Source organism: Ursus arctos, unplaced genomic scaffold (genome assembly GCF_023065955.2).
Source record: "Ursus arctos isolate Adak ecotype North America unplaced genomic scaffold, UrsArc2.0 scaffold_9, whole genome shotgun sequence".
Classification (NCBI taxonomy): domain Eukaryota; kingdom Metazoa; phylum Chordata; class Mammalia; order Carnivora; family Ursidae; genus Ursus; species Ursus arctos.
In genome coordinates, this window is record NW_026623111.1 from 4,568,579 (window position 1) to 4,850,829 (window position 282,251).

At 55.4% G+C, this 282,251-nt stretch overlaps 4 protein-coding genes across 5 annotated transcripts in view; 2 read left to right on the forward strand and 2 right to left on the reverse strand.

Annotated features, from left to right (window-relative positions):
- The window catches only part of LOC113266691 (epididymis-specific alpha-mannosidase), a 39,412-nt gene extending 18,950 nt beyond the window's left edge, over nucleotides 1-20,462 (forward strand). Inside the window, exons 9-20 of the mRNA XM_057309864.1 lie at nucleotides 2,202-2,392; nucleotides 3,382-3,520; nucleotides 5,347-5,480; nucleotides 7,100-7,374; nucleotides 11,782-11,973; nucleotides 12,583-12,835; nucleotides 13,972-14,082; nucleotides 14,160-14,352; nucleotides 16,299-16,436; nucleotides 17,867-17,979; nucleotides 18,734-18,854; nucleotides 20,242-20,462. Coding sequence (XP_057165847.1) covers nucleotides 2,202-2,392; nucleotides 3,382-3,520; nucleotides 5,347-5,480; nucleotides 7,100-7,374; nucleotides 11,782-11,973; nucleotides 12,583-12,835; nucleotides 13,972-14,082; nucleotides 14,160-14,352; nucleotides 16,299-16,436; nucleotides 17,867-17,979; nucleotides 18,734-18,854; nucleotides 20,242-20,462 — 2,081 coding nt within the window. The remainder of the gene's footprint in view (nucleotides 1-2,201; nucleotides 2,393-3,381; nucleotides 3,521-5,346; nucleotides 5,481-7,099; nucleotides 7,375-11,781; nucleotides 11,974-12,582; nucleotides 12,836-13,971; nucleotides 14,083-14,159; nucleotides 14,353-16,298; nucleotides 16,437-17,866; nucleotides 17,980-18,733; nucleotides 18,855-20,241) is intronic.
- A 42,106-nt stretch (nucleotides 20,463-62,568) lies between these two features.
- Nucleotides 62,569-192,897, forward strand: PPP2R2C (protein phosphatase 2 regulatory subunit Bgamma). Of its 2 annotated transcripts, none has more exons than XM_044389728.3 (9): nucleotides 62,569-62,758; nucleotides 143,306-143,403; nucleotides 145,470-145,635; nucleotides 148,333-148,445; nucleotides 153,664-153,841; nucleotides 169,335-169,499; nucleotides 176,537-176,706; nucleotides 181,954-182,045; nucleotides 190,108-192,897. In XM_044389728.3, exons 1-9 carry the CDS (start codon nucleotides 62,689-62,691, stop codon nucleotides 190,397-190,399), a joined length of 1,344 nt encoding a protein of 447 aa, XP_044245663.1. In that variant the 5' UTR covers nucleotides 62,569-62,688; the 3' UTR covers nucleotides 190,400-192,897. The 2 variants fall into 2 exon arrangements, with proteins under 2 accessions (XP_044245663.1, XP_044245664.1); XM_044389729.3 differs by having other exon boundaries at nucleotides 62,751-62,835.
- A 10,193-nt stretch (nucleotides 192,898-203,090) lies between these two features.
- WFS1 (wolframin ER transmembrane glycoprotein) lies at nucleotides 203,091-234,256 on the reverse strand. The gene is made up of 8 exons (XM_026514367.4): nucleotides 234,095-234,256; nucleotides 226,944-227,176; nucleotides 217,549-217,631; nucleotides 216,876-217,020; nucleotides 214,858-215,028; nucleotides 213,272-213,352; nucleotides 210,234-210,379; nucleotides 203,091-205,658 (listed from the first exon to the last, which is right to left on the reverse strand). Exons 2-8 carry the CDS (start codon nucleotides 227,173-227,175, stop codon nucleotides 203,850-203,852), a joined length of 2,667 nt encoding a protein of 888 aa, XP_026370152.2. The 5' UTR covers nucleotide 227,176; nucleotides 234,095-234,256; the 3' UTR covers nucleotides 203,091-203,849.
- A 19,776-nt stretch (nucleotides 234,257-254,032) lies between these two features.
- LOC113266657 (SWI/SNF-related matrix-associated actin-dependent regulator of chromatin subfamily E member 1-like) lies at nucleotides 254,033-274,251 on the reverse strand. Its single transcript, XM_048211951.2, has 10 exons — nucleotides 274,180-274,251; nucleotides 273,677-273,756; nucleotides 272,749-272,872; nucleotides 270,011-270,137; nucleotides 267,761-267,822; nucleotides 264,577-264,685; nucleotides 259,727-259,930; nucleotides 258,789-258,880; nucleotides 256,273-256,402; nucleotides 254,033-254,197 (listed from the first exon to the last, which is right to left on the reverse strand). The coding sequence occupies exons 1-10, from the start codon at nucleotides 274,249-274,251 to the stop codon at nucleotides 254,193-254,195; spliced, it is 1,005 nt and encodes a 334-aa protein (XP_048067908.1). The 3' UTR covers nucleotides 254,033-254,192.
- Between the last annotated feature and the right edge of the window lie 8,000 nt (nucleotides 274,252-282,251).

Consider the following 282,251-nt stretch of genomic DNA (forward strand, 5'->3'; position numbering starts at 1 on the left):
TGGTCCTGCTCCACTCCTGCGCAGACGGAGAAGCCAAGGAGATGTGAGGTTGTGGTGGGGTAGAAAGGGGCCAGGACACCTTAGGGAGCCGAATGTAGCCTCTGCTCCCAGCCAGCATCACCCAGTAGTGGCTATCAGGCTATGCACACGCTATTCAGGGGCAGAGGTGGCTTAGAAAGGAAGAGAGGAGATGGGTGGCTATACCAATCAGACAGGTGGGAGACCAAGGCTTGGAGGGGTCCCCACTGGCTGAATGTTCATCACAAGGTCAAGTGTCTGGAGGGAGGCCTGGCCTCCACCACTGATCAGCAGCCAGAGTGTCTGAGGAGGGCCAGCCCAGACAGTGGTTCAGACCCATACCTGGGTTTGGATCAAGCCCCTTTCGTCAGACTGTGAGGCTTCAGGTAAGTGATGTTACCCTTCTGAGCCCTGGTTTTGTCATCAATGAAGTGGGTTCTAGAAATATTGAGGGGGGCATCCTTAGGAAGGCTCAGCAGTGACCACTGCCCCAACCTTCATGTCCCACCTGCATCCTAGGATTGGAGAGACACTTGTATAAGAGCTCCGTAGCTTCCATTTTCCCATCTCCCCATTTGCTTCCTTTCCAAAGAGATGCCAGTGTGGACCCCAATGCAGGCTGGATCTGGGCAGCACTGCCCTGGCTCGCCCATAAGTTGGGTTGGTCTGGTCCTTTATCACCTTGGTCTCTTGTCTGTGTGGTGAGAATGTGGAGCTACATTGTTCTGAGACACTACGATTCACACCCTGTGGTTGCAGCAGCTGGCTGATGGTAGACACGAGAGGAAATCCATCTATGTGGGTGTGGTCGCAGAGCAGGTGGGAGGGACTATGCGATGTGGGAGGAGTAACAGTCAAGGTGAAAGGGGATAGATTGAAGTGGGCAGGGTACAGGTAAGCTAGGAAGGGATATTTAGACTTGGGGGTTTAATTCAGTGTGGGGTGATACATGCAAGTGGGCGTCATTACTGCCACAGTGGCGTGGCTACCCCAAGGGGGAGAGGGGGACAATTGAGATGGAAGGCCACATCCAGGAGGCCTTGGCTGCCTTCATGTGGGAGGGCTCCAAGGGTGTGAGCTTGCTTACACCCCAGGTGGGAGGGGCAAATTGATGTGGGCGGGGTTACAGTTGTAGTTCAAGGGCTACATCCTTGTGGGTGTGGTTACAGCCCAGGTAGGGGTGGACACGTGGGTGTGGGCGGGGTTATGCTGAAGCGGACAGGCGGGGCTAGCGGAGGAGGGAGGAGGAAGGGCAATGTCCTGCAGGTGTTCTGAATTGGTTTGGCTTGGTGCAGCCTCCCAGCAGAGACAGTGTTTCTGTCTGGGCAGGTGCGGGAGTCCTGGTTCCTGCTCAGAGTCACTGGGGATTTAGAGCTTAGGCTGCAGAGTGCCCCCGCCTGACCAGGACACTCAGCCTGCTGGAGAAGTTGTGGTCAACATGGTCTCCTGACCACACAGCCTGTACCTTTACCCGGATCACGGGGCTACCCTTTCTGCTGTGCTCTGATCATGTGGGGGAAGGTCAGGGAATGGAGACACTGCCCAGCCAGCGCGGAACATGAGGCAAGAGCAGTAGGAACAGGCAACCACCTTGTGAGACCCTGGCACACCCCGGGAGGCACCAGCCCCCCCTCCTCCCACCTGAGCCTTGGTCTGGAGTCACCCTGTGTGTGCACGTCAGCGCAGCAGCACAGGATCCCTCAGCTCTCCCCCCATCCCGTCTCCCTGGGCTGCCAGGGGAACCGCTAAGAACCCAGGCTTGTCCCGGACTCCCCATTGCCTCTGAGCCACATGCAAAGCCTCTGACAGCACTCAGGACCTCATCAGCTGGGTGCTGCCCACCTGGCTCCCATCTGCCCCCATCTCCACCAAGGTCTCCCAGGCCCGTGGCTCACAGGCTGTTCCAGGTTTCCCAGGTCCACCCTAGGCTGTCTGATCCCCCATCCCAGGCCTGGTCTAGCCCAACCCGATCCTCACACCTACTCCTCACACCTACCCCAGCCCCTCCCTGGGCTCCCCGGGCAATTCCTGGCCTGGGTGGAGCAGGAGTCTATGGCTGCCTCCATAGGTGACCCAGGCAGAGCCAGACCCCAGGCCCCAGCTTCCACAGCTCTACTGGGACGTGGGCTCAGGAAGGCTCCAGGCCAGGGAGACTCACGCCAACTGCCAGCCCTTCTCTCCAGATCTATATCAGGCGTGGACCGGCTTCTATGCGTCCCGCAGTGGACTCAAGAGGCTGGCAAGGAGAGCCAGCGCTCTGTTGTACGCCGGGGAGTCCATGTTCACACGCTCCGTGTGGCCGGCCCCCCACCAGCACCTGGACCTGGGCCAGGCCCTGAAGCAGCTCCAGCAGCTGCGCTGGGCCGTCTCCGAGGTAACGGCACAGCTGTCAGCGACACCATCAGGTCGGAAACCTCCTGTGCAGTGCGATTCCCAGCCCCTGGTACCTACAGGTCCATGTTCCAGAAGAGACACCGAGGTGGCCTGTGGTCACATGGCAGGTGCATGTGGACACCGGGCCAAGGTTAGATGCAGCCTTCAGCTGGTGGCTTCAGTAGGCTTTAGAGCCAAATTTACCCAGAGGAGAGAGGGCAAAGTGGAGCGGCATTAATGTCCCGCAGTCCTGCGTGGATTCAGTCCCCCTCCGCTGTGTGGCCTCAGGCTCAGGACTTGCCTCTCTGAGCCCTAATTCCCTCCCTGGACAATGAGAAGCTCATGCCCACCCCAGGATGGTGGCAAGTGAATGTGAGAGTGTACGTGACCCGCCTGGCACAGTGGCTGCCCCATAGCAAGTCGTTCCCACTTTCCCGTCTCCACTCGTCCCCCACTGTACAGATGGGAACACTGAGACCCCAGAAATCCTGTAACTTGTCATCTCCCTGCCACAAAAGGGCCATGCTGGCCATGCCTTGGCACACTCGCCTGAAGGGCATTGCCCGCAGAATGTGTCACTGTGTTGGGGGTGAAATGGATACACTTTAGAGCCCATCAGAGTGAGCGGGACACGTGGCTTCGCCTGGTGGGGCCTCGGTTTCCCTTTGGGGAAGACAAGCTCATCCCACCCCCACTTTGGTACAGAGAATGGAGGGTGCCTGGAACAATCCAGCGGCACTCGCAGGAAGACTGCACAACAGAGATGAAGCTGGGACGGGTCCCTTGCAGAGGTCTGTTTTCTGGCCAAGCTAGGGGACTCAGTGGGTTTCCACAAGGTCATCAGTCTCTCTGCGCCTCAATTTCCTCTTCTGGAACGTGTTAGGGACCCTCACCTGCTCCAGAGCACCTGGGGAGAGGGAAGGAGAGCCAGCCCCTGGGGTTGGTCTGCAGAGGCAGGCCTGATCCCCTGCCTCTCTGGTCGGGACGCAGGTACAGCACCATGATGCCATCACCGGGACTGAGACCCCCAAGGTGAGCGACATGTACGTGAATAATCTGAGGTCAGGGATGCAGGCTGTGCAAGAACTGATGGCCTCCATCGTCCACGACGGGAACCCAGCCTTCTCGGGTGAGCGAGGCCCCTGTGGGATGTCCCTGCAGGTCTGGGAGGGGGCTCTGACCCTTTCTGAGCAGAGAGCCTGGGGGTCACGGAAAGGACCGGAACAATCTGAGCCTCAGACTCTGCAACCACATCTGCTTGTGCACCCCTGACCCTTGGCCTGAGCCTGGCATGAGCCCTGGCTGCTCGGAGCCTCCATGTTCTGTGTGTCGGGGAAAAGGGTGAGGTTACCGTTAGATCCCGTCATAATGGCCAACTCAGCTTGGCATTTGCTAGCTCTCAGCACAGTGATTACTGCAATGCGTGGAGAGCTGTAAGCTAGGGGGTGCTATTATCCTCACTGTGTAGCTGAGGACACACCAGAAACACGGAGGTTGTGGACATGCCCAGGGTCACCCAGCTAGCAAGGAGCAGAGCAGGGATTGAGCCCAGGGATGGCGCTGCAGGGTTGTGGAGGGTACAGGTGTCCTCAGCGACCTGAGCCCAGCAGGATCCCCCAACTCCCTCCTCAGTTCAGTTTGGGAGCTGATGCCCGGCCTCTTTGACGGTGAAGGGTTCACACGTACAGGGTAACTGATCATGCCAGCCTGAGGCTGAGGGATTTTGAACCAGAAAGTCCTAGGGGCTTGGGACACCTTGACCTCCCTCCCAGTGCCTGATGTCATGTGCACAAGACCTGCTACACCTTCCCCAGCTCCCCATCTCAGCCTGTGCTCTGTCATGGTGAACCCCTCACATCTGACCTCCCTGCTCAGCTGGCCTGCTCTCCCTCCCCTCTGTGTCTGTGTGCAATGCCATCTGACCTTCAGACCTGGGGAGGCCCCTGGGAACCACGCACTCAGCACACAGGGTCCCAGCCCGCAGATGCTGGGGTTGGCTGGGAGAGACAGCGGCAGCAGAGCTGGAACCAGGGTATGATTTCCCTGCCTGGTGGGGCTGTCCATTCCCATGACCTCACCAGGGAGGCTTGCCCAAGCAGTGAGCAGGTGGAGGTCAAGAAAGGTGTTCCAGGGGCGCCTGGGTGGCACAGCGGTTAGGCGTCTGCCTTCGGCTCAGGGCGTGATCCCGGCGTTGTGGGATCGAGCCCCACATCAGGCTACTCCTCTATGAGCCTGCTTCTTCCTCTCCCACTCCCCCTGCTTGTGTTCCCTCTTTCACTGGCTGTCTCTATCTCTGTTGAATAAATAAATAAAAAAAAAAATCTAAAAAAAAAAAAAAAAGAAAGAAAGGTGTTCCAGCCACAGGGAAGAGCCTGGGTGGAGGCAGGAGGCTGGAACGTGTGTGAAGTGTTCAGGGCTCCAGAAATCATCAGACATGGCCAGCGTTTACCTCGCTGGGGGTAAAGGATGGACAGAGAAGGAACCCAGGGCCACATTGCTGTGGCTCAAATGTTGGGCTCGGCAATTGACTGGACCCTCCAGCCTTCGGAGAATTCTCCAGTCCTTCCCAATGCCAAGCACTCAAACTTGGGAGACACAGCTTAGCAGTGGGTCAAGTTGTGCAGGTGACTGTGTTTCTCCGGGCCTCAGTTCCCTGTTTAGTCCCGTGGGGCTATCAGGGAGTGATGTGTCAGGAGCACGGGAACCCTCGCTGTCCAGAGGGACATAGGGTGTTCCCTTCTACCCTCCCCTGCCTGGGGACTGGAAAAGAGCCGTGAGCAGAGTATGGGGGCTGCTGAGTATAGGAGCACACGAGCCCACTGGTCCCCATACTCAGCTGCCCTGGCAGCTCTGCAGGGCCATGGGTCTCCTGCCTCAGTTTCCCATGTAGCCACGGCACCCAGGTGTGTTGGATGAGCCCGATGGCAGCAGGTAATGCCGGTTCTCTGTGTGTAGACCCGGAAGCTGAGGGACGCATGGCCGTGGTGTACAACCCCCTGGCCTGGACGGTCACCACCCTTGTTAACCTGACTGTGGGCTTCTCCCGGGTCAACATCACCGATGAGACTGGCCGGCCGGTGGCTGCACAGGTATGGCCATGACAGCGTGCACGGGACATGCTTGCTGTTGCCGACACCTGCTCCAGGAGGGCACTTCCAGAAACAGGAGCAGTTCACGTGAACATGTGACCCTGGGGGCCACACTTGGAGGCCATCGCCATGGGGACCCTTATCCATTAGGGTCTGTGGGATCCACCAGGAGACTGACACTGGGCGATGAGCAAATGACGTGCCCAGAAGTCCCGCCACTGTGCCTCCTTGCAGGGTGTCCTGGGTGGTCTGCACTGATTGGGAGGCTTCTCCTTCCCGCCCCCGCCATGGGGCATATTTACATTCTCAGGTAAACGTCCACGTTCTGTGGGAAGGCCACAGAAGTCTGCAGACGGGCGCTTTGTGGAGGGGCTGATGTTCCAGGCTGGCCCAGCGCCCTGTGTCTGCACACCCAGCCACCAGCATGTGCGCAATCGGTCCTCACTTCCTGCCGCTGCCTGGAGCCAGAGGGGGACCCCAGGGACCCTGCCTGTCCCCCAGCACCAGTGCATCCCTGCGGGGGCCAGGAGGTGCTGACATCAGCCACTCAGCAGACTCTCCCAGCGGCACGTTCTGGTCCAGCCGGGCTGAGTGCTGATCCCCTGGACAGCAGTGCCACTGTGGGGAGAGGGGGGTCAGACACTTAAGGGCATGTGTGGTGTGGAGTGATGACCCGGGAGCCAGGGTAGCAGACCTTGGTTGATGCAGAAGGAGGAGGAGTTCCTCTGACCTGGGCAGGGAGACGGGACGGTGTTGGTTTCAGCAGACCCAACCCCTAGCACCCCCTTCTTCACCCACAGGCAACACCACTCAGGGTAAATGCACTGCACAAATATTTTGGAGACCCACTGTGTGCCAGGCCCTGCCTAGGTGCGGGGATTCCTTAATAACCAAGCACATGAAGTCCCTGCCCGCAGGGGACTCATATTCTCGCCCTGGGTGACAGGCAGGAAACCAAATAAGAACGTGTGGAATGTGACAGATGGTGGTGGCTCTGATGAGGAATATCCCCAGAGCAGGATGGGGGCAGGGACAGGGCGTCTGCTGTCTGTCCCACAAGGCCTGGGTGGGGCAGTGTGTGCAGCCATCCTGAGGTTGGTAATAGGGCCCCCGAGGTTCCCACAGGGGCTTGGATGCTGCATGCTTCCCCTGGAGAGTGAGGGGCCAGCTGAGTGTGCCCAGTGTCCTCCAACATCCCTCCCAGTTCTGGCGACGGGGGTTGGGGAAGGCCAGGAGAGTGAACAGGAAAACGCTCCCTCGGGAAATTGGAGGATGTGAAATAAGGGCCTTCAGAGAGATCCCTTCCATGGAAGGGGAACAGCATGAGCAAAGGCTCAGAGGCAGGGAATAGCAGGGCTGCTGAGAAGGGAGGGCGGTTGCTGATGCTGGAGTCTGAGGAGTGAGGGAGGCCAGGGAGGGAGATGGGGCTGGGGCAGGATCCTGCTGAGCACAGAGGAGGCCTGCAGGGAACTCAACACAGTCCAATGATGGAAAGACCCTGCTGTCTGTGGGTAGTGAGCACCCCGCCCAGGGGGTAGGGAAGTCACAGTTGACTGAGGACACCGAGCATCTTCCAACCCTGATATCCACCATGTTGTTTCGTTCTGCCGACCTTCCAGGTCCAGGAATCAAAGGAGAAGCAACCTGGTTACGACTTGTATGTGCTGACTACGATCCCGGGCCTCAGTTACCGACATTACAGCATCAGGCGCACCCAGGGGACCCAAGAGGACACCAAGCAATTGGGTGCCAGTGTGGCTAGAACCTCCAACTTTGCCCGCAAGACAAAGAGCCCTGCTGGCCCAAGGGGCAGGCACCTGGTTCGTGTGGAGAATGACTGTTACACTGTGTTCCTGGACCGGGACACTAACCTGATGTACAGCATCTTAGAGAGGTGAGGCTCAGCCACTGCGGGCTCTGAGTTGGAGGCATGCATTGGGACCCAGTCAGGTCATTCCCCCGTCTGCCCGTGTCCTCACCTGCTAGGGGAATCACCTGAAGTTGGTGACACCAACACCCTCCTGTGTTACTGTCTTTATTTCTGCAGTTGTGAGAGTAGACCAATTGTGAGTACAAGAAAGCCCTTCATGAATCTTGTCATTCCAGGGCTGTCGATCCACAAAGTCGATGTTGAAGACCCACTCAGGGAGAATATATAATAGTCACTTTATCCACTTTCTTAAATTTAAAGAAACATAAACCCATCCATCTAGCCACTAGCCACTAAACCATCCATCCACCCATCTCCTTTTGTACCCATCCACCCATCCACTCCCCACTCACCCATCTATCCATCCATCCACCCAGTGAACTTGTTCATCCATCTGTCCAACCACCCACCAACCCATCCATCACCTCACCCTTCCATCTGTCCCTTCATCCATCCATCCTCTATCCTTCTTGTGCATCCATTTATTCAACCAACCAACCACCGATGCATCCAGTAACCCACAAACCATCATTTTCTATCCACACACCAAACCACCCATCTACCCACCCAGGTACCCTCCCACACGCCCTCCCATCCATCCATCCATCCATCCAGCCAGCCAGCCAGCCAGCCATCTATCCACCTATCCTTCTGTGGATCCACCGTCCTCCCACTCATCTATATATTCAACCACCCACAAAACCATCCATCCATCCACTCACTCACTCAAACATCCACCCATTCAACCACTTCCCTCCCATCGATCCATATAACCACCTACTTACCCACTCATTCATGCGCACAGCTATATATCTATCCACTTACCATTTGATCTATCCATTTCTGTTTATCTTTCCATCCATCCATCCATCCATCCATCCATCCATCCATCCATCTATCCTTCCATCCACTATTCTTGTTCATCCATTTATTCAACTAACCAACCACTCATCCATCCACTAACCCCCACAACCATCATTCTGTTTCCACAACCAAACCACCCATCCACCCATCAGCTACCCCTCTCACACACCCTCACACCCATCCATCCTCCATCCACCCATACATCCAATCACCCATCTTTCCATCCATCCACTATCCTCCAAGTTGTCTGTATATTCAACCAACCACACAACCATCCGTCCATCCACTCACGCACTGAACCCCCCATCCGTCCATTCACGCTTACATCCCATCCATCTATATATCTACCTACCTACATAGATAACCACACACTCACTCATTCATCCATCCACTTACCCTCACATCCATCCATATATCCACCTATTTACCCATTCACTCATGCCTACACACATACATCTATCCACTTACCATATGATCTATCCATGTATCTGTTGATCTTTCCATCCATCCATTCATCTACTCTTCCCACACACCATCACATCCATCCAACATCCAGCCATCCAGCCATCCAACCACCTATCCTTCCATCGATCCACTATCCTCCCAGTTGTCTATATGTTTGTTCATCCATCCATCCATCCATCCATCCATCCATCCATCCTTCCATCCAGTATCCTTCCTGTTCATTTATTCAACTAACCAACCACCCATTCATCCACTAACATCCACAACCATCATTTCATATCCACATACCAAACTACCCATCCACCCATCAGCTACCCCCTCACACGCCCTCACATCCATCCATTCTCCACCAATCCATATATCCAGCCACCCATCCTTCCATCCATCTACTATCCTCCCAGTGTCTGTATATTCATCCAAACATACAGCCATCCATCCACTCACTCACTGAACCATCTACTCATTCATTTACTCACCTCCCATCCATCCATACTTTTACCCACCTACATACCTAACCATACACTCACCCAGCCATCCACTTACCCTCCCACCGATCCATATATCCACCTACTTACCCACTCATTCATGCCTACATACATACATCTGTCCACTTACCATTAGATCTATCCATGTCTGTTTATCTTTCCATCCATCCATCCATCCATCCATCCATTTCCACATCCATTCATTCAGCAACTAATTGTTGACAGCAGAGAAAGCAGGTGACCCCCAGGAAAAAGCCTGCCAGGTGTTTTGGGCCAGCCCTGTCCATCCTCAGGCCACATCCCAGATAGTCCTCATTGCACTCTAGCTGCCTCTGCCAGAGCAGCCACTTCCATTTCCTGATGTGACCCCCCCACACTGGAAGTGGGGGAGGAACAGGAAGTCTGGAGGAGTAGCTGGCAGAAAGTCTGGGGAAGGAAAGAGAAGGGAGGGAGGAGCACGGGTGTGAGGTGACCGGTACCTGGAGCTCAGCCCCAAGGCCACTGTGCACAGCTCTGGAGCCTCAGCGCTAGGAAGGCCCCACAGAAGGGCCGCACCTGAGCCCTGTCCTTCATCATTCCGCAGATCCCCTTGAGAGAGGGCATGGCAGGTAGAAGGGGCTGACTGCAGCCAGCGTGGGTGGGGAGCGAGAGTGGGGAGAGCCGTGGAACCTGGGGAGGGCCAGGCAACTTCTGAGCCTCCCTGGTCAGAGCAGAGACCCCAGGCGGGCCTTAGGCTGCTTCTCCAGTCAGGCCCGACACCCCAACTAGACAGCCCTTGTGGGGCCAGCTCCACCTCACCTTCCCTGTGTGCATCCCATGAAGGCCTCATCCGCAGCCATGACGCCCAGCTGGCAGGTCCAGTTGCACAGCTCATGGCCTGCCGACCATCCCCCTCACCCCCATCCATCTCTGTTGCTTTTGGCTGGGGTGAGGACTGGGTATTTCTTGTGGATCCCTGCAATCCCCTCCGGGGTAAACTGCTAATCCAGCGCCTCAGCCCTGGTTGCAGAGACAAGGGGCTGTGAAAATGGAGGGCGGTGGGCTCAGAGCAGCCTTAGTGGGTGGGAGGCACTGGGAGCCAGGCCTGAGGACTGGACGGGCCAGAGAATCCGTGGGCACAGACGAGGGGACAACTGTTCCACGGAAGGAGCCTCCTGTGCAGAGGCCCGGGTTGGGGGGGGGGGCTTCACCCTTACAATCCAGCACTACGGAGCGAAATCGCAGACCCCGCAGATCAGCTCTGGAAATGGTCCCCATCTGTGGTGTTGGGACACTCACAGCCCATGTGGGCATCACCACAGTCACGCCCTCTGACCCTGCTCTGCCGGTCTGGATTCGTCTAAATTGGACTTTTCATACCAGGGGATCCAGTCCATGCAGCCCTGTGGGACTGGTGCCATCCCCCAGCATCGTGTGTCCAGGGTCTGTCCACGCTGCCATGGCCACCAGCGACTCGTCCCTCCTCTGGCTCAGTGTTATTCCCGCGACAGATGGAGCACGTTTCAGTCCTCCAGTCTCTAGCTGACGGCACCTGCGGGAGCTGATGAAGGGAGCGGGAAGCGGGCAGCCTGAGGCCAGAAGGGAAAGGGCTTGGGGCCGGACGAATGACCAGGATTCTTTCCTGGGCTCTTCAGAGGGGCCAAAGGGGCCCTTCTCAGATGCCTCCCCTGCTCCCTGTCCATGCCCACCGCAATAGCACAGAAGCCCCCAAATGGGTGTGGAAGGGATACTTCATGTTCTGTGCCCGGGAGCACCATGCCCCAAACCCAGTACATGGCAGTGCCTTTGCTTAGACCACACACAGAACTAGGATCCATACATGTGTCTACACCATCCATGTCTCTACAGGGCTCTGAGTCCCTGCCCACCCTTCCCCCATCCTCTGTCCCAACCCCAGTATCTGAACAGAATGGATTGAGCCCAGATCGAGCAGATGGAATGAAACCTGAGTCCTGGCTTGGGCTCTTCCCAGGCATGGGATCCTGTGCCGGGGATCAGGGTCCCCAGCCTCTTGGGCCTCGGGAGCAAAGTGGGTTCACGTTCCCTGCCCTCGGGAGTCAGGAGGAGGTGGTGAAGTGAGCGAAGGTGCTGGCTCTTGACATCTGGACACCGGGGGACCCATGACAACATCCTTGCTTGTGCTCCTTGGGGTCCCTCTGAAAGGTGTGGGGGGCTCTGCTGGCCGCCTGATGACCAGGCCCCAGCTCCAGGGGACGTTCCCCCTGGGGCAGCATGAGTGCCCTCTGCTTATGCTCTCGGGGGCCTTTATGCAGCCTCTGTCACCCTCCTGCTTGGGGGCCCTGCTGGCCCATGGAAGGATCTAAGGCCACGTTGGCTCAGGAGAGGGGTGTCTCACGGACTTCATCTGAACCACGTGCAGGTGTCACCGAGCGGCCTCGTGACCGTCACTGAGGTTCTGCTGAGGTGGCTTTTCTTGGCTTCTGGTGGAGGTGGGTGTCTGCATAGCAGGATGGTCACCAGCTTCCAGATGACGAGGACCACACTCGGGACACATGTGCACGAAGATGATACTGTTTTCCCTTTGCTGTCCCTGCAGAGAGAGTAACCGCACAGTGCAGGTGACCCAGGAGTTCATGGAGTACCGTGTCAACGGTAACTTGAAATATGGCCCTATTTCTGATAACTTTGTGTTTACACCCACCGAGACTGCGAAACAATCATGGGAAAGTGTGGAGCTGCAGATTGTGACGGGAAAGCTCATGACCGAGATCCGGCAGCTCTTCTACAGGTGCGCTCGGGCCCTCTTGTGCATGACGGTGGGCGTACGAGGGATTCAGGGTCCGGGTGTGCTCCTGATACCAGCTCGTTCTCGATGGGAGCTTGATGAAGACGTGATGGCTCTGACTGCGGCATCCTGGCTCGGCTGCACACGCTGTACCTCGTAGGGGGTGTCCACGTTCAGAGCTGGGGCAGGAACCCACAGGGACACTGACTTACATTAGAAGCCCGGTGACAGCACAGACCTAAGCCATCCAGCCTGAGCAGCCCAGTTCTGATCATCGGGGGACCAAGCTCTTCCCATTATATTGCCCAGGAAGACTCCGTGACCCCCTGCCCTGACTGCAGGAGGAGGGAAGAAGGGAAGGGGGCATGGAAAACAGGAAGGGTGAAGAAGGAAGTAAGGAAAGAAGGAAAGAAGAGAGGAAGAGAAAGTGAGAGGGAGGTAGGAAGGGAGGGAGAGAAGAGGTACGGAGGAAGCTAGGCTGGGAGTAAGCCAGGGAGGCAGGAGGTAGGAGGGAGGAAGGTGGGAGATAGGAAACGAGGGAGGGCGGAGGAGGAGGGAGGGGCATCCACAAGGCTCCCAGAACCGGACCCACGATTCCCAGTTCTCCTCCAGGGATGTGAGGGACAGCAGTCACACATATGCCATCTACTCCCGGCTCGCCCACGTGCCAGTCGGCCGTGGCGGGGAGCTGCTGTGCCGTCGCATCGAGCAGGAGTACCGGGTGGGCCCCATGGAGCTGAACTGCGAGGCCATCCTGAGGACCAGCACCAGCCTCCAGAACCAGCAGACCCTCTACTCGGACAGCAACGGCTACCAGATGCAGCGGAGACTCTTCCGGGAATACGCGAGCAACAGCATCGCTCGGGTGAGCCCTAGGGGGCCCGCTGGTCCTGCAACCACGGTGGGGGGCAGCCCGGAGGGCGCTCTTCCTGAAGGCCGGAGCAGGAAGCCCGGTCCAGCAGCAGCGTGCGGCCGCAGAGGCCTCTGGAGGGAACGCCGCGGAGCCCCCGGCCCACCTGTGCTGGGAGGGGTGGAGACCCAGGCTCAGGTCACCACTGGTGTCTGAAATCCGGAGCCCCCACAGGCCCTAGACCATCCCCATCTCTGTCTGTGCCTCGGTTTCCTCTTGTGTAAGAGGAGCGCCTCATCAGGGGGTCGCTCTGAGATTTCTGAGCAGATGCCTGTCAAAGGCTTAGCGGGCCTGACAACCCCCCCCCCCGCCCCAGGGCTTCAGCACAGAGGCCACCCGGTGGCTCCTTCCAAGTGGTGAGCGTGGCCCGAAGCCACACATCAGCTCCCACATCCTAGGCCTCCAGCCCTGTGACCCTGGGTAGCCCCCGACCTGATCGAGGGAATAACCTCGGCCCCCAGGACTGTGAGGGTCAGACGGAACAATCCAGATGAAGCCTGCCCTGGGGGCCTCCTGTGCCTCAGTAATCCTTACTTCTTGCTCCTCCTGGGGGTCCCAGGGGGGTGTGTCCCCACCCTGCTCTGCTGGTGAGTTCTTGTCCGTCGTCCCTACTGCTCGATGCCCCCGCTGTGCAGGGGCTCCTGACAGTCCCTGTGGGTCCGCCCGGGACAGTTGCTCCAGCAGAGCACAGAGCGTGGGGAGTGTGGCTGCTCCCCCAGACCATGCTCGGCCCTTTCTCTCTGTAGCAACCCTCGGCCCAGCACCCACATCAGGCTGGACCCCACACACCCCTCATCACTCCTGCAGGAATGTGCACAGCGGGTCCTTCGGCCCATTGTACGGGTGGGGAAACTGAGGCTCGAGTGGGCCAAGTCCCCAGTTCAGACGGTCAGGAAGCAGTGGAGCTGGATGTGAATGACAGTCTGTTGGTCTCCAACATCAGATCCTCTATCATAGTCTCCCTGCTGCACCCTGAGCTGTGGCTGTCCCCGTGTAGGGGGCTGAGAGCAGTGGCCAGAGGGGGACACTGACCAGCAGGCCTGGCCCGTCCTTCACCCTGACCGCCAGTGTGGCCATGTTTGTGTCCACAGAATTACTACCCCATGGTTCAGTCTGCCTTCATCGAGGATAGCCAAAGCCGGCTGGTGGTGCTGTCCCAGCAGGCACATGGCATCTCCAGCCAAGGAAACGGGCAGGTGGAGGTAGGAAGTGGGCCCTCCTGGGCACCCAGGGCACGAGCAGGTGGGAGGGGGCCCTGTCCCACAGCTCTTCCCTGCAGATCATGCTCCATCGCCGGCTGTGGAACAACTTTGATTGGGCTCTGGATTATGACCTCACACTGAATGACACCTCCGTTGTCCACCCTGTGCTCTGGCTCCTGCTGGGACCCCGGCCTCTCACCGCTCGCCTGCGCCAGAGGAGTGGGCTGGCGCTGCAGCACAGACCCGTTGTGCTGTTAAGAGAGCTGAATGGTAAGGGGGTGTGCATCCCAGAGAGCCCACCTGGCCGGGTAGACCTGGGGAGGGTTGTGGGCCTTCACTGATCTGGACAACGTTGAGCAGAGGGAGCTCAGGAGTCTCTGATAAAGTCCATTTAACGTGCGGGCAAACTCGGGCAAAGAGGTCCAGAGTTCACTGAAGCTCATATAGGTAGTGGGAACATTTCTGAGACTCACACCCATTCCACCTTGGACTTTTTCCCTGAGTATCATTCATTTTCTGCTCTGATATCTCTTTTTCTTTCTTTATGTGACATATATGGCTTCACACATGGAAGACCAACATTAAAAGTCTTTTTTTATTTGACTTCTGGGTACGCTGTCACCAGGTGAGGGTGATTCCAGCCCATGGTCTGATCTGCAGAGCTCATGCATTGCCTCCACTTACACCCCTGTTGGTGTACAACAGTCCATTTCTTTATGAGAATAATCAAACGTGAGATACAATAGGTAATGATCATGTTTAGAAATGGTAGTTCGGAGCAGCATGTGAAGAATGAAACAGCTAGATACAAGTTGGTGTTCATCTCACTCATCCTTGAACTGTGTGTGTTCTACTCACTTGCAGAGCTGTTGGAGAGAATGTGGTTATCCTCCTCCTTGCTTCAGTTTTAGCGCCAGCGCCCTCCCAGGTCTTTAGAACAGGCAGGGTGTATGAAGCACGTAGTGAGTGCCAGCTGTGTGCTGCACGCCAGGGATGGGTAAGGGCCCGGCCTCTCCTGAAGGATTTCTCCTGAGCTGTCCCCTGGGGAGCCATGCTCATACACATCCAGGCTTCAGGGAACACAGGGAGAGAGAGGTACTGAGGGAAGAGCCTGGGGCCTTGTGCTTTGGGGACCACAAGCCTGGAGGAGACCAGGGTCAACATGGGGGGTGTCCCTGAGTTCTCTTGTTTGCAAGTCACAGACCCTGAAGGGGCCGCTGGTTGGGCAGAGTGTGCTCCAGGATGAGTCAGTGGTTTCTTCCAGGAGGCCGGGAACCCTTTCCACAGAGGGGGACGTCCCCGTGTCTGAGGTGGGCCGGTGGCTAGGTCAGCACCTCCCACTGGCCCCACTCTGGTGTCTCTTGGTTGAAAGAGAGAGAAACTCCACGTGCCCTGGCTGAGCCACCAGGAGACTCTATCCTGAGGTGCAAGCACACGACTGCGGGAAGGGCTAGGGGTGCAACTGGCGCTCAGGGGGTGGAACCTTCTCGAGGCCATCCTTCTCCCTCATACTCTCAGCTGTGCTTCTCCCTGTCTGCAGACCTTCTTTACCCTCCCTACAGGGATGAGGCTGTGAACTCCTGAGCAGTGCATGCCCTCCCCCACCCTACCCTTGCAAAAGGACTGAGCTCAATCTTCCCATGCTGGGGGGCAGAAGTCCCAGGCAAAGCTTCTAACTGGTGCAGAGAGGAGCTCCTGGTCTAAGCTTGGACCAATCACTGTGGCCAGGGGACTGGGAGGAGGTGGTGCCCCAGCTGGAGCCCAGAGTTGCAAGGGTATTTCCTGGAAGGAGGAAGGGGCGGAGGTGTCTTCTGAGCAAGGCACCCAGACCTGAAATTGAAATCAGGGCTCTGCATGAACCTGCCCTGTGATCTGGAACAAACCCAGCACTTCTCTGGGTGGCAGTATTCCCATCTGTACTTTGAAATGGCTGGACTAGAGATCCAGGGTCCTGCCAGCTCTTAGACTCTGGGATTAGAGCCCCCGGACATATGGGCGAATGGGCATTCAGGTGGAATGATGTCCGTGGGCAAAGGCAGAAAGGGGATGCCCGAGGCGCTTGGACCAGCAGGTGCTTCAGGCTGTCCTCCCTGTGGGCCACACGTGGGCAGGAGCTGGGTCTCCTGACCGGGGGCACGGAGTGTGCAGAGCTCCCAATGTCAGGGGGAGCAGCTTGGCCCCAGCCCTTGTCCTGGCTCTGTGTGTCTGCCCCGCAGAGACTGCCCAGAATCTCCCAGGCCCCCCACAGCAAGAAGCCGTGATGCTGCCCCCGAGTCTTCACCTGCAGACCCTGAGCATCCCAGGCTGGAACTACAGCTCCAACCACACAGAGCACCTTTATAATCTCCAGAAAGGTGGGGCCGCCGTCCAAGGGAACCGGTCTCTCGGCTCCCTCCCCACGTCAAGCTGGCCCCACGCCCAGCACCAGACAATGTGGGCTCCTCTCAGTGTTGTCCTGCTTCTGCATGGTCCCCTGATCCCCTTCTCTGCCCAACAGGGAGACCCAGACCCACAGAGAGCCCGTGGGGCACCAGGGTCACTCAGCAAGCAGGGCACACGTTGGTCATGGACCCCAGCCCAGGACCTGTCCACACCCATTCTCCGATGGATCCCTGCCAGCCCCTCCACCAAACCCCATTCATCATCCACCTTCTGTCAGATCCTCACTTTTCAGTGCAGTCCTGCTTCCTCAGGGAGTCCTCCTGGAGCCCTGAACTGCCAGCCCCACTCGTCCTCTGAACTCAGGAAGCCTGACTGTCCAGAGCTTCTGTTCGTTCACTGAACAAATGTCTCTTGTGCCAGGCACTGGGTAATTAGCAGTACCCAAGGTAGGCAAGGACCCTGGACTCACAGAGCTCTCAGACTAGAGGGAGAAGCAGCCAAGTCACCCACCATGATGTTCACAATAAGCCCCCAGCAGGGCATGATGGAGGGCTACCTGGTGGAGGTGACACCTGCCATGAACTGACTGTTCCTGTTGCCAAAGCTCCAGCTGCACCTTATCTTCCCCTTTCCACTATGAGCAGCTCAAAGGCAGGGCTGGCTGCCCTTTAGACACCCTTTGTCCCCAGAGCCCCATCCAGGTCCTAGCAGGCACCAAAGACAACTCAGGAGGAATCCATAGTATTAAGAAAGAGGAAAAGAAAGAGGCAACATGCCAGATAACACTGTTATCTGATAAAGTAGATCTTGGGGACCGTGGCTCAAGCCTGAAGCCAAGTGGTTTTCTAACACTGAACCCCATCGTCAGGAATCCCCGCTGTCACAGAGGACGCAGGGCGGGGAACCTCCCCTACAAGGCACAGCGTTCCCTTCCCCCTTGCGTGCGTGGCCACAGGCAAGAGCCTGGGTCTCCTGCAGTCAGCTGGCCCCAAATAGGGGAAAGGGGCTGGCCTGGGGGTCCCCCCTCCCTGGAGAGCAGCGAGTGAGGGGCAGAGGGAGCCTCAGGGATGGAGTGAGACACCCTCCCTGCTCTCCCCGAGCTCAGGGCCACCTTATGAAGCAGGTGTGTCGTCCTGGACATCAGCATGTCCTCAGCCCCACCCCCACCCCCATCAGGAGACAGAGGACCTGCCTGACCCTCGGACTCAAATCCATAACCACACCCCCCGCCACGCTGGGACAGGTGGAAGAGATTTTACAAAGCCGGTGTGCGGCAGTAACATCAAGCAGGGACCACGTCAGCTGGCTCCCAGGGAGGCCGAGGCATGAAGTGAGGGCAGGTGTCGAGTGCTGGGCCCAGACTAGAGGACTGGGGCTGATGGGGGTCCTTCTGTCCCTGAAGGCCGTCGAGGGAAGGCCAAGCCGGACCTCCACCGTGTCCTGCTGCGGCTCCACCACCTGTATGAGGTGGGGGAGGACCCGGTCCTGTCTCAGCCCGTGACGGTGAACCTGGAAGTAAGTGCCCTCAGACCCCAGTGACAGGCCTCCCTGGCCATGGCCTGAAGCCCCAGCAGGCAGGCAAACCCCAGTGTGAAAATCCCCTCCGGCAGAGACCTCGGCAGAGAGATGCCTGCGGGTGCTCTCACTCCCCCTGAGGCGGGCGCTTTGGGGGCGCAGGGGCACCCCACCCTCCTGTCCCTGCGGGCTGGCTGCTTCTCCTTCTCTGGTCCCTTCCTGGGTCACTTTGTCCCGCAGCCGGCCTCGTCGGCGTGCTGGCTGCGTCTCTTCTGCTCATCCCCCGTGGTCACCAGCAGGCACAGGCCTCACAAGCAGATAGATCCGCAGAATGGCCCGGCCAGCAGATGGTCCCTTCCTTTTCCGGCCAGAGCGGGCCACCTGCTTCCCTCCGGCTGCAGGAGGCTGGGTCCCTGCTTACGTGGCACAGGGGATGGACAGCCACTCCTGGCCTCATCCCTGGGCCGCCCCCTGAGCCGTAGCCAGAAGAGGGGTGTGGGGGTTGGAGGCAGCTCCTGTGCCTGCCTCCCCCTGGGTCTGCTCATCCAGCACAGCACCTGGGGAAGCATGCTGGTGCTGGCCTCAGTGTCCTCATCTATAAGATGGGGACACAGTGCCCTCTGGGGATTTGCTGTGAGAATTCACGCGTGTGTGCTGTGTCCCAGGTGTGGGTGCCGCCCCTGTTCCTGCTTTGCCTCTGCTCTGACCTGGGGCCTCGGGGGTAGCTCACCCTCCCTGCGCTCCTGTCCCTCAGGTCGTGCTGCAGGGGCTGGGGTCCGTGGTGGCGGTGGAGGAGCGCTCGCTCACGGGGACCTGGGACGTGAGCACGCTGCACCGCTGGAGCTGGAGGACACAGGAGCATCCCCACCGCAGAGGTTGGGAGACCCTGGTTCAGGCTGAGCCTGAGAATCTCAGCCTGCCCCCAGCCTGGCTCAGGAGCTGGCCAGACCTTGTTTAGATCCCAGCTCTGCCCCTGTGGCCTGTGTGACCTTGAGCGGGCTACTGTGCTCCTCTGATTCTGTAGCGTCTCGAATCCACCTGAGGTCAGTGTGTGTGTGCATGCCTGTGTGTCTGCAGACCGCACCCCTGCCTCTGTCCTGGGTGAGTCCTGAAGTGGCAAGCACATCCCAGCGGGTTCTGACATCTGCCATGCTGTGCCTCACGCTGCACACACCACCATCAACTCCTGGGAACCACGGGCCACTTCATGCCTCCCAGTCTTTCCCGTGCTGTTCCCTCTGCCTGGATCACTCTTGTCCCCTTCCCTCTGGCCCACTCCCACTCAAGCTTCTTTGGAGTCCACGGCTTGATCAGTTTCCTCCTCTGTTCTCCTCTCCCTCTCTTTCCTCTTTCCCATGCATCTTCTCTGTCCACTGCATACAGCAGGGTGCCATCTATGTAGCTGGGCACTTAGGCATTTGGGAATAGATAGATGGATGATGGATGGATGGATGGATGGATGGATAGATGGGTGGATGATGGATGATGGATGGATGGATCTATGGAAGAGTGAGTACTTGAATGGGTGAAAGGAAGGATGGATTCATGGATGGACCAATGGATCACGATTGGATGGACAGATGGATAGTTCATGGATGATGAATTCATACATGGTCTCATAGATACATGATGAATGATGGATAGATGATAGATGAATGGATTGAATGGATGGGTACATGTGTAGATGTGTATTTCTCTCTGCAGGATGATGGATGGATGATGAATGAATAGATGGATCAATGAGTGGATGGATGGATTGGTGGATGATGGATTGATGAATGGATGGGTGGGTGGGTGGATGAATGGAGGGATGGATCTATGGAAGTATGAGTGTTCGAAAGGGTGAAATGGAAGGATGGATTCATGGATGGACGAATGGATCATGGATGGATGGATGGATGGATGGATGGATGGATGATTGAATGAAGAGGCTTCCCTCCCAAGGTTGAATTTAGTGGAACCAGTAATATAAAGAGCAGACCCCACCAGATGGCTTCAGTGAGAAAGCTCTAGGCATTCAGTGCTCCACCCCATGGGGAATGAGGCCATGTACGTCAGGACCACCTATATATTACCCTCACGGGGGGGCCAAAATGCAAGGGGCCATGGCCGTGGGAATCCTGGCAGGAGGAGGGCAGCCAAGGGCCTCCATCAAAGAGCCACAGTAGAGTGTGGGCGGGTGCGGTGTATGAGAGGGATGCTGGGTGGAAACACCCTGGGGAAGCAGGTGGCTCTCAGCACCGACCACTTCTGCTCCCTCAGGCAGCTCCCGCTCTCACTCGACACCCCTGCAAGGCACCAAGGTCACCATCTACCCGAAGGAAATCCGGACGTTCTTCATCCACTTTCGTAGCAGTGAGCCCTTGGCCGACTCCGTGGCTCCAGAGAGACCCCGGGGACCCCAGGAGAAGAACCAGGACCCAGGACATGGAAAAGCAGCATGGAGGGATGAGGGAGGGCCAGCTCCCCACCTGATAGGCTAAGGCAGAAAATGGTTGGATTGGGGATTTTGTTGTGTTTTAAATAAAAATTGCACTTCACAGACCCACATGTGCTCCTGGGGCACTAGAGCCGGCCTCTCCTATCCTCGCGCCTGGGTGACGTCTGCACGCACACTCACACTCCCCGTGCCTGTGCGGAGTCATCAGGAAGCTCCCATAAGACAGAGTGAAATACCCAGTGTGACAGCAAAGGCATCTGCCACGCAGGCCCCGCCCCCTCTCGTCCAGGCCAGCAGTGTGACATGTGGGCCTACTGTGTGCCTAATGATGGGGTACTGGGGGGCGCTGCTAGGACAAAGGTTCTTCAGATCCCACAGGTGGCATGGGGGCTTGGGGTCCATTCAGGAAGGCTGTGGAACGGTTACCCCGAGGCCAGGGTGGGAGTTGTGGGAAGAGCAGGTGCCCTGAGCCCTGAGCCCTGACGGGCTGGGTGCTGAGAAGGGGGCAGGATCTGCTGGGTGTGTCTTTCTGTTCTCACTTCAGGGCTCCTGGGTGGCCCTCCGTGGGCTGTGTCAGAAATGGTCCAGGTGTTGTGTGATGCTCTCCTAGGACGGGGACCTGGGGTGGGAGCAGGAGCTTGAAGGGGACTGCCAGCACCTTCCACTGGGATTGGGCTCCAAGCCCATGGGACCCACTGTGCAGTGGAATGGACTGTCCCTTGTCCTCAGAGGCACCTTTAGGGGCCCTTCCCATGTCCTCCCATTGCCGTTTCTGTATTTGCCAGGCTCTGTCCCGGGCACCTGACAGAAGTGATCTGGAGGCCTCCTACACGCTGCATGGTCTGGGTTCCTGACTCGGTCAGAGCGATCAGAGTCCTTCCCTGCTCCCTGCAAGCTCCATCGTGCACTCCAGCCTCGGGTCCCATCCTTCTCTGTGTCGGCCATACCAACCTTCTCATGGTCCCTCTGTCGCCCAAGCACAGTCCCACCCCAGGGCCTTGACACATGCCGTTCCCTCTGCCTGGAAACCCCTACCAGGTGGCCCGTACCGCTCCCTCCCTGACTCATTCAGGTCTCTGCTCCAGGTCACCTTCTCCTCTGACCACTCCATGGCAGGTGTTGCCAACACCGCCCTCCCCCTGCCATTCTCTCCATCCAGGCTTTCTCTTCCTTCTCTGCCCTTCCATCCGCCCTTGCTCATTATGGCTGGGATCGTCTGTCTCCTGCCACTGGATGTGTGCTTCACAGAGGAGGAAACTTCTGGCTTTCCCCCAATGTACCCCCAGGCTGGAAGCAGACGTGGGCACACGTGGCCCTCGATCAAAGTTTAATCCCTGAATCAAAGCTTCAGCAATGAAGGTTGTCTGTGGTTTCTGTTCAGAGAAGAATGAAGAGGGGAAGATGGGGTCACCCCGGCCCCATTGACCTTGTGCATCCAGGGCAGTTGGCCTGGGACTGACCATCTCCTGGAAGGGCCCATTCGCCCAGGGCCCTCACCCTGGCCCCCGCCTCCCCAGGAGGGGCCCCGAGTGCAGTGTCAAGGCTCTGGGTCACCAGGTTGGTCATCTGAAGTGAATCCCAGGGTGTGTTGGGGCCCCACCCTTCCCAACAGTAGCCCCAGGGCCCTGCATGGCCCACACCCTCCTGGCACCCAGGGTTGATGGTTCAAGAGCCATGACACGGGGACAAACTGCTCTGGCCCGAGGATCATCTGAGATCCTGCGGGGACCTGAGGGAGCTGGGGGCTCATGGTAATAAAAGCTGACATGGGAGGAACGGTCACATCAGCCGAGGGCGCCCCGAGGGTGTCACTCACCTGCTCGCGGCCCTCCGCAGCCCCAGCTGGCTGGTGACAGGGAGCACCAGGACCTTTACATCTGGGGGAGGAGTAAGAGTGATCCAAAGCTTCTCTTAAGCTGGAACAATGAGCCAGAAATCATTCAGTGATCTGGATGCTGTTTTCTGGCAAATGTGAGCCCCACTCTGCTGCCATTGCCCGGAGCCCATGATGCTGCTCTCGGATCCTGACGCATGAACCCAGCTGCTGCCATAACACGTACGCGGCTGGTTCTGGAACGGAGAGAAGCGGTTGCCCACTGGGCCTTTGAGCTGCAGGCCGGGAGCTGGAATCTGAGCCCGGTCCCGACAGGCACATGCCGAAGGACACCCTCAGGGTCACCAGGACCCGCTCTTGGGATGGGCAGTGGCAGGGCAGCTGGGTTCCCCCAGAGAATCACTGGAGCCCCTCCAGGAATCTCACGGGGTCATGGAGGTCAGCACGATGAACCTCATGACACTTTGATGCATTCATGCATTCAGTAGGTGGCTCTCCCCTGGCGCTGGGCTGACCTCCGGAGAGAGAGACCAATGGGGGAAAGAAATGTGGTCCTGGCCATCGTGAGGGAGGCCGCTCCTTGGCCCATTTCACAGATGAGGAAGCTGAGGCTTAGGGTGTCCCGGGGGCTGTGGAGTCGCTTCTCCTCTCCTTACTGGGTAAGGACAGAGGGGACCACGGTGTGTTTCCTCGTGAGAACAAGCACCGCTGGTGTAGCGCTTCCCAGTGCTGGAACGAGCGAGTCACAGGCAAGCTGAGCCTAAAACCGAAGCCCAGGGTGCCTTCTGCATGGAAGGGGGTCATCTGGGGACGCTGGTGAAGAGAAACGGCAAGTCTCTCTCTGAGCTGTGACCTGGGTCTCAAAAGTTGACATTATCCCCTTCATTTCAACGAGAGCCCAACATTTTACCTGTTTTCAAGAACTGAACGAAATCCAGAGGATGTATGTCTTAATGCAAAGAAGCAAAGTCCAAAAATAGTGTCCAGTACTGGTTTTGCAGGGAGAGGAGCACGTGTGGAGGCAGCGCGCACCTGCGCAGGGAGTAGCGCCCCCAGCGCCTTCCCCAGGTACCACACTCAGCATCTGGGCATCAAGCCACCAGAGCTTGGAGCTGTGTCTGTGAGCATCTGGGCTTTTTCTCGATTTCTTGTGTGTATCCATTAGTAAGATTTGTTGTAAGGTACCGGAAAGGCATAAAAGTGATTTTTTTGGGTTTGGGAATACTCCAAATTTTTTTCCATATAAATTAATGGTAATTGCTTCCTGGCTTTATTCCATTTGGCTCATGAAAGGTTTCATAAGAATGCCCTACTTTTGGAGAATGGGGGAAACCTGTAACTCAAGGTGCTGGCCTTAGGTGAAATGGGGACCTATCTCTGACCTCATCAGCTTTGGGCAGTTAGGGGTCTGGCACACGTGTCTTGCTGCTGTGGAGGTCTCACGGGGGAGCAGAACCACGTGCTGATGAAGAATAGATCATTTTTCTTTCTGAGCTAGCCTCCTGTGGGACGAGCTGTTCACCATGTGATGGAGCACTGGCTGCAGGTAGGACTCTGCCCTGAGAAGCCCAAGGTCATTTTCTCCAATCCTCTCCTAAACAAAGATAGCTGTTGAGGTCTTCAGGCATCCAGGGGAAGAGGGACAACACATTCTGAAACATGAAAACCATGAGTCCTGCAGCTGCTCTTGGCTTTGAACTTTAACCGACCTCTCCCGGTGGGAGACAAAGAGGGAGTAGAGAGAAAGACAGCCCTTCCCTCCTGACTCATCCCGTTGGTGCCCCAACATTTGGCCAGGAACAGAGGTAGTGGTCACCAGGGGCAACTTATCAAGTATCCGTAGACACATCTGGGCCACACATGCTCAAAGAAATTTGCAAACCCTATGTCATCCTCTTCACCCAGACAAACTGAAGTCCAAAAGGCTTAAGTCGTTTGCCCAATATATGAATGTGGGTGTTAAGAGTTCAGGTCTTGGATGTGAGTGTGTCCAAGCTCAAAAACTGCCCCATCACTTATGACCTGCCATGAATTTACCTCCCGAGCACTCATTTTCTTCCTATTGACATATGAGTCAATAAAAGTACCCGGGTCATCCGACTACTGAGGATTGAATGAGATAACCCACATGAAGTACTTAGCATAGGGGCTGGGACGTAGTAAGCACTCAGCAAATGTTGGCTGCTATTATTATGTGTTTCTGATCCCAAAGCTCTGATACTGTAACAGATGACTTTGGCGATTACTGCGACCATCTGTTGTATTGTCACAGCCGGCAGTGGACACAGGTATACCATTTACCTTCAGAGCAAACCTCAAAGTAGATGCAATATTCTTAAGATGCATGTGAGAACATCGCTCTTTATTAACCAGCTCAAAGTCACGCAGTTGGGAAGAGCAGAGCTGGGACGTCCATTCCCAAGGTAACATGGCACTAGCCTACCACGGATGGCCTGTCTCATCTAAGGCCTGTTAGGTCTTTATAGAGCCCTGAACCAGGGGCAAGTTCAGCAGTGTTCCAGGAGTCAGGCCATCTTGAGATCAAGCCACTTCTGCTGTTGATGGGCAAGTAATTCAGCACATTTCAACAGACAGTCCCCGACCTCTGGTGTGGGGGAGGTGCCAGACCCTGGAGATTTGAACTGAATTACCTCAAAGCAGTCTCTCCCATCCCGCATGCCCATTCGTCCTGTGGCTTTGTCACTCCTTCCAATGAGAGGTGGAGTCCGATTCCTCCCTACTAGAATCTGGGCCAGGCTGCAACTTGCCTTGACCAACAGAAAGAGGCAGAAGTGGCATTAGGTAAACTTAGAGATTTTAATTTGGCACTTCTGCAGCTCTGAGCCACCCCACAAAGAAGGTTGGCTCCCCTGCTGGACTCTCCATGTAGAAGGGAAAAGGCTCAGCCAGGCTCCAGTGGTTCTAAGCATCTGGCAGATGCATCTTGGACCATCTCGGCCCAGCCAGCATCTGAATGACTGTCAGGGTCACTGAGTAACCCAAGGTTAACCAGCAGAAGAACCACCCAGCTGAGCCTGGTCCAGATTGCAGAATCACAAGCAAATACACAACTGAATCAATCCATTCTTAGTTCATCACATTCAAGAGGTCTGTCTACCTCTGATCCAGTGAAGCACCCTTGGTAGGAGACCTCACCTACCCTGGTACCCACCTGCACAGGTGTGAGCAATGTCACCCTGCACCAACTTTTCCATCTTCTCTTCAATCTGGCTCCAGCACCTTCTAGTTGCCTGACCTTAGCTCTCTGTGACTTAGTTCTCTCCTTTGGTTTCCACGGTGCTAAGAGCAGTACCTACCCTTTCTCCCCTTCTATTCCAACAATGGACTTGAGTAGTGCCTGGCAGGGGTGAGGGTTCACTGTTATCGGTGGTCCTTAACCTCATTCCCTGTACCCCGCATGTCTAGCGGGGATCAGTTGTTCTTGTTGACTCCGTTTGCACAACAGATCTCAAATGCTTCTAACTTCCTCCGTATCCATGGCCACCGCTGCAGTCTGCACAGCCACCATCTCTAGGCATGATGACCCTAGGCACCTTCAGACTGTTGTCTCTATCTCCTTCCCTGCTCCCTCCAAACTATTCCCTGTGCAGCAGGCCGAATGGCCTTTTAATATGTGAGAAAGATCATGTCACCTATCTGTTTAAAACCTTTCCCTTCGTGCATAGAATAAGCCCAAACTCCAACCCACACCCACATGGCTGGGCCCTGCCCCATGTCCTCACCTTACCCCACCACTCTGTCCCCTGCTCAGGATGCTGGAAACTCACCAGCGTCTTTCTGCTCGTAGAACATGGCTGGGTTGTGGCTAGTGTGGGGGTTTGACACTTGTTGTCCCCTCCCCTTGGAACTACACCCCCAAATCTACCCCTTCCTGTTCTTCCAGTTTTGGTTCAAATGCCACTTCACTTATTTCAAATGTTCAATCTCATATATTCCCTGACCATCCAGTCTGAAGAGGCTCTGCCGCCTCACCTTGTGTCCCAACACTCTGCTTTAATTTTATCATAGCTTTATATCTCTCTGAAATTGTCTTCGTTCATTTATTTGTTTATTTCTTCATCGTCTGTGCCCCTGCCCCACGCACATGCACACACACATATGCTTACATTCAGGCATGCATGCATGCATATTTGCACACACATATGTGCATGCAAGCACAGTTACAACATGCAGGAATTGCATGCATGCACATGTGTGTACCCACACACATGCACATACTCTGGAATGTAAACCTCCTGCTCCTGTCTTGTGAGCTCTGTATCCCTCAACCCTGGAATGGTACCTGACTCATAGGAGTCCCTCTCAGAAATATTTGTCAAATGAATGAATGAGACCAAGTATCTGATTTGACCACCAGTTTTGACACTCACTAGCTGTGTATTTGAGAAAGTCCCTGAGTTTATTGTAGTCTCAGTTTTCTTATCTATAAAAATAGAGATAATAATAATAGTTTCATGGAGGTTATGTGAGGGTTAGCTGAGAAAAACATGTTAGATACTTAGACCAAGGCTTGAAGTGCAGTAAGTGCTCAATAACTGTTATTTTTTCTGGTGATGATCGTTAATGGTGGTGGCGATAGCAGTGGTGATGGTGGTGATGGTGGTGGTGATGGTGGTGGTGGTGGTGGTGGTGGTGATGGTGGTGGTGGTGATGCTGCTGATGGTGGTGATGGTGATGGTGATGGTGGTGGTGATGGTGGTGATGGTGGTGGTGATGGTGATGTTGGTGGTGATGGTGGTGATGGTGGTGGTGATGGTGATGTTGGTGGTGATGGTGGTGGTGATGGTGATGATGGTGGTGATGGCGGTGGTGGTGATGCTGTTGATGGTGGTGATGGTGTTGGTGGTGGTGATGGTGATGATGGTGGTGATGGTGATGGTGATGGTGGTGGTGATGGTGATGATGGTGCTAATGGTGGTGGTGGTGATGATGGCGGTGATGTTGGTGGTGGTGATGGTGGTGATGGTAATGGTGATGGTGGTGGTGGTGATGGTGGTGGTGGTGGTGGTGATGGCAGTGGTGATGGTGATGATGGTGGTGATGGTGGTGGTGGTGATGGTGGTGATGGCAGTGGTGATGGTGGTGATGGTGGTGGTGATGGTGATGATGGTGGTGGTGGTGATGGTGGTGATGGCAGTGGTGATGGTGGTGATGGTGGTGGTGATGGTGATGATGGTGGTGATGGTGGTGGTGGTGATGGTGGTGATGATAATGGTGATGGTGGTGGTGGTGATGGTGGTGGTGGTGGTGGTGATGGCGGTGGTGATGGTGGTGGTGATGGTGATGATGGTGGTGGTGGTGATGGTGATGGTGGTGGTGGTGATGGTGATGATGGTGATGGTGGTGGTGGTGATGGTGGTGGTGGTGGTGATGGTGGTGACGGTGGTGGTGGTGATGGTGATGGTGGTGGTGGTGGTGGTGGTGGTGATGGTGATGGTGATGGTGATGGTGGTGGCGGTGGTGGTGATGGTGATGGTGGTGGTGATTACTGATGCAGGAAAGATCGGCAATGAGGCATCGTTGGGCCCTGGCTCTGTACATAACATATATGAGTGCTTAGGGTGGTGCTGGACGAATGGTAAGTGCCTAGTAACTGTAGGTTCCAATTTGGCTCAGTTTAATTAAAAAGCAAATGTGTCATCTTATGATAAAACCCAGTGCAGCCAGATCCAATAAAAGCACACTATAAAATTCTGATTTAACAGCATTCGCTGGTCATATCAGGATTATAGAAAGGACTTCACTGTATTTTATTGCATCTTGGGGAATTTTGTAAATAATTAATTTTGCTCGAAATGTGAGGACTTTAAACAGACTTACTACAGTTACTATAATTTGATGACATCTTAGAGCTAGAAAATTTTCCAAAGAATACACGATTCAGTCATTCACTCACTCATTCATTAATTCACAAACATATACTAGGCATCTACTCAGTAAACCTGTTCATTTTTGAGAAACTCGGATCTTCCTGGAGGCTTCGTTTTTCAATTCAGTGTAACAAAGAAACCCTGGGATGAGAAGGAGTCTGTCCAAAGAGTGAGGACAGAGATGAGTGTTTTCAAGGAGCTGTGGTACAGGCATAGAGAGAGGAGGGACCTCACTGGATGGGAAAGAGGGCGAGGAGCAGGGGAAAGCAAAGTTTCCTCACAGGAACCTGGAGGGAGGGCGATGGCAGCCAGCCTGGCCTCACAGATGGCCACCTATTATGACTCCGTGCCACCCCACCAGGCTGGAGAGACTTCGTGTGAGCCAGGTGAGCGTGAAGGGGACAGGTGCAGGTGTGAGGATGGACAAGGCCAGACCAGTTCACAAAGGCCTCCAAACCAAGCCAAGGGGCAATGCGGACTCAGGGACATGTCGCACACAGGAAGACACCCTGGAAGGGGTGGGAAGGGAATACCTGGGCTGGAGAGGCCCCCTCCTCCCTGCTTTGCCGAGTGTTCTACTTTGGGGAGCACTCACTCTGCAGACACCGCCCATTCTCTCCCCTCATTAATGACCTGCAGTTCAGAATAACTTAGGAAAATATTTTGCAAATCTCTCGTGAAAATAAATCAAATCAACACCAATTTTGAGGCATTCTAAAAATGTTCAAATACAGATGGGATGGATAAATTGGTCTGCTTCTATTTAGGAAGCGGACCAACACAGAAACAGAACCCTGTTAGCGAGTGCCGAATTAATTTTATGTATGGAGAAAATAACTTTCCTCCCTTTGACTTTGTTTTTCTTTTTGGAAAGTACAAAACTTGGTATTCTTTTCTTGCATTATTTTTCTTTTCTTAGTAATCTAAATAGCAGGTGAAAACATTGTATAATGAATCTTTTCAATTTTGTGAGCCTCTGATACTAACAGAAATTCGACTTCATTTATGGGACGAGCCACCCAACTGGGAGATCTGATATTCTAGTCAGTTCAAGAAGAGTTGGTTGAAGAGCAGGTAGAATTGGGTACCTCCAGGTGTTGGTGGATCTGTCCCCACGTAATTGTCACACCTCTAAGGAGGCATGGTTATGGCCACTTTTATAAGAAGTTCTTGGAGATCAAAAATGTTACCTGGTTGGACCAAGTTCTCGACACCGTGAATCCACACTGGCTGACTCCAGAGCCCTTGATTTTTCGGGGACTGGGCCTCCCTGACCTGCATACACGGGGATGAAATGTACTGATTGACCTTGCTCTGAAGGGAGAATGTTCAAGGTGCCTGAACTATTAAATTGGGGAAGTTCAGATACGTGGGTTCAGAAAGTGCCGGAAGAAGGTGGAATGGGGATTAGAACAGGATGAGCCCAAGTCGGCTTCTGGCAAAGACTGGCGCGTGTTTGTTTTCCTCGGTTGCCATAGCAGAGCACCACCAACTGGGAGGCTGCAAACAGCAGAAATGGAATCTCTCACCGTTCCGGAGGCCAGAAGTCTGACATCAAGGTGTCAGCGGTGCCACACTCCCTCGGGGGGCCCTCAGGGAGAAGCTGTTCCAGGCCCCTCTCCCGCCATCCTTGGCTTATAAATGCATCACAATTATCTTGGTCTCCATCCTTACATGGCGTTTTTTTCCTGGTGAGTCTCTGTGCCTCCGCTTATGACACCAGTTATGTTGCTACAGGGCCCACCCTTTTAATGTGACCTCATCTTGACTTGATTCCATCTGCGAAGACCCTATTTCCAAATTAGGTCGTATCCACAGATACCGGAGTTAGGACTTCAACATATCTTTTTGGGAGAAGCAATTCAATCCACAACAGGATGCTCCTGTCGATGGGGGCTGGTCAGGGAGGGCGTCTTGGAGGAAGTGACAATTTTAAAGGTAGAATCAAACCACCTCTTATTCAGTAAATCTTGACCAGTCATGCGGAGGCTGTAGCTGACTGGGGTGGAAAAGTGACCCTTCTCTTGTTTGAGAACGGAGGACTCTCACAGAATCCCAGAACGTTGTCAGCACATCTGGGGAAAGGCAGTGACCAAGCATGAGGCAGTGAGCATTTATTGATCACCTACTGTGTGTTGGCCAACAGGCTGGGAGGCAGTATTGCGGTGCTACCCAGCAAGGGCTTTGGGGGTCCAGCTGCTTGGCTTTGCATCTTAGCTCAGCTGCTTGCATGACCCTGGGCAAGGGGCTCCTCGCTCTGAGTCTTGGTTTTCTCCTGTGTAGCGTAAGAACCGTAGCGGCACCTGCCTCAAAGGATTGTCCGGTGGACTAAATGAATGAATCCCCCTTAGATACTTACAAGAGTGCCCTGCGTACTGTAATCATACAGCTATTTTCAATCGTCAACAGATTCTACAGCCCGGTGCCTGCTGTACAGCAAGCACTCACTACGCATCATTCACTCGGCAAGCATTTATTAGGGTCCTACTGTGTGCCCACGCTGTGACAGGTATTTGTATCCGTTTTCCAGGGCTCTGTCACCAAGTACTGTAGAGAGGCTGCAAGTCTGAGATCAGGTGTTGGCGGGCCCAGGCAGCCTGCCGAGAGGACCCTGACAAGGACTTCTTGTATGGAAGCAAATGGCTATCCATCATTCTCACGCTATCTTCAGTGTCACGTAGAGGTGGGCGACACCAGCCCTATTTGCAGAGGAGCAAGCTGCATCTCAGAGAGGGGCTGCTTATCCTTTCAACCCAGTATCCACACACCCGAGCCCACCCATCTGCCCACCCTTCCCCAAGGAGGGGCAGTACCTCAAAGCCTCAGGCTCTGGGGCTCCCCTTCGCCAGGTCCTGTGGGCATGTGCTGTCCATCCCTGTTTTCATAAGATTCTGGAAGGATTAGAACAGCAAGAACACTGAAGATAGATTTCCATTAAAAAAGAATGTGTTTGGGCAGAAGGGAACATCAGCGTGAGGAAGCAAAGCAGGGGAAGGATCTGGCACACTGTGGCTGGCCTTGAAGATGGAGGGGACTATGCCTAAGAAACAGAGAGGCCTCCAGGAGCTGAGAATGACTCCTTTTCTCTTGCCAGCAAAGAAATGGGACCTCGGTCCTACAGCTGCAACTTGTCTGAGCTCCCAGGAGCCTCTAGATAAGAGCCCAACTCGGCTGACACCTTGCTTTTGGCCTCATTATACTCGGAGCATAGAACCCGGCTGAGCCCACCTGGATTTCTGATCTACGGAACTGTGGGGTAATAAGTGGGTATTGTTATAAGGAAAACAATATGTTCAATTTTCTGGCCTGCCCTTTATTCTGAGATTATGTGTTTTCCACTTTTTGGAGGCATTAACACAATACTTCTCTTATGACATGATGGTGATAAGTGCTTTCGGAAGCTCTTATGTGGCAAAATGAACAGCTGTGAACAACGCTGGCCCCGTGAGTTTCTGTGGGGAGATGCCCCTGGCTCATGAAATCCTGCCCTGGCTGACCCCGAACTCCCTTCCCCGGTACAATCCTTCAACAGCCGTGAGCAGTATGCAGGCAGGGCGCTAGCTACCTCATCCCCAGAGCGTCAGGAGCTCAGAGCGCGTCAGGCGGCTATTAATAGATAAGGCACAGTTTTCTTTAAAAAGCCCTGCGGCAGTGAGCTCCCCCAGCAGCCCCCACAAGGCCCAGAAATAACTCCGTGTGGCCTTCCCCTCTGCCAGCCCCTGGCGCCGGGAAAGACACGGATGCAGATACGCACTCTTGCCCCCAGGTGGCGCAGCTGGCAGAAGGTGGGCAGGGCCTGTAAGTCAGGCCTGCGCAGGACTGGCTACCCTCAGGGACCACTGCCTGGGACCTGCCCTGTGAGATCCCTCTGACCTCAGCCTAACACGGAGCCCTAGAGTCAGCCCTAGGGACCAAAGCCAGGCTGCACAACTTGGTATCTTGGGGAGCCCAGAAAATTTCCTTGGCCTCCCTGGACCTGGCTCTCTCTTCCGGGAAATGGCAGGAATGGGAGGGCCGAAGTTCCAGGGACAGTAAGAAGGTGCCGGGAGACACAAGCATCCCTCCGCGCTGGGTATACTGCTGTGATCAGTCTCTGAGTATAGGGCATCGTTGTCTTGCCAGTGGGGAGACGGAGGCTCTGAGAGGGCCTGTGGCTGGTCGACAGCACTGGGAAGTAGGAGAGAGAAGAAACGACCTCTCGGGCTATCCAGAAAGTCCTCCTACAGAAAAGCATCCCCTCCGGATACTCCTCCCTTCTTCCGTTCAAAGTTTCTGCACACATCTGCCCCGTGAGCATCCGCTGCGCTGAGCTTAGGCTTGGGCCTGGGGCAGGGACGGGGAACATGTGGGTTTGGAAGCCAGGGGGACAGGGTCCCACGCACAGCTCCCACGCTTCCAGGTGGCTGAGCCTCCACTCCTCCCTGCCCGTGCAGAGGCCGTCGATCATCAGGGCTGCCTGGGCTCAGGGTGAGTCTGGCAGATTCTGGGGCTCAGCCTGGGGTACCTCTCATCCTTTGACATAAGCCACACTCTCCACTTTCAGCTTTCTGGTAACAAGACTGATATTTTGATGTCCCTTCTGCCTCTCTTGTCTGTTAATTGGCCCCAAATCTGGGATGAGAGGTTACATACTGGCCTCCTCGTATTCTGCTCCCACCTAGCCCAAACCTGCATCCAATAGGCATTAGACAGGAACCTAGACTTAACCTATCCAGAACAGCAAACAGTCCCTCCCCAAACCTGGGCCTCTCAGACTCTTCCCTTCCCTGTCCTCGCAGAGGGCATCACCACTGCTCACCTCGCCAAGACCCTAGCATTCAGCCTCACCTCCTCTGTCCCCGCCCTGCACTAGACCCTTCACCTCTCTCTCAAGGTCTGCCCCAAGACCTCCCCCATTCCCAGCTCTGGTGCAGCGTCCCCCCGGGACCCCACCTCTTACCTGGAGCAGTTGGATGGAAGGGCAGTGGGAAGACCCTCATCAGACCAGCCCTTGCTCCTGATCTCAGAACTCCCCCCCCTTCCGCTTGGACTTCCCATCAGCCCTGGCTCCTGCGGGCTGGCCCTGCCACACCTAACTGTCCCTGGCTGGCCTTCTTCCGGGTGTCCTGCTGCACCTGCAGCCCTAGCTCAGAGCTGATAGCCCTAGAGACGCCCCTCGCAGCCCTTTCCTGAGGCTTGGGGTTGGTGGAAGGGACTGGGGTGCAAAAGGGACTGGTCTCCAAGGCTCTGAGGCTCAGGACACCTGCAGGACTTTAAGCCAGCTGGGAAGACTGGTGGCAGCTGTCAGAACCGGCAACAGACTGGACGGTGGCCTTCCGAAAAGACACGTCCATGCTTCACCCCTGAAACCTGCAAATGTGCCCTGTGTGCAGAGGGGTCTCTGAGAGGTAATGAGGGGAAGGACCTCGGTGGAGGTGATTAGAAGAGAAAGGAGTGGGGGAGTTCAGATGGGGCGGTTGGCTGTGTGAAGAGGGAGGCAGAGGTCAGGGAGGGTGTTGGGACGAGTCCCGGGAGGCCGAGAGTTGCCAGCAAAGCCGCAGCAGCTGGGCGAGAGGCCTGGGACAGTTTCCCCCACAGCCTCCAGACGGAACCAGCCCTGCCGACACCTGCATTTTGGGCTTCTGGCCCCGATGCTGCGAGACTTTGAAGTTCTGCTGTTTCCAGCCACCCAGACGGTGTGTCATTATGACGCCCACCGGAAGCAATGAAGTGCTCTTACCAGGGCCAGGAATACAAAGGAGGCATGAGTGCCCATTCCACAGATGAGATCACTGAGGCGAGAGTCCCTGGGGACCAGTGGGGTCCCAGCAACCCTCCGTCTACGGCTGGCATTCCTGTAGGGCCTGGCGTCCTGTCCATCCCAGCGGAAGAGCAGTTCTGTCCCCGAGCATCTCGCCATCCGCCCTCCTCTGGACAGGGTCCCTCGGGTGCTGTGCTGAGTAGAGCGGTTTCTGGCCCGCATCTGCGGCAGTCCCGCCAACACCATCAAGGTGAGAAGTACAGTCACACGCCGGGGAGGGGCTGCCGGAAACAGATCGTGACAGGGCTGTCCCAGAGGGCAAAGCACGACCCCATGGGTCTCTCTCTCCGGAGGCCAGCCCAGCGCCAGGGGAGAGCCACCTACTGAATGGATGAATGCATCAAAGTGTCATGAGGTTCATCGTGCTGACCTCCATGACCCCGTGAGATTCCTGGAGGGGCTCCAGTGATTCTCTGGGGGAACCCAGCTGCCCTGCCACTGCCCATCCCAAGAGCGGGTCCTGGTGACCCTGAGGGTGTCCTTCGGCATGTGCCTGTCGGGACCGGGCTCAGATTCCAGCTCCCGGCCTGCAGCTCAAAGGCCCAGTGGGCAACCGCTTCTCTCCGTTCCAGAACCAGCCGCGTACGTGTTATGGCAGCAGCTGGGTTCATGCGTCAGGATCCGAGAGCAGCATCATGGGCTCCGGGCAATGGCAGCAGAGTGGGGCTCACATTTGCCAGAAAACAGCATCCGGATCACTGAATGATTTCTGGCTCATTGTTCCAGCTTAAGAGAAGCTTTGGATCACTCTTACTCCTCCCCCAGATGTAAAGGTCCTGGTGCTCCCTGTCACCAGCCAGCTGGGGCTGCGGAGGGCCGCGAGCAGGTGAGTGACACCCTCGGGGCGCCCTCGGCTGATGTGACCGTTCCTCCCATGTCAGCTTTTATTACCATGAGCCCCCAGCTCCCTCAGGTCCCCGCAGGATCTCAGATGATCCTCGGGCCAGAGCAGTTTGTCCCCGTGTCATGGCTCTTGAACCATCAACCCTGGGTGCCAGGAGGGTGTGGGCCATGCAGGGCCCTGGGGCTACTGTTGGGAAGGGTGGGGCCCCAACACACCCTGGGATTCACTTCAGATGACCAACCTGGTGACCCAGAGCCTTGACACTGCACTCGGGGCCCCTCCTGGGGAGGCAGGGGCCAGGGTGGGGGCCCTGGGCGAATGGGCCCTTCCAGGAGATGGTCAGTCCCAGGCCAACTGCCCTGGATGCACAAGGTCAATGGGGCCGGGGTGACCCCATCTTCCCCTCTTCATTCTTCTCTGAACAGAAAACACAGAAAACCTTCATCGCTGAAGCTTTGATTCAGGGATTAAACTTTGATCGAGGGCCACGTGTGCCCACGTCTGCTTCCAGCCTGGGGATACAGTGGGGGAAAGCCAGAAGTTTCCTCCTCTGTGAAGCACACATCCAGTGGCAGGAGACAGACGATCCCAGCCATAATGAGCAAGGGCGGATGGAAGGGCAGAGAAGGAAGAGAAAGCCTGGATGGAGAGAATGGCAAGGGGAGGGCGGTGTTGGCAATACCTGCCATGGAGTGGTCAGAGGAGAAGGTGACCTGGAGCAGAGACCTGAATGAGTCAGGGAGGGAGCGGTACGGGCCACCTGGTAGGGGTTTCCAGGCAGAGGGAACGGCATGCGTCAAGGCCCTGGGGTGGGACTGTGCTTGGGCGTCAGAGGGACCATGAGAAGGTTGATGTGGCCGACACAGAGAAGGATGGGACCGGAGGCTGGAGTGCACGATGGAGCTTGCAGGGAGTGGGGCAGGACTCTGGATCATTCTATGTGGACTTCACACCTATTTCATTCCTTCAGTTATCCTGATTCAGGTGTTTTGGAGGATTTGGAAATGAACTAGTCCTTCCCCCAAGCAGGTCATGGCTGGGTTTCTTGTCTGTTTGTTGTTCCAGCCTCTCCACACAGGTCCTGGAGCTCTGGACAGCAGGGCTTCGGATCCTGCCGGGACTTGTGGGAGAGTCTGACAGGAGGAGTGACCCCTGTGTCCCCCTGTCCGTCACCCCCACCATCTGCACATGCTGCTTGCCATCCTGCCCGGGCATCTGGGTCGTCTCCTGTGCCCTCAACAGTAAGGGAGAGAGAGAGAGACAGAGACAGGGAGAGACAGAAGGAGACAGAGAGAGACAGAGGCAGAGAGACAGACAGAGTGAGATCATCATAGTTCTTTATTATCATCTAAGAGACCAGTCACATTACAGGATATAGATTTAGGGACATCGGGTCAATAGCAGCCCCACTAGGAAACATGCTGAGGTGATAAGGGTAAGCCAGAGAAGGCTCAGGGAAGAGAGTCTGTCCCTGCGGCTGGCTGTTTGAGCCACTCTGTGTCCCCACAGCACAGCCAGCGGCTCCTTGGGCTCAACAGGGGGTCTGCTGCCGGGAGGGTGGGGGGCGGTGAGCTGGCTGCTGAGGGTGGCTCACCGCGGCTTCTCTGCTCAGCTCCCCGGGCTCTGCAGGGTGTCGGCTCCCCCGCCTCCGGGTGTCACCTCTGGCGGTCCCCTTAGCCAACTGCCGTCCCTCGTTATTCCGCAGCACACCTGCTGAGGGCACTCCACCTCTCACTTCTTTGTCTTAATGCTTTTTCTAGATTTTAAATTATGAAATCCTTGATACACACGAAAGAATATAAGATAGAGGCTGTGCTGATTACAGAGCGTGGTAACGTCTGTGAACTCCACGCCAAGCCCCAGCGTGTTATTCTGGCCCTCTTCCTGTCGCACCCCAAACCCTCCGCTTCCCTGTCTGCAGAGTGACTGCTGAGCTGAGTGTTAGGCGTGTCGTGGCCTTGTTTCTCTTCAGCTTTATCACACAGCTGTAGCCCGGAACCGTCTAGCGCAGCGAGCACGGCGTTTGCACTTCGATAAATAGAACGTTCTCTGTGTGTTTTTCGAGGACCTGGCTTTTCTCAATCCACATGTGTGTCGACGCGTGTAGTCGGTCTGCATTCACTTTTACTGCTGTGCACGGTTGCCCGCCGTGGACGTGCCAGCGGTTACCCATCCTCTTGTGAGGGGACGTTTGGGTTGTCACCCTTCCTTTGTTCGTAGGACGATGAGCTATGGCCATGACCGCGTGCGTCTCCAAGGACGTGGCTGGAGGACTTTCTCCAGGCGTGTATTAGAAATCGCTGGGCTTGGGGTGTGTACAACACCAGCTATACTTCATCATGACAACTAGGGCTCTGACTCCTTGGTACTAGTTCACCATCCCTCAGCGGCTTGAGACCTCGGCGACTGTCCACATTCACACACTTTCCAGATTTTGCCAAGCTGGTTTCATGTGATTTTAATTCCTATTTCCCTGGTGATCTTCTCGCTTCTCACAAGCTCCTCTATGACATACGCGTGCTGGTTTTTGCAAACCCTTGTGTTGGGTTCTTTGGCCGCTTGTTGACAATTCAGAAGTTCTTTGCGCGTTTCCCGTATTAATCAACTGTTCACATCCTGGGTAGCCAACGTGTTCTCCTTGCGTGTGGCTCAGCTTTTCACTCTGTTTATGACGTCTTACGTTTGTGATTTACTGTAGTAAAATGTCTTCCTCCTTTTGACTTGTTTAAGAAATCCTATCCTACCCCAGGGTCATGAGGGTAGTCTATAATGTCTTATCCATGTTTTCAAGTTTCGCCTTTCCCACTCGAATCTCGAATTTACTCAGAATTGATTTTTGTGTAGGGTTTGAGGTAGGGGTCTAAATGAAGTTTGTTTCCAAACGGAGAACAACTCCTCCAGGACCACTTAGCGAAGGGTCTACCCCTTCTTGCTGGTCTAACCAAGACGTCCTCTCCACGTTACAGCAGTTACGTGTGTTCTGCTCCACTAACCGGTGTCATAGCGCCTGAAGTATTAGGGCTCTACCGTAGGTCTTGCTGTCTGATAGGGCAAGTTCCCCTCCCCCTCCAACACCCTCTCTTCCCAGGTCCATTCTCCTTCTAAAAATAAGTAACGAGCTACTATAGTTCCATTTCTGCAGACACACTCAGCTCTTTGTCATCTTCCCTTTGCCCCTGGAACTCTTTCATTTCTCTGGGGTGCCCTCTTCCCCCTTCACCTGGGTAAGTCCTGCTTGGTCGTAGACTCAGCTCAAGCACCACGGCCTTAAAAGCTTCTGGAGCCGTCCCACAAAGAAGAGCGAGGTGGTTGTTCTTTGGGTTCCATAATCCTCAGGTGCTGTGTTGCACTTGCTTGCTGCTTGCTTGTTCCCCCCACCCTGTCTCCAGCCCCCTAACCCCCCGCCTCGGCCCTGACTCCCTCCATCTCCACCTGCCCGGCATCCACCACCGGGCCTGATGCACAAAGGGCCTCAGGCAATGCCCATCCGAACAAACTGTATTTCCACCTCAGCTTGCCTTTTCTTCCACCTAAAATACTCCTTCCTACAGTCCTTCATCATGTATTTGTAAGTCATGAGTCTTCGCAGTGAAAATGAGAAGAAGAACGTTTAAGCAAAACCTTTCTTGTACCCATTTCAAAGATCTGTTCTCAGAGAATCCTATCCTCAGAGGCCCCGGCTGGCTGGTGACCGCCCAGGATTACTTTTGATCTAGTTCTTTTCAAGCTACAAATGTTTACAAAGTTAGAATTTTCTTTTCATGTGTAGTGGGTTGAATTTGGTTCCCCAGAAAGATATGTCCATTCCTAACCCCCAGTACCAGTGAATGTGAACTGATTCGGAAATTGGGTCTTTGCCGATGTCATTAGATTGAAGGATCTCAGGATGAGAGATTGTCCTGGACTTGGGGTGGGCCACAGATCCAATGACTGGTGCCTCATAAGAGAAGGGAGACTGGACAGATACAGAGAGGAGTCAGAAATGTGCCTACAAACCAAAGGGACGCCGAAGATCACCAGCAGCCACCAAAAGCCAGGACAGGCACAGAATGGCTTTTCCCCTAAAGCCTCCGGCAGGAACTAGCTTACTAACTCCTCCATGTTAGCCCCGTAAGACTCATTTCAGACTTCTGGCTTCTGGAACATGAGACAACACATTTCTGCGGTTTTAAGCCACCAAGCTGGTGGCCATTCGTTGCAGCAGCCCCAGGAACGTCATGCACCATGCAGAAGTCATCCAGCAGGAGACAGCTGGGGAAGCGAGCCTCCGACCCTGCCCTCCCTCCTGGACAGCACTGCTGTGTCAGCGTGAGCTGACGCTCACCACAGCCCTGGGACGAGGACTCAGGGAACTGTCAGCTCCATTTTCCAGGCAGAGAAGGTGTCCCCACCGCTCCCTCATCCCAACTCAACATTGCTTTCCTTCTGAGTCACTGCCAGAGCCTGCAGTGAGCTCAGACAAGACCCTGTGCCTGTCCCCTCCCTGGGGGAACTTGGGGGACAAGTAAGGACACCGCTCAGCACCCCAGGACCAGCTACCTCTCAGGCCCCCGGGGACCGACCACCTCTCAGCCCCCTCACCGCCCTGCCACATGTGCTGGAGCCCGGCTTGCTCACTGGTCGGGGTGGCATTTGCTGCACTGACACAGACTTGCTGACACTCATTGGGCTCGGGCGTGGCAGAGATGCCATTGGGAGGGCCCAGGTGGCGGGGTGGCCTGTCCAGAGCCTGCACTCAGACAGCGGCTCAGGCTGGCCAACACTGTGGCTCTCGCCTTGAGGCCCCCCTTCTGGCTGTGGGGGCCACTGGGCAGGGCGGGCGGGACAGCTGGAGCGTTAGGGCCCTGGGCCAGCAGGCAGCTGGTGGATTCGGACCCTCTTCTGCACCTGCTCCTCCTCTGTGGACAGCTCCTCCTGTCACGTGGGCAGCAGGCCCCTCTCTCCCTTCCTCCTCCTTCGACACCTCACTCTCTTGGCCCCTGAACCTGTTCGGCCCTTTCGGAGACACTCAGTGTCTCGTGCCTCCTCCATGAAGCACGGCCCGGGCCAGGCCACCGCCACCTTGGCCTGTGCCGTTGTACCAGCCTCCGGCATCACCTCCACGGCAGCCTCTGTCTACACAGCAGCCAGAGAGTGGTTTCTGAATCAGCTGGGCGCTCGGCGCTTTGGTTCATGTCTGTGCTGTGTGTTCAGCTCCCGGCTTCCAGCCACACTGGACGGTGGGCAGCCAGGGAGGGGCCAGGTGTACTGTGTGCCCCCGTTTCCTGTTCCTGGACCCCCAGCAGACCCCTTCCCCCTCCTTCAGACTCTGCGTGGGTGACACCTCCTCCGTGGAGGCCTGTCTGGAGGTGTGAGTATCCATGTGGCCCTTCTCTGGCCCGCCCTGCCCCTGCCCCTGCCCATGCACTTGCTGGCCACTGTGAGCTGGGAGCATCTTGAATTGGGATGGGGTTTGTCTTGTTGCCTCCTGTAGTCTGAGCGTCTGCATCGAGTCCGGCCTGGGCCCTGATCTGGGGAGTCCTGTTGCTTTCGTGTCACTGTTCCAGCGGCTTCTCCCCAGTGGAACAGAAACTCTTTGAGAGCAGGGCCCAGGCCTCACTCCTCTCTGCCCGTGGGGGCCAGGCACTGGGCCTGACAGGAAGGACGTGCTCAGTAACTGTTTGTTGAATGACTGAATGATTACACAGATGAGTGAGTGAATGCAGGACGGGCTCCAATGTCACAGTACCCAGGGGGGCCTTCATATCCTTATGGACCCACCCTTATTGACCCACTATGGTGGGTTATTGGGGAACCTGCAGGAAGGACTGGGGTTCCCTGTCCATCCAGACCCTCTGTAGGACCAACCCAGGTCCCCTGGATATAGGGCTGAAATGGAAGCCCTCAGGGTGGACGGCTAGGCCTGGGCCTGGGCCTGGGCCTGGGCCTGGGCACTGGCCAGAGTGTTGAAAAAGCACAAGAGATTCATGCCGAATCAGGCAGGCCGTGAGGGTAGCTTAAAAATGTACCAACGCAGGTGCTCTATGAAGCCAGGTGGCAGGAAGGCGGGTGCAGGTGGGGCCCGGGGGGCAAATGAACATGTTTGGATTGAAAAAGGCCAAAGCATCTAACAGCCAGGGAGGTTTGCTCTAACATTCCAGCATGTTCTGGTGATTTATGGCTGTTGCTAGGTAACGGTACACCGAGGCGGGTGTGATTTTAAAGCCAGGGCTCCCAACCAAAGAGTTGACAGAAAGGGAAAACGATTCATCGGGCTGGGGGGCCGGGGGAGGGTGTAAATGCAGCCCGGAGGACCAGATACTGTAAGACGCGATTAGAGCGAAGCCAAGGGTATCCACCCCTCCGTGTTTGCAATCCTTCACGGGGGTATTCAGCTGCAGGCGCAGGCGTGGGGAGCCCGCTGCTGACAGGGGCTTCTCCTTCAGAAAGGCACCGGCATGAATTTACCTTTGATTTTGCAATAAATCGATTTAGTACGTGTCGTAACATGGCGCTGCTAGTGTGCACACTGTATGAAGCGTGTAATCCTGATGGTCGCGATTAACTGTCCTCGTTTTACATCACAAATGGCCCCCTCCTCTCCACAGTACCATTCCTTTGGGAACACCTACTGATACCTACTGCATACCTGCTGGGGTTCAAGAATGAACAAGACCGAAGTCCCCCCCCCCCCAAAGCCCTGTCACCACCTTGTGAAGCTGACATTAGAATTTGGGGGCGGAGAGACATTAAGAATGGTCATGATTAACAAGCAAATTATATCTTATGTGAAAAACAAAAGGCAAAGCTGAGTAAACAGGAAGAGGAGTTGGGGTGTGTGGGGTGGGGGTAGGGTGGGGAGGGGGAGGGGCTGGTTGTGATTGTAAGTAGGGGGATCCTGGCTGGCCTCCCGGGGAGGTGACGTTTCAGTAAAGTCTTGAAGAAATGAGGGCCTGAGCCTTGGAGATATCCAAGGGAAGAACAATCCAGGTGGAGAGATGATCCAGCAGGTGCCAAAGTCCTGAGGCGGAAGAAACAGTAGGGAGGCTGGCCGGGTGGCTGGCTGGTGTGGAGTGAACTGGGGGAAGAGCGGGGGAAGGGAAGCAGGTGGTGTAGGATCCTCAGGTGACCCCCCGGGGAGCAGCACCAAAGGCTTGGTGGGGAGGGGGAGCCATGGTTCGCTGGGCCGCTCTGTACCCAGTGCTGTGCTGGGGGCGTTCTGCGCCTGAGAGGCGTGTGACTCATTTATCTGGTTCATGGGCAAGCAGGCTGAGAGGCACCTGTGCGTGTCCCCAGGTGCTATGAGGTGCACTCAGGCCGGCACCGGGTCCAATAGCTGATGAGCGACGGAGCCTGGTTTTGGATTGTCACTGGCCAGTTCCTTACCTGCCGGCTTCTCACCTGTCAACCGCACAGTCAGGGACACGTGAGGAGCAGAGGCGGATGGCAGGGGCTGGGCACCAGAGAAGAACAGCTCAGGTCAGATGCTGGCTCCTCTGTGAGCTTCCCTGTGTGACCTGGGAGGAGGGACTTCATCCGCCAGCCCCCCGTTCTCCTTCCCAAGCTATGGAACAGAGGCAGAGACAGCCACTTGGCAGAAATGACTGTGGTTTTTGAAGGAGGCTAGCTGGGCCGGCACTGAGCACGGAATAGACCCTTCTCCTCCCCATGAAGCCTGCCTCATTGAGCAAGTGCCTTCAGCTGGGTTTACAGACCGTGGAGGCGAGCCTAGGCTCCCACCGCCCTTCTGTGCTTCCATAGCCCCCTGTGCTGTTTTCACCTGCACAGACACGGCAAATACATAGGAACCTCTATGCGGGCGCCCATCTTGTCCCGCAGCCAGGGCAAGCATCACTGTTGAGCACCGATGGACTCAGCCCCAGGACTCTGCTTGGGCCAGCACTCCGGGCAGCCGGTGCCCATATCAGAGTTGACATGGGCAGACAGCTATTATCTTAAGGCTTCACAACCGGCTCCCTGATGCCCATCTGTCCTACTGGCTGGGAGCAGCTGGATAAAAGGGTGCGGTCTGGTGCCCCCCGGGTTCCCAGTGCCCGCATAGGAAGCGTGCTCGGAAAATGTGAGCAGGAGGGAAGGAGAGAAGCGGGAGGGGAGGTGGGAAGACAGGGAGCAGAGAGGGAGTGCGGAAAGAGATGCATGTGGGGGAGTGGTCTGTGCAGCCTTCTGGAAGAGCTGGGAGGAGAGCCGAGCTTGGTGTGTGTCATTCAGCGGGACGGTCCAAGGAGACCCTCTGTCCGAAGCGGGCTATTGACACATGACCTTCTCCTCTTCACCAGGACCCTCGGGTTCTTTGGGGAAGGGCATAGGGCACAGGCCCAGCCCCTGCCAGCCCCGCTTCATTCCTGGCTTTGAGACCGTTTCTCGTTTGTGAAATGGAGGCGACATTGCCCGCCAGGTGGGGCTGTGATCCGTTCACTGTCTACAGATATTCTGGAAGGTGCTTCATCAATGGCGCGGGCCCTTGTGACCCCTCCTTGCCTTGTATCTGCTCTTCCCTCCCCTCAAGGAGCCCCTTCCTGCCCTTTCCTCCCACAAACTCCTACTTATTCTTCAAGCTGGAGCTCAAATGTCCCCTCCCCCTGAAGCCTTTGCTGATCCCATGTGTACCTCTAGTGTTTGGAGCCCCCCTGTCTGCTGAACCCCTCTTCTGTAATAGCACTTCAGGCCCCTCTCTGGACTGAGGGGGTGAGGCCCAGCTGATTTACACCCTGACCCCAGAGCTCGCTCAGCAAGTGGCTGTTGAACAAATGAATGATGGGAGGGAAGGGGAGGAGGGAGGGGGTGCGTCCTGCGGGGTGCACAGGAGATGGGCTGGGAGGGGCACCCCACCACCCAGGCTGAGTGTCTCCCACCACGGACCTCGCCTCCTTCCAGGACACCGACTATGGCCCAGTACCTTTTCAGCTCATGATGGGTATATTCTAGACTAAGACGGAGAGTGGACAATAGACAAGCAGACAATAATATCGTGTCTACTACGCTATTCTCCACTACTACACAATCATGGAGTTGCCTTTTGGGATGCGGTCACATCAGGGAAGGCCTACTTAAAGGAGGGGATATTTGAGCTGAGGCCATGGGAAGAGAGGAAGCCAGCAGAAGAGCCAGGGGAGACTGAGACCCCAAACCAGCTCAGCCACACACGGTCGTCCAAACACTCTGCTTAACTGCCTGGCGGTTCTATGACATCCACCTGGGCAAGTGCCGGTGAAGGGCCTCACTCCATGCCCGACACACAGTAGGTGCTCGTCATGTGGCAGCAAGGACAGCTGCAGGGGCACCCAGTTCTGGGAGTGGGCACCCAACTTGTTCCCTGGGCCAGAGAGGCTCATCTAGGGCCTCAGGCTCTCTGTGACTGTTCAATGCCCCTTTCATGTCTGCCACCCACTCCTGGGTCAGAATCTTGACCCCGAGGTCCAGTTCCACACCTGGGGCCCGTGCCCTGCAGACAGGCCTCCCTGCCCCTTTCTGAATGACCCTCAGCTCGTGCCCAGACTCCAAAGGGCCCTCTCTGTGGTGTGGCTGGGTCTGGGTTCCTGGAAAGCAGAGCCTGAGAAGCACGTGGGTGCAGGGAGTTTATGCGGAAGGAGATCCCAGGGCATACCATCTGGTCTCTGCTATGAGAAATGGGGGCTCCGGTCCCCTGAGATGTATACAGAAGGTTCCAGAACTGATCCCTGAAAGGCAGGGACAGAGGCAGTTCCCCAGGGCTTCACCTTCTAAATTGGTGGAGTGTGCCTCAGGTGGTACTGATTTTGCACACTGCAGGCAGCATGTGCCCAAGACCCAGTGGCATTTTGAAGGCCTGGGCGGTAGAACGAAGCAGGACAACAGAGCGTGACATGAGGCCCGGCAGTTGGGTGAGCCGGAGCCCGGGCTGACGGTCCAGCACAGCTATGGCTAGAATCAGAGGGGGGCTGCAGCTCTCACGGCATCTTCCCAGCCCCGTTCTCATTCTTCAGCACCACAACCCTGGGCAGGCCAAAGACAGGACCACCCTGGCTGCAGGACTGGCCCAGGCGTGGGCAGGTGTCCCGGCTGATGTAACTGGAGAGCACCCTGGGGCTTGTAGCTGTAGCGGGTAGTGAGCGGCCCTTCTCCTGTTCCAGCTGAGATGCTATGACATGTAACCCCTAGCTGGCTGTGGCCTCCCCACACCCAGAGAAGTCAGCCTGCAGCAGGGGAGAAGGAGGCCACCCTGGGGAGCAACAAGGGGAGGGACAGACAGGATCCTATGGAGTTTAAACCCCAGCTTCCCCTTGTTCCCCAGGCTGTGGCCACCTTCAAAAGGCTTGGGTGTATGTGGCCTCTTGCTAAGCCAGTTGGGGCTGGCTTCCATCACTTGCAGCTCCAGAGTTCTGAGCAATGCTTGTTATCCAGAACACCACCAGGCCCTCAGGGACCATGGTTCTCAGGGCCTGCAGCAGGCCAGCGGATAGAGCCTGGCACCGCGCCCCCCTCCCCCCGCCAAGCCCTGCTCCACGATGCCCAGCTGCTCTCCTATTTGAGCCAATCACCACCTCCTTGGCTGTCCAAGGTCCTCTGGCTTTCAATGGTCCCACTGGACTTGCCTCTTGGGTTCCCCAGGGGTGCTTGGAAGGGTCCTACCTCCCTGCACGACTCCCTGGCTCAACTCCCCCAGCTGGCACTGCCCCATGTACCCATGGCACAGCCTGCACCAATCCCTGTGGGAGGCATCATGGGGGGAGGGGAGGGAGGAGGAGCTGACCACCTGAGCTACAGGTGGGATCCCTACTCCTCTATGCACTCACCAATTCACCCAACACATAATGAAGGAGCTCCTACCTCATGTCAGGCACTGGGGGTGCATACAGGGATGGCAAAATACCAAAATATCGCCCCCATGGGCTGACCTTCTAGTGGGGGAAACAAAGAAAACTAAGGTAAGTTGTTAAAATATATGATGTATTGGTGGTAAGTACTAATGAATAAATAAAGCAGAGCGGAGGTATGGAATACTGGGACTGAGGCTGAACTTTTAGATGGGGTGGTACCTCATTCTCAGTGCAGGGAAGGGTTGGGCTGCCTGGGTTCGGGTCTCCTCCTCTGCTCACGTGGGATCTAACGGAGGATGTTCAACCTCTTGGAGCTTCAGTTTTCCTATTTGTGCAAAGGAGATGCTAGTAGTCCCTACCCATGGGAGTTTGGGAGGTGGAGTGGAATGGCACATTTGGAGTGTTTGCACAGTGCATGACATGTGAGTGGCCCCAACCGTAGCTTCGCTCCACGGCTAATATTCCTTCTCAGGCCTGAGATGTACAGACTTCCCTAATGCTCTGTGCCCTGACATGCTCTCTTTCCCGGAACACCCAGCTTGGGAGATGCAGGGAGAGCAATCCTCATGTTTGAAGTTTAGTGCCAGTGCAGTCTGTGGATCAGCTGGATGGCTTCCTGTCCATCTGTCCATCGGCACTATGCTTTCCTTGAGGCTTTGTGGGCAGGAATGTGTATTGTTCATTGGTTTCTGCTCCCATGTCTACTATAGCCTGACACTTAATGAGTAATCAATACTTTCTAATTAAATCAATGAATGGTAAATAAGGACCTAGTGATGACTTCAAGCACCAAAGCAATCAAGGAAGACTCCATGGAAGAAGTGTTATGGGAGGAGGGCTTGGAACTGCCAGTGGGAAAGAAGAACACCATCTCACTGGCATCGGCTGGGTAGATTTCTATTCACTGCAGTCCCCCCTTTATAAAGAACACGTGTCCCCAGAGAGTCTGGCTCTGGTCTGCTACACTGGGGTCCCAAAGCCTACCCATGGGAAGCCTGGAGTCTTCTTTCCTTCACATGACCAGGTCCAGGTGGGAAGTGGGGATGAGAGGTGGGCCTTCAGGGCCCTCTTGAAAGGTCTAGGCCAGCTGGTCGAAAAATAGATAAATGGAGGGGGCACATTCAGCCAGCAGTGCTGTGAATTATTGATCACCAGAGAGCAATGTGTAGGCAAGGTCATTTCTCTCTTAGGCCGAACTGCTCAATCATGCTTAATTGTCTGTTTTCCAAATTTCCCTAGGGCTGGCCTAGGGGACAGATTTGCTCTGTGCCCATTTATTTTGCTTCAGTCCAGTTTTTTGGGGTAAAAAGGGATGACATCCATTTCTCTTTGGTATTAAGTTTTAAAACTGTGGATAGGATTAATTCAGGTGCTAAAGAGGGGTTTCTGTCCTACATGGCATTGTAAAGAGGTATTGCTCTGTGTGCTCCCATCACCCAAGATTTGGCTTACTTGTTTGAGTCATGGGCTGGAGAAATCTGAGAAATGCGGATCACTGTAAAGTCCCTGACACCTGTGATGTGCCAGGCTCTATGTATATTGTCTCCTTCCATTACCAGTGAGACATTCCAGTAAAATAAATAAAACACATCGAAGTGGGCAACCAAATGAAGAAACAGATTTCCAAAGAAAATTGTCCAAAGCTGGTTGCAAGGATTCTTCCACTCCTTACTGACAAAGAGGGTATGAAAGTGTAGGGTGGTGGGTAATGAAAAGGAGGCTGTGGGGAGTATGGTTTTGTGGACTGTATGTACTAGGAATCCTATCCCTGCTAAGCAGGAGGAAGAGGAGGTGCCTGCCCCTTCTCTAAAGGCAAGTGTGGATTGATGACTCAAAGCTTCAAATGTAGCTGCTGGGTTTCCAGCCAAGACGGAATAACAGAGACCAGATTTACCTTCCCACCAGAAATAACTAAAAAACAGGATAAAACATATGAAACAACATTTTTCTAAAGATTGAACATCAGGCAGTGAGGGACAGCAATCACTGGGAGATGAAAACAAGGTAAGCTCAAGGATTGTTCTAGCTTGAGAGTTTTCTGCCCATGTTGCAGGGAGAGGGTGTCCAAGCCAAGCTTGGTAGAATGCCCAAGCTGAGAAGACTGAGCTGAGGGTCTGGGGAAACCATGGTGGCTAGAGTTCACAGGGCAGAATCATGGAAAGAGAGCTGCAAAGAGAGAGCTCTGGGGATATGGAGAGATCCAACCCGAGTACTCAGCTGGGTACCAATCAGCACATGTGAGGAAATTACCCAAATTCAGGGAAAGAACCACCCGAGGGAACAGCACTTTGTGCACACATAGAGTCAGGATCCTGCCTGCTCTTACCAGCCAGATAAAAAATTCATCATTCATGGGGCATTGAGAGCTTCCTTAGGAAAGTCTTGCCTCACTAGTGGAGAATAGTTAGTCTTAGAGTGAGAACTGCTCCAAACATGCTTAGCAAATCACCAAAGCCAAGACTGTAAAGGATCAAGCTATTTCTAAGTGAGTTTACTACATCCTAGAACAAAGATCAAGAATATTTATAGGGGGGGTGCCTGGGTGGCGCAGTCGTTAAGCGTCTGCCTTCAGCTCAGGGCGTGATCCTGGCGTTATGGGATCGAGCCCCACATCAGGCTCCTCCGCTATGAGCCTGCTTCTTCCTCTCCCACTCCCCCTGCTTGTGTACCCTCTCTCGCTGGCTGTCTCTATCTCTGTCAAATAAATAAATAAAATCTTTAAAAAAAAAGAATATAGGAACACAAACATACCCAGTACCCACAAGGTAAAAGTCACAATGTCTAGAATCCAGTAAAAAAATTACCAGCCATCCAAAGAAGCAGGAAAACACAACCCATAATGAGGAGAAAAGTCAATCAATTGAAAACCGATCCAGAATGAACACAGATATTAAAAACTAGCTGACAAGGATACCAAACCAGTTATTATAACCATATTCCATATGTTCAAAAAATTAGAGGAAAAGGGGAGCATACAATGGACATGGAAGATGTAAGAAAGACCTAAATCAAACTCTGACAGATGAAAACTACAGTGTCTGAGATGAAAAACACACTGGGTGGGACGAACAGCAGAGCAGGTGTTGCAGAAGAGTAGATGAGTTACCTAGTAAACGGAAGTAGAGCTTTCCCGAAGAGAAACATAGAGTAGAAAGACAATTACGATAATAATTTAAAAGAGGGACAGAGCCGCGGTGAACTGTGAGGTAATGTCAAGAGGTCTAATACATGTGTAATTGGAATCTCTGAAAAAGAGGAGGAAGAGGAACAGGACAATATCTGAAGAAATGATGGCTGAAATTTTCCAAATTTGATGAAAACTATGCCCTCACAGATACAAAAATTTCAGGGAACCCCAGCACAACAAAAATGAAGACAACCACACTGAAGCATATTGTAATTTAATTGCTCAAAATCAGTAATAAAGACAAAAATCTTTTTTTAAAATATTTTTTTATTATATTATGTTAGTCACCATACAGTACATCCCTGGCTTTTGATGTAAAGTTCGATGATTCATTAGTTGCATATAACACCCAGCGCACCATGCAATACGTGCCCTCTCTACCACCCATCATCTTAAATTTAGCCAGAAGGGGGGTGGGGGAGGACACGCTACTACAGAGGAGAGGGATAAAGATTACTGCATATTTCATGTAAGACACAATGCAAGTGAAAAGGCAGTGGAGCAATGGCTTTAAAATATTGTATTGATTTGTTTTAACTATCAACTTAGAATTCATAACCAGAAGAAAAAAAATCTTTCAAAAGTAAAAGCAAAATGAAGACTTCTCAGACATATAAAAACTAAAAGAATTACCTCTAGAAAATCCTAAATATAAGAAAGGTTAAAGGGTGTCCTTCAAACAGAAGGAAAAATGATACTAGCTGGAAATATGGATCTCCACAAAGGAATGAAGAGCATTACCATCTGACATGGTAGTTGCACAGGTAAATATCTATTTTCTCTTATTATTTTAGTCTCTTTAAAATATAATTGGCTCTTGAAACAAAAATAATAGCCATGTAATAAGAGGTTTATGACATATGTAAAAATAAAACGTACGACAGCAATAGCAAAAATGCTGGGAGGGGAGAATGGAAGTACAGTGCTGTAGATAAATATAACTACATCAAACTACATGTGAGGTGGTATTGTATCACTTGAAGGTAGACTGTGATAACTTGAAGATGTATACTACAAGCCTTAAAGCAACTACTAAAATAATAAAACAAAAAGTTATAGCTAATAAGCCACAAAGTAGATCAAATGAAATCATTTAAAAATGTTCAATTAATCCCAAAGAAGGCAAAAAAAAAAAAAAAAAGAGGAAGAAGGGAACATAGAAAAGATGGAACAACTGGAAGACAAATATCAAGATGGTAGATTTAAACCTAACCACATCAATAATCACATTGAATGGCAGTGGTCTAAATATCCCAATGAAGAGGCAGAAATGATCAGATTGGATGAAAAAGTAAGACCTAAATATAGGCAAACCAATCTAAATATAAATAAAGAAATAGATTCAATGTAAAATAACGAAAAGCATGTACTGTACTGATCAAATGAAAGCCACAGTGGCTATGTTAATCTCAAAGTAGATTTGCAGTAAAAAATATTATAAGGTCAAAGAAAGTAATTTCATAATGATAAAGAGAATATGACAGTCTTAATATTTATGCATCTAATAACAGATCTTGAAAATACACAAAGCAAAAACTAATAGAACTACAAGAAGAAATAGATGGATCTATAATTACGGTTGGAGATTCAATAACCCTCTTTTAATAATTAATAAAAAGAGTAGAACAAAAATGTGTAAGGAAATAGAAGACACGAACAACATTGTCAACCAACAATAACACTTCACCTGATCAGGGCAGAACACATATTCTTTTCAAGTACACACCACAAAAAATTTACTGAAATAGACCATATCCTGGGCCACAAAACAAGTTTTAACAGCCATAAAGGGATTCAAGTTACAAAAAGTATGTTCTCTGCTACAGTGGAATTAAATTAGAAATCAATAACAGAAAGAGCTCAGGGAAATCCCCAAATATTTGGAAACTGTGTAGTATGCTTCTATATAATGCACACATCCAAGAAAAAATCAACAGGAAAATTAGAAAGAATTTAGTTTGGATGAAAATGAAATTACATTGTATCACAGTGTGTGAAATGTTGCTAAAATAATATTTAGAGGGAACCTCGTAGCACTAAACATCTATATTGGGAAAAAAATTTCTTCAGTCAATTATACTAGCTTACATCTTAAGAAACTAGAAAAAGAAAATCAAATTAAATCTAAAGTAAGCCAGAAAAAAGGAAATAATAAGGATCAGAACACAACCAAATACAGAACAAATAAAATAGAGAAAATCAATGAAGCCAAAAGCTGATTCTTTAAGCTTTTTATTAATAAAATTGATAACCTCTTCTCAGACTGACTAGGACAACAAGAGAGCAGACAAGATTACCAATATCAAGAATGATAGGGTGACATCACTACAGATCCTATAGATATTAAAATAATAATAATAATAATAATAATAATAATAATAATAATAATGGAATATTATGAATAACTCTTTGCTAATAAATTCAACAACTTAGATGGAGTGGGTAAATTCCTTGAAACACACAAACACAAACTACTAAACTGAAGAAGAAAGAGATACCCTGAGTAGTTCTATAACTATTAAAGAAATTGAATTTATAACTTAAAACCTTTCCACAAAAACAAAAACAAAAACAAAAACCCTTCAGGCCCAGATGGCTTCATTGATGACTTCTGTCAAATATTTAAGAAATAAATAATGTAAATTCTACACAAATTCTTCCAGTAAATTGAAGAGGAGGGAATATGTCCCAAATTATTTTGCATGGCAGCATTACCCTCATATCAAAACCAGATAAAGACCTTATGAGAAAAGGAAACCACAGGCCAATACCAATATCCCTCATGAACATCAATACAAAAATTCTTAAATCTAATCTAACAATTTAGAAAAAGGATGATACATCCTAACCAAGTGAGTATATCCCAGAAATGCAAGGTGGGTTTAACATTTGAAAATTGATCAACGTAATTCACTATATTTACAACCTAAAAAACAAACAACAAACTATATAATCATTCTAGTAGACATACAAAAGCATTTGATAAAACCTAACCTCTACTGATCAAATCTTTTAGCAAACTAGGAATAGAAGTGAACTTCCTCAACTTTTTGAAAAGTATCTGTGAAAAACCTATGGACTTACTGGTGAAAGACTGAATGCTTTCCCTCTAAGATTGGGGGCAAGGCAAGGATGGCCACTCTCACCATGCTTGTTCAACATTGTACTGGAGGGTAAAGCCTGGGCAATAAAGCTAGAAAGAGAAATGAAAGACACTCAGATCAGAAAGGAAGAAATAAAATCACCCTTATTCACAGACAACCTGATTGTCTATAAAGAAATCCAATGGAAACTACAAAAAAGCGGCCAGAAATAATAAATGAGTTTAGCAAGTTTGCAGGATGTAAGATCAATCAGAATCGAAAACCTTTAAATACCATTTAGAGTAGGAGATATAGGGGAATAAATTTGACAACAGATGTGAAAAATCTACAGACCATAAATTATAAATCACTGGTGAGAGAAATTAAAGAGCTAAATAAGCGGAGAGAGATACCATGTTCATGTATTGGAAGACCCAATATTGTTCAGGTGTCAGTTCTCCGCAAATTGATCTATAAATTCAACACAATCTATTTGAAATCTCAACGTTTTTTTTCTTCCTTCCTTTCTTCCCTTCTTTTTTTCTTCCTTTCTTCCCTTCTTTTTCCTTCCTTCCTTCCTTCCTTCCTTCCTTCCTTCCTTTCTTTCTTTCTTTCTTTCTTTCTTTCTTTCTTTCTTTCTTTCTTTCTTTCTTTCTTTCTTCTTTTCCTTTAGAAACTGACAAACTGATGCTAGAATTCATATGGAAATGCAAAGGTCCTAAGAGAAGAAGAAGAAAGCCAGAGGATGAATATGATCTGATTTCGAGACCTTGTTACAAAGCTTCATTAATTAATACAGGGGATATTGTTATCAAGATGGACAAGTAGATCTATGGAACAGAATGGAGAGTCCAGAGATAGATCCCCACATATATGGCAGCTGATACAGCTCATTTTCACCAAGGGTGAAAATGTGGTTCAGTGGAGAATATATCGGCAGTTGTTACAAAAACAATTTATGTGTGTGTGTGTGTTTAAAACTGAACTATACTTCCAAAAAAATGAACCACAGCTCTCACCATATATAAGAATTAGTTCAAAATGGATCATAGACCAAAATTTAAAACCTAATTCCAGAAAACTAAGGAGTTGATGAACTTTTTCTTAAAGGACCACACAGTACATATTTTGAGCTTGTGGACATTATAATCTCTGTTGCAACTACACAAGTCTGCCATTATGATGTGAAAGTGGTTGTAGAAAATACAGAAATGAATGGGTATGGCTGTGTTCCAATAAAACTTCATATATAAATGTAGGCAGCTGGTCTGTAGGCCATAGCTTGCTGACACCTGTTGTAGAGGAAGACATATAACAAAAATCTTCATGACCTTGAGTTAGTCAAAGACTTCTTAGATATGACATCAAAGCAGGATCTGCAGAGAAAAAAAATTCATAAATTGGGTTTCATCAAAATTAAAAATGTTTCCTCTTTGAAAGACACCATTAGGAGAATGAAAGACAAACCCTAGCCTTGGAGAAAATTTTTGCAAAACATATATCTGATAAATGACTTGTATCTAGAATATATTAAAAAATCCTCAAAACTCAATAGTAAAACAAACAATCTAAATAATAAATGGGGAAAATGTCTGAGGAGACACTTCACCAAAGATGATATACAGACAACAAACACATGAACAGATGCACAACATGAGTCACTGGGGTAATGCAAATTTAAAAACCACAGTGAGATAACACTATGTACCTATTAGAATGGCTAACATAATGAAGGCTGACTATACCAAACTTTGGTGATGATGTGGAGGAACCGGAATGCTCATACACTGCTGATAGGAATGCCAAATAGTATAACCACTGGAAACAGTTTGGAATATTATTTCTATCATATACAAACTATTTCATAAAAACATAAAAAAGGGAAAGATATATATATATCTTATGACTATGTAGGGTCCACAGTAGGACTACGAGAATGGTTTGTAGATAAAATTGTTAATGTAAATGACTCTATGACCAGATTAAAGGCAAAAAATTTTTAAATCATATCAATAGATACAACAAAGCAAAGTGATGAGCCAAACAAAAAACACTCACATTGGATAAATTTCAGCACTTGTTCTTAATAAACTCCCAGAAAACTAGAAAGGATGAGAAAGGGTATCTATGAGAACCCAACAGCAAAAATTATTCATGGTGAAGCTTTAAAAACTTAGGTAGACCCACAACAAAGACACCTACTATCACCACTTCTACTCAACCCCACCTGGTATTGGAACCAACTGGACCAGAGAACAAATGGGTGAAGAACGGCAAGAAAAAACCAAAACTGTCTTTAATTGAGATATGACTGTCTACCTAGAAAATCCAAGAGAATCTGCTTTCAAAGTATTAGAACCATATGACAGTTCAACAAAACTGCTAGGTACAAGACAACCTACTAAAACCAATAGCACTCCTCTTGAACAGCAATACCAATGCTACGTTGTTTACCAGCAAACCCTATTCACAAAGGCAGTAAAATCTATAAGGTACTTAAGATTAGGGGCACATGGGTGACTCGGTTGGTTAAGTGTCCAACTCTTGGTTTCAGCTTAGGTCGTGATCTCAGGGTTGTGAGATCAAGCCCTACACGGGGCTCTGCACTGGGTGTGACGTCTACTTGAGATTCTCTCTCTCCCTCTCCCTATGCCCCTCCCTCCCTGCTCTCTCTCACTCAAAAGAAAAAGGTACCTAAGATTAAATCTTAGGAAAGATGTACAAGCCCTTTATGGAGGTAGTATAGCAGAGTGGTTCAGAGCAAGTCCTCCAACACAAAATGCCTGGTTTCATATGCAGTCCTACTGTTTACTGGCTTGGGTAAATTACCTGGTCACTCCATGCCTCAGTTTCCTTATTTGTGAAAGTGAGATAATTATAGCTACCTCATAGGGAAGTCGGAAAGGTTAACTGAGTCAAATATAAAGTGTTTATGACGGTAGTTGCACAAACAATACATATAAATGTTTGCTACTATTGTTATGAAGAAAACTACAAAATTTGATTGAAGGACATGTAAAAACATCTGAATAAATCTGGAGATAGACCATGTCCATGGATGGGACACTCCAGCATCAGAAGGCTATAAATTTTCTCCGGGTTAACTATTGAGTTCTTTATATTTGCAATGAAAATGACAACAGAATTTTTAAATGAGATCTGAAAAAGTGAAAATTTATGTAGGAAAGCAAAGGTGCATGATGATTTTGAAGAAAAGACTGTGACATTTGATTTATTTGATATTGATTCATTATAAAACAATTATAAAACATTATAAAACAATCTAAGGCAGGGTATTATTGGCACATGGGTCAGATAAAGACCAATGGAGAGAACAGAGTCCAGAAACAGACCTCCATGTATATGGGAATAGAAAGGAAGAGGCATTATAAATCACTGCATGAAAGATGGGCTATTCAAAAAATGATTCAGATATATTCTTTCATAGGGAAAAAGTATATAATTCAGCCTCTACCCTACCCCAAACAGAACAGCATGTTCCAGATGGGCTAAAACATAAATGTAAAAGGACATTCTGTAGCACACTGATATAACTCAAGAGGTAGAGAAGTGTTTCTCAAATAGGACACAAAAGGCCAAATACTTAAAAGAAAATATTGATACATTTCACCACATCACACTGAGCTACCTCTGCAGGAAAGGAGTGCCGTAAACAAAGTTAGGAGAAAAGCAACAAATTATAAGCGAATATTTGAAACACACACAGACAGAGGTTAGGTAGTAAAATTATACGAGGCTGCAGGAAATCAGTAAGAAAAAATTCAAGTAAACCAATGGAGAAATGGGCGGAGAAAAAACAGGTAATTCACAGAAGAGTTTCACAAAGGCTACACAGAAAGATTCTCAACCTTACTAGTAATCAAGAAATGCAAATTAATCAGTCATCATAGATCGGCTCCCTCATCAACTCGACATGCATGCAAGTCAATTCTGAGTGTTACAGGGAATGTGATATGTTGCTGTAGGACCATAAATTGTTTCTTGATTTGGCAACACGTAGGAGGTCACAAATGTACAGATTCCACATCCCAGTGGTGCCTGTCTCCAGGTGTCCATCTGGGAAACCCTCACACGTGGGCATGAGGATGTAAGTACAGTGATGTCACTGCAGCATTGTTTAAAATTCTGAAAGGTTGGAAACAACCTAAATACCCATTAACGTGGGTGGATTGGGGAGGGAGAAATAATGAATGAATTGTGATCACCGGTATGCTGGTAAATGTTTAACAACATTTAACAGCAATGTCTAGGGAAAAAAGCCTTAAATTGTAGCATTTGTCGATTTCTGGGATATGAATGCTCCCACCATGGCTGATTTCTAGCTATTACCATGACATCGCTGAACGCAGAGTTGGGAAGAGACACACACAATCAGCCCCTGGTGAAGGTCTTCGGGGTAGGCTCCAAGACACCATTGACTGTTTTCTTCCAGCATCTGAGATCAATGAAGGAACTAGGTAGAGCCAAAAAAAATAATGCTGAGAAAAAAAGCAATTTGCAATATGGTATAATCAATAGGATCGTGTTTACATAAATTTTAAAATTACACAAAATGATATAATACATGTATATGTGTTAAAGACTAGGACACGGATGGGAAGAAAAAAATTAGGGGATAGTGTTTGCCTTTGGAAAGAGAAGAATACCAGAAGGGACGCAAAGAACTTCAGTGTATCTCCATGGTTTTATTTCTTAAATTAAAAGAGCTGAAGCAAATATGTCAGAATCTTAATATTGATTCCTTTTGAATCAATATTCAAAAGGGGAGGGATTGTTATAACATACTTCAGTCTCTATTTATTCAAAGTATCTCATTAACATAAATACAATGAAAAAAAAAAAAGGATGATCACGATATGTAAAAACAGAACTCCCCCTGAAAGACCCTGGAAAGCCATCGAAGGGGGTTTTAGTCATTGTGCTTGGATTCCGGACCATTGCTTTTCTATTGTCCTTTATTTCCACATTTTCTCTCCTGAGTGTGAAATCCACAGTGGCAGGAAGCCCCCGAGCTCGTGAGGGTTGGGCCGGGTGACGTGCGTGCTGGCATCTCTATCTGATGGTTTTAGCACGTGTCAGAATTCTCAGCCAGCCTCCATCTGGGGCGCTGTGACTAGACTGGGGGTTTGGGGGGTGGGTATTTGTTTGGCATTTTGCTGTGAGAAGATCCACCCTGGCACCGTTCCAGGAAGCCTCTGCAGGGTGAAACAGAGGTGGGAAGCCCCAAGAGACCACTTCGAGGTGCCAGCCTGGGATCTGGGTGGTCACAGAGGGAAAGGGGGCAAGAAGGAGCTGCAATAGTAGCAGCTAGCATGGGTCGACTACACAAGCTTTGGGTTCACAAGACCTGGCTAAGGCTCTGCCACGGACTAGCGAGGTGACTTGGGAAAAGTGACTTGGTGCCTGTTGTTGGTTTTGTTTCTGTTTTCATTTATAAAATGAGTGCTGTAGTAAACCGTATTATTGTGCAAAGTATTTGCAACCCTTCCTTGGGGGAGAAGGGTTGTCTTATGTGCTGCACTGAGGTCATGTGGCGATGTGACCTACCATGTCCCTCCTCGCCCTGTTGAACTCATGAGTGGTGGTTATGGGACTTACTTGGGGCAATGAAGCTGCAAGAGCGAACTCACGGCCCCCATCTTTCCTTTGCCTCCTCCAGGAGCCCAGCTCGCCCAGCTTTGGGGCTGCTCCATCAGCCAGGTCCCCAGAGGAGCAGAGGGGCTGCCAAGTTGGGATGCACATGGAGCCTGAGGGACACACTCTGTTAGCCGCTGCTTGTGGAAGGTCATCCGTTACCGCAATACCACCTAGACTGTTCTGGCTGAGACAGGGTGCTCATGACCTATGGGAAGTGCATAGGCACCGTGTGGATGGGTGACGGATAGAAGAAGTCACGCACAGCTGTAACCAACCCACAAATCTTGGTGACCAAACACATTGCATGTTTATTTCTCATGCACCCTACACGTCTTATACGGGTCCCTGCCCTTCATAGTCATTCAGGAACCCCAGCTGGTGGCAGTCTATCTTGATGGGTGCTTTTTTCAAGACCCTGAGTCAAGAGGGAAAAAAAAGAATCTGGCAAACCACACCCAGGCTCGTAAAGCTCCAACTCAGGAGAGATGCAGGCCAGCTCTATCTCACTGCCCACAGCAGCTCTCACGACTATGCCTGATTTAAAAAGGGACAGGAGTACAAATCCACCCCACGCACAGCAGGTGGAAGTGGGGTACGTGAGGTCAGCACTGAGACCTCCCTGGGGCCATCTGGGGAATGGTGGCTGATGCTGGCATTCCTGTTCATCTGACCTTTAGGCTGACTCCAAATGGGGAAAAGCGGCATGTGGCACCACATTCTAGGCAGGGGACCAGCATGCATAAATGCAGAGTCTGGAAGGTGCCCGCTTGCTGGGGACTCTGCAGGTGTTCAGGGAAGAGCATGGTGCACACAGGGAATTGGCCCGAGATACAGTTTGGAGCTGTTCTGTGAAGGGCTCTGGATGTAGACATTAGCATGTGGCAGCTGGGAGCCTGGAAACATGGTAAGCAGGAAAGTGAACAGGCCCACGTGAGGGAGGGGTGAGTCCCTGAGTTCTGGGGGGGACGGTGAGGCTAGTGGGAGAAGGGGGGTTTGTGAGCTCTGAGGGTGAGTCAGCAGGACTGGAAGATCGACAGGACGTGATGGCTCGAGGGTGACAGCTGGAGGAGGATGTCTCCAGTCCATCCTCAGTGGGGACGAGGAGGGGGGCCAGTCTCGGCTGCCAGAGGGGAAGTGAGTGCCGTGTTGGAGGTGGTGAACCGCTAAAGTCACAGACAACGACGACACTTTGTTTCAGGAGGTTTGAGAGCAACAGGAAGTTGACATCAGCTACCAGAGCTCAGCGCGCACGGACCCCGTCGCCTGCAACCCCCCGCCAAGTACACGCACCCCGCAGAAGTGAGCACAGGTGCACGCTGGGACCTGACTGAATTCGTAACAACCTCCACACCAACAGCAAGCAAAGTCCCCGTCCACAGGAGGAGATACCGCAGTGCATTTCCATGAACAAGGAAAAACGAGTAAATTAGAACCACAAATATGTCATGATGAGTGAGCCTCAGAAACAGAATGTTGGAAAAAACCAGATCCCCAAATACTCATGCTCTCTGATTCTTTTTGCAGAAAGCCCCCCAGACAACAAAGTCACAGTGTTAGAAGTCAAGATAGGGCTTTCTGTGAGGTGAACAGAGTGGGTCATGAGGAGGCCTCTGGAGGACGGTGGGGTTTTCTTTTCCTGACCGGGGTGGTCATTAAACAAGTGTTTCCTCCGTGACAGTTCAGTGAGCTGCACGTCTAACTTTTGTACGCTTTTCTGTACATAAACTAAACATGAGTCGAGACGAGCAGACTGAGACACGACATTTCAGGGACCACCAGAAGGGACATAACTTGGCAAGCAGCTGAGAGGCAGAAGAAGGCGGGGTCCATGAGGCAGAGGGAAGGAGTGGTGGGGTGGATGCAGGGTGGAGGCTGCTGAAAGGTCAGCTAAGGGAGGAGGCCAGTGACCCGTCCACTGGCTCCAAGAACAGGACAGTCATTATTAACCCTGCTGAGACCTTGTCTTTGGGAAGGCGGGGTGAGATGGTGAGAAGAGGCCAGGTTGGTGGAGGACTCTAGCAGCGAGCGTTGAGAGTGGGAAGAGGAGACGGCGAACGCAGAGGTGTCCCTTGGCACTCTGGTGGTGAAGGGAGGCACCATGCTGGCAGCTAGAAGGGAACTCTGAGTCAGGACTGTTTTTTAATGTGTAAAGACCCCAGCAGGCTTTGCTGTGGGGAGCGCCCAGGGGGACTGCTGACGAATATCACCTATCACAGAGCTCCTCTCCACTCCTGCTTTGTAAGAGACCCCCCCATCTCCACCCCTGCCCGACATATAGGTTCTATGCTTACTTCACCTTGTTGATCTTGCCCCCCAGGGGAGTGGGGGGCTTTGTCTGTTCTGTTCCCCGTGTCACCCCTCTGCTGGGAATGGGCCTGCACACAGGAGATGCTCCAGAAACATCTGTCGTGGACAAATGAATGGGGAGGTAGACGGACAGAGAGGCTGTGGACAGGCGGACCGACCGGCAGGATCTGGAGCTCAGCCCTGCACCGAGGGGGCAGGGACACTTGCAGACACAAAGAGGAAGCAATGGATTGCACCGGCTGAGTGCGGGTGGGGTGGGCGGGAGCTTGAGGGAAGGGCCTTGGTTCTGATGGGGGGGGGGGTGCTTCAGGAGAAGGGAGGAGACAGTCTGGAGGAGCCCGGAAGAAGCCAGAGAAGACAGTGGTGGTGGAGAGTGCAGAGGGGCTGATGTGCCCTGGGCCCCAGCAAGGTTGGAGATCACCAAGTCAGAGTGTCCCCTGCTTGGCTTGTGTTGTTGTGTTGGACCAGGGCAGGGCTGTTTCCATGGGGAGCCAGGGCATCCTGGAAGATGGGGTAGGTGCTTCCACAGAACTGACAGATGGGAACGATGGAGTGAGGGGTCTCCCTAGGGTCAGAGAGGAGACAAGTCTCAGCACGGTGAGAGTAACAGCTACCGTTCCGGAACGTGGATGAGGCCAGGCCCCGACTGAGCTGGAACTGGCCACACCAGCCCTGTGATCATGTCCAGGTTGTGCTTGTCAGCCCCCACCCCCTTGTCAGGACTTGAACCCAGCCCGTGGCTTCCAGGCCTGAGGCTGTCCCCACTTTGCTACACAGAGCTAGAGAGCTGAGCAGCGTATGGACAGAGAGCGGTGTGCTGGGCTCTGGATGTGAGGTTCGGGCAGCCCAGGCATGAGGGAGTGAGGAGAATGGGCCAGGCGGGGGGTGGGAGAGGACATGGACATCTGCCTCCTTCACAAGGAGGCGCAAGTGCCCCCTGAGCACATCCGAGCTCGTTTACCTGGTCCTTGCGCTGAACCTGCCACACCTATGCTCCAAGGTGGATGTTACGAACCAGCTGAGGGTGAGACAGGTGGGGGGGGGAGGTCATTCAGGAGGCAGGCAGTGGTGCTGGCAGAACCCCTAGGACTCTCAGGGTTCTGGCCCTTTCCATTACACCCAGCAGGGGTGAGGAGGGGGGCAGACCTCCCCCTGGTCCATTCTGGGCATTTCTGTCCCATGAAAGCCCAGCTCTACTGTCAAACTCCCACTTCCCAGCAAGAAACCCCAGGCAGCATCCACCCGCCCATCTCCCTGATCCTGTCCTCCTGCCTCTGCCTCTGCCTCTTCTGGACTCCCCTGGCCCCCTTGCAGTTTGGGGAGCTGTCTGGAGTCCCCAGAAAACCAGCTGAAAGAAGCAGAGCCTCACAGAATTTTGGGATTGGGGGATCCTGTCTGGCTCCCTCTCCCACCTGGGGCTGAAGGACCCTCAGCATTTGTTGCCCCTCCCAGACAGCCTCTGCCTTTCCTCCCCCTCCCTTGCCAAAGAGGTTTTGCTGAGCAGCGAGGAAGGTACTGGGGGGGGGGGGTCCAACCCCCCAAGCCCCCAGTGAGACCTGTGCTGCCTTCAGGGAACTCTATCCGTCAGGCAAGGGATTGGCTTGGACAAACGAGGGGATATCTTTTTTGAGGGCTTGCTCTGTGCCAGGTACTGTGTGCGACGAGGGGCCACACTGGTGAAAAGGGAAGGGGGGCAGGGAAGGTCCTGTTTGGCAGAAGCCCTGGGTTCGGTGGAGAAGGAGACTGGCAGAGGGACCTGTTTTCCAACCTGTTTTTGGAGTGCACCCAGCGCTGTTTCTACACTTTATCTTTACCAGTAAGTAGAGAGATGAGTAGGATAGATCATGGAGCTCTGCCTGGTGGAGGCCAACTACCCCAGGCAGCTCATCCGGTGTTTTACCTACTAGGATGCCCATTCTCCTCGCCCGGTCCGACCCCCGCCCCCCGCCCCCAGCTTCTTCCCACAGGTCCAGTTTTGCGCTCCAGAGGGTCCTCGACTTGTCTTACCCACCCTCCTCTACCAACGAAGGGGACCCTTGTCAGCCCCCCTCGCCTCACTTCTTAAGTCTTCTAGGCTCCAATGTGCCACCTTCGGCCGCCCCCCATCCCCTCCCTGTCCTTCCGGTAGCTGCCCGCCCGCCCTACCTCTTCTAATCCCTCCGTCACTGGGCGTCTCTTCCGTAATTCCGGCACCTGGGCGGCCAAGGTGCCCCCCAAAAGCTCAGCTGACCAGCGCCCCCCACCCCTCAGGTGGCCATCTCCTTCCTCCTTCCCCCGCCCACCCAGGCACCAAAAGTGCCCACCCGCGGGGGCCGGAGCGCGGCGGTGCCGCCCCTACCCGGGCGCGGCTCCACCTGCAGGGCGCTGGGCGGCCGGCGCGCGGCTGGCTGCGCGGGCCGCGGGGGCGGAGGGGCGGGCGGCGCGAGGGAGGGGCCTGCGGAGCGGCGGCGGCGGCGGCGGCGGCCCCAGCCCGCGCAGCCCGGCTCGGCCCCGGCTCGGTCGGCGCAGCGCCGCGCGCGTCCCCTCCCGCCGCCGCGCAGCCAGGCGCCCCGGCACCAGGCCGCCGCCGCCGCCGCCGCCGCCGGGCGCACGACGCAGCGCGCACCGGCCGGGATGCGCGCCCGGGCCCTGGCCCGCCCCCACCCGCGGCCGCCGCCCGCCCGCCGCGCGCTCGCTTGACCGCGGCGCCCGCCCCGGCCGCCCCGCCCGTCCCAGGCCGCCCCCGGCCGCGATGCCCGCCCCCCGGGGCCCCGGCGGCCCGCGCCCCTGCTAGGCTGCGGCGGCATGGCCCGCGCGCCCGGCGCGACCTCTGCGGATTGCATCGGTGTGCGGCGGCGGGGCATGCCCAGGGCACCGGGCACGGCCTTCAATGGGCGAGGACACGGACACGCGGAAAATTAACCACAGCTTCCTGCGGGACCACAGCTATGTGACTGAAGGTAACGTACGTGTTGTCTGAGGCCCCCTCCGGCCGGCCGCGGCGTGGGGATGCCGTCGCACCGAATGCCCTCCGAAGGTTTGGACCGCGCGCTGTGTGTCGTGTCCCCCCACCCTACCCTACCCCACCCTGCCCCGGGTCCCGGAGGGAGGGAGCCCGCGAGCGCCGGCCTCTGCTGTCCAGCGCCCTCCTCCGCGCCGCCCTCCGGCAGGCAGCTTTCGGCCCCCAGGCCTGGTGGCATCCTGAATCGGCCCTGGCCATCATTTGTAAAAAGGCCATTCCTGCGGCTAATCTGGTGAAGAAATCCGGGGAAATGTAATGGCTTAAAATCCTGGGTTTGCCATTTGAGCCCTGCCCAAAGCCCACAGAATTTTCTAGGCTGCCCACTCCCCGGAGACGAAGAGGGATCCAGGAAAAAAAAATCCAATCCAGATCCCCCCCCCAACCCCCCAGAGGCTCGCTGTCCTGGGCCCCTCCCTGTGCCTCCAGAGGCAGGGGCCCCTCGTGGGTGGGAGTAGGCGGCCGGTTTGGGGTTGGTCTTTTATTCCCGGTGAGTTATACTGAGACAGGAGCTGGCCCCAAACTGTTAGAATTTTCCCAAAAAAGTGGGACATGCCATCCCATACAGGCCCTGCATTTGAAATCCTTCAAACTGGCCCAACAGGCCCAAGCCCAACCCCCACCCCGAGGTGGTAGAATCCAGCTGGTCTGCGCTGATGAACCAGTGACTTCCAAGGGTCCCTCTCCTCCACCTTGCCCAGAGAATGGTGGGCGAGAGCTCCCAAGCCGCAGCCAGGGGCCCGCGGAGCGAAAGCTTGATTAAAGATGGGGACAGCTAGCCGCGGGGTGTCAGCATGCAGCAGTGGGGACACTTGTGCTGGAGACCCTCCCGGGTTTAGGGACTGGCTGCACCTTTCCTAGGGGCTGCTGAACTGGCCGCATAAGTGTTGGTGGGTTGGTAGCAAGAGGTACCCTGGTGGGTGCCCCAGTGGGAGGGGCCCTGCGCATGGCGTTCCGCGGGGCTGGCGCGCGTGGGTACGTGTGTCAGGGAACCTGTGTGGGCTCGGCGGCCGTGACTCGACTCCCGGGTGGTGTCCGCGGCTCTAGTGCCTGGCTCCGCCGGAAATGAGGCCGAGCGGTAGCTGGAGCCCTGTGGAGACCGGGGAGCGCGGGGCCAGCGCGGGGCGGGACCCCTGCGTCGCGTTCTGGAGAGCAGAGCTTGGATGTGTAACCTGGGCGGAGGGGTGCTGAGGGGTGGCGCTTCCCGCTCCCCGGAGGAGAACCGCTGAGTCACGCTTTGCTGATGGGGTGGGGGGAGGGCCGCCTGGCTTGGGCGAGGGCTCAGCCCCCAAGCTAGGGCTTTCAGGGGCCCAGGGAGCTGAAAGCGGCCCTTTGTGGCCTGCGTTGGTGAGGTTGAGGAAGAATCAGTGTGTGTCGGGGTGTTCTTTCTGCTCGCAGGCTGCCGAGCGAGCGCAGAGGGTGAGACAGGCCTCGGGTTGTTGGCAGGTGCCCTAGTGGTCTGGCTCTGGCCGAGAGGGGATCTTGGCAGGTCATTCCGGTCTGGCTTTCTGCAGGAAGCCTCTGTTTTCTCATTCTCTACGTTAAGGATGATGGAAAGGGACGCAGGACCCTGTGATTAAAAGTAAAAAGCCCTATGCCTGACCCATAGGGGACATTCACGAACATCAATTCCTTCTTCATCCCACCCCACCCCCCCTTCCAGCTTCCTTCCAGAAATTTACCGGCTCTTAGTAGAGGAGAGCAGGGGGAAGTACAGCGTTTGAGAAAGAAGTGATGTTTTTAATTCCTCTTCATTCATTCAACAAATATTTACTGGACGCCTACTCTGTGGCAGTCATTGTTTAAGCCCTGGGGGCTAGACAACGATTCTGCCCTTGGGCAGCCTGAGTTCTAGAAGGGAGCTCTGTGCTATTGAGGGGATGCTCTTCTAAGTCTTGGTTTCCTCATCTGTAGAATGGGAGTGAATAATAACCATCCTGCCTACAGGGTCTTAGGGTTCCTGTGAGTAACTTGTTAACTGGCAACTGAAGTATGTTGAACACCTACTGTGTGCTGGGGCCTCACACAAGGTCTCGCATACCCCACAATCCCATTTTATAGAAGAAACTGAGGCTTGACCTTGTCCACGTCCGACACTGAGTGCCTGTGTATGTAGGGCATAGGGCTCAGGGGCTGGGATGCGGAGACGAGTGAGATCAGAAATTCCTGTCCTCACGGAGGGTAGGGTCTAGGAGAGGAAGCAAGAACTGTAATTGTTAGAATTGGGATTATACGAGATTTCTGGCTTCCCTGCATGAAAGCAGACTTGCCCAGCATTGCATCTTGCATCTTGTGCTCAGAGCACAGCGTAGCTCACAGATTTGGACGTCAGTTAGGCTTATGCTCAAATCCTGCTTCTGACTCTTCACATGCTGTGTCATCTTGGACAAGTTATTAAACCTTTCTGAGCTTCACCTTCTCCCTTTGTAAAGGGAGAAATAATAATAACTTATCTTACGTTATTACTGTTGGGATGATCAGTGATTATGCTAATATAGAAAATACCCAGCACCGTGCTTGGTCTATGGAGGCATTTAATCAGTGGCACGGGTATAATTTATAAGGTTCCTGGAAGAGCTTCGTGAGCAAATAATGGATGCTGAGATTTTGTAAAAGACCCAGGTGTACAAATTCCTGTCCCACCTGGTCATTTGGCCACAAACGCTCACTCACTACACCCCAGTGGCTCTGGTCTACTTCCTGTTCCTTAAGCAGGTCATTTTTTTTTTCTTGCCTCCCAGCATTTGCTCTGGCTGTGTTCTCTATCTGAACTATACCCCTCCTGCTCTTCTTATGGCTGACTCCTTCTCATCCTTTAGGTTTTGAGTTAAATGTCATCTTTGCCAGTGGGAGTCCTGCTTGAGTTCCTGAATCTTCTCTTATAAAATCTCAAATACTTTGGGAAGAGTTTAGATTTTGTTAGTCATTCGCACCTTGGTATGAATTAGTCAGAGCAGCTCCCCCCCCCCCCCGCCCTTAACTCTTGGCTCAGCTCAGCTGATAGAGTGTTGTTGTCATCACTAAGCATGGGTGCAGGCCACTTTGCGACACAGAGAACTTTGAAAAGTTGGGTGGGTGTTGGGGAGAGCAATACAGTTGAGTCTCTCAAGACAATAGAAGGGCCTGGACCCTTGAGAGAGGGACTGCCAGCGGTAGGAGAGTGCCAGGAAGTCTCTGTGTGTTTAGACTTTTCTCAAGAGCCAGATATGGCCCAGGAAGGATGCTTCCTGGCTGTGTTCCCTTTGCTGCAGCCACAGAGCTCAGCTTCGGGGTGAGTGAGTGAGGTGGGCATCTCCAGGCCTGTCTGGTCTACAAACCCCTTCCTCCCCCTTCACGCAGCAGCGTTTACCAGCCGTGCTCTGCTGGGTGTGGCCCTGGGCAGGCAGTGAGGGGCCAGACATGGGGGCTGTGGGAGGTGGCAGCGGTCGCTTCCAGGCACCTGGAAGGGAAGGCGCTTGAGGGCATGCTTTCTTGCTAGGACCCCACTCCCAGCTTTCCCTCCCTTGAGCATCTCAGCCATGAACCTCTGTCACACACGCATGCCTCTTAGATCCACAGAAAGACGGGTGCCTCTGTTTCCCTGACCCCGTATGCTTGCCACCTCGCACATTCCATGGGTTTTCAGAGCCATGTGCGTATCCCCACAGACTGTGTGCCTGAGGAAATGAAGCAGGGGCTGGGACAAGGAGTTGGTACAGTCAGGAGGAGGTCCAGGCCTGCTTGAACCCAGCAGTGGGGCAGGAATTGTCCTCATGACCACGCTGGAGAGGCATGCTGTGTGTGGGAGACCAGCGCTCAGCTCAATTTGCCCGCCTGTGGAGGGTATTAAGGCTGATCCCCCCAACAGCCAACCCCCCACGCCACCAAGAGCATCACGGTTCCCAGCCAGAGACCTGTGGCCATAGGCTGGGCCAGCTTGGTCCGGGGTAGTGTGTCCCCCTCGCAGCGGCTGGTTCCAGAGTGGACATGGGATTGAGTGGAAAGTAGAGCTGTAGGAAATTGGTGTCTCTCTTGTGAAAGGACAGGGAAGCCCCCCTGTTGTTGCCGGCAGCCACCTTGAGACCACGAAGGGAGTAAGCCCTAAGCCGCCAACGCTCTTGGTGCCTGGGCAGAATGGGAGTGGCAGCTGGGAGCGCTGTGACTCCCTGGGTTAACGGAGCCTGACGTCCACCCAGCCCAGTTCCTCGGGCTGGCACATTCTCTCATCGCTTCTCACCTTAAGCCAAGTCTCTGTGACTTGTAGCCAACAGCACCCTCTTTCCTGGTGACCCGGAAGACCAGAAGGCTGCCCTGTCACTCACGGGCAAGATCTGAGACCCCTGGAGCCCAGAGGGAGTTTGATGTGTTGGGTGTCTGTTTGAGGACTCCTCCGTGGTCGCTTTTGGGTACTCAAGTCAAGGCTGCCAAGTTCTGGTTTCCCTTCCTCAGCCGTCCAGAGGAAGCATTTCCAGCCAGATGAGAGATGCCAGGACCTGGCGTCAGGAGACCCGCATTCCCGGTGGGGTCTGACTCTGGGCTCACCATCGTGAGCAGGTCACGCAGTCTCTCTGAGCCTTAGCCTCTTCTCTGGATTGCTGCTTTAGGTCACTTGAAATGAGGGACATACCGTTGTTTGATGTTGTCACATGTCGTGGACCCCCCCCCCCCCCCCGCTTCATGGAAGGAACACTCTCCATGAACTCATGGCGCGAAATGGCTTGATGGGTATAAACGTGCCCGGCCCAGAGCCTGGGACCCAGTCAGTGCTTAGTAACTGTTGTCTGCCAACAATGATGCCTGCTCCTTAGAGTTAGAGTAACCCTTAGAACCATCGTCAGACTGGCTAACCCCACCCCTCCCCACTCCGTGGGGAAGTGGAGGCTCAGAGGGGATCCCTCGTGGCGCTGCCCTAAAGCCAGTCCAGAGGGACCATGGGACGAGCCGGACTTTGGTTTGGAAATCAAACAGTGGACTGCTGGATCTTCACCTCTTCTTTCCAGCTAGGAACATCACTTCCATGAGCAGTCCTAGAGTTTCCCAAGCTCGTGCTCTCTCCATTTCAGGGGTGGGGGCAACGAAGGCAGCTGCGGGGGCGGGGGGCTCGCCGCCGGGTATTCTCGGTTCAGCCACACCACCTCTCTGAGCCTCAGTCTCCTTGCACTGCCTCCTGCCCTGGGTTGTCACACGGCCCTGAGGAGCAAAGCCCACGCGGACTCCAGAGGTTGGCCTGTGTGGAGGGGTTCCTGTTGTTCTTAGTTTCCCCAAAGTGCCAAGCGGGCCAGCTTGCACACCGTAAGCAACATACTCATTTGTTTTTAATCAATCCTAATGGAAAGGTTGGTGCAGTCACGGGCTAGACTTTTTCTCATTTTCTTTCTGCAAGATGGGAATCAGAGTCTAATAAAATTTTTCCACATCATCTCCTGGTTGTTTTAACTTGCTACAGCTTTTGGTTTTTATCCTTGAAGCCCGCAGAGCTAGGGGACGTTTTTGTGCGTGGTGGTTGTGGGTTTGGAGAACGGGAAGCATGGCTGTGTGTCACCCCCGGGGTTAATGGCCGGGACTGGAGTCGCCATGGGGATGAAGGAAGAAGGACAGTCTCCAGTCTGCCGCACCAGCAAGCACACTGTTAGCCATTTGTGATCACTCCTTCCAGTCTTTCTCGAAGGCCCACGTCTGTGTTTAATAAAAGCTGTAATCGCTCCATATAAACCATGTTGAAGGCGACTTTTTAAATGAAGCATGAGCTTATAATAGAGTTTTCCAGTGCTTGGCTGGCTTCCTGGTTGTGCAACCCATGCAGCCACGTGGGCCCCACGCTCAGAAGGACCCGTTTTTTGGTTTCGTGCTCTGCCACTGCCATGTTGAAATTTTTATAATTTTATCTTTGAACCCGCGTTTTCTAAGTGCCATCCGATGGGACCGTGGAGGGGCGCCTGAGCAGAGGTGACGCGCACAACACGCGTTTTGGCTGTTTTGTGTGGCTTCCATACACACTCACCTTGCGTGCACTTTGAGTGTTGCTGAGCTCCCACGCGGACGGTGCTCGCTCACTGGATCAGCGAGCCCACGACCCTGTAGGCAGCGGTGGGTGCTGACAGCCTGGAGAAGCCACTCTTCTCCATGGGAACCAGAGCTGGATTTGGACACAGAAGGGAGAAAGTGATATTCCAAGGAGCACGAGGGACCAAGGAACCCGGTTATCATACCCTCTTACCCGTATTACGTCCTCGTGTGACTTAATCACTGCTGCTGAACGGGATGGCCCAGAAGGAAAGGAAAGGATGGGACAGCCATGGTCCTTCCCTTTCAACCCCTATTCATCACGGAGCCAAGGGTAGAGGAGCGTGTGTGGAATGGGCAAGCATCAAAAAGTGAAATAAAATCGGATGAGCTGGTTTGGTGTCGCGTGCCCACTGCCCTGTAAGAGGAAAGGATGTGTGCCCGTGGAAGCTGCCGGATACGAATTGTGTATTTCCGTGATTCTGCATTCCAGTTAAATACTCTCATATTTGCATTTAAAACTAGATTTGCATAATGGAATGATGAGTGGCAAAATTCATGCTGGTAATTTAAACTTTTATTTTTTTTCTATTGGCACGGAGTGGCAAGTGACACCGCAGCAAGTCATGGGGAAAATGAAAGAGTGTTACATTTTAGTGTTTTTAATGACACTTTCCCCCTGCTTTTTGCATGGGGTGCTCTGCGTTTTCATTTTGCACTGGGCCCTGCACATGATAGAATTGGCTCTACTTTGGGGCACCTGGGTGGCTCAGTCGGCTCAGTGTCTGCCTTGGGCTCGGGTTGTCATCCCAGGGTCCTGGGATCGAGCCCCTCAACGGGCTTCTTGCTGTGCGGGGAGCCTGCTTCTCCCTCTTCCTCTGCTGCTCCCCTCGCTGTACTCTCTCTCATTCTCTCAAATAGGTAAAATCTTAAAAAGAAAAAAAAAAGAATTGGCTCTATTTTGCTGTAGGGGACTGGCTGGAATTCCAGGGGGAAAGAATCCCACCCCCTCTTGGCTTTTGTGGTTGTTGGAAATGTGAGAGCCTGTCACCCATTGGGCAACTTCTCCCTATTTTGGGGAGCTAAAGTATTAATGCTCCTCCCGTACCCATCGGGCGCCACACCCCCTGGGCTGTCCCAAGGAGATCTCTATAGGTCTCTCATTGCAAATTGAAGCCTTTAGACCTCTCTCCCCCCACAGGCCCAAGGGGAGGGGCGGTAGACTAGGGGTCCCTCACTCCTCCCACATTACCTCTTGTCCACCTTCCCTGTATGGTCTCAAGTCCTAGCTGGGGAGGGGTGCCCGGCTAGTAACCCCAGTGCCGCCCCCAAACTCCATCCTTCATTGGCTGCACGCTATTCCTAGGATAGGTGTGCCATGGTCTAATTAATCACTCCCTGATTGCTGGATAACGAGGTGGCTTTTTTCCTTGTGTAACTAACGCTGAGTCAACGAGCCCTTTCTGTGTATGAAGGTAGCCTGCTCCCATCCCTCCCCCTAACTTCGGAATAATTTCTTACGAGAGAATCCTATGCATGCAATTTTATGTAAAAATTATGAGTGTGTTTAATGTTCTTGACACATATTGCCAAGTTACTCTCCAGAGAATTCTTCCGTTTTACCACAGGCTGATCAGCATTTGTACCCTAATTCATTTGACCTCTGCAGATATCATAGATGGAAAGTATTTGTTTTAATTTATGTCTGCATACCAATGAGGTGGGATGTTTTTTCCCCTTTTGTTCAACAGACAGTTACTGCTCCCCCTTTTATGCCGGCGGGGGGGGCAGGCATGAGATGCTGGACGTGCAGTATCGAGGAGCAAGTTCATTGCTGTCGTTCATTCATTCACTCACTCACTCGTTCATTCGTCAGACAGTTATGTCTGACGCTGCCTCTGCATCTGGGCCCAGAGGAAGCCCGTGGGGCTGGCGCGTGGAGGGGGACCATGGGGTCAGAGCAGGGGGAGGAGAGAGCTCGGGCAGAACCTGAGGTTCGCCCACACCTAAAGGACAGAGGATGAGAAGTGTGGGGCACGGGTGGGGCAGTCACCAGGTGGGAAGGGAGGCGGAGGGCCGTGGAGTCCCAGGCCTGACGGTCCAGCAAGGAAGGGGCGGGGAGGGAAAAAGGGTGGGCACCCAGCAGTGAACGCCGCACACCGCCAGGCAAGACGGTACCGGAATGCGCCTCTCGGGCCCCCGTGTCAGGTGTTTACACCCGCTTGGCACCCTGTCCCCTGGGGCTCTGCTTCGTGATGCTGTGTTTCCCTGAGCCCCCGCAGGCTGCAGCCCTGTCTCCCCACTCAGGTCTCCCTGCTGGCACACAGAATAGTTTGCTCTCTCTTCTCTGCTCCCCCACACAGCCCCTGCAGCCCGCTTCTCCAGTCTCGTGGCCTCTGGGGCAAAGGCTCCAGGTCCTAGAAGGCACGTTTCGGGAGCTCTGTGCTCCTGGCTTCAGTTTGTGGACGTGAGCCAGGCTGTGTCCTTGAAACGTGGGCCTGTCTCCCCCAGGGTCTTGGATGCCCCTGGAGAGAGGAAAACCAGGCCCTGCAAGAGACAGGCCTCTTTCCCACCACATTGGCACCCGCCGGCCCTCGTGCAAAATGTGGACTTTAGTATTGAATAATTGTAAAACAGACATAATAGCCATTCATATGATTAACCATTTATTGAGTGCTTACTGTATACCAGACATGATGCTAAGTACCTCATCTTATTGGATCCCAACCAAACCCAGTATTGTATGTATTTTTCCCATGTTACAGGGGAGAAAGCTAAGGTGTGGGATGGGCCCAGAGTCCCATGCATAAGGGGCAGAGCTGGGGTTTGAACACAGACCACCTGCCTGCAGATGACCTCCTGACCTCCACCCTGCATGGAGGGAACAACAGGGCAGCGATGGGAGATCTGCTGAGTTCTGGTTAGGGGCCTGGCCTAGAGGGTCTGGGACTTGAACCCAGGACTGCCTGGTGTGGTGCTCATGCTGAGCACGGAGCAAAAGGCTGGCGTGTCTGTGTTTGTGGTTAAAGGCCAGGAGGAGGAGGGGTCCCCTCCACTGCACGGAGGCGGGGGCTGGCTACAGCTCTACAGAGGACAGGAGCTTTGGCACTGAAGGGAGTGGCATTCTCCAGGTCAGAGAGCAATGCCCTTTGGGACATGGCATTCTAGTACATTCCAGGCAGGAAGAATGGCATGAGCAGCATGACATACGCTTGTCTCCTGACAGCGTCCGCGCTCCTCTGGCTGAGCCCAGGAAGCAGTTGCCAGGCAGCTCGGGGTGGAGGGCCCACCTGGGAGCCACTGTGCTGTCTAGGATGGGCACTGCCTCCTTGTACAGTGGAGGCTCTTGTCCTCCAGAATCCTGCCCTGAATGGCCCATTGAGGCAGAACAAAGGCAGCTCAGAGGTCCCGGCTGCCCCAAGCAGGGATAGGATCGCCAGCTCAGGCCCAGGGCTCCCTCTGGGCCCGCCTGGCCTCCTGCATTCCTCTGCGCTGCGGAGATGGTGGCCCTGACACCTGGGGCTGCCAGTGCTGGAGGCTGGGCCCCGGGCCCCCAGGGCCTGAGCTCTGGTCCCAGCCCAGCTGGCAGGTGCTTCAGCCTCAGAACCCGGTTCCGAGCCTGTGAAGCAGAGAGAGAACCACCAGCCAGCTTGGCTTTCTGTGAGTATCGGGTAAAATAATCGATATACCGGACGTAAAGCTCCATAAAGGCTACTTATGTTAACAGTATGAGCTTTTTGTGTTTTTGTTTTTTTCAATTTCAAAAAAGTTTTAGTGAAACTTCTAAGTAGTACAAAGTGCAGGAAATGGTATCTGGAATCGCTCCTCGCCCATGGCCTTCCTCCAGCCGCTCGGAGGATTGCGCCATGCCTCCTTCACTAACTTTCCCCGCTTTCTGGCTGAAGAACTTATTAAGCCGATTCAGGCCTCCGGTCGTCTCGCCCCTCCCTCAGCAGGCCAGGGCACGTCTTACCGAGTGCCGCCCCCGCCCTACCAGAATGAGCACTCATGCCTTCCTGTCCGAATGCTCGGCCCTCCTGGCAAGGTCCCCACTTGTCTCAGAAATGCTTTTTTCTACTTACCGGGTTCGAACCAGGATCCCAAGTCCCGCACCTGCATGGGGGCGTTCTGTCTCTTAGGTCTTTCCTGTTCGAGACCAGTCCTCTGTCCCGTCTTCAGACCACTGACTGCAGAAGACATTTGTTACTCGTCTGGAAAGATGACAGTTTTACCCCCAGTGTCCCCAACCTGTGTCTGGCTCCCAATTACCAGATGGGTCTAGAAGGCCTGTGTCCTGGGCGTCAGCCCTGGGGTGTGCCTCTCTCTCCTTCATCAGCTGGGAGAGCGCGGGCGGGTTGTCAGGGGGTACATGCCTCTTCACCAGTACCTAGCCCGATGGCAAATTCATGAACAATAGCAGTGGGTTCTGTTGGAAGCCGTTGAGTTTTGAGATTTGTTACGTGGCAGTGGATAACTGGAGTAGTCATGGACTCCCAGACTGAATTCCCAGTCGTGCCCAGCTCCTGCTCCTTCTGAGGCCCCTTGTCCCGCTACTGCTCTCTCCTTGATTCTGTAGCTCTTCCAGAGCCTTCCAGGAACTTCCTTCTTGTGTGCCTTAGCCTGTGTCAATGTCTGTCCCAGCCAGGAGGGTGACTCAGCTCAGATCGTAAGGCAGGACTGGCACCCAGGCCTTTCTGAAACCCGGGACCCAGAGTCCTGCCCCACGAAACATCAGTAGATACAGGGACTGGACACGTCTGCTTCATCTTACACAGCTCGGCACCTGCCACCCACCAGGTGTGGGTAAGTACGCATTTGAGTGACCCAGTGAACAGATGGCAGCCCTGCCCCGGCCACATCCCCTGAGCACAAATAGTCTTGTCTTTGCAAAGTTCAGCTATGTGCAGATTTCAGTGCCCACGTTCCCGTGAAATCACGCCAGGCCCGCAGCCGCGCGGATCGGACTTGAGCTATCACCGCGCGGTAACTCTGAGGAGTGCACAGAACACAAACGTTGCCGCCACGTTTTCAGCACACAGATCACTCAGTAAATGACAGGTGCGCGTCGTGGACCACGACCAGGCCACTTCTTTCAGGATCTTTCGTTGGCTGATCGCTGCACGTGCTCACGCACAGACAGCAAAGCACGTGGCAGCACCACTGCCTTGTCTCCCCGTGAGAAACCCACGTGACGCTTTACGAAAATGGAAAGTCAAAAAGAAGGAATTGGCCGACGGAGATGACGTTCAGCAGGGGGTGAAGGTGATCAGGCTGGAGGAGAAACGTGTGTGGAACGTGGGCGGAGTTAGAGAGGCAATTGCCGACTGGACTCCCGCGCGCCAGGGAGAACTCGCTGACTCTGGAAGACGTTTCCCGGTGTTGGAAGTGCGCGGGGTAAAATCCTGGGAGCTGACCTGGGCTTGGGAAGACAGGTCTCCGAGGCACGGATGAGGTGCCAGCAGTCTGAACAACTCCCCATGGGTTTGTTTGTACAAAGAAATAAAAACACTTGAATTCTCGATGTTTCTGAGGTTTTACATTACCGTACTAAATAAATATTAGTTTTGCTATTTTTTTCTCTATACACCTATAATCATCAATAAGAGAATTTTTAAAGACTTTAACTTTTTTTTTTTAAGTCCCCAAACATTGGGGCGCCTGGGTGGCTCAGTGGATTGAACTCTTGGGTTAGGCTCAGGTCATGAACTCAGGGTCGCGGGTTTGAGCCCTGTGTCAGGCCTTGTGCTCAGCACGGAGTCTGCTTGAGATTCTCTCTCCCTGTCCCCCTCTGCCTCTTCCCCGTGCTCGTGTGCACACACTCTCCCCCCACCCTAAATAAATAAATAAATAAAATATTAAAAAAAATAAAGTCACAGGGTATTCGTAATTTCCAGATTGATTATTAAGATCACTTTGAATGATTTGGGCGTGCACAGCCGTTTATGTGGTCCCCCAAACTGAGAACTCCCCGTTCTCATTCCAAATGGGCAGTGACTACACTGCATGGCCCTTCCACAGTGACGTTCTAAATCCTGGCTGGAGGATTGCAGTCAGTAGCCTCCTTATTGAAGGCGATGACTCAAGAACATTAAATAATGCAAATTCCTCGCTGTGGAAATGGTCAGGCAGCGCATGGATCACTGTGAGAGGGACACACGCCTTCCCTCCACAGTGCTCACCACGCAGACCTCCAGCCAGCTGGTCTGCTTTGGGAACAATCCATCATGGAATGAACTGGCTGAAGGAGTCAGAGGCTGAACGATAGTGGCTTCTACACCGGCTTTCAGTGTGAAAGGTGATGAAAACAACCCGGAATATTTTATAGCCCCAAGGAGAGGTAGGGCTCTTTATTGAAGCTGTGAAAATATAATCCATCATCATAATGTGTCCCATATCATCAGACTGCAGGAGCTAAGTTTCATGTATGGTAAGATGCTCCTTGCAAGAAGATTTTAATTTAATTTTTTATTTATTTTATCTCATTACAGAAACATTCGAAAATGCAGGAAGTAGAATGAAGGGGGGGGGGCGGATAACATCCTGATGTCGCTGCCCCAGAAATGTTCCAGTTTTGTTGTATTTCCTGCTTAGCACTCCCCTATAGATGGTCATAAAAATACAGTTTGTATCTTTTAAAATATTTAATGTGCTGAAACATTTCCCCATATTATCATAATTTCCGAGTAAACAATTTTTAATGGTTGCCTAGTAGTCCCTCACGTAGATATAATTATTCAGCCAATAACTAGGTATGGATTCATTCATCAGATGGGGGTGGATGCCTGCAGTGGGTGTGTGCGTGGGTGGGGAGGTGTGGGAAAGAGGAATTGGGCACAGTCCTTCGCTGGAGAAGGTCTGGAACCAGGGAGACATTAAACAGGTGGTCATAATACAGTGTGATGGGGGCTGGGAGGCAGTGGGACCCCATAGCTGGGACCCTGTTGCAGGGCAGAGAGGCTGAGTCCGGAGCAAAGGACCAGCCAGTAGGGAGTGGGGGAGACGGCGTTCCTGGTCCTCAGATGTTATGGGCAGAGGCATAGTGGTGAGAACTGGTGGGTCTTGGAGCTCCCGGGCAGGCACAGTGGATGAGAAGACAGACCAGGCTGCTGCTGGGAAAGCGCCCTTGGTCATCTGTCCAGGCACAGAAGGAAGAGGGAATGAGAGTGGCCAGAGGTCTCTAGGGGTTTGGAGAGTGAAGTGGTGGGAGACGGAAGATCGGAGCGGGGTGTGAGCACCTCCAGGAGAGGTGAGAAAGCTCCCCTCCTCCCGCAGCGAGGCTTCTGGGGTGGGCAGTGGAGGGGATTGTTGCATGAAGGGGCGGTTGGCCAGGAGGGCTGGCGGCATGCCCTCGTTGAGGGAGGAGGGTTGAGCCTCCTCTCATGGCCTGGTCGATACGCGAGTGCTCCTAAGGCTGGTAGCGCCGACAACAGTGGCTGGAGGGTGCAGAGACCGCCCCACTCCTGGACATCGCGTCCCAACTTTGGGTGTTTTAGTGTAAGATGTGACAAGCGCCCTCGTGAATGTGTTCCTTCCCGTATTTCAGGATATTCTTGTCTCCGGCTATCTGGGAAGGCAATTTCTTGGTGAAAGGATGGGAGAGCTTTTAGGGGCTTGAATAAAGGTGTGAATATCATGTTGTCTACTAAGAGAAAGATAAAATTTATCAGAAATTTTTGGATGATCTTCGAAAGGTAAGTCCATGGGTACCATGCGGCTCCGTCACAAACCGTCGCTGACAGCGAACCCATCAGTCTCCTGTCTCTCCCGCCTCAGAAAAAAAGGATCGATTTCAGCTGTGGCGCATGGTGACTTGTGGCTGTTTCATTGTCTGTTGATGTGTGTCTGATGGGGATGGGCCTCGGCCGTGGGGGGAGGACTCGTGCTGCGGACCTTTTTCTGCATCTACAACTCTCTTGGCTTTGTGGGAGAATGACCGTGGTGGGAGGAGAGAGTGACAGGCGAAGCTGCCATTTCTTGACTGCTACGGTGTCACGTGTCATGGGAACTTTATACCCACCGTGGGGGGGGGGGGTGACTCTCTTTTGTGTGTATCAGGAAACAGAGCCCCGTAGAGGTCAGATGGCATGCCTGTTGTCTCACAGTGGGTGTTACGGTTACTATTACTCCTTGACAAACCACTCTAAATCGTAGTGACTTAAGATGACGACCGTTTTATTATGTCCTCTGGATTCTGTGGGTCAGGAATTTGGGCAGGGCTTGGCTGGGCAGATCACCTCTGTGTGGCAACTGCTGAGTTCCCCTTCTCAGCTGGTGGGCGGGCTGGTCTGCAGGGTCCAGGAGGGTTTCACGCACATGTTCGGGTGTGGTGGGGACGGCTGGGGGGCTGGGCTCCCCTGGGACCGTCGACATGGTCTCTCCAGCATGGTAGTCTCAGGGCACGTGGACTCCTTAGGGGCCTCCCAAGAAGAAGCAGGTGGAAGACCTGACTTCCTGACCTCCTTGGAGTCCCCCTTGTCAGTCGTGTGGCTCTAGTTCAGTTGAGTCACCCGCCAGCCCAGGTTCAGGGGAGGTAGAGTCTGCCTTTGGAAGTGGGAAAGGCCAGGTCCACTGAGGAAGAGCAGATGGGATGGGAGACAGTGCCGTGGCCCTCGTTGGGGAACCGTCTGCCACAGATGGCCGGCTGAGCCCGGCTCTGCGCTGGGCTCTGTCTGACCTTGGAGCTGTGGCCTCTCCGGGCTGGGGAACGACATTCTCCCTTGCCGTCCTACTGGCCAGCAGAAGCGGAGGCCTCTTCTCTGTCCGTTTCCCTGATCAGAAGTACAAAAAGCGTCCTGTACTTTTGCCAGTTTAAATACAGAGTTCGGGGTGATGTGGGTGAACCTTGAGACCATTACGCTAAGTGAAATAAGGCAGACAGAAAGAAAAATGCCATATGGTCTCACTTATATGTGAAATCTACAAAGGCCAAAGTCACAGAAACAGAGACAGGGATGGTGGTTGCCAGGGACTGCGGGTGGGGGAAATGGGGAGATGTTGGTCAAAGGGTAGAAGCTTCCAGTTGTAAGCTGAAGCAGCTCCGGGATCGGATGCACAGCCCGGTGATTATAGTTAATAATACGATCTTACATGACTGAAAGTTGCTAACAGAATAGATCTTAAATATTCTCATCGTAAAAGAGAAATGGTAATCCCGTGACGTGGTGAAGATGTTCGCTGATGCTATGGTGGTAATCATTTTGCAGCATCTGAGCAAATCAAATCAACGCATTAAACTCACCCACCTTAAACTTACACAGTGTTATATGTAATTATATCTCCGTGAAGCCGGAAACAAATACAGAGGACAAGAGGTGAATACAAGCTTTCTTTAGGAGGTAGACCAGATTTCCTGCAGACCTGTCTCTCCGTGTGTGTACCCGGCAGAAGTTATTAGCGCAGATGACGGCGGGATTGGGTGCAGCGTGAGTCGCCCCCGCCCCTCCCCCTCTGTGGGTACGCGGTGTGGTGCCCACACCAGGAAGGGTGGCTTTGGGTGGAGCGGAGCCCTCTCTGTTGCCGGGGGCCCCTGCAGTGGGGAAGGACTTGCAGAAGAGAAACAGGTGAGCTGGCTGGTTTTTCTGCTTGGCTTGACTGAGGACACACTGACCTCCCAGATCATCATATATGCTCAGCCTAGCGGAAGCAGTGTTATTGGAAACCGTTACGACCTGGTGGCCCAGTCCCAGACAGCATGCATGGCATCCAGCCACTGGGCGATGGACGCCAGGCTTGCTTGCGTGGTGGAGGGGACGGAAGCTGCGCTGCCTTCAGTAAGGAAGTGCCTGCTGGGCGGGGCGGGCAGTGTCCAGGTGTTGTCCCCGAGGCCGATGCGGTCCTTGTCCCCGTTCAGCAGCTGGGAGCTCAGGGAGGTGAAGGGACCAGAGTCGCACTGCTAGGATTCTTTAGCCTGTCTGCCCCCCACCTGCCCAGCTCCCTGCCCCGCCACGCTGCGCCTTTGCTGGAGAGGCGAACACCACTGGGTCTTGTTCCCAGTGAGAGGGGAGCCTTAGAATCTTTCTGAGTCCCAAGCAATGACCTTTCCCCCCAGACCCTCTCCTCTGGAGCAGGGGAGCATTAGGGTGCATTAGAGGCCCCCCCCCGCAGGGTCTCTGTGGGGGGTATTAGCAAAGCCAATGGAAAGAGTCTCTGTCCACCACTGGTTATGGGACAGGTGGGTGCCTCTGGCTCGGCCAGTGTGAATGGGCTCACCCTGTCCCCTCACCAGACCGAGGCTCCAGCGGCGGTCGGTATTCATGCCTTTAATTAAAAAAACAAAACAAAATACAAAAATCCAGCTTTTTTGAGATACAATTGACATATCGTTGCAATTCACCCATTTAAGTGTACAAATCAATGTTTTTTGGTATGTTACATAATTAATTTTTTGAAACTTGAGGTAGAATTTCTATACCATAAAATTTGCCGTGTACAAATCAGTGCCATTAATCACACCCACGGTGTTGTGCCACCATCATCACTTTTTATTTCCAAGCCCTTTAATTACTCCAGGCGGATGCTCTGGACCCATTAAGCCACAGCCCCCCTCCCCCCAGTGCCGGCCTCTTTCAGGGACCCCATGTAAGTGTAGTCACACGCTGCGTGTCTTCCGTGCCTGGCTTGGTTCACGGGGCATATATCTTCTAGATTAGTCCGTGTTGGAGCAGTTGGGAAGGAGCTTCGGGGTCGCTGGGTCCGAACTGAGCCACACAGGTGGTCTTGGTGTTCTGCAAGGGGGCGAGGTGGGGAGAAAGCCGGCCGTGCCCCGGCCCCAGCCCCCCTCACACATTTGCCTGTGCCTGGGGGACATGCGGGCGGCACCCTCCTCTCCCCAGGCAGCGGGCACCTGGCTTATCTTCTTTGCATCCAGATGTGGGAGTGATTCTCCCCATTTTACAGCTGAGAGGGGCCCAGGAGTAGGACCTCCGTCAGCCCGGAGGGGGCGGAGCTGGGCTGCACCGGGGCTGGTTTCTGATGCTGCAAGTACTTATACGGTGACTCTCGAGTCCCCTCTTTCCCGGCTTAGGGCCCCTCCCCCCTGCTTTGCCCCCTGGTGCTTTTGCATCCGAGGTGCAGAAGGGCATCAAGGGGGATTCCAGTCACTCTGGGGCCGGCCTTCCTTTGCGTTCACCGTCCTGTGTGCGGTTGACCTGCCCCAGCCTCTCTTGGTGCCCCTGTAGCTTCGTCTCTAAATCGGGGCCAAGAAGAGACTTCTCGAGTCTCTTCGAGGCTGGACTGAGGGGAAGCATTAGGCGCGCCTGGTGCTCAGAAAGGCCCCATCGATGTTCTTCTTCTGCTGAGCCGTGGAACCCCACGTGGAGGGAGCCCCCCAGCCCCCCACGCTTGTGGACATCTCAGGGAAAGACGCTGCAGGGTGGCTCTGAAGGCCTTGACCCTTGGCCATGACCCACCCCAGTCCCAGCCCTGCCCATTAACCACCTGTAGGGCATCCTGCAGTGTGGCCACGAGGCGCTGGAGGCAGGGACGGGAGCAGCCCGTCCGGGCAGCGGGCGGGCAAGCCCACCGTGGTGGCAGCATGGCCAGCCCCGCCTGACGGCTGCTGTGGTGCCCCTGGTGTTCCCGGGACGGTCCTGATCTGTGCTGGGCCAGAGGGTGAGTGTATCTCCAGAGAGCGTGAGCTGGGACAGCCGGCGGGACAGAGCTGGCCCCAAAGACCCACACGGGCTTTGTGTGAAGGCCTCCGTACATGACTTTGCTTCCTGGTGGCTCCCTGAGTCCCAGACTTGGAAGTGTTTGGGGTGGGGCTGGGAGGCCTCAGGGTCAACCCTGTGAACCCTGTGTGAACCCCAAGTAGACCTCACTGATGGCATCTTCCCTGGGGGTGACCCAATTAAAAAAAAAAAAACCCAAACTGGGACACTTGGCCAGCTACATGTGTGTCCATATGGGGACAGTGGGACAGCAGGTGATGAATTGGGGCAGTGGCTGAAAACCTGGAGGCTGGGGTCGCTGTGGCTCTGTCCTCGCAAGGGTCTGTGCGGCATGGTGACGGGTAATGATGGTGGGCTTGGAGACCCCGTGCAGACGCAGGCTCTCCTGGAGACTGGCTGTGTGACCCTGTCACACAAGGCCTCCCTGGGCCTCATGTCCCTCATTTGTGATGATGGCCGTCTCAACGGCATGGATGCCCGTGTGGTCTCCGCAGAAAGCAGCACGCAGCCGTGAGGCCCCGCGCCCCAGGAGCAGGGGCCCATTACGGGGAGGCAGGGGCTGGGAAGTGAGGCAGTTCCTCTGTACCTCGACACACTCCAGTCTTCACACATTCGGGGTCTCAGGGGGATGTGCACAGTCATTCTGAAGGGACACATGGCCCCAGGCCAGCAGGGGGTGGCTGGACCCATTTATACGTCTAAGGAAGGCACAGACAGAGTGGGACCCAGACCCTCTGGTCTCATCCGGTCTCCTGTCCAGGCTGTCAGGAGGCCCTGACCCCCAGCCCTGCTCCCGGAAGGAGTCCTCCGTACCTTCCCCACCCCGTTCAGGCACTCCAGGGGCGGGGACAGGGTGCTCTGATTTGTGGGTTTGGGATAAGTTGCGGCATAAGGTGCCAGGCCTGGGTGGGGGTGGGGGGGGTGAGGTCATTTCTGGGTTCTGGAAGAGCAAGTCTTGCTGGTGTTAGAGCTTACACCCCATTCTCCGGGCTGAGCCCGACCCCTCATACCGAGTTCTCCTCTCCCTGTCAGGGGGAGCCTCAGCCTTGGGCAGCAACGGGGGTGCCATTTATTAGGCCCCCAGACACCCCAGCCAAGTCCCTCAGGGGGAGGAGGAAGGAGAAGGATCCTGAGTACAGAGAAGGCCCGGGAGCCCTGGAGGGCGGGGGTGTTGTCTCTGACCCCCTGCCTCCCTGGCCACCCCCAAACCAGACCCTGCGGATCAGCAGGGGTGGCAGGGAGGTGGCTGAGAATTAATTATGCTTCGGCTTTGTAAACAGGCAGCTATAAAAACCTATCAGCAGTGCAGCACCTTCTCCATAAAACAGGCTCCACTGGATTTATAACCCGAGGCCCTGGTCCAGGGCTGCTCTCCGAGGAGGAACAAAGCAGCCCTCTCCGCTCTGAAAGGTGGTGCCATCAGTTGTAGAGAGCACAAAAAAGCAGGGACCGGGAGAGAGGGCACGTCTGGAGTTCGTGGGTTAGATGGGCTTTGTTGCAGTAAGAGGCTGCATTTGGTTGGGGGGTGTGGGACATCTGGGAGAGGAGAGAGGCAGAAGCAGAGGAAGGCTCACCCTGCTGAGAAGAGACTCACATGTTTGAGAGGACGTAGGTGAGGTGCGAATCTTTGGCCCGCAGTTTATTGGGCACATACCACGTGTCAGGTGCTTTGCTGGGAGTGGGGACAATGGCCATCGATGTGCTTGACAAGGTCAGCGTTCCGAGGAGTCCCCAGAACAGTCTGGGTGGCAGGGAGGAGCGTTGGGACTGGCTTCCCAGAGGAGGTCCTGGGTGGTGGGAAGGCAGGGAGGGCTTCCTGGAAGAAGTGCAGTTGTTCAGTATGTATTTATTGAGGCCTGCTATATGCAGGCATTGAGACTGATTTGGGGGAGACAGGAGAGACAGGGTCTTGAGCAAGCTCTGGGATCTAAGGAAGAGCAGGAGAGGGGAAGATGGTCCCAGAGGGTGAACAGGGAGTGGGTGGCACTGAAGGGGGAGGAGACAGAGGCAGGCCTGGCTCAGGACTCCTTATGGGTGTGGGATTGTTACCACCTCCTGTTGACAGGCAAGGAAATGGAGGTGGGGGCTTCACCGCTCCTACGTGGGTGGGCTGGGATTTAAATCCAGGACTGCAGACGCCAAACCCAGCCCTGCCACCGTGTACACAGACGTCCCTGCACCCCCGGGGCTTTGGGGTGGGCACCGTGTCCAGGACGGCCCACGGCGTTCGTCGGCGGCCCCCCCATCGGCCTGCCTTCTCTGTTGGCCAGGATGCTTTGAGCAGGCGCTGCGGGGCTGGAATCCCCCAAGCTGACCCACTGTGCGCATCATCTGGCGTTTTCCTTCAAGCACTTGGCAAACTTCCAGAGTCCGGCTGAGCTGCTGCTCGATTTTTCTCTGACCCAGATGAAGAGCTGGGTAGCCATTCACCCACTAAAGTGAGAGACAGACCCCGAGTTCAGGTTAAAATGGAGATGTCGACGGCAGGTGAGGGAAGCCCGCATTTGTGGACTAGACGCCGGACGCTGGCCAGAGGCCCCAGCCACGGTCCTTATCGTGATGACCATCGGCAGTTGGTGCTGGCACCCCTTCCCCCCAGCCCCCCGAGGCTCAGAGAGGTCAGGCTTCCTGCCCAGGGTTGCACAGCCAGTAGGGGGGTGGACTTAGGATTCAACCCAGCCTTGCCTGACTCCAAAGTGTATGCCATTTCCACCACACCCGGCATCTCCCAGAGCTAATTCTGCTGCTGCCTGAGACTCCGCCCCCAAAGCTCTCTAGGGCATGCAACACGGGTGACAGAGAATTGGGAGGGAATCCTACAAAAACAGGGCGTGGCAGCTCTCCCAGCCGATTGGGATCTGCCTCTTTTCAGGGCTCTCTGCCCCCACCCCCCAGCCCTGTTCCTGCACCCCAGACCTGCTGTTTCCCTGGAAATCATAGCTCACCAGCATTTGCCTTCTGGTGAAAGAAGAGAAGATTCTGGCCCCTCAGAGCAGGGAGACTGCGTGCTGCCCAGGTGGCCTGGCATCCTGGGATTTCGAGATTTGCTTCCCCGCTGAATATATATATATATATATATATATATATATATATATATATATATATATATATATATATATATATATGAGTCCCCTGTCTGCTTTGGGCAGCACTTCCTGCCGTGCATGGGGGTGGACGTCTTGGCCCAGGGCTGGGGCCTGCGGAGGAGGCACAGGGCCGTCGGATGGCTTGGGGCCGCAGGGTCCTCGCTTCTGTACGGCTCCGTATTTTCCTTTCTCTCAAGCACGTGTTTTGTGGACTTTTATGAGCAGTTGCTTTTACAGTCATTAAAAAAAAATCAGACTCCTTTTATTATTAAAAATTAACATCACGTATTCATACGGTAAAAAATGCTGGGAGCACGCAGAGGAATAGTATGAATATACTGTTCTTCCTGAATTGGCCCGTAGAGTTGTGCCCTGTTGTGTTTAGCGGCTGGAGAAAGTTCTTGGTAGGGACAGAGCTGTCACCTGTTAGATAGACTAGCCTGTGTCGTTTCGTTTTGTTCCCTATTTTGCACGATGCTGCGAATGAACACCCGTGCCGTATATTTTAAGTAAGGTAGCCAAATCTATGGTGCCTGTTTCCCCAGTTCTCACCAGCACTGGGCTTTATGGCTTTCCACCCTTTGCACAGCCTTTCCTTCAGAAACAGTCTCGAGGCGGCCTCTGTGCTGCCCGCCGCCCAGGTGGGAGGCCGCTGAGCAGAGCCCGCCCAGGCCCTGCCTGCAGGTGCGCGCACTGCACCTGGCTGATCCCACAGGCGCCTTCTTAGGGAATGGAGGTTGGCAGGTTGGTGACTAGGGCTGACAGTGGGGCTTCCGAGGGGCTCTCTGTGGGAAGTGCCATCAGCAGGGACATTTCGGTTGCCTGCTGGGGTCAGCACTGCCCCCCAGTGCCCATTAACACGATCTCACTTAACCTGATGTAGGGCCTTCCTGTGGCATGTTCCCTTTGGGGTTATAGCCACTGGCTTGTGGTTCCTTTGCTCTTTGGGGGCGAGGGGGAACAGCCAGATACAGACGGCAGTTCCTGTCCTTGGCCCCACTCTGAGAGTTCCTGGCTGAAGGCCCCAGGGAGGGTCTGTTAGCTTCCTGGGCCTCAGCTTTCCCACTTCCCAGGTCAGCAGAGCTGGAGCACCTTGGCCTTGGTGCTTCTGGCTGGAGGTTCTCCCTGAGTCCCAGGAGCCACGGTGACGCAAGGGAGGAGTGGACTCTGGGACTAGCTGGAGGGATGGGATGATCCAGATGGAGGGGATAGTGACATACAACATAGGCCTGGGGGGCGCCCTCGAGGGTCAGGTTGGGTCCCAAGCCTGAGCCTTCATCTAACCATAGTTTGGAGCTCCGGGAGGTGGGCTGACCCTGGCAGGGCAGGGCTGGGGGGGGGAGGGCAGAGTGGGCTGTGAACAAGTGTCAGGGGACCTGGGCCTGAGTCCTGCCCTGTTACCCTCCCCACGTGACCTCTCGGGGCCTCAGTGTACCCATCAGCAAAGTAGGGGCAACGGTTCTCAAAGGTGGAGGGTGGCTTTGAGAATTGCATGGCACAGAAAGTGCTCGGTACGTGTTTGTGGCAAGTGCTGTTCTCGCTAGCCCGGTGCTCTCCTTCTTCTCATTTGCCAACGGCACGTGAAGGCTGGTGCACCCCACAGGGAATGCACGGGAGCCCCCCACTCTCCCTGCCCCTTGCAGGGGCTCAAAGTTCTTTGGTGGCGTGAACCAAGGAACTTCTGCGTGATATTTTAGGATTATTAGGCCAGCACGGTCGCACTGCAGGGGGAGGGAGGCAGTGATTTCTGAGCCGTAGATTCTTCAGACTCTGCTCTTACTGGGGTGACAGACCAGGGTGCAACCCCCAGGCCACGTCCCTGCAAACCTGGGCCCGAAGGGAGACAGACAAATGTTCTAGGTGCCAGGGGTGATTTCCTCCTTGTTTTTCACTTGCCAGGGAAGCAGTCTTGTTGCCCCCCTGTGCCGGCTGGGAATCAAGGTGAGTCTGCCCCCAGGCCCCTGCTCACCTCTGCTGCCGGAGTGAGTCAGGGGGCGGCATGGGGCTGAGCCCTGGGCCTCAAAATTTCCATGGCATCCCGTGTGCGGGTGTGGGTCCGCCTCCCTCCACTCCCTCCATCACATTTATCCAGAGTGCTTCCTCCGCAGGGAAGACGGCAGCCTGCTGTGGGGTTATTTCAAGGGGATCCCCATGGAAACGGAGAGTGGGAGGCTCCCTCAGCACTGGTGTGCTGGGAGTTGCCGTGGCTGCCTGGCGGAAGGGTGTGAGGGTCTCAGCCGGGCCTCCCTCTGCACCTTGTGGGTCTCAGGCCGGGGGGTCCCGGGCCCAAGGGAGGCTGCTCCCCTCCCTGCTCTGTTCCGCAGGCAGGTGTCAGTCACAGCACTGCCCCCCACCCTCCAGGCTCCTTCATGTGACACGGAGGCCGGCTCACAGGGCCCTCCAGAGCCGTCCCTGGGGCTGCTCTTTGCTTCAGCAGGTGGAGGCTGCAGCCGCAGCCTCCCGGGTTCTCTGGGCACAGCCTCAGCACCTTGAACCTGTTCACCGGCTGCTGCCTGAATAAGGCCTGGCTCATCCTTCACCCCTCCATCCAGCAGACTTGCATTTTATCAGCAGAACCCTCTGCTGGGAAACGTCTGGTGTGGAATGCATAGCCCCCTCCCCCGGAGCCTCCCTTTTCTCATCTGATCAGTGGGGGACATGGGCGCCTGCCCTGCTTGCCTCACAGATGGCTTGTAAGGAGCGAGCTCCTGGAGGCCAGGGGACCCCGGGGAGACCTGCAGAAGTGGCCTCGGGCTGGCGAGGCCCATCAGCTCTCGCAAGCCCCTGCGTGTGCACGGCGCATTTCAGCCTGCAGCCGGCCTTGCCACTGGTGCCCTGTGTGTTGATGCTTCCACCGGTCCCGCGAGGCAGACGACATTCATTTCCATTTTACAGATGAGAAAACTGAGGCTCGGAGAGGCATTGGGATCTTTGCCCACGTCTGGGAAGGGGCAGAGCTGGAGCTCAAGCCCAGGTCTGATTCAACTCTGGTGCTCCAGGCAACATGCAGCTGCTGGGGGTAGGGGGGTGGGGTAAGACCACACGGTGCAGGGAGGGATGAGGCTCAGCGGGGGGTAGGGCTGGAGAAGTGATGTGCTCTTCCAGGTCAGGCTGCACTTGGTGGCAGTGGGGTGGGGGGTGGTCGAGGGGGAGGTTGAAGATGCTGCAGGTGCACCTCTGAGATCCGGAGTCTCAGGATAATAACCGATATTTGTGGGCACTTCCTATGGATCAGGGACTGTCTGAGATCTTTGCCTTACTCTGCCACATGACCCCCCAGGGTAGGTTGTCATTGCCGTTGTCACTGGCTTTCTACAGGTGAGGAAACTGTGCCCAGGGTCTTTGAGCCAGGAGGTGGCAGAGCCCACACTCAGGAAATGCCAGCTCTCAGGGTCAGGGTGTGGTCCTCGGACAGCACCCCGATGAGTCCCTTCGGGTGGACTTGAGGCCATGTGGCCATTCAGGGGCTTCTATTCCTACTTCAAGTTTTGGGACACATGAGAGCCGAGGCTTGGGGGGTGGGGGGTCCCCACGCTTCCCTTGGAACACCACGTGGGCGTGCGAATGTTTGGAGCGAGCAGGAACCTTGGTGGTCAGAGCGGCCTCTTGAGCCACTTGGATTAGTGAAAGTTACACGTTCAGAACTCCGTGTTTCTTGCAGTTTTAGCTGCGCGATCTCACCAGCCTATCTGTGAAGCTATGCCTTTGTGTAAGATGAGAGCGGCCACCTCGCTTGTTCTTTGCATGCTTGGTTCACAGATGCAAAGCTGGACTCCCTCTGACAGTCTGTCCTTCTGCACACTTAGTTAATTAACTTCCCCAAATTGGTTCCAGTTGGATTAATTAAACGTGCAGTTGCTGATGCAGATGTGCAAATGATGCCAGCGTGTCCTGTCTTACCTGGGCAGTGAACACAAGAATCTGGAATAGTCTTAGCTGGTGCCCGGAGACGACCAGGAGTCACCCTGAAAAGGCTTGGCAAGAGGTTTTTGATGCCACCGGGCCATGGATGGGAAGGTGCCCCGCAGAAATGACCCCTGGACATTTCTCTGATCTCTGCGCGATCGTTATCTTATGTCACGGTAAAAACTGCTGAGTGCAAAGCCATCAGCCCAGCTAGTCATCACTCGGAAACACGGGGACAAGGGGCGTCTCTGCACCTTCCATGTGCAGCTTACTTATGTTCAAAGAAATGTAGAAACTAAGTCCCTCTACCCTTAGCAGCGTCCAAAATGCAGAATCATGGTCTCTGAAGGCGGGGACCAGGGGTTGGCAGAGAGAAGGAGCGTGGTGACTTCGAGACCCTTGGTGGAAACTGCACGTGGAAGAATGCTTGAGAGAGAGCGGCATGGTGCATTTGGAATTCCCAGCACTTCTAACTCCCCTACTTCCTATCCCGGGGGTCTGGGGCAAGTTATATGACCTCCTTAAGCCTCAGTCTTCTCATCTGTAAAATGGGAGAAGTAGCAACTAGGCTGTGCTGTTGCTGGGAGGACCGAGAAAGAAAATGGGTGTGGAAAATGGCTGTCCTGGTGACCGACACCCCTCCTGGGCCCACCCCCAGCCACCCTGGCCTCTGCAGACACAGACCTCCTGTAATAAGTGTCAGGGAGTAGGCTTTATTTATCATTCTGGTTTCTATACCTGGAGAGCCTATCTCACATCTGCACTGAGCACTTGGTAGCTGTTTGTACTGTCAGTCTTTGTGCATTATTTCATTCTGGGCTGTAGTTTTCCTGATCTGCCAGTTCTTTCCTCCATCCTGGGCAGAGGGCTGCAGGCAGTCCAAATCTGTGCCCGGGTGCTGGCTTAGGCTGCTGTTGTGCTAGGCTGGCTCCACACTCTTATCACGCTGCTTGCAAGCCTGCGTGGGCCAGACGAGGCAGCCGGAGAAGATGCACCCAGGAGCCATCTGTTCCCAGCCCTTGGACCAGATGGTCTGCAAGGACACCCGGGGGTGGAGGGGGGAGGGAATACATTTACTGAGCACCCAGCGTCTTCCGGAGTCTCTCTATCGCCCTATAAGCCTGGTAGTGCCATTGTGATCATACGGACCAGGAACACGAGGCCCAGAGGGGTCGAGTCGCTGGTGAAGGTCACACAGCCAGGAAGTGGTGGGGTGGGATTTGAACCCAGGGCTTCCTGATGCTTAGCTTGTGTCCTTTCCACCAGGCTGCTGAGGTTCGCCATCGTCTGGCTGAATGTGGCAGCAGTGACTTATGGGAAATATCCTTAAATAGGGAGTGACTCATGCAGGAGTGAGCCAGCTCCTCTCACGGTGCCTGATGACCCCCAGGTCCCAGGATGTCCTTGGGCTTTTGCACGCTAGTGTGGACTGCTTCCTGCAGTGATGTCGGACAGCCCGGACGGGAGGTTTGGGCTGGAGGGCACCCTGTGTGTATCACGGGATACCCATTGCTCATATAAACTTTCCTAATAAAATCAGCAGAAGACAGAGAAGCCAGAGTCACTTTTGAGAGATGACGCTGATCATATTAAGGTTGATCAGGCGGGTGTGTGTGCTGAATTAGTCCTGCCAGGCGGCTGCTAGGCGGGCTGGCCGGGATCCTCACCAGAGCAGAGCTGAGGGGAGAGGGAAGGGGCCTCATCTCTCCTGGAAGTTTAAAAATTTGGGGCCCCTGCAGGGCTTTGTTCTCCATGATGCTGAGAGTGGGAAACAGGGTTTCCCACAAAGTGTGGGACCGGGTGTGGATGGTGGTAAGCCAGCAGGGAGGCAGTCAAGCACGTGATTCAGGACATGGGCTTTGGAGCCCAGCAGACTCAAGGTCAGGTCCTCCGCGTGGCCCTGGGCAAGTCATGCAAGTCCTCTGAGCCTCGGTTTCCATGGCTGTGATAGGAAAAATACAAGTGTCTTCCTTCGGCGAATTCTGGGGACCCAGAACTCCTTACGGAGAGCGCTGGGCTCCGCCTCGCAGCCAGCAGCCACTCCATACGTTCAAAGTCCAATTCCCATAGTCCATAGTCTCTCATGTTTCATTCCCCCTTCTGATTACCCCCCCTTCTTTACCCCTTAGACCGGTGATGGGTAGTAAGGAGGGCATGTATTGCATGGTGCACTGGGTGTTATATGCAACTAATGAAGCATCAAACTTTACATCGGAATCCGGGGATGTACTGTATGGTGACTAACACAATATAATAAAAAAATCATTTAAATAAATAAATAAATAAAGTCACTGAAAAAAAAAAAAGTCCAATTCCTCTTACTGGCTGTGTGGCCCAGGGTTAGTTGCTTAAGCACTCTGTGCGTAGGTTTCTTCATATGTAGAATAGGGATGACAAAAGGGTTCTCATGCCTTCCCTCCACACCCACCCTGCAAGCTTAAATGATTTAATTCATACAGAACACTCGGTGAGTCCCTGGGACACAGAAAGTGCTGTTTGTCTTGGTGGCCCCCATTATCGCCATACTAGCAGCAGTATCACCGTGTTCTTTCCCCAGCCCCCCGCGCCATGCCATTCATGGTGCGCACCAGGGCCCCAGGGCCTTGAAACTAAACGGAACTGAATGGTCAGCAGAGCGTTGCGATCATGGCTTGGCGGCCCCAGGGGCTGAAGCAGGTGGCTGAGGGCAGTTTTTGCTTCCCCTTGAGAGTTCTGGAGTGTCCAATAGGTTGGTCCCGAGCCCAGGCCTCTGCCCACTCGCCCACCTTCCTGCCAAGAGGACGCAGGAGCTGATGCTCCCCTCTGGGCAGGAGAATCCTCTGCAGCCCGAGGCCCGGAGGGGAGCGTGGGCCTTCTGCTGGTGGGGCAGATGGCGGGGAGTGGCAGCCCAGGTGCTGGGAACGGACACGGGAGATGGCACGCTGGACAGGCTGGTGGCCTCCTCACCCTGGGGCCACCCAAGCCGCCGGCAGTTTCCTTGCATGCTACGATGCCACATGTCACAGCTTTCTGAGTCACATGAGAATGTGACAGCCTGAGCTCAGCAGCTCAAGGAACAGGGCGGATCGGAGAGTGAGGTGGTCGTCTTGGCCAACTGGCTTTTCCCACCCACAGTCAGAGTTTGACTCAGATCGGCCGTGTGCTGGGTTTGACCCAGGTGGCTGGGTGGCTTCTGCCGTGGCCTGTGAGACATGGGAGAGGGGAGGAGCCACTGCCCAGCAGGTGTTTAGTTCCCAGGGCAGGGCTGGAGGAGGGTCCTGAGCTGCTGGGGAAGATTCGAGACGCGGGTGCTGGGTCCTTGTGCAGAGATACACGGTGCCTGGTGGAGCCGTCAGCTCACATGCGTGTGGGGGCCATCCCCTCGCTTCCACAACACCACCCCTTTGTTTCTTACCCGGTTTACCCCCGAGGTCCCTCTGCTCCTCGCGGGGATGGCCACTAGGGCCGCGGAGGCCCAGGCTGAGGAACGGAGGTCTAGGCGAGGGTGAGGAGCACGGACATGGGTGTGCTGAGTGGTAACCCAGCTGCAGAGGGTGGTGATGTCTGTGCGGCAGCGGGTGCAAGCCTGGGGGGCTCTCAGGAGGAGGTCACAGCAGAGCACAGGCATGACAGAGGGCAAGGGTGCATGGGGAGACTGCAGGCTATCCAGTAAGGCTGACTGTAAAACAGGGTGGGAGTTGGGGGCTGCGGGTTTGTGGAGGCCTGTGGGGCTGGCTGAGGAGGCTGGATTTTCCCTGGGGCTGGTAGGGTTGGGAAGAGCTTTGAGCTGAGGAGGGAGAGACCAGAGCTGGGTTGAGAAGGGCCACTGTGACATCAGTGAGGATAGGGGCTTTGGCCAATGCTGTCAGGCCTCTGCCATGTTCTCTCTGAGCCCCGTACTTTTGTGCATAAGGACCCCCAAAGTACTTTCTTTCCCAAGAGCCTGCACCTGGGTCTTCCTCAGGCTGCTGGAGCTCCCCTTGCCTGTGCCCTGGGGCGCTTGATGTTCCTGGGCATCCGTGTGCTCTGAGGGGCAGTAGTGACTGGCAGGTGTCATGGTAAAAACACCCTGGCCCCTTGCTCCTGATAGGGACGCCCTGGGGATGACCTACACTGTCCCCAGAGTTCCCCTCGGGCTGAGCCAGGTGGTCCTCTGTGCGCCTTTTCTTAGCCTCACTGCCCTCTTGGCCTCCTTTCTGTCCTGACCCCAACTCCCCACACTCTTCCCAGTTTTTCCTGGGAACATGCACGAATCACTTCTGCTCAGAACCTTGCCTTGGAGTCTACTTCTGGACCCAACCTAAGACAGGGCAGCGAAGAAGCCGGGCTGTCACTCAAAAGGACATTCAGGGGAAATACGATGAGATAGGACCCAGTCAGTGGCTGTCAGTTCAGCCAGGAGGCTCGGAGGCTAAGGCAGATGGGGAGGGCGGTGCTGAGGCCCTAGCAGAACTGGAGTCTGAAAGTCAGCACTGTGGACAGCGCCAGATTGGGGGGGAGAGGGAGGGCACCTGGGTTCTTTACCTTGGGTCTCTCCATTGGCTGGGCCTTGGGGACCATAGTGGGGTTTAAGAACCTGGGCATTTTACATCATTGCCACTGCTGAAAACCATCCCGTGATCAGTGCCATCCTGCCCAGGGGCTTGGGCCTCCCTTACTGTTCCCTCCACACCCACCCTGCAAATCCTTGGCCCCAGGGTACAGGATCAGCTAGGGCTTTGCATTTCCCTGTTTCTGCTTCTCCTGTATATGGGATTGGAATTCTGCCTTGAGCTTGCCAAGACATAGGACTGATTGTTCAGGCACGAGTCTCTGAAGGTAGATAGATACCTTTCCCCCAGGACTTCCCAGGAAATGAATCTGTGAAGCATCTGTTCACCGGTCCACCAATCCACCCACCCAGCATGGATTGCTTTGCATTCATTTGTTGACCCCATGCTAGGCCCTGAGGACCTAGGAACGGCTCGGTCCCCAGGGTCATGCCTTGGGGAAGTGGTTGTGGAGGGGGAGACAGGTGGACAAAGAGACAGCTATGTTGTGTGTCATTTTGTTGAGTCCTGGGAGGGAGGGCGCCACAGGGACTGTGAGACCTCTGTGTGGTGATGGAGGGATGGGGAACGTGTCAGTGTTCCTTGAGCTGGTCTTAAGAGCTTAGCAGAGTTTTCCAGGCAGTGAAGTGAAAGCAGAGGGCAGGCTAGGTGGAGGCGTTGGCCCCTGAAGAATGTGAAATAGCGTGGTGTGCAGGAAGAATGGTAAATAGCAACGTGTGGGTTAAGCTTAAGCTGGCTAAGCTGGGGCTGAAAGTGTGGATTTGGTCAGCAAGGACTCACGGACGTGTGCCAGTGCATTTGGACTTGACCCTGAAGATGTAGCCGTCCAACACAGGTACTTGAGCCGGAGTGTGGAGATGAGGCAGGGGAGCCCGGAGGCAGGAGAACGTGGGGAGACTTGCAGACTTTCCAGGGGAAGGGAGAGGGCTGGTCCCAGGGTCTGGCCTGAGGCTGTGACCAGAAGCATCTGTCAGCCCAGATCACGCCTCCCTAATGTAGAAGAAAATGACATGGAAGATACTTGTCATCTGTGCTCTCCTGCGATGGAAATGAACTATTTTGAACCATGCCAAAGTTAGACTTCTAATTTTCTTCTTCATCTGCGTCTCATTTAGAGCACTAGAAACTGGGAAAGCGGCACAGTGAGAACGTCGTGCCGTAAATCAGAGCACGTCACAAGCTGTAGAGCGAGTCATCTCTGCACGAGCGCACAGCCTGCATTTATAATAAATCTAATTCTTTATCTTCCTGGGCTTCAGACTAGAGTAGTTAGTAATTCCTGCTGATGCTGGGAATCCAGCGCTGACGCAGGGTTAATGCAAGTTTATGTGAACTGCTTTTGCCGTTGCTAATGGATGTCAGCATGGGCTCCTCTGCCTGGTTGTAGAAGGGAAACATCCCATTTATTTTGTTCTTGCCTTTTCCATAAATAGGGGTGGCAATCGTAACAAACATGTACTGAGTTCTTCCCACATCCCCCCGGTGCTGCTGAGGGATTCAGCACGAAAGGATCCTCTGTCCAGATGTCGTCTGCTCTGTGTGTTCCGAGGTCCTGGGACTGATCTTGTCGCTGGCTTTGCCCTGTGCCCACGCTGTGCCAGGTTTCTACCCCCTAAACCATAGTGGGTCAGGGACCGCCTCTGCACAGTGCGTGTTATTATTAGCTTAGTGTTTTTCTGTAAAAACCGGCCCTCTACCATAAATGGAAAACCAGCAAATCAGGCCGAAAGTAAAAAGTAACTGTAAAGACGAGTGTGAGTGTCTTTGCTCGAGCAGGAAGCATATATCCCTGGGAAACCTCTGCACTGGGAGAATCGCATGCTGACCCCAGGCTGCTGGGCAGAATGAGGCCAGCGCAGAGCCCCGGAAACTTATGCAGCCTTGAACCGGAACACTAAGAAAGGTAGTAACAATCCTCTAAAAATCGAGCACAGTGATAAAACACATGTTAGGGGCACCTGGGTGGCTCAGTCGGTGAAGCGTCTGCCTTCGGCTCAGGCTCTCTCTCTCTGTGTCGAATAAATAAATAAAATAAATAAATAAAAATCTTTGTAAAAATACCTGTTAAATTCGTAATAAACATTGGAGCAATTATATAATTTTCTTTCTTTTTTTTAAAAGATTTTATTTATTTATTTGACAGAGACAGCCAGCGAGAGAGGGAACACAAGCAGGGGGAGTGGGAGAGGAAGAAGCAGGCTCATAGCGGAGGAGCCTGATGTGGGGCTCGATCCCATAACTCCGGGATCACGCCCTGAGCTGAAGGCAGACGCTTAAGGACTGCGCTACCCAGGCGCCCCTAATTATATAATTTTCTCCTGTAAAACAAGGAGGAGGTTGTCTGATGTATTTAGTGGAGACAAGTCCCAAATACAGAAGAGAGACTTGCCCACCAAACCCTCGCGGACTGAGCCAAGAGGAGGGAGCAGGCGAGCAAATGGGCACGGTTTTCTGTGCTGTCTTCCTTGGCGGCCTGCTGCGTTGAGCTGTTCGTGGTTTTTGTGTTCACTGCTTCCACTGGCTGGCAGAAAACATTCACACACCGAGAAACATCGTGCCTGTGCCAACCCGACTTTTCCGTTCTCCTGACATCATTCTCCCACTTGCGAGTCACACATGACCCACTTTGCTTTGCAGCAGCACTGACTGTGGGGTGGCAGGCGGTGTCGTTCCGTGCGGGCTAGGGATGCTGTGGCAGGGCTGGGACCAGGATGGTTTGTCCAGGCGCCTGGGATGAGAAAGGACGGGAAGGAGAGGTTTCATGAGGACTCTGGTTTCAGTGCACTCTTATGTGCCTTCCAGAAGATCTGGCAAAACGGCAGTCAAGCCAGCAGTGCTGCTTGGGGATTGGTCCAGACCGAAAGGAGGGAAACGAGCTGAAATATCGCTATCCCCTCTCTCGCAAGGGTCCGTAGTTCCGTTCCAGGAGGAAACCTGTGGAGGCAGGAGTTGGCAGCTCACTTCTGCAGGTGCGGTAGGTGCTTTATCTAAGCGCAGGGTGTTGTGAGGATTGGATGACCTAGCGTATGGAGGGACAGACAGCAGAGGAGGCCGTGGCATCGAGGGCATCGAGGTGGCAGAGACTTGCTTGTGCCACAGAGAGCCACCGCCTGTCGCTTTTGCAGGAAGCTGCTGTGCCTGCCTTTGTGCACCAAGTTCCTGGGCGTGTTTCTGAGTCCTTGACAAGAACATCTCCATAAACACAGGAGACAGATGGCAAGAGACACGACTCCTTCCGCTGTCCCTCTGCCTCGGTGGAGTTCAGCTTTGAAGATGGGGCCCTCGTGGGTTTATAATGACGGAGTCCTGGATGGAGGGACGTTGATGAGAGCTCTGTTCCCGGTGTCCCTGGCTCCGGTGAAGCCAAGCTCCTCCCCGGGCTCGCGTTCCCCATCTTTAAAAGGAAGGGGTTGCGCCAGATGGCCACAAGACGCCTTTCCAGCCCTCGCGTCTCAGATCCCCCTGTTGCCAGCAGGACAGAAGGATGGCTTAAGCCAGAGATGAGATTTCCTTTTGAGTGATTCCAGTCATGTCTCTTGACGGCCACATTCACCCAGCACTTTAGCAGCTTTTTGAGGAAATGGAGCCAGAGGCATGTCCTTCACGTTGGTGACCAGTACAGCTGGCTGCCCCAGGAAGCCAGGCAGGTCAGGCAGTGAGCAAAGTACGGCATGTGTCAGGAGACACAGTGCGGTGCGATGCCGGGAGTGGCAGAGGGACGCTCCATGCAGGTGTCAGGGAGGGGTGGGGACCGCCGTGTGCTGGCAAGTGTAGCCCTGGGGGACTCTAGAGTGGCCAGCTCTTACAATTTCTGGGAAGAAATCAGAAATTCAGGTTTGCGTGTCAAATCTTGCAAATTTCTAACTGTTCACTGAGATATTTTCAAACGTCACGTGGGCCAAAGTGCCTGTGTGGGGTCAGCTTTCCCGAGGACAGCTGTGACCTCTGCATTCTAGTCCACATGAAGGCTCAGTAAATGATGGCCCACGGGCCACGCCTGGACTGTCTCCCGTTCTCGTAGATGGAGTTGGGGTGGAATGCAGCCATAGGGGTCTTGTATAGACGGCGGCTCAGGAAGGTGAGTCGTGGTCAGTGAGAACCAGCCGGAGTCCATACGGAATTACTCTAAAAACCAGGAGAGTAGGAGGTGAAGAATGTACATGAGAAGCAAGTTGCCACAAAGCCGAGGACAGTCTCAGCTGTACACAATGTCTTGGTTGAGGGAGAGGCACGCAAGGCGGTCACACCTGTAAGACAGAAGTGCCGTGTAGGGGTGCAAGCACTCAGGAGAGGGGGCAACATGGCAGAGCCCCCTGAAACAGATGGACTGAAAAATACACTCTTCTGAGAGGTGAAGTCCACCATGGAATTATCACAGCGGGAAGTACAGAGACACTGGGAGATCCGGAGAGTGCGGCTGGGAAGAGCCAGGCAGATTCATATAAATCCAAGAGGATGAAGCAGGTGACACAGGAGACAGAGGGGATCCAGCATACACGTAACTGGGGTTCCTGGAGATGGGAATGGAAGTGATTAAGTAAACCAGTATTTCAGGAAACTTCCAAATGTGGAGCGTTTGAATTTGTGGATAGAAAGGGAGTGTAGTGAGTGAGGAAGAGGAAAAACACACTCGGGAGAATTACAAGGGAGGATGAGGTCACATTTTTGTCTGTCATAGACACAAGGACCAAATGGCCGATGACGCGCGTGCTGGCGAGGGCGCAGGGGAAGTGGGAACACAGGGAGCGATCACAGGACTGGACTCAGGGAGCCCACTGCTAACCACTGTCTACTAAAGACGCTCGCACAAGTGAGGAACGACACGGGTCCGTGAGATGCATTGAGCCGTTGTTGCCAATGCCAAAGGGTAGAAGGAACTGATGGCCACCCGTGGGGACTGGCCAGATGAACTATCCCAGAGTCTCGTAACGCTTGGTGATGGAAAGTGTGAGGCAGCCCGAAGCACCCTGTGGTGGGCTGATGTCTACGATGTTTTAGGTGAAATGGCAAGGTGCAGAGTAGTGGGCGATCTGGGACACCGTGGATGATGAAAGTGGGATATGTCGTCATTGCTGTCCGTGTGATATTTCTGGCAGGGCGATGCACTTGACAGTGCTCACATGGTTGCCACCAGGCAGGAGAGTGGGTGGGGAGGGAGAAGCACGTTGGGGAGACTCATTGCCACTGTTGGCTTTGTTGCATGACCAGAGGCTGCCCAGCTTAGAAAGGTGGTGGCCATAAGCTCTGGAGAGCGGGTCCACATGCTGGCTGGGCCACCTACCCTCTGTGTGACCTTGGGCATGTTACTTCCCCTCTGTGGTCTCAGCTGTGTATGGTGGAGTCAAGGATAGTACCTACCTGCTATGGTCTTAATGTTTGTGTCCCCCCAAATGCATATATGGGGTCCTAACCCCAAGGAGGTGGTATTAGGAGGTGGAGTCTTTTGGGAGATGATGAGGTCATGCAGAAAGAGACCCCAGACAGCTAGCTTGTCTCTTCTGCCACATGAAGTCCTAGTAAAAAGACAGCTGAGGATAGGGTTCCTCATTGCGCAACGAATCTGCCGGTGCCCTGGCCTTGGACTCCCCAGCCTCTAGAATGTGAGAATAATTATTGCTCCTAAGCCCCCCGATCTATGGTATTTTGTTACAGCAGCTGGAATGGGCTGGGACACTACTGTGTAGGGTTGTTGAGGATTAAGGGACTTAATTCAAGTGTAGGGATTAGGCAGAACCATAATACAGGAAAGTTAGCTATTATGATTATTGTGTCCATGGTGGAATCCAGGGCCCAGATTTGGAGCCCGTGCGCCTCTCGGCCCGGCAACCGATCAGCCACAGCCAGGAAGTCTGGAGCTGGGCGCTGAGGAGGGACAACCAGCGCGGCCTGGGCATCAGGGCGCCCTGCGCGGGGGTCACCATCCCGCTGGGTCTCAAGAATGGACAGGGAAATGAGGCGGTCCCGTTTACACCCCCCAGATGTGCTGAACTCAAACGGCACTAGCGGCAGGCGTAGGGCGGGTGGAGAAGCGTAGATGCGCGTGCACGGCCATCGGAAGCATAAATGAGAACAACCGCCTGGACGGGGATCTGCCAACATGGAGACACGGCCCCCAGTCCAGCTGTCCCCTTCCCAGGGAGGTGGGACAGAAGACTCTTGTGGTTCTGCACAAACGAAAACCATTCACCCATATTCTCCAATCCTGAAGCTCCAAAAACCGGAAGATTTTTTTGTAACCTGCTTGGCCCCAAACCTGACTTCAGTTGATGTCTAGGGTTGATTGAGAGTCTTTATTTATCACTTGAGCATGAGTTTTCATATGTTTTGCTGCAGAAATGGAAACGTTCAGTATGGGGCACTGGCCCAGATCCTCGTGCCGGGATACGCCGTGTGTGGAAGGCAGGGTGGGGACTCCTCTGACTTACGCGCACTCCCCTGCCGCTGCGGGAGTCTGGGTCAGAGTGGGCAAGCATTCAGGGGAGCTGGAGGCCAGGTTGGGGGCCTGGATGGTGGGGAGAGCGGAGAGCAGGTGTCTGGAGATGTGTCCGTGGACCCTGGTCCAGCCTCCACCCCGAGTCCACACAGCTGGAATGCGTCCGAGGTAGGCTTGAGATCTTGAGAACCCAGGCTCTCGGGGGTGGGGGAGCTTCCCCAGAAGCTGACCCCGAGACCAGACAGGAGTGCTAGTGATTTCAGGTGAAAGTAGTTTCTGGCCTGATCCTGGTGGATTGTTGTCACCCAGGGTAAGGCAGACAGTACGGCTATGGGCCTGGGCCGGGGGGTGGTCATCACCATGGCCAGGCACTCCCCACTCTCTCTGGGGTAGGAAAGCAGCTCTAGGAGCAGGAGGGCACCTTCCTTCCCGAGAGTTCTGGGTGCAGATGGGCAGAAGCTTGCACACAGAGAAGCCGGGGGGATGGGAGGAGTTTGGAAATGGGGAACAGGGGATGGGTGGAAAACAGCGTCCCTGGTGCAGGCTTGGCGCTCAGTCCCCGCTAGGACACAGACTGGGGAAGGGCAGACTTACAAAGGAACCGGGGCGCGGTGGGCTGACCTCGGGGTCCTGCTGGCTTCTGGCGGCCTGCCGTTGTCTCTGGCGGGCTGTCCTTGCTGCAGAGGCCCTTGGAAGCCCTGGGGCCCTGGCTTATTTTGTCCCGGGAGGAGGGCCTCACCCCATCACAGGCTGACGATCACGTTGGGAAGCGGCTCATGCTCATGCTCACTCATGAGAGCCTGTGACCGAGCTTTTCGTCTTGTGAGCTGGTCAGTATCTTGGTAGCAGTTTGAGCTCGGCCACAGTTTGAGTATTTTCCCCGTGGCCGTGGCCAGATGCTACAGTCGAGCTCCTCCCCCGGTGGTTCAGCCGCTGTCTTGGGTGGGCTCACTTTGAGATTATGAGTGCTTGGCATGACTGTGGATCTCTGGCTGTGGGCCTTACCTCACATGGACTCTGATGCCAGTTTTTCCCAGCACCCTGTGGTGGCAGGGTCTTGTCACTTAGGGGAGTCCCCTTTGTCTTCACAAGGCACTAGAAGCGGGGCAGAGAAAGCACAGATTTTGGAGCCAGACCACTGGGGCAGGCTGTGTGACCTCAGGCAGCTCGCTAGACCTCTCTGGGCCTTGCCTTCTGGGAAATCTGAATGATTATCATGGACCTCCCAGGCTTTCAAGGGAGATCAAGGGAGACCATGCAGGTGTCAGCCATGAAGCAACATTGCCATTAAGGGTCTAGTTATGGCGGACTCATTGATATTGGTGCTGGGGAAAATGCAGCTCATTGTGGGGAAGGAAATGGATTCACGTGGCCACTTCTTAAGTGGAAGTGCACATCCCAGCTTTGGTCTGGGCCCAGTTGGGAGGGGATAGGATCCACCAGGATCATATGAGCAGCATCCCTAGCCTAGGCGACCGGGGCACAAGGTGGGGGTCAGGCCCCTGAAGACAGGATGTGTGACCTTGGGCAAGGCCATTGGCCCCTCTGGGCCTGTGCCCTCGTTACCCCCTCTCTGCACCGACCAGTTGAATCAGGCCATCCCCAGTGAGGACTCCCTCATCCTCAGACCTCTGGAAGCTTCCTGGGAGCCAGCCTGCGCTCCTGGATCCTTTCTTCTTGGACGTGACTGGACATTCGTTTATCCCCTGACCGCAAACTGTTCCATCAAGAATTGATGTCCATGGTGTTAGCATTACAATAAAGCTTCAAGGAGCTGGCTAAACGCTAGGAGACAGGTCATAAATTCGGCTTTTCATCCCTGTCAGAGCTTTCTCACTACAGACAAGGGGACGCAAGACAGCAGCACCGTATATTCTGCGGCGGGCTTAATCTGGAGCAACGGCCAGGACCGCGGGGGCCCCGGCGCTGTTCGTGACCATGGACGGGGATGTCATTCTGATTGACGGCGCTGGAATTAATTCTCTCATACCTGACTGCTCGCGTTTGGGTTTCCCTTTAATATCTGTGGTTGATTTCTTTCCTGGTTTCCTTCCTTCTAGTCTTAAATTAAAACATAGCCTAGCGAGGCTTGGGGCCTTCCTCATTTTATTTATTTATTTACCACGTAAGAGGGCCTGAGATTTATGGTTAATTGACTATCGATTATCTGATTTGAGCCACACGTTAATTTTTTTTTTTTAAGGGATGTGAAAATAAGCTTAGAAATGAAAATAAAAGGGGCGCCTGGGTGGCACAGTGGTTAAGCGTCTGCCTTCAGCTCAGGGTGTGATCCCGGCGTTATGGGATCGAGCCCCACATCAGGCTCCTCCGCTGTGAGCCTGCTTCTTCCTCTCCCACTCCCCCTGCTTGTGTTCCCTCTCTCGCTGGCTGTCTCTATCTCTGTCAAATAAATAAATAAAATCTTTAAAAAAAAAAAAAAAGAAATGAAAATAAAAGATGGCGGCATTTAAGTTAGAAGAACGCAAGGTCACGGTCAGAATTCGCACCGCGTCTGCCTGGTCTGTGGGCTTTAGAACCGGCATGGCAATGACAGCCCGCCGGCCAGACCCAGCCCACTGCCTGTTTTATAACTGCAGTTTTATGGGGACACAGCCACACCTCTCATTTACAGATGGCGTGTGTCTGCCTCTGCACAGTCACGGCAGAGGCCGTGTGGCCAACAGACTCTCCATGTTGACTCTCCGGCCCTTTTTTTACAAAGAGTTTGCCAGCTGTGATGGTTCTTTGTCAGCTTGTCTGGGCTGTGGTGCCCAGACGTCCTACATTATTCTAGGTGTTCCTGGGACGGCATTCTTAGACGTGATTAACATTGCAATCAGTAGACATTGAGTTAAGCAGATTACCTTTTATGATATGGTGGGCCTTGTCTAATTCGTTGATGGCCAAAATAGCATGAAGGCTGACATCCTTTGGGCGTGGGGGAATTCTGCCAGAAGACAGCCTTCAGACTCACACTGCAACATGACCTCTTCCTGAGTCTTTAGGCTGCTGGCCAACCCTGCAGCTTTTGGACTTCTCAGCCTCCATAATCACATGAGCCAATTCCTTATTAGATTTCTTTCTCTATATAAACATCCTGTTGGTTTTGTTTTCCCTGACTCATAAGCCAGCCCTTGGGATAGAGGGAAGCGTGTGGCTCAGGGTCAGACCACCTGTAGCGAAAGACTGTGCATATCCTGGGAGTCAGGCAGACCTGGGTTTGAATCCTAGCTCTGCCCCTTCCTGGTTGGGACTTGGGGCTGATCCCTTACCTTTCAGGGCTCTGGTTCTGTTCCTGGAGATTGCAGCCATCAGCTGCCCACTTCGCAGGGCCCTTGTTCATGACTGAGACAGTTAACAAGGGGCCTGGTGCCTGTTCTGGTCGCTGTCAGTGTTATCACCGTAAATGAGTTGCCTGGCTTATTCATCAGTCTCTTGTGAATTTGGTTCAGAGGAGTCAGCTGTCCAGGCCTGCTAAATCTCCAGCTGGCCCTGACAAGAGGTGGTTTCTTTTTTTTTTTTTTTTTAAAGATTTTATTTATTTATTTGACAGAGAGAGACAGCCAGCAAGAGAGGGAACACAAGCAGGGGGAGTGGAAGAGGAAGAAGCAGGCTCCCAGTGGAGAAGCCTGATGAGGGGCTCGATCCCAGAACGCTGGGATCACGCCCTGAGCGAAAGGCAGATGCTTAACGACTGAGCCACCCAGGTGCCCCAAGAGGTGGTTTCTGAGCCAGAAAAATGGAGGTCCTGACCTTTGATGGTAGAGTCACAGGTGGCTTTGTGACATTGGTCTCCTCCCTGTCCCCCATCCTCCTCCACAGAACCAAGTAAGCCCCTGGCCCAGGAGCTGGACACTGGGATGGTGTCACTTGACATCAGCTCCTGCAAACGTGGCTGGAAGATGGGAGCCTCAGGCCAGCCGTGCCCTGACTTCTTGCTATGAGTGAGTCTTGTAGAAAGGTGTCTGTCCAGGCAGCTGCTAGAGGGTATCAGGCACAGCCACGATGACAAGAACCAGAGGCAAACAGAGGCCATGAAGGTCTACCCGCTGGCCAGCCTGGCTGTGGACTCGCTGCGGGAGAGATGGGATGAACTCGTGGCAGGTGCACGAAGAGGATGGTTCAGGAGGTGCCGCCTTGCTGGACAGCCTGGGAGGTGCGGGTGCTGGCACGGCGCTGTCCTTTCAAATTGCAAACCGTCGCTCCTCACCTGGTCTGCTTGGTGGCTTGTTTCCTCATTTGCAAAGCAGGGGCACCGGTGCCCACTCTGCGGCAGGAGAGGGACTAGGATCATGGGTGACCCTGGCCTAGGAGCCTCCTTCCCAGCGTCCTGCCTGTGCTGTGCCCGTGTAGGTTGGGCACCCGGAGCCACTCCCTCTATACCTGTCAGGCCTGTGAGATGGTACCCTTCTCTGGTTTCAGCTGCTTATGGGGCTTTCGTGGCCGCTCCCATGGGGGGCTCACCATCAGGCAGGAGATGCGCAAACAGCACATCACTGGCCAGTGGCCATGAGAGGTGAGGGTGGCAGAGAAGGGGGTGGCTGTCATCCCTGGGGGTGTGGACAGGCTTCATGAGGAGGGAAAGGAGGGGCATGGCCCTATAGGCCAGGCCGGGGGCCAGTTGTGTGAAGCCCAGAGGCACGGTAGGGAAGCTGCTCCCATTTCTGTCTGCCTGGACCTGAGCACGGGAGAAGGGGCGAGGAGCCTGGGATGCTGGCTGGACGGCCTCCTGGGAAGGCCCCAGGGTGGGAGCCCCTGGCCTGGTTGCAAACGGCAACACTCAGGAGGATGTGGTTGTTGAGTGAGTCGGAAGGAATTGTCCAGGATTTCCTGGTCTCCATTTGAGCACCGAGGTACTGAGTGAAGAGTCCTTGTTCTCCCGCTCAGGTCTTTTATTCATTCCACAAACATGTATGGAGTACCTGCTGTATGCCAGACCTGTTCTAGGCACTGGGGATGCAGCGGGGCCTGACAGGCCCCTCCTGGCCCTCCAAGCCCCAGGGGTGCAGAGCAGTTAGTAGGGGTCAACTCAGCTGGGCCCAACTCAGTTTGGGTCCCATTAGCAAAGAGCCAGGCTCTGGGCCAAAGAGGAGACTGGGGCAGGGTGGCGGGGGGTGGGGGGGAGAAGGCAAGCTTGTCTCAGAGCTGAGTGTGAATCCTACTGTGCCATTTGACTACCCGATGACCTCGGGCAGCTGACCGACCTCTTGGGGCTTGTTTCTCTTTCTATAAAAGGAGGCCGAACTTGATTTCTTGAGGGCCCCGGCCAGCACCCACCCTCCACGATGCCGTTCCTGCTCTGCTCTAGAGTGGTCTGGTCTGTCTTCTGACGCCGCTTTTGGGAGTGCTTTGGAATGCTGGCAGGGTACACAGAATGAAGTGGGGCTGCTGCAGGCTTCGTGGGGCTGACGCTGTCCTTGCTCCTGAAGCATAAAGACCACGTGGTCTTGCAGGTGGGATTACCTGTAGCAAGCACACATCTCCCTGGGCAGACAGAGCCGGCCACTCCCCAGGCTGGTCCCAAACCCCGTCTCGTTTCTCTCCCTCCCCAGGCCTCAGCCGGGGGCCCAGCGCACGGTAGGCATGCAGGAGGAGCCTGCAGAAACACACGTGTGAATGGAAGGGCTCCTACTGTCGGGAGTGTTGAGCCGCTGACTGTGCAAATAGGCCGCCTCTCCCCTCCGCGAGGAGCTTGGCGGGTGAGGGCTGCAGGCTGCTGGCCGCTGTCTGCTCCCAGGAGCTGCTTCCTGACACTCCCAGGCCGGGCAGAGAGACCCAGTGGGTCCCCGGGACTGAGTGTGCCAGGGAAGGAAGTGATTGGTCATGGCCCCGCGGGCACCATAGCAACGGCTGGGTGCCTCCTGGCTCCTTGGATTGGCTGTGTGGCTCCGAGCCGGTCTCTGGGAGGTGGCCCCCCCCACCCCACCCTGGCTGCAGAGCCCCCCAGGCCCACTCAAGTGTTGATTCTGGGGCCCTGTTCTCCCTGCACGTGGATTGGCCCCCGCAGATGCCACACCCCACTGTCTCTGTCAGCTCGGGCTGCCCTGACCAAGTACCGTAGCCTGGCGGGCTTGAGCAGCGAACACTGATTTCTCACCATGTTGGAGGCTGGAAATCCATAGTCAAGGTGCCAGCCAGTTTGGCTCTTGGGGAGAGCTGTCTTCCTGGCTTGCACTCGGCTGCGGCGTTCTTGCGGCCTGCTCACAGGATGCAGAGAGAAGCCTGCAAGAGTGCTGATCCCTCTGAGGGCTCCACCCTGGTCACCTGCTTCCCTCCCAGAGGCCCCACCTCCAAATACCATCCCATTGGAGTGGTTAGGGCCTCAACATGTGAATTCTGGGGAGATACCAACATCCAGTCCACGGCCCCCAGGATCTGATGCTGGAGTGGCTGTGCTGCTCTGCGGGAGACAGGCAGGGACAAGCTTTTCTCGGGGTTCCTGTGTGAGCTGAGCAGGAAATTGCAGCCGCTTGGGCTGCCCGGGGCTCTGTTCCTGCTGAAAGGCAGGGGTTTTTGCATTTGCTCCGAAACCAAAAGCCGCAGGTGCATACACTGGGGCAGGCGGCAGAGGTGAACACGCGGGGCTCCTAAGCACGTTCTGGATGCTTGTGGGGAGGGTGTGGCTGAACTTCTGCCCTGGGCGCAGGGCCTCGGCGGAGGGGCCAGCGGGGAAGAGCTCACTAGGGTTGGGGAGGGCAGGCTGCAGGGGAGTGGAGCGGCCTGCTTTAGGGACCCGGCAGAGAAGGAAGGCCCTTGACCCCGCCTCTGCCTTAGGGCACGGAGCCCTGCCACATTCTGCGAACGCTGTCTCTAGAGCCTTCTGGGTCCCAGGCTAGTGCTAAATTCTTCACCTATATTCACTTAAGTCTTCCCCAGGACAATCCTGGAGCTGGAGACTTGTATCCCCAAGTCCCAGAGGAAGAAATGGGCACAGAGAGGCCAGCTAGGCAGCTAGGCAGTGCTGGAGTCAGGATTTGAACCCATAAAGCCTGGCTCTGAGGTCTTCGGGTTGGCCATGCGTGAGTGAAGAAGTAGACTCTCTGAGGTGAGGTCATTGTCCCGTGTCTTGTGGGAGGGGTGGCAGCCGGCAGCCTCACTGCCCCGCCCGCCTCTGCCACAGAGCTCTGCTCACAGGGCACAGTGCCGTCCCTGAGCCCTTGCACAACCAGCTCCCCTGCCTACAGTGTCCTTCATCTCCCAGTGTCAGACCCACCAACAGTCCAGCCCCATACACAGGCCTGCTTTGAGGAGGCCTTTCCTGGGCTCCCCTACGTACCCCTCACCGACTCTGTTTGCCTGTTTGGTGTCCGTCTCCCCACTGGAATGAAGTTTCTTAAGGACACTTGTTTCTTGCTTACTAAACTGCCCCTCCCCACGGATAGCACAGGGCCTGGCACGCAGTAGGGCTCTGAATACTGGTTGCAGGAATGAGCCAGTGCGGGTGTATGCACTGCAGCCCCTCCCATGCAGGGCCCGGCCTAGGGAGGAAGGGAATGTCTGCAGGCCGTGGGACAGGATGTGAAGCCATGTTGCCGGTCGTCCCCTGGCTGAGACCGGCAGTGGGCACTCAGTCAGTGCTGGTTGTTGTTCTTTTGAAACTTCGGCAAAGCAGGTGTGACATTTATTGAGGTTTTGCTATGTGCTGGAGCCTTTACATGTGTTACTGTTAGGGGCTGACCTGTGTGTCCCCCCAGATTCATACGCTGGGTCCTCGCCCCCAGCATCTCCGAACGTGACTGTGTCCTCTCCAAAGCTAGTGCCAGCTGGCTCAGTTTCACCTGCCAGCGGGGGTGGGGGGGGCGCGGGCGGCTGGGAGGTTGCTGCCCACATCCTTTTGTAGAATGTACGTATGTACCTGGCCTGGTTACCAAGCCCTTTTTCACCTGCATTTCCTTTGATGCTGACCACACCCCAAAAACGGCCGGATCTGAGCAGGTGCAGAGCGCGGGGGTCAGGCCCGGTGCTCCCCTGGCAGCCCTGTGCCAGGCGCCCTCCTCCCTTCCCTCCGCTCGCTGGCGGTGGAAACCACTTGGTTGACCTGCACTGTGCCAGCCAGGTCTGCAGCAGCCGGAGGGCACCTGGCACAAAACAGGTGACGCTCCCGCTCCAGAGCTGTCCGTCACGGTGAGCCACAAACAGTGTAACACCTCGGTGCCAGGTGGGGTGCTCTGATTGACAGAAATGGGACGGGCCACTGGTCCCAGCTAGGGCCTGGAGACCCGGCCGGAGCCGCAATGCCAGATTTGTCATCGGCAGCCTGGGAAGCTGGGAAGTGGGAAGGCTGCCGTGCCCTTGGGTAGGACAGACCCGCGGCAGGACCTCGGGCCACGTGGCTACTGCTGAATTCTGGCCGGTTCTCTTACAAGCATCCGATTGACCCGCACAAGTCATGTGGCAACCAGGAAGTCCGTGATTGGCGGAGCCCGGGTCTCATGCCTGCATGTGGTTGGGGGCGCAGAGGGGGGTCTGGCTGTTCCATATCTGCCGACCACGTGCAGTGGGGGTTCACCCCAAATAGTAAGTGGGAACACACAGAGCAGCCAAAAGGACATCAGACACCCACCACTCCCACTGTGTGTCCCCCAGTGCGCTTGGGGTGAAGGGTGCTGACATGGGGTTGTGCCTCTGTGCCAATGGCCCCAGCGATCCCTTGCCCGGAATACCCTCCATGCTCTTTAGAACCCAGCCCTGCACCCCTCCTCCACGGAGCCCTCCTCAAGCCCCCCCCCCCCCCCCCCCGCCCCATCCCCAGCAGCAGGAGCCTCCCTCCCAAGGCTGTTTGCCCAGTCGGAGAAAGCTTGGTAAACAGGTGATGATACATTGACCTAAAATATCTGATGAGTGACATTCAGCAACGTATTTAGTGAGCATGTGCTGTGCGGGCACAGTCCTGGTGCTGGGAATGTCCGGACCATGTCTACATATCAGGTGCCCATCCATCCTGTCATTGTCAGCCGCCGGTACTGCCCTGGTTGGCCACGGCGCCTCATTTTACCAACCTGCTTTCTTGCACAGTAGGCCTGTTTTTACTGTCATACCATCTACCGCGTCCCAGAATTCATCACTTCCATCTGCACGCAGCGCTGAAGAGCACGGTGACAAACCTGAGTGATGTTGTCCCCAGCAGATCGTAGGGGCTCAACCACCAGCAGGTCCCTTTCCGGACCCAAGCAGGTGGGAGCCTGAGGTGGGCATGGGAGGCGGTGAGGGGCCTACCCCTGCGGCCCACGGGCAGAAGCTGACACATTGCAGAACAAGTGGACCAGAAGCTGCACGGGCAGCTCCGAATCGCAGGCTGGGCCCCGTGAAAGCGTTGCTGCTTGCTTGATGGGAGGGAGGGGACGCTCTCGATCCATGCACAGCAAATGATCTTATTCTCACCTTTATCGCCGGCGGTGCGTGCTCATGGAAGGAGACATTGGCGGTGGGGCTTGGCAAAAAATAAGCCATTTGTTGTGGCCGTGTGCCAGCCTGCGTGTTGTCGCACAACCTGTCCTTGGGAAGCCTTGCCCACCTGTCATGGGGAGTAGAACATCTGTGTCCGTGTGTGTGTGAGACAGAATTGTCCACACCCTTGATAACACACTTCCCCAGGGGAGGCGGCATTAATGGGTGGAAGAAATTGGGGGTCTCCAGACTGTAGTGGGTTGAATAGTGTCCCCTCAAATTTGAATCCACCCAAAACCTCAGAATATGACCTTACTTGGAAGTAGAGTCTTTGCAGATGTAATTGCTTAAGATGAGGTCATACTGGAGTAAGGTGGGCCCTGAATCTCCTGGCTGGTGTCCTTAGAAGAGGACACACAGAGACACAAGGAAGAGTGTCATGTGAACCCAGAGGCAGAGACTGCAGTGACACGCCCACAAGCCAAGGAAGGTCAAGGCTGCAGGCCACCGCCAAAAGCGAGAAGGCAAGGACGAGCTTTGGCCTGGAACCTCCAGAGGGAATCAGCCCTGCTGACACCCTGACGTTGGCCTTCTGGCCTCTAGAGTCGTGAGACAATATGTTTCCATCGTTTCCAGCCTCTGTATTCATAGTGGGAAAGACACAGGCCCAGGCCAGCCCCTAACTTGCAGGCCTCAATTTTCTTCCTCTGCAGAGTGAGGTGTTAGACACTGGAGGGGCGACACACGTTTGCTCTAAATGGCCAGGTAGAAAATATATTTTTGATTTTGCAGGACTCAAATACAGTGTCTGTTGCATAGTTTGCTTTGTTATCGTTGTTCGTTTGTTGTTTGTTTTACAATACTTAACAAATGCAAAGATCATTCTTTTGTGGAGGGGGAGGGCAGAGGGAGAGGGAGAGAGAGAACCTTAAGCAGGCTCCCTGCGGACCATGGAGCCCGACATGGGGCTTGATCTCACAATCCTGAGATTTCATGACCCTGAGATCAAGACCTGAGCTGAAATCAAGAGTCAGATCCTTGGGGCACCTGGGTGGCTCAGTGGTTAAGCGTCTGCCTTCAGCTCAGGGCGTGGTCCCGGCGTTCTGGGATCGAGCCCCACATCAGGCTTCTCCGCTAGGATCCTGCTTCTTCCTCTCCCACTCCCCCTCTCTCACTGGCTGTCTCTCTCTGTCAAATAAATAAATACAATCTTAAAAAAAAAAAAAAAAGAGTCAGATCCTTAACCGACCTAGCCACCCAGGCACCCCGACGAGCGCAAAAAACATTCTTAATCTTGTATCGGATTTGGCCCACTGACTGCGGTTTACCAGCCCCTGGATTTAGGCATGAATTCTGCCTGCGGGGAGTCCTAGCCCCGCGCACAGCCATCCTGGATCAGGGTCCTGGGTTCCGCTGTCAACCACGTGCTGATGGAGGAGTCGGCCTGGAGCCCCCCAGGCCTCGGTTTTCCCACCTGCCAGTGTGGATCAGGGCTGGTTTTCCTGAGCGAAGGCCACGGGCCAGCACTAGGCGGGCCCGTCTGTCTTGTTCACACTTCGTCCCCGGTGCTGGGCGGAGGGCCTGGTGCATTGCAGGAGCTCAGGGGAGAGTGTTTGAAGAATGAAGGAAACTTTCCAGAAGCTCTCTCTGGGTCAGGCGCCCTCAGCTCCTGCTTCCACAGCAGTGCCTTGTGTGCTGTCATTGTCCCTTCGGGAGGGCAGGTAGTCTGCTGGGTCACCTCCGTACTGTGTTTGATGACGGAGAGAAGAGTCCGCAAAGTGAGGGATGCCTGGCGGGTGTTTGGGCTATGGTCCAAGATTTGAACTGCACCTGACGCTGGCTCAGCAGAAGGGCCGGGGCCCGGCTTCAGTCCCGCAGGTGTGGAATCTAGAAAAGAGGGAAATGATTTCTAAGAGCAGTGGGAGCTGGTCCTGGGAGCACGGAGTTCAGCAAGACGCGGATTTGAATTCCAGTTTTGCTGCGTGGCTGCTGTGTGACCCTGAGTGAGTGTCTTCACCTTGCTGGCCTTCAGCCTCCTCTCCAGGAGGGCACAGCAAGCCTCCTCGTCAGGTGCGGCCCGACGACAGGGTGAGGAGGAGCCTGGCGTATGGGGTGCTCGCTGTTAATAACAGGTTTGTTGCCCTGTGGGCTCGGAAGGATGAAGCCTCGTGTTTTTGCCAAGCCCTCTCTCCTTCCAGAGTGGGTTTGTGTTCCTGTCCCCTTGGCCCTGTGCAAGGGTTGCTCTGGTCACCCCCATTTTATAGACGAAGAAACAGGCTCAGCAAGGGAGGTGACTTACCTGAGGCTGTAAGACAAGGTATGGGGCAGAATGGGGACCACAGCCGGGTCCTCCTCCTGCCCCTCCCCCCCCCAGTCACTGCCTGCTCAAGGCTGTGTCTCAGCCATGGACGGTTGGGCCACGTGGGCCAGAGCTAAGAGAAGCCTCCATTATCTCAGATCATTGGATTGAATGACACAAATCCATCAGGAATGCTGCCATTTGAGGCGTGGTGACTCCACTGAGCCCCTCCCTGCTGGCTGCTCCATGCGCCCACCTTCCTTCTCCCTCCGCTCCCCTCCCTTCGCCTCCCTGGGCACACACAGCCGGATCCCACCCTTGAGTAGATTCTCCAGGCTTTAATCAGAATCTGCCCCGAGAAGGCCAGTCTGATGGTCCTCACATAGGAGGCATCTTTGAATTATTGCCGCAGGGCTGAGACCATGGGCCGGGTCCCTGGGGGCCCCGACGTGAGAGCCTCTGCAGGAGAAGGGGTTTACCCAGAAGCTGGAGCAGCGTCCAGAGGGAGCCGGGCAGCCTGGGGCCTGGAAACGCGTCCCATTGAGCTGCCCTTGGGATTTGAGGAGCTGGAGCTCATTCCCGGCATATTGCAGGGAGGGGTGGGTGCTATCCGGGAGGGCCAGAGAGACGGAGGGGCGCAGGAGCCCCAGAAAGAGCGGTGCTTCTTAGAAGCATCCAAGGCCCGATGCTGGCATCAACAGGTGGCAGAACTGGAGGAAGGGCTGTGCCCTGAACGAGCGTAGCCGGAGGAGGACGCGCATGAGCACCTCGTCCGCAGGCCTGGGCGTCCCTGAGCCCTTCTTGTTTTCTTCTGTTTTCTCGAAAGCAGCATCCCCCTACCCCATCCCCGTCCCTTTCCACTCACTTGCTCCCCTCCTCATCCTTGATGATGTCCTTACAGGGGGCCCGGGGGTCCTCCAGACAGGGGTCGAGGAGGAGCACAGAGAAGCAGAGTATGGCTTCTAGGGCTGTGTGGTGGCTACTGGCGGACACGGCTTAGTGGTCTTGGCAAATGGGCTTCCTAATAGTGAATGGCAGAATTGGTCTGGCGTACCCACCCCTCTCCAGACTCTGGCAGGCATGCAGGGGCAGAGCGCAGTGGGTGGGCTCCCTGCGGGCACCTGGCTCCCAGGAGGAAGGGTGGGGGGGCTGGACGCCTCCTGCCAGCCCTCCTTGCAGGTGCACCAGAGTGAGTCACCATCCCTCCCAGGGTGGGTGCCTCTCCTGCAGGAACACAGCAGGAGTCTGGAAGGAGTGTCTCCCCAACTCTGGCAAGCAGTCCCAGCCATCCTGTGAGGTGGTGACAGTGTGGCCCAGGGGTAGGAGCCCAGATCTTGAGAAGCAGAAGGATCTGGACTCAGAGCCTGGCTCTGCCACTTGGCATCTCTGTGGCTGGAGGGCAGGTTGGCAGCCCGGGCTCAGTCAGTGGGTCAGTGTAACTGGAGCAGAGGTGGGGGAGGGGAGGGGGGATGGCAAGAGAGAAGCCTGGTGGGAGTGCCGGGCAGGGGGCGGGGGGGGCTCGGCCAGGGCTCGGACTTCCTCGTGGAGCTAGCAGCTGGTGTGCTGTGAGAAGCCAGGCTGCAGGGAGAAGCGGTGGCTGGAGGCTGGTCCCAGAAGAGCATGATAGGGGGCTTCGAGAAGACAGAAGGAACGGGCTGTGCCCTAGATTGGCTGTGACATTTCCACTGGGTTTCATTCAGACCTGGGTTTGAATCTGGGCTCTCATTCTGGGTAGCTTGTAACTTTGCCAGGTTGTATGACCTCCGTGAACCTCAGTTTTCTCATCTGTGAAATGGGAGAAACTCTCCCCACTGTGGGGTTTTTGTGTGTGTATAGAGTGCCTGGCCCAGGGCTGGGCACTTGGGCAGCCTAGTGAGTATAGTATCCTGGTCAGCATGTTGTCGTGAGGGAGTGGAGGGGCATTGAGCTGACTGGCTTTGAGGCTGGGCGGATGGATAGACATGGTGGAGGAGTGGGTTTATTTCGGAAGATGGTGGGCTCAGTCCTAGACATGTTGTATTTAAACTTCTGGTGTGGGGGTGCCGGGGGGGGGCTCAGTCAGTTCAGCGTCTGCCTTCAGCTCAGGTCATGATCTTAGGGTCCTGGGATGAAGCCCTGCATCGGGCTCCCTGCTCAGTGGGGAGTCTGCTTCTCCCTCTCCCTCTGCCCCTCCCCTGCTGGTGCTCGTGCACTCTCTCTCTCTCGAACAAATAAATAAAATAAAATAAAAACCCACTTCTGGTGAGAAATCCAAATAGACCCAACATGACAAGCAGGGATTAGAACAAAAAATTGAACCTGGGGTCCCTATCACTTGTGTGGATTCTAGAGCTGGGTGCTCTGTGTGGACCCCAAAGGTAAACTGGGATGAAAAGGGGAACCCAGGAGGGGAACACTTGGGGGAAGTATGTTCTCACCACTGCAGCCACCTTAAGTTGAAGTGGGTTGTGCAAAGAGGTAGTGAGTTCCCCATCATGGGAGGTATGAGAATCAGCTGGAGGTCTACCTGGGGGGCTGTGGAGAGAGGACAGCAGAGAGGGCTGGACTGGATGACTTTCAGGTGCCCTCCTGTGTGTTCGAAGCTCTTCAAAGCCCTTGGCATCTGCCTGGCCTCTGCATAGGATTCAGGGCACAGAGGTGCTCTCCAAAGTGTAACTGTCACCTGGTCCACACATGCTTGAGCCTTGGCTGGGCAAGCTTATCGAGGTTTGTTTGTTTTTGTTTTTTTTTCTTTTTTAGCAGAAACAGTAAAGCAGGCACAAATTTGCCTTTAAAATAAGATGCTGAGCGTCTGCCAAATGCAAATGGATTTAAACAGCTGGAAGTCTAACCTTGAGACGTGTCGTTGGTTGTTTCTGAGGGTCTCTGAGCCCCTTGCGGGCTGTCATGGTGCACCCGCTGTCATGGGCGGATGCGGGTCCTTGGGGAGGCATCCTGTCCCGGATGTTCACCTCCGAGTGAGGGACATGCCGCTGGTGCTTGAACAAGTGGACCAGGGAGCGTGATTCACCAGCTCTGTGCCAGGACAGGGCTGTTTGTCCACGTCCTGGCGTTTCATGGCCTGTCTCCCCAGATAGCTGCACCCGTTGCTGTCACCGCCCACCCCATCATTGGGAGCATGAGTGAGATGGTCCTTTGGCCCCTGGGAGCTCCCAGAGTCACGGCAGCAAGCTGGTGTGGCATGTGCTGAGTATGACAGACAGCCCTGGGCAGGAGGTGCCTTCAGATGAGCCCCGAGGCTCAGAGGGGTTAGGTGACTGGGCTGAGGTTGCACAGCCATGAGCCCTGACCGAGCGGCAGTTCCCGCTGGGGTCTCCACTCGCTGCTCCTCCCTCCGCGCTGCAGGGCCTCGTTCTAGATGAACCCAGCACAGGGCCTTGTGAACACACCAGCGGCTCACTGGAAGTGCCTTTTCCTGTCTTCTTGCTTCTCTGAGCCTCAGCCTCCCCGTCTGTACAATGGGAGGAACACCTGCCTCTGTTACAAGGCTCTCTGAACTTGAAGTGAGAGCCAGATACTGGCTCTGCATAAACTCTAAGTGCCTGTCGCCTTCCTGGGGAGTAAAAGGGACTGTCGTGTTGGCCTGGTGCTCCCCACGGCCGCCTGCTTCCTGTCCAACCGCCCTCACCCCAGCAGAGATCAGAGCCGCCCGCATATTCATTTCCACTGGAATTCCCACCCCGCACGTGGACAGAGCATTCATACACCCAGCTCAGATCTTTGGAGAACTGGGGCTTCTCCTAGGGTAGAAAGTAACACAGAGCACTTCTGAGTAAACCCTGAGTAACTTACCCTGAGTAACTAGCTCAGACTAGTTCCAGCTCCAACCAGGAGCAGGACAAAGACATTCTGGGTGGTGTTTCGTTTCTTTGAATGTTTATCTGTTAAGCCACACAGCATACCCACATGCACGCACACACACGCATGTGCACAATTTATAGTGCTGTCCCAAGCATTATTCGGTAGATTTGGGCCCCATCGACCTGTTTCTGGCAGTTGACTGGCAACCTGACCGCAGAGCCGCGAGGGACAATTCTCCGATTCTGATGCAGGCGGATGAAACCTGTAGGAGGGAGTGAGCAGGGGCCTGAGGGGCTGGTGGCAGCTGGGAGCTGGCCGGTCCTGGGTGGGAGTCTGGCTCCACCTCCTGCTAGCTGTGACCAGCCAGTCACCCCCTTCTCAGGCCTCAGCGTCTCCACTTGCCAACAAAGGGTTGTTGGGGTGTCTAAACTTAAAAATGCAGGTCACGCAGGGGAGACCGAGTCAGCTTTGGCTGTCAGGACACAAGGCCTGAGCTCTTGTGCTGGCGGAGGGGCCAGAGGGGGGCCTCCACCCGTGGGGGGCAGGTCGTGGCTCTGATGACGACGCCAAGACAAGTAGCCCCAGGCTCGGGGTGTGCCCCACACCGTCCCCCTGCCAGTGTGGCGCTGGGGTCATCAGTGGGGCTTTCGAAGCGATAAAGTCAGATGACTCTGCACATCTGAAGGCCCTGGCTTTGACCCCAAGCTGCTGAATAAATGGGGGTTCTGCTCCAGCTGGTGTGAGTGTGAGTATGTGTGTGTTCGTGCTGTTTATTCTTGGGGGGAAGAGCAGGAAATCTTGAAGAAGTGATTGCACGTCCATCCCGTGGGCGCGGGCTACGGGTCTGTTAGAACTCTCTTTGGTACCTGGCTGACCTTTGCGCTTCAGGGCGCGAAATGAGGCTGCTGTGGGGTTGTTCCAAGCGCACAAAAGCACAGGGTTGGGGCCTGCGAGGCTCTCAGAGCCCTTGGGTCCTCACTGCCCGCAGGGGTGGCGCTACTTGGGTGGTTTTCATTGTTTGTTCAAGTACCAGCTGGCATCTCAGGACACCTGTGTGCCAAGGGGGACATGCAAATAAGGGCAGGGGTCACTGTCACCTTTGGGCAGCCGGCTTGACCTCCCCGAGCCTCATTTCCTCCCCTGTAAGATAGGGTGATGCCACCTATGGTGGGGAGGGTTATTTTCAGGGGTCAGTGAGTTTGAACCATGACAACATCTCGCCCAGGGCCCCGCACGTTGTTTGTAAATATATACTCTGTCCCAACTCTTCACATCCTCCTCGCTGCCTTTGGCAAATGACGATCAGCTTCTGAAGTTGTTAAGAGAATGTCTTGTTTGTAAATGTCATGAAACCTGATCTTTTATCCAAGGTAGCTTTTTAAAAACATTCTCACCCAGTGTGAATTTACTAGGCGCCTTCTGCGTGCTCCTCGCTGGGCGCGGAGGAGCCGAGCTGTGAAGGGGCAGACCTGCTCCCAGGCACGGGCACTCCTAGAAGCTCAGGGCTGGAGGAAAGCCAGCGCCCAGGGATGGCTTGTTTCCCCCTGCGGCATCTTCTGCTCGCACACGGCCAGTGCCGGGGAGCTCACCATCTCCCTGCCGTTCCGCCTTCCGCTTTGACTGTGGGTTTAGCCATAAACTGAGCTGAATTTCTCTCCCCAAGTGTCCACCCACTGGACCAGTTTGGCTTGTGGGGCCACAAGACCAAGTCCGCTCCCTCTTAACCACGAGAACCCACCAGACACCTGCGGACAGGGAGCCTGGTCTTCTGTGAGCCTTGTCTTCTCTTGGCCAGACATCCCACATTCCTTCCAAGATGCCTTTTGGAATAGGGTTTCGGATCCCTTCTGCCCCCTTAGTGCTCTGCGCAGAATGCGCTTGGGTTTGTCTCTGTTGCCCTAAATAATATGTCAGTGATCGAACCCAGCTGCCCAGGACGCAGCTGTTCCGACCACCGTCTGCCTTGGTCCCCAGGGCACTGTTCGAAGTAGGTGGCTGTGGTGGGCGCCCTGGTCTTTGTGAGCACACCCCCTGCTGAGTGACAGAAGGGTGATATTGGAGAAGTCACTTAAACCCCCGATGCCTCAGTTTCCTCAGCTGTTAAGTGGGGGAATTCACTTAGTGCTTCGTAGGGTTGCCATGGGATTTAAGGCGGTACGGCAGGTGAGTAATGCACCCCGACGGGGCGTGGCACGTGCGTGTCCGGTCACGGTTGGCTGCCATGGTCATTGTCAGTTGGTTATTGGTCCGGACCCCTGGGGAGCTCCTTTACGGAGCTGGGCTGGCATCTGTGACCCGATATGAAGTCTGCTCTCATCAGTCTGATACAGGGACGGCCTGCCACCCACACCCCCACCAGCAGGAAGGGCTAAGGAAGAGAAGGGACACAGCGACTTTCGTTATATTTAACACTTAAAGAGTGTTGCCAGGCACTGTTCTAAGTCCTTTTCAACTATTAACTCATTTAATCCTCAAAACAGTCCCTTGAGGTTGATTATCCTCATTCCCAGGTGAGGACCCCGAGGCACCGTGAAGATTATGTAACCAGATAAATGGCAGAGTCACCAGGACAGCCCAGGTGGAGAAGAGACACCAGTTTGAAAACCTACAGAGCACGGTTGGTTTAGGGAGAAACACAAGTTGTGTGGAGCAGGGGTGCAGAGGAGGAGAGATGAGAGGAAGGTAGGACAGGCTGGGAGAAGTGAACCTCCCTCACGCTCCTCGCTGCACGCCAGGCGCTGTGCCCGAGCACCATGCATCGGCACGAACACTCACAGCCCTGGAGGCAGGCACGGACGGCCTGGGCGGGACTCCCGGCCACACCCCTTCCTGGCTGTGTGACAGTGGGCACCTTCCCCGTCCTCTCTGACTCTCGGTCTCATCATCATTAAAATGGACGTAATAATCGTCCCCACTGCACAGGGCTGCCGTGTGGATCAGGTGCTCAGTGTATGTGAAGGAGTCTGATCCGGTGTGAGGATTTCTGAGAGAGCCACTTGCCCGGACTCGCTCCTGTGGTCAGTGGCAGAGCCGACTTCATCCTCATCTGTCTGTCTCTGGACACACCACACCACCTCCTGTTCGACCAAGCCCTGTCCGCACACCAGCCAGAATGCCCCTCTCTGGCCCCTTCCTTCATACCCGACCTTCCTGCCACTGCACCAAATGCTGCCACCTCGCATCCCCCTCCATTTTCTTTTTGATAGTTTACCTTCCATCTCAACCCGAACTCAAATCCCAGACCCCCCCCCCCCCCAGCTTCTGCATGAGCTCCCCTCTCCTAGTACCAGAGCTCCTTCTGGTGCATACCCCGTTACATGGTCACTGCCGCTGCTCCCCAAGTCAGGCTGGGGTCCCCTCCTTCGCGGTGGGTGACTAGGGCACACCTGGAGCAGAGGGTTAATGAAATCACACAGCAAGGCTTGTAGAACATGGGATGCTTCATTAGGCCCTGCGTGAACAAGCACGCCCAGCAGCCCGCGCAGGCCCGTGAGCTGGTGTAATTACAGTTACATGTGGCCCCATTAGCTCGGAGAGGCCCCCGGCGGGCTTCTGCCTCGGGCCCCACAGAGAGCGGTCCTCAGCTCGGAAGAAGCCCAGTTCTAAGCAGGCACACCCATCTCCTGCTGGCTTGCTGGTGGCGCCGAGCTGGGGCCCTCTGTTTAAGGGCATCTGAGGGACACGGGAGGTTCAGATGGTGACATCCGCGTAGCTCCTCCTAGAAACTCTGCTTCCTGAGAGAGTGTCCTGAACTCTGGAACGAGCTGGGACTTCAGGTGGAGGTGAACTGGAGTTTTCATCAGACAGATGCCAAAGGAAAGACAGGAAGAGCGTTGCAGATCCATCTGCTTGAGTTAGGGGGCGGAGAGCCTGGCACCCACCGGCCAGTTTTCCAGGAAGCTCGGAGGCCATGCTGGACGGGAGCCTTGCGGTGAGGCTACCCTGGGATCCCGTCGGGGACCCTGAGACAGTGACGCTCCTGGCTGGCTCTGGCCCCTTGAACTGGACCCCTGATCTGTTCCATCTTCCCTTCTCTACCCACTGACCTCTGCAACTTTTGCGCTTGGGGTTTCTCACAGTGTGAACCACAGACTTCCTGTGGCAGACATGCTCAGGGGCTGGTTAAAACCCAGCTTCCCAGGTCCCACCCAGACTGGGGACAGGGCCAAGGGATCTGCATTCTTAACAAGCACTGCTGAAATGGTCACGCCCTGCTCTGGATTATTCGTGTTTCTCGTGGCCTTGGCTTAATAGGTCTTGCAACCTGGAGGAATCCTTACACCTGCTGAACTCAGGCCACTACCTTTCGCGAGCCCCCTCCAGGGACAGCAACGTGATTGGCTCAGCTCTCTGGGCAGTTTGGTGATTGGCTGCCTCCAAGGGGGTGTGTCTACCTCTTGATCCAATCAGCTGAGGGCAGCGTGGAGGCGTGGTCATGCGGTGAAGAACCACTGAGGGACGTAGCTGGTGGCGGATAAGGGACCATGAGAAATCACTGCGGCTAGTTGATCAGTTGAACATTTGACCCCTTTGGGGTGTTGCTGCATCATTTTGGGATCCTAGTCTCTTCTGCCATTTAATTTTTTTTCACCAGCCAAGTGGCACGCACAATTTTTAAACTCCCAGTAATCACCAGATTTGCAGCCTACCCTAAATCAGTAGTAAGCAATAGAAATGGCATGGAGCCCCGTGGGGAATTTCGGATTTTCTAGTAGCCCCATTGCACAAGCAAAAAGAAATAGGTGCAATTAATTTTAATGGTTCATTTACATATCCAGAAAATGATCAGCATAGAATCACTACAGAAATTATTGAGATATTTCACATTCTGTTTTTCATACAAAATCTTTGAAATCAATCTACGCTTACTGCATAGCTCAGTTCAGTCTAGCCACGTTTCAGGGGCTCCGTGGCCACATGTGGCTGGTCGCCATTGTCCTGGGCAGTGCAGTGCCCGGGATGACTTTATGTCCTGTTGATTGTGTTTTTATGCACTTTGAATAGTTTAAAATAATTTAAAGACTTTTCTGTCCATTGGCTAAGAGTATTCAACCTCGAAATGCATTATCAGCGATAAATGCTCATAAAACCTGTTGGAGTTTTGGAGGATTAGGGCCCTTCTTCCTAATTCACTCCCTGTGTCCTGATTTTTCTGGGTCTTTGTTGACCAGGTCAGGTAGCCCATCAGTTTTGGTTAGTAAATGTATTCGTTTTCTGGGGCTGCCCCATTTATTACTACAAACTCCGTGGCTTAGAACAACAGACATTTATTTTCTCATTGTTCCACTGGCCAGAAGGCTGAAATTGGGGTGTCGGGAGGGCCACACACTCTCTGGAGACTCTGGGGAAGATTCTTTCTTTGCTTCTCTCACCTTCTGGAGGTATGACTTGGCTTCTGGCTAAATCACCCCAATTTCTGCCTCGTCTATCACATGGGAGTGTGTCTCTCCTCTGTTTGTCTCTTTCAAGGACACTTGACACTGGATTTCGGGTCCACTCAGATAATCTGGGATGATCTCATCTCAAGAGCCTTAATTTAGTTATGTCTGCAAAGACCCTTTTTATAATGAAGGCCACACATTCAGGTTCTTGGGGATTAGAACGTGGGCACGTGTCTTGCAGGGTGACCGTTCAGGCCACCACAGTGAAACGTTGGCGTTCCATAGTACAAATGAAAATGTGAGGAGGCTGAGATGCGGTTTTCTTTTTCTGGGCTGCAAAATGCCTCCAGCAGTAGTGGGCTGTATGAAAGGCACACTGACCCAGCAGCATCTGCTGGTCCCTGTTGACTGGGCTTTCGACCCCTTTGGCTGGGACTGGGCAGGAGTTCATTGGATAACGAAATAAATCAGATGCATTCAGAAAGACAAACTGAAAGAGGGCAGAAGGACAAGAATGTCTTACATTGTTCAAAAGTGGATGTGGTAATGCTCGGCACATGCTCTGAGCAGGGCCGGGCTCAGCACAAGTGCTTCTTTAATAAATGTTAAATCTCATCATTGCACCTGTGACGGTCGTGATTGTATGTTTATATCCATCTCGTACACCTTGTGTTACTATCAAGGGTGATCATCGATAACCTAGGAGAAGAAGAGAGCCCTGCCAGGCTACGAAACAAAGAATTAAGCTGAGTCTGTAAGTCACCAAATGGGTTTCGGTGACAAAACCCTTTCTTTATGAGCTCTCCCGGCTCCTTGGTGATGCCGTTACCCATGGTCATGCTCGCTCACGGCTCCCTTTATGTGCCCATCCTTCTTGTATACGATCATGAGGACGGCACTAATTTGGGTTTGCAAATGAGGTTTTTTTGATGTTGTCATATCAGCATCTGGATTCAAGATGGGATGCTTCCCAGACCTGGACCCTCCAGTGTGGCCTGGGGCGCAGGCCTGGCCCGTCCCCCGATCTAATCACCCCCAGGAGCCGGGGGGATTTGCTAATGGGCCCTGGAAACCATGAACAGTAATGAAAGCGTGTCACTGCGGGCGCGGGGTTGCCCTTCCCGTCATTACATTGGGGATCTTCCTTCTGCCTTTGAGCTGGATGAGAAGGTTCTTTCTCCCTGTGGCAATCATTCGTCCCTGCATCTCCCCTCCCCCTTTTATCCATTTGTTATCCATTTATTCATCCATTCATTTGTTCAGTAAACCATTGTCAAGTCTCCACTAAGAGCCAGTTTCAAGCGCTACCCTTCCTGTTCACAACAGAGGAGTTGGGAGGTGGCCGGGCTCCCGCGGGACAGGAAAGAAGGGCAGAGGGGTCTTCTTCAAAGAGCGGCCCGGCTGACCTCACCCAACTTTCCTGCTCTGGAGCCCCGTGACCTTGGGAGAGTCCTTCAACTCTTCTCACTTGGGGAGACTAATAGAATAGCAGCTGTCTTACAGAGCAACTCTAAGAATTAAAGGAGGTCGTGGAAATGACCCCCCACTCACTGCCTGGCACAGGGCAGTGAAGGCCGTGAGAACCCTGAGGCTTCTCTAGTGCTCATTCTGTGCCAGACGCTCTCCTGAGAACCTTACACCCGTGAACCCGTCCCGGTCTCCCATAGCTCCCCGCTGCCTGCCTCTCCGTACACACTGGTCTACTCGCTGCACACCAGGACCTCCACTGCAGTCACCTGGTGCCCCGAACCCACCCTGGTTTTCCATACCTACCTGCCCGCATGCCCGCTGTAGCCCCTGCCTCCCCCGAGGAGCCCGTCAGATACAGATTCCTGGGCCCCCTAACTCAGAAATGTCAGGGCCCACCATCCCCTTACAAGCCCCCTGGGAGATTTTGATGCACCTGCCGGTTGGAAAGTTGTTCTGTAGGGAACTGAAGGCCGTGCCCCCAAGTCTCAGCTCCTCTGTCTTAGGATGGCCAGCACACTGCCGGGGTGCTTCACGGTTGGTGTTGCAAACACGCCACCGAAACGCAGGAAGCAAACGCACCTCGAATCTGCAAAGCGCTTTGTGGATGGTCAGGGTCGTCGGGGCAGCGCCTCCCCGCGGACCTGGGTGGTTCTGGTAGGATGGGCTGGAAGCAGCTACAGTAGCTGCTTTCCGGGCTGTGGAAGAGCAGGTTCAACACACGCTTTCTGGGCGTCTTCTGTGTGCCGGCCCCTTACCTGGCCTGGGGCAAGAGAGGGTCACGTGTCCTTGGTGCTCCCTAAGAGCTTGGACTGCAGGGAGATGAAGGCACCTTCAGCCAGGCCTGGGGGCGGGAACCGTGAAGACCTGCCTTTTCTCAAGGGAGCTCACCAGAGGCCTGCTACAGAGCCCAGAACTTGGGAGCAGCCTGATTTGTTGGCTCAGGAAGGAAATTTCCACAGTCCCTGCCCAGGGACAGCAGTTCCTCCGGGGGAGAAAAGCACTGAGCACCTCTGGGAGGGAGCCAGGAGCGAGCAGGGAGCTGGGACACCGCAGGTGGTTTCTGGTCCCGGCTCTGCCGCTTGGCCCTGCCATTGAACCTGAGCCCCAACTTCCCCATCTGAGAAATGGGTACAGTAATAATTACCTTAGAGGAGGTATGGGAGGGTTGGTGACGTGGTGCATACGCATTCCTAAGGCAGTGTTGGGAATGCAGCGGGAACTAACTAACCTTAGTCACTGTGTTAACCAGCGATGATCCACACTCTGGGGAGGCCTGCGCAGGCCTGAGCTCTCTGTCTGGTGGAGTGTGGCAGGTGGTCGGTCAGCTGACTGGAACCAAGCTGAAAGGGGTGAGGAGGGGCGGTTTAGAAAGGAGGTCCCCGAGAGTCACTGAATGGGGGCAGCTGCAGAGGCCGGAGCTCGGCTCAAGGTCTGGGAGGGACACGGGGTCTGGGAGTCTCCAGGTAGACCTGGGGGCCCCCTATCCAACCCCCCCCCCCCGGAGCGCAGGGCGGCTCTGGCCTTGGACCGGCTGCGTGAACCTTGTGGTCAAGTCCCGCCACACTTGTGGGTCTACCTTTGCTCATCTTTACAATAGCAGAGCGACAGTTCCGGCCCCCAGGCTGTCGTGAGAGACACACGGAGGCACGCTGGAGTGTCAGGAGCGAGGTGTACCCCTGGAGCTGCAGTTGCCACTCCGAAATCATGGCACCTGCTTTTCCTGCCTCGGTGATTCTCAGACTGATCTGGAGGGGTTCCGACGGGAGGCCCGTGCTCCACCTCCCCACCCGCCCCTCCTCCTCCTCCCTCCCTGTGAAAATCACGGTCTAGTCTATTGAGAGTAAGTTGTGTTGCCAGATTTAGCAAATAAAAAGGTTGCTCAATTAAATTTGATTTCAGAAAATAATTTTTTTTTTAGAATGAGTACGTCCCATATAATATTTGGGATCTGCTTATAGTAAAAAATGATTGGTTGTCTATCTGAAGTTCAAATTTCACTGGTGTCCTGTGTCTTATGCGGCAGCTCCCGTCCCTGTGTACGTTGGGAAGTTGTGGAGTGGCAGAGCCCCTGATTTCCTGATCCAGCTCCCACTGCCCACTTCACAGATGACGAGACTGAGGCCCTGAGAGGCCAAGCTCCAGAGCCAAGGTCGACAGCGAGGTGCTGGCAGGCTGGGGAGGCAGCTGGGGCCCTTGACTCCACGCCAGTGCTCCTCGCCCCCATGACGGTCACGGGGCGGAATGGCAGAGGGTAGCGCCCTCATATGCGTAACCCCCAGGACCAAATATCCCCACCAGCAGAATAGGTTCGGCTGCTCCAAGTGAACACGCTTGGAAACAGAGTTGTGATTTCAGTGTCCTTTCTTTTATCTTATATGTTTATTTTTTTAAATTAAATAAAATGTGAGGGAGTGGCGGGAGGGGAGGAGGAGGACGGAGTGGGTCTTCTGTTCTCATCTCCAGACCGGTTGCTGATGGGGGCTCTGCCGCACTCCCGCGTGTCCGTCTCTGAGTCTCGGACCCCTCGGATGGACAATCCGCCCATTTAAGTGAGACCGAATTGCTCCAGGACCCCGCTTCGTTTTAATACCTCGCGCCGCCAGCGACGTCCCGGTGGACTTAATCACCCCGCAGATGTGGGGATGCGCTTCCTGCCGAGAGCGGTAATTGAGACCCTCAAACTGCTCTGTAGTTCTAATTAGCCCAGAGTGGCTCCTTCTGGCCTCGGTAGAATTTACAGCTCCTCCCCCTCCTGATTTACCAGCTGGGCCTGGAAGGTGTGAGTTAGTCCCGCGACAGCAAGAGGATGCAGATTTCCTGACTCGGTTGGTCTTTCTCAGGAGGTTGGTCAGGGCCTTGCAGAGAGGTGGCTTTTGACGACCTGTCTGCCTCCCCTCCTCCACGGTCTGGGTGCTCCAGCCATGCACGTGCCTGCCCCTGGCTGCCCGGAATGCCTCCCCACCGGCTGTGTTTCTGCTCATACTGACTTCATAGGACCCAGCTTCAGTACCACCTCCTCCAGGAAGCCATTCCTGATTCCCCCGGCTGGGCCCTCCCAGTCCCCGTGTCTCTCTCCGCTGAAGCACTGGCCATAGCACATGGTGCTTGTTTGCCTCCCTGACTCCCAGACGAGACTGGGAGCTCGTGAAGGCCAAGGGCCTCCTGCCTGATTCACTACCTAGTGCGGTCGCGCAGCATGTGTTTGCTATAACAAAGGAGCAGGGGAAGGAAGAAGGGAAAAGGCAAGGAGAGAAAAAAGGAAGGAAGGGAGGGCAGGTAGCACTGTGCCCATTTTGCAGCTGAGAACACTGAGGACGCGTGACTGCGAAGGGGCAGAGCCAAACACCCCATCTACGAGTTCATCCTGCTTTCCATCTTGGGTCTAAAATAGCAAAGAGGAGCTTCTTTTTGATTTGGTGGAACAGGAACGGCTCAACTAAAAAGCCACAGGTAAAGTGCAAAGTGCAGAGGGCTTGGGGGCAGGCAGATGCTGTGCAAGACCCAGCTGTACCTGCCGCAGGACCTTGGACAGGGCCCTTCAGCCTTCCAGGGTGGCTTTTCTCCTGCCTCAAGCAGAGACCACAGTCCTCACTCACCTCCCGGGTTGCTGGTGGGTGGGAGGAGGCGGGTCAGAGCAAGGAACACCATCCCAGACAGTGTTCCAAGAGTGTCACCTATTGTTCCCCCCGCCGCCCCATGAGTAACTTGGCACCCACTGTATCAGCAACTCTGGTGTACAGATGAGGATGCCAAGGCACAGAGATGTTGAGCAACTGGCCCAGCATCACACAGCTAGTGCATGACAGAGCCGGGATTGGAAGCTGGGTTGTCTGGCTGTGATGCTGGGGCCACTGATTATTCTGCTCGACCGCCTGAGGCGTGTAAGCTTGCCGCGTTGTGTCCGGCTGCCGGGGGTACTTAAGTGGCAGCCACTGTTATCATGCCAGCACACTCCGCAGGATCCCCCATAGCTGTGTCCAGGTGGAAGTCTCCCCTCCCAGATTCTGCTATTTGTGCAGCCGGAAGACAGGGCTTGTTCCCCTGTCTTGCTCATGACTTTCCTCCGTGAGCTCACAGCCGGGGCGCTCTGGAGCTGATCTGTGGCCCCTGGAGCCAATTGGATAAAGTGTGACAGTGGAGAGCTGTCAGGCTCGTGGATGCTGCACGCGAGCCCAAGCCCTCAAGCCCAGCTCCAGGGCATCTCAGACCAGGATGCGCCGGGGTGTAGGGCTCTGAGCTACGTGGAGCCCCAAGCTGCTATTCCATGCGTGCCCTTGCATGGCCTTGCCCTCAGTCTCTGGGAGGCTGAGGAACTGCCTCATTGTCGTCTGAACCCTCGGGGATCAGTGGTCCAGAATCACCGAGATTGCTATTCTAGTCATCGTGCATAACAACTGCCAGGCAAGCGTGTGCAGAAATATTACAACTAAACATACAGCAGAGGGAGGCGTATGAAGGCTGGAAGTACTCAGAAGCACCTTCCGAAAGCTTTGGCCAAAGTGTCCATCTGTGAAACCGCATCCTCACTGTCAGCTGGGTCCAGGAGTTGGAGAGAAATGTTGTCAACTTCACCAGTTTTTTCTAGAATGACAGGCAGGTTGAATAGTGTGCTAACATTTCCAATAGGATTCATGACTCAAATGTCGAATACAATTTCAGATTTATTCTCATAACCCAGAAGTTTTTTCTACAGCGGTGACATTTGCCTTTGGCCAAATATTGATTGTAGCATCCAGCCATGCACCACGCACCGGGTAACATCCAGCCGTGCACCGTGTACTGCATAGCATCAGCCGTGCACATGTACCACGTAGCATCAGCCGTGCACATGTACCACGTAGCATCGGCCGTGCACCGCGCACTGTGTAACATCCAGCTGTGCACCATGCGCCGTGTAGCCGGATATCCGGCCATTTGCCGTGCACCATATGGCCGTGTAGATCCAGCCGTGCACCGGGTAACATCCAACCGTGCACCGCGTACCGCGTAGCATCAGCCGTGCACCACGTAGCATCAGCCGTGCACCGTGTACCGCGTAGCATCAGCCGTGCACCGTGTACCACGTAGCATCAGCCGTGCACCGTGCACCGTGTAACATCCAGCCGTGCACCGTGCACCGTGTAACATCCAGCCGTGCACCGTGTACCGCGTAGCATCAGCCGTGCACCACGTAGCATCAGCTGTGCACCATGTACCGCGTAGCATCAGCCGTGCACCGTGTACCACGTAGCATCAGCCGTGCACCGTGCACCGTGTAACATCCAGCCATGCACCGCGCACCGCGTAACATCCAGCCGTGCACCGTGTACCGCGTAGCATCAGCCGTGCACCACGTAGCATCAGCTGTGCACCAGGTACCGCGTAGCATCAGCCGTGCACCGTGTACCACGTAGCATCAGCCGTGCACCGCGCACCGTGTAACATCCAGCCATGCACCGCGCACCGTGTAACATCCAGCCGTGCACCGCGTACCGCGTAGCATCAGCCGTGCACCGCGCACCGTGTAACATCCAGCTGTGCACCGTGCGCCGTGTAGCCGGATATCCGGCCATTCGCCGTGCACCATATGGCCAAAATGTGCACTGGACACAGTACTGCTTTTGACAGAATATGTATATGAGCTGAGATCCTTCTTCCCCTTGGAGATGCTCTCTTCCCTCCCTCACTCCCTTGACCACAACAACCGCGTGAGCAGGGGCAGGGTATCGTCCGAGACGGGAGCAGCCAGCCGGCCTGTGCGAGCTTCGGCCCAGTTCTAGGATGTTTGCTGTCAGGTTCCCATCAGCTCACTTTCACGTCTCCATTTGGCTCCTGGTATCTTGTGGCAGATGGCACCAGCCTAGGAGCACAGAGAGTCCTTGATGGACCCAGGAGCTCTAAGGACTGAGGAACGATGCATTTGATTAGTGACACATTCATTGATCAAATACCCGCATTGCCCACCATACTTTGTAACCTTTGAGGTGTTAGGAGCCCTTTACACTCTTAAAAATTATCGGGGATTCCCTAAGAGCTTCTGCATATGTGGGCTATCACCACTGATATTTACCATTTTAAAATGAAAACAGACATTTAAAAAGATTTACGTATCTATTCATTTAAAAATAAGAATAATAAGCCCATTATATGGTAACATAAATAATATTTTTTTTGGAAAATTACTGTTTTCCAAAACAAAAAACATTCATGAGAAGAGTAGCATTTCTGTACATCTCTTTAATGTCTGGCTTCATAACGACAGCAGGATTCTTGCACCTGCTTCTGCACTCAGCCTGTTCGGATCTGTTGTCTGACTTAAGTAGTAGGACATCCAGCCTCATGCAGATACGTAGTTGGGAAAAGCTGGACCGTGTGAGCCGCCAGGGGCCCTTGGACCGCATCTGAGAACTGCTGATTTAGGGCATTGATGAAGCTGAGGATGAAACTGAAAGAGAAAGCCTGTCTCCCCCCGGCCCGGGTCACTTCATCCACTGACAAGGAAGCTTAGAATCCTAGACAGGATCCAAAAAGAGGTACTGGGAGGAAAATACCGGCTCCGACCGGCTTGACCTGAGACCCCCAGCCAAGACTCCCATGCTTTGGCTCAACTGTCCCCCACAGTTTTATCCAGCTGCAGACTTCTGTCACCGGCTGGACTGGACATTTCTGGTGGCAGCTTGCATTTGACGCCGTAATGGCTGCCCGCTGGTTTTCAAGCCTCACTGCCATATGGCCCACCCTGACCCCTCATATCACATCAAAGTGGTCCTGCCTCTGCCTTTGCTTGGTGGTCAAGCCTCAGCATCTGAGAATGCCCTGGAAAAGACTTCGACCCCGGAGGGAGGCATCAGGCTGACCACACTGGCTTCTGGCTGCCCGTTGGCCATTGAGGAGCTCTGTGCGCCTGGGGAAGCAGGATGATTATTAATTAATTCAACATGCAATTAATGCGATTATACCGAGCGCCTGGCACGATGCATTTCTCATGCCCAGGCCAGGGTGTGTGAGACCTCCTTAGACAAATCGAGATGAATTAGCAGCTTGATAAATATGAATGATCTCAGTTGATGAAAAATGAACCAAATGACTGTTTTCCTTAATGTAATTACTCGGGTGGTCAGTTTGCCTATAGAGCCCTGAGGGTATTAAATCAGCAGTTTTCTGGAGGCTTCAGAACGGGGAAGGTGCCTGCTTTGGTGGCTCCCCTCCCCTTTTCCCCTTTACTGCAGACAAAAAGTTAAAAACAGTGTCCCTGCTTTAAACCACATCTACTCGCAGTGCAGAGTCCCCATCGTTCTGACAGCTGTAGACACTCAGGAAGCTGCCATCACGATTAGGATCCAGAACATTTCCATCACTCCCAAAAGTTTCCTTGTTCTCCGAAAGGCGCTGTCTCTCCTGGATCGTGCCCTGTGTCCTGGCGACCACTGAATCGCCTTCTGACCCTGAATATGAGTTTGCTTTTTCTGGAGCTTCAGATACACGGACCACATATGCTTTTGTCTGGCTTCTTTCCCTGGGCATAATAATTCTGAGATTCTCCCGTTGCCATGTGTCTCACTGGCGTGTCTGTCTTCGTGGCTGAACGGCATTCCACTGTTTGGACATACTACAATTTGTTTCTACACTTGCCTGTTGACGGATACTTGGTCATTTCCAGTTTTGAGCTCCTGTGGATAAAGCTGCTATGAACACGTATGGGCAAGTCTTCATGTTCGTGGGCTTTGTTATTCTTGGTGCCAAGAAATGGCTGGGTCATATGGACGGTGTGTGCTGAGCTCTGCAAGAAACTGTCCAGCCCTTTCCCGCAGGGCTGATAGCGCTGTGCGTTTCCACCAGCCGGGGGGATTTCCAGTTCTGTCCCGTCCTCACCAACTTGGTGTGTTCAGTCTTTTTAATTTTAGCCCCCATCATGGATATGTACTGGCCTTTCATCGGGATTTATTTATTTACTTTTATTTATTTATTTTTCCAAGAGAGAGCAAGAGCATGAGCTGGGCGAGGGGCAGAGAGGGAGGGAGAGAGAGAATCTTAAGCAGATTCCACGCTCAGTGCAGAGCCTGGTGCAGAACTCGATCTCACGACCCTGAGATCATGACCTGAGCCGAAACCAAGAGCTGGATGCTTAACTGATTGAGCCACCCAGGCGCCCCGCTCATTGGGATTTAAATGTGCATTTCCCGTGACCAGTGTGTTGAGTATCTTTTCATGTATTTAGTGGCCATTCATATATTTTGCTTTAAGAGGTGTCTGACCAAATCTTTTACCCGTGTTTAACTAAGTGGTTTGCAGGCTTCTTACTGGGTTATACAAGGTCTGTGTACACTCTGGATGTGGGCAGTTTGTCCGATACATGTATTGTGCATATTTTCTCTCAACCTGTGGCTTGCCTTTTTGTTTTTATAATGGTTTCTTTCAAAAAGCAAAATTTAAAATCTCGATAAAGGACAACTTACCCATTTTTTTCTTTCACCATTCATGCTTTTTAGCTCTTGCCTAAGAAATCAAAGGTGCAAAGACTTCCTCCTGTATTTTCGTTCAGCTGTTTTGTAATTTAGCGTTTATGTTTAGGTCTGTGACTATTCCGATATAATTTTTACATGGCATAAAGTAAGGGTTGATGTTAACTTTTCTCCCCATACGTTTATTTGTGGATTGGGAGGACCATCCCTCCTTCATCGAATTGCCTGGGCATCTGACCATGGATTTGTGGCTCTATTTCTGACCTCTCCGTTCTGTTGTTCTGCAGGTGTGTCCTCGTAGCGATACCACAGGCTGATTACAACTCTATAGTGAGTCTTGAAGTCAGGCTGTAGGGCCTCCAGCTTTGCTCTTTTGCTGTAGAATTGTTTTGGCTGTTCGAGGTCCTGATCTAACATGAACATGTGCTCCCTCATTTAATCCTTACGGCCCCCGAGGCGGGTTTGAATGTTTAGCCCGTTGCATAGCGTGCTGGGGTCTGGCCATCCTCCGCGAGCACCCTGGTCCTGGCATCCATGATGCCGGGCCATGCCGGGTGGGGGCTTGGAAGCTGTGGCGAGGGTCCTGCTGACTGAGACGTGGGGCTTCCAGACCCCTCCGAGGGCCGTGATGGGGCTGTGTGGGAGGAGTCTCACTTGGAGGCCGAAGGCTGGGACTGAGGCCGGGTTCAGGACCCGTGCAGGCATGGACATGGCGGACTCTGCCCAGGGGCGTGCCAGAGCTGTCTTGTGTCAGGAGTTTGGTGCCCCAGCCCCGGTTGTTACGTTTTTAGGGATTTTGCAGGCCCATTGTTAAACTGTGAGTGGCTTGAAGTCTCAGGCTCAACAGACACACAAGTCAGGGTGTCCACTCTGGTTCCCCCTTACCCCCAAAGAGCCGGAGGTCAGCTGTTTACCAGCACAGCACAGACCCCACCCTTAGGGAGCCTCCGTTTCCCCATCTGTGAGTGGGGGAGAGTCATGCCACCCCAGAAGGCCATCACAGCCATTAGGTAAGGTCATAGGTGCGAAATGCTTACAGTGATCTTGATGCCAAGTTTAAGGGGTAGTCACCACGCTGGCCCCACAGTTGGCACCCACAGAGCAGTTGCTGACTGCAGTGTGCTTGGGCCTGGGTTTACCCGCGTGCAAATGGCAGAATGGCCTGAAGTCCCAGAGCTGGGGTGGGATTAATGTGCCATGTGGGTAAGGCTCCTGGCCCGTGCCCAGCCCATGGTGGCTCTCAGTGAGTGAGCTCCCTGAGGACCCAGGTTCCACCACGGTGTCCGGCGAAACCATGATGGGGACATCTCCTTGCCCACGGCCTTGGTATTCCAAGCAGCACAGCCCAGTCATCCTCGAGGCCGGGAGAGAGGAGCTCCAGGGAAACCGGGACTCCTTCCCACCGGGTAGCAAGGCAGGGAGCCTAGTGGCCCGAGGATGCTCCTTGCCAGTGAACGAGGCCCCATGGAGGACCAGCAGCAGCGGCAAAATCAAGTGGGCTCCACACTAACCTTTGCCTGCAGCACCCCATTTCGTAGGCACAATCGTGCCCATTTTACAGATGAGGAAACCGAGCCTCTGGGTGTTGAGCTGCCAGCGGTCCTCAGCCAGTGCCCAGCTAGAGGGACCCTGCCCTTTCTGCTGCCAAGGCCTTGCCCTCACCCTCGGCCAGCTGCAGGGCACCCCCAGTGACAGGGCTGGAACAGCAGTTGGGGGTGTCTAGGCACTGTCTACACCCCAGGCTACCACTTAGCGGGGATGCACTGTTACCCCACACTGGGCTGTCACCGAGTCTCGGCCACAGGGCCTTCCCAGGAGGAAGGGGAAGGAGAGTGTGTACAATGTGCAGTTTCCTGTGGGCACCGTCCCTGCCGACAGACGCTGGACAGTTGGGAGGGCCTGCTTAGTGCCCATTTGGTGCACTGCTGAGTTCCCGTGGCCTAGCGTGAGGTCTGGCACTTAGTCAGTGCTTACTAAATATTCATTGAATAATTAAATGGTCCCACCTGGGGAGACACAAAGAAGTCCAGGCTGGCTCAGGGCCTGGGGTTGTGTTGGGAGGGAGAGAGAGGTAGGCGAGGGCAGTGGGGAGCCACAGAAGGTTTTAGGGAGGGTCATGATGTAATGGGGTTTCAGCTTCATAAAAGGCCCTCTGGCCTGTGTGGACCGGGCCAGACAAAGGCAGGAAACCCCAATCTTCCAGGAGAGAAGTAGTGATGGCCGGGACCAGGGCAGAGGCAGGAGAGGTGGGCAGAGGGGACGGCTGGCTGTGCCAGCCATGACCTCAGCACCCAGCTCAGTGCCCAGCCCTGGGCCCCAGCCCCGGAGCAGGGCAGACGCAGGCCTGGCAAAGGAACCAGTGGACACACTGATGTGATGAGGCCCGAAGCGTATCCTTGTCATCGGGCCATTTGGCCCTGGTTGCCCATCTGCCAGCAGGGGTCTGAGGGCCTGGCTGCATCCTGAGCCGAGAGGCCGGGGCCTACAGGACCCAGGGGCTGGGAGGGCCCTGGCCAGCTGGCCCAGCCGGACACTGGTGGTCAGTCTGGGGTAGCATCAGGCCTCCATCCTCCCTTCCACAGCAGGCTCATCGACCTGGCCTGTGAAAGCATGTTGTCATTTCCAGAACCCTCCAGCACAGGCAGCTCTTGCCATGACCATTACACAGAGGAGGAAACTGAGACTCAGTGGGGTTCATAGCTGGTCCCCCAACAGCAAATTCACCACATCTCAAACCACCCCCTGCTGTGTATTAATTCTTCCTCTCTGCCCTTTCTCTCAGTATCCAGATGGTTCTGTTGGTTTGTGTGCATAATAACAGCATACTACTGATTACAGCTCTATGTTAAAAAATATTTTATTTATTTACTTGACATAGAGAGAGAGAAAGGGAGAACAAGCAGGGGGAGCAGAGGGAGAGGGAGAAGCAGGCTCTCGGCTGTGCTGGGAGCCCGACGCGGGGCTCAATCCCAGAACCCCGGGACCATGACCTGAGCTGAAGGCAGATGCTTAAGCGACTGAGCCGCCCAGGCGCCCCTGCTTCTCAATTTTTGAGCAGTGTCTTGTTATCAGACACTTTTGTATATGTCTCCTCAAGTCCTCACAACCAACCCTGAGAGATGATAGCGTTGTACCCACTGTAGAGATCAGGAAACTGAGGCTCAGGCAGCCCCAGTGAAGTGAGACTCTCTCACTCCCAAACCTGCCCGCACTTCACCAGCGGCTCGCAAATCTTGGCACCGCACAGAAGAACCTGTCGAAATGCAGATTCCAGGTGCCGGCAAGCAATTCTGATCCACTGGGTCTGGGCAGGGCCCTGGGAATCTTCCTCTTTAGGAGAGAAGCCCACGTGACGGTGCTGTGGGCTTTCCCTGGAGCTTGTGCTGTGAGGAAGCAGGCAGGGAGCAGGTGGTGTTCTCTGGGTCCCTTTCACCTCGCCCTGTCCCCAGACCGGCTGCTGGGCCCAGGCCTCCTGGCCACCTTCCGGGCGCACAGGGGTCTGATTGAGGGGTGATGCCTGGGGGCTCTGCTGGACTCAGATCTGGGGAGTGGCCCCTGCTCTGAGCACAATCTGACCTGGCCCGAATTCAAACGCAGCGGCCTGACCAGGTCCTGCTGACCACAGGCAAATCCACCGCTGTCCCCACACCCCTCTTCGCCAAGCCCATCTGCCTCTGTACTGGCCAGGCCAACGGCTACCCAGCAGGCGCCCATCTGGCCTGGCAGGGAGGAGCTGGCAGCCACAGCCCCTGCCCTGCCTGGATCCCGCCCCTCGGGGAGCAGCCATGGAAGGGGCAGCACTATCCCACCCTCGCTCTGGCTCCCGCAGCAGCCCCCCAGCTGGCAGGGCTGGGTGCACCGTGGGTTGGGGGTCCAAGGGTGCAGGGCCACTCACAAGCTTAGCCACCACTCAAGCTTCTGGGGCCTGAGTTTCTGCTTAAAGGGAATGGGGCCTGTCCTAAAGAGCATCTTGACCACAATGGAGTAATACTCAGCCGAGAAAGGACTGAGCAGCGGCAAACACTGCACGTGGATAAACCTTGAGAACATGCCAGGGCAAAGAAGCCAGACGCAGAAGGCCCCCAACTGTATGACCCCAGTGATAGCAAGTGTCCCGAAGACGCAAAGCCACAGAGACAGAAGGCAGGTGAGTGGCTGGCAGGGAATGAGGAGCGACTGCTAACAGGTATGGGGGCTCTCTTTGGGAGTGAATGGAATGTTCTGGAATTAGGTAGTGGCGATGGTTGCACAACACAGTGAATACACTAAAAACCGCTGAAGTATGCCGTTTGAAATGTGAGTTTTATGTTACATGAATTATACCTCCATTTTTAAAATGTTAAAACCAGCAACAACAAAAACATCGTGATGCCAACACCTGTCCTAACAGCTGAGGAACCAGAGGGAGACACAGAGAACCTACGTAAGGCACGTGGGCAGCGGGGATGGGGCAGGCTCCTGCCATTCCCCGCTACGTAACCCTTTCCTGAGAGCCGCTCAGGTACCTGCGCCGGGGAAGGGAAGGGGCTCTGCCCCCCACCTGAAAGAGCTCATCTCCCTCAGTGAGAGACACGCACGAGGGTAGCAGCAGCCATTCATCCTTGTCAGAGCGGGGAGCCCCAGCCCAAAACGCTCTGCGCTTTCTCCTGTCACTTGGAATCAAATTCCCAGTCCCGCCTTGGCCTGCCCTGCCCAGGGACCTCACCCGCCCACCACTCTGAGCTCAGTCCTGCCCGTCACCTTCACGCACACGCTGCCCTCCTTGCTGACCTGCAGCAGACCAAGCTGACTCCTACGTCTCAGGGCCTTTGCACCTGCTACTCCTCCTGCTATCTGTGTGGCTCCCTCCTTTGCTTCCTCAGGCCTCTGCTGAAATGCCCCTCCTCCAAGAAGTCTTCCCTGACTTCCCCAACTAAAACAGCACCTCCCACCCCCTCCATCCCCTTTACCTTTATTTTTCATGTTTGCTCTTACCCCTCCCCAGAAAAATGATCATATTTATGCAAAAATTTCCTTATTGGTTGTGCCCTTCAGTAGAGAGCGAGCTTCCTGCGGGGAGTGTATACGCAGAGCTCCCCGTGTGTGCAACGGTGCTTGGATACAGTAGGTGCTCAATTACCATTTTTTAAAATTAATTGGCCCCTGGATGGGCCCAAATAAATTAAACTTCTTATTGTAAAATATGCGCAAGATAAACTGTGCCATTTTAACCGTTTTCAAGCGGACATTTCAGTGGCATTAAGTACATGTACAGTGCTGTGCAACCAGCCCCACTGCCCGTTTCTAGACCTTTTTCCTCATCCCAAATAGAAAATCTGTACTTGTTTTTGAGTCTTTTATCCAACAGACTACATTAAAACATCAAACTCTAGCCAGCATTTTCCCTTAACACAATAACTAACTCCTCATTAACTAACATTCTTTTGAGAGGATAAAATGAATGGTGAACGGGTTTACCCAGTGCCTGTCACGTGCCAGGTGATGGCAGGTCAAACTTTCAGCCACCTTGGAAGGTGTGCATGGCCATCTTTGTTTCACAGATGGTCAGGTGGACTCAGAGAGGTGAAGTGCTTTGTCCAAGGTCACACAGCTCGTAAGACTGGGCTGTAACCCACTTGGGGAGGGAACGGGTTGATGGGGACCCTCCCCTCAGCACCTGCTTTCTCCCAGGAAGTGTTTTTACCCACCCCCACTCCCATCTCTGACCCCTTTAAATGTCTGGAGAAGCACCAGGCTGGGGGTCAGGTTCAAGGACCGTGGAGCCAGCTTGCCTAGGAGTAAGTCCCAGCCCCGTACACACCAGGCAGGCAGCTTTCGGCAAGTTACTAATCCTCTCTCTGCCTCGGTTTCTTCATCTGTACACTGGGGACTACGGTATCACTCCAACTTTTGCGAGCTAGGAGGATTTAGTGCTGTCTGTCAAGTGCTAGAACAGCTCCCAGAAAGTACCAGGAGGTTAACTATTACTATGACCTGTCCTGGTCCGATGGGCCAGTGTCCTGGGGCCACACGCAGTCCAGGTTCTCAGAACTCCCACTCTCGCCGTCCTGATCCCTGTCATATCAGGCCCCTTGTGAGTCCAGTGACATTACCCCTGTTTTCCAGGGGAGGGAACTGAGTCTCAGGGGATGGGACTTACTTCAGGTCACACATCAGTGAGCGGGGAAGGCTTGAGCCCAAGTCTGGTTTTGCCTCCCACCCCCAGGGCCGTCACTGTCCACCGTGACCCGAAAGAACCAGGTGTCAGCATGGAGGGCTTGGTGGCTTCTCCAGAGATGGGACATTTGGGCTGAGACCTGGAGAACAGTTGGAGTTGTCCAGGTGAACCGGGAAGGGACAGCACGGTGGTCAGAGCGCAGTGTAGATGAGGCCCCTGGGTGGGGGAAGGAGTGTGCACCTGCCCGAAAACCTAGGCGGTAGTTGAGAGCTTGTTCTCAAGGGGAAGGTCTCCCCTTTTCAATGACTGTCCTACTTCCGAAAACAGGTCATCTCCGGAGCAGAGCTGGATGGGTGGCCACTCTTTGTTTTAAAGACGCTGTGATGGGGGCGGCTGGGTGGCTCAGTTGGTTAAGTGTCTGCCTTCGGCTCGGGTCATGATCCCAGAGTCCTGGGATCAAGCCCCGCATCGGGCTCCTTGCTCAGCGGGGAGCCTGCTTCTCCCTCTGCCTGCCGCTCCCCCTGCTTGTGCGTGCTCTCTCCTCACTCCTCTCTCTGTGTCAAATAAATAAATAAAATCTTACCAAAAAAAGTAAAGACATGGTGATGTGGCTCTGCTGGGCACCCTTCTGTCCCGGTCAGCGCCTGCCCCGTAACAAACCTCCCCAGAGCTCCGTGGCCTCAAATAGTAAGCATTTAGTTTTGCTCCCAAGTCTGTGGGTCATCTGGGTGTTCCTTGCACATTGGCTGTGCTCACTCGTGCATCGGCGCTACGTAGTTGTGCTCAGGAAAGTGTCCCGGCTGCTCTTTGCAGGCTTTCTCTCATGTGTGGGGACTGACTGGCTGTTGGCTGGCCCAGGGTGGCCTCAGCTGCGGTGGCTCGTCCCTGCCTCTCATCCTCCAGCAGGCTGGCCTGGGGTTTCGTGGTGGAGCAGGGGTCCAGGAGAGAGGGCAGCAGCCACAAGGCCTCGTGAGGCCTGGGCTTGGAACCAGCAGCTCTCATGTCCACCCCGGTCTGTTGGCCAAAGCAGGTCACAGGCCCGGGAGGGGTCAGGTGTGGGGAAATGGGGTCCGTCTCCGGACGGGAAGCAGGGTAGTGGCTGTGGATCCAGGAAGCCATCAGTGCTGTCAGTCTGCCCCTCCTCCTTGCTCCTCAAGACCCCACGTGCGCGCTGCCATTTCCCGGAGGCCCTGGCCGATCCCACCCCTCCCCATCCCGAAGTCACCTCCCCCCCAGCCACCTCTTCACCTCCTGCGTGTGGCTCCCTGGACCCAGAGCACCCTGTTAAGGGCAGGCCTGGATTCCCTTGCCGGCGTGGCCCCCTCCTCCCAGGGGTCCCGGAGAAGATGCTGGGGAAGCCCGCTCACCATGCCCTGTCCCCGGCTCGTGCCCGCCGCCGGGGCTCCTTTCTCTTGCTGAACTTCCCTCCACGGCAGGCAGACTCCTCTTCCCTCCTGTTTCTGCCCGCACCTCCCTCCTCATCGGCCTGATGCTTCTGACAACACTAATTAAAGGGAGTGCTCCCATCAGAAGGGTCAGGCTGGGCTTTCCAAAGCCCCCCTTCTGTGGGGTGATGGATCTGATGGATCATTAATAGTGTCGACAGCACTTACAGTGACGGATGGTGATGGACGAGCAGGGAAGAGTCCCCCCGATGAGCGTCTTAATCTCCCCGTCTCATTTGCAGGCTTCTGCCAGAGTTTCTGGGAACTTTCCAGTCCACACATAAACCCTGGAACTGTGGCCAGGCAGGGATGACATTTCCCATCCTACCAATGCAACAGTCAGGGCTCAGAGAGGGTGAGTGATTTGGGTGAGGTCACACAGCAAGCACGTACAGGGCTGCGACTGGCATATGTTCCTCTTGCTGACAGCCACAGTGGGTACTGTGGAGATCCATGGGCTGACCCTCCCCCACATGGCACCAGTAGGAGCCACAGCCCAGGGTGCATGCAGCCGGTGTCCTCCAGGGCTGGTGTGCACATGGTCTCTTGTTGTAGCCTTGTTCTCCCTCTTAAAACAACAGAGATCCCTCCTCTCACTGTCTGGAGGCTGGAAGACAGAAAGCAAGTTGTCGGCAGTGTCGTGCTCTCTCCAAAGCCTGCAGGGAAGCATCTGTTCCAGGCTCTTCCAGCTTCTGGCGGTGGCTCGCTGTCCCTGATGTTCCTCAGCTTGCAGATGCGTCACTCCAGTCTCTGCCCCTGTTGTCACATGCCTTCTCCCTGTGTGTCTGTGTGTCCCCATGTCATCACGTAGCCTTCTTCTTAGGACACCATTGTATTTAGGGCCCGCTGTAAGTCCAGTATGACCCACATCTTAACTTGATCATCTGCAAAGATGATCCAAATAAGGTCACAGTCCCAGGTACTTGGAGTTATGACTTCAACGTATCTTTTTGGGGACACCATTCAACCCACAACACCATCCCTGGCTCCAGATCCCAATCTGGACCTGTCACTTGGCTGGTCGCATCGGACACCACCTTTGACCTTTCCCTAAGCCCACGCTGGACCATGGTGTGGCTTTCTGCCTCCCCGACCAGGTAGCTCTGGGCCTTGCCTGCCAGGGCTGCGTGGTGCCCAGTTCCAGGGAGTTGACTGGTGTCTCTGTGTTCCATGGCCCACGCTGCCTCTTCCAACCCTGCCTTGCCATCCTAGAGCCACAGCAGAAGGCAGAGGGGACCTCCCAAGTGGAAGGGCAGCATGGACTTTCATGGTATTTTTCTGCACCCATGACAGGGTGACTTGGAGCACCCATGACTGGGTGGGCTTGGCAGACCTCACTTGGTGGCTGAGTTGGGACCCCATCTGAGCCTGAGGTTTTAGCGGGTGGCACCATGAGGCTCTATGGTGTGGGTGCAGGAACATGCCAGAAGCACACACTGCAGAGGCCCTGCTGCATGTGTGACTTCGGGCAAGGGCCTTGCCAAGAGCCTCACCTCTTAGTGACCCAGTGTCCTTATCTGTAAAGAGAGAGTGATGAGAGGAGAGTAGAATTGTGCCAAGGTTAGACTTCTGGTCCATGGAAGGCTTTAACTGAGTCTCCATTTGCTTTTCATTCTTGAAGAATATTTGTGCTGGATACAGAATTCTGGGTTCACAGATTTTTAAATTCTCTTTCTGCACTTTGAACATCTTCTGGACTCCCGTATCCTTTTTTTTTTTTTTTTTTTAAGATTTGTTTATTTATTTTAGAAAGTGAGAGTGCGAGTGGGGGAAAGGGTAGAGGGAGAGGGAGAGAGAGAATCTTAAGCATGCCCAGTCAGCATGGAGCCCAATATGAGCCTGATCCCAGGACCCCAAGGTCATGACCTGAGCCAAAATCAAGAGCCAGCCGCTCAACTGACTGAGCCACCCAGGCGCCCCTGGACTCCAGTATCTCTGACGAGAAATTAGCAGTCATTTGAGGCCTGGTGCCTCTGAATGTAACATGGTTTTATTCTAGCTGCTTATAAAATGTTATCATTATTTTGTTCCTTGGCAGTTTAATGGTTAGGTGTGGTTTTCTTAGTATTTATCCTCTTCGGAGTTAACTAAGCTTCTTAAATGTGTGCATTGATGTCTTTTCCCATATTGGGGATTTTTTTTCAGTAATTATTCCCTGAAGTCTTTCTCCTACTCTATTATCTCTCTCCTCTCCTTCTGGAACTCCAATTACATGTATGTTTGATGTTTGATATTGACCTACAGGTCCTGGAGTTTCTGTTCTTTTCTCTTCAAATTTATTTTCTCTCTATTGTTCACATTGGGTAATTTGTACTGATGTATCTTCAGGTGTACTAAGTCTTTCTTCTGTCATCTCAAATTTTCTGTTAAGCAGTTCAGTGGTTTTCTGTTTCAGATACTGTATTTTTTAGTTATAGGATATCCATTTGGTTATTTTTAAAATAGTTCCTCTTTCTCTGTTGAAATGTCCTTTCTTTTCATTCAGTGGGAGCAAATTTCCCTTTACATCGTTGAACTTGGTTGTAATACCTACTTTAATTTTTTTTCATTTGCTAATTCCAACATCGGGGGCATTTCATGGCCAGTTTCCATCAATTATCCTTATATTAAGTATGGGTGATATGCTCCTATTTCTTTGTGTGTCTTCATATAATTTTGGATTATATCCTGTAGAGATTCTAGATGTTTATTATGTCCCTCCAAAGAGCCTTTTTGTTTTATTTTGTGTTTGTGAGCAGTTAACTCGGTTGAACTCAGCTGCAAACCCCGTCTCTGGGGTTATGGGCAACAGCACAAACCCCAGTTCACTTCTTTTAGCCGTAGCTGGGCTGCTTGGAGTCTGTCATGTGCGTGCATTTTTTGTGGCTAGACAAAGATTTGGGCAGAGTTTATGTGCTGTATTTGGTGACAACCCCCCCCCCCCGCCAGGCATGCCCCTTTCTAGAATTTACTCCCTCACTTTCTGGGAGCTACTAGGGATTCCCCCTCCTGGTTTATTAATCCTTAAGAGTAGGACTTTGTATCTGAGTTTCAGCAACTACATGGCACAGACTGGGGCCTGTCCTCAGACTAAAGGCCGTGAAAATGGCTCAGTGGGTGAGTGATTGCTAATTTTCCTGCGGTTCCACCGGCATTTGGTCCCCTCCAGTGCCTTCAGGTAGTTGTATTTTGTTTTTCTTTTGAGGCTTTATAGTTTCAATTGGTGAGAGTGTTGATCCAACAGGAGCCACCAGGCTATTACCAGAAGCAAAAACTCCCATGGAGAGATTTAGACCAATGCCTGGCAAATGAGCACTTAAGACATGGGAGTTGTTATTATTGAACATGCTGCAGGGTTCCCTTCTGTGGTCAAGACTAGAGGCAATGTGGACATAGACACCCCCATGTAGGAAGGGGTCCACATTCAATGAGGGGCATACAGTGGGCATGAGACTGTAGTTGTCAGAGAGACCACTGAACTGGTGGGCAGCGGTGCTGTCTGGGAGGCTTCCTGGAGGAGGTGGTATTGGGACTGGACATATGTCAAATATTCTAAGATGAGAGAATAGACTTTCTGATTTCAAGGTTTTATTGATAAGGATTTCTAGCTCTCATGGGAGGTAACCTTTCTGAAGGTAAACCCTGGAAGATACTTCCTGTAGCAACAAAGAGATGTGAAACATCCACCAGTCCAAAGGCTTGAGGAAGCAATGCCCTGGCCTGCTTACTCCATAGATATTTGCAGGATGGGACTAGTGCGGGGCTGGAGGTCAGGATCCCCAGATCTGCACCGTAAGCTTCGGCCACCACTCATCTTGCACGCTTCTGAGCTGGCCACTGCGACGTCTGTGCAGGCCAGAAGCAAGGATGAGAGGGGGCTGTAGTTTTCTGTCCAGGTACTTTTGGTAACCCCTCATTTCTCAGAGTCATGATCCTTTCTCCTGGACCCTCACACCCCATAGTCCCACTGGAGCTCCCAACCCCAGGCAGACTCTATTATAACCATGCTCAGAGAAGTGGTGTGCCCAACCCAAGGCCACACAGCCAAGGTGCCGGAGCCACGATTCCAACCTGGGACTTCCCACTGGCCCACGAGCAGCTCAGGAGGTTGTCCCCGTGCAGGGTCCTCCATCTCTCCAGCTGCCAATGGGAATTATAGTGGTATCCCTATCAGGGGTTGGCGTGAGTTTCAAAGGAGGCAGCGGATGTGAAACTGACACATAAATTGTAAATTGCCTGCAGATGTTAGTGTCTGTTACTGTGGTAACCGCCCAGCATTTATGGACAACACTCGCTCTCGGTACCAGTGGTCACATTGGCGTTTTAATTTAATAGCATTGTTATTCTTCTGTCATAAAAATAATATAAATTATGCATATGTCCAAACTCATCAAATTGTATATATTAAATATGTGCATTTGCATATCAGATATATCCCAAAAGAGCTATTAAAAATTACCTTCATTACAGAAAATTGAGAAAACATAGAAAAGTGGAGAAAGAAACAGAAATATTTTATTGCAGCCACCCCAGAGCACCCTCCGCTAATGGGGTGGGGGGTCCTTTTTTGGCTTTTCTTGCCTCTGCCCAGTGTGTTTGCCATTTAACACGGCTGTGATCACTGGTGTATATAATTAAAAACATTTTATACACAATTTTATATCCTGCTGTTTGTCCCCTTAGGGGGTGTTAATAGGAAGAGCGAGAACTGGCGCCATGCCGTCCGGGACCCTGGCACCGCTGGGCTCTGGCTCTGGGTCCGGTGTGCATGTGCTCCTGGGTCAGGCCCGGTGGCCCCGTGGAGGGCCTGACCCCTTCCCGGCTCCGTTTACACATTCCCGTCCCCCAGCTCTCCTCGTCTTGTCTTGTTTTTCTAAGTTCAGTGAAATGTGCTTTTATTGTGATCAATGAACATGTCCAGTCCATCCTCCCGCTTCTAAACCACCTCTCTCCTCTTTTCCCTTGCTGTCAAAGCTGGCATTTACTTATGGCTCAGGAGGCCAGTGCAGACCAGGAGTTGCCTCTAACAGGCGCTGATGGGAAAAGCAAAAGGTGTTTATTGAATAGGAAAGTGAAAATCACTCGAGGCCTTGAGATAAGAGGTAGCTGGTACTTTTAAGAAGCAGCAAGGAGCCCAGTCTGAGTGGAAGAGCGAGGTGGGCAAGAAGGGAGATGAGGCTGGCAGGGAGAGAGGTGTTACCTTTTACTGAGTAAAAAACACAAAACTCAGTGGCATTCAACAACAAACATTTTTTCCTCGCGCAACTGCCGATCTCGCTCGTCTTGGGCTGGGCTGGGCTGGGCTGGGTGAGCAGGGGGCAGGGGCCCTGCTTGAGGCTGGCATGGCTGGGTGACTGCGGCATTCCTCCCCGTCCTCCTGGGACCCGGGAGCTGGCCTGGGTGGGTCCTTCTGGCAGGGGCAGAGGCTGGATGGTGGCTTGTCTGCTGGTCTCCCATAGGCCAAAGCAAATCACATGGCCAAGCGCAGCATCAGGGAGTGGTGGCAGGGGTGGTGCTGGGGGGTGGGGATTGCCCAGCCCTGGGTGGAACACAGTACCATGCTCTGTGCAGGGGCAGGAGAAGGGTGAAGCTTTGGGCTTCCGATATGGCCTGCCTCTGGGGACCGCAGACTACTCAGGCTTTAGACCACTCTGAGACCTTTGCTTTACTCTGAGGTCAAATGGGGATTTGATCTAGAAGGTTTCGGGCGGGCTCCTTCATGCTCTGCTGGGGTTATCTTAAGCAGGGGGAGGGAGGAAGCAAAGAGATCCTTTAGGGGGCTGTCGGAATCATCCAGGTGAGAGGTGGAGAGCTGTGGGACATTGTGATGGCCTGGCTAGTAGGAGATGGTGTGTGGAGAGGGAGACAGAGAAAGGAGACAGAGACTCCGAGGCTTGGGCCCGAGCCAGGGGAAGATGGAGTGGCCACCATCTGACAGGGGAGGCTGCCCAGGAGGGCTTTGGGAGGAAACAGACTCCAGTTTTGGGAACCAGTGGAGGGTTTGGGGCCAAGTCACGCTGTGACTTTGGTCGCTGTAGGAGAATGGAGTGGGGGCAGCGATCAGAGCTGCGGTTTATTAGAGAGTAGCTCCATTATGCTAAAGCTGGATCAGAGTTTCTGGGGCCTACAGAGTCCAGGCCAGGAATGTGTGAAGATTATGGGGGTCCCACCGATGGGGAACCCATGAGTGGCCCCCAGAGTAGGGCTAGTGTCAGATTTGTGGCCCAGTCACCTGGTCAGCACATGAAACCCCCAAACTGCTTCTGGAAGCAGGAGAAGGAGGAAGGAAGGAAGCAGGACAGAGAGGAAAGCAAGCCTGTGAACAGGTCTGTGTCCCCTGGCCAGGCGGGAGGGACAGGGGGACCATCGGCCCCTCGTTAGTGCTCCTGACCCCTCGGGCCCCTGCTTCTGGGTGGTGGCCCAGCCCAAGGATGCAGGCTCTGGTGGGTAGGGGGCCTGTTCTGTTGAGCTCTGTCGTACTGGGGTCCTAATGAGCCACACCTTCCTGTCTCTCCCCCCACAGCCGATATCATCTCTACTGTTGAGTTCAACCACACCGGAGAGCTGCTGGCCACAGGCGACAAGGGTGGCCGGGTTGTCATCTTCCAGCGGGAGCCGGAGGTGCGGCGGGACCTGGTGGTGGTGGGAGGGGCGCCACGCTTCAGCCGGGCCTTTGCCAGCTCTGTCCTGGACCCCGCGAAGCACTGAGGACAGGCAGGGCCAGCTGTTGCCCTGAGTTAAGCCTCCCACTACTGGGTGAGCCGGCGCCATCCCGGCCAGAGGTGGGGGGACGGGAGGGCTGCGTTTTCTGCAGCCGTGGGGCTGCCTTCAGGTGGCGGTCGGCGACTTGGCTCAGCCCCAGGCCGCACCCTCCCGAAGCTTGTTGTCCAGCAGAATTCCGGGTAAGACAGGAGCGGCCCGCAACAACCCACCCAGGAGTGATGTTTCGGAACCACTACAAGACCCTCATGATAACAAGAACCCCATTTGTTGAGCACCTACTATGTGCGGTCACCTTGCTACATTCTCTACACGTTTTCTCATTTACTCTTCACTGCCCACCTCAGATGTTGGGGACCGACACCCATTTTACAGATGAGGACACCTGGAGAAGTCACCCAGCTAGTGAGCAAAGACCAGGGGCTGAAACCAAGGCCATGCGTTGTCACGTACACGCCGCCCTGCCTCAGAGAGGGGGCCGCCCACACACGAGCACGTGCAGGGATTAGAGGCTGAAGACGGGATGGCGAACACCAAGGAGGGGGAGGACGGGGAAGGGAGGAGGGGAGAGAGATGAGGGGAGAGGGAACAGGGGTGAGGAAGAGAAGAGGAGGAGTGGGGATTGAGGAGAGCAGGGAGGAGGGGGTTGGAGGCGGCAGGGGAAGTGTTGCAGGTGCATCCCTGCCCCGTTCCTCAGGGCATGTGTTCCTCGAGGTCTGGCTGCTCCGTGTTCCCGCCTCTGCCCCGTAACCTCCCTCACGGCAGCCCCAGTGGTGCCATTAGGTGCTCTTAGCATCCTCGTGTCACAGATGGGGAGCCCGGAGCTCAGAGAGTGTGACCTAGCTTAGCCAGGACACGTGGCTGGGAAGCAGGCAGCTGAAAATCGAGTCCTATGGCCCGAGCGTGCCAGTTTCCCGAGAAGAGCCCGGGTAGCCCACCGGGGATGGCAAAGCCAAGGGTCCTTTTTGCAGAGAGAAATTAGATGGGTAGATGCACGTTTCTTGACTTTGGAATTTTTCTCCTCTAATTTTTTTCTCTCTTCTGGTCCCAGTGACCTTAGTCATAGACAGTGCTCGTGGCCACTGCAGGGACTTGGAGGCAAACATACAGAAGAACTTGAAAGCTTGTCAGAAGCAGGACAGGTGTAGAAATCTAGCAAGAGGTGATTTAGGAATAATTAGCAGGAAACTTGAAATTGTCCTTGGTTAGCTGACTCCGTTTGCTCCCTGGCGGGTTATACGGTACCACATGCACTGAACTTGTCCACTGAGAAGGCCGCCCTGTGCCCACAGTGGACTCACCGCCTCACTATTTTGAGGGCTCTGTCACGACGGTCCTTGTTATTATGAGCTCTGCTGCCTAAACCAGGATGGGTCCATGGAGGAAAGTTCGGGGGGAAGATGGCCTAATGTCAGTCTAACATTCTAGAATATTCTGCCTCCGTGTGAAATCTGTTCCAAAATGCATGCATTCCATGAATCAGGACCAAATTGGACACTCAGACTGGAGGATCAAGCCAGAGCCTTGCCTTGGTGTCAGACCTCAGAGGGTCGAGTGACAGCACTTAGTGGACACCTGGCCTTTGGGGGGAGCAGTCAGTTCACCTCTGAGTCTCCACTTTCTCGTCTGTAAAATGGGGAGAATTGCGGTGCCCACTGCAGTGAATAGAACAAGACTGGGGAGTGAGAAGCACTTCGCTCAGCACCCCGCACATAGTAGGTGCTCAGTGAATGTGAGCCAGCCTGATTGCTGGACTGAGGAGGAGACAGGGCTTGGCCACAGACACACGCCAAGTCATCGGCCATTTAAAATACAGAGTTTCCTTTGACCCTGGCATCGGATCCCCAGCTCTCCTGGACATGGGCCACCGGGCTGCGTCGGGCTCTCGGAGGGCTTGGCCAGCGTGCCCTTCACCCCTGCCCCTGCCATGCTGGAGCTCAGGCCCCCTTGTCCGCATTTTCTTGCAGAGTAAAAATGCGCCTCACAGCCAGGGCGAGTATGACGTCTACAGCACCTTCCAGAGCCATGAGCCGGAGTTCGATTATCTCAAGAGTCTGGAGATAGAAGAGAAAATCAACAAGATCAAGTGGCTTCCGCAGCAGAATGCCGCCCACTCCCTGCTGTCCACCAATGGTGAGGGGCCCGCATGCGGGGGCGCCGGCACCGCCGGCTCGCACATGCTCTTTTCCAGCTTACTTGGACTGAGCAGTTTTCTAGGTCCTGAGAACTCGAAAACAGTATTTTGAGCAGTGGGCACATTCCACCCAGTGACTGTCCCACAGCTTCCTCAGCCTTGGCCTGTGGTGGGACACGGGGCTTGTTCGCACCATGACAGATGGCTGTGTCGGGGACATCTCTGTCATTACTGTTCTTGGAAGGGGGGCGGTGGAGGGAGTTTGGTATTCCCGACGAAGGAGCCAAACCTAACTCTTCTGGAATCCCCGAACACCCCTGTGGGGTTGTCACTCGAGAGTGCGGGGGGTGGGGGCAGCAGGAGGAGCGCGAGTTTCGGAGCCTGGCCGGCCACTTGACCATTCTGCCCCGGGGAGGACACGTGCGCCCCCAGGCCCCAGGGAGGCTCCTGGCCAGAACCCTGCTTTGCTGTGCCCCACTCAGGGCCTGGCGCCTGGGGCCCGAGGCTCGGCTTCCCCCTGCTGGCCCTCCTGCTTCTCTCGACCCCGTCATCAGTGGTGCCTGAGTGGTAGGAGGACAGGCCTGGACTCTGTCCCAGCCCTGTGACCTTGGGGTGATGGCCTTGCTTCCCTGAGCCTTGGCTCCCTCATCTGTGCAGCGGGGTGGACACAGCCCCCTTGGGCTGTGGTAAGGGTGACGTGAGATGACACCCCGCCAGCACCCTGAGACCAGCCAGCCCTGCTGTGGAGGGTGTGAGCCTGTCACGGTGATGCCACCTGCCTTCCCCGACACAGCCCAGACTCCGTGCAGCTACTAAGGCACCCTCGAAACTGCTTGGACTCAATCCCGCCAAACCTTGTGCCCGAAGTCTGCCCTGTCTGCCCCTTACCTGGCCAACCCTTCCGCATCCCTTAGACCTCCAGTGGGTGTCACTTTCCACTGAGCCTCTGTGGACTTCTCAGCTGAGCCTGCTGTCCCTGCAGTCAGTCCTGATACCCCCGACCCCTCCTGAACCCAGGCCTGCCCCCCCTGCTCCCTGCGTTCCTGCTGTTCTCATCCTTCACCCTGCCAAGTGCAGGGTCCAAGAGCCTTAAGGGTGCCTGGCCCAGGGCCACGCTCAGCCAGTGGAGCCCTTCCCCTGCACGGGAGAGGAGGCAGTGAGGGTCTCCCCAGGACAGGAGCCCCTCACATGGTTCACATCCTGACCCTGTCACTTCTGCTTCTGTGGTTGTGTCTTCCTCGTGGGGGTGCTGGGGGGACGAAATGATATGAGGCCATAGCGAGTTAGAACGAGGCCGGTGTCTATGGAGCCACATACACGTGCTGCCTTTCCTTTTACCATGGGAGTGGCACATGTCATTCTCTTCCTGCCCCTCTGGAGAGAAGGTCAGCATCAGGAGCTCCCTACACCCCCACCCTCAAAGCTTCTTGACCCTGGGTTTAAATTCCAGCTGCACCCTTTCTGAACGACATGTCCTTGGGTACCTATCAAGGGTTTAATGATACCAGTTGTCTCCCTCTTCCTTCTCCTGAGCCGGGCTGTGTTTGTTTTGGCTGCAGTAGCAGCCAGGGTTCTCCAGGGAAGCAGGACTGATACGATGAGCGTGTGTGTGTGTGTGTGTGTGTGTGTGTAGGCTTGTAGGTAGGGACACACATGTAGACATAGATATATGGAAAGAGACTTATTTTAAATTGTCTCACATGATTGTGGGGCTGGCAAATCCAAAATTTGCAGGACTGGCTGGAAGGCTGGAGATCCAGGGAAGAGCTAATGTTGCAGCTTGAGTCTGAAGGCCACCTGCTGGCAGAATTCCCTCTTCCTCCAGGGGAGGGCCGTCCTTTGAAGGCCTTCAACTGATTAGATGAGGCCCACCCACAGTATGGAGAGCAGTCTGCTTCACTGTACGGATTCTTTTTTCTTTTTTTGTGGCTTAACAACAGTTTATTTCTCATTCCCATAAAGTCCATCACAGGGCTGTGGGACTTTCCAGAACACCTGCTCTCCATGTGGGGGGTTCGCATTCCAAACTACTTTGAGTTTCTGGTCCCTGTTTCTGTATGGGCTTCCACAACGGAGGCAGGAAGAGCAGTAGGGTCTTGCACCCGCAAATAAAGTCTTCAGCCCAGCACTGTATGGATGTAAGATGTAATGCCATCTAAAAAAAAAAAACCTTCACAGTAACATGTATCTATATTTGGCCAAACACCTGGTGGCTGGGCTTTGCCGCACTGACATAGACGCTGAACCATCCCAGCCACTCGGCTCCTCTTCTATGTTCATGGCAGGAGGCCCGAGAAGTGGGGCCACTGGAAGCTGCCCTCTGAACGGGCCGGATGCTGCTCAGGAGAGAGCGGGTCACCCTGCTTTTGTCTGCCCCTCAGGGCTTCAGAGTGGGAAGCTGCATCTGATACGCTCTTTCTGGGAGTGGGTTTGGAGTTTGTGGCTGCCCTCAAAGGTGCCTCCCCTTTGACCCAGTGCTTTCACTGTTGGGATCAGTTGTGAGGAGCCAGAGGAGGAGGACAGGTACCCTGTCCGCAGCCGTGTTCGCGGCGTGGGTGTGCAGAAGGAGCGGGAACCCGCGTGTCCGAGAGCAGGCTCCCGGTCAAGGAGTTCCCGACGTGGCGCACCTGTCTCGTAGGCTGTGCTCTGCGCTGGAGTTAATCATGAGTCTCGTTTCATTTGCTCTGTTTCAAAAGATAAAACTATCAAATTATGGAAGATCACTGAACGAGATAAAAGGCCTGAGGGATATAACCTAAAAGATGAAGAAGGGAAGCTTAAGGACCTGTCCACGGTGACGTCACTGCAGGTAAGATGTGAAACGCGGAAGGTTCCGGCAAGCGGGAAGCAGTGTGGGCTTCTTTTGTGAAACAGTGAGACTTTAGGACTTGAAGGGCCTTTGGGATTTGAGCCAGAGCCGGGTTCGGGTCCTGGCCGGGCTGCTTCCTGGTGGGGTGGCCGCAGGGTTTCCCTGCCTCTAGCCTCGGGCTCCTCGTGAGCAAAGCAGAGATGGTGCTCTTTCTCCTGGAAGTGACATGGGGATGAGGCGGGGTGACGCGTGTCCAGGGGAACCTGTGGGCTGAACTTGTGGACTCCAAGCCCTTCGTCGAGGGGCCAAGAGGCCTGGAACAGGTGATTCTTGCCGCCTGTATGGAGGCGGGGAAGGTTAAGCTGCGGGGCCATGCCAGTGCAAACTCTCGTCCCCATGTGATTGAAAGGCAAAAGCACGCCTCTTTCTTCCAGGGGAGAAGCTGTGAGACATGGCAGAGAGAGTTCTGGAGTCCCAGGATCTGGGTTCCAATCCTGCCTCAGCCACTGGCTGGCGGCGTGCCCCTGGGCAAGGCTCTCAGCCTCCCCAAGCCTCCGCCGACTCCTGATCTAGAATGAGGCACACATGGCCAGCCTGTGTCGTCCTAATACTCTGCCTACAGGACCTCAGTCCTCACCGAAGTCCTGTAAAGGGAGCACACGATTATCAACCGCATTTTATAGATGAAATGAGAGCTGGGATCCAAACCCAGGGAAGTCTGGCTCCAGAGTCGGCGTCCTGTCTCCTCCATGAAGAGGGAGTGAGGTCCCAGCCTCCTGGGAGAGCCGTGGGGATGGTCAGTGGTGTCCTGCTGGAAGACTCCATGAAAGTCAGTCCCTGTCTTTCTCCAGCAGGGCAGGGGGCATAGCAGGGCCACCTTGTGTGTCCCTGGCTTCCAGAAGCCTGGAACATGGCAGGCGCTCTGCTCCTGTGTGTTGAAGGGGATGCTGGTGCGCAGCTCATTGGGATAATATTCGTTCATCGCACACTTACTAAGCACCTGCTTTGTGTCCAGCCCTGCTCTGGGCATGGGGAGACCGCAGTGAAACAAAGAGCCTGGGGGCGGGATTGGGTCTGTGTCTCAGTGTCCACTGCTCCTGGGACCGGCCTGGCTCTGAGCAGACGGCCTCAGTCCTATGAGTAAGCTTCAGAGGTGCTGCTCCCTTCAGCTCGTTTCCATGTTTTGGCCAATTTGGAAAAGGCTGGGTCACATTGCATGAACTGCCTGTCCTCCTGGGAGAGGGGGACCAACTCACAGCTCTGAGTGTGTGCCCCTCCAGGGGGGAGGGGGACAGTGACGAGGCCTGGCATGGGGGTGTTAGTGCCTCCCCCGGGTGTCCCGATGGCTCCCAGATCCACTCGCCACTTGTCAGGTGGCTGTAGGCAGGGCCCCGCCCCATGCCTCTGTTTCCTCCCCAGCAAAATGTGGATGAGAACTCACTTTCCCTGAAACAGCTTAACATACGCACTCACTACGTGTCCAGCAAATCGTCGTAAATATGAAACGGTGATCAATGTTGTTCCCGAGATGGAGAAATAAATGTTTAAGCATACTGGCCTCTAAATGACGGGCAAATTGTGCAAATAAATTCTGAGAAAGCCAGGAGGCCAATTAGCTTCCACATTGAGTAATGGGAGTGATGCGCCCCCCCACCCCTGCCCCCCCACCCCAGCCCCCAGGAAGTTTATGAGGCTTTCATCTGGTGGGAAGGATACAATTATCACCTCTTGATGGGCTTGGCGTTTGCGGCAGAGCCCGTGGCCCGCGGGGATCCGTTTATTTCCCTCCCCCCATCTGAGACTTTGCTCTGTATCTCACTCACATCCCAAGATGGCCCTTAACCGTCCGTTGAGGCTGGAGGAGGAGAAAGGGAGAAAGAACGGGAGCATCTGGGTCTTTCCACCTCTTGCCTGTTCCTTATCTCCTTCCATGTCACCCAAGCCACCTAGCCGTGTGCAGCTCTTTACCGAATCTGAGCCGTTCCTGCTGGAGGCTGGGCTGTTACTTGCCGACAAGCTGCTCTACAACGGGCCCCGTGCTGGACCCCAGGTGTCAGAGGTGGGCCCAGGCCCCCAAGGAAACAGACATGGAGTCACTCCACCTCGTTGATTTGGTGAACTCCTATTCATCCTTTAAAACCCTAGTAGCCTTCTCCTCTGTAAAGCCGTTTCTACACAAGCCAGATAAAAACTCTCATCCTGCTTCTGCACCGTCTAGCCTTGTGTATCCCAGAATGTTCTGTCCTTAGTGTTCACATGTCTGCCCTCCTGCCTCTCACCTTGACTAGACAGACTGTGGCATCTAGAAGTGTTGGGGGAGGCAAAATGTTTTATTCATGAGACACGCAAACCTTCAGGGCATATTTATTTTCACTCCTCCTCTCCTTTGTTCTTTTAATGGCTTTGAAATATGGTTTGGGGATGGCAGTGAATGGCTGGAGCCCTCGGTGGAGGGCAAGGCTGCCGGGAGGGGAAGCGATGTTGCCAGAAGGAGGGGAGGCAGATCAAGGCTTTGCAAGGCCAGTGATGCTCTGACCTTCTCCAGGAACAGGTGTGACTTGAGAGAATCCAGAGGACCCTGGGCGGCTGTGCCTTGAGGAAAGGGAAGGAAAGATTAGGAGCTGACCTAGAATATCTGACACAGGGGGACATGGGCAGGGCGGGGCACAGAGCCGGCGGCACAGGAACGGCCCAGAGCCAGGTAGGCATGCACACAACGTTGCACACGCCCGCACTCATGCTCACACACGTGCACACTCACACCCATATTCATGCATGCAGATACCCCCACGCACATCCACACCCATGCATCCACCCGCACATATGCACCCCCCAACACTGGTGCACACACATGCACACTCAGGCGTGCACACGCAGGCACACACATTGGCACATGCTCACACTGGGTCCCCTGGTGCTGTGCGTGAGAAGGAACACTGCAGCACCAAAGTGGTCACCTCCTGTCTCAGCTGTCCCTGGGGAGCTTGAGGGACACAGCCCATTCATGTATTCACTCACCCACTCACTCCTTCCCCTGCGGGCCTTTCTGTGTGGGGTCCTGGGCTGAGTGCCAGCCACACAGAGACGAACACGAGAAGACACGGTGTGCCCCTAACCGTTCCCAGGCCACTGCAGGAACAAGACAGCTGCCTTGTCGTGTGGCCAGGGCTGTGACAGACTGTGGCCACTCCAGGGAGCCCTGGGCCTAGCCTAAGAGTGAGGTGGAATCAGAAGAGGTCCTCTGGGAGAAGGAGATTCTCAGGTCCCACATCAGCCCAAGTCTGACCCGCACGGCCCGCATCAGCCCTGCTCCTGCGTCCCCTCCTGGTTGCCCGTCCTACCCGGCACCACCCCTGCCGCCCTGTCACCCTGACCCTGCACCTGTTTTATTTTTCCAAACAGCACCTGTGCTCTATGAACTCTCACACACATGCACACACACACACACACACACACACACACACACGCTCACTTGTGTATTGGTTATTGTCTTTCTCTCCCATCTGAGGGCAAGCAGCCCGTCTGCCACAGCGCGTCCTCACCCAGTTCTGCTTGGATTCCCCTGACTCTACTTGGTAACTGCCGCCCCAGGCCCAGGAGCCCTGCAGTTGGCTGACAAAGTTGCACAGCCCAACACCGGGACCCTGAGCTCTTCCTCACTCGGAGCCCGGCCGAGCTGCCTCTCTCTCAGACGCAGTTCCCGTGGCCCCTGGAGCAGGGTCCCCCCAGGCCCACGCTAGAACCCGTGTGGCTGTGTGAGGCCTGTCCACCCTCCCATCACCCGCTAGGGAGGAGGTCGGGCACTAGCACTGAGAACTCACCATGTGCGGGGCGCCATTCTGAGTGCACTTGACCTGCATGAACTCGTGGGATCCTCACATACCCCTCTTCACAGATAAGGAAACTGAGGTCCAGAGAGGTGAAGTCCCCGGTAAGGGTAACCCTAGTGGGTGTCCAGGCAGTAGGGTTTCAGGGGTCTGCCTTTCCGCCAACATGCCCTGGCGGGGCAGTCACCCCGGGCTCTGCATTTCCTGACTCTGGGACTTCGACATGTCAGGGACATCTTGGCATCCAGTCTTCCCACCCAGGACGGGATGGCCATGCCAATCCCCATTTCCTGAGCATCGAGTCTGGGCCAGGCCTGGGGGGAGATGGATGAAGCCGTGTCTGTCTGTCTGTCTGCCCATCCCTGTAGCTTCAAAGACCTCACGGTTTCCTGGGGTGGGGCCTTGTGCCCGACACACAGCGCAGCGTATGCTAAGAGCCTTGATACAGATGTGTGCAGTCTGCTGGGGGTGAGCAGGCCCGGAACCCCGCTCCCGGAGCAGGTGCACATCTGAGGGGCTGTCGCTTCTAGGCCTTGCAGGAGGAGTCCGCGTAACTAGGTGTTCAAAGGGGGTGAACGTTCCAGGCAGAGGGCACGGAGGGAAGCAAAGGTGTGGGATCTGATGCTGTCCCAGGGACTCCTCACACCAACCCTCTCAGGGGGGAGTTTCTATGAGTTAGGCTAACACCAGCAGCCGTAGCAAATAACCCTGGCATTGCGGGGCCGAACACACAGAAATGAATTCCTTACTCATGGAAAGGTCCAGGGTCAGTGTTCCTGGTGGACACATGACTCTCCTGCAGGGACGCAGCCTCCTTCCATCCCACGGGCCTTCATTCCTAAAGCTCGGGTCCTCACCTTCCTGCAGTGGAAGGGAAAAGCGGGTAGAGAAGGCACACCTGCCTCTTAACCGGCTTGACTTGTAAGTGCCAGGTGTCACTGTGCTCACATCCTATTGGTCAGAACCAGTTACATGGCCACCCAACTGCAAGGGCAGCTGGGAAATGTAGTTCTTGCCTGGGCAGCCACTTCCTTGTGACAAGGGAATAAAAATGGTGGATAGTTGGCAGGTGCTGCCATGGTATCTTCTCATTCCGTTTTAGAGGTGAGGAAATTGGGGCGCAGAGGGGTTCAGCCACTTATTCAATTCACACAACAGGCTCAGAACCAATCCCAGGAGGCGAAGCTTTCCTGCAGGGCTGGCGGTGATGGATGTTGGCCACGTGGCGCTGCTTGTTTCCAACACGTGCAGGATGGACGCCCACTGGCACATTCCCGGCCTCCGGTTTTGATCGTGCGGCCCTGGCATGCCGTTTCCTGCCTTGGGCACCTGTCCCCCTGCAGTCCCCCTCCATCACCTCATCACCCTGCTTACCGTCCCCTTCTCCGCAGGTGCCCGTGCTGAAGCCCATGGATCTGATGGTGGAGGTGAGCCCACGGAGGGTCTTCGCCAATGGCCACACCTACCACATCAACTCCATCTCCGTCAACAGCGACTGCGAGACGTACATGTCGGCAGACGACCTGCGCATCAACCTCTGGCACCTGGCCATCACTGACCGGAGCTTCAGTATCCTTTCCCGCTGTGGCCTCTGCCGTCGCCCGGGGCGGGGGGGTTTCCACGGGGGGGGGGGGGGTGTTGGCTCAGTTGTGAGCGAGCCAATGCGGGAGCTTCTGCTTTTGTTCAGCTTCTCCAGTGAGTGAGGCCCAGTTTGGAATTCTGATGAGCTGGTTTGAAAATTTAAAGCCATGGCTGCCTAGGGTTATATTCGACCCCTTGCTTTCTCCAGGCGGATGTGTTCCCTGTCATTCTGAGACCGCATCAGGGACCTCAGAGGAGCTAGAGTCCTGGGGTCTGCCCTCCTGGAGGAAGGATGGTTGACCCACTAGAGAGTCAGGGACCCTCCTCCCTGTGGCCCAAGGCAGGGGCCTCAGCGTGTGATGAACAGCCTTGGGGGCCCACCCAGGGCTTAGAGTGACAGTCGAGGTGTCAGAAGCCCAGTTGCCTGGCAGTCCCGTATGTCTAGGCAAGCTAGGGGCAGTAGGATGGACTCCAGACCCCTCTGACTGGTCAAGAAAGAACTTGGCACCCAAGCACGAGCCTGGGAGGGGCCGCAGTGGACAAAGCAGCCAGGTTGCTACCACGTCACTCTGTGCTGACCTCAGCAAGCGTCCGTGTTAACTCATATCAGCCTTATGGCAACCCAGGAGACAGGTGCTCACACCTAGCAAGTGTCCAACCCAGGCCCCCCTCCAGCCCCCGACTCCCCATTTCCAACCTCTTTGTCCAACTGCGCTTTGTAAAGTTTGCCTCGAAGATGTGCAGTGGAACTGGATAGGAGCCCCCCCACCCCGAGCTCTCGTGCAAGCTGACAGTCTCCCAATGTCCCCTCTGTGCTGGATACCAGGCAGCTCCTGCTGCGAGAAGCTCCCCACTCGGGGTGTCGGACCTGCTATTGCTGCCTTACCCTCAGAGCAGAAGCCAGGGCTGGCTGGGAGGGCGTGTGGGAGCAGGAAGGAGCAGTCTGGAGGGTTGGAAGGAGAGACAGAGGGTAGCAAATGGCTTCTGAGGGCCGAGAGCCAGGGACTGGCCAGGGTCCACTGGGCAGAGAGACCTTGGGAATGGGGAGAAAGGGGGCTCGGAGGAGCAGAGAGCAAGCACATGCTGTTGGTCCTTGAGCCCAGCAGGAGGGTGTGGGGCAGACGCGGGGCTTTGGGGTCAGTGGGGGCCTCTGTGGGAGTCCCACTGTGTCCCCTAAGCTTGCTGACCTTGGTGAGGAACCAGATCCCTGGGAGCCTCCCTGACCCTTCCCCGCTAGGACTGCAGCACGCACATTCAGTGAGCCCCTCCCAGATGCACCCAGCATGCAGCCGGTGCTCTGCGTGTCAGGGAGCGTGAGCCTGTCTCCTTCCTGCCCCGAAGGAGCAGAGCGCTCTGAGCCGGGGTGAGGGGGACGTGGATGGGGGTGGTCACAAAGGTTCAAGGATGGGCTGAGGCTGGAGCTGCTCAGATTTTGGAAGCTCAGATTTGGCTTGGTGGAGAGGGTGGGCTGGGCATCTGCCTGACCCTCCATTCGGGCTGGAAGCCCAGTGGGCCCTGCCCTTGTCCCTGGCGCTCAGAGCTTCAGTTGGTCAGGACTCCTTTGGTTGCAAGGCTTCGAACACCTCATCCCTGCTGGCTCAATCAAAACATGGGCATTTACTGACTTATGGACCATGAGAAGCCTGCAGGCACAGCTGGATTCAGGGGCTGAAACGACATCATTAGATGGTTCTCTCTGCTTCTTGCCTCTGCTCTCTGCTCTGGCTTGTCTCAGGTGCCCTGTGGTAGCATATTGGGGCCAGCAGCACATGCCCTGCCCTCCCAGAATAAAGTCCAAGAGAAAAAAGACCAGTTTTCTGTGACCCGTCTCACCAAGCCCCCAGATGGCACCCCATGGGCTCTGATGGGGCCTCAGGGGCACCTCTGAACCCATGACTATGGGAGGGGGGAGCAGTGCTCTGATTGGCCAGGCCTGAGTCAAGGGTGCTGGAGGGGGTTACTGGGAGGGGGGCGTCACCTTGGGAAAGGAAGGCGCTGCCCCAGCATTTGGAGGCCGCCGTAGTGGACCGCACAGCCAGATGTCCACTGCCAAGTTTGAGGTGTCGACCAGCTTCCTAGCGGAACAAAATGGGTCACATGGGAGCCCCAGGTCTGCAAACGGGGTGGGCACAGGACTTGTGAGACTGCCGCGGGCTGTCCTCAGTGGTTCCTCACAGCACTCTACAGTGCACAGTGTGCCATTCGCCATCTCACTTGGCCTTCATGTTGGCACGAAAGCTGGATGCAATGGCACATTCTCACCCCATTTCGCAGTTGCAGAAATAGAGGCTCGGGGAGATTGGGGGCTGGGCTGATGGGGACAGAGCTGGGACTCGCGCTCAGGCCTCCGTGGCCTGGCCCCAGGCTGTTTGCTCTGCCCTCAGGCTGCCCGCTGCAGCTACCGTCCTGGAACCCAGGCTTCCTTGTCGCAGGACCAGGCTGGGGACGCGTCCCCTGCCGGACTGACGCTGTTGGGCTGCTGTAAGGACTCAGTAACACTGTGAATGCCCACGCCCTTTACAAACTGTGAAGCCCGCAGCTGTGTAGGGAATAGTGTTCCCTGATATTCAGCCATTAATTCCTGGTGCTTCTTCTGACCCGGGTCCATGCTGAGCCCCGGGACACAGGGACAATGAAAGAAACTCGGCCCTGCCAGTAGGGGCCTCCAGGCAGTGTCAGGGACATCACTCTTGCTGTGAGCAGGGCAGCACCTGCACAAGCTGCAGTGGGCATGGTTGGACATGGTGGGTGAGGACAGTGGGAGGGCCGTGTATGTGTGTCCTGGATGGATTAGATTCCAGTAGGCAATCCTGGAGGCCAGGAGCCCAGTGAGGAGATCCAGTGATGGGCAGGCAGGGGGTTGGCTGTGGACAGGAGGCAGTGGAGTAGTGGGGCAGTGGGCTATATCATAACTGTCCTTTGGACTGTGGTGGCCACAGGACATTGGAACAGGTTAGTCAGGAATAAGAAAAGAGGATTGGTCCACTGCATGACTGCAGGCATAGTCCTCCTGAGTCCTTACTATCAGCTGTGCCTCCTTTGCCCCATTTATACACAAGAATTGTGCCTCTCTGCGTGCTGTGGGAGCTGCCATTCACTGCTGTATTTATTGAGTACCTCCTGTGTGCCAGGCTCTATGCCTGACTTTGAATTAGATAAAGACCCCTGCCCTCTTGGAGCCAACAAACAGCAAACCATTAGTATAATAAACAAGTACCATACCCAGCCTGCAAGCAGCTGACAAGGCAGTGAGACCACCAAACACAGTGGTGTGCATTTTTTCCAGCCCTGTTTGTCTACAGGGCTGCAGGTGTGGGCTAGGCGGAGCGGGAGCCAGGGTGGGGGTTTTGCCCAGTGAATAAGAAGACATGAGGCTGATGGTGCCTGAATCTAGGCTAGGTGAGGAGGAGATGGCTCACGATGAGAGAGGAACATCAGTCATGGGGGGGTGTCCCCCTGGAAACACCTAACTCCGTGTTGAACGTGTATGCTGCCTCTTAATTTTGTGCAGGTGGCTTGGTAGTTGATAGACTATAAAGACGACCTGTCTCTTGAGGTCGAGGTGTGTGGGTGCCGCAGAACGCTGACGGTTGCCGAGCTGGGCTCCAGGCAGCCCCTGCCTGTGGAAAGTGAGTACCCAGTAGGCAGACAGAAGGAGCAGAGGGGAGTCTCCAGGGGCATGTGGTGGTTGTGGAAACCTCCCTGCTGAGACCAGCTCGTCAGGGAACCGTGTTGCACGCAGCACTCGCCCGGGCCCGCTGCTGCTTGGCCACCAGAGTGATGAGACCCAGGGGCTCCGTGCAGAGACCGGCACCCGCCCTGCGGAGGCCAGTCTCCTGGCAGGGAAGGCGTCAGGACTGCAGGCTGCGGCTGTGATGCCGGGTCCTGTGCAGCCCTGTGACTAGAAAAGGTGTTTCATTTCCAGCGTGGGAGGAGGCCGGAGAGGCCTGCCGAGCTGGAGAATTGCTCCGAATTGGGAGACCCCTTTTGTGCAAGCACTTGATGGGGGGTTCTGGGCCTGGGGTTTCATCTTCCTTTAACTCTCTCCCTCCGGTGTCTCGACTTGTCTCGGTGGGTGCTGCTGTTCAGTCTCTGAGCCACTGGAAGTTTCCTGGGGGCAGAACTACCTTCTTGTAACACTTTCCACCTAAGCAGAATTGATCTCTAGCAAAGGTTTTGAGAGAAAGAAAAGCCTTCTTAGTAAAGGAGAGAAGGTGAGTGTTGTTTTGACAGTGCAAATAGATAGAAAGCTGACTCAGAGGACCTTTGTGCTGCTAATTTGAGACTTGGCTGCTCTGCATGGAGAGGCAGGGAGCCCGGTGCTCATGGAGTCTCTGTGTGTGCCCGGGCACCTCCTTCCTCTCCCTCACCCCCAAGATGGAAGGAGGTGCCAAGCCCTTTCTTTCCAATCCCTGGATGGCTATGGAATTGTGCCTTCTTCTCTATCCCTGCCAAAGGCGTCCCTGGAGCCAGACCATTCCTGCCTGGCCTGCTGCCAGCGTCCGACACTGCCCAGCCAGTGGCCCTGCACAGAGCTGTGAGAGAGGCTCATCAGAACCTCTGGTTTGAGCACGTCAGGCCTGGGTTTGAAGCTCTCAGTGCCCCCCCCCCCCCCCGGTCAGCTTCTGGAGAAAGTCCGAATCCCTCAGCAATGCCCAGAGGCTCATGGTGACCGGCCCCTGCCCACCTCCCCAGGCTCCTGTACACCTTCAGTAAGCGTCACTCACAGCCCCCTTCAGCCGGTCACCTCTGCTCTGTCCACTCCGCGTGCCTCCTGGGCCATCAGAACCCTCTGAGCCCACACTCCCTGGTCACACGGGCTTTCCTCCTCTCTTAGTATGACTGCCTCCCCTGTTTTCTGCTGAAACCCTTGCGATGAGGTACGTCCCGTCTGAGCCCTCTCTATCCCCATACATAATGCAGGACCCAGCACATAGCAGGTGCTTACGAATGGTTGTACATGACGACTTCGGGTGGAGGAATTCCGGTCTCCGTGTGGTCTTAGGATGTAGGCACCTCCTTGTAAATCTGGGCTTTGGGGGCTTAGAGAACCCAGGCACAAATGAGTGACGGTCTGGGCTCTGGGGTCCGGCAGACCTGTGCCCAGATTCATTGTGTAACCTCCCTGGCCACCAACTTCCAGCAGTGTCAAATGGGCCAAATTCCTCGTCCTAAGGATATTTGTAAGGAATAAAGCAATCATGCTCGTAAAAGGCCTGACAGTAATCGGGCCTGGCAGGTGGCCAGTGTTTCCCTCCCAACCAGCAGCTCCTCAGGTCTTTGAGGCTGGCTCTCAAAATCGCTGCTTCGTCTCTGATTCTTGAAGCCCCTCTTTCTCCCCCGCGCCGTGTCCACATCTGTTTAAACAGCCTCTCATGTCCTGCAATACCAACACTGGAGACAGGCAGCTCTGAGTGATTTTTCTGGAGCTCGACGCCTCTTAAAGGTAACAGATTTGCACAGAGCATCTCAGCTGATGGGCCTCTGCTTTATTTTTAGCACTCGGAGAATTGTGAGGGTGGTTCAATTGATTTTTCTCCCCCTGAGCGATTTCTCATGGTGGAAGCTGGCATCGCACCAAGCCTCGGTCTGGAGCAAATTTCTAATTGCGTTTTACAGAGCAGGTCCTGAAGCGAGGTGGGATGGTGCAGCAGTTAGGGGCAGAGGCTCCAAACCTTGGTCTGCACATGGCCGCCTGGGGGCTGGGCATGTTCCCTATGCAGGGAGAAAAGGAGGGGACGGGCCAAGGACTGTGCTGGGGGCTGGGAGGGTGGAAGGGCTGGGGAGCACAGGGCCTGATGGGCTGTAGACACAAGCCACACTGGCCCTGACCTGCTTTCAGGTATCCTGCAGGCTGCCTTGTTCCATCATCCCGTAGTACCACTCTACAGAGAAGGAACAGGAACATCTACTTGGAAACGCCCTGAGTCTGAATCCCCAAAATCAGTTTCCACCCAGAAAGCATGTGGTGAAGTTCTTGCCGGCGCACCCCTGCTTTGGGGGGCTCAGCAAGCCTGGGCTTCTAGCGGGGCTGAGTGCTCGTGTAGCTGTCCGTGGTGCTGACTGCGTGGGCAGCCAGCGCTGGGAGTCCTCTTCCCCACCACCTCGCACACCACTGTCACCGTGACCGTCACCCCTTACTGAGCACTTACTGTGCCCAGCAGAGCTCTAAGCATGTACTAATTCTCTTTAAACCTCCTGACAACGCTGTGGAGTAAGCATTATCAACATCCCTCTTTTATAGATGAGGAAACGAAGCTACAGGAAGGGCAAGTAATTACCCAGAGTTACCTAGCTGGGAAGTGGCAGAGCCGAGGATTCAGACTCGGGGCCTCTGGGTGCAGAACGCATGTGCTTCCCCACACCGCCTCTCAGGAGGAGAGCGACAGCCCCCGCAGCAGCCACTGTGATTCTACCTCCGGCCCTTATGCGGCTCGCCCTGTGCTGCTGTCATTCCCTCTGTTTTGTGGGTGGTGTGGTGATGAGCTCTGAGAAGTAGGTGCAGTTGCCCATGGCCCGTCTAGCCCCATCAGTACAATGATGTTTCTTGGCTCTACTTTTAGACCCTAATGGAGAGTGGGTGCTTTTCTCCCCACTGCAGGACAGAGTGGGGATCGTTTGGTGACATAGGTGACAGGTGACACAGGCGCTGAGTGCACGGGTGATGGCAGCTCTATGTTCCTAACATGTCCTCTAATGATGGGAACATTTGCCTCTCCTGTGCTTCTGATCCCTCCTGACAGGCCTCCGTTTCATTTCTGAGACATGCTCCTGATTAAACCCTCTGCCCTTGACCCCAGTCTGGAGGCTCATCTCCCACCCTTTCCCCATCGGGGCTCCAGCTGGCTGCCCTGTGGCAGCTCCTCAGCCTTACCTCCCCTTCGCATGGAACATGCCCCCCCCCCCAAAAAACCTACGTTTCTCAGTCCTCTGCTTAATGCCTCAGCCTCCCGGACCCTCCAGACCAGCTCCGGGCCTCCCCAAAAATCCTATCGCGGGCACCCTGTGTGTCTCTCTCAGAGCAGCATTGTGGGCCTCTCTGGTTTCACTGCTGGGCTGGAAGCCCTGGGAGGGGAGGTCAGGACGGGCTCAGTGACCATGAGAAGGCAGCCACTTGGGTGTGCGTCCCAGCTCTGTCCTGTCTGGGGTTTCTGCCCCAGCTCTTAGGAGCCAAGGAAGGCATGCAATTCAGCGCAGACCCCCAAGTCCTTGTTTTCTTGGGGAGAAGGGGCATACATTGCACCTTTGGCAATCTGCTTAATCTCCTGTTTTTCCAGAGGAAGGGAAAGACTCTGATTCAATTTAGTGAACTTTAATTATTGCCAAAAGTACTAACCATGCACTAGGGACTTGTAAAAAATTATATGTCTAAATCATTTTATTTACTTTAATTGCTAGGACCTTTGACTTAATGTCATCTCATTAAATCCTCATCATAGCCCTGCAAAGCGGATGTTATCAGTCCATTCTATAGATGAGAAAAGCAGGTGCAGGGAGATGGAGAAGTTGTCCAGGGGGTCACACAGCTGTGTACGGTGGGGCTGAACTATCAAGCCCTGGTCTTTGTGACTCCAAACTGAGTGCTCTCTTCCCTGGCTCGGTACTTGGGAATCACATAAGCTGGTTTGTGGAAGAGCTGTGAAGACTGGCTCGCCACATGGAGAGGATATGCAAGGGCTTCAGTGGGCTTGTGCTGTGAGCAGTCACACGGAATAGCCCCTCTCCATGGCCCCCCATGACCCCAGTGACCCGGCTTTTCTCTCCAAGCAGGATTGCACCATCATAATTAGTAAGGTTCTGAGCAGAGAAGGGAAGGAGGCTGTTATGGGCCAAATTGGGTCCCATAAAAACACGTATGTTGGACTCCTAACCCCAGGACCTCAAATATGACTGTATTTGGTCTTTCAAGAGGTGATTAAGGTAAAAGGAATCCATTTGGATGGGTCCTAATCCAATATGACTAATGTCCTTACAAGAGGAGGAGGTTAGGACAGCATAGAGGGAAGATTATATGAGGACATGGGGAGAAGAGCGCCATCTACACCCTGCAGAGAGAAGCCTCAAAGAAATTAACCTTCTGACACCTTGATCTTGAACTTGCAGCCTCCAGGACTGGGAGAGAATAATTTATGGTTTGAGCCACCCATGCTGTGGCAGCCGTAGCAAATTCACACAGAGGCAGAGGCTGCCCGGAACCTCTTACAGGATCTGACGTGGTTTGGCCAGAGTGCTTCTAGCATATCTTTGTAGCCAGCTCACCTTTGGAGAAAACTGGCTGAAAAAAGCAGCTTTGCTGGCTGTTCCCCAACAAGACTGCCTCCATGTGCAGGAGGCCTTCTCCAGTGTCCCTGGAGAGCCCGTGGGGGAGGCTTCTCGTGGCGTGGTCCTAGGTAGAGCTGCCTCCATCCTCACGCGGTGGCTGCTCGGTCACCATGGTAACCGCCTCCCCCATCCTGAGAGTGTTTTTCCTGCAGAGACATCGAGATAAACCACACTTTGCTCAGTTAAATCAATGGAGCCCAAGGCTGCATCCTTCTCCTCATTGAACTCCCCTCACCCAAGCTGTTAGTACCTCCCTTGCAGGGTCACCAGCCAGTCCAGTGTACCCCAGCAACATTGCCCGTGGGGTTGCATACTGTGGGGAGATGCACTCCCTCCAGAACAGGACGGGCGTAGGGAGGAGCACCGGCTGGGAGTTAGGAAGCCAGGACTCTATCCTTGTTCAGTGGTGTCCCACATGTGGCCCTGCGCATGTCTCTTGCCGCCCCTGGCCTCCCTCTCCTCCTTCGTGGGCGTGGAGGTTGGGTGGTCCTTCCTGCAGGGATGCGAGATGCCTGGCCTGCAGGTGCAGGGTCAGGGACTGCCCACAACAGCTCTCTGAGGGTTTGACGCAGTTGCTGCATCTTAATAGAGTCCTTTGTCATGCTGCTGCCCCTGAAGCCTGCCGTGATGTTAGTTAATATTTCTGTACTACTTTGATGTTTATGGGGTGGTTTCCATTCCCATTTCTCACTTGAGCTCCTTCCCGAACAAACCAGTGATGTTTGTTCATTTCATGTACAGGACTCATCTTACGGCGGAGGGGAGATTTGGCCGTGGACGAGTGATGGCCCTTTGCACCTGTGCCCATCCCCCGTTCACGTAGGGGAGATGAGCCTCAGAGGTGAAGTTCAGAGGAACGAGGGCCCCTGGAGGTGCAGTGACCTTCTCCCTGACATGTCAGGGGCCCTCCAAGTGGGGCATTGTGGTGATGTGGCCCAGGGAGCGACGTGACCCTGGCTGGCTTCCGGCCATCAGGCCATGCCTTTGGCAGCGGATGATGAAGGAGCTTCTATAAAAATCTTGCAGACCTGATGACTCTGCAGACGGCCTGCCTGGAGTGCCCTGCGGTGTCCTTGACAGCGGGAGCTGCAGGCTTCGCTGCAGGGTGGGACATGCGCTTGCTTCTGAGCTTCGCTGACTCCCCCAGGCAAGGGCCGGGATCACGGGAACAGCTGGACGGGAGGACAGCCTCGTGCTGGGGGAGGAGCCGGGCCAGTGGGGCTGATTCACTCGCTGGCCCTGCGCGGGGTCAAGAAGGGAGGTTACTGTTACAAAAGCAAGATTGCAGTCCTTCTTCTCGGCCTGGGGCCCCCACCGTACAGCCCGGGGGGCGAGAGGCACCTGTTCGTACTTCATGGGCGCTCAGCCGCTCCCATTCACGTCCATGTCGTCTGCACCAGCCTTGAAGAGCAGCAGAGTTGAAGTCGAGGTCAGATCTTCCAGCCAGCTAAGCCTAAAATGTTTACTCTCGGTCCTTTACAGACCTTTGCCTGCCCTGGGCCTAGAGCAATACACCATTCACACTGGGCCCTGAAGGAAAAGGGATTCGTTGTATGATATGGGGCAGGAGCCAAAAGCTGCGAGGGACCAGAGACCCACCCCTAGGCCCTGGCGCTCCAGGAGGCCGCACCCCTCCCGGCACGAAGTTGGTGCTTCTCAGCCCTGCTCGGCTTTGCCCCCGTCATGGTGGGTGTATTGCCGACTCTGGAAACCAACTTGGTCAGTCCTGGGCTGGGCCCCCTCTGCTGGGTCCTGGGAGGACAGCTCGTCCTGGCGGAGCTTCCGTGTCCTCAGCCACGGATGGGGTACACATCACTCATGGGCGGAGAGGTTTGAACGGGGCACAGCTGGGAAGCAGTGTGCCCGTGGCCCGCCCACGGGGCAGATCGGGGGCGTGCAGGTGCGTGCAGGGGCCAGGTGCTTGGCTGGAGCTAGGTGTACAGACAGGAACATGACCTTGCGCGCACTCAGAGGAGCGAAGCAGACAGGTCAGCCAGTGGTCGCCGCCTGAAAAGCTGAGTGCTAGCGGGTCTCTGAGCAGAATGCAGTGGGGACTGAAGGACGGCGCTGTGGGGAATGCGACCTTCCCGTGAACCTCGCAGAAACCAATGCACAGCGTGTTTCCGGTTTCCGCGGCGCCCTTGAGCACTTTCGTGGCTGCTGCAAGGCTTGCTATGCGCTGCAGGGGGGTGGCTCTTTTAATGAACCTTGTCAGTGCTGGTCCCCTCCTCGAGGACCCCCTCCCCCACCCCCCTGGTCTGGCGTCTCCCTGAGCCTGTGCTTCGCCACCACTTTAAGGGCTTCTTCCCCTTGAGATGGGGGGACACTCCCTGTGCTGCCCCGGCGCGGGTCCCAGGGGCCCCCGACACGCTGGGGGGTTCACCGACTTCAGCAGCTGTTCCGCAAAGCACCTGCCATGTGCCGGGCGCTGCTCCAGACACGGAATGTGCAGCAGCGACGCAGAAGGACAGGTCCCTGCCCTCACTGGGGAGGTGGGCAGCCAACCAGTAAGCACTGTGGCAGTAGTGCCACGGCCAGGCCACTGCTGCCCAGCTCCCATAGGCAAGCCAGTGTCAGTTTCCCGTGCATGCTGGAACAAATGTCCGCAAACTGGGTGGCTTACAACAGAAATCTCCTCCAGTTCCGGGAGCCAGAAGTTTACAGTTAATGCTGGCAGAGCCGTGCTCCCTCTGGAGGCTCCCGGGGAGGCTCCGTCCTGCCTTTCCCAGCTTTTGGGGGCCCCAGGCCTTCCTGGCAGCCGCCTGACTCTGGCCTGCCTCCGTGGTCCTGTGCCCTCTGGGGGTCTCTTAGAAGGACACTTGTCACTGGTTTAGGGCCACTCCGGGAATCCCGGATGGCCTCCTCTTAAGATCCTTCATTGTATCTACAAGGACTCTTTTTCTCATTGAGGCCACATTCACAGTTTCTGGGGGTGAGGTTGTGGATGTGGGCTAGGGAGCGACCAATTCAACGTGCTGCTCTGGAGAAAGACCCCCTGCGCTCAGTCGAACTGAGTGAGTTCACCTTCTCCCTTCCTCCTCCTCCTCCCTGTGTGACCTGCACCTCTCTCCACCTTCCTGTCGGCAAACTTAGTTGCCAAGATGTGACCAGAGGTTAAACGAAAGCCCATCAGACCTGGGGGGGGCGGGGTGGGCACAATGAGATGGAAAACAGCGCATGAATAATTCTACGGCTTTGCAGGGGAGGGATGGAGGGCTTGTAGCTGAGTCTAACTACGCCCGTTCCCCAGGGAGGCCAGCTTGCCTGGAACTTTGTGAGCGCCGTGTACAAGGGGAATTGATGCATCTGACCATGAAATGGGGGAGAGGCCACCTGGGGGGGTCAGTGCTCCAGGGTCATGCCCAACCCCCCATTTTGCAAATGGGGAATACTGAGGCTTGAGGAACGGGAATGACGTTTGCACACGGCACTGAGCTTTCCAGAGAGCTAAGACCACAGGCTGAGTCCCGGGCCCCTAGCTTCCCACCCAGCGTAGGTCGTGCCAAAGTCAAAGCCACCACATACGGTCACAGTTGGACCAGATGCCTCCTGGTCCACGTGCACAAGGCCACACAGGTGTGAGTCCAGGAGAAGTGTTTGCAGCATCCATGTGGGGTGCAATTATCACGCTATGGAGTCTTCTTCCAAACCTGCCTCCCTTGTGAGGAGTCTGCCTTCAGGCCCGGCTTTATGATCAGATGAAGGGAATTTGACAGGGACAGCCCCCCTCAGTACCCAGCTGCACCCGCGAGGAGCCAGGCAGCAGGTGAAGGACAGGTCCTGTGGTGAGCTGAGCAGGAGGTCTTGGAGAGACCGCCCTGGGATCAGGCTGGGTGGCCGTGCCCTGAAGGATGCGGTGCTGTCCCGGGAGATGCAGGCATGACTCTGGGCCCTGGGATTCAGAGGCGCGAGATTGCCTGCCCTGCCTTAGGGAGCCCTTGCCCTGCGGGGGCCCCAGCACGTTAGCCGTGACTGTGGTTTTGTCTTCCTCCACCGGGGTCACGTGGAAATATTTCCCATCCATCTTTCCCCAGCACCCCCTGTATCCAGAGTCCTTTGTTTGAGGCAGCAAGAGATTTCCTAGTGATGCTTGGGCTGTAAGAGCTGTGGTCCTGGGCTGTCAGCAGGACCCCGGCATCGGAGGCTCTGTCTCCCGAGCCCACACACAAGACCCTCGGTCCCTGTGCCTCGCCTCTGTGCTGCCTGGTTCGGGCCTGTTCACTGCGGAGGGCTGCAGACGTCATTGAGCCCCATGTACTTCTAAAAGCTGTCATTCCTCGTACCTGTTTCTAACGAGTGTTGTCAGGAGGCTGTCAGGAGTGGTTAAGCATGATGGGGCGGCAGGATGCATGCGCTCGGGAATCCAGCAAAGAAGCCACACCCATTCGCTTGACCGTGGGCCCCTTATGGGTCTGGGAGCAGCATGTGGGGGCTGGGAGAGGAGGCTTCTGAGCCCCCCCGCCCCGCGCTCCCTTCCCGGGCCCCGTGTGCACAGCTTCCCAGTCTTCCCATCTTGGCGGAGAGATTTTCATGAGCATCAGCCTCCATCTCCCCGAGCCAGATGCTGGGGACTGAGCTCCTGCCTGTGACTCATGATGAGCGACGGTCGTAAACAGTCATCGTCGTTGAATGTGCGCGAGTTTTGGTCTTGGTGCAGGCAGAGCGATTGGGTTCAGACGTCACACCTCTGATGCTTCTCCGTTGAACTGCGTCCTAGAACACCCCGAGGTGGGAAAGTGAAGAGGTTTGGATGCTGAGTGGGTCGGGAGGGGAGGTTCTGTGCAGAAACAGATGACTGGAAAGTCTCGGAGGCTTGAAACAGCCCAGGGGTATCTCGTAGCAGGCCCCCTGAGGCACAGGTCCCACAGCAGAGGGGGAAGTGTCCCGGCCTGCTGGCACTCAAAGCTTCAGCCCGGGAGTGACACCTGGCATCTGTCACTCTGCCCTCCATTCTTTGAGAAAAGCAACAAGGGCGCGGCTACCCTGAGTTCCATGGGGCGCACGGACAGGTGTCCCCCCACCCCGGAAGAGAAGCTGGAGTGGTGGGCAAGGCATTTCCCTCTTACCCACGAAGTCCTGCTCCCCCAGAAGTCGTAGCCTGATGAAACACGGTGTAAACACGTGTCCCCTAATACGTGACACCCTGGGTCGCCAAGCCGACCTGCGTTCCCTGAGGCCTGGGCACTTCTGTGTCCCCCAAGCTTCCTTGAACTTTTGTGGCCCGAGTTCTGCGGAAAGAATTTAGTTCCCCTGGTGCTCAAACAGGTGCTGTGCTCGTGTTTCATTTCAAAACGGCCGCATGGGCACCAGTTTAAGGTTGGGGGAGAAACGGAAGCCGTTCCTGAGCAGGCATCTGTAGGCCCTTAGCCCCTGAAGGACGGGGATGGAATTAGCAGCACGGAAGTCTTGGCTTTTTCTCTCTTACTGTTCAGTCTCATTTTTCACGATTTGATCTCTGCTTCTTATCATCCCAGAAAACCACAGTTTCCTGGGAAACCAGGCCAGGCTCCTTCCTCCTCCTCTCTGTATTTTTATGTGATTCTAAGTTTCTGGTTAACAAGGTGCTTCCAGAAGCAATATTTAAGTCTGAGCACACACACCGTCCTCGGTGCCTCTGGTCACAGATTCAACAGTTTTTTGTGATGTTTTATAAACTCTCGTATTTACAAAAGTCACAGAATGTCCCTTTATTGAGGCTGCAGTGGGAGAGGAGGGAGGGCTGATGGCAGGCGAATCTCAGTGTTTCAGTCAGTATTTTCCAGGTAATAAAAAGCAGTAATGTCCCTGATACTCACTGAGCTCTGTGATGTGTCAAGCAGCGAGCGAGGGGCTTGGCCTCTTCTAATTTTCACAGCAAGACTCTGTGGGAACTGTTGGCCCATTTTACAGATGAGGAAACAGACGCATGAAGACCTGGGAACTCCCCCTCGATTGCACGGGCAGGAGGGGCAGAGCTAGGATTCGAAGCCCAGACTCTGATTCCAGGACCCACACACAGATGCAGAAGGAGGAGAGGGCATTTCAGCCAGGGAGGACTGGCTGGAGAGCCCCACACAGGGCTGGGGAGACCAGACACCAGGGTTTCCCTGTCAGAGAGAAAAGCGCCTATAGGGCCCAGTGACTAGTTGCATCCGAAGCTGGGGAGGTAGAGAGGGGCTCTGCCAGGCCTTGAGTGGTACAGCAAGGGATCGGATTTGCTGCTTTAGGCAACAAGCGATGGACAGGAACATAGACTTACTCCTTGCTGCTGAGCCATCCTGGGCAAGCTGCTTACCCTCTCTGGGCTCTAGAGTATCTGTCAGGGATACTTATTTTGCAAACAACAGAATTCTTGATCCTAAACAGAAAATGAATTTATTGGCTCCCACGCATAATGGTCCAAGGCTCATGGCTTCCAGTGCAGCCTGATTCAGGATTCAAATGGCATTGCTGGTCTTTGCCTCCACTGTCTTTGGGCCGGTCTGCCCCACCCAAAGGCTCCAGGTTTCCCTTGTCCCAGCACGTACAGGCCCCTCCTCTGCACACCACCCAGCCCAGCAGAGACGACAGAGCTGCTCCCAGCATGCCCTGCATCTCAAGTCTGGAGTCCCTGTGTTGGCACCTCTGAGGCCACGTGCTCATCCCTCGTGGAGATTGTCCGTGGAGTGGAAGGCACAGATGAGAGTGAGAACGCAGAAAGGCAGAGAACCTTTTCCCCAAGGAGAATCTTGATGCTGTGGACAGAAGGGGTGGGAGTGCTGGAGGTGGGGCTGCCCGCACACTCCGCTCCAGGCCACAATTCACAGAGTGACGGCGAGAACTCGAAGTTGCTCACCGAGAGCCCAGCACGTGTGTACTAGGCGCTCAGACGCTCCTTGCCTTCTGCTTGGCACCTGGTGTGTGGGGTGGACGGAGGCTGGGCAGCTGGTGGGTGCTGGCTGGGGAGAGGGCACAGGTCAGGGGGAGAGGGAGGCGGCGGGTCCAGCCTTGCAGGGACAGTGGACGGCACCCAGACGGGGCAGCCAGCAGGCGGTTGGACATGCCGGTCTGCAGCTCAGAGACTGTCTGGGGCTTTGTCCAGGGGTCTCGGGGATGGAGACGTGGCTCAGACGCAGGGTAGATGGGATGGCAGAGCAGCGAGGGTGCGCTCCCGTCTCCGCCCCTTCCTTGACGGGGCCAGACATCGTGGACATCAAGCCGGCCAACATGGAGGACCTGACGGAGGTGATCACGGCGTCGGAGTTCCACCCCCACCACTGCAACCTGTTCGTCTATAGCAGCAGCAAGGGCTCCCTGCGTCTCTGCGACATGCGTGCAGCCGCCCTGTGTGACAAGCACTCTAAACGTAAGCGTCCGTGCCAGCTGGGACCCAGTACAGAGTGGGGGCGGCAGGGCAGCGCCCTTCCTGAGGCTGGTGCCCCGGGACGGATGGGAGTGGCATAGGTATGTTCTGCACTGGCTGGGGCAGGGGGATCCTGGTCTTGCCACCCCTGCCCCCTGAGTCCACGGACAGATGCTGCCCAGCTTCCAGGGACCAGGCAGCTAAAACAAAGGTCAAGGAGTAAGCTAGGAACCAGAAGCTAAGGAGGGACCATACTCAGCAGTCACCTCCTCCAGGAAGCCTTCCCTGACCCCCACATTAGTTCAGGCCCCTTCTCCATGCCCCTAGAGTCCGTAGAGCTCCCTTCTCTCAGACTAGCCACACCCTGAAGAACTTTCTGTGGGCTGGGGTGTCTTCCCCAGCAGCCTGTGAGCTCTGCGAGGTCGCTTCCTCTTGCTGGAGCCCACCGCAAGGCCAGCTGGGGGTGGGCAGGAGTGCCGTAGGGACCCCCATTCCAGCCATGGGGGTCTGGGCTGAGCGAGGCCCAGGGAACGTGATAGGACAACCTCCGTGACCACACGACGGCTCACACTCACTGGATGTGCTGGGCCAGGCACCCAGACAGCTGTCACCCACATCTCATCCTCACACAAGCTCTGATGGAGTCCTGAACGTGACAGGAAACTGAGGCTCCAGGGATGGGTCCAAGGTCACCCAAAGTGACGAGTGGGGAGGCAGGACTTGAACCCAGGACTCTGAGATGCCCTGAGTGGGGCTCTCACCTCCAGGCTGAGCTGCTTGGTGCTGGGTTCCCCAGAGGCCCCCGAAGGGAGAAGATCAGGGGTTCAGGCCGTGGTGTCCTCTCTGGACGACTGTGCAGTGGCAGCAGGGGAACAGGGACAGACGGGACCCTGTCAGGAGGGCGGGGACTTTGGTTCATCTCTGTATCTACCCCAGTGCCTACAACAGTGTCTGGAAGTAAGCACTTGAATGAATGAATGAATGACGTGCAGGCCCCTGGAAGCGGTTTTATCAAGGTCTGTTGGGAGGGACTGGGTCACTCTCTTCCCCTTGGGAGCCTGGTTTCCTTGGGCAGCCCAAGAGGGTGGCTCTCAGCTGCTCGCAGGGACTCACGCTCAGGACTCTCTGTGGCTGCCAGCCCGTCCCCACTCCTTGGCCGAGTCCTGTCCCCCCACATCTCACCGCACTGCTCTTCTCTGGGCAAGCCCACGCTCTGCAGTCGCTCTCCGGGGCTTCCTCGCTGGCTTTGTCACAGGGCAGGACATCCCTTTTCTGGGTTTGCACTTGCAAATTCCAAGGGCTGAGTGGCCAGCACTGAGGGTGGGAAGAGCAGGTCTCCCTCTGAGCAGAGCTGGGGTCACCACCTGCTGTGCTCCGGACACTTCCTGCCATGGTGGTGCAGCAGGAACCAGCGGACAATGATGAACTCGTCACTGGGTCGTGTGATGTCAGGAGGTGGTGACAGATGTCAACAACAGCCCCCAAGGAGCGGAGCTCAGGGAGGGCCCTCTCACTGGAGAAGTTACAATGGAACAGACACCCCGAGGTGTTGAGGGATGAGCCATGCAATCTCTGGGGGAAGAATGTTCTAGAAGGGGGACACCACAGGCTCTGAGATGGGGGTGCGCCAGCATTGCCAGAGTGCAGTGACCAAGGGGAAGGGTGTCGGGAGCTGAGGTCAGAGAGACATACAAGGTGGCTGACTTAGGACACCTGTAGGTCACAGGAAGAATCTGGTTTTATTTTAAGTGAGGTGAGAAACCAGCAGGGGGTTGAGGACGGGGCAGGATCTTACGAGACACCTGTTTGGAAAGAAGAAATTGCAAGAGGGGTCAACATGGAAGCCGGGGTGGGAGGAGCCCCTGCCAGGTTTCGTTGAGAAGAAACAGTGCACCCTGGGTGGGATGGCCAAGCTGGGGAGACAGGCCCCATTCTGGGTGTTCTTTGGACGCTGAACTGGCCAGGCTTTGCCAAGTGGGGTGTGGACCATGATGACTCCATCTGAGGTTTGGTTTGTGGGGCGGGTGAAGGTGGGGTCCTGTCTTGAGACAGACAACGGGCATGCTGGGAGCGGGGCAGCCAGGAGCAGAGATGGGACCAACGGGCCGATGTCGGACACGGTACGTGTGAGATCGTGCTGCGCTCCAGGGAGGGCTGTCAAGAAGGCAACCAGGTGGCTGGAGTAGGGGCGGGGTCCCGGCTGGAGATAACGGTGTAGAGTTGTCAGTGTTTGGATGGACAGGAAGCCCAGGTGTGCGTGTGGATGACGCCCAGCCCCCTAGGAGCAGCCCAGCGCTCTATCGGGGTCCTGGGGCCGCCCAAACAAACGACCACAGACAGTACTTTTTCTCTTACAGTTCTGCGGTTCAGAAGTCTGACATGGGTCTTACCCGAGAAAAATCAGGCTGTCAGCAGAGCTGGTTCCTGCTGGAGGCTGTGGGGGGTGGGGGAATCCATACCTCCCCTTCTCCAGCCTCTGGGGGCTCCTGCGGTGCGTGGCTCCCCGTCCCTTCCTCCATCTGCACAGCCAGCCCTGGCTGTAGGCTTTCTCATGCTGCGTCACCCTCACTCTGCCTCTCCTGCCTCCACTGCCCCGTTTAAGGACCCTGGGGATTCCTTTGGGCCCATCTGGATAATTTAGCTGATCAGCCACCTTAGTTTCCCCTTTGCCACGTGACATCACATATTCCCAGGTGCTGTGGATTAGGTCACAGACCGCTCTGGGGGCCATGATTCTGTGGCTCAGGCCACAGGTGGCCCGTTTATCTGTCCATGTGCAGCTCTGGGTCAGTCTGGCACGGAACGAGGTTGGGGAAGAGTCTGGGCTTCACTCCTGGGCCCAGCCTGAGCCTGTGCGAGCCCCATGGGAAGGAAGTAGGATGAGACTTCATGGTCCAACCTTTTATATAGGGGCCAAATTCAGAAACACTGTAGACGTCCAACAGAGCAAATGACAAGTGAATGATGATGCCATCTGTATACTGCTATGTTGTTCAGTCATTTAGAATATTGATTTAGAAGATTTTTAATGACATGAGGAAATGATTATGTTAAAATATCTGATGGGGGTAGGAAAGCAAGGCGATGACTATTTTCCCCCAAAAATGGAAACAGAAAATAGGGGAGAGAACTACGCCAAGAAGTAGTCCCTGAGCAGTAGGCTCTGGAAAGTGATATCGTGTTCTTCTCTACATCTGTCTGTGTATTTGCATTTTAGCTCGGATTTCACCCCTGAATCAGGAAACAGGTGTGTGTGCAGGGAGGCTGGTGGTATCCGGGGGTAGAGAGACACCTTCATGCACCCCACGCTGTTTGAATGACGTTTCTCCGCGGGCTGGAGGTGGAAGTCAGTCCCCCTTGGCTTTTGTCATCTGGTTCCCCAGGGGTCTGAGTGAGCAGGTACTCACGCGGATTCCAGGGCCGCAGTTGTCACACGCCCGGGGCGGGGGGGGGGGGTATGTCTGCGCTGCGTGTGAATCAGCCCACAAACTTCAGAGTGCAAGAACTCGAACTTCATTTTGGATGACTCAACTCCATTTGTGTTTCTCGCCTCCTCTCCCAGGGCCTCTGGGAGCATAACAACTTCAGAGTTGCTCAGAGATCACATGGAGGTTCCAGAAGGCTTTTTTGCAGGGCCCAGGCATGAAGTGAGGGTCACCGTGGCTTCTGCCCACCGTGATCTCGTGCTGTGCCTGGGTGGCCCTGGGGGCAGGGCTCTTGCTGAGATGTTTTTGAATAAATGCAAAAGTTCTGCTTTTTGCATAAATATTCATAGGTGAAGTGGAAGTCAGTCTTCAGCTGTCTTTTTTGTACACTCTCTTTGCCCAGTTTTATTAGGATTCTTCTACTCTTGTAAAACGAGCTGGGCCACTCTCTCTCTGCCCAGAACAGTTAGTTTAATCTCTAATTTGCAGTCTTAGTGCAACTGGTGCGTAGATCTGTTTTGATGGTTGGTTTACACAGGTTTGCTCATTGGAATAGATGCTGTATTTTAAATTTTTTTCTCTAGAATTTTTTTCGTTCTCAAACTCACTATCCCACGCAGGAACCTCCCCTTTAATGCCCGTAAAGGGATCGTTCACAGTCTTTTCCGCCAAGTGTGCTTTGCGCCTGTGTTCGTGCTCTCTGTACTGGTGTTGGTAGTGAGCGGATGGACCGTCTGCTTCACCGGATCGGACCGTGCTACTCTCAGCCCTCCCGAGTGGTCAGGCGGGCAGCCGGCAGCCAGTTCGCAGGATGCCGGTGCGGCTGTTTCAAATCAGAGCACAAGTGGTTGTCGTTCCGGCCTTCTGTCCGTTGATCCGGGGGCTGCTCCAGACTCAGCAGTGGCTGGCAGTGGCACCCGGAGATGCGTGGTCATGACGTTATCCTCCCAACAGGTGAAACAGGGACCCTCCCTTCACTGGACGAACAGCGTCCTGGATCACAAGTGGATGTTTGCTTCTGCCCTGGGACAGCCAAGGAAACCGAGGCACGAAGTGGTGCAGTGGCTTCCCGGGGCCTCCGTCGGGGCAGAGCTGGGGTGCTTGGGCCTCGCTGCTGCCCAGCCCACAGCCTCACATCTTCCTCCGAAGCAGTGGAAATTCGAGTCTTTTGTCTGCTAGTCATTAAGACAGGGTAACCATGGAAACACCCTCCGTGATGCCTCAAAATAGACAGTTATTTCTCCTTTTGACAGCACAGAGCGTGTGCTGGGCCGGGGCCCGGGGGTCCCCAGAATAGGGGACCATGTTAGTCGCTGCCCCTCGTGGGAGCCCTGCGACGTGCTGGCCCGGAGCTGGGGCAGAAACAGCCCGGCTGACATTTGTTGCATGCTTGCTACACGTGGTGCTGCTGTTCGGAGCTGAGGTCTTGATAAATCCTCTCCCCGCCCTGCGATGGGGGCGTGCAGCTGTCCGTCCGCAGACGAGCACGCGGCACGTGCGGGTTTCCCGTGCTGCTGTAACACGTCGCCACAAATTTCGTGGAGTAAACAGCACAAAAAAACAGCCGTATTTTTACGGCTCTGGAGGGCGGAGGTCTAGAAGTCAGGCAGGGCTGCATTTCTTCCCGAGGCCTCAGGGGAGACTGTTCCCGAGACTTTTCGGCTTCTAGAGGCCACTGTGTCCCTCAGCTCGAGGCCCTTCCTCCATCCCCAGAGTGCGGTACTCCCACCTCTGCTCCATCATCCCATCAACAATTTCACAGGAATGTTTGAACAATAAAAAAGAACTTCTAGGTATGATTTTCTCACGCCTGTCGGTGTCCCTTCCCGGTCATTCTGTGCAGCCCTCGTCCCTTTTGTGCTTAGAAAGCCCTTGGAAATGCCCGTGTACACCCAGAGCGGAGGTGACAGAGGCCGTCTGGTCCTTCTGTCTTCCGCTATGGATTAGGGCACCCTCCCGGCCTTTGACCTTTGCTGTGTCTTGCTCCTCGAAGCTGGCAGGAGACACAGCCCGTGGCTCTGGGAATCCAGAGCAGACGCTCCTCTGCGATTCTGGTCCCACCGACCTACCCTGCAAGACCTGCCAGATGGTCTGCATGGTGCAGGGGCGAAGTGAGCCGGGCGGGCCCTGGGGCTTAGGTGGAGGCTGGCCAGAGGAAACCGGCAGGGCGGGCCCGGGGTGCAAAGTTGGGGTGCAAGAGACAGACCATGTTTTATGTCTCTAACTCATCTTTTGTTCTGACCCCTAGTGGCAGGAACCACATCTACCTGGGACTGGAGGGAGATGGGGGGGTTCCCAAGTGGGGGGATCCAGGGCTGGGACAGAGCTGGAAGTAGGATGAGGGACTTGGGGACCGGGAGGGGCTGGCAGGCAGGGCACACTTGTGAGCCTCTCGGGACATGTGATCAGCTCTCTGCTTCCCTATTTCAGATCTGGGGGCTCGGGGGCCAGCAGGCGGAGCGGCCACTCAGCCGGTTTCCATGGGGACCGCTAGAAAGGTTGTCAAATGTTTAAGTCGTTCCAGACTGGCTGGGAAATAGCTGGCAGCCCACCGCTCCACCCTCGTCCCTGCTCCCCAGGCCAACCCCAGCCCGGCTCCTACGGAGCTCATGCTGGCTTAGCTGGGTTGGCTCCAGCGATGCTTGGGTCGTGTTTGGTCCCCACCCTGCACCGGGGCCACTGTGGGAACTGATTAGCCAGTGAGAGTGTTGGTGGGCAGCCTGATGAGACGGCCAGCAACAGATGGAGCCCAGAAGAGCCGGTCCTGCTGTGTGGGGACCTCCGTGTGTCGGGAAGGCTTGGTTCTTGGGGGCAGCAGGGAGGGGATACGCTCACTGTGCACTCTGTCCCCAAGTGGGATCGCTGGGTAGGGGCAGCAAACGGTCAGCTTCAGGAGCCATGTAAGCAACTTCCTGTGTGGAGCTCCTGGTCTGAGAAAACAGGAGGTGGCGGGCAGGTGGCACTTGGGACTCGGGCTCCATGTGTGGCGAGATTTGATTTTGCCACAATCCCCGTGGCAGCCGAACCAAACGTGCCTGCCAGCAGGGCTCGGCCACGAGTGTCCAGTGCGGCATGAGCAGAGGCCCGGGGTCCCAAGCAGTGCCTGGCCTCGTCCAGGACGCTGCCCAGCAGGTGAGAAGGTTAAACCCCTCACGGGCCTGGCATTCAGCATCACGGGTAGGCGACAGTTAGAGTGCAGCACAGCGAGCGCCGCTCTGGGTTCAAACCCCACTCCGCCACTTCCTTCTAGCTCAGCACCTTGGGCATGCCTTCTAGCCATCGAGGCCTCAGTCTTCCCAGCTAAAAAATGGGAATGATAGTGGTACTGACCAGAGGTTTTTATCAGGCGGTTAGACGAGGTAGTGCGCCGGTAGGGCTCCGCACAGAATCCGGCCGAGAGATGAGTGCTCGATAAGCATTGGTCCAAAAGCTGCTCCTTCCCTCCTCGGAGGGTCCGTTCAGGCCTCCTGCCTGACAGCTGTTTAGCTATGGGTTTGATGAATGAACGAAGGAAGGACCATCCAGCGAGAGTCCAGGATGGAAACAGAGTCATCTGCTATTGTGGCCCGTGGGGGCAAGTAGCTCGGCGATGGCCATCCATTCTCTGTCCCACAGTGTTCGAAGAGCCCGAGGACCCCAGTAACCGCTCCTTCTTCTCGGAGATCATCTCCTCCGTGTCAGACGTGAAGTTCAGCCACAGCGGCAGGTACATGCTGACCCGCGATTATCTCACGGTCAAAGTCTGGGACCTGAACATGGAGGCGAGGCCCATTGAGACCTACCAGGTAGGTGCCACAGCCCAGACACACCAGAGCCCCTCCCGGTCTCCATTCCCCGGGCCCAGAATCCACCCCCCCCCCCCGGGGGCGTCCCTGGCCGCAGAGGTGGCTTTCATACGCCCGTATCGGAGGCGAAGACACTAAGGCTCAGAAAGTCAGGCAGTCGGTCCCCAGCCCCCCAGCTCGGCCGAGAGCTGAAGCGCCTGCTCGGTCCTGCCCGCTCTCTGGCCTCTGCGCTCTGGGGCCCAGGGGAATGAGGATGAGCCTCAGGCCTGGCCCCCTTGGAGGATTCAGGTGACTCAGGGTGCGGACGCGGTCCCTCCTCGGAGCTGGGGTCTGTGGCCCCAGGTTAAGGCAGGAGAAGCCCTGCCCTCCCCCCGGGGAGCACCCCTCCTGAGCATGTGCAGTGGGGCTGGGGGGGCATGCTATGTTTCTAGATCCTCAGCCACAGGCCTTGGAAACCAGGCACTTAGGCTGAAGCAGGGGACCCCTCCCAGGAAAGGTATTACTTACAGTTTTCTGTTACGATCCACTAAGGTCTATTAGGGGTAGAAAACAAAATTCATGGGATGTTAGAGTAAGACCCCATCAGAAGCCCCAGGCAAGCCTTCACAGTGTCACCAAGTATTAGGTGCCCACAGGGTGTCACCTACATTTGTCACCTCTGTCCCTTACTGTCCCCACGAAGGGGGTGCCATCAGCTCCACGTGGTGAGAAGGGAACCTGGGTGACAAGAGGCCAGGACAAGTGGGACCTGCCTCGCAGCTGGGCAGTGACGGACGCAGAGCCTCCGGGGCCTTCTAGCCCCTTCCCTGTCCTCCGTCCCTGCCAGGGCCTGGGGTCAGGGGTGTCCTGGGAGTCAGGGGGCCCTCACTGGGAAGGGTGCAGACCCAAGGGGAGAGACCGGGAGCTCAGTCTGGAGGCCATACACCCACAAGGATGTCTGATCCCTTCAGACCCTTCTCTGAGCTTCTACTCCTTCCTGGGGAGGGCTCATGGAAGGGCCGCCATGGCTCCTGGTGGCATCCCGTTGCTAGCCACGTGTTTACTGGATGTCCTGCCCAGTCCCCCAGTTGTCACCTAGGCCCCTCGTCACACTGCCCACCCCAGGGAGGGATCAGCCCCTCCTCTGACCTCAGGCGATGGCAGAGGCTGGAGATTGGGGCAGACATGACACAGCCCGGCTCAGGTGTGGAGTGACCAGCCCCTCCTGGCGCCAGCCCGGGAAATGACTGTCTCCAAGTTCACGGGGCCCCTCAGCCTTCCGAGGCCCTGGAGTCAGTAAAGGCCCACAGACCCTGAAACTAGTGCAGTGTTTAATACGGGCATTTTGCAGGGGGAGCGTCCCTTGCCTCCAGAGATCCTGAGAGCATGTGAGGGCCCAGTGAAGGGGAAGGAGACTGTTCTGGAGACAAGGCTGAGAGCTGGGTGCTTGGCTTCTGGCCCGCTGGCCGCTTGGCTTCTGGCCCGCTGGCCTATTGATTCTAAAATAACAATAGTTACATAAAACCAACACAGTAACTAACATTTTTGGGTATTATGCTCTAGAACTGTGCTCAGTAGGGTTGTGGTTGGCTGACTTGCAGTGCTGAACACATAGGGACTTCTCTCCCCTCAGAAGAAGTCTGGAAGGGGGCATCCAGAAACAGCGAGTGGCTCTAGCACCTCCTTGGTATCCCAACAGCTCCTTCTGTGATCTAGTCCACCATCATTTGTATATAAGTTCCCGGCCTTCCTGTGCAACACCTCATGGTGGCAAAATGGCTGCCACGCCTCCAGGAACTATGCCTGTATTCCGGGAAGGAAATAGGAGGAAATGTGAAAGTCTGTGCTGGTTGGATCTATTGGATGTTTTCTTGGGAGCACAAAAGCTTTTCCAAAACACTCCTCAGAAGAATTCTTGCAAGTTGTTGGCTGGAATGAGTCTGTGACCAGGCTGGGGAACGAGTAGTTTTACAGCCTCTCTGAGGAAGGTAGGGGAGAGGGGGTGGAGATGGGTGTTGAGTGAGCCAGCCCTCGGCATGCGCTGCCTTGAGCTGAGTCCTTGGCACACTTTTCCTCTTCTAAAGCCTCACAGCTGCTCTGGGAAGTGGGGCCAGTGTTCTGTCGATCCCATGTTATTTGGAGAAAATGGAATTAAATGGTATATCTGGGGGAGTGGAGCTGGCAAACCGCACACCCGAGATTGCTTTCCCCGGAGCCCACGCTCTTCCTTGCCCTGCCACCAGAGGAGGGCAGGGTGCGCTCACCTCGCAGGAGAGGGAGAGGGAGAGCAGTGCACGCGTATGTGCTGGGACAAGTGCATCAGTGAGGCTGCTGTGATCACACAGGGAGTGGAGTGCACACAGCAGTGCAGACCTGGAGGGGTTGAACACGAACCCCTGAGAGTCTGTCTGTGGCCGGCAGTGAAGCCAGGCACCATTTATCCCTGTTCATCTGAGTTGTTACACGTATTTGGCAAGTGTGTTCTGTGCCTGGCTAGACCCCGGGCTCAGAGAGAAGTAGGAGCCGCAGCCTCACCCTCCAGGGTCCTGGATGACAGGCACACAGTGAGCCTTGGCCTGGTGCGACCGCGGGCCAGCGGGTTCAGTGGGAGGGGGAGGCTCTGCGAGGCGGGCACCTGTCTGAAAGAAATAGCAGTGCCCTCCTGCATCTGTTTCCCCTTTTTCTCGGGGACTCGGAAGCAGGCCAGTGTCCCATCAGAGGCAGCCTGGGGCCGTAATGTGCACCTGGCATGATTCCTCCTGCCAGGCTCTATGCAGCCTTTCCCCTGGCCATGCCGGCTCCCGTGGAAGCCGGTGCTACTCCCCACCCCCCACGCTCACCATGGGAGGAAGGCGGGAGTCCCTGACCCAGTGGCTCCAGCCCAGGTTTGGGCTGTTCCCAGGTGTCACTGAGCCCTGCCCTCTGCTTCCCTCCCTCCGGGTCTTGGAGATGCACAAGACCCCCACCCCCACCCCAGCCTCCTCCCTTGGGTCCCCTAGCACAGCCCCCTGGGCCCTCCCCTTTCTGCCTCTCAGCCCCCTTCCCAGTCCACAGCAAGGCTCACCCTTCTCCTTCTAGCCTCTGGCTGGGTGCAGGCCCATCCTCTTCCCACTGCATGCCCTCCCCCCGACCCAGAGCCTTGTGGCACCTGGAGGGCCATGAGTCAAGTCTCTAACCCCACTCATTCATTCTAAAAAGCACGTTGAGCTCCTGTGATGTACCAGGCCCTGTGCACCCCACTGGCAAACTCTGAGGAACAAAACAGATCCTGCCTCGAGAGGCGTCTGTTCCTACAGGAAATATGGCCGGAAACCAAGCAGATAGGCAAAATAATCACAGGCTGAAAAAAGTGTGACAAATAGAGCAAACCAGGGGTAGAGGCAAAGAAAGTAGAGGTGCTGGAGTCTGAGGGAGGTGAGGGCATCGGCCATCTGGGAGAAGGTGCTCCCGGAGGCATGAACAGTAAGTGCAAAGGCCCTGAGGCAGGCACATGGTTAGTGTGGTCAAGGAATAACAGGGAGCCAGCTGGAGCAGCGTGAGCAGGAGGGAGAGAAGAAGAGTCTGAGGTCAGAGAAGTGATTGGGGGCAGGGCCCAGGGGGTTTGCGAGCCCTGGAGGGTCTTGAGCGGTGGTGTGACATGATCCAAGTTGGTTTCTTAGGGGACTGCTTGGCTGCCCCTGGAGCGAGACTGGGGTGGGGGGCGCAGGCAGACAGGGACAGCAGTCAGGAGGCGTTTGCCACGAGCTGGGAGGTGGCGCTTGGAGAGGTACCAGCACAGGACGTGGTGAGAAGCGGCGGCTCTGGGTCACTTTGGATTCTGGACCAGCTGCCTGTGGGGTGTGGCCGACAAGGGGCTTGGGGAGGGATGCTGTTGTAGTGGCCTTTGTACCGGGAAGGATGGGGGACTGTGGAGGGACCAGGGGCTCAGCAGTGGGCAGCCTCGAGGGGCCTCTTGCCCATCCTCTTGGCAGCTGGTTGGTCCTCTGTGTGCTTGGTCGTCAAAGCATGGAGAGGATCGCACAGGCGTGCAGGCAGGAGTGGGGACGGAGGGGCCGTGGAGCCCCCTTCGTGGGTGGGTGGGCAGGGGGGGAAGTCACTGCGTGAGACCGGGGCGAACCTTCGGAGGGATGGGGGTCCCCATGAACACAGAAAGTCAGGCAGGAGCCACAGAGGCCTGTGACACTCGGGGGAGATGAGGCAGCTCAGTCTGGGGACCCGTGGAGGCAGCCGGTGGGGACCCCTCCTTTTAAAGATGAATAAGAGGTTCCCAGACAGAAAAGGATGAACACTTCCTTTTTCTTTCCTCTCCCGTCCCCTTCTCTCCTCTCCTCTCCCCCCCGCCCCTGCACTTGACCCTGGCTTGTGGCCCGAGCCACTGCCCAACAGGAGTTGAGCGTGTATTTCTGTCCCTCCAGAGTTAATCAGGGTCCCAAATACCTATGGGCGCTTTGCCCCTCATTTGTCTGCTTGGAGGGGTCTCATGACCCCCTTTCTAGGTGGGAAACTTAGGCTCACAGAGGTTAAGTGACTCTCTGGGTCACACAGTGAGGGGTAGAGCCAGGCGTTCGGGCTTTGGTTACCACTGTACCCCTCTCCTTCCCCTACCCAGAGGGCAGGACCACATCCGCGGCAGGGAGCGGGCCCCCACGAGGCCCTCTGGGTGTAGAGCTTGTCGGTCAGGTTGCTGCGAGAAGGACGCGGGCCACAGAGGCATCGCCGTCTCTCCCGTGGTGTCAGGTGACTCTGGAAGAGGGTCCTGGTCTTCCACTTACAAGCTGTGTGACTTTGGGCCAGTTACTCACCCTCTCTGAGGGTCAGTGCCTCATCCACAAAACAGGACAGGTGATGCCTAACCGAGAGCGTGTTCAAGAGGCCCGTGTGCATTCCCCTCCCCTTTCCTCCATGATTTGTGCTCATGGTGACCGTGACTTTCCTCAGAGGGCAGGACCCCATACCAGGCAGTCTTCTCTGGTTGATCCCACAGCAGTCCGTGAGGTATGTGCTCTTACCGCTCAAAGGAGGAAGAAACGAAAGCTCAGAGAGGGGAAGTCACTTGTCCAGGATCACACAGCAGGGGGAGGGGCGGAGCTGGGATTTGGTTCCTACAGTGTGGATCCCTTTGTCGCTGTGACTGTCCCCTCTCTGGCCACAGCTCAGGGGTCAGCCGTGACAAGCAGCGGGCCCTTCTCAATGAGCAGGGCTGAGTCGGGAGGGTCATCCGGACCCCCCCCCCCACACCCCAGCTCACCCTGCGTCTTCTCTCACTAGGTCCACGATTACCTTCGGAGCAAGCTCTGTTCCCTCTATGAGAACGACTGCATTTTCGACAAGTTTGAATGTGCCTGGAACGGGAGTGACAGGTAACCCGCAGACCTGGGACGGAGGCCCCGTCGCTGGGCAGGGCCTTGGCTGCTGACCTAGCATCGTGCGGAATGTGCTGTTCTGTTTGTGAGACGTGGTGAATGAAGGTGTCGGAGGGGGCCCACGGCTCTGGCAGCACCCAGAGTGCTCAGCCCTCCCATGTGGGGCGGGATAGGACGCGACGCCACCGGCCTCCACTCCGAGCCCCCGGTCTCCGGTCTTGGTAGTGGAAACAGTCTGTTCCGGGTCCCTAGCCCCCTAGCTGCACGGCCACTTCCCTGGGCTGCTCCCGGTGCCTGGGCCTCCATGGGGCAGAGAGCTTCAGCCCCCGGTGTGCTGCGTGCGCCCTACCCCCACTCCGCATCATGGCTGCACCCGCCTCTTTCTGGCGGCTCCCCTACATCAAGCCCCCTGGTCTCCCCCACATCGGCCACATCTCACAGCCCCACCCACCAGGGAAATGGCCTGATAAGAGCTCCTGATAGCCCAGTGCTGGCCCAGCCCAGAGTGCGGACAGGAAGGCCTACGCTGAGACCATAGGGTGGGGGTGGGGAGGAGGGCCCAGAAACCGCAGGGCTGGGGCCGGGAGGGAGCCACTTGTACACAGGCTGGCCCCACATGGGGCTGGGCCGCCGTGTCTGGGGGTAGGGATCCCTTAGAGCTGCTGCTGATATCCTGGGGCTCCTCTGGCCCACAGGGGTCTCCGAGCAGGGCAGTGCTGCCCAGCAGGGCCCAGCACGCTGGTCACAGGGGGTCTGTCGATAACACTTAGAAAACCAGGGTGGAGGCCTTGGCTTGAGACCAGGCTGACGCAGAGGGTCAGAGGGGACACACGGCACTCCCTTCGGGTGCCTGCACTCAGGCCAACCCCAGACACCCCAGTGAGGACACGGCTTCTCAGATGCCCCTGAGCGGCGGACTCTGACACATTGGGGGTTCCCCAGTGAGCACTGGCAGTGGGGCTTGGAGTGGGGCCCATTAGAATCTCAGGAGAGGGACCTATTGCCGGCTAAAGGGGATTCCAGCACTACTCTGTGTGTGTGTGTGTGTGTGTGTGTGTGTGTGTGTGTGTCTGTGTGTCTGTGTGTCTGTGTGTTGGGGGGGGTCTCCACGCTCTGTGATCGCTGCACGCCCTTCCTTCGCATTACCACCAGGGGGCACTCAAGAACAGGCGATGCCTGCCTCCCAAGCGACAGGAGCCACCAAGCTTGTCCTGGTTGGTGCCCGGCCTGGAGCTCAGCGGCCCTGCCTCTCACGCCACTTCCTGCCATGCACTTCACATGGCAGCCACCTCCATCCCTGGGATTCCTGCCACTCCCCTTAGTGGTTCCCCCAACACAACCAGCTCTGCTCCTGTACCCTGAAATCCTGGCCTCAGGGCATCTAGCTCACTCCTGCTGTCACCTCAGATTATGGACTTAACTGAAGGCCACCTCCTCCAGGAAGCCTTCAGGGCCCTCTTCTTCTTGCCCCCCCGCCCCGCCCTGCCACCGTCCAGCCTCCTGCATTTTCCATCTGTGTCTTGGCATTTATCACGTTTTCTCCTTGCCTCCGTTTGTCTTCCCTGTTGGATAGGGTGCCCTTGGGGTTGTGACTGGGGCTCAGCCCATCCTGAGCTGCTCCCTCGGGCCCTCAGGAGTGTCTGGTCAGTGGCTGTTAATGCTCCAGAAGGCATAGGGTGGACCACCTCCTTCCACTTCATCCAGAACACCTCCTCCAGGAAGTTCTCCTTGATCTGTTCTGCCTAGGACAAAGGGATTTGTGTCAACCAGACATCATCTGCAACCAGTTGCAGAAGTCAGACAAGCCTAAGCTTGTTCTGGGCAGGTACAGGCAAGGCTACCCCAGGGCTCAGGTGTACCCTGGGGCCATTGCTTTCTCTCTCTGTTCCCATCTCTGTGCCTCCCAGCTTCTCCTACACTAGCCTCATCCTGTCCTGCAGCTCCCGTCGCCGCTGGGGATGACGCTCCCAAACAGTTCCCCTGGCACTGACCTCACCGCCCACAACCCTCCCCGTGTCTATGGGAAGTTCTCACGGAGGGTCCAGCTGGCTTCCGGTTACACGCTTACTTTCTGAGCTGGTCAGCACGGACAGGATTAGTGCATGCCCCGCTTGGCCAGCAGGGGGCGCGTAGAGCCCTGAGCTTGGCAGCCCCTCAGCTGTCCCCAGTGGAAAGAGCAGTGACTGATGTCCCCAAGTGCAGATGAAGAAAATGAGGCGAGCAGAGGGGAAGCAACCTGCCTAGACACAGTCCAGGGGCAGGGGCTTTTCTCTGTTACGGGAACCTTCTGGAATGAAAGCAGTGGGTCATTCTCTCCTGGTGTGGTTTGCAGGGTACTGGGACCTGGTGTTCTGAGATGAAGGAGACCCTTCTCCTTGCAGGTGGGGAGGGCGCTCCCTCTTCTGCCCAATTGTTTGGATTGCCAGTGACCTCATTCAGCCTTCCCGTTGGTGGATCAGAAGCTGGGGTAGGGGACCCTGGGGTGGGGGGTGCTGCCTGAAAGCACTCACTGGCTAAGCGAGGAAAGGGGGGCTTCCTTCCCCTCTTCTCTGCCCTCCTGGCCGGGGGGGGGGGGCTCCAGCAGTGCCCTTTCCTGAGAATCATTCCTCATCCACTCTTTCTTTCTGCTCCCCTAGTTGGGGCGTCCTGTCTCCAATTAGTCTCCGGGGCTTCAGGCCAGGAGGATGATTAGAATCAAGAAATGCCTGTTGGCATGGTGGTGTAACAGGGCGGGAGGTTTCCCAGACCCCACACTGCCCTGTTTTACCGAGAATCCCATGCCGTGCTCACCAGGAGCTGGGGGTCCTCGTTACCCCCATTTCATTGATGGAAAAACCTGCATGGAGAGGTGGGGAGCATGTTAGGGACAGAGCTAGAATTTGAACCCAGGTAGGCTGGCCTGAGCACCTGCCCACAATACCTGGGTGGGGGGCGTGCCTTTGCCTTTTAGGCCCTAGTACAGCAGATGGGGAGAAAAAGGCCTCTGACCCCATTTTTTTACAGCGAGGCCAGTTACCAGCCCCAGATCGCCCAGCGCCTGGGGCTGCCCCACTGCCTTCCTGACCTCAGTCTGAGCTCCACAGCAGCTACTCTGGGCCCAGGGAGGGGAGGTCTTGGCCCCATGGGGATCTCAGACTCACCGTCCTGCGTGGGTTTTGGAAACCACCGCCGTGCCCTGGCCCCAGGCTCCCGAGTCCACCCCGAGCAGGGCTGGTGTGGATTTTATGAGCTCCCTGGCTGGGTCTGCGGCCAACAGGTGGCCCCTTTCCTCTGTGGGCTCTGGGAGCGACCACCGAATAGGGCAGCCCAGTGCAGGCGACAGGGTGAAGCCAGACGAGGGAGGGGGTGCTGCAGCTGCTCACCCTGGGGGAGAGGGAGAGTCCCCCTTCTCTTGCTGGCATCTCAGCAGTGTCCCCTGCGTCCTAGGTCCAGGCACAGTGGGTGACAAGGAGGGAGCAAAAGCAGGAATCACCTTCTAAGAAAGCTTGGGGCCAAGGGCACCTGGGCTTATCAGCGCCTCCTACCCGTGCATCTGCTGCGGGCTCCTGGCAGGTGGGGACCTTCCCTGTGACCCAGCCTGACGCAGCAGCGGACGCCAGGGGGACACGCTGTGCGAGTGAAGGGGGCATCTGGACGGCGCCACAGATGGGTCCCCCCGCCCTGCCCTTATCTGCTGAGCCAGGCAGGCCTGATGGGTTGCTGTCCTGGGTCGGGAGGTCAGAGTTCATCCCAGCGGGCGGCCCCCAAGGTCTGAGCATCCCCCGCTGCAGGGCGCGTGGCAGACTTGGCCCTGACGGACTTCTTGTCTGGCAGGCATGAGCCTGGGATCTGCACATTCCAGTCTTGGCACCCCCGAGAGCACAGGGCACCAGGGGCACAGCAGAGATGGGACCCTGTGCCTACGTGGCAGGACCGTGTGGTTTGCGGGGCATAGACTGGAGCAAAGCTCAGAGGGAAGCCTTGGGCAGGAGGGAGCGGTGGGGGCCATCAGGGGAGGGGGCTGGGGATGGTGTCCTGGATGAGGTGCCCTCAAGTCTCAAGACAGAGGGTGGAAAAGCATTGGGGTCGAGGGAACAGCATGGCAGAAGCCTCAGGAAAGGAAGTGGCAGTACCTGCTGTTGAGGGCAGAGGTTAGGTCTCAGAGTGAGTAAGTGCTCTTGGGCCTCCCTGGGGTGGTGCCCCGAGAGAGGCCAGCCTGGGGGATAAGGTCTCGGGGCTGGGCTGGGGGTCAGAAGCAGGGGGACCGGTGAGCGGGCTGTTGCAGCCGTTGCTCTGGCCAGAGACGAGGGCGATGTGGGCCGTGAAGGTAGAGGGGAGGGCTGGAGTCAAAGCACCTTCAGGGGATCTGAGAATGGACAGGAGCTGGGTCGCATACACCTTCGGGGTGGCCCCAGGGGCCACAGGGACCTGGATGGAGCCTTAGAGAAAACATACCCCCTTTTCTGGAAAGCAAGAGATGTGTGCAGAAACTCCCCAGTGGGGCCATCACCTCCCAGGCTGCGTGAGGATCTGACAACGAACAGGCCACCTTGTCCCTGAATGTCCACTTGTTATTGCAAGTGTTAGCCAGCGAGCCCCCTGTAGTCCCCCACCCCCCGCCCATCAGCCTTGGGACTCTGACACTGGGCTGCAGGGTGGCCCCTCTTGCCCCCCAGCCTCAGTGGTCCCTCTCTGTCCTCTAGCCTGGGCCTTCTAAAGCCCCGTACACGGGTGTTCCGCGGGCTGAGCCTCCAGAAGCCCCCTGGACTGACTGACATCCCTAGGTCTCCGGTTGGTCTCTAGGGCCTAGGTTCCTAGGGCCTAATGTTGGGGGCATGTCTTTCCCCAGGAGAACAGCTCTGGGTCTCTGATTTTGTTGCCCACTCTCCTTCTCATGGCCACAGCTCAAGGGAGGGCCTGGGGTGATGACCTGGCCTGGCCGAGGGTCCTGTCGGTTGTAGTGGCCAGACGCCTGGACCCCGAGGGGCTGCCGGCATGCCAGCTCTGAGGACCAGCCCTGTGACATCTGGGCTTGGGTTCCAATGACGAAGTCACCATCCCAGTCCCCGTTCTTACGCTGGGGGATCCGTGCTACACGGGAGAGGTCTCCCAGGTCATAACCTGGGGGGATGTTTGAGCCAACCTGGCCTTCTCCAGGATGAGCTGATGTGCGAGGAGAGAAGAGGAGCTTACTTCTGGAAGGTGGGAGCAGGAGTGCCTCTCCCCACCCGCCCCCACACAACGGGGCCCTTCACCTCCTCACCGGCTACTTCTTCGTCTCTACAAGCAACGGGTTTGTTCCATGGATTAAGGTGTTAGAGGAAGAGAGTAGAGCCAGAGACTATGTTGGCATGCTCTGCCTACCTGCCGTCTCCTCCAGAGACGCCGCAGAGCCCCAGAAAGGGCACAGCTGCAGGGAAGCCCCTCGCCCGCCCTCCCGGGTCAGGTGCAGAGGGGGGATGGGCGAGGCGGCCTCCTGCATTCCTAGGACTCCCAGGGTCTGCTGCATTCACTCGCATTCACTCGTTCCTGCAGATACTCTCCTCCAGAGCACCCACGGGGGAGGGGGGTACTTCTGAACTTGCAGGTGCGGCAGGGGACGAGAGAAGCCCTTTCTTCCCTTCGGTTTACAGAGCATTTGCTGCCTTCTCCCCGAGCAGCAGGCCGGGGCTCTCCGCTTGGTCTGGGTCTGTTTGGCTGCCACTGACTGTCAGCATTTGCTCCCCCGATGAGGCCAAGCCCGGCCTTGGGGCTCAGACAAGACACGCCTGCCCCAGGAGCCCCCACCCAGTGGTAGAGACAGAGGCACCCGCAGATGCTTGCCCGCGGTGGTTAGCGCCCTGAGGTGTCCCCCGCCTGCCCCTCTGGCTCCCAGACCCGGTGCCGCGAGGCCGGCCACGGTGCTCTCTGGCTCCTGGCCAGCTTTAACCAGTGCGAACCCTGGAAGGAGGTCTGAGGGCAGGAGAGAGAGACAGGGTATTTGCCCCACCTCCCTCCCTGTCCTCTGTGCCGACTGTGCCCCTTTGGGCGCATCTCCCGGCAGCCAGTCTCTTCACACAGTTCTGTCTCCTGTCTCTGTCTGTGTCAGCTTTTCTTCCCTCACCCCTCAGGCCTGGGAGGTGGTAACAAAATCTCCAAATGTTCCAGCCCTAGGGCTTGGCACATTCCCTGTGGTTCCCTTAGAACCTTCCAGAACATTTGTGCATAACCTCTTTATGGAGCTCTTCTCCAATCCCCACTTGGCCTGTGCCCTCTGCCCTCTGCTGGGGTCCAGGTGACCCCGCCTGAGTCTGCCTGGACACCCCAGGAACATCGCAGAAGAACCTTTATGGAGGAGGTTTTCCATCCCCACTGCCCCCAAGCACCTCCCCCCCCACTGATCTCCCCACACAGGTCTGACAAGGCATTTGGGTGTCAGGGGGAGGGAACACCAGGTGCTGGCACTGCCGACTGTGGACTCCGGCGGAAAGCCTCTCCTTGTGGGTGCAGGCCGTCCCCAGGAACCACACGTGCAGGGTGTGCAGCAGAGGCCCCGAAGCCGCTCGGGGGTGGGAACCCAAAGCCTCTACTTCCCTCCAAGGGACTGTTGGCCCAGACTCGCCAAGCCCTGAGAGCACGAGGTCCTTCCTGGGAAGGATCAGAACTCCGAGGGGCCGCCTTCTCAGGGAGAAAGGAGACAGATGGTTGTCAGTCCAGCCCCTGCCGTCTGTGGCGGAGGTTGGGGGGGAGACGGCTCCCTCGGGCAGGTCCAAGAGCCAGGCAGTTTCAAGGCCTCCCCACCGCACACCCGGCCCGCCATCTAGAAGGGGCTGACATTGAGAGATGGCCCACAGGCGAGGGGACAGTGTGACTCGCGATCACACCTGTCTGTTCCCGTGCAGGCCCGGGAGGCCGGCTTCCTGGTTTGGGTAGAGATGCCGCGGGGAGGGCCCCGGGTCTACTCTCCCGGTGTCTGTTTACCAGCCCACGTTCTCCCATGGAAGGGAACACGTTACAAGGAGACGTATCACTTTCACCTGTGACTCAACGTAATCCAGGGCCCCCAAACCCCTCCGTGGGCGCCTGGCCTCCCCCAGCCCATGTGCCTGATGGGAGAACGTCTCCTGGTCTGTCCAGGGGGACGTCTGCCTCCAGCATCGCCTGCTCCTGTGCCTTGTGCCCCTGACTTGGGCGATCTTGCAGACCTGGCATATGTGCGTAACCCTTGTTAACTAGGGTCCGCGGGGCTCTGTCTTGGAGCAGTGACACCCCCAAGAAACACGTTCAGCTTCCAAAGGGAAGAAAGGAATTCCGATCTGTACACACACCCCTGGAGAATGTTGAAGGGGACCTCATTTCCTGGAATCCCCTCCCTCCCTCCCTCCCTCCTGAGTTATTTTGCCCCCCTCTCCCTGCCTGGCTGCTCTAGGGCCTGTCCTGGGCCAAACCCCAAAACCCCTTCTCTAGACCCAGGCCCCATGGCTGGCATTCCGGCTGTCCCAGCTCTTACATGCAGACTGACACGGCCTTTCTCCCATGCCCCAGGAACCCCTTCTCCTTAGGGGAGGTAGAGGGAGGAGAAACGGAGTGGATCACGAATGTCGGATTCTCTTCTGCAGGACAGGGAAGTGCGTGAGCACCTGCACAGCACCGTGTGCAAAGAGCATTTAGTGACTCAGCTGCTCAGAACAGGGGGTGCTGGATCCCCGCCATGGGGGGCATTGTGGGTGGGGTCGGGTGGCCCTGGGTTGGCCTTGGAGTCTGCAGTTGGGCCAGCGGCTTCTGGGTTGATTTGCCCTCGGCTTTCTGTCTGCTGCTGCTTAGTCTCTCTGGGAGGCGGGGCCTCTCCTGGAGGAAAGGGAGAGTGCAGGAGAACTTTCTCCGGGGTGTCTGGGGCAGAGCTCCTGGCCACGGAACCCGCCAGCAGATGGCAGCTGAGTTGTGAGAGGACCAGAGCCGGAGAGGAAGAAGGGTGGGGACCACCGGGACCCATCTCTTCCCCCCGGGGTGGGAGTGGCCTGCAGCCCCGGGTTTGTCCCCCGAAGGGTGGTGCGTTTCCTCCCACGTCCTCCCCGCCTGACGCCTCTCCTCCTCCCGCCAGCGTCATCATGACCGGGGCCTACAACAACTTCTTCCGCATGTTTGACCGGAACACCAAGCGCGACGTGACCCTGGAGGCGTCGAGGGAGAGCAGCAAGCCCCGGGCTGTGCTCAAGCCGCGGCGCGTGTGTGTGGGCGGCAAGCGCAGGCGGGACGACATCAGCGTGGACAGCCTGGACTTCACCAAGAAGATCCTGCACACGGCCTGGCACCCGGCCGAGAACATCATCGCCATCGCGGCCACCAACAACCTGTATATCTTCCAGGACAAGGTGAACTCCGAGATGCACTAGGTGGGCGCGGAGCCCCGTTCCCGACACGACCGCCGAGTGGCGCGGCCCAGAGCGCCCCATCCCTCCCGGCCTCCCTGGCCAGGCCGCCTCTGCTGGCCACGCTCTCTGTCTGAAAACAGGAGTCAGGAGGATTCATAGCCACAGACCATGAAACGGACGTGATGGTCGCCTTGGGTCCAGGCCTTTCGTTCCCGTACTTAACCTTGTGCTGCCTGTTCCACGATTAGGACTTGGACATCTCCGGGTTCCCGCTTCACTTCTTCCAGCAGCAACTTTCAGGGGTAGGGGGCACCCTGGGACCCATCCCCCGGCCCCCAGATCAGGGCTCTGGGGACAGAGGACGGACTCAAACAAGCCAGCCAGGGATTCTTTTGATTACCAATGGAGCAATTCCCACTGTCTCAGAGCCAAGGGTCTTCCCCTGGCTTTTTGAATCGTGAATTCATGCTGAGAATTGGCAGGTGCAAGCTCCTCTTTTAGGTTCTTTCAGTGTCTTTCAATACCCCAGGTCTGGCGTTAACTGAGAGGAAGGGGGGCAGTGAAACCCACCCGTGTGTGTGCGTGCCTCTTCTTCTCACCATGTACCCAGCCTTTGCTGAGCATGGCCCGGGGGCTAGGCACGGTGCTCGGCCCGTTAAGCACGTGGATTCAGTCCCCACTCCGGGGGGACTCTGCTGTCCTGCTTCATGGTCACTGGGCACCTCGTGGGAGCTCACACGGGCTCTGTCCGTGACCCTGTAAGGTGGGTGTCCATTCACTTACTCCATAAACACCAGCCCCTCACGGAGTGCCAGGCTCTGTGGCAGGTGCCAGGGACGGAAGGTGAGTAATTATCATCTCCCCTGTATGCACGAGGCGACGGGCCCCGCCAGCATGAACAGTTTGTCCAAGGCACGCGGCGACCAAGTGGTGGAGTCAGGAATCCTGAGTAGGTCTTCCCGTGCGCTGGGCACTTTCCAACCCACCACGTTGGCAGCTCATGTTAAAGCAACGTTCTCCCCTGGAAGGTTCTGGAAATACCTCTTTCATCTTGGGAGGGGGGACAGAGCAGATGAGCGATGACAAGGGTCCGGCGGGGCGACCCAAGCTGTAGCACGGAGAATGGAGAAGACCCCGGTGGTGCCAAGCGCTGTGTGTGGTGACTTCAGACCCCCACCCTCTCTGGGGCACCTCGCTGCACCCACATCTGTACCCCAGCCCTTTGTTCAGGTGCACTGAGCTGCCTCCAAGAGGAAATTGCATGTTACGACCCTTTCAAGATACATTTTCTTTAATGACCCAGCCTCGGAGGGCTCTTTCCTGAGGGCCACGGAGAATGCCGTGTTTCCACAGCACCTGCTCCTGCCGCGTGGACGTGGAGACCGGCTCTGCCCACCCCGCCCCCTCGTCCCTCTGCGTGCAATTACAGCAAAGCGCTGGCTGTGCGTGGGATTCGGAGAACAGAGCCCGGAGGCCGTAGCCAACATTTTTTTTACAAGACGTAACCCAACCCAGGAAACAGACCCACCCGAGATTTTTCTCCGTGGATGACGGTATACTTTCGTGTGGTCAAAGCACAAGACGCGTGTGCATTCACTTCTGACCGTATGCTATTTACGTGAGGAAATGGGTCCATGGTTTCGTTTTGGGTTTTTTTGTTTTTTAAATCAACATGAATGAAGAATGTTTGTTTATATATCACTGTAAAATCCAGGTGACCTGGACAGTATTATATGTACATATCTATTCTAATTAAAATTAACAATCGCAGGATTGGATTCCTTTTTCCCCCCTTTGTAAAGAGGTTCAAGAATGTGGTACCTTGTATAGAAATCTTGTTGAAGCCAAAATCCAGCTCTGAGGGCCTTACACAATTACGCGGATATTTGGCACAATCCATTTCCCTTTGTGATTCAGACGCGAAGAGGAGACTTGGCATTTGCAGCTGGAGGTGAGTGTCAGCTCGTAGATTTCACACTGACCGTCTACAGAGTGCGACTCTTAACACTGCATTCGAAGGGAGGTCTGAATACAGTTCCTGGTTCTTTACTCCTGTTTTAAACTTTGGATACCAAACCAAAAAGGAAAAGAAAGAAAGAAAACGATCTTAGAGGAAAAGCATGTCTTCAGATCCCTGGAAAATCATGATGTCCAAAGCAAGTTGTGAATAATGACATATGCTGGGGGGGGAGGGGCAAGATTAGACACGGCAGACAGGCCAGTAAAATAGCCACAAACTCTGCTTCTTACTCTGTTTAAATTTTCTGCTCTTCTTGAATGTATGAGCATTCACATAGTCATTGTGAAGTTGTTGGGTCGTTTGTTTTTATTCTAATACTCTGAGGACTGAGCTCTTGGTGGCGTTGGGTATGTGGTGGTAGGGTAGACAGACCGGATCACTTTGGATTCCGTAGCTCATGGGTGAATTCTGGTTTTCTTCGGTATCTCAGATTATCCAACTGTTGAATAAAATTATAAATATGTTAATACCAGCTTTTTCCAATAAAATAACAAATGTTACATCGAACATGAGACTCTGCCATTTGTTTTTAACGAGGCCAACCCCAGGGTGGTGGGTGCCGTCAGGAGGCCATATGGGGAGGGCTGGCTCACCTCAAGGCTCTGCGACTTTATCTCTCAATGAAGTTTTTAACCTTTCTGAGTTCTGATTTCATCACTGGAGAAATGGAGCTAACCTCACGAATCGGATGGTGCTTGCAAAGTACAGTGTCTGGCACATAACCTCTCAATAAACGATCATTAAGTTTTGCCCTTTTTTTGTTTTGTTTTGAAGCAGGTGCTCATAGCCCACCATGATTTCCAGTATTCTCACACTCTGTCATGATCTTTTTCACCCCCACATCAATGTAAGAGTACAGATGAGGTCCAGAGAGGTTAAGGAGTTAGCTCGAGATCACACAGCACGTGTTGGAGCGGGTGTCAAGCTTGGCCTGCATAACTCCTGGAGTGTCCCCCCGCCTAGCAGCACCACCCCACAAGTGCCTCAGGGTCCCAGGGAACAGGAGCCTGGGAGGAGAGAGACGACAGGGCATCTGATTGGTTCTAGATGCCAGAGGGGCCCGGCCCGGCCTGCTACAGTGGCTGAGATAAGCCAGAGGATGTGTGGGGAAGTGCTTTGTGCCCCCCGTGCTGGGGTTTTCCAGCACCCCTCCTGGGAGCCCCAGGCCTCCCCTGTCCACTTTGCAGAGGGCACTTTCTGCTTCTGATGCACTGGGAGGAAGGCAGGCACTGCTCGGGTGGGTGTATCTTGAATCAAGCGACCTGGGACTGGGCTGACCTCTCTGAACCACACGTGTAGCTGGGGGGCAATGCCGCTCCTCCGTGTTGTTGGGACAGCTGACGCAATAGTGAAAGCTCCATCACTGAGCCGCGTGGGACTGTCCCCGGGCTGCACACATACAGTCTCGTTCACATGATTACCGTGTCTGACCTACACACTTGTCTGGGCTTCATGTTATCCCTTGTGCAGCGGAAGAGGGGAGTCCTGCTGTTACATCCACTTTACAGATGGAGAAACTGGGGCTCAGAGAGGTGAAGTGATTTAACCTGCACCCAAATACATAGAACCAAGGAGTGGTGGAGTCTGGATTCAAATTCAGATGTAAACACGCCAGCCACGCGGTTGGTGTTCAGAGGATGGTCAGGGACGTCGTGGTCTCAGCCCCACCAAATCCAGCTACAACCAGCACGGACTAAGCACCAGCTTGGGACTGTGCATGCGTGACCTTGACATGAGAGGTGATCCTGGGTCATCAGGCGGGACCCATCTGTCACATGAGTCCTTGTCAGCAGAGAACCTCGGAGGGAGAGGAGACAAGAGATGGAGGGTCAAATGTGGCAGGAGGGTCCCATCTGCCATTGTTGGCTCTGAAGATGGGGGAGGGGGCAGTCCACGGGCCCGGGAGCACGGGCGCCCACAGGCTGGGAAGGGCGTGAGTAGATTCCTCCCTGGAGCCTCGACAGGACACTGCCCGGCTGACACCTTGCTGATGGTATGAGGGGCGATGTAGTCCCCACTGACTCCCATAACAACTCTGGAATGCTGCTCCTTACAGTCTTGATTTCCCAGAGGAGTTATCTGAAGCCCAGGACATTTAGGACACCTGCCCAGGGCCCGCTGCCCACATGGTAACGACGACGCTAGTGACCACCGATGGCCACCAGCTCCGGGCCAGGCACTGCGCTCAGCCCTTTGCAGTCATTGTTTCATATCACGGTCGACCCACGTGGTAGGTGCTATTACTGCTCCTGTTCTAGAGATAAAAACTCGAGGCTCAGAGAGGTTAGGGAACTTGCCCAGGACCACACAGTAAAGGCAGAGCTAGAACCCAGGTGTCTGAGGCTTTTGTCCTGTGCAGTCGTAGGTTCTGGAGCTGGGGTCTGACCTCAATCCTGTTTTGACCTCAGAGCCCGGTTCTTCCGGCACTGACACTCCTGGGCCAAGGGTGGCCGACTGCATGCAGCCTGCGAAATCGAGAGAAAGCTTTATGATTCCTCCGGTACTGGATTCCTTATTTATGTGCCCCCCAAAGTTGCCGCCTGGGAACTTTGGCTACTTTTCGCTGAAAAGGGGGCCCTTTTACCAAAATTCACACAGCTTCCTTGTTTTAACCTAAATGTAAAGTCCTCCAGGTCGGAAAGTGCCCGGGGAACGCATGTCCGGGGGGTCAGAGCAGCTGTAAGAGCCGGATGGGGGGGTCAGGGTGGGGAACCCCGCTGTGGTCTGGGGCCTGCTGTACGCTTCCTTGTTCATCTTCCCCAATCCTGAGAGGGACTGATGAGGAAGTGAGGTTCGGGCGTCTGCCAAACCCCAAGTCACGTAACCCGTGGCTGGTGGGATGGGGATTTGGGTGGTGCCCTCCTCAAGCAGGACAACAGGGAGTCTCTGACCAAGAAGACAGATGATTTTGGCAGGAGCGTGGCATTGACAAGAGGGGATCGGGAGTCAGTGTAGGTGACCCCACAGCATCTTTTCAATCTGTCTTAGCTCTGGGCTGACTTGGAACATCGCTGCGGCCCCGTGGGCAGAGAAACTGCGCTTGCCATAAGCTTCATTAAAGTAAACTGAGGCAGGAGTGATCAAAACATCTAGAAAAATACAACTGATTCAAGTAAGGAAAGAGTGTGGGGCCACCCTCTCGGCCGGCAAATCCAACAGCCTAGTAGACTCCATGACAACATTCGAAGGCACCTGGGGACTTTTAAGGGGCTTGGGGGCAAGATTCTGGAAGAGTCAGGGCTGCTGGCCTGGGGGTGGGCTGGGGGCGCAGCCACAGGAGACCCGGGTTTCATCCTGGGTTTAATCGCAGCCTTGTCACTGGCCAGCATATAGGTTGTATCTGTTATCCGCTGCCACGTAACAAATGGCCCCCCAGTGTAGCAGTTTGAAGCAATGGCATTTATGGTCTCACATGGTTTCTGAGAGTCGGGAATCGGGGGTCGCTGAGCTGGGTGTTTCTGGCTCAGGGCTTCCTCTGTGGCTGTCATCTTCGAATAAGTGGCTGGGGTGGACGTTCTGTTTCCAGGCTCACGTATGAGGCTCGAGGCCTGGGTTTCTTGCCATGTGGGTGTCTCCCCAGGGCTGTTCCCAGCACGGCCTACTCACCAGGGTGACGGATCTAGGAGAGAGAGCGCCCAAGCTGAAAGCCACGGTCTTTCTATAAACTAATCTCCCAGGTGCCACCTTTGATCACATAGCCCGATCCTGGAGCCACGGGGCAAGAAGGAGGTGCTGGCGGTCACTGGCGGCCATCTGGAGGCTGGCTGCCACAGGGGTCCCAGCCAGCCACCGCACTTCTCTGAACCAGGGTTCATGTACAAAGCAGTGACAGTGACATCGACCACACGACGGGTTTTCGAGAGACTCAGGGTGCTGATGTCCACAAAGCCACCGTCACTGCCTCTCCACGTGGGAGGTGCCGTGTCTCTGTAGAGACCTAGTCGGCCGTCCCCCCTTGCTCTGGGCCCAAGTGCCCTCCTCTGGACGACTGACATTCCAGGGGCTCTTCCAGCTCTGTGGAGATTGGGAGGCGGAGGTGAGCTGACCCCCTCACCGCTGGTCTCCCGGTGGCTCTCGGGGTCAGGTGTCCCTCAGCCTCACCAGGGAGCTCTCCCAAACCTCGAGGCCCAGCCATCAGCATCTCGGGCTGGATTCATTCAGCATAGGAACTTTTTTAAGCTCATCAGAGGTGGGGTGCCTGGGTCCCTCAGTCGGTTGAGCGGCCGACTCTGGATTTCGGGTTGGTTGTCATCTCGGCGTCCTGGGATTGAGCCCTGGGTCAGACTCCACGCTGCGCGTCTGTTTGTCCCTCTCCTTCTGCTCCCGTCGCTCTCTCTCTCGCACTCATTCAGTCTCTCTCGATAGAATAAATTAACAAAATCTTAAAAAAAAAAAATAAAGCTCATCAGAGGACTCCGCCATCCTCAAAAGACAGGTTATTCTGTTAATTAAATAGGAAAACAGTGCCTTTCTGGAGAGCAGGAAAAGCAAAACCTGTGTGTGGAGCAATTGACTTTCGCCCCTTCTCACTTCCTTCTGGAAGGAAAGATCTGGCACCCCAGTGTTCTGTTTCTCCCAGATTACTTTTCAGGGCCACCTGCAGAAGTTAGCCATGTGAGAAAAACTTGAACAAAGGCTTATCAGCTCTGGGGTGGTTTCCTAGCAACAAAAAAGCTTTTCGTGCTCGAAATAATTGCCCAGGTCGTGAGTGATTCATTTCAAACAGCCGTGTCCTTTTTTTAAAAAACAAAGTCCCATTATCTCTACCTGGAGACTGTTCACATTTCCACGGGGCCCACGCAGTCAGATGACATGATGAGTTTCAGGGAGGGGCTGAAAGCTGCAAAAGGCAGCGGCAGTATTAGGTCAAAAGTAAAAATGAAAATGAAAACGAATCCATTATTAGAATTATGCAAAAAATAAAAGTCTAAACACGCAAAATAGATGTGAAGGTTTGGAGCAGTGAATCATCCGTTTAATTCATCTGCAAAGCCTGTGAGAGGTGCTGATGACCGTCTCGTTCACACACGTGCCAAATAAGAAATAACCTCACCTCGGAAGGATCACCTTTTCTTTTGGCAAGTCTACTGAGTCAGTCGCTCCTTGGCCTCTGGGCACCCACTGTGTGAGCGGATGCTCCGTGAATCCGAGCCGGGCACTGGAGCCCAGCTGCTGGCACTCACCTCCTGGCCTTGGTGGGGGCCGTGGATCCTGGGGATGTTACCCCCACCCCCACCTCTGTGCTGCTTCTCAGTTTTCTCATCTGCAAAGCGTGGAGAGTGACAGTACCTGGCTCCGGGGGGTGGTGTGGGTTAAACGAGAAAATCTTTGCGTAAGTGGTCAGCCCGTAGCCCGAGCTCCCTGGGAGCCCGTTAATGACATCATTGCTGGTCCCTCCCACGGGCAGCCCACCTTCAGTGCAGCCCTGCGGAAGCCTGCATCGTGGCCCCCGCCATCCCTAGGGGACATCGGGGTCAGTCGATGCCCATGCTGAGTATGAGGAGGGGTCTCACTGAGGGAGGGGGGAGGAGGGGGAGGTGGTGGGTGGGGAGCACGGGGTTTAGCGGCAGCCCGGAGCCATAGGCTGACCCGCTCAGGCTGGTCTAGGGGTCCGAGGGTCTCCGCAGGACCCCTGGCTCTGCTGGCCCAAATCTGGATTCCCTGCAGCCGTGCACAGCTCCAGCAGCCTCTTCCCCTCTGCTGGAAATGGGCTCGGCCCTGGCCCCGGAAATCCCTGCTCCCGGTGCGCGCAGGGTGCCTGGGGGTGTCAGTGGGAGCGCCCTGCCCCTCTGGCCGGGGGGTTGCCGCGTGGCTCCTGCCTCTCGAGAGCCAAGCGAAGAATGGCCTGGAGGCCCACGTGAGCCCCGTGACTGCGAGTGTCTGTGGGGGCTTCACTCCGCAAGGCTGGCAAGGGAGAACAGACACGGGACATGCCTCTGTCCTTAAGGCCTCGGCCTAGAAGTGGCCCGTGTTCCCTGCGATCACTCCCACTGGCCGGAAATGAGGTACCAGGCAAGGGAGGCTGGAAAATGCGCTATTTCTCGGGTAGCCACGGGCCCGGCTCGGTCAGACGCTCCTACCGTAGGAGGGCGCCGGGGGGACATAGCGGTCGTGTCCGCAGAAGGATGGGGTGGCGCGCGCTCCCGCCCGTGCGCGAGCCCAAGCAACTCCCAGAGAAGCCGCAGTCCGCCAGAAGCCGCGGGCGTTTCTGTGACCTGCCGCCAAATGGTCCTCGTGGCTAGAGGACAGCGGCGCCCGCGCAGTGTGACTCTCGCCAGCTCCCACGGGCCTGCCTCAGGGACGCCAGCATCAGCGCCTGACTGATGATTCTCCCACAGGTTAGCCACCCACTCAGGACAAAACGTGGCCACTTTCTGAAGCTGCCACCTGAGCACGAGCAGGCGAATCAGGGAGGAGCGAGCAGGGGCCCGGCCACCATCCTGCGTGTGTGGGCTTCAGCCTGAGGGCAGGGGTGTGTGAGGCCGCAGGAGGAGGAGCAGGGCCTGCCCTGCGGCCTGGCTCTAGCTGGAGAGCAGCGACCCGCGTGGCTGACTGGGGGGGGGGGGGGGGTGGTGGCTGGGAGTTTTGGTAAAAGGAAGAAAAATCCCCACTTTCAAGGACGAGAAGCCGGGCAGGAGGCATCTGGGGGAGGGGGGGGCGTCTCGGGAGCATCCCAGCCATCCTGTGCTCGCGGGGAGCTGGATGTTCCCTGACCACGGGGCAAGGGCAGTGGGGTCCAGGACCCGGGGACTCCAGCCCTGTCGCTGGCCCACATCTGACGCCCTGTCACTCCTGCGTGGGTGGGCTGCTCACCATCAAAGAGCCTGGGCCTCGGGCGCCTGCGTGGCTCAGTCGGTTACACGTCCGACTGCTGGTTTCGGCTCCGGTCATGATCTCGGGGTCCTGAGAGGGAGGCCGCATCAGGCTCGGGGCTCAGTGAGGGGTCTGCTGCTCTCCCTCTCCCTCCTCCTCCACAACGCCCCCCCTCCCCCACCCTCATGCTCTGTAACTGAGAAACAAAACCAAGAGCCTGGGCCTGTTTTCATCAGAAGCCATGGGGGCCCTGGGAGACCGGACCCTGGGACAAGCCGCACATGGGAGGGGCCCCCAGGGTCAGAATGGAGGAGGCAGCTGGGAAGGGAAAAGGACAAGTGGGACGAGTCCTCGGGTGCTGGGTTTAGGGAGACACAGAGAGATCGGGCCATCAGCCGAGGCCCAAGGAGCGTCCCTGGGGCTGTGGAGTCAGAAGAAAGACCACCAAGTTCCAGCTGTGGGCGGGTGGCCAGCAACGCTGAGCTGCGGGGTCACGGGTGAGGCCGCACCGGTCAGGGTCAGCAGTGACGTCGAGGTCGGGGAGGCAGAATGTGGACGGCAGGGCTCCCCCCCCCAGGGCTGTGCTGTGCCGTCGAGGATTCGGGGTGCTGACGGGCACTTCTGCCTCCAAGCTGGACAGGAAGGAGAGGGAAGGAAGAGAAAGTGGACCGGGAAAGAGCCACAAGGGTCCGGGGGGAGGGGCGCCCATGCCAGGCCCACCGCCCACGGTCTGTCACACACGGACATGTCTGTTCCTGCCATGGGGTGTGCGCCCGCCTCTGTCAGCTCGACACTCCAACAAGACCTCATGGTTCTTTGTGCCACCCAAGTAGGTCTTTCGTGGGCAGCTTCCCGGTGTCATTGGTCCCCGGAAGCATGACCAGACCATCCCTCCGCCCCCGCAAGCGTAGACCCTCCCTGGCACCCCCAGAGCCCTGGACAGTGGGCCCAGCAGGAGGTCAGACACGGGTTGACTGACAGCCCGTGGCCCCTGACTCTCCCCGAAGGCCTGAGGGACGGCCGCTTTGGGCCGTGTTGTGGAGGGAGTTTAAGCCCCAGGACGACGTGATTTCTTCGTGGCCCCAGGAAAAAGAGCGGGACGTGGTTGCCATCCCAGCTCTGTGCCCTCCTAGCCTGGTGACGTGCGGCATGTCCTGCCCATGATGCCAAACGATGCGCATACGTGAATTATCATGTGGGGGTTACGTGGGACCGCTGTGTGTAGCCCCAGTGACTTCATGGGAACGACGTGCCAGACCCACGGCCCAGCTCTGAAACCTGTTTCGGGGGACCCTAGGCCCCCAGCAGCATGAGCTTGGCAAATGCCTCCATGAGCCTGCCACTGGTCTTGGGCCAGGTGGCAGCAGCCCGGTTATCGACAGGAAAGCAGGACAGCCAGCATGTCAGGGAGCCCCGGCACCACAGGGGCCAAGGGCATTCTGATGGTTACGGCTCCCTGGAAGCAGTCCAAAGAGCAAGTGTCCAGAACCGAACGGCTCACAGTCGGCCAGGTCAGAGGAGAAGTGGAGGATGGCCTTTCGGGGTCTTACTGGGGCCCTGGCTTTGGAGCCAAGAGGGCTTCCCAGCCACTCGAAGGACCCAGGTGCCCATCCAACTGGGCCTCCGGACCTGAAGCTGTGTCCAGGAAGCCATGGCCTCCTGGGCCACGCCCGACGCCGTCCCGTGGGTGCCCCGAATGATGCGTAGACCTCTGACCTCTCCAACTCAGTCCCTCCCTTGCTATCAGAATGGGGAACACCCTGTCCTCCCAGAAGCCTCCTGACCCCGATCCCACCCCAAGCTGGAGTGCTTGCCTCCCTGCCTCCTGGGTCTGAAGGAAGGGGGGCCCTTCTGACGGAATGAGGGCCACGCACGTCTGACCTACGTGACTCTCCTGGGGGTGGGACCTGGGTCTGACTCAGACTGTGGAATGACAGCATCTGCAATAAATATTTGCTCGTGGGTGGCAACAGGTGCATCCTAGGCTCATTAGTTAAGTTAAATAAGGAACGTTTTAGGTATCGGCCAAGCTTTTCTGGACGTGCAGCCCCGAGGAGTTAAACCTGTGATGCAGGACAGAAGGCGGGACCGTGTTCTGGGGCGCCTGGTGGGGGAGGGGGGCGGGCTGCAGGCGGGTCATCCTGACACCAGGCCCACGTGATCAGTCCCAACCTAAACATGGCTATTTTCGTGAAGTTTCTTTTTTTTTTAAGATTTTATTTATGATGGAGAGAGAGGGAGGGAGGGAATAGGAGGAGGAGCAGAGGGAGAGGGACAAGCTGACCCAACGCTGAGCGCCGAGCCCAACTCAGGGCTGGATCCCAGGACACTGAGATCATGACCTGCGCTGAAACCAAGAGTCGGACTCAACCGACTGAGCCACCCCAGCACCCCAAATTTATTAAAAAGCTCGAAGGGCCCTTACAGGTCGCGCAGTGAGGGTCTGAAGGTACAGGCCTGGAAAGCTTGACCGTGCCCAAGGTCAGACAGCTGGGAAGGCACAGGCGTGGGATTCACACCAGGCGGTGCGGCTCCTGTCCCATCCGAATTTATAAATAACACCTTCTTCACTCTGTAGAGTTCTGTACAACATGTAGTTGAGAAAGGGTTTCATGGCTAAGTTTTGGAAACCACGGGCCCAGCCCAGACTGTCTGTTCTGCAGATCGGGGCACAGGCCTGGGGACAGGGACTGAACCACTGCTGGCCGTGCAGGGGTTTGTGATGGAGCCAGTAGGCCTGGGGTCCAACCCCCAAACTAGGGTGATCCCCCGAGACCGCGCCACTCCCTGCACTGGGCAGGCAGCTCTGCTGGGGGCCGAGCAGCAGCATGGTGGCCCAGGGGCCAGATCTCAGTGCAACCCTGGCCCCGCCGCTAGTATGCAGTGTGACCCCGTCTCTGAATCTGTCTTCTCCATGCATCAGGGTTGTCCCTGTACCTCCCCGCTCCGAGTGCAAGGATCACATAAGGTCACCCGCGTTCCCCCCTCTCTGGACCATCGGGGGGGGTCTGGGAGTCAAAGACACACTGTGAATGCATTCGTGGCCTCGCAAATCTGTGGGATCAGAGAGGGGGATGGGCTGACCTCTCACCTCCTCTCACTGCCCAGGGAAGGAAGCCAGGAGCAAACCCGGCACAGAGGGATGCCACCCCGCGAGCACGCCCAGTGTGTGGGATTTCGGGCAGACCCCCGGGTGACACAGGAGTTAACCCGGTAGGGGTGCAGCTGCCACCTGCCATGGCCAGATGGGCCACATTCACAGAAAACAGAGGCAGCCACCCCCTGAAGGTCAGTGCAAGGTCTCCAAACCACAGAAAGAACATAGGTCTCCTGACCTCTGCAAAGACGCGGACCCACGGCTCATCGGGGGTCCACCACTGGGGAGGAGCGGCGTGGCGGCTTTGTCCTCACCGTCAGGGAAGAAACACGAGACCCGAGGGACTCAGACACAGGTCCCTATGTGAGGGGGCACTAAGTTCACGGAGGGACCCAAGCTGCTCTAGCGCCCCTAAATGGCTCGAGTTGACTGTATTTCTGTGGAATTATCATTGCGCATCACTGAACGAGGGCTATGGCTCACCAACTTCTTGCCAACGGGGTGGCTGATCCACACCATGATAACCACGTGTGCCCTCTGATAGGTGCCTGGAGTCTCACAGATCCCTGAGGCCACGCGGGCTCCTCCCCTGGTAGGACCCCATGCACAGCGGGGCAGCCGTGGATGACACTGGGGGAGGGGGGGATTGGCCGGGAGGCCGCACCAGGGTCTGCACGCTGACTGAGAATGTCAGTTCTGCTCTTCGTAATTCCCTTTAGTGAGTTCAGTGCAAGTGTCACAAACGTACAAGAGTTTTTTTTAAATAAAGAAAAGACAAACAGTAGATTTCATGAAACGTTTATTTTGGCTGCTTTAGGACCTTCACTTTCTGCTTCCCAGTACAGAACATGGCCAGGCTCTTCTGAGCGCTCCACATTCCAGATTCTTCCCATTTCCTAGTTCCCGTGGATACATCCAGACCCTCATGAACTCACCCACACCCGCTCGACAGGAGAGCCCAAGGTGGGCTGTGGGAGCCAGAGCTCCCCGCGAACACGCCCTGCCCAGAGCCGCCACCTCCCCCGCCTCCGAGTGCCAGGATCAGGGGCTGACGGGCTCAGGCAGCCCTGCGTCGGCCCCAGACCGGCGAACAGCTGTCAAGGCTTAGCAGGGACCGAATAAATAAGAAATGCCATCACCGACTTCACCCAGCAGCACGTGTGGTTCTTTGAAAAACAAATCTGACACAAAAGGAAACAGGGCCGGCGAGGGGGGTCTTGGAAGTGGAGGCGGGAGAAGCTCATCTGTAAAGTGCTCTTCGGGGCGGGGCACCAGCTTCGCTCTGCGAGGTCGGCACCGTGGGTCAACACCCTGCATGCAATTCCCACGACGCCGGGCGTCCCAGGGGCACAGAGCTGGCGCTCTCAGGGGTGTGAGCAGGCTGCACGTGACGAGGTCTCCAAGCACTGCGTCTGCACACGCACGCGCACACACACACACGCACTCAGAGTTAGTGTCGTGCCGTCTGGCTGGGGGGGCCACACGGGGTCAGGTCCTGATGGTGACATGCACTGACAGCTCCTTGGGCGGGGGCCGTGCCCTCACGCCGCCGACAGGAACGGGAAGAAGAAGAAGTCGAAGGCGAACTTGACCGCTCCGTGCACGGTGCTGCGCCAGTCGCGCTCGATCTTCACGTGCCGCCTGGCGGGTGACAGCTGGGCCATGCAGTTGAGGCAGCTGATGGCCTTGAGCTCGAAGACGGGCCACTTGCTGCCCAGGCGGCCCTCGAGGACGGTGCTGAACTCGATGAGGCTGCCCTGGCGCAGGCCGAGCAGCACGTCCTTGAATTCGCCGCTGGCCCGCAGCACGATGTCCTTGGTGACGTCGTCCTCCTCCGGGCTGCGGGAGCCGTTGGCGCCTCTGTACGGCATGCCCACCGTGATCTCGAACTTGTAGCGGTCGAACTTCTTGATGTGGCAGGGGTGCTTGGCCAGCTGCTTGAGGCGGCAGAGCTCCTCCTCGGCCGTGGACGCGTTGCCGGGGCTGCAGGCGGGGTAGGCGTCGCCGTAGAGACAGCGCATCCAGTCGCCGATGAAGAACGGGAGCATGTTGATGGCCGACTCAGCGCTGTTGTCGATCTCCGTCACCCGGACGTACTTGAAGCGGCCCGTCCACGTGACCCGGTGGCCCTCCAGGTGGCTGCACAGGATCTGGGTGCGGGCCATGTTGGTCTCCTTCCAGGCGCGGGGCCCGCACAGGAAGCCGTACTGCTGCCAGGTCAGCGTGGAGTTGTAGACCTTCATGCCCTCCGACCGGTACACATAGAACCAGCAGAAGAGCATGACGGCCGAGACCCACACCAGGATGAGCTTGACGATGGAGCTGCGCGTCAGCGACTTGACCATCTCCACCACCGAGAAGCTGGCCTTGGTCCACCAGCGGACCAGCAGGGGCACGCTGCACGCCACCACGGTGACGGCGATCTTGGTGAGCTCCAGGGACAGGAACCAGCGGGCAAAGTGCACCAGGCCCATCAGCGCCAGGCCGGCCGCCAGGATCGGGAGGGCGAACAGGAAGAGGAAGTAGCCCATGGAGGCGCGGACGAGCCCCAGGCCAGTGGACTCGAGCAGGATGACCACGGACAGCTCGCACCACATGAAGCAGACCAGGTAGGGCACCAGGTAGCAGTAGGTGCCCTTGAAATTCCTCAGCCGCGCCATGCGGAAGAAGAGGTACAGCAGGTAGACGTAGAGCAGGCAGGGGAGGCTGGCGTTCAGGACGACGAACGGGCCGACGGGCACGGAGAAGAAGGTCTGGCCCAGGAGCTTCAGGTGGCGCCAGTCGAAGGGCAGCGTGGGCAGCAGGGAGAGCAGGCCGGCGGCCACCTCGGTCACCAGGGCCCTCCGGGTGTAGGGCTCGGCGGAGGCGCTCAGGCTCATGTAGCTGGTGGCGGTGAAGAAGACGGACACGACGGCCAGCTCCGAGCAGGGGATGCAGTCCTTGCTGGCGATGGGGAAGGAGAAGATGACGAAGAAGACGGACAGCAGGAAGTGCAGGTAGGGCTCCAGGTGGTTCCAGCCGAAGTTCACCTCGGCCTGCTCCACGTCCAGGTTGGGCTCGAAGCGCAGGAGCAGGCCCGTGAGGGTGCGGAAGCTCTCCCAGGCCCTGCTGTCCTGGAACACCTTGAGGGTGCAGATCACCATGGAGACGAAGGACAGGTAGAAGACGACCAGGGGGATGAAGAGGGCGAAGAAGTCGATGGTCAGGTTGCTGATGATGAAGAAGAAGATGAGGGCGTTGATGTGGTGGGTGGGCACGATGGTGGACAGCCAGTGCACGCCCGCCCGGGAGGCCATATCGATCAGGTACTCCTTGATCTCCATGATGGCGTGCAAGGGGTACTTGACCACCTGGGGGGCGGAGACAAAGACGGGGCTTCGGAAGCAAGTCAGTCCAGGAGCCCCGCCCCTGTCCTCGACACTCCGCCAAGCACCTGAGCTCTGCTCGAAGTGAACAGCTCGCCCCCGAGCCCCTGGTCCCAGCGGGTCCTTCCCCTGTCAACACCCTGTCCACGAAGCGACGTCTTCCCCAGGCTCTACAGTCTAGACCGACCCTCCCTCAGTCCCACCCAGTCCTGCAGGTCCTGCTTCTCTCCTCTAGGCCCCTGGAGCCCATCCCCTGGCTCCCCTTCTGTCCCAACCTTCTGCCAGGGTTTCTGGACTCCTGCGAGCCAGTGTCCCCTTCCAGACCTCAAGCACCTGGAGGAACGCACCTGGCTCCCCTCCTCCCTTCCCACAGGGCCTCGCTGGTGGACACAGGAGCCCTGGCTGCCAGCGTGGGAGCGGGGCTTCTGACCTGGCCACCCCTGCAGCAAGGGCTGCCCTCCCGAGCCTCAGCCCCCCAGTCTGCTAAGGGCAGAGGAACCAATACTTTCAAGCCCATGAAGGGCTCTGAACGGTCCCAGGGGTGGTGGCGGGTGTGGGGACTCCAGAAGGAAAGCTCCCTGTAAATGTGAACCGGGGGCTCGGCATGTCATAACCAAATGGAGACGATTCATCTGTAAGGGGCCAGAGGAGACGTGCTCGCTCGTGGCAGGGGACCCCGAGAAGCAGCTGCCTGCTACCACCCACCTACACACACCCGTCCTGCTCCGAACAGACACACAACCCCCACGGCCACTCCCGCAATCTGCACCCAGGGCAAAGGGCAGGGTGACCCTCAGATGTCACACAGCAAAGGATGAATGAGGGATGTGGGGGAGGCGAGCAGGGGTGCAGCCTAGGGGAGGAGGCAGGGGCTGATTCTGCCACCCGGGCCGGACTCCACACCTGTGCAGAACTCCTAGAGGCTTCCAGCCCTGCCAGGGCTCAGGGAAACGAGAGAGAGGCTGGAGGTGCCAGCCCTCAGGTGGTGTGGTGTGGAGGGCAGGGTGTGTCTGGAGGGGCAAAGGCGTGGACCCTTGACTGCACAAGATCGCCCACGTGTGGGGTTAGGGAAGCCTGGCTGCTGCCCGGAGCTCCTCAGAGGGGCTATGCGACGGACGCCCACCACCGCCCCGGGAGGTGGGCAGCATGGCCTCGGCCGCTTCTGCCCGGCCAGAGCGTGGAGAAGACTGGCCAGTGAGGGGGATCCTGGGGGAGCATAACCGAGTGACCACACCCGGATGTGGCTGTCATCTGTCCAAATGCCTTGGCTGTCAACTCAAGATGACCCGGAAGCAACTGGATAGCGCGTTTTCCACAGAGGAGAGGAAGCCGGGCTCACACAGGAGTTGGAGATATTAAAGAACATTGGTGTGTGCCCGCCTGTCCAGACACATACGTGTGTGAACAGCTGCATTCCTTCTTACACGTTTGTGACAGCCCACTTACTCTCGTTCTAAAACAAGCCAGGAAGTGAACAAAAGGCCCCCTGCAGCTCACCTGCCACGAACACAGCCACCACCCTCCCACGTGACCGGGGATGGGCACTAGCGAGTTTCGGGCCCCGGAATGTGAGCCTTGGCGGGTACTTCTGAGCGGCTGGGAACACGGACTCGCGCCAGGCTTCCCCTGGGAGGGCCCCTCGGACACAGAGCCAGAGCGGCCGGGCTCGGAGTCCCGGAGTGCGTCAGCCGCACCAGTGCAGCTAATCCCGAGAGGCGGCCGGGCCAGCGGCAGGACGGACCACAGGCGTCCCCTGGGGCTGCTGTAGCTCACCGTCCTCCTCCGTGCAAGCAGCCCGCGCCTGAAAATGAATCTGATGTTCTTTAAAAGACAATGAAGCTTCTGGGGGGGGGGGAAGGAAAAAAAATCTGGATGGAACTGGAGAGTATTATGCTAAGCAAAGTAAGTCAATCAGAGAAAGACAATTATCACGTGATTTCACTCGTATGTGGAATTTAAGAAACGAAACAGAGGATCATAGGGGAAGGGAGGGAAAAGTAAAATAAGAGGAAACCAGAGAGGGAGACAAACCATGAGAGCCTCTTAACCACAGGAAACAAACTGAGGGTTGCTGGAGGGGAGGGGGGTAGGGGACGGGGTAACTGGGTGACGGGCATTAAGGAGGGCACGTGATGCGAGGAGCCCTGGGTATTATACACAACTGATGAACAACTGACCTCTACATCTGAAACTACATGTTAACTGAATTAAAAAAAAAAAAGACCACGAAGCTTCTCGAACATGATGTCCAGTGATGTCCGGCCTCTGTCTGTACATGGAGGTGCCCGGGCCACTAGGACCAGGGAGTCCCCTCCTTTCAGGGCCCCCACTCGGCCCTCGGTAGCTTCCAGCCAAGCCCTGCACTTGGGGCCCCACCCAGCTGGGAAACTGAAAACCTTTTCTGTAGACCAAGTCCAACAAATTAAAACGAGCTGTTTTCTGAGCAGGAAAGAAGTTTTTAAAAAATGAGCAGGGAGTCAGTTCTATGACAGGACAGCGCCTGTCACCAGGCAGGTCACAGCAAGGCCATCTCAACCCGACTCGGCTCAGACCCAAGTGAAAGTGTGCACACCGGGACTTCCCAATGACTCTGTGAGACTGTGGATTTTTAAATATTACTAAATTTACTCTTACGAGGGTTTCATCTGCCGCAAAGGGCTGGAGCAGCGCGGGGCCCAGAGCCTGGAGCGGGCTGTGGGAGTCACACCACTCTAGTGGCGCCTGGCACTTCGTGGGGGCGGGAAGACGAGCGTGCTGCCCTTCCTCTGGCTCCGACAGGCGATGAAAAGCTGGAACAGCCTTTGGTTTTGGAGACGCCTGCTAGGACTGACCATCTCTTTTACAAAAGACTTTCAATGAGACAAACCGTAAAGGCATTAAAGTAGTCTGACAATTTCAAAAACCGAAAGAAAACAGAGCCTCGTTTACTTCTTGTTGGAATACTTTAAATCTCTTTTCCCAAAAAGGACTCTCAGACGTTTGGACAGCCCTGAGCTTGTCACCCATAAGAAGGGTGACATAATTTACCGTCCCAACCAGGCTGCCTTGAAAGCGGGCACTGTTAGCAACTACGCTGGGACAGCCACGCGGCCTGCCCATAGTTCTCCGGGCTCACCCTTTCACCTTGGACCCTCGCTGGCATTTGGGGAAAGCCTCCTCTTGGCCAAGAACCATGGCAAGCGCTCCACCCTCCTTCTCTCATGTTCTAGGGAAACTAACAGCGTCCATCTGCGAATGCACTTAGCCCAGGCCTGCCCAAGCGGACCTGCGACAACAGTTTTGAGCTCCCTGGGTCAAGCTCCTTGGCCCTCCTGGCCTGCGGCTCAGAATTTCACCCCGGACACAGCGCCTGTCCTCGGGGGAACTCCCTCAGCCCAATGGTCCCAAGTGTGGCCACCATGCCGGCCACCCTGGGCCGCGGCATCTCCACGCGGTTTCCGAGTCGGCCTCCCCATCCGGATGGCGCCCGATCTGAGCCTCCACATCCAGGCGCCCAGGAGGGGCCACACTGATCTGCCTCCAGTGCGGGACTTCAGCGCACTTCCTGTCCCTGCCACTCCCATCTGCTGGTGGCCGGGCCGGCCCCTGCCCCCTGCCTCACGGATGGTGGGTCACACACGCTCCTGCTCAGCTCAGTACCACGGACTCTTGGACGACGAACACCATGGGCTTCATGACGATTTGTCTGCTCAGAGCCCCTCGTGCTGACGGACCTGCCTGGGACTGGCGGCTACACTTGGGGACACCCTGGTGTGCTTTGCAAAGTGGGAGAGCTGACCTGGGGAACCTGTGAGAGCTGCCAGGGCCCACGCCGACCACCTGCACTGTAAGTCTCAACCACATGACCGAGAGAGTGACAGCTGTCACCCCAGGGGCATGACCCACCATTCCTGGCTTTCTGCACCTGTGTGTGTGCTCTGCGCGCGCTCCTTGCCGCTGCTGCTGCTCGCCGGCCGATGGTGGGGCGAGGGTGCCTCCCTTCCGGCCAGCCCACAGTGACCTCCTCGCCGCTGTCCACACCACACCCACTCGCCCCGCAGATCTGGATAGACAGCTACCCGGCAGGGTGCTCCCGGTCTCTGAATACTGGCACTTAGGTTTTGGGGGAAGGAGTCTTTGAGAAGCCGACCTCCGCTCGTGCCGCAGACGGATCACTTTCCAAAATGACAAAGTCTACGTGCAAGTCAGACCCCAGCGCACGGCGCGCCGCTGCCCACGGCACTTCGCCCGGAAAGAACAGGACGGCTCGTCCGCCACTCCCAAGCATGCCCGCCCCCAGCAGCGCCCTTGGGTTTGGAGCCTGACGGCACAGGAAAGGCCCTCTTCAGGAGAACACATCCTGTCCTCCAGGCAGAGAGGGGAGCCCGGGAGGTGTGGTGAGCGAATAACCACGGGGACCGCCCTTACACGCTGCGCCTCCCCCGACACGCTGCACCGTCTGGAAGGGTTCTGTGTCGGGCAAGGGCAAGGGCCCCCCACCCACCCCTCCCCGGACAGCACCAGGGTGCGTGGAAGGGCAGGTGGGGGCCCTGGGGGTCGGAGCCCTCCGGCCCCACTCACCTTCAGCCGCAGGGGCAGGTCCTCGGGGCTCTTGCCTGCCAGCTCGTCGTCATCATCGTCCTGCAGGAACAGGTTGGCGGGAATGATGCCCTTGGCATATTTCTTGGTGATCTCCACGAAGTCGTCCAGCGCTATGTAGCTCTTAGCTGGGCCCAAGAGAGAAGGGCACAGGGTCACCCCACATGGACAGGCCAGGCAGCGAAGGCGGCCGGGGCCCAGAGGGAAGCCAAGGAGGCTTGGGAGCCAATGCCTCTCTGTCCAGGACAGACAGTGGGGCAAGGACGGCCGGCGGGGAGAAGAGAGGCAGACGGGACGGCCTTCACGCCGCCTCCTCGCCATGGTGACACCTGCCCCTGTCCTGAGCTTCCCTCTCCCCAGCTCTCAGGCCCAGGGTCTGCCTGAACGGGCCCTGCAGCCGCCTTCACCACCAGCCCCTTTTTGCCACCTCCTTCAGCCCTGGCTTCTCACAGCTTTGCGGACGGTGGCCCTGCAGCCCCGCCACCTACTGACCCCTCCACTCAGCACACAGCTACCAGCCCCCGAAGGCCGACCATATGCCAGGCACCTTCCTCAGCGCTGGGAGTGCCTGGGATCTGTGCACAAACGCAGCGTGTGCCCAAGCCTGGGCTCCTGCTCGAGTGGGGTCACACTCAACAAGGCTGACGGCCAGACAAGGCCGGCTGCTCGCCACGGTCATGTCCACGGCAGGACCGTCCTCCAGGCAGAGAGGGGAGCTGGGCAGGCGCGGGGAGTGAATTAACACAGAGATCACATCACGAGCGGGCCGCCAGCTGCGGGGCCGTCACTCCCCAGGTGTCCCTGGGGCCACCCACGTGGGGCTGTGTTCCGGGCACTGGGGACACTTGGACGGAAGCTGGTCGCAGAAGAGAGCAACAAGCAGCAGCAAGAGCAAGTCAACAGTGTCAGGAATGAGGCAAGCACCCCGGGAGAGGGGTGCAGACAAGGGTCTGTGTGCTAACACGGGGGGCCGGAAGGCATCCAGGACTGCATGCGGGCCACAGGGCCACCATGAGATGGGGCAGCACCGGTGGCAGTGGCAGGTGGACACTCAAGGCGTGAGCTGACACGAGACAACTGGTGGAAGAGACGGGGCCCAGTGGCCTGTCCCGGGCTATGCGCTGGTGTCGTAGGTGGTCTGACACCATGACACTTGCCACCAATGCATGGAGCGTAGGCACAGCGGGGTCTGAGGATGGGTCACCAGGGACTTGGACAGGGCCATTCTGGTAGGACGACGAGGGGGAGGTCCCAGAGAGAAAGGAGGGAGGGGAGCCAGGATGGTGACTGCGGATGCCCCTCTCTGCTTCGTTAGCAAAGGGAGAAACAGAGTGGTTGCTTTGGGAGCGAGGGGTCCGGAGAGGGTTTCATCCTTTTTTTTCTGAGGCGAGGGGAACAGGCACATTTCACAGGCTGCTGGGAGTGTGCTGGTGGGGAGGCGGGCCCGGCGGGCTGATGACCAGGCGGGGGCCCCTGGACGGTACCGTCCACACCCGCCACGGAGGCCTGGAGAGGCCACGTCTCTGCCCAGCTCTCACCGCAGGTAGGCCTCAGACCCATCCCTCTGAGCCCAGAGCACATGGTCTCCCCTGGACCCTAGGACCTTCTAGCAGTTCCCAGGTGCACAGGAAAGCTCCGAGTGGCTAACCATAAGGTGACTAGGGTGGGGAAGGCAGAGCTGAGCTCTCTCAGGAGGAATTACCCCTCATTGACTTCTGCACCTCTTACCCCAAACACAGTCGGACTCCAGGCTCCTCTGCACTCAAAACCCATCTAGAGAGGCGCCTGGGGGGCTCAGTCGGTTAAGCCACTGCCTTTGGCTCAGGTCAGGATCCCGGGAACCTGGGATCAAGCCCCTCGTTAAGCTCCCTGCTCAGCAGGGAGCCTGCTTCTCCCTATCCCTCTGACCACCCCCCTGCCCCATTCATTCTCTCTTGCTATCTCTGTCTCTCTCTCTCAAATAAATACAATCTTAAAAAAAAAACACAAACCCATCTAGAACCTTCCCGTTCCTCTGGTGTCCAACAGCCACAGGTGTCTCTCCATGTCAATGTCCCATACCGCTCTGCGTCCCCCAAACAGAGCAAGAGAGCAAGTCCGTGCATCCCTATGTGCCCGAGGCCCTGGGAAAGCTTGACTCAGGATTCGACATGTCACCAGAGTTCCAATGACACTTCCTGGACAGACTGCTTACCGGCCCAGTGGGAAGGGGTGTGTGCACCCCTTTTGTATGATGCCCCCTGTCCTGCTGCAACAGAAGCTCTCAGGACTGGGGGGCCCTCAGCCCTCTAATCTGACCATCACTGTGCACAACGGGAAACTGAGCCTCAGAAAGGAAAACCAGGCCTGCCTGAGATCACGAGGAGAGTATGTGGCAGAGCTGGGGGAAGAGCCGGGCCTCCTGTCAGTGCCAAGCAGCCCGTGGGTCCCTCCTGTCTGGTCTCCTCCGGGATGGGGGCCCTGGGCACCAAGACCAAGAGTCCGCCCACACAGCTAGGCGGTTGCCCACGGAGGATCGAGGACCTCTCCTAACTGGATGTCCCAAAGGCACCTACTTCTGCATGCCCCCCCTAACCCTGCATTCCTCACCTTCCCACAGCCCATGCTCGGGGGAGCCCCCACACTCCCTGCTGGGTGCCCCTCACCAGGCCTTTGTGTGTGGTTCCCCCCCCCGCCCTTCAGGGGCTAACTGCCCCCTCATCCTTGCTGACTGGCTCAGGCACCCGGATGCAGTCACCCACCACCCCCATTGCTCTGTCCTGCACGGACTGTTCTACTGCCCTCTCTGTCCCATGTCTGTCTTCCCTCATACCGTGTGCTCCTGCCAGGGAGGCTCTGGATCCCACTGCCCGGAATACCGACAGCCCCAAACGGACTGGACTGAAGACCCATCACGCCCCCAAGACCCTGGAGGCTCCAGGTCCAGACTCTGCAGCAAGGAGTGGACGTGGTGCCCAGGGTGGTGGGCCTAACAGCTTGGCCGAAGGGGTCATAGGTGCCGGACGGGAGGCCGTACTCACATTCGCTGCTAACTAAGCGCTCCAGCACCCGCCTCTGCTTCTGTAGGGACTTGGGCACCGGACCTGGCTGTGCCCCTCCATCTGTGGTGACAGAACAGAGACAGAATCAAAGCAGGCTGTTCCCACGGGCCCTGCAGCCCTCTAGCAACTGGCCCATGTGCTGCTGGGGTGTCCCCAAGCTCTGGGGACCACAGGGCCTCCACGCAGTCCTTGATGGGCACGGTGAGGGCCACCTCTCTGGGCAGCCACATCTGAGCCTCCAGCCACGAGGCTGACTCGGCCCCCGCTGGGCACAGCCATCCCCTCTACCGATGCAGCCACGCGACAGACACATCGGTTTCTGGTCAGCATAACGTATCCCCAAATACCTCTGCTGGCATTGGCCCTTGGCATGATTCTCCCCTGGAAAAGACAGAGCTCTCTGGGGGCCAGGCCTTTTCCTGTCTCCCCAGCCCTGGTGCTGGGAGGAGCTCCACACGAGTCTCTTCAGCGGCTGAGCCCGGACTGAAATATTCTGCTCTTTTGTCAATATCCACCACCTGCCGCACCCCATTCTGGCAACCATGCGAGTCTTCCTGCATGCCGGGCACCAGGGTGTGCCTTTGCAGCGTCAGGTCAGGCGGGAGCCAGACAACATGAGGGGCGAGGCACTGTGACCCAGAGAGACCGAGGGCCCTGGAAGTGGCCTGGTGGAGGGGGGGCAGCAGGTGGGGGCTGAGCTGCGGCACTGCAGGGTCCCTGGGGCTCTAAGGGGCGACCCCGAGCTCGTCACATCAAGCATGCCTCTCTCACGGACACCTCCACTTCTCCAGCACGTAGTCTCCCCAACCCTGGCCCAGAGAGCAGGCTAGTCCCCAGAGGGTCTAGTCGGACAGAGGTCCTGCCCGGAGACCCCAGGAGAAGGGGCAAAGATGTCCGCCCAGCAGCCTTCTCTGCTGCCCTGCTGTGCAGGCAGGAGGCCCCAGCCCTGGGGGGCCAGAGAGGGCTGCGTGTGGCCCTGGGCAGGAATCACATCCGCACAGCTGGAGGCAGGTGGCCCCCCAGTGATGGAGAGGAAAAGTCAGGTCGGGCCCCGGGAAATGGAGTGGCCAAACCCAGTCAGGGATGCCCGCTCTTCTGCCCCATCTGTCCTTCAGGCTGGCTGCTGTCAGAAGGCTGGGGGAGGCTGTGGAGGCCAGTGATGAGGCCTGCCACAGGAAGGCCGTCAGAGACACAGTTGGCTCAGTGCCCCTGGAACCTCAGGGTTTCAGGGACTCAGGTCCCTCCCTGCATGTGCTACTCTCCCCCCCCCCCAGGAGGAGCAGGACACCCTGAGAACAACAAGATCTGTGGCTCTGCCCATGGACTGTACCAGAGCTCAGGGCAGGGCTTAGGAAGGGGACCCCAAGAACAGGACAACACCCTAGGAGGGACCCTCCCTGGGCCTTAAAGGAGACCCATGAGGTCCCCACAACAAAGTCCCTGGGAGACCCCAGGTAGGCTCCCAGAGCCTCCACAGGGCTCCCAAAGGGAAGCCCCCCAGAATTCCCACAGAGAAGCCCATGACATCCCCATGGGAAGGCCTGGTCCAAAGAAGGCTCGCATACCGTGCTCATTGACCTGACCAACGTTCTCTAGCAGCTCGGACACGGCCACCTGCTTCTTCTTCTTGGGGTTGAGCTTCCAGTACATCACCAGGGCGGCCTTGCGCACAGCCCGCTCCAGGTCCGTCTCGGAGGAGAGCTGCTTCACCTCCTGCTCGTTCTCAGAAGTGATGCCTACGAGACAAGAGGCGTTACCGGCCTCGTCCCGCCTGCCTGGGTGCCGCTAGTGGTGCTCTGAGCCCTGACCAGCCCTGCTGCAGGAGCTTGGCAGGGGACTCATGCGAGTTGCTTTGCAGGCACCTCTCATCACCAAGGCAGAAACAGACATTTGACAAAAAAGGACATTTGGCCAAAGACCTTGCCGGGACCCACTCCCCAGATTGGAGGTCAGCCTGGTCCTTCAGTGGACCCTCCCCAGAGTGACCCTGTGGGCAAGCAGGTGCCAGGCCTTCCCATGTTCCTGGCAGACCTCCCCAGGCGACCCCCCAGGCAGGTGTGTGTTAGACATTCTTGTGCTCCTGGCCCACTTCCCTGTCTGATTTCCTCCTCACAAGCACCCTTGAGAGTAAGGACTGCTCTCCTCATTTACAGATGGGGAAGCCGAGGCACCGGCGTGTCCTGGCCTGCCCGTGGCCAGGGAGTCAGAGACAGGCAGAGCAGCAGGTAACTATGGGAGTCAGAGAAAGGCAACCATGGTTATCGGGTTATCGGCCTGGGTGCAAGAGCGGGACCTCCCTGCGTCCACAGCTCTTCACAGGCTCTGCCCCTCCTGAGGCAGCTGGGAAACCCCATTCCTGCACAGCTGGCCCTTTTCCAGGGAGACAGAGACTCCCCGTGGAGAGAAATGGGCACAGGTTTCACAGGCTGGCTTGTGGCCGCCTTTCTCCCTTCACCCCCAACTGTTAGGGCCAACTGTCAGCGTCCCCCCACCAAGGGCAGTAAGACTTGAGATGGGGGACAGGATTTTTTCTCCTTCTAAACATCTTCCAAATTTTCTACCTCAGCACACATTTCTTTCAAGACCAGGAAGCACTCAGTGTGAAGAAGTGGGGTGTGTGGAGCACGCGGGGCCCCCCACGGCCCCCTGCAGCACACGCCCTCAGGCCTGGTCCTGACCGGGCTACATCCCGGCCGCTGGCAGCCATCGGCTCCAGCACCCAGCTGGGTGGGCCGCACGGACTCGCCCCGGCCGCAATGGGAGGGTGGCTGGTGAGAAATCCTGGCTGATGGAACGCCACTATTCTGTGTTTTCAAAGGCATCAGTCCCATTTCCACAAAAAAAGAAGATTCTGTATAATAAAAGTAACTCTTAAAAACATTATGATACAAAACCAGAAAAAAATACACCAAACTACAGAGCATTTCTCTGGGTTTCAAGGTTATGGGTAGTTCATTTCTTCATTTTCTATCTATTCCAAATTTTACATAATAAACATAAAACACTTCTACAGTCTGGAGAAAATCGTTTAAAAAACACTTTATGACACAGGCTTCCATTTTCTCTGAGGTCTGAAACTTCCAGAAGCACATCGCGCCACGGCTCTGGGATGAGTAAGTGACCGCGTGTGGCTGGGCTGTGTCTCACTGTCCCCCCCTCACCTGTTCGCTTCCTGGCAGTGAATGCAGCTGAGCAGGTCCTCACTGGCCCCAGCCGTTCAGCCCATAAAGTTCCATCCCGACCTCAGACCACTGTCACATTCTCCTACGGACCCTGGTGAAGCTGGCCTCCGCGGGCTCTATGATCCACCCCTCGATCTGGATTAGAACCCAGAAGGGATCTACCAACAGACATCAACACACGCCCAGGAGGACGACAGCGGCTTTGCTGCCTAAACATCCCACATCATGCTCCAGAAACAACGTCTATGTCACAAAACCGCCGGTGAAACAGAATTCACACCTGTTTCTCACCAGTGTCACTGGCTGCAGATCTTCCTGTCGTCACCTGTCACCTGCTGACCTAGCAAGCAGTGCGCGTCCCTCCGGCCGTGGCGCCCGCACCCAGCCTCCCTCAGACCCACCTTTCCTGTCTGCCAGGCACCGGCGAAGAAGCTTGACGGCTTCGCGCCGGCCCTGCTTTGCGGCAAGGATCAGCCAGCCCACGGCGGTGCAGTTGTTCAGCTCCTCGTCCGCAGCGCCCGCGAGCTGCAGGTAGTGCTTCCCCACCTGCGGCGAGAACCCCGTCAAGCCACGCTCCGCGGCAGCCCCCCCGTGCCGCGCCAGGGCTCCTGCTCCGCGTCCTCACCCCACCTGCTTCCCAAGCTGGGCGTCCCGACCCTCTCCTGCCCTGAGCTCCTGGCCAGCCCGCATCCCCACCCTGCTCGCCCAGGCCAGGAAGACAGGGGGCGGGATTGGGGTCCCCTGGGCGTCTGCACCCAGTGGGGCCTGTGGGACCCTCGGGGCCCTTGCTCCTCAGAAGACGTGGGGAGGGTGTGGCCTCCCTCTACAGATGAGAGGACGGGGGGCAGGCAGGGAAGGCGTCCCAGAGGAGGAGGGCCCAAGACAGGGTGTGAGCTGGACGTGGGTGAGAACACGGGATCCGCAGAGGGTGGTGGGAGGCAAATGACGCAGAGAACATGGGAACACAAAAAACGGGCCCGGCACCCCTGCTCCCCGTTCACACAGCACCGGCCTCTCCCAGGGCCGCCATGCAGGGGCCGTGGGCTGAGCCTTCCACTGTCACACGGTCCTCACCTCCGTCTGTGCCTTGGGGTCCCCCGCCTTGGCCTTCTCCAGGACTTCTTCAAAGGGCACTTCCACATCTCCCTTCACAGGCCCTTTATCACAGGAGAAAAGCAGACAGAATGTCACGAGACTGGTCCTTGTCGCCTGTTTGGGAGTGGATGGGACTATAACGATGGGCTCAGACCCAGGGCAGCTTTGTTAAAATCCAGGTCAGACGCAGACAGAATATGCCGGAACACTGCCCAACAGTGACGCAGACAGCCCCGGAGCATGGACAGCAAAACTCCCACAGACGGTGGTCTTCACAGCAGCTCAGAGCGGCAAGAAGGACGCAGGCGCACAGACGCCAGTCCCACCCTCACCCCCAAGCTCAGGCCTGCTTGAGCTGGGTTCTAGAAAGATCCCAGGACTCCAACGTGAAAGCCCTGGCCTGTGCCTCAATAGACAAACCAAATCCATGTTTTCCAAGACTGCCGTCTGTATGCACGTGATTTCTGGGGTCACACTTGGTGTGTGCACACACACAAACACATTTACGACGGTGAATCGTAGCCACTTCCCCACGTTACTCTGTGCTGAAATGCACCATCTCCAGGGCTCAGAAGCCCGTTGGAGGTGCTGGGCCTCTGCTCCGCTGGGCCTTTACATCATTCCCCACACTCACTAATTTTATCAAACGGTGCATCTATTTTCCTTTGGGGTTATTCTCCCAGCGTACGTTCTTCGGTTGCATTACTAGGGCCCAAAAATCATACGGCTCATGCCCTAGCCTACTTTCTAAAACCTTATTCCAAGCTACGAAAGAATCACGGAACTACACCAACTTCACCACCTTACCAGCAACAGGCAGCGTTAACAATAAAAAGTTTTAAAAAACTGTTTGTTTGTTTGTTACCAGTCTCTGTCTTTGATTTATACAATGAATATTCGGGGGCCTCCATCCCGCTCCACACCCCACCTTGGCAGGTACGAGACAGCTCCAGGCAACTCGTGGGATGTACCCCCAGGGCTACTGACTCCACTGTAGGGGCTTAGTAGAGACTGACAGCCTCTCACTCTCTAGATGTCTCTGGAAACAAAAACTGCCCCCTGCAATAGCACCTAAGGACTGACCTTCCTGATGGGCTCATCCAGGCCTCACCCAGCACCAGCTCTGCCAGGCTCGGAGCTCGCTCTGTGGCCACCAATGCCACCAGCCCCTGCGTTCCAGGCACCCGAGTCCACGGGACGCCGGACTCCGGGAGGAGGCAACAGGGGCACGGCCCGAGCCAGCGCAGCCTTCAGGTGCAAAGGTGGAGAGGCACGGGCACAGCTCAGAGTGAGGAGGTTTCTCCTTAAGACCTCACAGCGCAGGTACACATGACGGCCCTCTCGGGGGACGGCTGGAAAATACCAGGCCACCTCTCCCTGAGATCAGAGTGGGCTTCCTCACTGAGGTCCTCAGAGCCCCTGCCCAGTGTGGCCTCAGCATGCCCACTCTGCTCTCGTGCCCAGGACCTTGGTGCCTCCTGAGCCAAGGCCACGTCTCCCTTCTGGCCACTGCCACACCCCCTCAATTCCCTGGATGCACTCTCTGGCCTAGAACAGAACACAGAGCCTGTGGGCTCCAAGCCGATCCCTTCCACGGGCTCCCAGGGAAGGAGTGTGCACACGGAGGGAAGTCCGGCCCGTGTGGCTCTACCTTTAGCATCAAAGTGCTGTGTGACCTAGCCAGAGGCATTTTCAACCCAATCGTTAATAACCATCCAAAGGGACAGTTATGAAGGACAAGACACTTTGTATTAAGTGACTGGGCCAGAGTTGGCATTCCCGAAATGTGGGTTTCTTTCCCCTCCCCACTTCCGACCTCTCCGCTGACCACAGGGCCTTTGTTGCTGCTCACTGACACTGCACTTCCCACCGCAGCGCCCACCGGGCACCTCCCACAAGCTCAAAACTTTTCTTGACTAACTGAATTTGCAAGCCCACGTTCTTTCTGTGTTTTAATCAGAATATAGAGGATTCAAGCATACATCTGTTGGCTAAAGATTCTATCCATGATTAATTTTTCACAGAAGTTATTCATAGCCTGGCATTTCAAAAAGTCTCCCCAGTAGACAGAAACTCCTTGAAACATACACCACACCTTCATATTTCCAGTTTTTTCCACTTGGCACTGACAGAAATAGTTCTACAACTACTCAAATGTTGGGCCCGCGCTGCAGACCAATCAGAGGGTTCTGGCTCTTTCCATGTAAGGAGGAGCCTTCCCGCAGGTCAAGGGCTTACTGTTCAGTGTCATAAAGAATACCCCCCAGAGCTGGCTGAGTCAGTGTGGCCCAAGGACCATGAAACATGCTCTTCTTTGCATGCCTGACCTGCATATCTGGCTTTTTCTGGTCCTAGCACTTTGATGTCCCTTTTGGGTACCCACTGTTCCCCATCTCGGTCATCAAGGTCTGGTGGCATTGTCTCTCACCCACGCTACCGGGGGGGGGGGGTGTTCAGCAGGCCCTCCTGGCCCATCAGAGGGCTCCGTCTCCCTGGCCACAGCGCCTGGTTTTCAGGGACGCACACAGACCCAAGCCAGGCCAGTGGGGTTTGTGTTGAAGTGTTGGGAAACCGGCATCCTCCTTCTGCTAGGTCTCGGCTGATGGACGCCAGCTGGGAGCCTGGAGGGCCGCCCAGTGAGGAGAGCCCGCCTAAGTTGAAGAAAAGCGGAGCTGGGGTTCCTGACATCATCTGAGCCCCTGGTTCTAGTCCTGTGTGACACCGGCACCCCTACACTCACAGATACCTGGAACTAAGAAATTCCTCTCAACTCGTTTTTTTTTTTTTTTTTTTTTTTTTTGCTTATGTCAATTTACATCGTGTCTCTGTGTCACTTACAACCAGAGGGGTCCTGACTCTAACTCATTTTTGAAAGGCTTCCTGTCACAAAGCAGCAATCAGAGCTGCGTGGCCTCGGGCAGGTTTGCACGCCTCGGCCAGAGCCCACGGGGAACCACGTCCACACCCATCCCCATCTTTTCATTGTTCCTTTCCCCAGATCCCGTGCATTAGAAAGATGTATGTGCACCCTGCTGACTTGGTACGTGACCCTTCACCTTCTCCGGAGCTGGTGAGGTGAACACAGCCCCCAGGACACTGTCCCCTCTCCCTGGCGGGGTCCTTTGCCGTTTTCCCACCGCAATCTGGGACGCAGTGTCTCACAGCTCCTGCCAGGCTTCACGGGAACACCGTCCAGTGGGTGGGTCTGACCCAACAAACTCCAGCTGCCGGCATAGCGCTGGACCCCATGGCTCGCTAAGCGGTGCAGGATGGAGGGACAAGGATGGGGGCCGCCAAGGGAAGGATGGCGGGCAGGGTCTGCCGCGTTCCTGTCTCCCTACATCCCGGCGCAGGGACACAGGACACGCTCCGTACGGTGACGCTGCAAGTTCAAGCCCCCGCCCCCGCAGCCGGAGCAGGGGCTCTGCAGAAAGGGAGAAGGGTGGTGAGCAAGCCTCGCACCCACTCTGGAGCACATCAGGACCCTGGGCCGGGAGCGGGGAAGCCCGTGCACGAAGCTCTCCCAGGCGTGGCGGGAGCAGGACAGAAGCTGGCACCCTTGTCCCCGACTGCTGCTAGCTCGATCTGCGCCTGAGGTAAAGTTGTGAATTGTTGAGCACATGCCAGCAGCTCTGGGAAGGGGAGTGCCACCTGAACCCTACAGCCAGAGGATGACGCAGTGCTCCTGTCTGCAGGAGGCTGCTGCCAGCTCCTTCCTCACTCTGCCCCAGCCTCCCGGACTCCCTGGTCCTCTCAGGACGCCCACCACGGGGGGCTGCAGGGAAGGGCAGGGTGAAAAGCAACCAAGGGTACATCGTGTGTCCTCATCGTTGCTGTGGCCACCTTGCACCAACGGGGTGTCCCCCGCATGGGAAGGCTGGTTGCCCTACGCCAACGGGGTGTCCCCCACATGGGATGGCCGGGTTGCTCTACGCCTACAGGGTGCCCCCACATGGGATGGCCGGGTTGCTCTACGCCTACGGGGTGTCCCTCACATGGGATGGCCAGGTTGCCCTACGCCAACAGGGTATCCCCCACATGGGATGGCCGGGTTGCCCTACACCTGTGGGGTGTCCCCCACATGGGATGTCCGGTTGCCCTATGCCAACAGGGTGTCCCCCACACAGGGAGCTGGGGCTGCCTTGCACCAAGGGGGTGTCTCATCAGCCTTTGTGATGCTGACTCTGGTCCTCGTGAACAAACAGGGTGAACAATCCTTGCCACTCCATCTCTGCCCAGGGCTGGCTGAGCTAAAGCCGGGGAACCGGCCAGGAGGTCCACTCGCCTGACAGCCCCGGGCAGGGGTCATGGATTCAGGTCTTTATCATACACCCAATAGACATTTACTGAGCACTGCCCACAAGCCAGCCTGGGGCGCCAGGAGCTAAGGGCACCAAGCTGAATGAGGCAGGACTGCTGCCCTCAAGGCCCCCCCGGGGGCGGGGCGAGGACTGTCACATTTCATCAGTACAGGCTGCAGAGGTGTCGGAGGTCATCAATCCTGATGGGGGGGTGGGCGGTGCTTCCTGGAGGAGGTGACGCCTGAGGCTTGGAACACAAGTAGATGGTTAAAGGTAACTGATGAGGGCACACGGCCAAGTTTCCAAAGGTCTCAGGGAACCACCACACCCAAAACTCACCTGACCCCGCCATCCTGCCAGCTCACGACAGGGCATCCTACAGCGAGGGCGTCACCGCACAGGCACGGCCACCAGATGGACCAGGGCTTGTATCGGGGTCAGGACAATATAACGTGTGCAGAAAAGTCCCCAGACTGTCAATGGCCGGCACCTTGACTAGAGCACAGGAAGCCACACCGTGTCCCGCTGTGCCCTGTTCCCAGGACAGCACGGCCTCAACATCTGCCTCGGCTCCCATGCCCACAACCACGTCGGTTCTGAACCCAGCTCTGAACCCCACCACCACCTGCGGCTGCAGCCAGAGACCTGGGGGCCAGCCTTGCTTCCTCTGCCCCCTCTCCACCCACCCCTCGGCCGCTGCTCTGCCCAGCAGCTGGGGTGGCCTCCTCTCCAATGTGAACAGAGCATGTCATTCCTCTGATTCAGACCCTCTAGTGCTCCTCCAAACACGCTTCTCCTTATAATGACCCTTGAGAGCCTGCCTGGCTGACCTCCTGACCTCGCACTCTGACCCTGCCCAGGGGCCATCAGTCTTGGAGCCCTTGGGGTCCAGTGCGACCCTGACACCGTGCAGATCTTTCTTCATGTACTCACGCAGGATCCCTCCTGGAGGACAGGGCCCCGCCTGCCTCACCCACTGTCTCCTGCACCTGCCAGGCGGGTCCTCCGTCAGCACCGCGGCGAATGCCTCCTGGCAGCGGCAGCCCTGCCCAAGGGTTCCACCACCCGTCTGTGGCCCCGCAGCTGGGAGGCCTCACGGCGCTGGCAGTCTCGCTGGTGATCTGCTGTGGTGGTGGATCTGGTGACCCACCGAGGTCAGCAGAAAGGGCGTCTCGTGCTCCCCGGGCCCCCACAACATCAGCTGTCCCCAGCACAGGGCCTGCCCTCCAGGGTGGCTACTGTGTGCCTCTGGCTCTCCCTGGCCCAGGGCTCCAGGAGGACAGGCCTGAGCCTCACCAGGGACCACCCTGAGGGCTAGCTGAGAAGCCCAGGCTCCAGCCCAGCCGTCTCTGCTTCAGTCCTGCACCGGGCTCCCTGGAGAAACGGCCAAAAGCACCAGGCACACGCAAGTGCTCACCTGTGGCCCTCCGATAAGCAGAGAGTCAGAGTGGGTTCAAATCTCGACCTCCCAGCTCACCAGCTGGGGGCCCTGGGGCACCCGCGTCAGCTCTTTCTCTAGGTTCTCCTGTCTGAATATGTTGGAGAAGTGATGAGCAGGCTAGTGTAGAAACAACCGAACGCGACGCCTGGCACGGGAGGCGTTACTTCCACACTCACGCTCGTTGTGACCTGTGGGTACCTAACTGGGGCTCGCTACACCTTTGCAGACGCACAGGTGAGGGAACTAACCGAAACAGGCCCCCAAAGCCCTTCCCAGGCAGACGCTTTCTGGGCTGCACAGAGCCAGCATGGCAGGGCCCCACTGCACCTGCCTCGATGACCAGTGAGGGACACAGAGCAGCACAGCCCAGATGTGGGGGCTGGGACCCCAAGCCTGCAAGAATGCCAGGGCCTGCTTCTCTCCTTCTTTTGGGTGGCAGATGGCACACAGAGCCCACAGCTGTTTCCTGACTTCCACCTGAAACTTGCTGTTTGACGCTGCCCTCCGAGGACAGTTTGCACTCAGATTGAAACCAAGTGTGTTTGCAGCCCTGGTTTCTGTGCTCTGCAGCCGTGAGGCATCTGTGGCTGAAAGCCCAGGGTCAGGACCCCTCTCTGCCCAGAAGCCTTGGAAACAAAGCAGAGAACATGGTGATCTTTCAAGGAGATGCAAAGATCAGAAGTGCCCAAGGACCGGGTGAGTTTCTGGAATAAATCAGGCACTGGCCTGGCGTGAACTGCCCAGGGGAGACTGCAGCCAGCTTCCACCACAGCTTGATTTCCGCTGGGTGGAGCTGGTGCTAACCCAGGAGACCCAGGTCACCTGTGGGCCCGTCACTCGGCAGCTGGACGCTTGGGCAAGTCTGTGCCTCAGTTTCCTCATCCCTAAGTGAGGTAACAACAGAGCTGCCCTCGCAGGCTGACATGAGGGGATCAGATGTGGCCCAGGGAAAGCCCTGAGGACAGGGCTGGCCATGTGGTACACACAGAGGTACACAGCAGGGGCTCATCGCGGGTCTGGGCTTCCTACACAGGCAGCAGGCCGAGCTGCGGGTGGTCATCTTAAGCAGCGGCCACTCTAGAGGCAGAAGATGACGAAGGCTGGGTGAGCCGGAGAAAGGGGAGCTGAGGTGTGCCCAGCTGGCAGCGGGGGCTGGACTTCCGTCGCTCGTCCAGACCACCCGGGGGAGTGGAGCCGCATCTCCTTAGTCCCAGGAGAGCTGACGCGGCGTCCCGCCCACGGTGGGGGAGGAGGTGAAGAAAGCACCCCCCACCATGCACACGTGCACATGGCCAGTGTGTGGCACGAGCCTCCGCTGGGGGAGAGAAATCTGCGGCACGCACACAGAAGCTAGACACACACGGCCCCGAGCTAACATGAAGACCAGTCACCAAAGAGGTTCATGGGGGGGTTTGTAAAATAGCGGGTGTCCCCCAGGAGGTCTGAATAGGATCTCGGGGAAGGAACCAGGGGACCAGGCTGCCGGGTGACATGAAGCACAAGCTACCCACCATCTCTGGGCCCCCACGCCGGATGCCTACGGGGACGGGGCGGCCCCGTCTCAGCGCGGTCCCGACACCAGCTCCTGCACACGTCGGCGCCTGAGGGATGTCTGCACGAGGCGCACGGTCCCGGCACCGGTGCGATCCCCACACAACACCACATGGCTGGTAGGGTCGCGCCCGCTTTACAGAGGCAGAAACAGGCCCAGTGTGGCCTCCTGACTCCCTCAAGGGCACATGGCTCAAGGGCCCGGGCCGAGAGGGACCTGTCTCTGGCGCTCCCTGGACCTCAGGGCTCTGACCACCAGTAAGTGACAGTTCGTGTGGACAGACACGTGCTCTGGGGAGTCCCAGCTGGGAAATGTTCACGGAGAACTAGCGCTGGAGCCAAACTGCGGAAAGCGTTTTATAAACTGTAGGTTTCAACACAGTGAATCACAAAATCCATTTAACTGTCCACGAGCAGCACTGCTTTTACAGAAAAGGGACAGAACGGCCCCGGTCAGACTGTGGCACGCACAGTCGGGAAAAGCTGTGGTTGGGAAATTTCCGTTCCCACTGAGCATGTATATGCGTGTGTGTGCGCGCACATGTATACACACACGTGTGCAGGCATGCATGTCAGCAGAGGGTGGCATACCATTTCCTGCCGTGGGTCGAGCTCAGGAAGTGTAGGGGCAGTAGAGCCCTCAGAGTGGGTAGGATTTCGGCAGGTGGAGCTGGGGAGGGCACAGTTTGGGTGGACCTCCTGCCTGGCAAAGGGAGGTGGGGAAGCACGGAGGCAGACCTGGAGAATGGGGACCAGTGTTGGGGTGCAGGGAGGTGGGGACCAGGTGCTCCGGGTGGGACGGCACGACCTCATCTGTAATCCGAGCAAACAGTCTACCCGGAGGGGCTGGTTCCCCTGAGAGTAAGACATCCAGCAGCCACATTTCCCCAAAACCTCAGAGCCAGAGGCTTGGGGCTCCTCCCGCCCATGGCAGCCCCTAGAGCACGAAGAAACGTCCCAGACAAGGCTGGGCCCCCAGCTCCCTCCCGGTGTATCTCCATCACAGGCCAGACCCACGACCATTATCACTCTTAGTGCTCCCCTCCCCTCCTGACCCCGTCACCTGGGAGGATTGGGGCGCTCTCGGCCTCACCCCTACCCCAGGGGAGGCCGCCGCCTCCCGCCAGCCCTCACCCCTGCCAGGCCCTCTCTCTCCTCCCATGCTAATTCTTGCTCGGGGAGTCTCCTCTTCCCACAGAGCAGGCTTCCCACAACCCCAGCCCGGGGTCCAGGGCCACTTCAGTGCTCCCCAGGCCCTATGCTTCCCTCTGCTCCCCAGCACTGTGGACTGCTGGGGGTCGGGGGCAGACCTGACTCACCTGTGCCACCCGGGCTCAGTGAGCAGGAGGTGGACGGAGGATGGACCAAGCCCTAGTGGCCCTGCCCCAGGGTCAGTGAGGTGTCTGGCCCCATGACCAACCGTCCTGTCCCACTCAGGTCCTCACACCAGCTCACCTCCCACCCTGGGCGGGAGGTGCCTCCGGGGAAGGCCTGGGGGAGCAGAAACCTGAGAAGGCCCCAGAGTGGCGGGGCTTGGAGCGAGCAATCCTTAACAGTCCAGCCTAGGGATGTAGGACAGTGGCCCATAAGGCACCGGGGACTAGGGCCTAGGGGCATTCCAGGGTGGCAGCCAGCCCCTGAGGGGAGTGGCCATGTGGGTCCCCAGACCAAGTAGAGCTGTCTGACCAAATGGCCCTGAGGAGCGGCCACGATGAGCAGGGGACCACACGGGCTCCCCTGAGTCCCCGCAGAGGACCAGAGTGGGACGGGAAGCCTTCCTCTCCTCGCACACCACAGTGCCTGGTGCGGAGGTGCCTGGTCCGGAACCAGCCCAGAGTGTAAGCAGATCGGTGCTGGAGCCACCAGATCATAAATAAAATAGGGAGACGTGACCTCTGCTACCACCCAAGTCCATGCACCAGGAGCAAAGCCCGCTGCGCAGGTGACAGCAGGGACCTGGCCTGCAGGAGGATCCGGGCAGGGCGCCTGGGCTGCATGCCAGGACCTGCTGCTCGCCTGGCTTCCATGCAACAGCCCTGGCGTGCGTTCAGGACTGTTGGCTTCCAGCCCCAGCCCCTTACCTGCTCGGTCCGCTCTTTCTCGGCTCCGAGCACTCGGGGCCCGGGCCACAGCGGGGGCAGCTATGTCTCCCACATCTGGTCCAGGGCCAACTTGGGGTCCAGGAGCTCGGGGCACCTCACTCTTGTCCTGTTCCACCGAGGCAGTGGCATTGAGCCGCGAGCGGGCCTGGGGCTGCAGCGGTGGCTGCGGCTGTGGGCCAGAGGGGCTGGCAGGAGGGGCGCCGGAGTCCATCCTGCCGGCGAGAAAAACCGAGGGTCAGACACAAGGGCGGCCAGGCCCAGCCTACTCTGGCCTAGAGTGCTGAGCAGAGAGGGGACAGAAAAAAGAAATGGGGTGGGGATCGCCTCATGTTCTATCTGGAATCTCATTCAACTTCACAGTAGCCCCCTAAGACCATGCCCATTTTACAGATGAGGAAAGAAATTCACTCAAGGCCTCTGGCTCAACGGGCCCCACAGCAGTCATGAGCTTGGGCCCTACGTGTTGAGGCCTGGAGTCCCTGCCTCACCAGGCATGAGCCATGTGACCTCAGTGTCCATGTCTGAGTGGCAGGGATGGTGCCTAGTTGGAAGGGTCCCATGAGATAATCCACATTGAGCACTAAGCTGGCTCGGGGGCTGAAGGGTGGCCTCCACATCGTGTGTCCGCCCCCAATCCGTGAAGGTGACTCTCCCTGCACTGCAATTAAAGATCTTGAAATGAGATCATCCTGGATGAGGGTGGGCCCCGATCCAAAGGCCAGTATCCTGAGAAGAACAGGAAGGAAACACAGAGAGAAGAATGCTGCGTGACGGAGCCAGGGACAGGAGATATGGCTGCAAACCAAGGGCCACCAGCGGTCATCAGCCTTCACCAGAAGCCAGGAGAGAGGCGGGCAAGGATGACGTCTCAGAGCCCCCCGAAGGAACCAACCACAGAGTAGGGATTAAATAAATGTTAGCAGGTAAGTGGAAGGGAGGATGCGAGGTAGGGCAGGTAGGGGAGGTGGGGAGGGGTGGGGGGCCAGGAAGGGGGGAGGCAAACAGCCCACAGAGCCAGGATTTAGGCAGATGTGCCTGACTGCAGAGCCCTCCATGAACCACAGGACAAAACCCGCCAGGCTTAGATGCCACCAGACACGAATACACACTAAAGAGGTGCCTGAGAACAGGGAATGAACTGGAACAGACTGGAGAGTGTGGTGGTTCTACAGCTCTCTCCTGACAGGGGAAGGGGCTCAGTCAGTCAACAAAATGGACCTCACGTGCTGCTGAGCAAAATGGCAGGAACCACCGCTGACACAACTGGGGGCCACGAGTCACAGAGCCCGGAGCTGAAAGCCCTGGGAGGTGCCCTACCCCCAGGATCTCCAACCCGGGGGCCCCGGATGGGCTTCAGGACACAGACCCCTTTAACTGTCGGGACAACATGTGCACTGGGTGGGGGACCCGGGGTGGCTTTTCCTGACTCCGAAAATATGCCATGACCCTCCCCAGACTAAAGGCCACATCCACCCTCTTCACTGCAATGAGGAAAGTGAGTGTAGAGCAGGGAGAGGCCGCTAATGTGGAATCTGGCCCGGTGCCCCCAGCTCTGCGGTCCTGAGCAGGCCACGCCCCTCTGCTTCCTCCTCTGTCAATGGGGCGATCAGCTCACGTGAGGGCCCCGTGAGGACCGGATGAGACAACAGGCTGCACACGGGGGCCAGGCATCCCCAAGAGCCCAGCGCCAAGCACCGGGCCTGCCACAGTAGGGTCCCCTGGATGTTTCTGGAGACAGTTGTCACAGGAAGAGTTGGGGTGACCCAAGTGCCACACGCCTGTTCCCCAGGGGCTACACAACCATGCCTGCCCTGTCCCCAGCCACAGTGGGTCCTGAAGACGGGATCTGTGTCCGCCAAACAACCCCACAGATTTCAATCTGAACATTCCTCCCTCCAAGGGACTAAGTCCTTATTTTAAAACATCCCCCAGAGGCAAGACAAGAGCATGGCCGAGCCACGTGAATCTGCTTGGAAATCAATGCACCGCTTGTGCCGTTTCCACACTGCAGGCTTCCGGGAGCCCAACAAGGAGGCGACTTCTGTGAAACTCGCTGTTTAGCCACACGTGCAGACCAGAGTGAGCACGCAGACTGCCATGGGCGGGGAGACCGGCGGTGACATGACACACAGAACCGAGTCATGCAGGTCACCTCCTGACCCAAGACAGAAAACACGTCAGCTTTTTAGACCACATGGGGCCACGTCCTACCAAGCCACCTCCCGTGGCCTGCTGCCCCCAGAATCAAGGGCCACCTCCTTGGAACAGCAGAGCGCAGCTGGCCTTGATGAGAGCCAACTTGCGCCGGGGCACCTGTGTCGGGAATAGCAGCAGGAACAGACGTGTGTCTGGGGTGCGTGTGTCCCGTGCACGTTCTCGGGGTGCCGCACACGGCACTGTGAGCCAGGTGCTGCCGCTAGCCAGTGTGACAGACGGACGGGTGGCTTAGCCTTCAACCGTCACCCCATTTCACAGACGAGGAAACGCAGGTCCAGAAAGGTAGGATACGTGCTCCAGGCCACACAGCTCACAGTGTCGGAGCTGGAATTCAAATCCACAAAGCGTGTTTCTGAAAAACAGGCCTCTCACAATCCGACCCGGGCCACGCCTTCCCTTCGCTCTCTGCCGCTCCCAGAGCTGCCCTCCGGCCTCGGCGCCCGTGCTCTGGCAGACACAGGGCCCTCTTCCTCCAGTGCTGGGGCCCAGCGTGCCTCCTTCCTGGGAGCGTCCCCGCTGCCTTTGCTGAGTCCTGTCTCAGGTAGTACCCCCCTCTACCAGGAGACCCCACACCAGGAGGGACAGCACCGTCCGGGCCAACGGGACACAATTTTACTACCACTCGACATTGGGAGTGGGTCCCAGTTTTACCAGGGACCTGCAGCTACTTAATCTCACGGTGTCTCAGTTTCCTCATGTGTAAAATGGGAATAACACCTGCCATGTACAGTGCCATGGGGATTAAGGGTATGAAGGAAGAGAAAGTAATCTGCAAACCATACAACATTCAAACAAACAAACAAACAAAACCCAAGCTGGTTCTCCCGGGGGCTACATGAGGGCATATTCTGGTGAAAAACACATTCTGGTAGGAACTGCAGGGAACCACAGGTTGTGGCTGGCCTGTGGCCTGAGCGGTATGCATGCACACGACAGTCAAAATAACTGTTTCAAGTAAAATCTCTGCTTTGTAAGAATGGATGAATAAAAGAAGATTAATTTTCGGGTTCTCTGAGAGTGGGTCAAGTCCTGTAGGGAGCGAAGGGCTTATTATTTTAAAGCAAACGAGACCACTCACTGCCAGGGTTGGGTCACAGGGAGGCTCACAGACCATCTCCTGGTAGAAGGACCCACACAGAAGACCATCTCTGGCCTTCCCTGCTGTAACACGTTCTCTTTCCTGGGATGCTGGGAGCCCTGCAAGGGGCGGGGGGGCTGTGTCTCATTCCCCTGGCGCACCTGCTGCCTTGCCTGGCACACACTGGGAGTCTAACATGCAAGGTACACTGGGACAGCCTGCCCTCGGGGAGGCAACAAGCTTATAGGACCCTGCTGTGTGACTTTAAGCAATTCCCTTCCCCCAGACCCCAGCATCCCGATGGCAAAGCAGGAGCGTCTTCATCCAGCTTGGCCCCAGCTCCAAGACTCCTCCAACCTGCCTGCTAGCCCGCCAGCCAGCCCCACCGCCACCTGACGGCAGAGCGGTAGCTTGGAACCTGTCATTGAACCAGATCTAAGAAAGCAAAGTGGCTGGCATTCTTTCCACGTGAGTACCAAGGCATATTTTTATCCCATCAAAACACAAAATACCAGCACCAAGGAGCTCGGCTGAGGTGTGCCACCCCGAGAGGGGCTGCATGGACCATGCATCTGTGGAGACATGGAGAATGACCACATGTGGCCTTCTGCTTCTGCCCCAAACGCTCTAATCCATGCGCAGGCCGGCCCCCACTCTGCTCCCCCGGGGGGCAGCTCCGCCTCTGAAACAAGCCCCCATGGGAAGCCTTCAAGTTGTTCGAGCGCCCTCTGACCAGAGCTGCCAAACTAGAATCACAGCCCAGAGGAATACGCAGGGATGCCCACGGGTTTCACACACAAGGGTGTCTGACACAGAAAACTTTCTGGCACCATCCAGAGGGCAGTTATGAACATTACAGCCCGTCAGCATGGTGCTACCCTACAAAGATGTTAGCCATGACCCGGTATACAAATAAATGCTTAAAATCAAGGAAAATGTTGGTATAACATTGTTAAACAGGATTTAAAGCAGCATGAAAATTATCCTGTCTCTTTAGAATGAAAATGAAGTCTACCTACAGAAAAAGATGAAAGAAAATGCCCCCCAAGCTGTTAATACTGGCTCTCTGGGTGGAAGGATTATGAGTAGTTTTGTTTTATTCTTTTTCTAAATGTATTTCCCTAATTTTCTATAATAAATGAATAAGGTGTTTGAAATGAAAATCAAATATATTTTAAAACCTGTCTACGACTGGGCCCTAAGGGAAAGGGCCCAGGGGTTCCCAGGGTCTGGGGGGTCTGCTCCAGCGTGGCCCAGACCAGGCGCCTGGCACAGGGCTTCTCCTCAAGACAAGGGCACAAAGCCCTTGGAGGCTCCCAGATACCTATTTTTGCCCCAGAGTATTAAGGGCCAAACCAAGGAACATTCCGACTCCACTCAATGTGCCAAGTTCGTAGAAACAAAGTGGGAGGCAAGTGGGCATGCCCAAGTCCTTGATCAAGGACAGCCATGAGTGTCTGCCCAATGCCGAGCCCGCACGGCACACCTGGCACCTGCTCTGAGCCTGGCCCCGGTGGGTCAGCAGACACGGACTGGGGGCTGATCCTTTGCCAAGCACTGTGCGGGGCCTCCCTGCTCCAGACAGCACTCCCACAGGGCTGGCCTTCGAGCAGCTCACGCCCAGCGGGAAGGATGACACCCAAACAGACAACCACAAAGCTGGAGCAGCATTTGGGGTGCAAGCCCCCAACGGGCGGTCTCACTCAGCTTTGGAAGGCATGGTAGGGATTGTGAAAGAGAGGCCCTGACTCGGCCTTCAAGACAAGCAGGTGTGAGCCAGGTGAGGGTGGAAGGAGGATTGGAGGAGTGTGGGCATTCCAACAGGGGACTGCCCAGGAGAAAAGGCAGCAGAGAGAGTGACCAGCAATGTGGCCAGGAAGGTGCGGGTGCCTGGGAAGTGACCCCTGGGGATGGGACACAGGAATGAGAGAAAAGGCTAGGCAGCTAGGGCAGGTCCCAAGGGCCTGAAGGAGCGCCAGGCTTTGGAGGCAGAGTTGAGCCCAGGGCCAGAAGGAGTTCGGGAGGGCAGTGCTGAGCAGGGAAGTGACAGTTAAAGAACCACTGGGACAGTGTGGGTACAGGATGGGGAGCCCAGGGAAGGGGCTGGGCGACCATCCAGGGAAGGATAAGGAGGCCTGGTCCAGGGGAGGCATCCGACTGCAGCTCTGGGGCCAGGAGAGACAGGAGTATCACCAACTGAATGTGAAGGGTGGGGGAGAAGAGGGTGGCTTGATTTGTGTGTGGGGGGCACAGCAGTGGTGCCACTTTCTGAGGTGGGGACGTGGGAGAGGGCGAGAGCCATATAAAGCATAAAGCTCTCTCCCTAGCAGGATTCTTCTTATTGTCACCATCATGGACCAGGGTTTGTTCTCTGTCCCAGAGCTCAGGCCCCTCTGGGGGCCAGGACTGAGCTGTAGTCCCCTTTGACCAGCCCCCAAGGCCTGTCCAACCCTGGCATAGGAGTGGCTGGGAAGGCGTGAGCAGGGAGCCCTCCATGTAGTCTTCCATCCTGGGAGAGAAGGTGTGATGTGGTCTCCCAGCAACCTTCCCTGTGTTCAAAGGTCCATCTGCTTGGGGTGGGGGGTGCAGGGGGTGCAGCAAAGGAGTGGTTATATAAGGGAATCTTCCTCTAAATCTCTGGTCAGACACCATGGGGCTCCAGTGAGAATCAGGCCCCTTGGAGACACAGGGGCCAGGACTGGACAGTGGAAAGTGTGGCCTTGGGGCTTCTGTTGACATGGCTCCCTCATTAGGGCTGCAGTAAGAACAGGCAACCAGCACAGAGGGTACCCAGAGCACTCTGTAAGTGACAGATCCCAGCAGAAGGGAAAGCCCTTTACAAACAGGCCAAATGCCAGGGGTCACTGTCCAAGGTGAGGAGAGGCAGGACTGGGCTTGCTTTCAGTGCACACTGGGGCGGAAGTCTTCCCCCAGGCTCTTTGTGGTCCTGGGCAGGTCACCAATCCCCAGTGAGCCTCAGCTCCATCATGTGTCCACTGGGGCTCTAATTCCTACTCCTATAAGACTGGGGTGGGGGAGGGGAGTGTAACTATGGTACAAATGTTAGCTCCTTGGAATTTCTTAACATCAACTACAGAAACTGCGGTGGAAGGGCATGGCTCCATCACATCCCAAAGGGCTCGGCGAGATTCCTCAGAAAGTTTCCATCTGCCACAACATAAATTAATGTTGCGGAGGGCCGGCCGAGGGCCGGGTTCACCCCAGCCGGGACAGGGAAAGACTGCCACTGCCCCTGCCCGCCCCTCTTACCGAGGAGGAGCCCCAGGGGGAGAGTGAGCGCAGCACTGATTCTAAGTGGGCTGTGGGGACTTCAGCCTGACCCAGGAGCTCCCCCTCCGGCGGGCCCCGTCCCCAGTGCGGGCTGGACCCCGTCGCCCCCGCCACCCCATCCGCGTCCCCGCGGGCATCGACGGCCGCCCTGGGTGCCGCCGAGTCCGGCCGACGGCCGCGGGGGAAGGGCCATGACGGGGCACCTGGGGACCGGCGCTGCGGGGCGCAGGGAGGGGCGACTCCGACCACCCGCGGGTCTTCTGGGGCTCCGGCCGCCGGCCTCTCGGTGCTCGCAGAGCGCGGGGTCCGGCGACTCCCAAGGGGGCGCGCAGCCCCCCAGGAAGTCCCAACCCAGGCCCGGGCGGGGGTCTCCGTGGGCTTCTTGGTGCGGGCGAGACCCCCGCCCCCCACCTTCTGGGGAACTTGTGGTGGGGGGCACTAGGAGCAGCCGCGCAGAGGGAGAAACTGAGGCCCGAGGCGGGCGGCGCCTCCTGACTCTCTTTCCAGTCCCCTGCGCTGCCGTCCCCCGCCCCGAAGTACTCACCCGTCCGTGAGTGGGCCGCACGCGGCGTCGCGACGCCTCCGGGCCTGTAGCAAAGTTCTTCGCGAGGAGCCGGACGTCCAGGGGCGGGAGCGAAGCAGCCTGGCTGACCAAGCGACGCGAGCTGCTGCGGGAGCCGGCGAGCGCGGCCCTCTGAGGAGGGGCGGGGTCGGGGGCGGGGCCGCAGGCCGCTCTCCACTCCCGGAGCGGCTCAGAAGACGCGACGCCGGCTCGGCCCGCTGTGCGGCCGGAACGTCTGCCAATCACCGCGCACCTCCGCCAATCACGGGGCGCCTCGCCTGGCTGCCGCGGATCGCCCTCTGGTGCGGCGGGGCCGAAGAGCGCCGGGAGGGCGGGTCCTACCCGCCCACCTCGAAGTTTCCGAGCGGAGTCGGCCCCGGCCCGGCCCACCCGTCATGGCCCCGCCCCCGCCCCGCCCCGCCCCGCCCTCAAGGCGTTCAGTCGCAGAGGGAGGCTCCTTGCCTCTCTATAGTTAGAAGGTGGTTGGACCGTTGGACAAGACTCAGGCCACCTTTCACCCACCACTCTGGCCCCAAGATCCCCAAGTTCAGATTCATTATCATTGCTATGCAATATTAACTAAATATTGATAATTCCAGCCCTGCCGGAGACAGAGAGGCCTCCTTTGGTAAAGCAGCGGGAATAGAAAAATATGGCCCATTTAAATGTGTACAAGTAACCAAGTGCAGCTTTAAATGCCCGAAATTAAATGCAATGTCGCACACTTTTCACAAGGTAATTATGGGATTCGTTCAAGAAAATATATCAGCCCAGGGGATGATGCAAGGCTCAAGCAGTTTGGAAACCCTCTTCTTTCAGCCCTGCCCTATGTCTGAGGGGGTGTAGTTTGCAAATGAGGGTAAAGGTCTATCCTTAAGTCAGGCCCTTGGGATATGAGGTCCTGGCTGGTGACACCCCGCCCCCAGGCTGTGTCTGCTCTGTGTCTGGTCCTCATGGCCAACCTGGGATGCCTATCCTGGGTCATCATGACAAAATCGGGCTCAGAGTGGCTGCCAGAGATATGTTACCAACACGTGGGGAGCAAAGATCCCAGATGGTTTTGGAGATGGGTTCTATATACTGGACACACAGCCCTGGGGACTTTCATCAAAGCTGCGTGATTCACACCAGTCACCTCATCTGATTCTTCAGCTGCCTCCCGCGGTGCTACCCCATCTCATCTAAGGCTGTCAGGCTCATAGGGGAAGGAAAGAAATGGGCATGGAGCAGCCCCTGCTCTGCCCCAGGTTCAGTTTTGGGGGCTTTCATGCCCCCATGAGGTTTTTTGCTGCACCCCTAATGAGTGGGACATTGAGGCAAGTGCATGGGGCTCGTTTTTATCAATGAGAAAGTCGAGGTTCAGACATAGGTAATGATTTGCCCAATGCCACACAGAAATCTTTCACCTCTTTTAATGTTTTCATTACAGAAAATTTGGAGAATTACAAAAGGTAGAGAGAAGAAAAAAAAGCATTCAAAGACTATTACTGTCCATGGTTTGGGATCTATGCCTACTGAAGAAAGGGTTTCCAAAAGTCCCTGTGTTCACACTGCTGTGTGCGCATGCCTGTTTCATCAGGGCCAAGTCCTAGAAGGAGAAGCACTGCTCCTAATAGGCTCTTTCTGACCTAATAGGTCTCTGCATACATTTTTACCAAAACAGATTTCTCAATATTGTTTGCAGGTCACGTCTGAGAGGTGCACACTGGCATGGGGAACGACCTTTTCAACCCCTTTCCTACTACAGTAAACGAAAAATGGCCTCCTTACCTTTGTAATCTGCATTTCCATGCTAGCTAATGAGAGTAGACTTTTCATGTTTCTTAATTTTGTTTTTTTTTTAAGATTTTATTTACTTATTTGATAGACAGCAAGAGAGCAAGAGAGCATGAATTGGGGGGAAGAGGGAGAGGGAGAAGCAGACTCCCCGCTGAGCAGGGAGCCCGATGCAGGGCTTGATCTCAGGACCCCGGGATCATGACCTGAGCCAAAGGCAGATGCTTAATGGATTGAGCCATCCAGGCGCCCCTCATGTCATCTAACGGGCTCCTTAGGCTCTTTGAAAACCCATGAGATGAGTTCTTCTATTTCTGGCCTACCTTCCTTACCACCTGTTCTCCCCTTCAGCTGGCAAGATGGTGGCCGACGTGAAAGGCTTGGGCAGCCCACCCTTGGGTGGCTGGGAGCAGACAGGCCCCCTCCAGGGACGGGGAGCACCTTGCCAATGCTGCCTTCGTTGTCTACAAGAACATAAATGACTCGTCATTCTCCCCCTTGCTGGTTGGCCACTGCCCAGGAGACCACCATGGCCCTGTCCTTATGTGTCTGACACACAATCACAGAGAAGCCAAGACAGTGCCCTTGAGGGGACTCAATAAGCAGAGGAAGAGGATGGCTGAGCTTCCCAGGCCGAGCCTGGAGACACTTAACACGCTCCATGGAGCAAAAGGCCTTGAAAGTGGTCGGCAGATTCAGAAGGAGAACCGTCAAGACGAAGCAAATGAGCAAACGGGAAGATAACGTGGAGCAAACGCCTTTCAGGGTGGAGGAAAAAGCACGTGAAAATCCTCTGGGAGAAAACGAGAGGCTGCGGGCAGTTCCAGAAGGGAGAGCACCCACCTCTCGCAAGCACCAGAAGGAGCTGGTGGGCAGACAGGAGTGAGAGAAATGAGGAAGTTTGCAGAGGAAAATGTCTTGGGCCGAAGGTCTGTGGTGAAGCCTCCAAGTCCCAGAATGGGAGAATGTCTTGCAGAATTCCAGAAAGAACCAGTCCTAGCCAAAGGCAGGAGAACCAGTGTAGTGCCAGTGCCTAGAGGACTTCGGAACAACTTCCAGGGACTCTGATGATATGATCGAGGAGGCCTACCCCTGCTAGGATGGAATTTCTCTGCTGGGGAAAAAGAAAGAAAATATCGCCCCCAGCAAGATGCACAGAGTGTCCGTTTTACCCAGGGCAGGGCCCCTCTCACCAAGACAGTTCAACTGCAGAGGAGACCTCAAGATAGAGCAGAAGCAGAGAACAGAAAATGCTGGTGGGCAGTGACCCTTGCAAAATGCTCGGTTTAATCTAAATATGCCTGGGATTTTGTACGATAATTGCTAAGTAAGGGTTCTTGAAATCTGTGCCTCATACTATGAGGGAAACCCGTAGTCATCTGTAAGTAAACATAGACTCAGTCCCAGCCACCGCCCCGGAGTTGAAGGAGCAAGAGATCGGAGGGACATCTGGCATCTGGTGGCAGCGGGAGGGAGGGAGGAAGGAAAGGGCTTGCTCTGGGGCGGGCAGGAGGGGTGGGAGAGGAAGAATCTCGTGGGGGAGTGCTGTTACTGCTTACTTCTCATACATTCACGGGGGAGTATGGGTGTAATTATGACTATCAGGAGCTGGAAGAGGCAGCCCCTGGAAAAGCAGAATAGAGCTTCTACATTAAGGGGGGGGTGAGGATGTTGAGAGTGAGCAGGGAAGCAAAATTAAGGAAGGATGAAAGAAGGAAATGACAGCAATAACAAAGTTCAGTCCAAGTAAACACAAAGTGAGGCGAAATAAATAAAACCACGCATATCGGCTTTCATACAAAATGGGGATGGGCTGAACTTCCCATCAAAATCCTGTAAGATTGGGGTAAAAATAAAAAACCAATAAAGTGCAATTTACAAGAAGTGCCCCCCAAAATGATGAGAAATAGAGGCCCAAAGTGCACAATGTTTGAAAATTGAAATTAAAAAGTGACAAGAGGGGCGCCTGGGTGGCACAGCGGTTAAGCGTCTGCCTTCAGCTCAGGGCGTGATCCCGGCATTATGGGATCGAGCCCCACATCAGGCTCCTCCGCTGGGAGCCTGCTTCTTCCTCTCCCACTCCCCCTGCTTGTGTTCCCTCTCTCGCTGGCTGTCTCTATCTCTGTCGAATAAATAAATAAAATCTTAAAAAAAAAAACATTTAAAATGACATTTAAAAAAAAGTGACAAGAATGGCAAATTAGCATTGCATAAGGAAGAATTCAAGACAGAAAGCATTCACAGGAACAAAGAGGGATATTATGTAATGGTGCGAGGTACAATCCACAAAGATTCAATAATCATAAATCTGAATGTACCAGAAACAGCACAGCTGGAATGTGCTGTATTTTGTGTGATGTGCTACTTTTGTATGTCACAGTGGCCAGGCCGTGGCACCCAGCTTTGGTCAAACACCAGTCTAGATGTTGCTCTGAAGATACCTTTTAGATGAGAGTAACATTTGAATCAGTAAACTCTGAGTAAAGCAGATTACTCTCCGCAATGTGGGTGGGCCACATCTAATCAGTTGAAGACCTTAAGAAAGAAAGACTGAGGTCTCCTGACGAAGAGAGAATTTTGCCAGCAGATGGCCATCAACTCTTGCCTGGGTCTCCAGCTTGCCATCCTGCCCTACAAACTGAATTGCCAGCCCCCCACAATCACGATTGCTTAAAATAAATCTTTCTCTCTGTCTTTATAATGTGTGCGTGTGTGTGTGTGTGTGTGTGTGTGTGTGTGTGTAGGGTAGGAAGCCTGTCTTCCCTCTCCCACAGAGCCAAGCCCTGAGCTTTGCTGTTGAGTACTGGATGAATGAATGAATGAATGAATGAACGAACAAATGAATAAATGCATTGCCCTATGGAAGGACCCCATAAGGAGCGTTCTCTTGCCATCAGGACAGTGCCCAGACTCTTTAATGTGACATCTAAATATTGCCTCCTACACTTCAGCCCTCTGACTTTTTCTACCCGCTTTCAGAGTCTGCATTCATGACCCTGTCCCACTTCTTCCCTACTGCTGCTTAAGCCCCTTGAATTTACCCAACAGACATTTATCGACTTCCCACCCATTCCAAGCCTTGGATGCATGCCAACCCTACAAAGAAAAGTGAAGGAGGTTGGTGAGTTATCTTCTGGAGGAGAGCTGGGTTGGGGGCTTTTGCAGACCCTCAGTGCTCTAGACTATAAGTGACCGAGATACAGGTCCTACTTCTCGGAACCTGTGCCTATTGGTTTATTTGGGAAAAGGTGTTTGCAGATGTGGTTGGATTACATATACTGTGGTCACATGAGATGGGGCAGTCCTCCTGGATTCCCGGGTGGCGTCTAGATGCAATCACAGGTGTCCTTCAGGAGAGACGTAGGGGCGGGGAGGGGGGTTCCACCACACATGCAGAAAAGACCACATGAAGATAGACCAGGAGACATATGGAGAAGCTGGCCTTGAAGATTGGAGGGATGGGGCCATAAGCCAAGGAAAGCCAGCTGTCACTGGAAACTAAAAGAGGCAACAAACGGATTCTCCTTGATTTTTTGGCCCAGTGATCCTGATTTCAGATTCTGGCCTCCAGAATGGTGACAAAATACATTTCTGTTGTTTGAGCTCCTGGGTTTGGGGCAATCTGTTACAGCAGCCACAGGAAACTCATATAATCAGTGATGTGTCAGAATATGGTGTCACTATCATCTGGTGTCCCCTCGGGAGCCTGCAGATGAGCTTGCATGGGGCACAGAAATTCCAAGTCTTGGCAAACTGGCTTGGGGTAACGTAACAGGAGGACTGAACCAGCCCCTTGGCATTCAAATCAATATTCAGCAGAATCAAGGAACCCATGGGCCAAAGCACACTTTGTGAGTCCCAGGAGAATAAGCCAGCTGTATCGACGGTCGGGAGATGTGCTCAAAGGACCAGGCCGAGTGTTTCAGAGGCTGTGTGGCCCTCGGGACATCTGTGGCACTCGGTGACCTAAGCTCTGAGTGTGTGGGTTAGTCAGATAAGAACGACACATGGGAGCACACCTGGCATGGCCCACCTCGGGCTGCTAGCACAGTGTGACCTCAGGAGCCCCCACATCAGCATTCGTCCTCCCACAGCAAGGCCCAAGAATCTGCATTACAATGTTTGCTGGGGCGTTCTGACCTACAGGGGGATTCGAGACCCATGACTGTAGAGCTGAGTGATTTCCAATGGGCCCGTCACCGGGCCAGGGGGCACTGGCATCCTTCACCTGGACAAGTGTACTAAGTGCAGAGCCCCTCACACCTCCGCAGTCAGAATCCACATCTTTTTTTTTTTTTTTAAAGATTTTATTTATTTATTTGACAGAGAGAGAGACAGCCAGCGAGAGAGGGAACACACGCAGGGGGAGTGGGAGAGGAAGAAGCAGGCTTCCAGCGGAAGAGCCTGACGCGGGGCTCGATCCCAGAACTCCGGGATCACGCCCTGAGCCGAAGGCAGACGCCCAACGACTGAGCCACCCAGGCGCCCCCAGAGTCCACATCTTAAAGAGACACCCCTATGATTTGTATAGATATTAAAGTCGGAGGGGCCCCGCTCTAGGCGGGCGGCTCCCAGCCCAGGCTGCACACATGTCGGAGCACCTGTAGGGCCTGTCCTGCCCAAGCCCGCAAAACCTGTAGTTTGGATTCCGTGAGGAGTCCTGCAGAGACAGAAGCAGAGGAGCCACAGTCAGGATTTAGCAAGGTCTAGAGTGCGCTCAGGTCATGCTCCCGCCGTAAGCAGGACCCCTTCCCAGCTTCCTTGCTGGAGGCTGTCCCACCCACCCGTGGCCACATCTAGGACAGGAAGGTGGATCTTCCTGATGCCATGGCCAGTCGCCTGGCCTCCCTCCAATTTCTGAGGACCTGGAGGCTCCCCACGATCACACCACAGTCAGTGGCAGAGCCTTTGGTCTCCCAAGCATCTGCCCTCTGCTCCCTCTATCCCTCCACCCACCCACCCCCTGTCCTGCCAGCAGCTCCCCTCCCTCCTTTCCTACGCTCCCCAATGGAGGGCTGGGTGCTGGCCACGCGGCTCTGTGTCTGCCCCACCCGCCCACGCCTTCCCCACCCACCCACCCGCTTCCACCCGCACAGCCACACGTTGCCTTGTGGCCAGGCAGCTGAGGCCCCCCACGAGTCTGAGTCGTGATTTACTCATCTCCGAAGGCAGAGAGTTAATGCCACTTAATGGCCTTGTGATGAATCACCAGGTACATTGTGAAGTTTCAAATGGCAAAAAAGAGCATTGAGAATAGGAATGTAACTTTAAGGCAGAAGAAAGACAAAGGTCCTGCAGGAAGAGAAGCGCTTTTCCAAGATCTCCCCTGGGGTCCCATCACCCCACTGACACTAGCCATTAGTCGTCGGTCAGTAGTCGGCGTTGTCCAGAGAGCAAGAACCAATATGACAAGTATAGACAGATGCACATGGGGGACTGGCTCACAGGCTTGCAGAGGCTGGGGAGTCCCACGACGCACCGTCTGTGAGCGGGGCGCCCGGGAGAGCCGCGGTACAGCTGCAGCCCAAGTCAGAAGGCCTGAGGCCCAGGAGCGCTGCTGTCCGGGCGCAGGACAGGATGGAGGTCCCAGCTCAAGCACGGAGCCCTTCCTGCCCCTGCGTGTTCTCCTCAGGCCCTGGCCGCATTGGATGGTGGCCCCACCCTGGGGAGGATGAGCTGCTAGGCTCTTGCTGAGACATCCTTGCGCACTCAGGAATGTGCTTTACCAGCTCTCTGGACACCACTCAGCCCAGCTGAGTTGACACAGGGGCCCCAGGGGGCTTGGTCAACAGGCCATGGGACTGTGTGTCACCAGGGCTGGACCCAGGGGGTGCAGTGGCCATGTTTGCTGAGCACGTCCATGAGCCTGGCACCATGTCATCTCCCATTTGATGGCCAGGCCATCTCACACGTCCCCCATGGATGGGGACACGAAGAGGTGGTCTGTGAACACCTGCTGGGAGCTGCCTCACAGACTTCCCTGGGCGCCACGCCCGTCAAGAAAAGAAACACCCCATCCCTGTGCTGGAGGGGCTAAAGGGCGGGTTGGGTTCAGAAGCCAGAACACCGCCCACCTGTTAGCAGGCACGGGATAACCAGAGAGAACCCACGCTGGCCTGCAGATTCCTGACATCAGGAGAAATTGCAGCCAACTGCGGTGGTCAGCGAAGGCTCCCTGGAGGAGGTGCTGACCTAAAATTTTGTTTTGTTCTTCTTTGTTTGCTTGCTTTATTTATTTATTTAAATTCAATTAATTAACATATAGTGTATTATTAGTTTCAGAGGTAGAGTTCAGTGATTCATCAGTCTTACGTAACACCCAGTGCTCCTTACATCACGTGCCCTCCTTAATGCCCATCGCCCAATTACCCCCTCCCCGCACCCCCCTCCCCTCCAGCAACCCCTCGCTTTGTTCCCTAGAGCTCAGTGTCTCTTCTCTTTATCTCCCTCTCTGATTTCATCTTGTTTCATTTTTCCGTCCCTTCCCCTACGATCTTTTTTTTTAATAATAGACTTTATTTCTTAGAACAGTTTTAGGTTCACAGCAAAATTGAGTGGAAAGCACGGAGTTCCCGTAGCTTCCTGCCCCACGCACCTTCCTCCTCACTATCGGTGACGTCCAGCGCACAGGCACATCTGTTACCATCAATGAACCTACATGAACAGCACAATCACCCGAAGTCCCCAGCGTACTTCATGGTCGCCCTCGGTGCTATACGTTCTCTGGGGTTTGACAGCTGTATAAGGACGCGTATCTGCCATTACAGCAGCACAGAGTGGTTTTGCTGCCCTAAAGATCCCCTGTGATCTGCCTATTCATCTTCCCCCCAACCCCAGCAACGACCCGTCCTTTCCTGCCTCCATAGTTTTGCCTTTTCCAGAAGGTCATGTAGCTGGAATCACGCTCCCTTCCCTGAGTAATGTGCATCTGAGTCTCGTTTAGGTCTTTCCATGGCTCATTGCATGCAGCGCTGAACAGCGTTCCATGGTGTGGATGGACCACGGTTTCTCCATCACCCGCCGGAGCACCCAGGAGGTGCTGAGTTTACACCACAGAACTGAGCACAAGGGGGTCATCAGGTGAGTCTGGCCCAGGTGACTCACCTCGCCTCCCCCGGCACCCTGCTGGGTGTCGGGACAGTCCATGAGCTCACTGATGGGGAAGTGGCCCGCACAGAGCCAGTGCTCAGCGGGACTGGTGGATGCTGGTTCCCTCCACAGCACCCAGAAACCGTCACCACCCTGTGCTGAATGGTCACTATACCTGGTGGCTCATTGCATCCAGGCGATGACGCTGGGAGGCAGGTGTTACCCCCAGGTTACAGACGGGGAGGCAGAGGCTCTGACAGGTTGAGGAACGTGTGCAAGGTCATGCTGAGACACCTCTTTGATCGGATTGTCCCCAGTCCCTGGTGGCATGCCACCCCCCCCCCAGACCCAATGTCTGAAACCAACAAGCTCCCACGTGGGGCCCTAAAGCATGTACACCTTGTTTCACGAAGGGCCTCTTTGAAACACACCCCCCGGGGTGTGGGCTCCTCACGCCCTCCGTCCTTGGTGCCTTCCTGGGGCTGGAGGAGGGCGCAGTGGCTCCTCCCTCCCTTCTGAAGCCAAGTATGCTTCAGTCCTGAGTCCCAGCTGTCATTGTGACAAAACCCAGAGCTGGTGGGAGAGAGGACGTTTTGCTCACTTCACCAGGAAACAATAGAAGAAAATGTAGGCATTTCAGCGCTGGGGAAATGTCAGGGGGAGGTGAAAATTCCCCGCTTCAAAACCCTCCCCAAGACTTTGCAGACGGGGATCAGAATAACAGATAGGTGGTGCGGGGAGACTGACAGGGAGACTGAGGGGAAAAGCACTTCTGATGTTTGTGGGAGCAATTTGGACATTTAAGCAGAAGAGATACTGTTCTTGGCAATCATTGGAAATATAAATTACTTAGAAAGCTCACTGTGATCACGGATAATTGTTTTCCTTAAAATTTCGATACAATGGCAGCTGTCAGGCTCTGATTGCAACCTGCTTTGTGACATGCCAGGGGACTTCTGGCACGAGAACGGAGCAGGAGCCGGGGCTCGAGATGATCCTGGTGCTCGCTGTGGGACTGTTACTGGGTGGGGCATGACATGTTGCATGAATTCACTGAACTGGACATTTTTCCAGGAGGAAACACAGTATCAGTGGCTAATTTCGATTCCGCTTGCCTTTGTCCTGCCCAAGGCAGGGACCGTGGGCTGCCATCCTCTGCATACATCTGCTCTCCATCCCTGAGCAAAGGGGACGAGGGTCTGGCCTGGCGTCAGCACGGAGATTGGCCCGGGGAGACGTGGTGGCCCAGGACACATGCCATGTCAAGGGCAGCAGGCAGTGCTTTTCCAAATAAGGCTCAGACACATGCGTGAAGGTCTGTGGAGTCCAGAGGTGCCTGGGGGCCGCTGCGGAAAGGGTAATATTGGAGCTGGGGCCTAAGGAAGAAAGAGAGGTTTGCTCTAGGAAGGGGAGAGCAGGGCCTTTCTGAAAGAAGGCAGGATGGGGTGGGTGCAGAGCCATGGAGAGTGACAGAGCAGGGGGTCCTGCCAGATGTGTGGGCTGCCGAGAGCAGAGGTGGGGGGGGGAGGCTGCCCATGAGGCCGGAGAGGACCAGATTGGGGGGGGGTTGGAAATTGTCTGATAGGGAAAGGAATAACACCCCATCCCCCACACTCTCTTGTCCCAAAGTGGTCTCCTGGGGAGGATGACAGCATATTTCATGAGCCTTGGTCATCTCGCCCTGCATCCTAAACCACGCCTAGACTTAGCAGCTTGAAACTACCGCTTTTCCGGCTCATAATTCTGGGGTCAGGAATTGGGGCGGGAGTCAGCCGAGTGGTTTCTTTGCTCTATGCAGCATCAGCTGGGGGCGGTTGCTCGGATGCGTGGCGCTGGAGGTGAGCAGGCCTGCAAGGTCCATGACGGCTTCACTCACGTGAAGTGGACGTTGGGTGTCCGCCAGGTGGCCTCCATCTGTCCACGGGGCTGCTTGGGCTTCCTGCCGGCGTGGTGGTCTAGGACAGCGCCGTATCTTGTGCGGCTGCTGGCTTCCATGCAGGGGGTGGTTCGGAGGCACGCCAAGGAGAAGGTGCATGTCTCTTAAGGCCCCACCTCAGAAGTTAGCATCTCTTCCCACAAGAGGTGCACAGGCTTTTGTTCCAAACAGTCACAGAGAAACCAGCCCAGACTCGGCGTGATGGGTGACGCAGGACGTGCGGCCCATCATTTTCGCGTCCTGCAGCAAGAGACCCCAGGACGTTAAGTGAGCAGCTCGGTGTCACCGCCGAGACGTGCGAAGTCAGAGCTGAGCTTCGGTCCAGGGCACCAGGCCAGTGCTCCCTCTCTGTCACACATGGTCAGCACAGGAAACTATGTCATCTAAAGAGGCACATTGCTGGACTCGGGGCTCTGACTTTCTCCTCCCCTGAGGACTTCTTAACGAGTCTGTTTAGCTGAAGGAAAAGGGCAAGTAGGAAGACTTTGTCTTTGGGGAAAAAAAAGAAACAGGAGACAATGTTACTAAGCAACAAACAGAAAGTAAAATGAACAGCATCCAGTTAAGTGGGGCTTTCCATTCTTTGTCACAGCACAGCACACACACATACTTGTGCAGACTGTGGTGAATGGTTGAGGCTACTCGAGTGGGGGCTCACCAGCCCCTGTAACAGTGTATCCCCGTGCTGAGGAAACCACTATCCCAGCACACAGGAGCCCATCTACCATCACCAGCACCATCACCACCATCATCATCACCACCACCATCATCATCACCACCACCATCATCATCATCACCACCATCACCATTATCACCATCATCACCACCATCACCGTCACCACCATCATCACCATCACCCCATCGCCACCACCATCATCACTGCCATCACCATCACCATCACCCCATCACCACCATCACCATCATCACCATCATCACCGTCACCACCATCATCACCATCACCCCATCGCCACCATCACCATCATCACCGTCACCACCATCATCACCACCATCATCACCATCACCCCACCACCATCACCACCATCATCATCATCACCATCACCATCATCGCTATCATCATTGCCGTCATCACATTCTGCCTTAGTCTTGTCATTCCTTGTACAAAACCCTCCAGGGGCCCTGCCTCTCTCGGCGTAGAAGCTGAAATCCTTCCAATGGCTCCCGAGGCCTTTGGCACCATGTTACCCTTGGGCCCCATCCTCCACGCCTTTCCTTTTGCTCCCTGGCCTCATGATGGCCTTGCTGGTCCCAGGACACACTGAGCCTACTCTTGACTCGGGGTCTTTGCACCTTCTGTTCCCTCTTCCTGGATGCTGTTCCCCAGCCCCGTACTTCCTGGTCTCGGTGCACGTGCCACTTTGTCACTGAGAGGCCTTCCCTGACCACCTCATGGAACATTGCAGCCCTGCCACTCCATCCCCCTTGCTTCCCTCCCTGCTTACTGCCATAGGTTATGGTTGACTTCTTGCTTGCCTGTCTCCCCTTGAACATGAGTTTGGCCAGGGCAGGGTCACGTCTGTTTGCTCACTGCTGCTTCCCCAGGGCCTAGAGCAATGCCTGGCACCTGGTAAGGGCTCTATAATAGGGGTGAGAGAAGGGAGGTGGGCAGGCTGACTCGGGCTTATGTACCAGCTCAGCCCATGGGCCCGACTGGCAGGGGGGCTGCGTGTGCATTAGCAAGGTGGTGGCATCCCAACTCTGAAGGACGTTGACGCCAAGCTGAGGAGCGCGGGATCATCTGCTCCATCGTTCAGGCATAGGCAGCCACTAGGGGCTTTTGAGCAGGGGGATGGCATGGTCAGATCTGTGACCAGACTCTGGATGACAGACCCCGCCATGTGGCCCACCAGGCTAAAGGGTTAATGTCTCTGGAGCCAAGTGCAGAACCAGATGGCACTTGGCTGTGAGCAGAGAGAACCCTGCTCCCTTTCTGGCAGAAACCCCAACAACACTAGGATCGTGGACAGTATCTGCAGGCCTTGTTCTGCTCTGCTGGCCAAGGCTCTGAGCTCCCCTCTGGCAGCAGGTCCCCATGAGAGCATCACCCCCACGCACCATTTCCCCCCAGGGACCCAGGCAACGAGAATCCATCCAACTCCCACGGAAGGAAGCCTTGAGCAAGTGCGCTGCTGCCCTCAGCCCCTGGATACTTAGGCTCTAGTCCAGCTTCCCCGTTGACTCTGGGCTCTAGGGACCCGGGAGATAGTTGCATCCTTCCCTGAACCTCAGTTTCCCCACCCGTGCGATGGTTGGTTTGGTCCAGCTCTGTTTCTGGGCCATTTTATGCTTCTTCACCTGTGCTCAGAACCCACTCTAGCTGGCACAGGGAGGAACTTGCCATGGCCTCCAGAGTGCTAGAATGTTCCTTAAAAGTCCAGACCTGCCAGACACCTTGAATTCCGAGGCACAGCTCCTGCTCTCCTAGGGCCCCGAAGGCCAAGAAGAGGACATCTTACCTATGGAGACAGGAACCTGGAGCTTTTTTCTATTTCCTTGGCAAAGTTGGGGGCCCAGAACAGAAAGCTGCAACAGGAAGTGAGGGGGGCCCCAAAAACCTCATGGTCCAACTGCCTGTACTTTATGGATGGAGGCACGTAGGCCAAGAGAGGAGAGGTGGCTTGCCTGAGCACTGGTCCCACCGGGCTGGCCTGTATCTGGGGTTTCCACTGGGAAAACCAGCGATCTGACCTCAGAGGTGTGCCCTCTGCAAATGTAGATTTCTGATTAAACATGCCTTTGAGGAGGTAGGCAGAAGTTCCAGTACCGGGGGAGATGGGAACTCCCAGCCCTGTTCTTGCCAGCCTCCCCCTTCCCCAGACTCCCGGTTGGCAAAGCAAATCATTAATCACTTGGCTCTGGTGACCTCTAGTGGACAGACTTTTAATAGCAACATTGAGGACGCAAAGGGACAAGGACCCCGGACAAGATTTCCCCAAGCACTTTACTTAGGGTGGTGGGTCTTAGACTCTGACACGCCTACACATCACCTTGGAATAGTATGGAAATGCAGAGTCTGCCTCCGCAGGTCTGGGCTGAGTGAGATTCTGCAACTGTCACACGCTCCCGGTTGGTGTCACTCCTGGTGCCCAGGGTGCTTGTGCTGGGAGGAGATGGCACAGCTCCATTCACCCACCTCCGAGCACGTGCCTGCGGGGTGCTTCCACCTGCTCCCTTGTCACCCTGATGTCAGAGAAGGGGCGCAGTTGTGGCTCCCCCCCCCACCCCCGACACACAGCTGGAGAGGGTGGGATTTCCACCAAGGACCTTGGAAAGCCAGCATCCCCCACCTGCTAGACAGGTCAGGGGACCCCGTGGACAGCACACAACAGTTTATACAGAGCTTCTCACCTGCATTACCATCACTTGGCTATGTAATTGGTGGAGCTCGGTGGAAAATAAAAATGTGGGGCCCCTTTTGATTTAACTTAAAAGCAGGGGAAAAGTGCAGTTGAAGGTATTAAATATAAAGATTTTCCCTTTAAAGTATTTTATTATTTATACACTATGGGGGAGACAACAGGGACCTATGGGTAACAACATAAACTTACAAATTGTAAAACCAATATTTTGGGGGTCATAAATTATATAATACAACAAATAATAATACCTTATTAATGGGAGAGCTTGATTATAAAATTTTCCAGATTTGGTTTACTGCAAATTCATTTAGTAGGCCCTCGAAATACGTACTTTTAGCAACTTGTTTTCAATCAGTATGATCGAAAGTGACATCCATTGCTCTTGGCAAATTCGAGATCACAAACCATTTCTGATAAATTTTCATTTTGAGGATCTTTCTGCTGATGCATCCATTATTGGGGCTGCTGAGTATTTCGTAGGCTGTGATAACACTGGGATAAATTTCAGATCAATTAATGATTTGAAATACTACTTTTAGTATATCTAGAGCTGACAATTGTTGCAGAACATTTTTTCTAAAAAGATTCAACTCTTTTTAGTAAGTCAGTTTCATGTAAGTCTGAATTTAGTTTTAAATGTAAATTTATACATGGCATTTTACTGTCTAATGTCTGACAGTCCCTGTAACCCGGGGAGGTTTGACAAGAAACCACAGTGGCTCCGTGATTTGTATATAGTTCAATCTCCTGCTTATGCATTCTATCACTCCATCTTGAATTACAAGGGAAAACTTTAAAAAATGTCTTCCTCTTCTTTAAAAGAGATTTATTTATTTATTTGAGAGAGAGAGAGAGAGAGTGGGAGAGAGAGAGTGGGGGGGGGGGATAGAGAATCTCAAGCAGACTCCCGAGAGCGGAGACTGATATGGGGCTTGATCTCATGACCCTGAGATCATGACCTGAGCTGAAATCAAGAGCTGGACGCCCAAAAGACCGAGCCACCCAAGCACCCCAAAATTGTCGTCCTCTTTAATAATTGTTTCATCAAACTTGAAACGGAAATAGTGTTCTTTTCCACCAAATGTGACCATCTTTACATTATTTCTAGTTCTAAACCTCTGGATATTTGCTTTACAATGTTGTAAGAGTTTTTAAAACCAGATTCTAAACTCGTTGAAGAATTCTAACCAGTGGCTCGCTTTATTGCGGTGTCCACATGTATACTTCTATTCTGTAATAACTTATTGACAAAGTTTACCACCTAAGCCTGGCAGATCCTGTCCCGGTGCTCAGGCCTGAGAGTTAATATTTATGCAGGTGCTGCAGGGACAGCTTCCAGGCAGGAAAGGGCCAGCTAGTCACCCACCGCGGTCCAGAGCCCTTCCCTCTCCCAGGGTCGCCCACTGCTGCTGCCATCATCACCACCAGCACCTGGCCTGGGTCCCAGCCCCGGCCACCCCTAGCCGGGGCCCCAAAGGTGTAGGTCACCCAATGGCCAAGCCAACTGCTTGGAGCACAGGCCCCGCCCACCATGTGTGCACAGTCCCCTGGCGCCTCCCCTCTACTCATGGCCGAGCTCCGTTGTTCCAGCAGACGTCACTTACAAAACACATGTTCAAAGAGAAACTTACTAAGATTATCAAAAGGATAACAGCAGAGCTGAACCCCAGCGGACCTCTGTGTGACTCCGGAGGCTGCACACCCGTGAAGCTGGCCCTGATTATCATCATGGCCAATATGGACCGAACTCAGCACAGGGCAGGCCCTGGTCTACGGACCCATTCAGTCCTCACAACAATCCGGTGGGGACCTGCTATCTCCCTGTTTTACAGATGGGGAAACTCAACATGCTGGAGGCATACTTAACCCAAGGTCAGGCAGCAGCACGTGGGCGTGTCCGGACACCAGACGTCCGGCTCTGGAGCTGGGCTGTTGAATCCTCCCCTCGCAGCGAGAGTATGAGCAGCACCTCCAGCTCTCAGGAGCATTCGTGTCTAGCCCCAGTGAGTCCCCGCAGGGAGGCAGAGCCAGAGGATCAGCCCTGGCTTCTTGCCTCCAGCATGAAGAGAGGACAGACTTCTGGCTTGGAACTCCCACCTTCCCAACCATACATGCCACTAACCAAACTTCAGGGCGCCGGGGTGAGGATGACTGAGAAATATCACAGGAATAAACTGTGGACAGTGACTGATTAGGAAGTCCTGACAATTTGGTGGGCTGTGCCCGGCAGTTTGAAACCATGAAACTGAAAAGAAGACAGAGGGTCAGAGTGCACCCCTGAAGTAGGGCAACTATTGTTTTGCATGGCATTGAGTTTTAGTTCTGTGTAAATTGCATTTCTTTCTGCGCCTCCTCGGATACAAGTCCTGCTCAGATTCCTATGTTTCAGCTCCACTGGCCAGGGGTGGGGGGGCACCCTGGACACGCTGTCCAAGTGTGGCCCCCATTCCTAAAGTCCAAGCCCCACCCCCCCAAGTGATTTGGTTTCCCTGGGGTGGGTCCCATGGAGGCCTGGGCCTAGAGCCAGACCTGTAGGGAATCACATTTTGGGGGTGGGGGTGGGGTGGGGGGTGGGAGTGGGGTGGGGGGTGGAGGTGCTGCAGGTGCACAGTGAATGGAATTGCTTCGTTCAAGAGGTTCGGATGTGGGGACAAGCAGACAAGCAACACGCCTGGGCACATGCATAGCACCTGTCAGGTGGTCAATAAAGGGGTCCTCATCACTGTATGTCCAGCATGGGTCCTGGCATAGCTATGTAACAATAGGAACAACCGTATCTGGAACCCCTACAGAGCCCCAGTGTGCAGGCACTGTGCCGGGGGCTTTACAAAACAGCTGCTTTTACTCTTGTAACAACTCTGCCAGGCGTTGATGTCCCTGTTTTACAGATCAGAACACTGAGGCTCAGGGAGCAGGTGCCTTGCTCAGAGCCCTGAGGATCCTACGTGGAGAGAACATTTGGGTGTGGGTATGTTTTTGGCATTCAGACTTCCAGTATTTTTTTTAAAGCTATACTGTTTTTTTCTTTTTTTAAGATTTTATCCATTTTTTGGACAGAGAGAGACACAGCGAGAGAGGGAACACCAGCAGGGGGAGTGGGAGAGGGAGAAGCAGGCTTCCCGCTGAGCAGGGAGCCTGATGCGGGGCTCGATCCCGTCCTGAGATCATGACCTGAGCCGAAGGCAGACGCTTAATGACTGAGCCACCCAGGCGCCCCCAGACTTCAAGTATTAAGTCCGAGCTAGTCTAGCTCCCTCGCAGTAAGTGGAGGTGGGCTCCAGGTCCCGCAGGCTTTCAGAGGTAGAGCCGAGGCCTGAACCAAGCCTGCCCAGCACCCACAGGTAAGTCCTTCCACCTGCCCCCTGAGGAGGCCCGCCCTCACCTCCCCGAGCCCTGGGCCCACCCCCTTCTCACTTGGGACCTGCCACTCCTGCTTCCCTTGGCTGTTTGTTCTGTGAGAAAGTAGGAGTCTCAGACCCTGGCAGCCAGGGAGGGCTCAGGGACTGCCACCAATTTGCTGTGTGTCCTGGGAGAATCCATCTGTTTTCCCAGTGATCAAATGAAGGGCCGAGCTGCCGGAACTACAGGCTGGTGAGGCACTCGCGTTAGGTTTGCCAGATAAAATTCAGGACGTCCAGTTACATTTGAATTTTAGATACCTAATACATTTCAGTAGCACTATGTCCCAAATATTGCATGGGATATACTTATACTGAAAGTTATTTGCTGTTTATCTGCGTTCAGATTTAAGTAGCGTCCTGTATTTTTATATGCTGAATCTGGCAATCCTCTTACGGTCTCATTTGGAGAATTTGGGTGTTCTTGTTCAGTAAGTTTTGCTGAGTGTGCACGCGGGGCCAGCCTCTGTTTGGGGGAGCTCTTGACCAGAGGGAAAGAAGTAGGCCGATGACCATGGGCTGTTGGTAAGTGGGGGGTCAGGATGAACAGGGGTGGGGTAACCATAGGGAGGGAGAGGCTGAGCTGGTTTAGAAAGAGAAAGATGTCCATGTGCCAAGGGGCTGACAGCCCTGCGGGCTCCAAGGTCAGAGTCAAGAGCTGGATTCCCATGGGACATGGTCACAAGGAAAGCCACACCTGGCCTGCTCACTGATGACCTCAAATTACCAGGCTTCTCTCTTTCCGTGCGTAAATGGCTTCATGAGACCTACCTTGCACTGGTGTTGGATGCAGGAAATGAAATGATGTGTACAAAGTGCCAAGTACAGAGTGGGCCGCCAACAAAACTAGTGTATGGTTATCACTCTGACGCCGAGTCTAGCAGTAAATGTGCTCAGAGACACACCGTCCATGTCTGCTGAGTGGAAAATGACGCTGGGCTCCTTTGCAAGGACTCCAGCCAAACTGCGTACAGGCCTTCCCAGGATCAGAAGAAGCTGGTTTCCTGCTATAGAAATCGTGTCCCCCGGGGTAGACACTGTCATCAGCCCTCCCTATTCTGTTCTGCTCCCTTTTTCCTAACCCAACCAAGCTTCGCTCTGGGCAGTCAGCTTTCAGCTGAAACTACACTTCCCAGCCTCCCTTGCAGCCCTCTTGCTCAAAAGCTGCCATCTTGGTCCCTGAGATGTAAGTGGGAGTTGCTTTCTGGAAACCCTTTCTAGAAAGTAGGGCTCTCTGGAAGCTCTTTAAAAGTGAGGCAGACCAGCTGTCCCCTGCGTCTTGTCCTTCTTCTTTGCTGCCATCTTGCCTGGAGAGCAGAAGCGATGCCGGAGGCTGGGGAGCTACCTTGGGGGCAATGGATGTACACACAAGAGCCACATGCTGGAGCCTGCACCCCTCCTGGTGGCTGCTGTCCCAGCCCCTGCTGCTTTGTTATGTGGTGAGGCCACTGTGGTCAGGTCTCTGCTGCAGGCAGCCAGACCCAGTCCCTGGTGTCTATACCCTGTGTGTGCGGAAATCACCATGACTCCTCACCCCCATCTTCTGGCTGCAAATCCATTAATAGGCTAGAAAGCCTTACAACCTTCCCACAACAGACAGTGTTGGTGCCCCACCCACATCCCTTGTTCTTGCCACCCCAAGGGGCACCCTGGCCAGCCTTCCATCTGTAGCATGCATTTCCCAGCCCAAGGCTCTCTGGTCTCCTGTGCCCCCTTTGCCAGCCGCACCCACAGGTCGGAAGGACAGGGGATTAACCCTCCAGAAACCACCCTCCAGCAATGGTTGAAGGGAGTGGGTGGATAAATACCCCAGCTCCCTGGCCAGCAGGTGGGGTGCTCTCAGGTACACATCCTGTAGTGGCTCCCAGGGTTTCCCCAGGGCTTAGCCTGTAGTTGCCCTCGCTGGCTTCTTGGTCAAATAGCTCAATCTTTCCTGGCTGTCTCCCCTTCCCTACTCCCCAGCCTCCCCAAAAATCCATTTGCATGCAAATCCTGATCTCAGGGTCTTCCCCCTGGGGGCCCAATCTCAGACAAGCTGATCATCTGACTTGATCTTCACCCCATCCTCTGAGGGTGATGGGCAGTGATTATTGTCCTTGTAACAAAGCAGCAAGGAAACCAAAGCCTGTGGAGGGAGGGAGGGGGGTGTGCTCCCAGAGCGGGGGTGGGGGAGGTGCCCCTAGTCCCTGCGGTGCTTAGCTGTGGAAAGACAGAAGCACTCTACCAAAATCTTCCCAAATCAAAGCTGCTCAACTCTTAGCCCCCTGGGAGGAGTACTTACAGCGCTGACCCTGCCGCGACCCGGGCAGAAAGACAGAGCGAGTCTGTTGCACAAACATACACACCCAGTTTATTTTCTCCTGTCAGTAGAGCCATTCTCACTGTCCGGTATGTAAGTCCCAGGATCTTCGGTCCTTTTTCCGAGGAGAGAGGTGCCTCCGTGGAAGCTGACCTGGGAGCCGCTGGGAGAGGTCCTGGCGCCGGTGCGGGGGAGGGGCACCGCTCTACGCTGCAGAGTTGGAAGGGGGGGTTCAGAGCAGTGTACCGCCACAGAAATGTGATGGAGCCCAAGGGCTGTTGCAGATGCCGGCACAAACCACAGCTGCCCTCCATTCACCTGACCTCCCCTCAAATACTCCTGGAGTCCTACTACGCACTGGGCCTGGGGCAGAGAACACACATGGGGTCTTGAAGGAGGGGGTCCCTGCTCCCCAACTCATCCCTGGAGGAAGGTCTGGGACTAGAGCTCATCCCGGAATGGCTGGGTTTATTTCCCGCGTGCCACCCCTCTGAGCCTGCGAGCTCCGTGAGGTCATAAAATATCTCTTCTAATTCCTGGATTCCTGGCACCGGGCCCAGCACTTCGCACGCGGGATACGCTCAGATGTCTTAAGAACGAACTGAGTGTGTGGTCTTCGGGGGAGGGCATGGGAGCAGAGCGTGGCATGAGCAGAGAAGGTGCTGGGGCGGGTGGCTTTATGAACTTAGGCTTTATGAACGTTAAAGAACACGCCTCCTATCTGCCACCCACATCCGATGCCCACCCAAGCCTGTATGATCCTTTTCTTCTGAGGAGCCCTTGAGTCCGTGGCCTCTCCTTAATCTCAGCTATCCTATGTCAGCATAAAAATTCACATGGAAGTCATCCCAGGGCAAATGCTCTCAATCAGGATAAAGGGCTTGGAGGGGCGGGGAGGGGAGGGTCTCCAAGCCTCTGAATCAGGAAGACCTATTCCCCATCTCTCAGGGCCAGAGCCCTTGGGCTGAGGCTTTGCTATTGAAGAGAGCAGGAGCGCTGCCCCTGTACCCAGATGTGGTGTGTTCTGGACTCCCAGCTTCACAGTGATGGTGAAACCCCGGTATCCCTACCTCAGTGTGCATCCGCAGGGGACCGGTGTGCTGGGGTCGCGACACCACGCCCCGCAGAGGTTAAGACAAGGGGAGCTACACGTACAGATGGGAGAGGTCTCTCAGACGCATACAGAACAGCACCCTGACAGCGACATGCACGTGGCTGTCCCATTAGTGGGAGATGGACAAGCCACGGACGGGCGAGCCTGTGTCTCGTCTGGGCAGTGTTGGCGGCTGGCCCATCATGCCGTACCGGGTCTGAAAATACTGAAAACCGCCAGACTGGTTGATAAACAGCCACTGCCTGAGGGCCCCCCAACTATCTAGCAATCCCGTGCCAAGGTCATGGCCAGCCAGTGTCCCCAAGACTTCCTGTTTTAAAAAATTTTTAATATCACCCCATCCATGGGTGTGTACAGAGACACCTGGAAGGATGGAGGCGCACGAAGATGCTGACAGTCACGACCTCCAGGACCCGGAAGGGATTTGATGGGGGTTGGGAGAGAGCGAAGGGGAGTGTTCACGTGTTACATTTCCTACAGATGGTCATGTTTAAGTATCTCACGATGAAATGGTACTCATGAATTTTTTCTTTAGAGAAAAAGGTGCTCCATACGTTACCACCTGAGGACACAACCATCTTCTTGCTGTGTTCGCCCCCTCACCCTGCGTTTCCAAACCTCCCCGCCCCTGCAAACACGGGGCCTCCTGCCCAGTGTGCCTGTGACCCTTTCTCTGCCTAAGGGGTTTGCGATTGGCTTCCTGAGCCCAGCTGAAGTGCCTCTTCCTCTGTCAGGCCCTTCTAGAAGCCCGTGTCCCACAGATAAGGCATTGACTCCCTCCTGACCCCATGATCTCTGTCCATGGAGGGCAGCCCCCTCCGGGACACGGCACGCCAGCAGCCTAGTAACCCAGGCTCTGTCTCCCTGACCAGTGCTTCAGGCCAGGGTCTTTCGGTCTCTTCCTCCCTGAGGTGCCCAACCCAGGGCCCAGATTTGGGGTCATCAGCACCATGTTCATTTCCACCATCACCTACCCCCCATCCCCCAGCACAGAGCTGGGGTGCGCTGGCCGCGTGGGGAAATGCATTATGTGAAGAAATGAGGGAATGCAGGTGTGACTAGGTGAGCGGCCAGGAATCCCCCAAGGCCTTGGTTTTCCTGGCCGGTGAGGACCTAGACGGCTGCGTGGGGCCAGCGGAGTGGGGAGGGACTGCCTGAGACAGGGGCTCACCCGTGTCCATCACCTGCAGGCCAAGGTGGGACAGCATCAGCACCATGTTCAGGTTCTCAAACTCCTTCTCCAGGACGATGCCGTAGGTCTTCAGGCCCGCCAGCTCCACCTCCAGCCTCTGCTGCTGGCTCTGAAAGGGGTACCGGGTGTTCACGGCTGGCCAGCCCTCGGCAGGAGCAAGACACGCCAGGGCATGAATGCGTGAGCACGTGAAGGAGTAAATAGACAACAAAGTGAATAAAGAAGTACATAAATATACATATAAGTGAATAGGAAAGTACAAAAAAAAAAGTAAGTAAATTAAAAGTAAATAAGTAAATAAATAAGGAAATAAAGTACAAAACAAGTAAATGAGTAAATAGGTAAGTAAATAAGTAAACTCCTAAGTCAACAATTAAACAAGGAAGGGCAATCTCCCCACCCCACCGCCACGGCTCCTGGAAGCAGGCCAGCCATACACAGACACAGTCCCCACCCATTAAAATCCTTCTACCCCGCCCCCTCCCTGGGCCCATTCTGCCTCACTTAGCTCCTTCTATAGGCTGGGGAAGCATGGTTCCCAGGGGTCAATGCCCGGCCCGGCCCCACAGCCAGGCAGGGGGGCCCGGATGCACGGTGGCGCTGGACTGCTGAGCTGGCTGCTTTCAGGCTCGCAGCCACATGGCTCCACAGCAGAAATCAGGCCCGGGCCAGGGAAGACATGGCGCAGCCTCAGGGTGAGGTGCACGTGCAGGGCTGGGCTCCCACCCACAGAGAAAGGGTGTCTGAATGCCAGGGCCTCGCCAGCATGGGGGCACGGCTGGCTTCCCCTGCGATGTGGATTGGGGATCTCAGTGAGCCACCCTGCTCGCAGGTCATGGACAGTAAGGGCAGGCCCCCACCCCCCCATGGCGCACCCTCCCTGCTGCCCAGGCTGCTGGGTCATGTTGTGGCGGCTTTGGATAGCTAGGTGTTTTCTTTCCTGTTGTTACTATTATTATTATTTTTTAAACATTCAGCGTTCTTCAGAATTTTTTAGCAAGCTGCAGGAAAGGGGACGAACTACACTCAAAGGAGCCAGGAATTGCAGCGGAACTTTGGGGAGCAGAGACGTCTGGGGTGAAGAGCCTGCTGGAGGGAGCATGAGGGGAACAGCCCCCAGAGGGCGATGTGTGACGGTGACACCATCGGACACCAGGTACCCTGCCAGAGAGCCCTCCAGGAGCTTCACATGGAGTCGGGCATTTCATGGCTCACGACTACCCAAGGGGGCAGACCTGCCATGACCTCCGGCTGACATGTGAAAGACCAAGGACTGGGGACATTCCCTCAGCACATAGCTGCTGAGGGCAGAGCCCGACTCGATCCCCTGCCCATGGCACTTGCAGGCACCCCTCCCGAGGGGAGCCGCTGAGGATGAGTGCAGAGATGGACAGAACGTTCAGCACGGTGTCATTTGTGACAGAATTCCTGGGTGTGACCCAAGCGCCCAGCGAGTGGGAAACGGGGACTCAACTACTGTTCCTCCGTCCAATGAAACTGTACGGTCACGAGAGCGATTCGTGAAAGTACAGGGAGGGAGACATGCAAAGGCTCACCATGTCATAGAATGGAAACCATAGGACTCAAAACTGTGGTCTCCCATCCCAATCTTTCCTGTCAGTCTGTCTGTCTGTCTCTCCTTCTACCTCCCTCTCTCCCTCCCTCCCTCCACAGAGAGAGACATATTTATCTAGACCTAGACACAGATCCATGATGACATACGGACAATACAGTTCTCTTCATCTACAGGAATAGACAGACTGAGAAGCGCACAGAAGGCAGCCTGGAGGCCGCCGCACTGACATGCTAAGGATGTTTCTCGAAGGATTGGATTTAAACGTTCTTCACACACTCTTCCGAAATTTCACAATTTTCTTCCATGAATATGTTAATTTTATAATCAGAATAAAATAACACATTTAAAAACTGTGATTTTCTGCATGGCTTCCCCCCGTTCTCTTCTCCGAGCTTTCATTAAAATAGATGCCGCCCAAGGGCCTGAATTTATGCAAACCTGCCCAGGGAGAGGGTCTTTCCCTGGAGGCGTGCAGTCCAGACCACGGATGCCGCCACTGGACACACGCAGGGACACTCATCACAGCCCCAGCCATAGTCGGGAGGGGCCGGGGACACACCGGGGGCCCCCACGAGGGAATGGGGACAACCGCCCCAGTGAGAAGTAACGGGCCAAACGCCACATGGCGACGTGGCGACCACAGAGCGCTGAGCGGAACGAGCACGCGGCACGAGCAGGCCCGCGGCACAATCCCTGGGCCTCACATCCAGACAGAACACTGCACTTTGTAAGGACACATAACACGGACGGACGCTCGCTCGCGCCTGGGTGGTGCGCAGGCGATGGACACCGCGGTTTGTGACGCGGTGTTTAGCAGACCGTGTGGGCTTCATCCCTGGCTTCCCGGCACCGCAGGGCCCTGGTTGAGCAGGGGGCCACGGAGCCGGGATGTGGGTGCTTCCCTCCCCGGGCGCCTCACCTGGAACTCTACCAGCTGCCTCTGCAAGTCCTCCTGCTCCACTCGGGCTCTTTCTAGAGTCTTCCTCAGCTCCTGGAGCTCGAATTCCTTGACTGGGAGGAAGGGTACGAGAAGGCCATCCTTTCCTGTTCTTTCCCATCAAACACCTCCCCTTCTCTTTGAACTATACCCCCCTGCAGGCACCAGCTGAGGCCCCATGATGGGCAGGTCATCCCCCAAATCCTTTCTAGCAGAGATCTCTCTATCTCTGATAATAGGAAGAACATCTCTGTCCATTGGGGCAAAATGTGCAGACACAGAAAGGAATAAAGTAAAACATAATTCCCTCCTCTTGCCTGCTGGAGACAACCACCGTTAACCTTTGTGTGGATTTACATGTAATTTCACATAGTTGAGGTTGTGAGGAAGTTGTGAGGAACACAGGTCGTGGAACCCAATGGCCTGGGTTTAAATCTCGGCTCAGCCATCAACCAGCTGTGCAGCCATGGGCAAGTCACTTAACCTCTCTGTGCTGCGCTTTCCTTATTTTATTTTAACATCAATCAATCTATCTATCTATTTATTTTAGTAATCTCTATACCCAACATGGGGCTCGAATTCATGACCCCCAGATCAAGAGATGCATGCTCTTCCAACTGAGCCAGCCAGGCGCCCCACACTTTCCTTTGTTTAAAAGGAAAGGATACTATTACCAACCTTGCAATACTTTTATGAGAATTAAAAGAGGTAACTTGTCTAAAGTTCTTAGACCCGTGCCTGGCTCAGTGGATGTTACGGGTTATTTCCCATGTGATTATTATTTCTACTCACTGTTATTCTCCTGGATGGCATTTTTTTGTTCCACTGAATATCGTACCTCCTTATTGCCGGTTACTCTGACGGATCATAAAACCCCAGATCACAAAGCCATCAGGAAAGTGCTGAACTTGACGACTTACTTTTCAGAAGTTTAAAGATAAACTCTTGCAAGAAACACAAGTTGAGTGAAGCAAAACGCTCCTCTGGAAACAGGCCTCCTAGTGGAAGTGGATCGGGGCACTCGGCTTCCTCCTCCAAGTTCCCTTTGTGCAAATTCCAACATTCCTCCTTCTCCCGAGGTTCCAGATGCTTTAAGTACTCGGTGGAATCTTTTTCGAATTTCCCTAAAAAGCAAAGAAATCCCGTGGCGAAGGGCAGCCCCATGAGCAAAAATGAGTGGCATTTCTGGGCCTGGCCCGTGTCCAGATGCAAGCAAGGCCGCCCCTGCTCCGTCCCAGTCCCCAGGCAGACAGACAAATAAGCGGACCAGGGGCCAGATGGGCGGCAGCAGGGGGGCCTCCTGGCGGAGGGGTCCTTGGCTGAGCTCTAACTCACATACCACACAATTTGCCCATTTAAAGTACTCAATCCAGGGGTTTGTAGTATATTCAGACTTGGGCAGTCATCACCATGGTCAAGTTCAGAACATACTTATCACCCCAAAAAGGAAGCTGGTGCCCCCCTCCGACCTGCTCTCCCCTCCCCTCACTCCCTCCACCTGCTCTCCCCTCCCCCAGCCCCTGGCAACAGCCAATCCGCTTCCTGTCTCTATAGATTTCCCTGTTCTGGGCCTTTCATATACCTGGGAACGGACACTATGTGGTCTTCTGTGACCAGTTGTTCAGTTTACCATGTTTCCAAGGTTCACCCACACCGTGCCATGCATCAGTCCTTCATTCCTTTGCAGGGCTGAATAGTATTCCATGGCACAGGCCCACATTTTGTGCGTCCGTTCACCCGGTGATGAACTTCTGGGTTCTTTCCACTTTGGGGCTAGCATGAATAAGGCTGTTATGCACGTTTACAATGTCATGTGAACATACGTTTTCAGTTGGCTGGGTGTCCACACCCAGGGGTGGGTCTGCTGGGTCATATGAAGACTCGACATATAACGTGCTAAGAACCATGAGGCTGTTTCCCCCAAGAGCAAATCGAGGCTACAATTCCCCCACATCCTCACCAATCTTGCCTTTCTGAGGGTCTCGGGAAGGATGAACAGGAGAGAGACGGGTGCATGGATTGGGGACAAGGCAGCCGGAGGGGAGACACAGGCGTCGCCGGGCAGGGGTGGTGGGAGGCAGGGCGCTGCTGACACACTGCGGCCGAGCTCCCCGCAGCGCCAGGGGCACCCAGGGTGTGCTGGCGCGGGCAGAGGCTGCCCCAAGATCACCTCCTCCAACCCTTACGTCAGCCCCATGAGGTCCTCAGTCACTGTCCCCATTCTGCACTGTGGACAAAGGCCACAGGTGGAGGTTTGCCCAGGGCTTGAAAGGGAGCAAGCGGCAGAGCAGGGATTCATACTCAGACTCTTGGCCGTTGTCCCCTGAAGATGTCAGCGGGGTGGAGAAGCCTGGTGGACCCTCCACGCAAAGCAAACATCCAGTGTTACAAAGCTATGCCTGCCTATGGGGACAGAAGGCGCCTCTGTGCTTGCCCGGGATTGGGGAGTGGGGTGGCTGCTAATGGGCCTAGGGCTTCTTTTTGGGGCGATGAAAACATGTTAACCTTAACTGTAGTCATGGTTGAATGTATCCGAATATTCCAAGAACCGCTATCAGAGTGTGAACTTGAGGGTATGTGAACTCTGTCACCACAAGGCTTCCGTGAGTGGAAGCAGAGACTGGGGACAGGACAGCTCAGGTTCTTTCGGGGTGGGGACAACGAGGCCAGGCGATCCCGGGGCTCAATGCCTCTCGGGGGACCCCAGGACAACAAAGCCAGGTGAGTCCTGGGCCCCCAGGGGAAGCGGGGCAGACCCCCCCTTCCCCCGCAGGACCCAGCCTCAGAGACTCAGAGATGGCGCTGCCCAAAGCCCCGCTTCCCAGCAAAATCGCAGCCATACGAGCAGAAACAGAAAAGCTCTCAAGAGCCCGACCATCAAGGTGGAATTTGTAGGCAGTTTAGAGGGAAGACGGAGTGAGGCTTGCCCATGTCTGTTTCCTTTTAAAGAACTGCAGAGGCCCTCAGAGAGTCACAGCGATCACAGCCACTCGAAGCTACAACTTCATGGTCCCCCAGCGCACGATTTTATAGATTTTGAAATGAGCCTTAACCCTCCTCAGCGGGTAATTTACCCAGTACAGCTCCGAGCATCGGAGCACACAGGTTACGCTCAATGCAGGTAAGGAGATGCATTTCTATCTTCGTTGCCATAACTCACCTTAAACAAGACATTAGTGAAACGGTTTATCTCCTTTTAAACCCCAGCCTTAACGTGGGCCTGCGTACGTCTGTGCACGCCTTCATCCAGTGTTGACCATCTACTTGGGGCCAGAGATGAGTCCTGACCCACACTCATCTTCCCGCCAGGAGCGCAGAGCAATGCGTGTGCACGTGTATGTTGTGGGGTGGTGACAACAACGGGATGATCATTGCACAGCCAAGGGTATGTGTGGACCTGCAGGGGTCCCAGGAAGCCCCCACCCAAGTCCGGGACCAGGGAAGACGTCGTGGAGAAAGTGGCATCTGGGCCGTGCCAGGCCCGCACAAGGCACTGATGTCGGTCCTCAGAAGAGCCCTGAGGGGTGGGCAATTTCATCTTTCCTTTACAGATGAGGCAGTGGAAGCACAGAGAGGTTAAGTAACTGGCTCCAGGCCACTCAGCAAGCATGGTGCCTACTAGGGGCTTAGGTCTGATCTAGTTCTAACAACATGAAGGAATGGTGGAAAAGGGAAACAAATGTCACCCCTTACTACAGCACTTGACAGAGCTGTTCTCATTCTTGGGGGGTCTTTGCCAGCCCCAGAGCACACCTGCGATGCTACATGGTTTAATCATCGTGGGGCCTCCCTGGGCTGTGGGACTCGTTTCACTTGAATGCAAGACATCTTAATGGGACGTTGCATTAATCCACATTCTTCAGTTTCCCTGGGACAGAGCTCCGTGTCATTCTTTTTTTTTTTTTTTTTTAAGATTTTATTTATTTATTTGACCGGGAGAGACACAGCCAGCGAGAGAGGGAACACAAGCAGGGGGAGTGGGAGAGGAGGAAGCAGGCTCCCAGCAGAACAGGAAGCCCCATGCGGGGCTCAATCCCAGGACCGTGGGATCACACCCTGGGCCGAAGGCAGACGCTTAATGACTGAGCCACCCAGGCGCCCCATGTGTCATTCTTTCTGTGTCCCTAGCATGTGGCTCAGTAAGGAAGGAAGGAGTAAGTGCTGAAAGGTGATATGTTGAACATATTCATTCATGCATCCCTGCATTCACTCCACAAACGGGCATGCAGAGCCTACTGGGCGTGCCGGGCGTGGTTCTAGGCCCAGGAGGTACCGCCGTGAATGAAAGGGAAATAGCCTCAAACACAAGGGGTTTATATCCTGGAGAGAGACAGCAAACAACATAGAGGGCAAAGAGGCCGCTAGAAGATGCAAGATGGAGAGAAAGAAGGCTGGGGAGGAGGGGGGGTAGGGGGTGCACAGTTGTGCACACGGCCAGCAGAGGTCGTCTTCCAGGAGGTGACACCTGAGCAAGACCTGGGTGAAGGGGCGAAGGGAGGGAGGGAGCCCACATTGACTTGGCCACGGAGGCTGCAGGCAGGGAGAACATGGAAACCAGGCCCTGAGGTTAGTGAAGAGCCAAATCACGCAGCAAAGGAAACCATCAATAAAGCAAAAGACAACCTACCGAATGGGAGAAGATATTTGCCAATGACCCACCCTGTAAAGGGTTAATATCCAAAATACGTAAAGACCTTATACAGCTCAACACCAGAACAACAAACTGCCCAATTAAAAAACAGGCTGAGGACCCGAACAGACATTTTTCCAGAGAGGACCTACAGACGGCCAACAGACACATGAAAGGATGCTCAGTATCGCTCGGCATCAGGGAAATGCAAACCCAAACTACAAGATCACCGCACACCTGTCAGAATGGCTGACATCAACAACACAAGAAACAACAGGTGTTGGCGAGGATGCGGAGAGAAGGGGACCCCCGCGCACTGTTGGTGGGAATGCAAGCTGGTCCAGCCACTCGGAAAACCGTATGGACGTTCCTCAAAAAATTAAAAATAGAACTACCATATGATCCAGTAATTCCACTACTGGGTGTTTATCCCAAGGACAATGAAAACACTCCTTCAAAAAGACACCCCCCCTCTGTTTATCACAGCACTATTTACAATAGCGGAGACACGGAAGCAGCCTGAGGCCATCCACGAAAGGGTGCATGGGGAAGGGGTGGGGTTTACGTGTTTGTGGCATTTATGACAACATGGATGGGACTAGAGGGTATTATGCTGAGTGAAATAAGTCAGCCAGAGAAAGACAAATCCCATATGACTTCGCTCATATGTGCAATCTAAAAAAAACCCAAATGAAGAAATAAACAAAAAGCAGAATGAGACCTATAAATACAGAGAACACTGATGATTGCCAGAGGGGAGGGGTGGGGGCAACGGGCGAAGGGGAGGGGGAGGTACTGGCTTCCAGTACGGGATGAGGACGACATGGGAATAAATCGCACGGCCCAGGAACAGAGTCAACGACACTGTGACAGCGTTGAGCGGTGACAGGTGGTAGCCACACCTGTGAGCGGAGCACAACCTTGCAACTTGTTGAATCACTAGGTTGCATGCCTGAAACTAATGTCACATCGTGGGTCAACTACACTCAAAAAAGTGAATAAAAAGAATGAAGAGGCGACTCCGTAAGCTGTTCCCTGGAAGACCCCACCCGCTCCCAATACACACATGATCTTACGAGTGTTTGATTAGATCTAGTCTTAAAATTCAGATGAAAGCAGGGCGGTCAGCCGGCGGGTTACCTGTCAGGTTCTGCAGGTGCTGTTTCCCCAGCAGGTGCTCCTTCTTGTTGTGCAGGGAGCTGAAGAACTGCCTGCAGGTCCTGCAGTACAGGTCGCTGCCTCCATCCCCCTGTGGACAGAAGCGTTTCGGAGGCGGGCGGAAACGCAGGGTTCCCGCGGTCTCTGAACGTAAACTTGGCTCAGATGGGCTTCCTGACGACCCACGGGCTGGGCTGCGTCCCGCGCGTCCTGTGCGTCCCTTTCCCTCTGGGAAACCACTTGCCGATTTGAGGCCTCTCCAAGCCCAGCTGAGAATTTCAAGCCATCGCAAGACCTCTGTCACTGAGTGGGGAGCGCGAGGAATGGGGCCAAGAGGGAACAGCGGGGAGTTCTGGTAACTGGCAGTGTTGCTGGAGAAACTGCACAACCAACTCTGGGTTCTGCTTCTTTGCAAAGAGTTTACTTTGAAATCCTAAACCAAAATGAGCTCTAGGATCAAATACAAAGATGGGTCCTTTTATCAAAATACCTATGCACTAACCCACAGGTGCTTGCATGTAGCCACGGATATTTCTGGAAGATGCGCTAGAAGCTGGGTAGAGCGGAGGCCTTGGGACACAGAGGCGGGCTGGTGCCTGGAAGCCTCTGTGTGCTGTTTGCATTTGTTTTTACCATGCACATATTATTATTATTCTTTTTAAATAGTTATTTATTTATTTTGGAGAGAGGCAGAGTGGGAGAGAAAGAGAGTCCTAAGCAGACTTCCTGCTGAGCACGGAGCCTGCCGTGGGGCTCAATCTCATGACCCTGAGATCACGACCTGAGCTGAAACCAAGAGTGAGATGCTTAACGGACTACACCACCCAGGTGCCCCTGCACCTATATTATGTTTAAATGAAAAACCTAATTAACTAAGAAACATATATAACTGTATGCATTTGCTTACATTTCTTAGTTCAGGGATGTAAACATTTCCTAAGCTTTCGTAAGAGACGCTTCCTGACGAAGACTTCAGATGTTCTTCATACCAGGCCAACGAGGAGCTACGAGGCTCAGGACATTCTGCTGCTCCCTGATTCCTAGGACTTCTGTCCCTTATCAGAGAGGAGCTCCTTCAGCCTGGAGATGTGCCCCTGGCCTGGAAGAGGTCGTGTGATTTCTTGCACAACCTCTGTGAGACTTTGCTCTACTTCTTGCTAAATGAGCAGAAGGACTGCTAGGAGAGGGCAGTGGGGGGGGGGAGCCCTGGGAGCTCGAGAGAGAGAGATGGGGGAGGGCTGCTGGAGAGCCCTGAGTCAGGAGGGAACTTCACGGACGGGAGAGAGGTCCGCGGTGCAGCACCTCCGAGAAAGGCCCGCCCCCCCGGGGCTGGTGCCGAGACATCAGAGTAAACGTCCAAACTGCACGTACACCACAACACAAAGTTCTGCACTCTCCCTTTTGCTTGCAGAAATGCATCCTTATCATACAATCGGTCATGACAACTGGAACAATTACTGAAGTTCACTCTGTGGACGAGACACTGAGTCACTGGCTCGGATCCATTCATAGTCGCACTCTGAGCTGCGTGTCGTGAGGACAGTAGGGGCTTGTCTGAGGTCACAGGGTGGGTGAGGAAGAAAGGGGAGGCTCTGGCACAGCAGCTGGCAGCCCTCCAGGGCAGGTGGGCATGTGTAGGCAGAGGAGACCGGAGAGGGGATGGATGCCAGGTCACGGACGGCCTGACAGGTAGGCAGTGGGGCCTGTGCAGGCTCCAGGGAGGGGTGGCTGGGTCAGTGGGAGAGCAGCTGGCTGCACAGGGCAGAGGAGGGGCTTCTGCCTCCGCAGCCCCACCTGGGCCCCAAGGGGCTGACCGTTCAGGCAGACGACAGATTTAGGAAGTCCTTGGCACTGTAAGTCCTCAAATCATTTTATCGTCATGATAAAAGGTAGCGCACACAAACAACTTTGAAAGTTATTAGGAATGCATGCTTAAAGTAAAAAAAGGGAGGTGTAAAGGAAAAGTCCCCCCATCCCGTTTTTACTCCCCCTGGTGAGAGTTTCTTGGGTGGCCTTCCAGAAAATGTCATCACAAACACATCTAGCTGCCCCTTAAAATTCATTTTCAGTTATTCTTCATTTGCTAGTGAAATAGATATTTCTTTGTCAATTAAAGCTTAAAGGGGAAACACCTACCAATTACATCAAAGCTTGTACCGTCCGGCGACTCCAGGCACGGCCGCCCTGTCCTGGTCCCCATGTGCCCACTGTCCGCTCCAGGCAGCCTGAACGGCCCTCGGCGCCCTGAATGCCGACGTGGACTCCCTTCCCTGGGTCTCTGTCCGTCCTGTCCCCTCTGCCTAGAGCACCCCAGCTTTACTTCCGTCCGCTTCTGTCCTGCCCAGCATGCCTTCTGCAAGTTTCCCATGTATTCTTATGACTCCTCATTAGGAGGAGTCAGATCCACCCGCCCTTAACACACCTAGACAGCCTCAGTGGCTTCAGCACCAGCCTGTCTCCATCACAGCCGATTCCTGGAATGATCTGTCTCGCACTTGCCAGCCTCCCCTGGCCAGGAGCTGTAGGACCGGCTTTCCCCTCCTCTGCACCCTCACGGCCTCCACAGAGCTGGGCTCAGTGCCCACGTGCCCCAGGAACACAGAAGTAAAGGCCTCCACGAGAGACTGACGTAGGAGCCACACTCCAGCAAGACAGAAAATCCTGCGCCCAAATAGTTCGGTCTCCCGCGGCTGCTGTCATCAGTCACCGTGCTGGGTGACTTAGAGGAATAGAACTCATTCTCCCACAGTCCTGGAGACCAGAAGTCCAAAATCAGCCTGGCTGGGCCAGAATGAAGGTGTTGGCCGGGCCATGCTCCCTCTGGAGGCTCTAGACGAGAACCGCTTCCTGGCCCCTTCCAGCCTCTTCTGGTGGCCGACGGCATCCCTCACCTCATGGCCACGTCGCCTCTATCTCAGCTGCTGTGGTCACGTGGCCTTTTCTTCTGTCTCCCTCTACAAGGCCACCTGTGGCTATAGCATGCCCTTATTTTAATTTCATCACATCCCCAAAGACCCACCCCTTTGCCTGTAAAGTAACATTCACGGGTCCCAGGGATTGGGACCTCGATATCTTTGGGGATGAACATTTTTCAGTCTCCCGTGCCCAATGAGGCAATGTTTCATAAACCACTACCCGCCCCCCACCCCTAAAAACAAATACTTACATCAAGCGCTGAGAAGGGAAGGCCCTCCCTCTCTAGCCTGTTTCCTGGTGCGCCTGGTCCTGCTGGAACACAACTGGCATCAGTTAGAAAGCATCTGACGGAGGGGTGATCACCCTGAGTCTAAGAAGTGACCCCAGGCTCCTGCTGCAGGACCAGTGCTTGGCTTCAGCCGTTCAGTGCCCACTGAGGTCTGAGCGCCCCTAGAACCCATGAGGCTAGCCTGACTTCAGTGAAGGAGCACTTGGCCAGGTATGGAACGATGAGCCAGAAACAAGGAGAAATGAAAAGAGTTCATTCTTTTGATTAGCATGGTGGATTCTAGGTGATGTTACGAAAATTATGTATTGTAATTAATAGATTTTTATAGGGTAAGCTTTAAACAACTGCCACGTTTACATCAGGCAGTAACGTAGCTTATTTGTTTACAGACCACGCTCTCTTGGAATGGCCTTTCTTTGTTGCAGCTTTTCGTGTGGGGACAGTCTCCGAACAGCCACAACCGTTAGCAGGCCGCGGGGTTCCCGCGAGACTGAAGGATTAAATAAGATGAGGTATTCTCTGCTAAGTCTGACAAGTGGCGTCTTCGGGGAGGAAAACACCCGCAGGGAATGACAGCTGCTCTCAGTGGACCCTTGGCCAAGGGTCTCAGGACACAGTTTTCTTAGCTCCGACGTTCGTGACGAGGACTGGAGGCCCCACTATACTCAGGGGGTTGAGCGTGTCTGCTCATAGTTACAGGCTAGATCAGTGGTTTTCAGATCGATGGTTTGTTATCTGCCAGTGCTTGATTAAAAACAAACGTGAGGAGGGGGCGCCTGGGTGGCACAGCGGTTAAGCGTCTGCCTTCGGCTCAGGGCGTGATCCCGGCGTTATGGGATCGAGCCCCACATCAGGCTCCTCTGCTATGAGCCTGCTTCTTCCTCTCCCACTCCCCCTGCTTGTGTTCCCTCTCTCGCTGGCTGTCTCTATCTCTGTCAAATAAATAAATAAAATCTTTAAAAAAAAAAAAAACGTGAGGTGGAAACCCAGGACGTACGATGTGCCGGAGTGGAGAGGCCTGGGGACCAACTTGGTTTTCTGCTTATTTTTATAAATAAAGTTTTATTGGCACACAATACACACCATCTATGGCACACAATACACACTTTCCTGCTTCAACCACAGAGTTGAGTGGTTGTGACAGAGACCACAAGGCCCACAAAATGTAAAATATTTACAGTCTAACCCTTTATAGCAGTTTGCTAATCCCCGCTCTGGATGAAGCTGGGACGGGGTGCCTTTGCTGCAGAGCAAGAGAGGGGGGACCCAGTGTGAATGCCTCCTGAACTCTTGCCACGTGCCGGGCACCAAGCACGAAGCTCCCTACGATTTAAGTCCTCTGCACCAAGCCCTGCTCAGAAGGACCGATTACAGCCCTATTTTCATATGAGGACAGTGAGGCACCAACTGCTTTAGTGTTTGTGCTAAGTCACAGAACCAGCACGTGGCAGAGCCGGGATCTGAACCGGGCACTTGGACTCGTGAGCCCACACCCTGACCAGAGGAGAGAGCTCAGGTGGGAGTGAGAAGCAGCAGTGTGGGGGACCGATGGGCTCTGCGGGGAAGGCCTGGGGACGCTGCTCAGCCCTGACCACGGAGAGCGCAGGGAACAACACTCCCCATGGATGGTGGTGGACCCCGAACCACTGGTAAGGAGCTCACCTCCCTAGACCTGAGCTCCTGGACTCCTGCCCGTGAGGATTCCCAACACTGCCCCATGGGCACACGCCCCTGGGAGGAGACTGGTGATGACTTCCAATGAGGAGGAAGAGATGATGAATGGGGGGGGGGTGCCCTCTGCAGTGAAGGCATGGTGAGTGGACACTCAGTAAATGGAGCTCCCTTCTCTTCCTTTGGCTGGGACCCCCAGAGCTGGACCCCAAGGCAAGGATTTGGGTGTGAGTGGTGTTTTTTGGGTGGTGATGCCAGGAAGCATTGGTGGGGGAGGGGGCTGGTGAGTGGAAGGAGGGAAGAAAGCCAGGGCAGGTGTCTTGCTGGGCAGGGACCACCACAATCCATCTATTGGAGAAAGGGTTCATCTCCAAAAGATGGGAGGTTGTGGCCTTTAAATTGAAAGTGACTGGTGCGAACACCGGGTGGGGCCGGGACTAGCCCCAAGGGCTTTCCAAACCCGCTTCTTGCGGTCAAACATCCCAGAGTGTCACGGAGAGCTAGTCCAGCCCCCCCCCCCCCCGGCCCGGCCCCACTCACCCAACAGTGCGTGTGCCTCGGGTGCCGCTTGCCTCCGCAGGAAGGCCCGGTACGCCTGGGAGCTCTGGTAGGCCTGCAGCTCACGGAGGTAGCGTTGCTTGTCCTCGTCCGCCTCGTAAACATACCTCTGGAAGAAGGAGCGCAGTGATTCTCAGACTCTCCTGATCTGTGGGGGGAGGCTTCTCATCCCATTTGCCTTGGCTTCTCTAGGAAGGTCCCAAGAAGCTACTACCCAGCTTCTGCTTGCACACCCCTGGGATGGGGACCTCACTACCTACAGCAAGTTCATTCCTTGTTTGAATGATGCTGACCCCACAGAAGGTTTTCTTCCAACCTACTGGAATCTGTCCCTCCCCCCGTCCCACAGCTTTCACCGTTCTGCCACGTGTGATCTGGTGACTGCAGAGGAGGGTAGCACTCTCAGGTCTCTCTTGAGGGACATGCCACTTCTAGTCAATCATCACTCATGCAAAATCAGTGCTTTACCCTGTGCAGCGTGCCGGGCTGGGCACTGGTGATAAAGGACAAATCAGAGCCAGCCCCAAGCTACCCCTCGGCTACTGTTTTCCCTCCGTCAGAAACACCCATCTCGCCTTTCCTCCTCTGGCCAAATCATACTTATCCTACAAGATCCATCATAGAGCATCTATTTACCTCCTCAAGGATCTTTTTCTGATGCCGTCAGGCTGGGCTGGGCGCTAGCACACTCAGGTACCTGCTGGAGCACGCCAGTCCTGGTACAGACTTTGGTCCTGGGCAATCCTCACCCTGGATTGTATGCGTCCACTTCAGGTCCTGACCCCCTTGACTGTGAGCTCCCGAAGGTGGGGACCTTGACTCATCTCCAGCCGCACCAGGCTGGTGTAACCCAGGGACAGCAGGGGGACAGCATGGGTGGTATGGGGGGCAAAAGTTTGCCCGAAGAATGCTTGTCAGGTAATGAATATCCACAGCGGTTATTTACTTTAGACACTTGGTAATTTGAAATAAATAATCACGTTATTAAGTTAAAACGATTTTAAAGCATTGATATGCTGGGTTCGTCCTTCTAAAGTGTGGAGCAGACAGTCTCTCAGATGGCCTCCCTCTTTCCTCAGGCTTCTGGACCCTCTTTCTACCTGTCAGTTGGCACACAGCCTGAGCCCCATTCTTGCAGGGACCTGAGTCCCACCAAGGGGACAGCTGAGGATTGTGTAAGGCAGGGTTTTTAAAACTAGGCTTTGGAGGAGCTCCAAGGATGGCAGCTGGAGCAGGGAGAGGGTGAAGGATTTCTGAGATCATGAAAATAGCTCAGAGACTCCCTAAAACCTTGGATCAGAGACTCTGCCTCTGGCTGTCCCACCAGAGATGTGCTAGGCTTTGCCAGCACCCTGCTAATTTGCACGGCAAATTGTAGTTTTGGCTCAGCTGCTCGGCCTGGAATGTTAGGGGTTTAAGTCACTGTAACAGGTGGGGACCGACCCTAATCATCCTCACCCAAGTGTAACCACAGTAGCTTTGCTTTGATTGGTTTGACAAGTTAGCAAGTGTGATGGGGACACTTCCTCCCCACTCCTGATGTTTCCTTCTGTACCGAGGGAGCCCCACTGGCTTACCCCTCCCGGCCTCTCCTGCACCGGCAGGAGGAGTGGCTTCTCTGAGTGCTAAGCCAGGGCCAGAATCAGAGATGCTGGGTGGAGTCCTGCCCTCTCTCCCTTCCTCTGAGACCCTGGTGGAGAGCAAGGGCTCTTGTCTGCTCTTGGCCACAGTCAGGGACCTGTCCTCTCCAGGACAGCTAGGGGTTGTCCAGTGTCCAGCCACTGGATCTAACTCCCAAGTGGTTGTAAGCTGGGTTGTAAGAACAGGGGTGATATTGACACCTCCCACCCCAAATTAGGACTTCTCTGTAATAGTTAATTTGAACCAAGGGCTTTCTGTGGCCAAGACAAGCTGAAAGTGCAGAGATTTGAAGAAGTTTATCTCAGAGTCATGGCATTTGACCCAAAAAAATGACACTCTGAAGGCAAGAGGCTGTTCTGGGAAAAGTATGGGCTTTGGGGGTCAGACCTACTTAGAGAGGGTTTGGGAGGGCTTCTTGTAGGAGGTGACGTTGGAGCGGGCATGGCTTGACCAGTGTGGCTGACAAGTACAGAAGAGGGAGTGGTGGAAGTTGATGGTGGGCACATATGCCCTGGCTCTACCCCACAAGCTGGTGTTTCCTTCCCTGTGACCCCTAGAACATACTTCCGGGGTAGGTTACAAGTGTTCGCTGGAAAAGGGGTTCCATGTAGAATTAGTTTTGAGAAATCTCTCACCCTAGAGCTGAGACTCTGAGACTTTCATGCCCTCAAAGTACTTTCCTCTGTCTCTCCCTCCATGCCTCCCTCCGCGAGAGCATGGCCTCAACTGAAATACTTTTTAAGCGAACAGAAGCCTATTAAATGCTCCCAAAACATTCTACAGAGGGAAAAGCCTATTTCACATGACTTACTACAGAATTTCCTAAACTTATGTGACAAGTTACCTATGTTTCGTGGATTAGTCGTTCTGCTTAACCCAGTTTGCTAAATGGTGGGAGCCAAAAGCAAGGGAGAACCAGCATTTAAGGGGTGGGGTGAGAGGCAATTCATGCCTGCTTTCCAGAAGGTTCCCTGTGGCTCCTGTGTGAAAAGATGGGCTGGGGGAGGGGAACAGCCCCGAATGGAGGCTTTTGGCAGAGGGGGCCACGTTCTCCTCGTTCTATGCAGAAAAGGACTTACTTGCTTTTTCTCTTGAGACAGCTGAGCCCACTGCGCTGCCAAGATCTTTGTGATTTCTGTAAAAGGCAGATCTGGGTGCCTGGCCCTCAGCTGGCTCCTCTGCTCATTTAGGAAGATCACGTACCTGGGCCGGGAATGGAACAAACAGCAGCTTGAGTGACCAGCCGCAGGGGGCGGGGAGGGGCAGCGGGCCCAGGGGAGCGATTTCCACTTCCTGGTTTTTATAAACATAAGTAATCATGGGTTTGCCCATATTTCAATCTAACCAGTGAATGGAGCTTAGTTCAAGAGGGAGAAATACTCGAATGGCTGATTTATCCAGAGACTCATGAAAGACAGAGGAGCCAGAGGAGGCTCCCCAAGGCAGGGGCACGAGGCATGCCAAGAGTGGGCGGCAAGTCTGAGCCTCGGTTTCCCCCTCTGTGGAATGGACATACGTAATACCACCTGTCCACAGGGTTACAGGAGATGGAGAAGAAGGCCTTCACCCTGGGAAACATGGGGGTAAAGAAGAGCAGGGTGACCTGCAGAGCAGTGGGAAGTGACTGTCATGGGACCTGTTTTCTGCAGCCCAAGATGCCAGGAGACAAGGGACAAGGTTTCGGAGCACTGGGAGGGGCATCTTGAGCCTTGATGGAGGTTAACTAGCTCATTCCAGAGCACCCACATCTGCCAGCTTGGAAGGGAAACCCGATCTGTGGACCCCAAAGCCACCATCTTCTGGTCTGTGACCCACACACAGTTCTTCTCTCCTCACCTTTGAGCATCAGAACCTTACTACAGCTTAAAGAACTAACAACCCACATCCCCTCCCTATGATGTGAGGCCCCTGGCAGAAAATAGATCAAGGCTGAGATGGGGTCATGGCCACGCCCTGCACACATGGCCACTGTCTTAGTACCCCGTCAGGTAGTGTGCCCCATCTTACCCTGTCACAGGAGCGCGGGGAACAGAAATATCCCTCGGGGGTTTCCTTTTCTTGCCTTTGGGCCAGCCCCCTTTCCTTTTCTGAAACAGAAATAGCAGAGAGGAAAACCTCGAGACCATCGGTCATGATTTACCATATTCCCATCACAGTTTACATCAATAATGACAGGACACTAAAGTGTCCTCTCTGTCCACATGGCCTCTCACCTCCTAGCAACTCTGCAGAGTAGAGATCATCCCCTGACATGAGGGGACCGAGGCACGGAGATGCGATCACTGCCCCAGTCCCCAGCAGGTGCGGGAGTTGGGATGTTCCTTCTCATCCAAGCTGCAGAATGCTCATCGGGCGTGATCAAGAAAGCAACCCAAGGTTTAGGTGACTAGTTTCACAGGGGGATGGGACCAAACCTCGGCACTGGGGCGAGAGGTGGGCAGGGGGCAGAAGGTTAATACCTGAGCTTGACTGAAGTCCAGCCGGGTTCACATCTCAGCTCTGCCACTTACCTGCTGTGTGGCCTTAGACAAGTTAGGAACATCCCTGTGCCTCAGTTTCCCCACTTGTAAAATGGAGATCATGACAGTCCTTACCTGTGCACTGTGGTAAGGACTAAATGTGTTAATATTCTTGTAGCTCTTAAAACAGGGCCAGGTACCCAGGAAGTGCTCACTCAGTGCAGGCCACTAGGATTGAACTCTCTTCCACTGAAGCCAGTGTTGGGAGAGAGGCCCAAGCTGCACACTTACTCTTCATTCATTGTGCGTGTTGGATCCATCGACAGTGCCTGAGCCCTTGCTATCACCAGGGCTCTGTGCCTGCTCGGAGTCTAGATGACTGAGTAGGACACAGGCCCTGCCCTCAAGCAGCTCACAGCCCAGTGCTGGAGGCTGAGTTGTATATAAATAATTGCAACAATTCATTACAAGGGGTAGGGGTTACAGAATGACAGCCTGGATGTCCTTGCATTCAGGGCTCAGATTCCAAGTTTCCTAAACCAAACACAGGCATGTGCCCAGAATGGTAGAAAGAACTCAGAATGTGCCCTTGTAAACCCCTGTTTCAACATGTTGAAAATCTATTTCAAAAATCCAGCTTTCCTGTTCAAAGCTTCCTCCCAGACATGCGCATTTGGGCCTTCCCGGAGCCAGGGGATACAAAACTGGTCAGTGGCTCAGCTGGCTGCCTAGGTGATGATTTGGCACTGCCGCAGCCAGGTCAGACGTGCTGGGGACTGAAGGACAGAGGTCAGGGCAGCAACTGGCATCGGGGGGCTTAAGGAGCAGGAGGGCAGAGCTTAGGCAGGAAGAGGCAAAGAGCCAGGCTAGCAAGCATGTGTGGTAATGAGATAGTGCCGCAGAGCACCTAGCAAGGTGCCAGGCATGCAGTAGGTGCACAATAATGATACTCTCACTCCCTTCACAGACTATGCAGATCCCTGGAATCTGGAAGTGAAGGACAATTCTTTCAGGACCCTGGAGAGCTCCCAGGAACTGTGGTCAGCTTTGATTTCCTCCTAGTAAACGCTTTTGAAAACCACCCCCATTAACAGTGGAGTTCACCAAGGGCTTTCCAACACCCGTGTTCCTGAATGTGAGCCTCACGTTCCCCAGTGAAAGCAAATATGATCATCATCCCATGCCACAGGAAGACACTCAAAAAGATGGTGTGATTGGCCACTGAGTGGCTGAGCCCAGCCGAGAGCCAGGAGCACTCCATGGCTTCTGTTGGAGCCATGCCTCCTAAGGGAGACCCCATAGCTGCCTGGGGTCAAGTGGGACATGGGCCAGGTGACCTCTGTCCTGCATCACAGCCAGAGCTGCACCCTTCCCTCTCCCTGCTCAGCTCTTCTGCTGTAGCACAGAGGGGAAGCTGTTTGTTTCCAATTAGAGGAAATATTTCCACGTATTTTATTGTACTTCTCTATCTCCTTAGATTATAAATCAAAAGTCGAAATAAGTGTGCTTGTTTATCATTTTACTGCTGTCCCTGGCCCTTTGTTTCAGCTTCTTTATTACAAGAAAATCTTTCCTGAGTGTTTTCTTAGTTTGCCCACGAACTATAGTCCTGGAGGCAGAGGCACTTGGGATAGGTTTCTCTGCGGCCTTTTGTTCTCCCTCCATTTCTCACACAGGATTTGCACTTAACTGACTCTGCCCTAAATAGAGCCATGTACACTGTGAGCTGGTCATTAGCACAGGTGTTACTGTGTGGAGAACATTCCCACACACTGGAGGACATCCATTAAAAGGGAGAAGGCAGCACAGAACACAGTGAGCAAGACAAGAGCAAAGAAAACAGTGTGGTTGGTAGTGGAGCAGAAAGCCCACCTTCAGCAGAGCAGAGGGTCAATTTTGCCGTTTTGATTGGCAAAATCCAAGGGGGGGAAATCCCTTCTGAGAGGATTCTTGACCAGCACAAACCTTTCATATTCAAATTGCAACAGACGATGAATTTTGGATATTTGGTTCAATAGACAGACTTTTCTTGTACAAAGAAAAGCTCCTTTGGGAGTCAGCAAGGTGGAGTGGCAGGTACAAGGGGCTGGAGTGACAGACACGGCTCCCCACCCCCTCACCAGCTCTGACGCGCCATGGGTCTGAGAGCCGTCTTTACCCCTGCAGCTCCTACGTATGATGCAAAAGGCAGCACTGGGCCAATGAACTAGTGTCTGTAAAGGGCTAGCACAGGACCGGGCACCTAGCAAGGACTCTGCACATGCGTCTTCTCCTGGCCAGAGAGGGAAGACCTCAAGGACACGCTCATGAACAGGATTCTACAAGGAGACTGAGCAAGCATCACAGAGAAAAATAGTTTAGTTTATGCAACTTTTCGTGTCCTTCTTTTGGGAACCAGACCAAAGCTCGGATGATGCTTACTCATAAGCATGCTCAGGGAAAGACTCTGGGCCTCTGTGCGATTTACAGTCAACTCCTCAGCAAAGTCTGGGTCCTGGTTATTTGCACGAGGGCAGTAGCGGCTTAGTTAAAGGGCATGCAGCACCGGCCCCCTCCCCACTGCGCCGCCGCACCTGAAGTGAGGATGTTTATTACAAGACAGTACGTTCTAGACACCACGAGAGAGGTTAAACTGTTAAAACCTGGGTCCCTGCCTTTAGATATCATGGTCCTCTTAAATCAGAATTCTAGTTCATTTACTTCTGAAATAAACCAACACTGCAAGAGAAGTGCTTTTCTATTTTTTTTCTAATGGAAGCCTAGTAGACACCTCCTAGTCTAATCTCTCATCTTGGCTTTAACCAGCTTTGCAGACCAGATGCCTCAGGCAGAACTGATGATTCTGTGTGGCAATGGAGGGTGGTGGTCAGAGCATGGATTCAGGAGTACGACGGTCCACATGTGAGTCCCAGCGTCTCCACGGCTGTGGAACCTCTAGCACATTACCTAACCTCTCTGTGCCCTGGTGTCCTCCTCTGTGCGGGGAGATGCCAGCTTTTCCCTTGCTGGCTGTAAGGGCCATACAGGCTCGGACAGGTGCCAGGGCCCAGGAAGCCTGTGGGGTGGCTGTTACTGGGATGGAGGTCAGCCCTCTTGTGTTCTAATCCTGTTCCACCGCCTTCTGCACCTGTTGCCTCCGGAAAGCCCTTAGACTTTTCTGAGTGCACACCCACCCAGAAAGTGGGGCTGGCTCGTTGCGACGGTCACACGAAGAAGATATACACAAGAAAGTGCCACCATGATTGGGATTTAGCTGTGGCTTAAAGGGGAGCCAAGCCTGAGTTCAGCTCCTCACACATCTCTCTGTGGCTGTGGCAGACACTGCCAGTCATCTCCCCAGTATCCATTCTACCCTTCTTTATTAGAAATTGAACCCTGATTTTTAGTTGGACCCATGGCCACCTGGAATAAAAACATTTCTCAGCCTTCCTTGCAGCCATTTGGGGCCATGTGACTAAGATCTGGCCAATAACGAAAAACTGAAGTATGGTATGCAACTTCTGGAACATCTTCATAAAAGGAAGGCATCTTTTTCATCTCTTTCTCCCCCATGCTGGCTGGATGCAGACATGAAGACTGGTGCTCAAGCAGCCACATTGGACTATGAGGCAGCATGCTAAGGATAATAGAGCAATGAGATGGACAGAGTCTGGGCCCTTGTTGGGTGTGATACCTCCATAGTGCCCCAAACCACCTACCTTTATATGTCATTTCCATGAGAAAGAAACACTTTCGATGTTGTCTAAATCACTATTACTTGGGGAGTTTTCTGTAATGTGAAGCTGAGGCTCATCTTAATGCATACAGAGGGTTATTTTATTTTCATGTTTCTAAGCATACCTGGTCATCTCTCACTCGAACTATTACAATAATAAGGGAAAAAGAAAAAAAATCATTGTGCACCTGTTGTGGAACAAACCCTTTGGTAGACGATCTGTATTTAGGCTTCAGAATAGATCACGCTATCTCCATGTGAGAATGCCTCGCCTAACCCCAGAATGTTGACCAGCAACCCCAAGTTTCCTGGAGTGGCTGGGCTTGAGAGCCAGACTCTCTGAGCTTAAATCCTGCCCTGCGATTTACTGTGTGACCCTGGGCAAGTTCCTTGACCTCTCTGTGCCTTAATTCTATCCTCATTGAAAAGTGGGGGTAAAAATACCAACCTCGCAAGGTTGACAGGGTTCAGACAAGGCACAGAGCTCAGAACACAGGAAATGTTAAGCATGCAGCTGGCAACAATGCTGGCCCAGCGCTCTGTGCCTGGCCTGAGTATTGCACTTGCCTTTGGCTCCTCTGTGTCCTGCTCCTTTGGGTCACCCTGGTTGGCCAGCATGACGTGCTGCATGGGCAGAGACGTGGGGTCCCGGTAGTGGGTGCGGATCACGGAGCATCCTGGGGGCAGGCCTCCGGTCTTATCTGGAGGCGGGAGAAGGGGTTCTGCAGGTGCTGAAACAGGAAGAAATGGCCCCATAAGGTCCGAGGTATTGAATCATCGCCACCCCCTGGGTCTGTCTGGCCCAGGCACTCTGTAGTGTGACGCATGCATTTTCAGATGCTCACAAGTGACAGCAAACTCCGGAAACCAGAGTTGGCGGTCACTTTTCTGGGCCACAAACGGTAACTACACAGCGGAGCTGGTGCATAGAAACAAGTGAGGCCCCAGGGAGCTGGCACAGCCTTTTAAACCATTTAAGCATTTAAAAATGGTTAAATGTAAAAAAAAAATTGTGTTTATAAAACCAAATATCCAAAATCCACCATCTGTTGCAATTTAACATATTAACCATTTAACCATTGTTAAAAGCGTGGGCTCTGGACCCTGGCAGTCTGAGGTCAGACCCCCGCTCCCATGGATGAGCTTCATGTCATTAGCAACATGCTTCACCCGCAGGGACTGCAGTTCCCGCGGCACACGCTGGGGCAGAATTCATGCCTGCCTCATGGAGGTGCTGAGAGGCCAGTCACACAACAGGGATCGACAGGACGCCTGCTGTACGTTGGGCGTGCAGACAGAAATCCAGTCCTCCTGGAGCCGACGTTCTGGGGGGGGTGGGGATTAGACTGAAACTTGTAAAGTACAGCACAGGGCACTTAGTAGGCTCTTATTTTGGTGGCGTTTTACATTGGTGCATTAGCAGAAATGTATCCCTCGGGAATGTCAACTGTGGCCAAGTTATCCCCTGATCCCATTTTACAGATGGGAGGGAGGTGGGAATGGGACACTGCATAGCTCGGGTCTAGTAGGTGCACGTGCGACTGTGCTTTCTCCTATCTACACACACATGCGGGTCCGTGTGTAGATGGGGAAACTGAGGTACAGGGAAGCAGAGCGATCATCCAGAAAAACCCAGGTAGGAAAGGCCAAGTGGAATCTTGAACCCAGGTCTCCTGGCTGCCAGCCCAGTGGTCTGTCCTCCTCCCTCACCTGTCCTGGCTGTGGTTCCCCATGCTGAGAGGAAGGTTACAACTCACAAGGTATGTCCTCAAGTGTGACCCCATTAGTATCCTAGCTTATTAACAAGCCATGATGTTTTGTTTTAGATGGTATTTTTGAGTCATAACTCATGCGGATGGCTTAGAATTCAAGGGGGTATTCATGAGGTAATGGTAAAAGCTACAGCTAGCTCACCCCTCTCTCATCCTGCAGCACCCAGGTCCTCCCTGGAGGCAACCATGGTGAGGGGCATGTCACATGCGCTTTCGGATCTAGTCTGCACATTTACACGCACTTGGTCCCCTGCACAATGGCAAACTAGTTGCACTGAATTTGATTTGCTTCTTTTGTTGACTGTGCTTTGGAGCTCCTTCTGCTGGCCACAGTTTTTGGGAAGGCTGCATCACATTCCCAGTGTGGATGGGCCCCCGTGCATTTAGCAGCCCCTGGTAACACATGCAGGTTATCCCTGGTCTCTGACCACATGGCATCACATGCATGTGGTGGGCTCTCTAGGAACTGGGTTGCTGGGTCAAAGGGCATGTGTATTTGTGGTCCACATAGACCAGACACACCCTGGCTGGCACATTCCCTTCCATGGGGCTGGACCCATCTCATGCCTGCCAACAGTGTAAGACTCAGCTTCCTCCTGGAGATCTCTGCCTCTGCCACCACCTCCCTCTCTGCTCACATCCCTCTATGACTCCCTTGACTTCGGCATGAAGTCCTGATGCCCTGGCCTAGCATTTGCGGCGCCAGGAGGCTGAGCCTTCGTGCTTCTCCAGCCCCACACGCATCCAACTGATACAAATGACACTGAAAGGCAGAGTCAACACGGATGGTCAATAATCCCTTCATGTGTGTTATCTTACTTTAATCTTCAGCATGGCTCCTCACCATGGTCACATCCACAGGTGGAGAAGGAAGTTCAGGGATGTCAGTGAACTTTCTGAATGTCCACAGCAGGGTAGGGGCAGATGGGACCCTCCATTTTGGGCTGTCTATCCTTTCCACCTCCCCAGCCACCTTGCTAACGAACAGAAATCCTCTCGCATTCAGTACAGCCTGACTTCAGATGCCCTCATCCTGCTGGGCCCAGTCCCAAATCTCCCCTGCCTCAGCCTCTTTCCAAAGGCCCAGCACAGCGGGCAACAGGGAGGGGCCCATTTGGGAGTCAGCCATGGATGATTTATTCATTCAGGGGACAGATATAAGTACCAGGGTCGGACACAGTTCCAGGCCCCAGGCAGAGGCTGCAGGAACGGCAGTGGGCGACAGCACAGACTACACAGAGCTCCTGATTAACACTGAGCCTCAGTTCCCTGGAGGACAAAAGCCATGGTGATTGCCTTCATTTTAATTATGAGTAAATGGAAGCTCAGGAATGCTCTATGATGTCCTAATGATCTCCAGTTCAGAGACAGGCTGTGCCTACCCTGGAGCCCTCGCTCCCACTGGCTGCACAGTGCAGTGCTCACACCTGTAAGTTGGCTAGAATGTCCGGCTCTGCCACCTACCAGCCATATCATTGCTCAGTGCCTCGGTTTCCCCACCTGTAAAATGGGAAGGGGCCAGTGAAGATGGAGGCTGTTGTTACAGAGCCTGGCACTCAGGAAGGAGGCAATAGCCAAGAACTGCTCTAAGTCAAAGCCTGCTTTGGAACGTGAGAATACCTTCTGCCAGTTCAACTTTAGGCTCGAATGCCACTTGCCCTCCAGTGCCAGAAACACATTAGCCAGGAGCAATTAAATCATTTTCAGTTAATTGTCCTATGAGGTTAGAAAATGGGATTTTCTGCGAAAGGGAAGGCTCTGGACAAAGACCTGAACCTTTCCAGCATCAATTTTACCACCTGCGCACTTGGCAAAAACATCTGGCTCTTGCAGAACTGGGTTCCAACCCTGGTTACGCCCTGAAGACCCGCGGGGCCCAGATCAGGTTACTGAACGCCTTGGGTTTCTCACTGTGGAGATGTGACAATGCCCGCCCCCAGGTCGCTGGGGGCATTATATCGGACAGGTGAGCACAGGTTCGCTGAGCCAGAGCCTTAGCCTGGCCGAGGGCCCCACGACGCAACTGCTCTCAACAGCAGAGACGTCCGCTGACTGCGTGCGCCCCTGTGCCCCAAGCAGCGCCCGGGACCGTGCGCGGCGGCCCAGATCGCAGGCCAGCCCTGCAGCCCGGGCCACACCGGCTTCGGCACTGGCGGCCGCAGACAGCACCGCAGCCAGGCGGCGGGAAGTCAGGGCGGGCATCTGTGCCCCGGGACGCGCGGGGAGAGGACCCGGCGGGGCGCGGGCCGGGTGACGTTCCAGGGCCTGGGCCCGCCGGGCGTGGACACCTGAGACGCGGTGCTGGCTGCACCGGAGCACGCCCACCCCGTCCCGGGGACGACCTCCGCACTCCCGGGCAGCAGGGCGCGCGCGACGGGGAGGGGCGCAAGTTCAGCCACTGACCCGCAGCCTGGCCGCTGTCCCGCTGCATGTCGCCCGCCCGCCCGGGCCGCCGCCCCGCGCCCGCAGCTCCGGTTCAGTGCCCCCGGTGCGCCCGCCCGGCGCCCCTCCTCTCCGCCCCGCCGCTGCGGGTCCCCGGGCCGAGGGCTCTGTCCGCTGGGAACCGCGTCGCGCCGCCAGGGGCCTGGGTGGGCGCTCGGGGCCGGAGTCCCAGCCGCTCAGGGTGTCCGGAGCTC

Bases quoted from the DNA above. Each gene is read 5' to 3' on its own strand.
- WFS1 (XM_026514367.4), bottom strand. From the start codon at position 227,175: ATGGACTCCGGCGCCCCTCCTGCCAGCCCCTCTGGCCCACAGCCGCAG. The intron at 215,029-216,875 runs GTGGGTCTGAGG...CTTGTCTCGTAG, and splicing joins GTGCCTGGCAGACAGGAAAG to GCATCACTTCTGAGAACGAG. The intron at 213,353-214,857 runs GTATGCGAGCCT...CTGTCACCACAG, and splicing joins TGGTCAGGTCAATGAGCACG to ATGGAGGGGCACAGCCAGGT.
- LOC113266657 (XM_048211951.2), bottom strand. From the start codon at position 274,251: ATGATCTCCATTTTACAAGTGGGGAAACTGAGGCACAGGGATGTTCCT. The intron at 272,873-273,676 runs GTAAGATGGGGC...TTCCCGGCCCAG, and splicing joins CCCCGCGCTCCTGTGACAGG to GTACGTGATCTTCCTAAATG. The intron at 264,686-267,760 runs GTAAGTATTTGT...TTCTGTCCACAG, and splicing joins TTCCCTTCTCAGCGCTTGAT to GGGGATGGAGGCAGCGACCT.
- PPP2R2C (XM_044389728.3), top strand. From the start codon at position 62,689: ATGGGCGAGGACACGGACACGCGGAAAATTAACCACAGCTTCCTGCGG. The intron at 145,636-148,332 runs GTGAGGGGCCCG...CTGTTTCAAAAG, and splicing joins CTCCCTGCTGTCCACCAATG to ATAAAACTATCAAATTATGG. The intron at 176,707-181,953 runs GTAGGTGCCACA...TTCTCTCACTAG, and splicing joins GGCCCATTGAGACCTACCAG to GTCCACGATTACCTTCGGAG.